The 286,074-nt window shown below is 42.3% G+C and overlaps 1 protein-coding gene across 1 annotated transcript; it reads left to right on the top strand.

Annotated features, from left to right (window-relative positions):
* The first annotated feature begins 50,734 nt into the window (after positions 1-50,734).
* On the top strand, positions 50,735-183,150 carry ADAMTS3 (ADAM metallopeptidase with thrombospondin type 1 motif 3). Its single transcript, XM_063310748.1, has 21 exons — positions 50,735-50,742; positions 53,261-53,726; positions 82,792-82,948; positions 128,364-128,554; positions 130,281-130,364; positions 133,457-133,613; positions 136,680-136,785; positions 139,014-139,157; positions 140,774-140,906; positions 141,246-141,359; positions 143,592-143,737; positions 144,969-145,144; positions 146,833-146,966; positions 147,906-148,029; positions 152,277-152,357; positions 154,757-154,920; positions 163,119-163,284; positions 164,690-164,822; positions 167,240-167,447; positions 170,195-170,312; positions 179,348-183,150. Exons 1-21 carry the CDS (start codon positions 50,735-50,737, stop codon positions 179,920-179,922), a joined length of 3,585 nt encoding a protein of 1,194 aa, XP_063166818.1. The 3' UTR covers positions 179,923-183,150.
* The last annotated feature ends 102,924 nt before the right edge of the window (positions 183,151-286,074 follow it).

Here is a 286,074-nt window from a genome sequence, read left to right as displayed (position 1 = left end):
ACTGACTCTTGGATACATAGAGTTTTCTTGGAAATAGACCTGAAGTAATTATCTTCTAGGGTATTTTTCCCCCTAGCTTCTTAAGACGGCAAACAGTTACGGAATTTTCTGGTGGTCTCCTATTCAAATCCAAATCCTGTCCAAGTTCATCCCTACTCAGCTTCCACACCCACGTAAGGCCATCTAAGTGCTGCCACCTGCTGAAAACCTGTGAGTAAAGGTTCATTTAAAATAGTTGTGATGAAGATCTCCTTTTGAAGAATTACAGCTGTTGGTGGTGTCATGGTTGGAATCCCAGCAACTCTCAATTTTACAAGTCTTCAGTTCAGAACAGCCAATTCTGGCTGTCTATGGTACACTGGTGTCTGACCCAGCCTGATTTGTGAAATTCATCTGCTGAAATTCTGGCTTAGGATCCCTGGGCTGATTCTGGACATGTTTCTGGGTTAGGGATTCAAGAGGTCTCAACCCTTCCTTGAACTCTATGTTAACCTAGCCTGGGTTTTGGACTCTATATTTAATTCCCCATGAGTTGTTGGCTTGTTGCACTATTAACTTTGTTAGTAGTCTGGCCATTTGATTTCCCAGCCATGCAGCAAGACAAGAAAACCAGAGGGTGTTTTTTTTTCCCCTCCAAGCAGAGATTTTGCAGTCATCAAAACGTTGAAAGACCATTTTTGTCCAGATCTTGTTATGATGGAGTCCTCCAATGGTTTGGGGGCCTTGGCAAATGCTCCATCCTACTTTGGGAAGTAGCTGAAAGCAGTTGTGATGGAAAATGGATGGACAATTGAAAATGTGGGGGGGGGGGGAAGAGAGAGATGCAGGGCCACCTTTCCCACTTCTCACTGGCCAATTTTAAGAGGGAATATGAGATTTTCTGTCCTTAAGACAAGATTGGGTGATTGCTCAGTGCACCTTCTTGCACCCATGGCTTCATATATCAAAGATAGGGACCTAGCACAGGGATTGGGGGAGCAAGTTAAAAAGAACCCCACAAACTCCAGAACAGTAAAAGATTTCAAGCTTCTCATCCAAGATTGAAAGACTTTCAGTGCATGGAAATTGATTTTCTTACTCAAGATTTGTTATAATTCTGCTATTGTGCTACAGGTTGTTTTTTGATAGAGCTTCTAAGCTAGGCTTGTCCCTAATGAACTCAGTTGTGTTCTTCATTTCATTTACAGGTAGTTCTCGACTTACAACCATTCATTTAGCAACCGTTCAAAGTTACAACAGCACTGAAAAAAGTGACTTACAACTGGTACTTGCACTTACAACCGTCACAGTGTCCTTGCAGTCATGTGATCAAAATTCAGGTGCTTGGTAACCGGCTCACACTTAGGATGGTTGCAGCATTCGGGGCATCACGTAATGGCCATTTGCAGCCTTCCCAGCTGGGTCCCAGCAAGCAAAGTCAATGAGGAAAGCCAGATTTGCTTAACGATTGCAGTGATTCACTTAATGATTGAGGCAAAAAAGGTCGTAAAATTGGGTGTGACTCACTTAACAACCACCTCACTTAGCAATGAAAGTTCCAGTCCCAGTTGTGGTCATAAGCCAAGGACTACCTATATTGCAACCAACAGTTTCAGTCAGGTTTTAGGCCCGGATATGGAACAGAAACAGCATTGGTTGCACTTATGGATGATCTCTGGCAGGAGCGGGATGGGGGCAGTGCATCCATCCTTCCTCTTCTTGATCTCTCAGCAGCTTTCAATACCATCGACCGTAGTATCCTTTTGGGGCGGCTCAGGAAGTTGAGGGTGGGTGGCGTAGTTTTGCGCTGGTTCACCTCCTTCCTCCAGGGCTGGTCCCAATCGGTGTTGATAGGGGAGGAGATCGGCCCCATGGCCCCTTCTTTGTGGGGTGCCACAGGGCTTGGTGCTTTCTCCTCTCCTTTTTAATATCTACATGAAACCGCTGGGTGAGACCATCCGTCTCCACGGGATGAGATATCATCAATATGCTGATGATACTCAGCTATATATTTCCATCCCGGGGGAAGTAAGTGGTGTTGTGGCTGCCCTTTCCAGGTGCCTGGGGGCTGTTGGGTTCTGGATAGGGAACAACAGGCTTCAACTGAACCCTGGTAAGATGGAGTGGCTGTGGGTTAATGGACCCTCGGTTCCCAGGAATTTGCCATCTTTAGCTCTGGATGGGGTCGCACTGCCCCACACAGACCTGGTGCGTAACTTGGGGGTCCTCGAAGAGCAGGTGGCAGTCGTGGCCAGGAGGGTCTTTGCGCAACTTGGTTTTGTGTGCCAGTTACGCCCCTTCCTGGAGTGAGAGGCCCTTCGAACGGTCACTCATGCCCTGGTCATCTCCCATATAGACTACTGTAATGCACTCTACATGGGGCTACCTTTGAAGAGTATCCGGAAGCTACAGCTGGTCCAAAATGCAGCTGCACAGGTGATTTTAGGTGCTTCAAGATCAGCACTTATAACTCCGCTGCTCCATGAGCTGCATTGGGTGCCAGTGTTGGTTATCACCTTTAAAGCCCTACATGGCACGGGTCCAGGTTACCTAAGGGACCGTCTCCTCCCCATCACATCAACCTGTCCCACCCAGTCAGGCAGAGAGGTCATGCTACGTACCCTGTCTGCAAGAGTATTCCATCTGTCGGGGTCCAGGAGGCGGGCCTTCTCTGCAGCAGCTCCCGCCCTTTGGAACATCCTTCCCCCGGAAGTGCGGTTAGCCCCCTCTCTTCTGGACTTCAGAAAACAGCTGAAAACCTGGTTTTGTCACCATGCTTGGAGTGAGGAGAGGAAGAGCCATTCCTGGAGCTGGTTAGTTCCCTAGCCCTGCAGGGACCAGCCTTATCCCTTTATGGGCTGAATTTGATCCGCCCTTATTTGGATTTTATTGTATTTTATATTTATTGAAATATTGGTATTATTTATAATTTTATTGAATTTTAAATTGTTTTTACTGTCAACCTCCCAGGGTCCCCCATGTGGGGGAGATGGGCAGTGATAAAAATATGATAGATAAACAAACAAACAAACAGTGAATTGACTCCCTGTGTTCGCACTGAGTTGGAATGGCTATGAGAGAAAAAGCATGAATGATACCAAAGAAGATCAGAATGGATATAGTTTCCTTCTCCTTTCAGGTAGTGACTGTACTTGGCAACATTTCTTTTCCATCACAACTGTCCAGTTCAATGCCACAAGTGGGGATGAAGGCCAGATGAAAGAGATCTGGGATGAAAAAAAGGAGCTGCTCTTCAGCTGTGGGTCAATTTTAGATCCAGAGAACAATTTAAAACAATTGATTCCCTACAGAAACACACAGCCCCCCCATTCAGCTAGCATATGGAGGTGTCAAAAAATGTGTTAATCATTTGGTTTTCATCTTGAAGGAAAATTGCCCTTGGACCTGGCTGCATGCCCAATTCTCAATTACCGCCAGTGGAGATATCTTCTTGGGCCTGTTACCAATTTCCTGCTTGGAAATGGAAAAGACCTATCGCTGATGATCAGGATGTCACCCTCAATTTGAGGAATGCTGGAGAGAGAGACCAAAGGGGAAGATGCAAGCAAAATATCTGGGCAAGGCAATGTGGGATGAACCTGCGATAAGGGAGGGACTTTTGCATCACCAGCTTCTGGACAAAATTTAACCTTTCCTCCTTCTCCCCAGTGTTCCTATTTCAGTTGTGAGGAAATATCCCACTGATATCAATCAATGGCAACAGAGCAGAGAGGGTGGTCAGACAAAAAGGAATGTGTGGTCTGCCTGTTGCCCACTGTAATCTTACCATATAGAGGAGAAATAAACTAGGGCAAAGAGCCATATGGAATTAAAACGCCTTATGTATTACAATTTAAAATATAGATCTAAAGCCCATTCAACACAGTTTTATACAGAGAGAACACTGTCATCTGAACACTAATATAATGCAGTGCAAGGTGTTCTGGTGTTGAAACCGATCTCCTCACCTCAGGGCCAATTGTTGTCCCATGTCAAGAAGATTATCTGTAGTATCAGGACAGATACAAAAAGGATGTTCCTTGAACAATATGATCATGGACCACAAGCTAAAGTGGGCTTTAAATGAAATTAGAGAAAAAAGATAGATTGCTAATGGATATTGGGGGTCATGTCAGGTAGAGGAACTTCCATATTCAGGGGCAATCTTAACCCAAAGAAAAGAAGACTTGGGAAACCTCATTATGAAAATAAAAATGAGAAGTGAAATATCCAGGTTACTGTTAAACAAAAGGGCTAACGTAAAATCAACTAGCCTGTTTAGCGGTTCCTCCATCAGTAATTAAGAAGCTACGGTGATGGCTTGAGATGATGAATGGTTTGTTTTCTTGGGCTGAAGAAGAAATGAAGATGGGTAGTGTTCTGGAGCAGTAAAGAAGAGATTAATGCTAGGGTAGAAGACCATGATATATTTAAGACAAGATCATGAATGGTAAGGACATTTCAGTGACCACAAACATCAGAAGAGTTAAAGCAATGGTCTTTGCTATGGCAATATATGGCTATAAAAGCTGGACACTGAGAAAGCAGATAGACACCTTTGAATTACAGTTTTGGAGACAATTACTGAGAATGTTGTCAACTGCAAGAAGAACTAATCAATGTATCCTGGATCTATTGAAGACAGACAGTTCCTTTGAGGCAGAGGGTAGCACATATTTTCAACATATGATGGGAGTGGATAATGGACTGGAAAAAAATGATGTTTCAACAAGTGAAGAACAAAGAGAAGACCTTGGGTAAAATAGATGGACAATTATTCACTTTGCCATTTGGAGACTGGGAGCAGAAAAATAAAACCCAGAGTATACGGAACGACATTTATAATTCCCCAACAAGCTGTGAAACTTGATGAAATGTGGTAAACCCAGCAGAGTTTCAAGGATGAAATATTTCATCTGACTCACAAAGTAACAGAGCCAAATAGCCACTCTGGGAATGACTGATGCAGAAGATGAGAGAATGAAAAAAAGAGGTTTTAAAGTTATGACAAATAACTACCGCAAAGCAGGACTAGGAATCCAGAAGTACTGTCTGCTCAGACTGGCTCTCTCAGCTTGCTGCTGTGTCCATATTTGTCAGCCATACAAGGTAGACCAGACTAAGAAACCAATGCCATATAGGTCAGGACTACTTTTATTGTAACAACTAGACCAGTGTTTCTCAACCTTGAAACTTTAAGATGTGTGGACTTCAACTCCCAGAACTGCTGGCTGGGGAATTCTGGGAGTTGAAGTCCACACATCTTAAAGCTGCCAAGGTTGAGAAACACTGACCGCTAGAGAAACAAGACAGCTAGAAATCTTGTATCTGGATTTCCACTACATATGAAGCTTAGATAAGTTTATCCTTAGTGATACAGCCCAAACTTTTGGTTTCCAAATCAGAAAATCTTAGACCAAACTTTCACAGCTGGGTGCTTTCCAGAAAGGCAGTGCTTCAGCACCCATAATTCCTTAATAAGTCCAAAGGGCAGGTAGAGTGAACAATTATCAGATGTGAAGTCCAATATAGAATGCAAATCTGGGGAAGACCGGCTTATGTCAGAGTATCAGCAGGCTACATAGTATTTCTCTTAAACCAGATGCTGATTCACCAAGCATCTCTACAACAGAATCTGTGACTCACATGTTTAATATGGGAGGTCATCCATCTGCTGAAAAGATGTGTGAAGAATGTTTCTTCCTCGTACCAGTTTCTTAACATCTGATGGAGCAATATGACATAGTCCTGTGCCAGAATTTTTCTCTTGCAATTCTTTTGTCTGTTCATATTCAATTTCATGGAAAAAGAAATTGTATTTCCTTTCCTTTCCTCTTACTCTTTATTTTCCTTCCTTCCTTCCTTCCTTCCTTCTTTCCTTCCTTCCTTCCTTCCTTCCTTCCCAAAAGGAGGAGGATATATCAGCAAGTCCTACCTTAATCAAGCAATAATCTATCCAGGATTATTACTAATACATAAAGATTTCACAATTCCCTTCGTCTGGGGATGTTTTCCAGTCTAGCAGACAACCTGGAGAACTTCCCAGTGGTGTCCCATCCAGGCTGAAGTAAGGCTGAGTTTCTGAGATCAGCCAAGGTCATCTTGGCGTTAGTACTTGCTGAAGCAGGAGTTAGAAAAGGACCAGTTCATTTATGGGAGGTAGTGAAAACAACCATTTTAACTGATGAAAGAGATGGAGTGGGACTCCCCCGTTCCTAGCCACCTGATGGGAAAACATGTACAAGGAACCATGCAGATCATACACCAGAGATGCATGACAGAACGCAAGACAAGAAGAAAAGGCTGATCATCAAGAGCACGCGGTCCCTGCAGAGCGTAAGCCATCTGGTTAAAGCTTCCACCTTGGAAAATGTTCCACTCCAAATGCTTTAAGAGGAAGTTGAAACTCCTACCCAGGTTTTAATTCTGTAATGTTATATCCATAAAAGCATTGGAGACAGGCAGGGACAGGGGAGTGAAGATGAGAAGGGGAGACAGGATTGGTGGTGGGGAAGAAATACAGACGGATTTCTCCCCTCTCCCATATGGTGATGAGCCAATGGTCTGAGACTTAATTATTCACAGTCCTTCAAACTTCTGACCCAACTCATCAGCTATTTTTAAAGGTGTTTTCCTTTTCCAAGACGTCCCCCACCCCGCTTCTTAGATTACATTTCTAAAGAGTTATCACAAAGAGGGGCAAAGGGACTGATCTCTGGAAGTATTTCAAACTCTTTACTCCTCTAAAACTTCTAATTACTTGGTACTCAAAGTCCAGTGATATCTTCCCTCTATCCAGAATTTTGTTTTAGATACAGCTGAATTTATCCTTTCACATAATAACATTTTGGCATCTTTTCCTCTCTCATTTCTTTTGTAAATCTATTTTTATAAGTGAAATTAACAGACAGAAACTACTTACTTATTTACTCTTGATTTATATAGCCACCCATCTCACTTTTACATGGCACTGGGTGGCTTACAATAAAACAAACAAAGATACAAAATACATAATATAAAACAAAAATAAAAACACATAGCAGCCAGGCACGATCTAATCCATCACCCATGCAACCAGGACATGGGATCTAACCCATGCCCGGGGCCCCAGGCTCAAACACAAAGCCAGGTTTTCAAGGCCTTATGAAAGCCCAACAGGGACAGGGTCAATCTAATCTCAGAGGGAATGATGTTCCAAAGGGCAGGTGACACGCAGAAAAGGTTCTCCTGGGCCTTGCCAGCTGATACTCACTAGCTAACAGCACCAGAAGCATGCCCTTCCTGCCAGATTGGATAGGTCAGATACAAACAATTGGGATAGATAGTCCCATAAATAACCTGGTCCTAAGCTGTGAACCTAGCAGTTTGAAAACATGCAAATGTGAGTAGATTAATAGGTACCACTTCGGCGGGCAGGTAACGGCGTTCCGTGTCATCATGCTGGCCACATGACCCGGAAGTGTCTACGGACAGACGCCAGCTCTTCGGCTTTGAAACGGAGATGAGCACCGCCCCCTAGAGTCGGACATGACTGGACTTAATGTCAAGGGAAACCTTTACCTTTACCTTAAGCTGTGAAGGGCTTTGAAGGTGGCAACCAGCACCTTGAATTGCACCCAGGAGCACACGAGAAGCCAATGCAGCTTGCGGAGCAGTGGTGTCACATGTGCCAAGTAACTGGCACCAGTAACTGTCCGCACCGCTGTAGTTTGCACCAGCTGAAGCTTCTGAATACTCTTCAAGGGCAGCCCCACATAAAGTACATTGCAGTTGTGCAATCTGGAGGTCAGAAGAGCATGAGTGGTCCAGGAATAGGCACAATTGACAGCCATAAGCTGTGCACTGTATTAACACTATTTAGTGTAGTTTTTTTCTTCTGTATTTCAGTATTTTAACATTAAAAAAAATCCCTATTTTTCCTTAATGCATAAGAGGGAAAATTGTAACCTGACATCTTTCTTTTCTCACAGATACGCTTATGTACGTGTGAGTGTGTGTATATGAGAGAGAAAGAATAGGTTTATTTTTTAACATGAAGGGGTGTGGGTATCATTAATCTTTAGTTTTGTCCAATAGTAAAATATAACGTCACGATTAAATGATAGCTAGAAGCCACTAAAAATAAAAAGTAGATATTTGATATACTGTATGCTGTTGTTATTATTATTCCAAATTTACGCACACCACTTTGACCTGGGTGTTAGCATTCTTTCACTAAACATGGAAGACAGATTCATACATCTTGCAGTAATAATTTGTTCTTTTTGTGTTTGCTGGCATATGCCCACAAACATGGAAGCCAGATCTACAATATATGCCAACTGGGTTAAAACCAGGGATTCTTTAAAATATAACATTTGCAGAATTGTTCTTTGCTTTGCTGCTGTTTGAAGAGGTAAGGAAGTCAGGTTTCTTTTAACCTTGTTCCCTCATCTTTTCATCTTATTTTTTCTAAGTCAAATTCAAGTTTATCTATTATAATGATTGATCAACAGAGAGCTCCCCTCTCCCAAAAAAGGAACAATAGCAAATGTTCACAGAGGTTGGTCATATGCAGTCACTGTATGTATTGACCTGCTTTAGCATAAAATTTCACCACCCTCCTTGTTCTTTCTGAAAACAAAATCTAGTAAGAATTGTATATAGAATTTCTTGATCCTTCCCAGAGTATTTAAGAAAACTGTGATACTTGGGTTTCTATAAAGCAAGCAGAACTATAAAGCAAGTCCATTTGTTACCAAAACAGTCCATTTATATTTTATAATGAATTTTTATTCTTCTGTTCTCTGTAAACCACCCAGAGTCATCGTTGTGCAAGATGGGCAGTGGAGAAATTAAACAAACAAACAAACAAACAAACAAACTTGCTATCACACAGGCAGATACAATCTGTGTATTATTTAGCATATAATCAGGATGATGATGTGCCGTTGAATCCGTGTCAACTCTTAGTGACACATGAGAGTGCTGTCTTCACATAATGTGTGCAAAGTAGCATAATTTGAGCCTGGTCATCTGTGCCTTGAGTAAGAACTCCGGGTTGATTTGTTTGATGATCCATTTGTTTGTTTTCCTGGCTATCCGTGGTACAGTATGCTCAGGAGTCTTCTCCCGACACCGAAGTTCAAAAGCAACAATACTCTTTCCATCCTGCTTCTTCAAAATCCAATATAATCAGTATGTGCTATCATACTGATGCTGCTGCTATCCGTTCAATCATGTCTGATTCTCAGCGATTCTATAGAAAAGCTCTCTCCACATTTTCCAGTCTTGTACAGCTTCTTTTAGTTGTTTTATGCTCTGGCTGATGCCAGCTTTGATGGTGTGTAGCCACCGTTGTTTTTTTTGGCGGCCTCGTTTCCTTTTACTGCTGATCATTCTGAGCATAACTGCCTTTTCCAGTGAGTTTGATGGACAACATGGCCAAAATAAGTCAGGTGGAGTTTTATGATTTTGCCCACCAGCAATATGTATAGTTTAATATGCTCCAGTACTTGCCTGTTTGTCAACTTTGCTGACCAAGGAATGCACAGGAGCCTTCTCCAACACCACAGCTCGAACAAGTCAACTTTCCTCCTTTCTCGTTTTCTCATGGCCCAACTTTCACAACCATAAGTAGCTACGGGAAACGCAATAGTGTGGACTAATCTGCATTTAGTTGCCAGGTGGACATCCTTGCTTTCCCATCCTCAATTCATGCTCACCGCTGCTGTGTGACCCAGTGATATCTGATGCTTTATTTCTGGACTGCATTCACTGCTTTGATCAATCAGTGAACCTAGGAAAGTGAATTCTTGCACACATTTGATCTCCTCAGCATCAGTTGTTATTTTGACATTTCCATTTCTTGCAGTAGTCATGAGCTTGGTCTTTTTGATGTTCAGGAAGAAGCCAAATTCCTCGCTTTCTTCTTTAATCCTTTTGATTAGATGTTTCAGGTCTTCTTTGGTTTCTGAGAAGAATACCAATGGAAGTGCATTAAAACACACACACACACACACACACTCATGGCCGTCTATGATTTGCTAGAGTAATATTGATGAAATATTGTCCTGCCTTAAAGCATTTCCTAGGTCTGCCTTATTTTGATTAAGCATTCTGCTCCCATTAACTGGGATGTGAATATCTGTTAGGAGCTAATTAAGCCTTTCTTTAGCATTAGTAAGTCCCCGACTATTGCAGTCTCCATGGCAAATCCATAATAACATAACTTCCCCTCCATTACTTTGCCCCAAGTAGACTAATCATTATCCTGGTGTGTGAAAGAGGTCAGATCCAGCAGGAAAAACAGAAATTGGAATCAGAATTTAAAAATGCACACCCATGCCTTCCTCCCATTTGTTTATGATCCTGTTTCCAGACGTTTGGCTCCAGCTGAAACATCCCAGATGATTCCTCCTCCTCCTCCTCCTCCTCCTCCTGACTCCACTGTTTACAAACAAGCAGGCACGGAGCATTCAGTATGTCCCTGTACTGCAGGAAAATTGGCTGAGCCTCTAAAGGTGTATCTGCCCTGTCTGTACAAGATAAAACCTGCTAGTGCCAAGTATGGAATCATAAAACTCATCTAGACTATGGTACTTTGGTGGTGGTTTTTTTACGCAAAGCATGCTGCCTGGGAAATGTCGGAGTCTGTCCTCTTGATCAGTATTGCAATATCTCCAGGATTGGAGCCCTGGCATGTCAGGTCTCACTGAAATACTCTAGATGGATATATAGAAGAAAATCAATAAGGATCAAAGCATCTGTCAGTCCTTCAAGGTATGCCAGGTCATGAAAGAGACATGGCAGCAATTCCAGGAACGTTCTTCCTTTTATCATAGGGTGGAATGACAAAATCTCCCTGCTCTGTCTTGTACTAAACAAAATGGGGTTATTTGAATTTCTTTCTCATATGCTTCCTCCCATCTCTGGACTACGTGATGTCTTCTCCAAAACCCTCCTTAATGGCTGACTCACACCCCAAGGTCCTCTCTAAATTCCTTTAGTGTCGGAAACTTGTGTTGGCATATGTGCTGCAGCTCACGTGTTCCCATGTCTAGAGTAATTTATACTGTGTGTTATTCATTGATTTATTACAGGGGAAAAAGCCATGGTGAATTATACTGAGCTTTCCATTTTTTCCCCCCACTACCACAATGACCCTTGTGAGAAAGAAGTACAAGTATGGTTCTCCTTAGGCTCCGGCTGCTTTCATCAAAATGACTTGAGCCTGGGCTTCCCCAGTCCAGTCCAATGCTTAATCCACTATGCCAGGCTGGAGAGAAAGGTTAGCAAAGCTTCTTATATAGCGCGAGAGAAATACTGATTGCCCTTCAGAAGGAGTTGAATTAGATCCAGCATCCCTCACCCTTGGCTATGGTATCTGAGACTTCTGGGAAATGTAGTTCAACAACATCTAGAAGACCACAAACTTTCCATGTCTGGCATACATAATGGCAGAAGTTCATGACTTGGTATCTCAACATAAAGGAACTATGGTGAGCAGGTGATATGAAACCTCTCTCTCTGCTGAAAGGCTGTCTTGAAGACAGATGTCATGATCACCATTGCGATGCTTGTGACATCGCAACGGCTCGCATGACAATGCAGGGAAATGGGTCCCGGGCGGATTAAGGGAAAAGGCAACTAGCTAACAAAAGAGAGCAACAGGTGCTGGCAACAAAGTATCAACTCTAGCCGGAGGCGCGGAAGAGAGAGATACAATGTTGCAAAGAAGGCAATTGACAAGACCAGACCACGAGGCGCACCCGAGCCGTCAGAGAGATTACGAACCTGATCGCCCGGCAATGAACCATCACCGGCCAGGGAAGCAATCAAGGAAACGCCCAGAGCACAGGAGGGGCTCCACGACCCCTCACCTACCGGCAATGGAACCGACGGGGCTCGGGGCGCACCTGAAGTAAGAAGGGGTGGAGCGCTGACCGGCGCGGGCTATTTAAATCCCGTTCTGGCGCGCTCCACTCACTCTCAGCTTTCTTAAAGGGCACGCATACTGTTACTCGAATAAAACCAGAACCTAAGCCTACGCTGGCGTCTGTGTTTTTACTGGGTAGCAGGCAGAGCCTGACACAAGGGCGAGAAGAAATTTTCCTGGAGAAGTGATCTGTTGTCCAGGGCAGGGATTTAAGGTCTTGGTATTCCTTTGGGAAATCGTAACACAGAAGTCAAGTCCCTTTCACACTGAGCAGGTGACTTCATGGAAACATCTCTGCAGGTTCATGGCAACAATAGTGGAAGTGGTTTGCCATTTTCAAGCTGTGGCCCAGAGCTTCTCAGGAGCTTCTGAGAAAGCTTCCTCTCCTAGATCCATGTCACTGACTCCTGCTCCAATGTACAAAACCAGTTTTTATTGTAGGGGGAAAGGAGACTCCCACATTTTGCTTGTCCCTTTTCAGTCTTTTTCCAGCATTCCAGTATTATTTTTCAAAAGCATGGTAACCAGAAGTATATATAGTATTCAAAGTGTGGCCACAGTACATATTTGTATAATGGGATTATGTTACTGGTAGTTCTCTTTTCCACTGCTGAGGATGGACATTGCCTATTTCACTACTGCTACTCAAAGACCGTGTTTTTAAGTCAGTTCCTTGCTCAGCAGCTGGTTCTAAACCCAAAAAGGTATATGCAAAATTAGTATTTATTCTGCCATAATAATATCAATAATGATAGCGATAATAATATATACATTTATGATGGTTTATACCTTTGACATCTGGTTGTAAGGATAGTATTTATCCAGTGTATTTGGCTTTCATTAAATGTATAATTATTTATACAATTAAATTAATAATATTGATAGATATACAGTATGTCATGAGTACTGATGGTGAGCAGGAGGGGGCCTCTATCCAGGGGGGAAAACGCATGCGTAGTACTGAGGAATTAAGCAGCCATTCAAAGAGACACAGATCAGACCCGCCTTGACTTTTGGGGTTTATCTGTCTGGGTTTTTCCCACGCTTCTTCAGTTTGTTAGGATTCTGTTTATGTAGCAGTAATAAACACTAGAGAACTACTCCTCGTCTCAGTGTGATTCCTGACTGTTAGGACACAGTAGATATATACAGATATATAGACACAGATACAGATATAAACTGTAAGATATTTATGCCTTTTAGTCAGTATTGACTCCTGGCCAGTACTCTGACAATTCGCTGCAATTTTCTTGGCATGATTTTTGGAAGAGGTTTGCCATTGCCTTCTTCCTAGGGGTGACAGAAAGTGACTGGCCCAAAGTCACTCAGCAGGCTTTACGTCTAGTGGGACTAGAACTCATGGTCTCCCGGTTTCTAGCCTGGTGCCTTAACGACTGTACCAAATTGGTTCTCATATATAATTTATTACTACTAATAAATAAAATTAAATATACCGATATATAAAAGAGTCGTGCAAAAATAAAGGGAAGACAAAGTTATTAGAGAGATCCAAAACTCTCCCTTGTGAGGAAAGATTACAGCATTTCAGCATTTTTAGCTTGTAGCAAAGATAAGTATTGTGGAGACAGGATAGAAAAATACACCATCATGGAATATGGTGCCTTGCAGGAATCCCAGGTATTAATTTCAGCGGAGAGAGGAAGTTACTGGTCCAAAGTCCCCTTTACAATGCAGCTTCAGACGTTGTTTGAAGAAAAGCATTCTTTTGAAGCTTAGCACGGATCTATTTTCTCCCAGGATTGCTACATATTGGAGCACTGCATCATCACGAAGCCTTTTCCAAATGGGGGAGGCGGAAAAACAAGGTGGAAGGGATTCCCTTGTGACGTCATCACTTGGGACTGGACCAAAGTGAGGGAAGCCAGGGAAGCCAATGGTGAGAGGACTGCTGAATGAAAAGACATTCACACTCACACATACTCTGGATCGCCATCTACGGCCACCCATCAGAAAGAAAAACCAGCAGTAAATTCTTTGTCATAGAGTTGTACGGGAAGAGTAAAAACCAAACCCACAGAGGAAAAAAAGCAGAATATTTTTGGGCAGCACTGCTTTGTTATCTCTGCAGAGCAGAAAGGACTAAAAAAAACAGACCAAACTTTGCACGTTGATGCTTTGGGCTCACTAGCTAGTTCTCTTGCTGCTGCGTACAGATTCTTTAGAATGGATGATGCCATGGCCAAGTGACCTGCCGCTATTCAAATTTGTGAGCTTCCATGCAAAGAGGAGGTATCCACAGGGCATAGTAAAAAGAGTCAAGATGGCAGCCATGGCAGTGCAACGGAAGCTCTGCCTGTTTTTTTTATGTGCCCATTACATACACAAAGGATACAAGGCGTCTCCACACACAGGCAAGAAAACAGCCGTCTGCCATCATGTAGTATTTTGTTTCATCTGCAATGCTTATAAAAGTCTTGCCAGTTTTCCTAATTCAAACAACACGAAAAAATAGCAAAGAATCCACGTTGCCTTATATAAAACCCCAGGAAAAAAACTTCTGCTGATAAACAAAAGTTGGAGAATAAATAAACAGAATTATTTCCCATTGATTCCCTGTCGTTTCGGGACGGTTCTGTTGGCTGCAAGCGTCTGAGGTGAGCCTCATTAAATGTTTGCGCTGGAGGCCCTTGGCTCCTTTTCATGAAAAACACACTAGCTGATGTTTCTCTTGCAGAGAAGTTTGACCGTGGGTTTTAGCAGACAAAAACAGATTCCCTGACGACACAAACATCCCATACGGTATAATTTAATTTTAACTTCATAATGAGCAGGGAGAGTATCCAAGTTGCTAGAAGAGCATTTATGCATGTTAATATCGTTTTGAGAATGCAAGAAGCAAAACTAACTGAAGGTCCAGTTGGGATAAATTATTTAACAAAATAATAATAATAATAATAATAATAATAATAATAGTCCCAAATGGTTATGTTTCTGCAGTAGTTCTTGTTTTGTTGATTTCTAGGAACAATTCCACCAGCAGGTATTGGTTGATGGCATCCTAGAATCACTTGTGATCCCTGAAAGCCTGGAATGTGCCTCTTTAGAGCCCCTCCAACAGTAGCCAATAAATTGTAATGTTTAATGTGGCAGAAGTGGAAAAACACATGAAAGATGTCATTAAATGCCCAGGGCATAATTATCTGAGATGTATGCACTTACTATAATACTGTAGGTTTCATTTTTTTATACTGAACCCACACAAAGTTGGCCTTGCCTACTGTCATGCGCTGCCTACCTCTGAATAACGTTCAGACGCTGGTTTGCAAATCAGGTTCTGGTTTATTTCAGGGCAGGTACAACGTTGGTAGAAAAAAGCTGAGAGTGACAGGAGCGCGCCGGTGCGGGGTTTAAATACCCCGCGCCGGTCAGCGCCCCCTCGCTCACGGTCACGTCACCCCCCTTTGTCCCATGTGTTGCCCTGCCATTGGTTGAGGGTTTCCAGGATCGCCCATCCTCAGGTTTCCATTCTTCTGCTGATTGCTTTCAGCTGGGCGATCCCCGTTGTATTGCCGCTGATGGCTTGGGTGGCTCCATGATTCGTTTAGCTATTGTTTGTTAGCCGTTAGTCGTTGTGGGTTGATGGCTACTTAACTTGTGCCCCTTCACTTATTTCCTTGTCATTGTCATGTGTGCCATTGCGCTGATGACTTTAGCTCAACGGCACTCATGACATACTGCCCCCTTTTCGAATAGTGTTCTCCCCCGGTTTTCTTGGTTTTCCCCGTGGAGCTGTCAAAACGCCACATTTTTTTTTTTTTTTTTTTTCTTTCAAAGTTCCCGCTGGAGTAGTTGTCGCCCCTCCCTTTGCTCCTCCCTCTACCACGTGCCTTCCCAGGGTGTGTCGATGGTGCGCATGCTCGGGTTCTGACCTGGCTTGCGCATGCTCCAACCACACCCTGTTTGTTTGGCTCAGTTCGGCGAGGCGAGAGGCGTGGCTGGTCGGGTGCTGCTCAGCTCCAGGTAGGGCCCTTCTTTTCTTATTTAGAGTGCGTCGCCTTTGTTGTGTCTCCTGGGCGTTGCCCCCAGGTTACCCTGTTGACTTGCTTGCCACTCCCCCGCGGCCGGGGGGCGGGGGGAGGGTGCTGGCGATCGTTTGTCACCACCCCGTGGGCCCGGGGCGGGGGGAGTGAGTCCCGGGGGGGGGAAGGTCCACCCAAGTCGCGGGCTTGGGGGGGGCCCTTTCCCTTGGGGCACGGGAGGCGGGGGGGGGGCCTGCGGGGGGGGGGTTGGTTTTGCTGACCTTGATTGCGGTTTGTCGGGGTATGCCCGGTGAAATGCTCTGGTCAGGTCAGGCGCGTTAACGTTGTGCGCCGCCACCCATTCCGGGTGGGGGAAGTGTTTCCACCTGACCAGATAGTGTAGAGTTCCTCGTTGCTTGCGGGAGTCGAGGATGTCCCTGATCTCGAAGTGGTGTTGCCCGTCGATCATTAGCGGTGCGGGCTGTGGCGTGCTTGGGTGCCATCGGGAGGTGGTTGCCGGTTTTAGGAGGCTGGTATGGAACACCGGGTGGAGTCTCCGGAGGTTGTGTGGCAGGTCCAGGCGTATTGCTACCGGGTTCACTATTTGCGTGACTCGGAACGGCCCGATGTACTTAGGCCCCAGTTTTTTCGAGGGTTGGGTTGACTTTAGGAACTTGGTGGAGAGATAGGCCATATCCCCCGCCTGGAACGTCGGTTGTTGGCGCCGGTGCTTGTCGGCCTGCTCTTTGTAAGCAGCCTGTGCCTCCTTCAGCGCCGCCGTGATTACTGGCCATGCTTCCGCGATCTTCCGTCCCCAGTCGCTGGCGTCCACCTGGGGTTCCGGGGGTTGAGGTAGCTCCGGTATGGGGACGAAGTCGCGCCCCGAGACTACTTCGAACGGGGTTTTCCCCGTGCTCGTGTGGACGGCGTTGTTGTATGCGACTTCGGCGAACGGGAGCAGTTCAGCCCAGTCGTCTTGGTGGTAGTTCGTATATGACCGTATAAATTGCTCTAAGGTGGCATTAAGAACCTCAGTGGCTCCGTCCGTCTGCGGATGCCAAGCCGTAGATAGGGCCTGTTGGGTCCCCGTCAGCTTCAGGAAGGCCCGCCAGAATTTGGAGGTGAACTGTGTGCCCCTGTCGGTCACCACACGTGCGGGACATCCGTGTAGCCTGTACACGTGGATGAGGAAGAGTTTGGCTAGTTGTTGTGAGGATGGGACCGACGTGCAGGGGATGAAGTGGGCCTGCTTTGAGAAGTAGTCCTTCACCACCCAAATGGCCGTTTTCTTCTGGCTGGGTGGGAGGTCCACTATAAAATCCATAGAGATTTCCTCCCATGGGCGGGAGGGTTCTGCCACCCGTTGCAATAGCCCCGCGGGTTTGCCTGGTGCCCGTTTGGCCCTAGCGCACGTTGGGCAGGACGCCACGTAGGTTTTTACGTCTCGCCTGAGCGCGGGCCACCAGAATTGGCGCCGTGTTAGGTGTAGGGTCTTGAGGAACCCAAAGTGTCCCGCTTGCTTGGCGTCGTGTGACCTATGCAAGATCGCCTGGCGTTGCGAGTCCGGGACGTAGATTCTGCCTTCCCCCCATGCCAGGTCTTGCGCCATCGTTACCTTGTCGGGGTTTGCCAGGAACCAGGGGTCGGTTTTGAGGGCGGCGGCGAGGTCCGTGCGCATTCCCCCTGGTAGTTGCGGTTGGCTTCTTTCCGTCGCCGGTTGTCCCGCCGTCGGCCGCGCCGTAGCGTCGAGCTGCCTCCGTGCGCCGCTTCGGGTGGTCACGGCCATCCCCAGTTGCGAGGCGGATAGGACCGTCCCAATGGTGTCTGGGGCGGGCTCTTCGTCTTGGGGCAGCCGGGAGAGGGCGTCGGCCAGGAAGTTCTTCTTGCCCGGCATGAACTTCAGCTGGAAATCAAAGCGGCTGAAGAATTGGGCCCATCGGACCTGTTTTGGGCTAAGGCGTCTAGGCGTTCGTAGGGCCTCGAGGTTCCGGTGGTCCGTCCAGACCTCGAATGGTTGGGTGGCTCCCTCGAGTAGGTGACGCCATGTCTCTAGTGGCGATTTCACCGCGAAGGCTTCTTTCTCCCAGACGTGCCATCGCCTCTCTGTCTCGGAGAACTTCCTTGACAGGTAGGCGCATGGTTTCAGGAGCCCCGTGGAGTCTTTTTGTAGCAGGATGGCTCCCAGGGAGAAGTCTGAGGCGTCGGCTTGGACCACGAACGGCCGTTCTGGGTCCGGGTGCGCGAGGATTGGCTCCGTCGTGAACAGCGCTTTCAGCTTGTCGAATGCTGTCTGGCACGCGGGAGTCCAATTCAGCACTGTGCCTGGGTTCTTGGCGCATCGGGTGTCCCCCACCCCTTTGGTTTTGAGGAGGTCCGTTAAGGGGAGGGCTATCTCAGCGAACCCCCGGGCGAAGGACCTGTAGAAATTCGCGAATCCCAGGAAGCTCTGTAGTTGCCGTCTGTTGCGGGGCCGCTCCCAGTTTAGCACCGCTTCGACTTTTGCGGGGTCCATTTCGATGCCGTCCCCGGAGATTCGATACCCCAAATAGTCTAGGCGCTCTTTGTGAAACTCGCACTTTGTAGGCTTTGCATAGAGCTGCGCCCTTCTGAGCTTGTCGAGGACTTGCCTGACTAAGGTTACGTGTTCCTCGTGTGTTTTTGTGTAAATGAGGACGTCGTCGATGTAGACCAGGACCCCTTTAAACAGATGTTCATGCAGTACCTCATTGATGAGCTGCATGAACACCCCAGGGGCCCCCGCGAGTCCGAAGGGCAGTACCTTGTACTGGAAGGCGCCTAGGGGGCAGTTAAACGCCGTCTTCCATTCGTCCCCCTCCCTGATTCGGATGCGATAGTACGCCTCGCGAAGGTCCAATTTGGAAAAGACTTTGCCCGTGGACAGGTGGGCGAGCATGTCCTTCACCAGGGGTAAGGGGTATTTGTTGGACAGGGAAGCCACGTTTAGGCCCCGGTAGTCGGTGCAGAGCCGTAGGGTCCCGTCTTTCTTCTCCCGGAATAAGACGGGGGCTCCGACCGGTGAGCATGCTGGCTCTATGAATCCCCTGTCTAGGTTTTTATCGATGAACTCCCGGAGGGTTGCCATCTCCTTCGGGGTCATCGAATAGATCTTTGGTCTAGGTAGGGGGACGTCGGGCAGTAGGTCGATCCGGCAATCCGTCTTGCGGTGGGGGGGTAGTTGGTCTGCCTCTGCCTCTCCGAAGACCTCGGAGAAGTCGGCGTATTGTTCTGGTAGGTCTGCTGTGGTAGCGGCGTTGTCTTGTGTGGTCGCCTCCGCTCGTCCTACCGTGGGGTTGCTTTTGCCAGCTGGTACTGGTGCTCGATACTCGCCGTCGCCGAATGTGAAGGTGCGGGTCGCCCAGTTGATCCGCGGGTTGTTTTTCGCGAGCCATGGCATCCCCAGGACTGCAATGGGCCGTCCGATGGGCGTGACTACGAACGATGTGCGCTCGGTGTGAGTGCCCATTTGCAGGGTGACCGGCTCGGTTTGTAGCGTGGCTGGTTTCCCTCCCGCTGTAGAGCCGTCCAGCTGGTGGAATGCCAGCGGCGTGGGGAGGGGGAAGCAGCGGAGGTCGAGTTTGGCGACTAGGTCGGGGTGGATGAGGTTTTTTGAGCACCCCGAGTCCACTAGTGCCGCGGCCGTGGTGGCTCCGTTGCCGGCAGAGAGTTGGATTGCTGCCAATATTACGGAGCTTTTGTCGTTTCGTTGAGGTGGTCCGCGTTGCTGTCCCACCGCCTGCCTCGCCACGCATCTCAGGGCAAGCGGGGAGCATTTCCCGCCGGCTGGTCGGGGTCGGTATTGTCCTCTTCCCCCCAGTAAGCGTCCCAGCCCTCTTCCGGTGTCGCTGTGGCCACGGTCATTCGGCGGTGAGGGGGCGGCCCCGGGTTGGGTGGTTTGGGGCTAATTTTCGGGGCGGGCTTGGGCGCGCTGGTCGGCGGTCGGTTGGCGAAGCAATCCGCCGTCTTGTGCCCTAATTTGCCACACCTCCCGCAGGGCTCCCGGTTGAACTTCTTTTTCGGGTATATGGGGCCGGCCATCCCCCCGTGTGGTGCGGGTACCTTTTTCCCGACATAGTTTGTGTCTTCCGTGGTTGTCATAAGGAAGGTGCGGTGCGCGTGTTCGGCTTTCCCCGCGAGGTGGATCCACCCGTGTAACGTTTCTGGGTCGTCGCGGTAGAGGGCCCATTGGAGAACGTCGCGGTTGAGCCCCCTTTTGAAGATTTCCAGCAGGGTGGTCTCAGACCAGTCGCAGACCTTTCCCGCGAGGGCTTTGAACTCCAGGGCGTAGTCAGGGACCGTGCGTGTGCCCTGTTTAAGTCTCTGGAGTGCGCTTTTCTCCCGTACTTTAGCTAGGGGGTCTTCGAAGTAGTTTTTCATCTCTTTGATGAAAGCAGGGAAGGTGGCGAGGGCGGGGGAGCTGGACTCGTACAGTTGGACGTACCAGTCCGCCGCCCTGTCTTGGAGTTTGATCGCCACGGCGGCGATCTTGTCGGCCTCGGAGTCATAGGAGTGTCCGTGCCTCCCCATGAACTCCCTAGCGTTGGTAACGAAAAACGAGAGTTTTGAGGGGGTCCCATCGAAGAAGATGGGGAAGTCCTTTGGGGCCCGGGCGTTTTGTGCGGCCCCGCCTCTCGCTTCCCGGGGTGTGGTGTCGGCCGCCTGTGCCGTCTGCTGGCTCTCCGCTGGCCCGTGTGGGTTCGGTGCTTCGCTCGGGGTGTGGGCTTGTGCGGGGACGTCGTTGGGTGGCACGGGGGGCATAAGCGCCTGGAGCATGGTCCGGAGTTCCGTCAGCTGAGCCCGCATGGCCGCGAGTTCAGCTCGTGCCTCCTCGTCCACAGCCCGCGCCGCCGCTGGGGCCGGTTCCGTTGGCGCGTCCTCGGGGGTGGGTTGCCGGTGGGGTTCATCGTCCCTCCGCCGCGGGTCCGCTTCCTCCCCCGTCTGATGGGTGTCTCCGTCGTCCTCCTCCGTGTTGAGCGCCGTGGGGCTGTCGCTCCACGCCCGTTGCTGGGGTGCGATGTGGGGCGCGGGGTCCTCCGCTGGTTTCGGAAGTCGTGCTGCTCCCTCCCGCGGTCGGGTTGCCTCCGTCGCCATCTCCCCTTGGGGTTGGAGCTGAGGCTCGGGTCGGGTGGGGTGGGCGTCCATGGCTCCGGGAGTCCGCGGTGCCTCTGGCCTCGGTCGGTCCTCCTCTGTCTCTTGCCGCGCGGCTCGCCCTCCTTGCCCGCGCCGTTCCGGCCTCATCTTGCTGGTCTTCTCGCCGTCTACTCCTCCCGCGGCTCGTTGTCGTCCGGTGGGGCTCGGCGAGGCTGAGTTTATGACTCTCAGCTTTATGTCATGCGCTGCCTACCTCTGAATAACGTTCAGACGCTGGTTTGCAAATCAGGTTCTGGTTTATTTCAGGGCAGGTACAACGTTGGTAGAAAAAAGCTGAGAGTGACAGGAGCGCGCCGGTGCGGGGTTTAAATACCCCGCGCCGGTCAGCGCCCCCTCGCTCACGGTCACGTCACCCCCCTTTGTCCCATGTGTTGCCCTGCCATTGGTTGAGGGTTTCCAGGATCGCCCATCCTCAGGTTTCCATTCTTCTGCTGATTGCTTTCAGCTGGGCGATCCCCGTTGTATTGCCGCTGATGGCTTGGGTGGCTCCGTGATTCGTTTAGCTATTGTTTGTTAGCCGTTAGTCGTTGTGGGTTGATGGCTACTTAACTTGTGCCCCTTCACTTATTTCCTTGTCATTGTCATGTGTGCCATTGCGCTGATGACTTTAGCTCAACGGCACTCATGACACCTACCTTTTTAAACTCTGGCCACCAATCTACCACTTGAAGACCAAATGTAGGCCCAGAAAAACATTACACAACCCTCCATTACTGTATGAAAAGCAGGTCTTCTCCTTCTCCTTCTCCTTCCCCTTCCTCTACCTTCTCTTCCTTCTCTCTCCTCCTCCTCCTCCCCCCTCTCCTCTACCTCTCCTTCACCTTGCTTTCCTCCTCTTCCTCATTGTTCAGCACCCAATCAGGCTGGTGAGTATGGCTGACAATTGGGCAAGCCGTAAGTCCATAGTGGCAGCTAATGGTTGTATACAGCACTGAGCCATATGGTTTGTTTGTTTTGCCTTATCACAGGTGTGGTGCTGATAATAGCAGCCAATCAGTATGGATAGTGTAAGCCTAGATAGGCAAAACAGTCTGCCCATCACACAGAACCTTTCTGTATACCTGGAGTAGTGCAGGACTGAGCACACACCCAACAGGCAACCTGATTACAGATAACTATTAATCATCGACAGAGGAGAACGGTTTCATTTCCTAGTGGGAATACATTTTGCTAGAAGATTAAATTGGGGACAAGGGAACATTTGGACAATGATAGTAAAAACACTTCAGCAAAGGATCATTACTTTGTCGTGGTGCTGGAGCTTGAGCACCTCAATGATGCCATGAACTAAACCATGAAGGGCCACCCAAGACGGGAAGGTCATGACAGAGAGGTCAGACTAAATGCGATCCCTGGGGAAGGTAATGGCAACCCACCCCAGTATTCTTGCCATGAAAACTAAATGGATCAGTACAACCAGAGATATGTCAGTATACCATCGGAAGATGAGACACCCAGGTCGGAACATGGTCAAAATGCTACTGGAGAGGAACAGAGGATGAGCTCAACTAGCCCCAGACGTGATGATGCAGCTAGCTCAAAGCCGAAAGGATGGCTAGAGGCCGACGGTGCTGGTGGTGAACGGCAAATCCGATGTTCTAAGGATCCACACATCATTGGAACCTGGAATGTAAGATCTACAAGCCAGGGCAAATTGGATGTGGTTATTGGTGAGATGTCAAGATTAAAGATAGACATTCTGGGCGTCAGTGAACTGAAATGGACTGGAATGGGCCACTTCACATCAAATGACCACCAGATCGACTACTGTGGACAAGAGGACCACAGAAGAAATGGAGTAGCCTTCATAATTAATCGTAAAGTGGCTAAAGCAGTGCTTGGATACAATCCAAAAAAAGATAGAATGATCTCAATTCAAATTCAGAGCAAGCCATCTAACATCACAGTGATCCAAATATACGCCCTAACCACAGATACTGAAGAAGCTGAAGTAGAGCAGTTCTATGAGGATCTGCAGCACCTACTGGACAACACACCTAAAAGAGATGTTATTTTCATCACGGGAGACTGGAATGCTAAGGTGGGCAGTCAAATGACACCTGGAATTACAGGTAAGCATGGCCTGGGAGAACAAAATGAAGCAGGACATAGGCTGATAGAATTTTGCCAAGACAACTCACTCTGCATAACAAACACTCTCTTCCAACAACCTAAGAGACGGCTTTATACATGGACTTCACCAGATGGACAACACCGACATCAGATTGACTACATCCTTTGCAGCCAAAGGTGGTGGACATCTATACAGTCAGTAAAAACAAGACCTGGAGCGGACTGTAGTTCAGATCACGAACTTCTTCTTGCACAATTTAGGATCAGACTAAAGAGATTAGGGAAGACCCACAGATCAGCTAGATATGAGCTCACTAATATTCCTAAGGAATATGCAGTGGAGGTGAAGAATAGATTTAAGGGACTGGACTTAGTAGATAGGGTCCCGGAAGAACTCTGGACAGAAGTTCACAACATTGTTCAGAAGGCAGCAACAAAATACATCCCAAAGAAAGAGAAAACCAAGAAGGCAAAATGGCTGTCTGCTGAGACACTAGAAGTAGCCCAAGAAAGAAGGAAAGCAAAAGGCAACAGTGATAGGGGGAGATATGCCCAATTAAATGCAAAATTCCAGAGGTTAGCCAGAAGAGATAAGGAATTATTTTTAAACAAGCAATGCGCGGAAGTGGAAGAAGACAATAGAATAGGAAGGACAAGTGACCTTTCCAGAAAAATAGAAACATCAGAGGTAAATTCCAGGCCAAAATGGTTATGATCAAAAACAAAGATGGCAAGGACCTAACAGAAGAAGAAGAGATCAAGAAAAGGTGGCAAGAATATACGGAAGACCTGTATAGGAAGGAAAACAATATCGGGGAAAACTTTGATGGTGTGGCCAGTGAGCTAGAGCCAGACATCCTGAAGAGTGAGGTTGAATGGGCCTTAATAAGCATTGCTAATAACAAGGCAGCAGGAGATGACGGCATCCCAGCTGAACTGTTCAAAAACTTGCGAGATGATGCTGTCAAGATAATGCATGCTATATGCCAGCAAATTTGGAAAACACAAGAATGGCCATCAGATTGGAAAAAATCAACTTATATCCCCATACCAAAAAAGGGAAACACTAAAGAATGTTCAAACTATCGAACAGTGGCACTCATTTCACATGCCAGTAAGGTAATGCTCAAGAACCTGCAAGGTAGACTTCAGCAGTTCATGGAGCGAGAATTGCCAGATGTACAAGCTGGGTTTAGAAAAGGCAGAGGAACTAGGGACCAAATTGCCAATATCCGCTGGATAATGGAAAAAGCCAGGGAGTTTCAGAAAAACATCTATTTCTGTTTTATTGACTATTCTAAAGCCTTTGACTGTGTGGACCATAACAAATTGTGGCAAGTTCTTAGTGGTATGGGGATACCAAGTCATCTTGTCTGCCTCCTGAAGAATCTGTATAACGACCAAGTAGCAACAGTAAGAACAGACCACGGAACAACGGACTGGTTTAAGATTGGGAAAGGAGTACGGCAGGGCTGTATACTCTCACCCTACCTATTCAACTTGTACGCAGAACACATCATGCGACATGCTGGGCTTGAGGAATCCAAGGCTGGATTTAAAATCTCTGGAAGAAACAGTAACGATCTCAGATATGCAGATGATACCACTTTGATGGCTGAAAGCGAAGAGGAACTGAGGAGCCTTATGATGAAGGTGAAAGAAGAAAGTGCAAAAGCTGGCTTGCAGCTAAACCTCAAAAAAACCAAGATTATGGCAACCAGCTTGATTGATAACTGGCAAATAGAGGGAGAAAATGTAGAAGCAGTGAAAGACTTTGTATTCCTAGGTGCGAAGATTACTGCAGATGCTGACTGCAGTCAGGAAATCAGAAGACACTTAATCCTTGGGAGAAGAGCAATGACAAATCTCGATAAAACAGTTAAGAGCAGAGACATCACACTGACAACAAAGGCCCGCATAGTTAAAGCAATGGTGTTCCCTGTAGTAACGTATGGCTGCGAGAGCTGGACCATAAGGAAGGCTGAGCGAAGGAAGATTGATGCTTTTGAACTGTGGTGTTGGAGGAAAATCCTGAGAGTGCCTTGGAGTGCGAGAAGATCAAACCAGTCCATCCTCCAGGAAATCAAGCCAGACTGCTCACTTGAGGGAATGATATTAAAGGCCAAACTGAAATACTTTGGCCACATAATGAGAAGACAGGACACCCTGGAGAAGATGCTGATGCTAGGGAGAGTGGAGGGCAAAAGGAAGAGGGGCCGACCAAGGGCAAGGTGGATGGATGATATTCTAGAGGTGACGGACTCGTCCCTGGGGGAGCTGGGGGTGTTGACGACCGACAGGAAGCTCTGGCGTGGGCTGGTCCATGAAGTCACGAAGAGTCGGAAGCGACTGAACGAATAAACAACAAGCAAAAAAACTGAAGGTGCCACACTCCTCTGTGCCTGCTGGGCTCTGAGCAGAATACTATTGTTAATTGCCACAATAGGAGCCAATTCTGTTTTAATAGATATAGAAACAGTGTTTTCCATCCTCCCAAACAATTCCAAAGGCATGAGCAGTTGGTTATTCTGGTTGCCGATCAAAGTAACAATACAAACAGGTTAAAGAAAAAATCAAAGTATTCTGCACATTATTAAAACAGGAATAAAGCAATGATCAGTTGGAACCAGGGAGAAGGACAGATGGGAGAGACATTGAATAGGACTTTACTACAAGCAGCCTCTGAACTACCACGAAGTTAGACAGCTGTTAACTGCTGATGTGTTCTTCAAGCATCAAGCCCGGTTGCTTTCAGTAGAGCGTATTGTGAACCCTGCTAGGATATGGAAGAGGGGAGAAAGAAATACTTTTAGTCTGCATTTGGAGGAGAATTTACCTTAATCCGTCTTTTCTAATCAATGTAAGGCAGGCCTCCCTTGAATTGAGCTCCTGCAGATTTCATGTAATTTTCTTGAAGGGTTAAGGATGTCGTTCTGCACTGCTTCGTCGCAGGACAGTTTTTAGCCCACAGGTAGTCCTTGCTTAACAAGCATTCATTTTGTGATGATTCAGACTTATGACAGTGCTGGAAAAACTGACTTGTGACCGGTCCTCACACTTATGACTGCCGCTGCATCCACGTGGTCACGTGATCATGTTTTGGGTGCTTGGCAACCAGTTTGCATGTATGACTATTGAAGCATCCCGTGGTCATGTGATTGCCGTTTTCGACCTTCCCGGCTGGCTTCTGGCAAGCAAAATCAATGGGGAACCATGTGATTCACTTAATGACCATTTGGTTCGCTTAACACCCATGGTGATTTGCTTAACAACCACTGCAAAAAAAGTTGTAAAATTGGGTTAGATTCGCTTAATAACTGCTTTGCTTAGCAACCAAAATCCTGGTCCCAATTGTGGTTGTTAAGCGAGGACTACCTGTACAGCCCTAGAAAGTGTCTCCCATTCAAATGGGGCCTAGCTTAGTTTTTTCTAGATTACTTCCTCTTGACAAACCAAAACTTAGTTGTCTTTCCAAATTCTTTGACTTTTGCAATGCAGTTTGCCAATAAACCTTGCAAAAATATGCAGCAGAGGAAAATCTGTATGAAAACACGTATTCATTAACATAAAGAACAACAGTGCCTTCCATTGGGTAGAAAAGTTTGCAAAAGACCATTAGTTAAAATGTTTGCAAAAGTCCATTAATTAAAATGCAAACAAAAAGGCATGACTGGGGCAAATATGTACCATAGAAGTTCAGCACATACCTTGCATACAGAAGTTCCATACTGTGTCATTTTCCTATTATTTCTTGGTTCCACAAAATTAAAGCATAATCCAATTGTCTCAGAATCTCTCTGAAGGCTCTAGTAGTTTTGCTTCAACAAACAAGTGTTTTTTGGTTTGGAAGTCCTTTTCTTTTTCTTCTCAAAGTCTTCATACATATCTGAGGCGGTCCAATGTACCTTTTGAAGGTCAAATCTGAAGGTCAGCAGAACCCTAACATTCACATAAATGAGAAAGTGAGACTGATCAGTTTGTCTATCTGTCTCCTAAAAACCCAGTGCTTATTAGTTATCAACTCTTATTCTTAAAAAAAAAGGCACAGATAGAACACAGCAGATATGAGGTTAAGGTAGCCTAAAGAGGACAACACAAATGAATACTGATGTCTCCTAAGTGTAAGCTCCCCTTGATCTTTGGAGATCTCCCAAGGTGAATCTATGAGGATGACAGCATCCTTTGGCACTTTGGCAAAAGCACCCCCTGCTGATGCAGACAGACTGGGTAAGAATAACTTCCCCAGGGAGAATTATTTTTAAACAGTAATGTCTTTGCAATGAAGTGCATTCAGACAAGGGATCAAACTTCTGAGCATTCTTCCCTGGGTGCAGATTGTAGACCAAAATGGCTGTGAATCAGACTCTCTCAGTCCTCTGTTTTCAATATTGTCCACAATCTGTCAATATGATTGATTCTCAAAGACTAATAGTTCTCAGTATATTGGTCTTCCATGAAGGATTGAAAGATTGGATAAAGATTCTGCCCTGCTTTTAAAGAGTCTGATCAGAACCTTTGTATTTCTTAGATCTATTTCTTCTTAGATTGTATTTCTTAGATCTTTGTTTTCTTGGAATCCTGCCCCCATCCCCCAGTTTTTCTTCCCATTCTGCCTATATTGTTCACCTGCATATTTTACCCCACCAAGAGCCCAGTATTCTCCTTTGAATGACAGATTCATTTGGCTGCATCATGATGTCACTAAAATAAATTGAAGGTGAATACAGCACTTGGAAGGAGGTCTCCAGGGAATACCAGGGCTGTAGGTACTAGTATTCTTTTTCTGAGATGGTTTTCTGATTTCCCAGGCTATCTTACAGTCTCTGGTGGTCTTCCATCCAAGTGCTAATGAGGTCCCACTCTTCAGGCAGAATCAACCATCATTCCAACATTGAGGAATGAGTTGTCCTTCTTGTCATAGAACTGGCATTTCCTTTGTTGGTATGGGACATGGTTTGAAACCAACCACGAAGCTCACTGTGTCTTCCAAGGACAGACATTGGCCTTTGAGTCATCTGACATTGATGACATTGGGTCCCCTGTCCTCTGTGGGCAAGAGGACAGTTCCAGAATAGAAGCAAAAGGAAAGCTCTTCCCTAGAAAACCATGAGTTTACTTTCATGGTGCAGAATCAGAGCAGGTGTGTGTCCTACTGAGAAAACAGCTATTAGCTCATGGTCTACCTGCCAGCCCTCAAATGCAAGTGGTGTGGAACGTTCAGCTGAAAGAGTCAAACTCCAGAGGAGTTTGGCACCAAATGATAAAAAAAACAGACACGCAAAGTCTGTACGCTCAGGAGTGGGATTATGTAGGGGAGTGGCATTCTCTGATGTTGAAGCAATCGCATAACTAGGTCAAGGGCTGGAACTTGCAACAAAAGTCAACGGGCTTTCTTGGCATGATGTAGCACTGCCAGCTGGAGCAAAGAGAAACAGGATTTCCTAGCATATGTGAAACCTTTCCCTTTCTTGCCCAGACAACATAGCATAGTTGTGAGAACAGTGTCCAACAGCAGATGCACTGATGCTGCAGTATGGATTTGCTTGCACTGGGTATGCACTGAGTTCAATTCCTACTGGTTATATGAACACATCCATGTCATTTCCTTGGCCACATAGAGGCTCCTGTTCTGGGATTTTTGTTTCCTAATTCCCAGTCTAATCTTCAGCCCTGGGGTTTCCTATGAGTCTCCTGTTGAACATTATCCAGGTCTGACATTGCTTAGCTTGCTTCAGAGCAGGTTGAGCAGGTGTGTTTACCTGCTGTGAAAAACATAGGCATTTCTGCAGGCATCATTATGCAGAAAGAAATGACTACTTTGTGCTTCTGACGTATCGTCACTAACTGGCTAAGCTGAACATCTGCTTGAACAGCTGGTTGCTATTTTTTAATTTATAATTTCTTTCATCTTCAGTTATGAATATTCCCAAAGCTGTTGCTTTTGTGAAGCATACCTGCAGCCATTTCTGCATGTTTTACATTAGGAGGGAAGAATAATTTAGTCTACCTCATTTTCCTCATCCCACCGTCCAGCTTTAGGTTCATTCTGGCCACCTGCAAAACAAGTTTCCCGTGAATGTATGTTATTGTTATTGTTCCTCCTCCTTCCTCTGTAGTCAAGACACACAGGTTGTAGAATAAAAATCAACATCTCACTTTTCAGCCATCAAACTGAAAGACCCACGCACAAACAAGTTAGTTATATTCATAGGTTTCTCCTTCCATCTTTTTTGCAATGGAAGAATTATTCATACAAACTGGTACCTTGACAAACATTAGCCAGAGATGAGACAGAAACATGAGCTGACCAAAAGGCCACTGTTTCGATGACCTCAGCAGTTTGACTCATTTCATTTGATTAGGCCAATGTTTCTCAAACTTGGCAACTTTAAAACATGTGGACTTCAACTCCCAGAATTCCCGGGCCAGCATGGGGAGTTGAAGCACACATGTCTTGAAGTTGCCAAGTTTGAGAAACACTGGGTTAGATGACACTGGAAATTGGCTTTGGTTCAAATTCTGAGTTTTATGCTGGAAAAACTATCAACATTCTTCTCCTCCCCTATTTCCCCTCTACACAGAGGGCTAGTTTTGGTTCATAATCAATTTTTTTAATGGGAAAAATATTGAATTTTGCAATCTCCTTGAGAAAATTCTAGTACATCACGGTAAGTTAACCATTTATGTTTACTTATCATTTCTCATCTATAAAGTGCTTCTTGCAATGGAAGTCGCAAAGGTGTTTTGGGGCAAAACCTAAATTTATTCCATATATTATTATGCCCTCCTGACATAATGATTTTTCAAAACTATGTTCACCTTAGCTTTGTCATACCATAATTATCCATGCCACCCAGATCTCAGATCATGTCCTTCTAACTCCAGTAACCTTCTATTTCTTAACACCCACTCCTTCATCCAAACTAAGCAGCAGGTGGCAAAATATTATTTCAAGTCTGGTAGACCCAATCCTGTAGGGACGCGGTGGCACTGCGGGTTAAACCACTGAGCTGCTGAGCTTGCCGATCAGAAGGTCGGCAGTTCGAATCCGCGTGACGGGGTGAGCTCCCATTGCTAGTCCCAGCTCCTGCCAACCTAGCAGTTCGAAAACATGCAAATGTGAGTAGATTAATAGGTACCACTTTGGCAGGCAGGTAACGGCGTTCCGTGTAGTCATGCAGGCCACATGACCACGGAAGTGTCTACAGACAAACGCCGGCTCTTCGGCTTTGAAACAGAGATGAGCACCGCCCCCTAGAGTCAGACACAACTGGACTTAATGTCAAGGGAAACCTTTACCTTTACCTTAGACCCAATCCTCCTCTTTCTTTTGCATCTTGTAGTACCTTATATTTAACTTGTGTTTTCCCCCTGCCATACAAATTTAGATATATCCTTCCACCATTGTTTAAATGGTACATCAGGTATTGTCTGCAACAAAAATAACATTCAAGGTAAAACATTCATCTTTAGAAATTCTCCTCAACAGTGACAATTGTAATTTGTCCCATCTTGACATATCTTTTTAAACTTCATTCCATGTCTTAATAAAGTTATTTTGAAATAACATACAACTCATATTTATCCCCAAGTATTTTCCCTTCTTCTCAATCTTAAAACCTGATTTTTATTTATCAGTTCTGTCTGATCTTGTATCTTCATATTTTTTGCTAACATCCTTTTAATTTGCTCATTAAAAGTTCAGCTCCCTTTAAAGGATCTGCCAGAACCAGAGCCAGAACCAAGTCATCCGCAAAAGCTCTTAACTTGTATGACTCTTTTTTAATCTTTACGCCCACAATCCTCTCATCTTGTCTTATGTCTCTATTCAATATTTCAAGAACTAAAATAAACACAAGAGGAGACAGTGGGCCACCTTGTCTTGTTCCTTTTTGGATCTCACATGGTTGGTTAAATCTCCATTAACAACATTTATCTATCTATCTATCTATCTATCTATCAAATTTGTCACCACCCATCTCCTCCCACCAGAGGGACAATTATTTGTGCCATCTGCAAAGCATAAATCGATTCCACCCATTTTATAAAATTCTCTCCAAAATTCGTATCTTCCAAAACCTTGAACAAAAGATCCAATTCAAATTGTTAAAAGCCTTCTCTGCATCTATAAAGATAAATACAGCTTCTTTTTCATTATGTTGTTCCAAATATTCCAAAATAACTAACACAGTTCTAAAATCCTCTTTCAACTGTGTTTTAGGTAAAAGCCCACATTGATCCTCACAAATAAATTCTCGCAAAATTATTTTCAGTCTTTCAGCTAAAATTGTTGTAAACAACTTGTAGTCATTATTCAGTAATGATATTGATCTGTAATTTCTTGCTAAAGTCAAATCTTGTCCTTCTTTTGGTATTAATGTTATATTGGCCTCTTTCCAAGTCTCTGGCATTTTTCCTCCCTGTAAAATAAAATTCATTTTGTAAAGGTTGTAAAAGTTCATCCTCAAAGCACTTATAATACAAACTCAATAATCCATCTGGTCCAGGCACATTTTCTGGTTTACTCTTCTTAATTACTTCTAAAACTTCCCTTATTGTTATAGGTCCATTCATAATTTGACTTCATTCTTCTGTAATCCTCAGTACATTTTGTTTTCTCAGATATTCATCTATTTTATCCAACAAAATATTATGTCCTTTGTACAAATTAGAGTAACATTGATAAAATGTTTTTTGTATGGCCACATCGTCCATTAATATAGTATCTCCCTCTTGTAATTTCAATATTATTTTCTTTTCTTTTCTTCTCGCAATTTATAAGCCAGCCATTTCCCTACTTTATTTGCAAATTCAAAATTTCCTTGTTTTGCAAAGTTCAATTTTATTTCCATTTCTCTTATTGTTAACATAGATATCTGTTGCTGTAAAATCTTAATTTGTTGGGAGATATTTGTATTCCCTGGGGAGTTCCTTAATTCTTTTTCTTTTCTTTTAATCTCATCCAAAATATTTTGTGTTTTCACTTGCCTCTTCTTCTTAAGTTCAGAGTTATGTTGTATCAGATAACCTCTAATACAGGCTTTGCTTGCATCCCAAACCATTCTCATATCAGTACCTTTATTTAAATTATTTTCAAAAAATTATCTTAATTTATTTTTACAGTCCTCAACAATTTCATCTTTCTGTAACAACTCCAGAGCCGGTTGCAAAAACCTTTCTATTTCTGCAGTTAACTCAGAAGGAACCACACATGGTTTATCTCTCAATCTTCCTTTGATCTAGGAAGATTGCACCTAGCCAGCTTTCTCAGCTGTGGTGGTTCTCCACATGTCAGAGAGCATCAGTCCTCCATTGTTCCCCACCAGAAGGAACCTCTGAGAATTTTCTGCTGGCAAATGACCACAATATGAAGATGGATGAGGGAGTGCAAGTAATTTATTTATCTACCCCTTTGGATGGCTGGGGCATGGGGATTTTGTTATTCCATGTCTTGCAGCAGGCCAAGCAGATCAGGGATTTTTGCTTCTTATTCTCATTGTTTCTAAGTCAGCAGGTGCAAAGACAACCATAAGTCTCCTTCAAGTTGCTTTGGAGGCTTTGAGGAACAAAAATGGTTGCAATGTGACATTACCAGAGCTGCTGCACTATAAATGTCCACTATAAAATGTCTACTGCAACTTGGTTCAGCCAAATTAGGAGTTGGAGAAACCCCCCCAAAATAGAAAGAATGGCATAAAAATGAGAGATATCCTCAAGGCCTCAGGGAAACCCAATTAGGGCCTGTCCACTGACAGAATCTGTTGAGGTACTTGTGGATTTAAACATGTGCACTGCATGGGCAACCACAGGAGTGACAAGGGAGGTAACTGACATCCTACTTGGCATGATGTCATAGTATAAATGACCCTATTGCATCATTTGGGCAATGACATCATGATACGTGTGATATCATTGTGGCTTATGTTAGATGTCTATGTACTTAGGACCTTTAAGGGAGCTGCTTGGAAAAAATCAGTATATTGTAAGATACAGTACATTCAAAATCTGTATGACAAGGTCTGTTAATTTCCAATACTTCTAAAATGCAATTCATAGAGAAAATTAGGAGGGAATAACAAGTGACTTCATGTAGCACAGATGTAGGTTAGATGAGCATTGATTTGGAGATCTCCACAACATATATCACAAGCAAAACAAGCACTGGTGTTTTTCACTAGTTTATTTTCAGCAATATTTATTTTACAAAAAATGGTTAAATTTAAATAAAGAAGAATACTGAAAGGAGCTCAAGAGTTTAAGGCTCACTGGTCTTCTTGCAGTGTCAGTACTCTTAGTAACCATCTTCAGATGGTTCCTGGGAAAAAAATGTACACTGAGAAAAGATGCCATGCATCCATAGAATTATAACACTGGAAAAAGCTATTTCACTCCTCAAATCCAGGAATCCAAATTAATGGCCTCATGACAAATGTCCATCCTAAATCCACTTTTGTTTTTGTTATTAACAAACAAATCAACATTAAAAAAAACACGAGCATAATAAAGAACAAAAGCTAAAAACTACTTAGGAGCATTTTAAAAAAAAAACTAATAGTATGGAAGCAAATAGAAACATACATTTCTAATCTTAAAGAGGGAAATGAAATGTTATCTAGGTTGTCTTTGAAGACCTTCTGCATGAGAGTCAGTCAGTTTCTTTCAGGACCTGCTTCCATTGTTGACCTGTTCTCACTGTAAGGAAGCTTTTCATAACGTTCAACAAACAACTGCCTTCCTGTAATTTAAGGTGACTATTCTGTCTGTTCTCCTCTGGAATGAGAGAGGACAAATCTTGATCTTTTGTACAACTTGCTTTCAGATTTTTGAAGCATGCTATCACATCCCTCCTAGCCCAGAAGCTAAACTTATCCAATTTTCTCAGTCTCTGTTCTTAAGATTCCATTTCCTACTCTACAGATGTTCCAGTTCTTCTGAATTCTTCTTAAAGAATATTAATTTTAAAAGATAATTATACACACACACTCCCTGTATGTATGTATGTATGTATACACACACACACACACACGTATATATATATATATAGTTTATTCAGTCGATGACCAGCAAAAATTAAAAAAAAAAACCAACCAGACCAAAGTAAAATCAAATAGATGAGATAAAATACTAGCATAATGAGATAAAATGACACATAAATATGTGGCATGCACTGCTATAATGGTGCACTAATTACCTCTGCAAGTGTAAATCTAAAATAGTACAGACTATGAAGTAAAAAATATATCCTCTAAAAGCAGGATAGCTAGCAAGTGTTAAACCTGAAGTGATAAATAAAACAGAAGTGATTATTTCTGTAACCAGTTATGCCTTGGTTTCATTGCTGCAACACAGCATTTGGCTACTGCACAGGTGACAAAGTGTTTCAAATCTTCTACAAAACGGCTCACCTAGAAATTATCAGGTCTTCTTGGAAATTTACATATTAGGGGCAGAATATAAGCAGACCTGATACCCCTGTAGAGTCTACAGTGTAGTAATACGTGCAAAATGGTTTCGCTCTCCTTGTTGCCACATTGGCAGGTACACTCGAAAAATGGGGTTTTGGAGTATCTGCCTTGCAGCGGTGCAGATGGTACGATGTTACGCCTGGCTTTCAAAAACGCTATTCTCAGCTTGGGGAAAGTTAGATTTTGTAGATATCTTGCTGGTTCCCAACTGTCCTTATTTATCCAATTTCTGCCATGTTGGGGCAGCCAACAAATTGTAAATCCTTCCCCTTGCTACCCATAAAACGTGGATACATCATCTTTTTCAGTTCAAGAGCATCATGGATAGATCAAGAACATTTGGTAAATTCCACCAGTGGTTTCTTATGTTTGCTTTTTCCCCTTCCCCCATATATGTTCTTTTATCTTCTGCTCTCTTAAACCATTTCATGTCATATTTTTCCTTGCTTATCTGAAGCATTGCAACCTGGCCTCACATCTCATTTTCCAGGAGCTTCTACAGATACAAAGGACTCTTGAACTGAATGTGGAAAAGGAATCTTACTCTGGAGAACCATATGTATCAATTATTTCAAAGAAACACAAGAATTCCTATACCACATCTAAGAAAATCAAACCTTCACAGACCTTTGTGTTCCTTTAGTTAGAGTAGATGGAGTACAGGCAAAAATACGTTTTCCACCCATGGTAAGACACAACATCAACACTAGCGTCATCTTGTCTTGTCTTGTCTTGTCTTGTCTTGTCTTGTCTTGTCTGTTGCCTAGTCTGAAATATCTCTTGCCTCCAGTACTGGAGGGAATGCAGAGAAATCGTGACTATGGACATCTTATCCCTTGTGTAAGGACTAGAAACTGTATTCTGCACAAACATATCTCAATTCAGTCTAGCTTGTGCTTTGGAAGCCTGGGATGACCTGGTGATTTTCCATCTAAGTAGTAAGCAGGTCTGGCCCTGCTTAGCTTCTCCATTTAGATTAAGTCAGCCAGACTTAACTCAGCCAGACAGTTTAGATTAAGTCATCCAGACTACCACTTGCTAATATATATATATATAGGACTCTCCTTTCTTCCCCATTCTCTCTCTCTTTCTCTGTCTCCCCCCACCTCTTTCTCTTCCCCTCTTCCCACTGCGATGGCTTAATATAATATATCCTTCTCCCCCTAGCCATTAAGTGCTTACATAAATATTTCCTGGATGGGAGCCCATAATATTAATGTATCCAGATCAAAATAACCCTCTCCCCAGGAGTCTTCTTCTCTCCTGGTCAAACTGAGGCCCATCAGCTGATTCCACAAGACTCTTAAGCTGTTTGTGCCCTTCAGCTGTCCTAGCTTGAAATGTTCTTTGATCCATTAGCGGTTGATGGGAATAGCATTATCTCCTTGGGCTTCCACTGTGGCTCATTCAAAAATGCTTACAAAGTAAGAGATTCTGAGGTTTGGTTATTTTTACCTTCTGCCACAACCTTTCATAACAATATCAAGGAAAGAGAAGGGGCAGCAGCTGAGGAAGGGAACATAGATTTGCCAAGCGAGTAGACTTTTTCAACGGAGCAGCACAAAATGCAGAGGACCCTGCAGCGAGGAGCTTTTAAACCCACTTCTCCCCAGGAACACTTCCCATTACAACCTGGTGCCTATTCTGGTGCTTAAATCACTTTCTCCTGTTCTTAATACCTAGTGCACTTCTTAATCACTCAGGGAAAGTTTTGGCTGGGTTAGCTGCCAAGACACAGAAGTTTTGCTAAATTTGGATTTACCTTTAGAAAAAAGGTTGCATACAGTTCTGGCAGGGCTTTGAACAAGAAGTAGATGGCCTATGATGGGCATGACCCATCCACAGTTTTGGTGCACATTGTGTCTCCTGAGGGAAGCTCCGCAAACAATATTTCTAGGAAGGATTTCATGTCTCCATCCTTGTACCAAACGACAGTTCCCAATTTTGGAGAATATGGAAGAAGGCCTTTAATGATGAATTGGTTGGAAGCGTGCATGCATTTGTAGGCATTAAAAAGCAGGATATTATGTAAGTTCTCTTTATCATATTTCTTTTTTGTACAGTTATCTTTTGTTTTAATTCTGATCATGGGTTGGAATTTGTGTGCTTGTTTTTGAGCTAATGAAGTGAAGATCTTAAAGAGGTGTTTTCTTCAGAATACTTCTTTGTTATCAATTCCCATCCTCAAATTCAGTACCTTTCCATCTGCAAGATCGATGTCAGCCCCACAATGTAGACTAAAACAAGAAATAAATTCCCCACAAAGGCTAAAATTAGTTTTATTAATACTGGCTATAGTAACAGAATCTTGCAAGATTGATGTTACTCTACTGTCATCCCTTTCTTCCACTCTTGGAGATAGACCAATCTCACCAGAGATAAACAAAATCTAACTTTGAGAAAGGAAGGAAGAAAGGAAGGAGGGAGAGAGATAAAATATAGCACCGTCCTTTGAATTTTAATCATAGCATGCATACATTCAATGCTGTAGAAAAGGAATTAAAAAGGAGGCTTGAGCAAGGTCAGCAACGAAACAGAAAATCCACAAGAAAATGCTCTGGTTTTTCTTTGCATCATGTAAAACGTTTGCATTCATTGCTATATTAAATCAGAAATATATTTCCAGATAACATCTTGTTTTTCAATCACCTGCTCTTTGGTTAATTTATACTACGCTGACTGTAAGTGAAGTCCTAAAACTGCAGCTTCATTGATAGTGCTATTAAATCTCAGCCATAAATTCTGTGCTTTGGCATTGAGAAATAATACTTCACACCCTCTTGGAAGTTCTGGCAACTTTTAAACAATTTTAAGGTTGGTTGGTATAAAGCAATTTCTAATTATTTCTAATGCACTGGGTCATTTTTGGTAGGAGATTGATTTCTAATTTACTGGAACATATTTTTTGAGGGGGGGAAGTAAAATATTATTTAAAACATGCACTTTAGGAAACTGTCTGCAATTATTAATTCCCAGTGGAGATGAGCCAACCCAGATTTTGAAAGGAATAGCATTTGGGGGGAGACCAGGATACGAAGCTTACCTTCTTCCATGCAGAAGGTTCTGTTACAAACTGCACTCTGTCCAAGTTATTCCCACAGTCCCATAACAGACGGGGATGATGGTAGGCTCAATCCTACATACATAGTCGTGACGGTCCATGAGAGTTCGTCTGGGAAGGCAGGATGATATTTAAAAGCATGTGAGTTTTCAACGAGTCTAGAATGCTTCCTTGGGCAAGATGTTGCAAAAAAAACAGCAGATGGGGAAGAAACAATTGTCTGAAAATTAGGCCAGGGGTCTTTAACTTTGTTGTTTATTCGTTTAGTCGCTTCTGACTCTTCGTGACTTCATGGACCAGCCCACACCAGAGCTTCCTGTCGGTCGTCAACACCCCCAGCTCCCCCAGGGACGAGTCCGTCACCTCTAGAATATCATCCATCCATCTTGCCCTTGGTCGGCCCCTCTTCCTTTTGCCCTCTACTCTCCCCAGCATCAGCACCTTCTCCAGGGTGTCCTGTCTTCTCATTATGTGGCCAAAGTATTTCAGTTTTGCCTTTAATATCATTCCCTCCAGTGAGCAGTCTGGCTTTATTTCCTGGAGGATGGACTGGTTTGATCTTCTCGCACTCCAAGGCACTCTCAGAATTTTCCTCCAACACCACAGTTCAAAAGCATCGATCTTCCTTCGCTCAGCCTTCCTTATGGTCCAGCTCTCGCAGCCATATGTTACTACTGGGAACACCATTGCTTTAACTATGCGGACCTTTGTTGTCAGTGTGATGTCTCTGCTCTTAACTATTTTGTCGAGATTGGTCATTGCTCTTCTCCCAAGGATTAAGCATCTTCTGATTTCCTGACTGCAGTCAGCATCTGCAGTAATCTTTGCACCTAGGAATACAAAGTCTTTCACTGCTTCTACATTTTCTCCCTCTATTTGCCAGTTATCAATCAAGCTGGTTGCCATAATCTTGGTTTTTTTGAGGTTCAGCTGCAAGGCAGCTTTTGCACTTTCTTCTTTCACCTTCATCATAAGGCTCCTCAGTTCCTCTTCGCTTTCAGCCATCAAAGTGGTATCATCTGCATATCTGAGATTGTTAATGTTTCTTCCAGCGATTTTAACTCCAGCCTTGGATTCCTCAAGCCCAGCATGTCGCATGATGTGTTCTGCATACAAGTTGAATAGGTAGGGTGAGAGGATACAGCCCTGCCGTACTCCTTTCCCAATCTTAAACCAGTCCGTTGTTCCGTGGTCTGTTCTTACTGTTGCTACTTGGTCATTATACAGATTCTTCAGGAGGCATACAAGATGACTTGGTATCCCCATACCACTAAGAACTTGCCACAATTTGTTATGGTCCACACAGTCAAAGGCTTTAGAATAGTCAATAAAACAGAAATAGATGTTTTTCTGAAACTCCCTGGCTTTTTCCATTATCCAGCGGATATTGGCAATTTGGTCCCTAGTTCCTCTGCCTTTTCTAAACCCAGCTTGTACATCTGGCAATTCTCACTCCATGAACTGCTGAAGTCTACCTTGCAGGGCTGAAATTAGAAGCAATCTCAAGACAGGGACTTCATTGACCAACTACATTAGTCAGTGGTTGGTAGCACTGGTGTCAGGTTACACCTGGCCATTAGTCCACAGTCTGCTTCCCGCCCATAGGTGAAGCTCACAAGCCACTTTACTTCTGCTGTCTGAGAAAGACAGCAGAAATAAAGATGCATCACAGTCTTGAGTAAAGTTAGCCCAAATTTGTTTCCCTGAAGCTTTTAGGCATTGTTCCTAGTTCTCCCCTCAGGAGCAATCTTAGCCCTTCAGATAGATAAAAACAGCTTTAATCAGCCTCCTGAATATTCTCCTGGCTGAATCCTCCCTTCCCAGCTCTTCAACCATTCCTTGTAGGATTCAGTTGATAGACTCCTCACTCCTGTCCATAATAGCAGTTCTCATTTCTTTTTATTCATCCAAAGTCCTTAATATGCAGGCCAGATCCTCTCAAGCAACATAAAAAAATATTCACCATCACGTGCAAAGGGGTGCAAATGATTTCACTTAAAGGCTGGCCACAAAGATGGAAGATACAAGTGTGCAGAAGTAAAAGCTTTATAGATACTGTAGGTCCTGAGAAGTTAACCCCCAAACAACAGATCTTGGGAATACTCCAGTTGCTGAGATGGATGCCTGAACAGGTATATTAATATAGGTGACAAAAAGGAATTTTTCCTGCGCCCTTGATTAGTCCCTCTTCAAATATAGAAAGAGAGCGTTTCGGGAGAAGCATCACTCATTTGCTCAGCCTTGCTCAGAGGTTCCAGTTCAAATGCAGCCTTCCCAGATGCTGCTTCAAATGAGTGAGAGGGTTGCCTTCAGTCCTCCCCCACTGGACCAGCCACTACTGTTGCAAACCAGCTGCAATACAAGCATATGATGCAATTAGGGCAGACTGGACAATGCCTACTAAATTTCTCGCTTGCTTAGGTTGTGTTTATTTAATTTTTATCCTGCCTTTATTATTTTCATAAATAACTCAAGGCAGCGAACATAGCTAATATGCCTCCCTCCTCCTATTTTCCCCACCACAACAACCCTGTGAGGTGGGTTGGGCTGAGAGAGTGACTGGCCCAAGGTCACCCAGCCGGCTTTCATGCCTAAGGCGGGACTAGAACTCTCCCGCCACGCCCGATTGGCTCTTGTGCTGAGAGAGGGGGACTGGTCCAAGGTCACCCAGCCGGCTTTCATGCCTAAGCATGAGTCCTGGTTTCTAGCCAGGCGCCTTCACCACTAGACCAAACTGGCTTTGTGTTATTTCACATGTTGGGATCCAACCAACAGCTGAGTTCTGATTTCTGTTCGGTCATTTGTGGGTGTGTGTGTGTGTGTGAAGGGCAGAAGCAGCAACATGGTTAGCATGCAGCAAGACATCTTCGGTGTCCATCCCAGCGATTTAGAGCGCCATCCAGCAATTGCGTGGGATACGTACAAAGTAATACATCATCGTAATAGATTGATAGAGTAATAGGTTGATCGGACCCTCCAGGGAGGTGGAGGATCCTGTCAATGTCCAGCGCGTCTGGCTACGTGAATGGAGCAGGGCCACTGCGCGGTGGAACAAAAACGGCCTTAGGTATCGGCAGGAGGAGGCACGGCTGAGCCCTGGGAGGCGTGCAAACGGTGGAAGGACGGCATCCCAAGGGAGGCATCCCCGAAACGGCAGGGATCCTGGGCGCGATCCGATCCGATCCGATCCTGGGGTGGGGGGGAGTCGCCGCGGCGTCGCGAGAGGGACGCCTGCCATCGGCGCACGTGGCCCGGCAAGTCCCTCCCGAGCCGGCTCGCCGACCCGTGGAAGGGGCTCCCACCCTGACGTCGCTGTCTGGAGAAGGTGGAGCGGAGGGCGGGCTCCGGCGGAGGTTTTATTAGGCGGGCGGGCGGGCGGGCAGGTTAAGCCCGAGAGCGGGAGCAGGCGAGGCGGAGGAGCCGGCGGCCGGGCGCTCTCGCCGTTTCCTTCGCGCCGAGCAGCTCCCCGCGCGGGTCCAGAGGAGCCCCCCTTCCTCTCCTCCCTGCGTCCCGCGACCCGCCTTTCTCCGCCCCTCGCCTCGGCTCGGCTCGGCCCCCCTTCCACTTCGCCAGCCCGAGGCGCAGCCTGGCCAGCGGGGGAGCCCTGGGAGCGCGCCAGCTGCCGCGGGTGCAAAGCGCCGGTTCCAAGTTAGGACTCTGCTCGCTCCCTCGCTGGTCTCGCCCCCTCCCCTGGCGCGCTCAGGTCGTTCTGAAGGGCAGGAGTTCCCCTCCAGCAAACCCACCCGAGCGCTTCTGTCTTGCCAGACCCTCACTTCGGGATGCTGCTTCTGCCCTTGTGCCTCACCGCAGCCGCCCTAGTGCAGTTGAGGACTTCGGCTGATGAACACGTAAGTGGCCTGGCCCAGAAACCCCCGGGGGCCCTTCCCTGAGAGGGTGCTCCTCTGAACGTGGGGGTGGCAACCCCCCCCCCTCCTCACGGCGCATCATTACAACCACTTGTAGTGAAGAATAGCAATCTTTTAACAAAGTCACTGATTTTGTATGGGAGAGCCAAGGCTCGCTCCTGCGCGGAATCACCGCTTGGCAAACCAGCTCAGGACTGCCTTAAGGTTTTAATTTGTAGAGTGGTAAAAGAACTTTGTTTCCAGACTCCCCCCCCCCCCCACCTTTTCGGCCCTGCACGTGCGCGTGTGTGTGATGGGTTGGCTTGAGCAAGAGATACAACGCTGCGCTGCATGTTTCTTAGCAGATCCGGAGCAGCCAAAGGTTGGGGGGCTTATCCAAAATCAAGGGAGATGAAGATTAGCAGCAGGTTAGAGGAGAGAGAATCGGATGAGATTTGTCTCATTTTCAAGGATACTTTGCGGGTGGAAGATGATCTCTACCAAAGAGGGTGATCTGTCTAATACTCCCAATCAGAAGAATTCTCTGAAAGGTTATCTCTGTGGGCTCCTTGCTGCTCTCTGAGCTTGGTGGTTTGCTTGCAGATGTTTCATTGCCCAACTAGGCGACATCATCCGTGTGAGTGACTGTGGGGTTGGCCCCCTGTTTATATACAATAGCTTGCCCTGCCAGTTTTGGTGGGGGTGGGGTTTTCTCCTTGGTAGTTCCATGGTTAAGGTATTGTTTGTCTGGTGTTGATCCCTGCTTATCTGGGTGTTGGCTGCTGGAGAAGATGTGTTCTGGTCTTTTTGTTTCCTGCTTAGCTTTTTTATTGTGTCTTTTGAATGGTGTGTAAATGTGGTTTATTTCTATGTGTCAATTGATGGCTGCTTTGTCTGAGTGCCAGGCTTCCAGGAATTCCCTAGCATTTCTGGATTTGGCTTGGTCTAGGATGCTGACATTTCAGCAGTTAAAAGTAAGCTGAGTCTGTCCATGTGTTGTGAGATTAAGGAGTCCTCATCTGACTGCCAGTTGGTGTTCGTGGATGTGCCCTGCTAGTCTCCTGCCTGTCTGTCCTACACAGTGGCTGCTACAGTCCTTACACTGTATGTTGTAGATGACGCCTGTTTTCCCTTCTTGGGCCACTGGGTCTTTTGGTTTACGTTTGAAAGTCTCAGGGAACCTCCCGTAAGTCTCCCCAGAAGTAGCTTAAATGGAAGAGAAGAAATCAGGAGGAGCCTAATAGCACCTTTTCCAACTAACAAACTTTGTTAAAAGTTTTTGGGAGCTGCAGCAAACTTCGTCTGACGCATCAGATCATCAGATGGGGCAGTTCATACAAGCTTATGTCTTCTGTCGAAGTTTGTTCATTGGAAAAGATGCTACCAGACCCCTGCTATTTTGTCACCATTGAGTAACACCGCTGTCCTACAATGTCTTAACATGGAAGAAAACTTCAAGGGAACTTCCCTCAGGGCGCAAGAGCCTGCTCTCGTGACAGAGAGACTTGGTGCAAAACTAATGTGGAAGAGATATAATCAGTCTTTGCACAACGAACACAACAACCTTGTGCAGTGCAGGGGTAACACATGTTGGATTAATTCACCATCACAAACAGCGTTCTCTCTATTCATGCATGAGATTTTCTCAGGAGTATAAATTTGCTTTTTGTCTTGTCCCCAGACCATGAATGAACCAGACTTAAGTCGTCCTTAGCCGTCCTAGGGTTAAAGGAACATTTTCTCCTGTATTTCAGCAGTGTTCAAGGCAGCCTGAAGGTATAAAATCTTTTAGGCTTTGTCACCATGACCTTGGAGAGACAGACAGTAGGTGATATCAGGGCTTGAAACAAAAGCAGGAAAGGGATCAGTAGTAGGGACACCAAATCTCAGGTTAGGGTTCTGTGGATTCCAAAAAACAACAGCTATTTGTGACCTCTGTCTACACTTTATTATGAGATGTTGGCAAGCATTCCTTCCTGAAGATGGACGGTACAGGAAGGACCAGAATGTCTCTTTCTGCACTGGGTGGGGGTGGGACTAGATGACCCCTGAAGTGCCTTCCAACTCTCTGCCTCTATGCAATATTTTGAAATACTTTCCAAACATTCCTTTTTCTTTGCAGTTGGGAAACAAGAACGCAACGTTGCAAAACGACTCCATTGCCTTTTCTCATCCTTCACTGAGATTGCTGAAATAAAAGGGTTCTTCCCTTTTTGGAATACTTGCAATTTTCTCACGGTCCTTCTTAAGGCAGGGAGAGATCCTGATTTAGGATAGTATCCTGATCTAGGCAGGGAGCAGGCACAGAATGCTCCGCATTACATCAACAGGAACCTTAGAACAGAGACTTTCAGTTTCCCTTTTAAAAGACTAAAGGTTGAGGTCCATCCTTAATTCATCTTTTGCAGTCTGAGTTGGATTTAAATAGAGCCAGTGAAATAAATTTTAGCCCAGGCTTTGCCAATCAAGATGTGTGGGGATAGCAGTTGCCCAAATTCTCTTGGCTGTGTGCTTGGTGATGGAGTTTTTAAAGGTTAATAAAAGAACTCCAAGCAGCAAACAGCAATCTTGCAGAGTAGAAGTGTGAACCAAAAAAGGAACTTGCTCATTAAGCTTAATTACGTTCAGAAATAAATTCAGTCTTCACACTGTAGTTAGATGAAGAAAAAATAGAGATAGCTTACTTTTATTCAGTAGATCTGGGTACAGGTAGGTTCATAGTATTTAATCATCACTAGTTCTTTGTAGACACTTTCTATAGGGCTAGAGCTGCATCCTGCAGCAGCTCCTGCTTGCAGGTCTGCCAGAAGGGTAATGGAGATTGTTAATCCCCAAACCCAAGAAGAAGGAGGAACTGGAAATCAGGTGATCCATGTGACATCCCACAAGCACAATAGAGATGCATTTGCTAGAGAGACCCCCTTATGCTTATGAGACAATGCTGAGTCGACCTCTGATAATTCCAATACTTGGGATATTCTGAAGGAGTATTCCCACCCATTTGAAAAGACAAGTAGGGGGAAACTCTACGTTTATGTTCAGGTACATAAAAGGATACTGCAGGGAAGATGGTCAGGAACTCTTTCCTTTTACTACAGGAGCAAGGATCAGAAATAACAGGTATAAATTACAGTTGCCTACGTCAAATATGAGAGCCAGTTTCGTGTAGTGGTTAAGGCACCAGGCTAGAAACCGGGACACTGGGGGTTCTAGTCCTGCCTTAGGCACAAAGCCAACTGGGTGACCTTGGGCCAGTCACTCTCTCTCAGCCCTAGGAAGGAGGCAATGGCAAAGTACTTCTGAAAAACCTTGCCAAGAAAACTGCAGGGACTTGTCACAGGATCAGACACAACTGAATGGATTAAACAAAAGTCAAATATAAAGGAAAGCTTCCTGACAGTAAGATCTGTACAATAGCAGAACAGTCTACCTATGGAAGTTGTGGGTTCTTCATTTCTGGAGGTTTTGAAGAAGAGGCTGGAGAGCTACATTTCAGGCTCATTTACCTGCTTTTCCTGCAAATTGCAGAGGGATGGACTATGTGATCCTTGGGATCCCTTCTAACTCCACAGTTCTGTCATCCCATTAAATCAATTTAAGATGCAGTCCATATACAGGGGAATAAATCCCACTGAAGTCAGTGGTACTTCGAAGTGCAAATTTAAAGAGGCACCTTAAAACTGCATACAGGGGGCATGATTTTTTAAAGCATTTTTATGTCAATGATTGATAGATACTTATCTTTATAGTATGTCCTTTCCTTTTGTACAACCATAAAAGCTGGGAAATTGTGTGAACTGTTTAGCCATTCTGAATAAACAGTGGCTGCCAAGTTGTCTGAGATTCTTTTTAAATCTTCCTCCCAGCTTTTCCCTATGGAGATTAACACAGAGACAAATGCTAACCCTAGATTAGAGAGCTGCATGTCTTTTAAATCACACCTGCTGATTACTAAGGAAGGATCTCATTCTTGCATGGTGCATCCAACTTTTGCATGCAGTCGCTTTTTTGAATAGGGATGGATTGTAGCTGTTTCTCGCCCAAGAATTTCAGACTGGATTCTCCTAGCAAGAATGCTTCCTGGAAAGCAGTTTTGAAAAATGTTACTCCACATCCTGTTGTCTTGTTCCCATTTGTTTTTAATCTACTAATAATTGCTGGTTGGATCAGAAATGTGCAGAATGTTCATTTTTGTTTGAAACAATGGCGGGACAAAAGAAATACGTTTGGCATTTTCCCACCCTAATCCTGTGGCTTCTTTCCTGCAGGAATTATATAATAATTAACATTCTACAGTCATTTGTTCAGCATCTAGGCCAGTGTTTCTCAACTCTGGCAACTTTAAGATGTGTAGACTTCAATTCCCAGAATTCCCCAGCCAGCATGGCTGGCTGGGGAATTCTGAGAGTTGAAGTCCATACATTTTAAAGTTGCCAAGGTTGAGAAACACTGATCTAGACACTAGGAGGGGTTTTTTTTTTTTTGGTGGAGGGGGGAAGGGAAGTGGTGTAGAATAGTGAAATCTAATAGACTAGTCCACTGAAAAATATGCTTTTATGAGCTCCTGCTGCTTATCAGAAAATTACTATTTATGGGGTCTTATTTATGCTATTATTTCATCCTTTGCAAGCAGTATTATTCCTGGCATGGTGATGATGAGGAGGAGAAGGAGAGGGCAAGAAGAAGACTAAAGGGCTTCTAGATAGACTTAACCCAAGCTTATCCGTTGAGCTGAATTCTTATCACTAGATGGACCCTCTTTGCATGGAAGCAGAAAACCATCTGAGAAGCAGTTGTTGGGAGTCTTTCTTTGATGTCCTGCTTCTTGTTTTTGTCTTCGCTCTTGCCAAAAACAGACCACAGAACTTAATGGACTTTATTCCAGTATTTAAGGATGCTTTCACTTGGATGCCTTTCCAAAAACAGCTGTGGACAGAGTGTCCTTCCCCTTGCTGAGATCAGAAGACAATTAATATTTCTCTGATTTCTTTTCCTTCTAGGCTGCTCACCAAGAAACTGTTCAAACAGGTAAGATGATTTGGGTCTATTTTGTTTTGCTATGTTATTTATTCATTGGCATACAATATTTGTTTGCACTCCTTCAGCCAGGCTCTGAGTGATTAACAATCAAAACCATTAAAAATATTTTTTAAAATCTCAACAGTTTTGTAAGAAATAATAACAACAACAATAACCACCAAAATCATGTGTCTGCCAATGCAGTCTGACACTGGGATAGATGGAAGACTGGGTCTTCTTTGCTCTCCTGAAATTACGGATGGAAGAGTTAGACCAGATCTCCGTAGAGATGGAGTCCCAAATTATGGGGGTAACAATCAAAAAAACCTTTTTCATAAGACTAATTAGATAGCATTCTTGGGGAGGTAGGACCTGGAGGGATTTAACCCTGTTCGATATGATGTGATGGGCAGATGAATTATCATATGTAAAAAGAGAGAAACAAATATGAAGGACACAGGACACGGTGTTGTTGCTGATCTTAGAATCTTGGAGATCATTTAGTCCAACCTCTTGCCCAGGGCAGGAATCTGCTACTACACTGAATTCGAGGGTTCCTTAATAACCATTTGCATGGCTGAATAGTTTGGCTATGTGCACTTCTTTTCCTGAAGTGCACAAAGATTGTATGTGGCCCCGTCCATACACAAAAGATTAGCACTGGCTCTGTCTGCTATCTTACCAGTTTGGACCCTCCCCACCTGCAGACCCTGCTGAAAATGATTAACTTTGAAAACCCAAAAACAGTTATCAGGCCAGGACCTAAGAACTCAAGTTGCAGCTTAAGCCCAAAGTTAGAAAAGGAACACAATAACCCAAGTCTCAGCTTAATCACGGGGGTTTTCTTCATATGCCGAGAGGACAGGGGACCATCCCAAGGAACTTTCCATCATCCAGTGGAATATAGAATCTGACCATTTGAGATATTGATTGATGGTGTGCCATCAAGTCATTATCGACTCTTAGAGACCACATAGATTTTCTCCATGATGATCTATCCCTCACCTGTTCTTTCAAGTCTCCCAATGGTGCACTCATCACCTCTGTAACTGAGTCCATCCACCTTGCTGCCGATCATCCTCTTCTTCTCTTTTCTTCCACCTTTTCCAGTATTGGAGCCTTTTCCAGAGAGCTCAGTCTCTGCATAATGTGTCCAAGGTAGGATAACTTGAGCCTGGTCATTTGTGGCTCAAGTGAGAACTCTGGGTTGATTTATTTGATAATCCATCAGTTTGTTTTTTTGGCTGTCCATGGTATTCTCAGGAGCCTTCTCCAACACCAATGTTCAAAAGCGCCAACAGTCTTCCTATCCTGCTTCTCCAAAGTCCAACTCTTGCTTCCATGGAGTGTCACAAGGAATACTATGGCTTGCACAATTCCAATCTTTGTAGGTATAGACACATCTATTTTGAGAGACATCTGTGTTTGAGAGATACAACCCCAGTATCTTGGGAAGGAAACAGGTGGCAAAAAATCTCTGGGGTTGAGCGCTGTATGCCAGTGCATAAATTAAGGCCCAAGTCATTCTCATTCATCAGCAGATGGCATCTCGCTGACAGTGAGAAAAGAATAGCTGCCACAGTTAGAGGAAAAGAAGGAGCATGGATAGTGCTGTTTGGTGTCAGAAATGATCTGCCCTCCTGGATCTCTGCTAGGACGCTGCAGGGTCTACAGGCAGGAGAGGGGGCTGAGAACAAATTGATAGCACAGATGAGTTTCCGACAAGAGCTCAGCTTTCAAACTTTACAAGGCAATGTTGGCCCACTGCCTTCTCAAGAGGTGGCTTGGCTGCTCCGCACAGGCTGAAACCAGACGTCCGTGGGCAATGAAAGGAGCCCGTCATTAATTCTGAGCCTACAGGAGAATTTTGAATGGCCCCTGGGGAATCTCTTGCCAATGAGCCCCCTCTTGAAGAGAGACAGTTCTTTCTGCGCTTGCTCATTCTGCTGACATTTTTGCAATCTGCCTGCTTAGTTTTAAGGAAGCCCCATTCATTTTGGAGAGACTCCAGAAGATATACGGGATTTTGCAGGGTGTGCATATGTGTTTTTTATTTGCTCAGGCTTTTAAACATCAGAGTAAGAATGCAGGCACCCACCTAACTGATCTGAGTTTTCTTCCTTAGTATTCACACCTGCAACTGCCATCAAAGAAGTCAAACCTTTGACTTGGGCTTTGATAGGATTTGTGAGGCCTCCATTCTCTGAATGACAAGCTAAGGAAGGATTTCTGCCCCACAAGATCTTTAGATGATTTGCCTGAACGTATTCTGAGTTCTAAGCGTTAGAGTCAAGTTGCTAGTCCTCTGAAGGGCAACCCGAGCAAAGGATTTAACACACATACAAGGGGTGGGGAGTTCCTTGTTTTAAGGCAGGAACTGGAGATGGGGATTATTTGGCTATGAGTTTGAGCCCACTGTCCACCAGATGTTTGTGGCTAGCCTTGATTCTCAATGAACAGACAGGTTTAAATTAGGCCTCCTGCAGTCCTCTGAGTTGTCTGGTGTTGAATGTGAGAGAAAGTCAGAAGGGACCCTTAAGGCCACTTACTCTCACCCCCTCCCCAATGCCAGAATCCAAATTAAAACCTCCTTGACAAATGGCTGTCTACCTTCCTCTTGATCACCTAGTGAAAGGGAGCACACTATCTGTCTGAGTAATGGTTTCCACTGTCAAATTGCTGTTTCCCGCCAACAGCACCAAATGCACTTGGAGTTTGCCTTAGGTGGAAAACTGCTTTGGACCTTCTTCTGCTTGACATCCTTTCAGGCCTTTGAGGAGTATCATCCCTCACCCCTTTTCTCCCAAAGGTTGAAGATTTCCAATTCTTTCACTTTATTTTGTAGTCCCTGGATTCTCTTTGTCACACTTCTCTGCATCTCTTCATATTTCACTGAATCCTCAACCAGACACAATATGGGGAGAATCTGACCCACACGGCATAAAGGAGAGTTGTTACTTCCTCTGATTTCGAAAATATACTTCTTTTGAAGCAGCGTGAAACTGCATCTCCTTTTTTTTTTTGTGGCCACATCATAGGACTGATTGATATTCAGGATACAATCAGCTCCTACTCCAGATCTTTTACATAAGTAGCATAGACAGCTTAGCATAGTTTTCTTTTTACTAAGTGAAGAATGTTGCAATTTCATCCCGTTATTTTCTGCCCATTTCTCTTAAGCTGGGAAGATGGCTTTGAATCTTATTTCTGACCTCTAGGGTATCAGACGAAACTATCTTATACAAAGTTGGGTCTTCTGAGAAGCATTCCCTTCACCTCTTCATCCAAGTTGAAAAAACATTGAAAAGTTCATGACACAGAACGCTGCCTTGTCGCACCCCACTCAGAGCTTCCATTCCAACTTTGAAGAGCCCTGACTATATAGGAAAAATGGCTTTAATGCAGAACTTGCACTTCCCCAGATGGGATGATATGTAAAAACTTGCATTATTCCAGACTCGGGAATCAAATGCATCACTAATGCAAACCTTATGGAAAACTGCGTACAAGAAACACAAATAAAACTGGAGCTTTGATTGTATTGTTGGAGCCCCCAGGTTACCTTTTTTGACCACACTCTGTGGGCACCCCTGAACCCTGCTTAGCTTTTTGTTCATTTAATTTATATAGTTGCCCATCTCAGACCTTTGTACACATCTATATTTACAAATCTTGTCCAATTCCCCTTTGTCTTCTCCCTTGTAATTTCCCTCCCTCCCTCCACCCCTGCCTCCCCTGCCTCCCTTCCTCCCTGCCTCCCTCCCTCCCTCCCTCCCTCCCTTCCTTCCTTCCTTCCTTCCTTCCTTCCTTCCTTCCTTCCTTCCTTCCTTCCTTCCTTCCTTCCTTCCTTCCCCCTCTCTGATTTTCTTTCATTTCAATTCCAAGTCTATTTTTAAAAAAAAATAAACCTGTAAGGAAAATGACTAATCCTAAATTGTATTTAGGTCTAATACGGACCAATCATGTTTTAATTTGGAGGAGGAAAAGAATCCTCTTGGGAACTCTGTTAAATACTTATTTCTTTACAAGTGCTCAAGTATTACCTAATTATACTTTTGAAAGCCTTGCTCAAAAGATCCAATGTCTTTCCTTAAACAAATCCTTACAACACGATCATTTGCAACCATTGCAGAAATGCTGAGGCTGAAGAAACCAAATGAGGACAGTTTAACCTTTGCTTGCTGCAGACAGCAGCATTTAGCTAGACTCAGGGATTGGCTCCAACCATGTGGATGTAAGCATTTTCATCCTGCCTGTCTTTTTGTACAGTATTGATTACTACCTTAGCGTCACATTAGTCAACTAGGCTGATTTATTTTTCATGAAAGGCAAAGTCTCTCCCTCTCTCTCTCTCTCTCTCTCTCTCTCTCTGCCTACCTCTATAGTGCAGGGAGAAGGAGACAGCAAGAAAAAAGAACAAATTAATTATCAAAATCAAGGATGATCTTGAAAATTAATTTGTTGAAAGGGGGATGGATGAGCCTTGCTTTTGCCCATTGCAGCACCCTCCAGATACGTTGGTCTGCAACTCCCATCATTCCCAACAGTAGGGGGAAGGCTAGAATAGACCCTTTCATACAGCCACCACATGGAAATTACATTTCTGTAGATAGTAGATTCTATCAAAGGGGTAACAGAAGTCAACTTTGAAGGTCAGATGTCTTCACTGTTTAAATACATTGCATTTAATGTTAATTGCCTTTTTTTAATATACCCTCCCCCAGTCCTGTTCTACATTCACAGACCTTGCCTGTGCTGAATGCAGACAATCTTGTCAATATAACCTCCTTCTCCAATTTATTCCCACCTATATAAAGGCAACTGGTATCTTCTTCAGCTGAGCACTTTGGCTTCCATACTCCCACATCCTGCAGGACTTTGCTTTAAAAACCTATTCCTGCCCTCCAGCTTAAAAAAGGAGGTGAATCTGATTAGTGCCTTTCCATTCTCATAGTCCAGGTTGTAGGCTGCACTCCAGTTTCTTAAACTAGAGGCATCTGCAGAATCTGACGCTTTCATGAGGACCATCATGATGCAAGCTTTCATACATGTGTGTGTGACATCATGATGTGTGCATAAAAGGGGTGGATCTTGTATTGCAACAACACATTGTGGCTTTTATCACTTGATACTCCCCCTCCCAACTCTTCTGCCTTAAACTTAGTCAAGCAGCCTTGAGCAGGATTGCATTAAGTTGAGCCTAATTGGACTCACTGTGTTTTTTTTTAAACTGTGATTATTCCTTATGTGACCACACTTGACTGGAACATTTTTTGTTGGCGACATGGAAGAGCCAGGTTTAATCTGAGATACCTGGAGCAAGGCCTTGGAGATATATTCCATTTACTTTCTTCTACCAGTCCTGAACGTGGCTCCTCTCTTGAATTATTACTTTGCCCTGTCTTTCATCTGCTGGCGCTTTACAAAGGGACCATAGAAGGACATCTCTGGCACAGTGCATTGGCCTCTTGGTTTTTCAAGCCTACACCTTCGTTTGCCTTCTCAGAAACTACTGCTCCCTTTTTCCTTTGGGGAAAAAAAGTCTTCCTATGAGAAACTAAGTTCTCTCTCTTACTCTCAGGCTCTGCCCATTGAATGTTTGTTTGGGTACTTGCAGGGATACCTGTAAGACATGCAAGCAATGATGGACTTCTGCAGACCATCTCGGAAAGCAATATAAGCCTTTGGAGAGGGTTAGATCTGTTTGAAAGCTAGTTTGGTGTATTGGTTAAAGGCACCCTGCTAGAAACCAGAAGGCTGTGTGTTCTAGTCCTGGAAAGGCCCTATTTTAGCTGAGGTTAAGCATCCATAGAGTCCATTTTGTACAGAAGGCACCACATCTGGGCTTTAGTGCTGCTATTCAGGCTTGAAGGAAACAAGGCCCAGCTGTCTCACGGGGCAAAAGTCAAGAGTGTCAGTTGCACAAAGTTTTGTCCCAAGAAGACTCAGTGGCTACTGGCCTTGGAGAGAAAAAGGTTCTTCTAAAAAAAATCCAGATGTCCATACACCAGCCTGACCCAATTCCCAACAGTTCACATGAACCATGGGTTTGAAAAGATTGTCCATCCCTTTTTTAAAATGACAAATCTACTAATGCCTGTTAGTCTTGAGGGTTCTCTGGATTGTCCATGTTCAGTGTACTTCTGAAAACCAGCTTTTTTTTGGGGGGGGGAAACAATAGTAGAAGATTCCTGCCATTTCCTGCTTCAAGGTTTCTCATTGGCATCTGTTTGGCCAGATGGCAAGCAGAATGCTAGATTAGATAGATATTTGTCGTGATCCAAGTGGATTTTTTTTTTATTCTTATAATATTCTGTATGGATGGATAGATTTCTTTCATTGGACTCTGAGTTATATACAGGTAGTCCTTACTTAACAACTGCTTGTTTAGTGATGGTTTGGACTTACAATGGTGTTGAAAAAATGACTTAAGACTGTTTCTCACACTTATGACCGTCGCAGCATCCCTGTGGTCACATGATCATGATTTAGGCACTTGGCAACCAGTTCACATTTATGACCATCACAGCTTCCTGTTGTCACATGATCGCCATTTTTTACTGTCCTGGCCGGCTTCCGGCAAGCAAAATCAATGGGGACCACATTATTCACTTAATGACCACGTGGTTCGCTTAACACCCACAGTGATTTGCTTATTGACCACTGAAAAAAGGTCGTAAAATCAGGTTGGATTTGCTTAATGGCCACTTCGCTTAGCAACCAAAATTCTGGTCCCAATTGTGGTCGTTAAGCAAGGACTACCTGTATCTTGATCTGAATTTTGCATTCTGTCATTCTCTTTTTAAAACAGAAACACCAAAGCACAACACAGAACCATATGCCTTAACCATCCCAGTAAGGAGCAGCGCAGATGGAAGTTACATCTCCAACGTTGTTTCTGCAAGGCACTCCAGAAGATTTGTAAGGGATGTTTTACCAAGCCCCAAGGAACTATACTTTAATGTATCTGCCCTTGGGAGAGAATTCCACCTGAGACTCAGGCCTAACACTCGTCTAATAGCACCAGGGGCAGTGGTGGAGTGGTATGAAGACTCTCCAGCCATCAACAATGAAACGGAAGGTGTCAACCAGGATCAAGGCAAGGGAGTCACAGAGGGGCTATGGAAAAAGGAATCACTATGGACCAGCTGTGCTTACGTTGGAGATCTGGTGGATATCGCAGGAGCTTCAGTCGCGATGAGCAACTGTGATGGCCTGGTAAGATACATATTTTAGAGCAGATGCTGTCATTCTTTACTTAATTACAGGTAGTCCTTGCTTAATGACCACAATGGGGACCAGAATTTCAGTTGCTAAGCAAAGTGGTCATTAAGCAAATCCAACCCAATTTTATGACCTTTTTGTGATGGTCGTTAAGCGAATCACCATGGTCATTAAGCAAACCACATGGTTGTTAAGCAAATAAATGTGAACCGGTTGCCAAGCACCCAAATCATGATCACATGACTGCAGGGACACTGAAATGGCCATAACTGTGACTGGTTGTAAGTCATTTTTTTCAACACTGTTGTAAGTCTGAACCATCACTAAACAAATGGTTGTTAAGTGAGGACTACCTGTATGCATATTGGTGAAAATCCTACTTGGTTGATTTAAAATCATTTTGGCCAAACACCATAACTGGTTGCATTTTCTTCCAGATGTAATTGTTTGCGAATCCATTGGCTTTTATGATCTGAATCGAACAATTGCATCATTTGGTTCAATAATGATTATCCTTCTAGTCTCAGGCTGATCTTTTTTCAACCACTTAAGAGTCTTTTAACTAGAAATTCTGGGCTCAGGACTCTTTGAAGGAAAGGCTCCTAGGTGAACCTTCCCAGGAATTTCCCAGAAATTCAGAGCACAGAGACATACTGTAGATGCTTGATTCTCCCTGCTGTAGAAACACAGTGTGGGAGTCAGCAATTCATGGTAAAGGCATCCACAGTTGCAACAAGGCTGGGGAGATACAACCTTGAGATAGTGCTTGGATAGCTTTGGCTTTCTTAGTCTGGTAGGTGCAATCTGAGAATGCACAGATGATGTGCCAAACCTGCAAGAGGAGGTGGTACTTCAAAGCTGCAAGCAGTGGGTTTGGGGGAGTGTGTCACTCAGTCTGGAAAGCCCCCCCCCCCGAAGGCTAGACACTACTCTACTTTTATTTTATGGGAAGCCAGAAATCAGGTATATGAAGTGTGGACTAGGCAATAGGCTTTCTCAGTTCCATCCCCAACCCTCTTTGATTTCTGGAAGCAAGTAACACTGATGTTATTCCAGTGAGTTTTTTGCCTCTTAATGATGTTTGAGTGCCCATCACAGGTAGTTAATTCATATTAATGTGGATTATTTTACATATATTGTTTATTGAATTGTTGTTCACTGCCTGGTGTCTGTAGAGATTGGCTGACAAATTTTGTTGTTTATTCGTTTAGTCGCTTCCGACTCTTCGTGACTTTATGGATCAGCCCATGCCAGAGCTTCCTGTCAGTCATCAACACCCCCAGCTCCCCCAGGGATGAGTTCGTCACCTCTAGAATATCATCCATCCATCTTGCCCTTGGTCGGCCCCTCTTCCTTTTGCCCTCCACTCTCCCTAGCATCAGCATCTTCTCCAGGGTGTCCTGTCTTCTCATTATGTGGCCAAAGTACTTCAGTTTTGCCTTTAATATCATTCCCTCAAGTGAGCAGTCTGGCTTTATTTCCTGGAGGATGGACTGGTTTGATCTTCTTGCACTCCAAGGCACTCTCAGAATTTTCCTCCAACACCACAGTTCCAAAACATCGATCTTCCTTCTCTCAGCCTTCCTTATGGCCCAGCTCTCGCAGCCATATGTTACTACGGGGAACACCATTGCTTTAACTATGCGGACCTTTGTTGTCAGTGTGATGTCTCTGCTCTTAACTATTTTATCGAAATTTGCCATTGCTCTTCTCCCAAGGATTAAGCATCTTCTGATTTCCTGACTGCAGTCAGCATCTGCAGTAATCTTTGCACCTAGAAATACAAAGCCTTTCACTGCTCCTACGTTTTCTCCCTCTATTTGCCAGTTATCAATCAAGCTGGTTGCCATAACCTTGGGGTTTTTTGAGGTTTAGCTGCAAGCCAGCTTTTGCACTTTCTTCTTTCACCTTCATCATAAGGCTCCTCAGTTCCTCTTCGCTTTCAGCCATCAAAGTGGTATCATCTGCATATCTGAGACTGTTAATGTTTCTTCCAGCGATTTTAACTCCAGCCTTGGATTCCTCAAGCCCAGCATGTCGCATGATGTGTTCTGCGTACAAGTTGAATATGTAGGGTGAGAGGATACAGCCCTGCCGTACTCCTTTCCCAATCTTAAACCAGTCTGTTGTTCCGTGGTCTGTTCTTACTGTTGCTACTTGGTCGTTATACAGATTCTTCAGGAGGCAGACAAGATGACTTGGTATCCCCATACCACTAAGAACTTGCCACAATTTGTTATGGTCCACACAGTCAAAGGCTTTAGAATAGTCAATAAAACAGAAATAGATGTTTTTCTGAAACTCCCTGGCTTTTTCCATTATCCAGTGGATATTGGCAATTTGGTCCCTAGTTCCTCTGCCTTTTCTAAACACAGCTTGTACATCTGGCAATTCTCGCTCCATGAATTGCTGAAGTCTACCTTGCAGGATCTTGAGCATTACCTTACTGGCATGTGAAATGTGTGCCACTGTTCGATAGTTTGAACATTCTTTAGTGTTCCCCTTTTTTGGTATTTGGATATAAATTGATTTTTTTCCAATCTGATGGCCATTCTTACATTTTCCAAATTGGCTGGCATATAGCATGCATTACCTTGACAGCATAATCTCGCAAGACTTTGAACAATTCAGCTGGGATACCGTCATCTCCTGCTGCCTTGTTGTTAGCAATGTTTCTTAAGGCCCATTCAACCTCACTCTTCAGGATGTCTGGCTCTAGCTCACTGACCACACAGTCAAAGCTATCCCTGATTTATTTATTTATTTATATATATATTTCAAATTTCCATCACTGCCCATCTCCCCCCAAAAGGGGACTGTGGGCGGTTTACAATCAAAGTTAAAACACATAAATTACAATATAAATACTCTATAAAATAAAATAAATATACAGTAGAAAATATAAAATCCAGCAGTGAAGGTCTTATTTGTTGGGGAGAGATCTATAATAGCCACCCCCAAGATGAACTGGTGCCCCTCCCACCCTAAGCAAGGGGGAGAACCAGGTTTTTAGGTTCTTCCGGAAGTCTGGGAGCGAATGGGCCTGTCTCAGCTCTGGGGGCAGAATGTTGCAAAGGGCGGGTGCCACTGCAGAGAAGGCCTGCCTCAACCCCGCCAGGTGGAATTCCTTTATCGGCGGGGTTCGTAGCATGTCCTTTCTGCATGACCAGGTGGGGCAGGTCGATGTTATGGGGATGAGATGGTCCCTCAGGTAACCTGGCCCCATGCCATGTAGGGCTTTAAAGGTTATAACCAACACCTTGAATTGGACCCGGAAGCAAACTGGTACCCAGTGCAGCTCACGCAGCGGTGGTGTCACATGTGCCGATCTTGGGGCACCAATAACTGCTTGTGCGGCCACATTCTGGACCAGTTGAAGCTTCTGGATACTCTTCAAGGGTAACCTCACGTAGAGCGCATTTCAATAGTCTATGTGGGAGATGACCAGGGCATGAGTGACTGTTTGGAGAGCCTCTCGATCCAGGAAAGGGCATAACTGGTGCACAACACGAAGTTGCGCAAAGGCCCTTCTGGCCACGACTGCCACCTACTCATCGAGCAGGAGTCGTGAGTCCAGGAGGACCCCCAGATTACGCACCAGGTCTGAATGGGGCAGTGCAACCCCATCCAGAACTAAAGATGACAACTTCCCGGATACAGAGGAACCACCAACCCACAGCCACTCCATCTTACCAGGGTTCAGTTGAAGCCTGTGGTTCCCCATCCAGACCCCCACAGCCCCCAGGCACCTGGAGAGGGCAGCTACCGCATCACTTCCCTTACCTGGGATGGAGATATATAACTGAGTATCATCGGCATATTGCTGATACCTCATCCCATGGTGACGGATGATTTCGCCCAGCGGTTTCATGTAGATGTTGAATAGTAGAGGAGAGAGAACTGAACCCTGCGGCACCCCACAATGGAGGGGTCGAGGGGCAGATCTCTCCTCTCCTATCACCACCTATTGGGACCGGCCCTGGAGGAAGGAGGTAAACCAGCACAAAACCATGCCGCCCACCCCCAACTCCCTAAGTCGGTCTAGAAGGATACCATGGTTGATGGTATCGAAAGCTGCTGAGAGGTCAAGAAGAGCCAGGATGGATGCACTCCCTCCATCCCGCTCTCTCCAGAGATCGTCCATAAGTGCGACCAAGACCTGTATCCTTCCTATACAGGTCTTCCGTATATTCTTGCCACCTTTTCTTGATCTCTTCTTCTTCTGTTTGGCTGACAAATACTGCTCCATAAATTAAAAAATGAACAAACAAAAACAGAGTGATAATAGGCAGGAGCAACTTGAAAATACCCTGCTGGATCATGTTCATCTAGGATTTTTCTTCTCCCAGCAGCTGGTCAGATGTTCTAGGTGCTCTCAAGCAGGCAATGGAGACATACAGTAGCACTCTTCCATCATTGTTCCCTTAACTGGGATTTGGAGACATGTTGCCCACAACCCTAGCTGGGGATGGTAAAATCTGGATGGTAAAAATAAGGATGGCCTGTTGTCTGCCGCTTTGCTGTCACCTAGTAGTCACCCAGATTTTTGCAGCCAAGATCTGACAGCCTAACTCAACTTGGGGATCATACTGAATCTTCAAGAGGAATAGCCGTTGTTAGGCCTGTCTTTCATACTGCCTTATTCTGATAGGGATCTATACTATCGTTGGGGGCAGAGGGAATGGCCTTGAAGGACAGGAGGAGCAGCCACTCTCAAGGCAATGAACAGATAAAAGAAACTTGAGTCTGGGTCAAGAATGTAATGTGAGTAAACACCTCAGACAAGCCCCTCCCTAGTTCACATGAAGATAAGGGGGTGGGGGGGGAAGCACATTCAGACTTGTAAGATTCTGTTACTATATCTTTGCAATAAAAGTAGCACTGGCCTACAATGGCACTGGTTTTCCAATCTGGTCTATCTTGGGCTGACAACTGTCCACATTGACAAATGAATTTAATCTCCTCCTAGTGGCGCCAGAATGAAATACTTTACTCCAGTTTCAACTTCAGAAGAATTATGTGGTATTAGACACCACGGAACTCCCCAGTCTTCTCTTTGGTTATTCCGAGATCTCCATGGAATTCAATAGGATCTCCTAGGGCTACCAGATCTTGGCTGCAAAAATATGGGCACCCACTAGATGGCAGCATTCTCTTCATCCTGCACACGTGTCACTACCTTGCTCTTCTCAACCTTCTTCTGTAGCACAAGCTCTGCAGGAGAAGACAAAGGCTCTGAAGCAGAATAAAGCGGTTGGACGTGGTCACACAGGTCTTAACAAGGAGGGAACAGCTGTTGTGTACAGAGTGGCTTTGAGGAGGCGCTTCATTTGAAGCACCATCTTGAAACTTAGCCCAGCCACTTCTCATGGGTATAAACCCAACCCTTCAGTATCCACAGCCACATAAAAAATTGCATTAAACTTAACAGGAGAGTCAATGGGTATGAAAACAAAGAAAAGATCTGGGGAGGGCAGACATGTATAGATTCTGGGAAGGCAGGTTGAAAGAAACAAAACTAGTCTGGACCATTTTTTGGAGGGGAAAGGAATTTTAGCATTAGGGTACACTGAGATTTGAAGCCTTGGTTTTCGCTTTGAATATTTTTTTTAGCAATCAGTAGGCCAGGATTGGATTTAGTTAGTTTATGGCAGCGTTTCTCAACCATGGCAAGTTTAAGATATGTAGATTTCAACTCCCAGAATTCTGGGAGTTGAAGTCCATGCATCTTAAACTTGCCAAGGTTGAGAAACACTGGTTTATAGACTGGTCAGACATCAAACCAAACTGGATCTCTGCCAACAGCAATTGACCATCTGGACACAGGGCTGGAACAGCAAGAGTTGTAGGCTTCACCCTGTCTTTAGCCAGTTATTTTTACTGGAGAATATTTGGAATACTTTTTAAAAAAAACATGGTACCCTCCAGATGTGATGGGACCATATAATCCCCAATTTTCTCAGTCTAATGCAGGCTAGACTCCTGAGAGTTCCAGTCCTTGCCAGCATATCTGGAGAGCATCCAGGGATCTGAGATACAAGTTGGGGTTTTTTGTAAGACTGGGGATTGGAAGACAGCTCTTTCCAAAATGGTCTGAAAGCCAAATTCCATGGAAATTGAACTTTTGCATGCAACCGCTTGCTCAGCAGATGTGTGAATAGACTGAGAGGGATGCAGCTAAATCCTGTGACCTATGGCAAGGTCATAGGACTCCATGCTGGAATCCAGTCTCTTTGGAATCATTGTGGATTTCTTCTGCATAGACTCCTCTCCATGGGCATAAATCTTCTTTTGGCTGTAGGGAGAATTCCCCTTCATTTTGCTATAATTTCTTCCTTCCTTTCCTTTTCCGCTGTGCCTGCTTGTTCCCAAGGTTGGAAAGGATCCCCGATTGAGTGCCAAATCCCCTTCGCTTTTTTTCTCTTCTGAGAATGCTGAAAACATATTTTTAAGAAATGGCCTTGGGCTGGCCTCTTCTGTAGCGATTCCCAGATGTTGCAACCTCTGCCGGGAAGAAGCTGGGGTGCGTGGAGTCGACCTGGCAAGATCAGTGAAACTGACCTCCTGAAGAGGATAAGGACTGATATTCAGCCTCCCTCCCAACGTGACATATCCACCAACATGCATCAACTTCCTATAGTGATAGCCATGTTTTTGGACTTGCAAAAATGTAGTTCTTGAATGAGAACTGCAATAAAAAGTTGCAATGTAGGGTACTCTTCTTCAACTCTCTAACCAGCCAGCAACCTTGCCATTTTGTAAGATATTCCATTCCATTCTCCATTCCTTGAGGTTCCCCCACCCCCTTTCAAATAACAGCTAGTTTTCTAATGGTACCAGGCAGGATCATTTATCACTGGGCTGCTTATATGAATCTTCACTTCTATTCTGTTGCCAGCCTTGTGAGGTAGTCCAGACAAGAAGCACACCCAGGAGTACTAGCTCTGTCTTTATTGTAAGGTTACATTAACAGAATCTTGCAAGTCTGAAAGTACCTCCCTCCCCCCTCTCCTTTATAGTCCAAGAAACTAGGGAGGGTCCCTTCTAAGATGTTCTGAGAGCTCCCTTCTCCTCCCTTCTCCTTCTGTAGGGTCAGCACATAAAACATATCCCAACATTTTTGTTGCTGTTATTAAATTGTTCCCTGTGGCTCAGATTGTTCTATAATAAAGTTCTTGCAGACTATGGTAACTCAGTTCTGCATTTTTAATCTGCTGGGTTTTTTTTTTAAAGAAAGCTGTCTTGACGTGTAACTACACAATGAATTGAAGTGGATGGTAGTCATGAGGTCAATTCTATCCATGCAGAGAGGGCTGTGCCAAATGGTTATAAGGCCTCAATTGGGACGAAACTACATCAGATTAAATGCTGTAACTCTCCACCTCAAATTTAGAGGACAGCCCTAGATGTACAGTAGATTAGGAAGAGGATGATCGTGAAGACTGATGCTTCTTATACTTGCCTTGGTTCCTTTGAGTGGGACAGAGTAGCTTTACATGCAAAATTCTGCAAACTCATCTACTAAATCAGGGTGTGTGTCTGTGCGCTGTCCCAATCTGCTTTGTACCCCCCCATCCAATACTCTAATTGATTCCTGTGGGAGATGGGGTGGGGGGTTGGGAAACGTCTACCTGGCTGCTGCCATTGGCTCTGTGGCTCTTCCCACGAGAGATTCTGCAAGCAGGAATCTAGTTCTTCCTCATTGTTTTAAAGTTACTTTGCTGAAATACCTGGTTTTAAGATGGATTTGATGGGCTAGGAATCAAATCAATTCACTTATTTTTTTAAGGCAAACCATGTTCATTTAAGTAAAGCACTGAACACAACACTAAAAAAAAGTGTCCTAAGTAAATGAAAATTAGAATTTTAAAGTCTTCCCTGAATAGGGATTGATTCCTTGTGATTACCTGGACGTATCTGTACAGTTTTCTCAGGTAAAATAAAGAAGTGGTACTTTCCATTGACTTCTTCTACTGTAGTCTAGGGTGTCTTTGATTTTCCAGTTTGGCCAATAAGTCTGACCCTGCTTAGTTTTTTCAAGGTCGGCTAGTGCTGCCACCTGAGTGTCATAGGGCCTCTCCCTGCTGCCCAATTCAAGTACTCTCCACCAATTCCTGCCCCACTCAAAAACCATACTGCCACAAAATTTCCTGCCTCTGTAGCTGGAACTGCAACAGCTGTAACCATTCTAGATTGTTGTCAAACAGTGGTGTCTTCATTTACAGTGTGCAGAACAAGTTAAGGAAGGAGATTGGTAGATTCCTATGACTGTTTCCTTTCCTTCCCACCAATCAGCAGCAGCCAGCTGGAACACACCCACCAGTTCCTCTTTCTAATGTGGGATTGGAAGGAGACCGGTTTTGACAGATACCTGAGCAGATTTAGACACCTGTCAAAACGGGTTCTGCATGTGCTTTACATGGGTGTCTTCCAAAGAAGCTTCCATAACCACTGATCGACATGGGAGGAGTGCACAGAGAAATGGAGGAGAGAGCCAGCTTTCCCCACATACCCAGTGTTTCCTCCTCCAGTGCTGGTTAGCTGTCAGTGGGCTTATTTTGAACATTGTACGGGGATACACCTTCTCCTTGGTAAAAATTCTTAACTAGCAGGAGCAGAGAGGACATCATCAGAGGAAAAAGCAGGAGAAGGGGGTAAAGGGAGGAGGGGGGAGACAGAAAGCCACACAGAGGAGACATTGCCTCCCTCAAGCTGGTAGCACACTGCTGGTGTCCTCCATATGTCTTTAGCCCTCCATTCCCTGGCAGCCGACAGAGAAATTTGGAAGCTGTGGTCCCACACATCTTGGAGAGGGGCAGGTTGGGGAAGGCTGATCAAAAGCTTTCCCCTCCTTGCTCCTAGCAAGATGGACATCTGCAAATTAATGATGCACAAAGCCCTGTTTTTCATATGGGCCAATCTCCATTGTCATTGACTCTTCTTGGATTTCATCTAACGTGAGTGCAAGCAAAGTTTTCTTAATATTCAGCTTTGTAATAAAGTTCAGGAAATGGAAGAGCTCCCTAACACTGGGGTCCAAATTACACATGGTGGGCTTTTCCATACTGCACCAGTTTTATCGTTGGCATTATTGCTCCACTGTGCAAGTTCCTTCATTGTTTTTCTCATCAAGGCTTCCTCTCTGCATGAGCATGAAACGTAGTAGTCAACCGATTCTTACTTCCATCCTCACCACATTTGCTTTTGGCTGCAAATTAAAACAACAACAACCCAAAACCACAAACAATACCCAGCTGCCATGCCTCTCATAGCAACTGGGAAGAGTGGGGAAAGATCTCCAGATACTTTGGAATAAGAAGGAAAGGGGTAAATTCTGATGCATAAGTAGGATGACATGAGCATTCTTTGAATCCATCTGACCTGCAACAAGAGGAAATGCCTCAGAAGTACCTTTACATGATAATTGCAGGAGCAGCTGAGCTTAAACTGACTCACCTTTTCAAAGACCTATCAATAGCATCATGAGAACAATAGGCTCTCTCACTGATCTCAGATCAGCACGGTCCTTACTTGAGGAAGCGGGCTTTAAAAAGTCTTCTAATGCATGGCCATGTTGTTTTATAGATAAGCAGTAGGTTGGGAAGGGAACATCAGTTGCACTTCATAGGTGGGTCAATCTCCATGTTAGGTCCATCCGTCCCATCCGAGGGGAGAAGTGAGCAGTAGTGGAGAAAGAGAGTTCCCCTAAAATGGTTCCTTCAATAGACAAAATAGCCAGCTTAAGCATACCTTGGAAAAAAGTAAGTTTCATGGAATGAGTATTTTGACTGTAAGACAATGGGTAGAGGACAGGTCTGCATTGCAGTAGAGATTGGGAAGGGAAGCTGGTTGCGGCATTAATGCAAATGAAAAAATTCTCCTTCCTCCTGGTTTCTGCCTTCCATAGCTAGCATGTTTCTCTCTTCTTGGCTCAATATATTCCCCCATCCCATAATTAACTATGCTGCAGAGTAGAACTGAAAGGTGTTTTTTGTTTTTTTGTATTTTTACCATGAGCGTAATAAATCTGCTGTAATAAAAATCACACACAAAAAATAATTGAATTATTTCCCCTTCTGCCATATAATCCTGTTTTATTATGATGGAGTGCAATATGGGGAAATGTGCTTTTGGCAATGGGAATTTAGAAGTCTTCAGGTGGTTTCGTTCATTTCCCTTTCCTTGTTTCCAAGAAAGGTTGAATGAAAAAGGCAGTAATTCCCTTGATAAAATCGAGAAGATTTATGTATGTATGAAAAAGTGTCTGTATACTGAGGTAATGATGGGAGAACAATACATAACTTATTAACAGACCTCATGGTCTGAATGGCTCCTTCCAACTCTTACATGTTAAGCTATGCTCAGATTTAAGGACTATTTCCAAAAGTGAGCATTTATTTATGTTTTTTTAACCACCAGAAACTTTGTTTTTGACAAGAAGATAGATGCTGTATGTACCTAAATTTGGAAGAGATGCTCATATAATTTGGGCAATCCATTCATTAACCCTTTATTGTATGGTTAGCCCCAAAATGAAGTGAATGTGTAATATGAATGGCTGATGTCACGTAGGTCTTTAAACTGATTGGTTCTTTTGGAAAGTTAAGAAACATCAATTCTGGGTTTTGCTGTTTTGTTTTCCAGATGCTAACAGGGTTACAAGAGTGAGTGACCATGCCTGTACAGATTTACTCATGCCAATGATGCACACTTAGAAAATATAATCCATATTTATTTACTTTTTATCAATAAGATTTATATCTCACCCAATATAGCACTTCCTCCTCCCATTTTTCCCCACACCAACCATGTGAAGTAGGTCAGGCTACTGTGCCATAGTATGATGGCCCATAGTCAACCAGTGAGCTTCAGTAGCTAAGAAGGGACTGGAATCTGGGTCTTCTGGTAAAGCAATCCTTTACTTCACTAGGTTTTGACTTATAAAAGTATTAACACCAAATACGTTGTGAATACTTTCTGTGAGTTCTATCCAGTAGCATCATTTCATTCATCAGAGGTTCTTCTCAATGGGAGGGTTGAAAAAAGTTTTGGAAACAAGGAACAAATAATTCTATTCTGTCTGTCATACCTTATCATGAGTATTGTGTCCAGTCAGGGGCATCCACAGGAGGTAGGTCAAAAAAGCCAAGATGCTGGCTGTGACTGTGCAATTGAACCCCTGCCTGTTTTTTATGTCTGTCAATACACATGCAAAAAAGGGCCTGGGCTTCAATCAGGCAGTCAGGAGTTTTATGACCCCATGGCTCCCAGACACCCCTGTGTCCAATTCTGGGTTCAATACTTTAAGAAGGATTTAAATAGATTGGAACTTGTTTAGGGAATAGGAATGAGAATGGAACGGGAATCTGCAAACAACTGCTGTGAAGACAGGTCGAAGGAACTGACAAGGTTTAGTTCTTGAGAAGATTAAGGGGATGATATGAAAATAATCTTTGTACTTGTTAGAAGAAAATCAAGACTTGTTCTCCACTGATCCAAAGTGGGGATGTGGAATTGTGTATTTAAGTTACAGAAAGGTAGGCTCCAGTAGTGTTAGAAGAAGAGCAGTTTGATAGTGGAACCAGAGATCCAGAGAGATGGTAGACGTCTCTTCATTGGGTATATTCAAGCAGAGGTTAGTTGGCCATCTGTTGCAGATGCTTTACTTTAGATTCCAGCCCTGAGCAGGGGTTGAAATGGATGATCTCATTCCATCTTGCCTACTCTAGGGTTCTATCCTGATTCCTCAACCTTTTTGAAACCCTCTGGGCAAGGAGAGATGCACAAGAATATAAGCAGTGTCATGCTGGATCAGACCCCTGGCCCATCTAATTGAGCTGTCTGTTCTCACAGTGGCCAGCCAACTGCACAAAGAAGGCCACACGTCTCCCAGCAGATGGCCTTCAGAGGCAGCCCCACTGCCATCAAGGCTAAGACCCATTGATCCCCAGGACTTCCATGAAGTGGTCCAACCCCTTTTTGAAGCCAGCCAAGCTGGTGGCCAGCACCATGGAATTCAAGTTGACTTATATGTTGTGTGTGTGTGTGTGTACACACACACACACACACACATACTTCCTTTTGTGTGTCCTGATTCTTCCAGGAGTCCATTTCATTGGGTGACCTCTGATATTCTAGTATTTTGGGAAGGGAAAAAATAGTTTCTCCTTGGCCACTTTATCCATACCATGCATAATTTTGTACACCTCAATCATGTAGGAGAAAGAGGGAATTTACAAAAATTGCTTCCATTTCTCTTCATGGAAGTCTTGGCTGATCAAAGAAATGGAGAGCTTCAAATCCTTTAAAAAAAGTGGGGGGGGGAGTGGTAGACAAATGTTCCAAACAAATAAGAAATAAGTAAGATGCTATTTTATGTAAACCACCATTTATCTAATGCATCCAGTTGCGCAGATCGATCTTTCAGGGAGGTTGAAAAGCTAACGTGGAGGAGGAGAAACAATTCTCAACAGTAGTTCCGCTTGGATATAAACTCTAAAGATCAGCCTTTTCCAAATTAATACCTACAATGTATTGGAGCTGTAACTCCCCAAATCCCTACCCATAACGGCCTCTGCAGCAAGTCAGATTTTGTTAAAATATGGAAATGGGCATTGTGATATCATAATGCAAGCTTCACTTCCACATACTTGCCTATGATAGCATGAAGCAAGTACAAAGGGGTGGGAGTTTGTGGTGTGACACAGTAGCTCACATTTTGTCATCTGCCTTCCTACCCCTTAATTCCCTCTCCCCACAGATGTGCATGCCTACCCAGATTCCTCCATCATCTCTCTGGGTAGATTGCTGGCTCTTACCTTTCTTGATCTATTTCTTTGAAGTCTTTGAAACCACTTTTTCTGATCTCTTGATGGTTATTTGCACTCTTATTTTTCTCTCTCTCTCTCTTGAAAAGTGTAACCTGGTACATTTGCTGGACAATGTTGCAGTATTGTTAAAAGGAATCCTTTTGTGGATCCTGCTCCAGGGTGAGTAAGTGCATATGACGTAGGAGTTCTGGAGGGACTCCAATTGCTGGTCTACATGTGTTCAGCTAATCATCCCAACCAAAATTAAGATATTTGCATAGTTCTTCCAGTCTTTCAGGGTGGGGGGATGACACAAACTATTATGTTAATCAATCAAATGCAGATCAGATGCAGGGAATAGGATCTCTTCCTAAATTATTTGTCTGGAGAGACAGATGTTGGCTGGATTCTTGCAAGGCTTCTAATCTGGTTACTGAATGAGCCTGTTCTCTGTGTCTGCATTATACATTGAAAGATAAACCGAAAACACAGGCTTGGTGTCTACAGATCACTGATCCACAAAATGTAACCAAGGTTAAAACAAAACAGGTCTTTCAATGATTTGTAAATGTGTTGGGTGAAGAGAGGCTTTTATGGCAGGTCCCAATGTGGCAGTGTCCACTCCACGTCTCAGACAAGAGCTGGCAAATCTGTGCTTCTTAGGTGCTGATGGACTTTATCCCATCATACATGGCCACTACTGACCTTGTTGAGGCCATGGACCTTGTGGGTGCTCTAACCCAAAAATATATGGAGAGCAATAGATTTCCCAGCTTTGCCATAGAAGATCTGTCACCAACAAAAGACTCTGTTGCATTTCCACTGATTGCTCAGTTGGTCCCAAAGGAGCACTTTTAATACACTCGCTCAGCAAAACCGAGCATTTCTCTGCAATTCAGTCATCCCACGCCCAAATGTCCAGCCTGTGAAAAAGCACAGGTGCCACTGATGGCAACCCCCTTTCCTCCCCACCTTCTTGAGCAACCCAAAGCTACATCCCCTTAAGCTACGGAATTAGAAAAACCATCACCAACTTACTGCAGTTATGTTTTGATGAGGGCAGGCAGAGGGGAAAGCAATGTGGGTAGCTTTACCTTCTTTTTGCTTTCCTTTTTCCTCTCTGTAAATCGGGCAGTGTTCAGGGTGGCTCTGAACATTTTTCATCTCCGGGCTTAAAAGAGCGAGCGGCAGGTATGTCGTGACGCAGGTTTTGCACAGTCATTGAACTGATCACACCTTAAACTAACAGAGTGGGAGAAAGGTAGCTGTGTCTCGTTGGCACTTGGGGGTGTGTTTTTTTAGGTTGGGGCAGCAGCAGGTTTATCAAAAGCCTGTTTTATGTCCACTCTTTGAGAAGTTAAAGACTGGAGGGCTGTCTCTGCACTCTCGCATAGCACCTCCACCAACTTCTTCACCTCCCTTCAGCCTGGTTTTGTATATTTGTCTTGGCAGACCAACAGGAGCTGCTCCGCCTGAAGCTTAGCCCTTTGCCTGATCGAACACAGAAGTTTTCCTCCTTTTTCAGTGGAGCTATTTAGTAAGGGGCCAAAGACAGACCTGTCTTGGACACGATTCCTTCAAAAAGTGTCCATTTCAACAGTGAGACTAGCTATTGGTATAAGAAGATACTGGTGGGGCTTACCCAGCACCTTACGCCCAAATGTGATTCGGTTGGCTGTGCTCTCATGCATGGTGGTGGAGACCCAGCACTGGAGTTCATCAAAGCATCATTTCTGAGTTAGAGGATGGTGTGAACACAGCCAGTTGTGGCTTATTCAGTAAAACATTAATTAAAGAAACCACGGTATACTGGTTGGCTGCAGCCTTGTCAGAAAGAAATGCCTCTAAAACAGGACATTCTGGATTGGTAATGCAGTTATAGAGAGACAGTGTGGTGTAGTGGTTAAGGCACCAGGCTAGAAACTGGGAGACTGAGGTCTAGTTCCACCTTAGGCACAAAACCAGCTGGGCAATCTTGGGCCAGACACTCTCTCTTGGCCCTAGGAAAAAGGCAAAGCAAACCACTTCTGAAAAACTTTGCCAAGAGAACTTCATAGACTTGTTTGTGTCCTCACCAGGAGTCAAGATTGACTCAAAGGCACACAGACCAAAAGAGTTATACTGTAGGATAATCAGTGTGGCAGAGAGACATTGTTTTTAGTTGGTTGTTACAAAAGTAGACTACATCTTCTGATTTCTTTTTTCTTATGGACCAGCAGAATTTACCTCTATTTTTGTATGCAATAGACATCTTTGGCTGCTCCTTTGCAACTTGGCTTCATCCAGACTTGCAGGATGGGCAATGCTGTTGAAATTCCACTCTCAGGAGCCAGTGTTGAGGGATGCTAGGAATTAGAATCAAAGAATCATATGCCCTTGCTCAGTGCAGGAATCCAGAGTAAAGAGTCCTAGATAGATGGCCATGGAGCCTCTGCTTGAACACATCCAATGAAGGGGAGACCACCACCTCTTTGAGTAAGGGATTTTACTGTTAGGCTGCTCTTACCATTCCAGAGTTTTTCTAACATTCACTTGGAATCCTCCATCCTATAAGTTAAGTGGAACAGTAGGTCCTGACCTTCTACATCACATCTTTCCAGGTATTTGGAAAGGGCTATGATAACTGCCTACCTGTATGAACTGTCAGCCAGTGGAACAGGCTGCCACGTGACATGGTGTGTCCTCCTTGGCTGAACGGCTTCGAACACAGGCTGGATGTTCCTTTGTCAGAGACGCTCTGAAGGGCCTTGCCCTGGGCAGAGGAGCTGATCTCCTCTCAGTGGGGCTAGATGACCTGTTGGTCCTGTCCAATTCCATGATTCTATATCCCACCTCAGATATCTTTTTTGTGAGGCTACTTGAGAAATAGAAAGAAGAAGCTTCTGGTTGGGTTTTTTTTTTTTTTTTGCAGCAAATGCAAGCATGATTACAAAGTTCTCTCTCACTCTATGGGTACAAAAAGAAAGCTCACTTTTTTTCTATTATCTAGTTTTATTCTAAGCATCAAACCCATAAATCATAAGTGTTTTTTTTTTTTTTCCTGTTTCATATGAAAAGTCCAGAAGGGATTTCCAGTCAGCCATAAATGTAGATGTTGTCTTTTCTCTCATCAAGGAAGTCAATTTAGCCATCTCTGCACATTCCATCATCTTCACCAGCCATTCCTCCATTGTGGGTAGTGTTGAACTTTCCACTTTGGGCATATACAGTAATAATCTCACTGAAGTTGTCATATATAAAATCTTTACTATAATATTGGAAGTGGTGGAGGGCACAGCTCCTGCTTAGCTGTCTTCTGTTAGACATTTATCCATTCTTCTAGCTGCCCAGATTCCATAGTCTGGGGAGAAAAAAATGAGAGTACTTCCCCTCTAAAGCTTTCCCTTGAAATTTATTGGAATAGTGGAAGCCCAGACTGCAAACAATAAGTGAATAGGATGGAAATACACCTTTGGCCACCTAGTAAGTAAAGCAAAATGAGGACACCCCAGTCCTTCCAGGAGATATTCATTGAAGTTCCCTACTCCTTTGAAATACATTTTGATATTTAATATTTATGCATGAAAATAATTGGTTTGCAATTCGGCAATATCTGCAGTTTTGCGTCTATTGAGTATCTGCAGGAACGGGGTCAACGTCTTCAAGAGGGCAAGTGTTGTTTCAGTTGCAAAACTGCGCCCACCATCTTGCAGAATTTGACCCCTGGGTGGACACCACTGTTCCTAACCCTGGTATAGATGGACCAATCATCTGCCCTGTTACAAGATATAGTAGAAGGGAAATGTGTAATCTTCTTGGCCTTTTGCAAAGTTGTCAAAAGCAGCTCTGAGCTGTCTCTACATGCTGAGCCAAGCAGATATGCAGGCACGGGCCTGCCAGTGAAGGCAGGAGGAGTAGCAGTGCAGAAAATGTGGCTGCTTTGATGCTTCAAAGAGTGTGCCTTGGCTTGCGCTCTTATACTTCGCAAAGCATCTTATTCAAACGCTTTGCACAGCCTCACGAATTTTATCCTTGGTTAACTTTTTGTAATTAACCACATTGGTGTGAACCTGGCATGTTTGGTTAGTTACGGTTGAGGTATTGTGCAAACCCAGAAAGCGGGTTATTTCAGTAAGCAGGTGAAGTGAGTTCTGTGAACACAGCCAGAAGAAACTTGAGAAATACCAAGTAGGAACACATGAAGCTGAGCATGGTTTCAGATGTGGTTTTTATGTTGCAATGACCCTTAATAACTTAGGAGGAAAGAGAGTAAGGCTGTGCAGTGCTTTGGATTCTTAAAGCAGCTGTATCATTTTCCAGGGTTGCACGGCTGCTGCAGGGCGGTTCCTAAGTGTGAAGCCCCATGAGGCAGGCAAACTCAACAAACAAGAACCACCTGGATTTCTGGAAAGATCCATATTGTAAAGTGCAGAAACCTATATGCCAGCTAGTACAGTTCTTTAGATCAATTTATACCTACCATAATCAAGACTCAGTCTCTCTCATCCTTCCTCCCTCCGCTGGGCCGTGGAGGTGTCCCTTATGCAATGGCCCTGTTTCCTTCCCTGTGTACCCAGATCCTGCCAGACATTCCATCACACTAAGCACCTTTGGGGGATGGGGTCTGAAGCATTGCACATCCATAGCAGGACACCATTTTATACTTAGATCAATCAATGGAATATCCAACATGATTAACACTGATTTGCTGTGGCTTCCCAAAGGTGACATTCTCCAGCTCTACATGGAGATGTCTTGAATTGAATCTTGGACTATGTCTTGAATTGAATCTTGGACTATGTTAAGCAGTAGTGGGCCACCCAAATCTTGGCAGCCAGATGTAGCTCTAAGCCGCATACCCTTGAAGCTGCATACCCTTGAAGTCATCCAAAGTTGGGTGTGTTGGGTATGTTTCAAAGGATGCTCTATATTTGAGATTTGCAAATTTCCAACAGATGCTTCACTTGAATTATGCCTTGCGCAAAACAGCATTTCTCCCTGCTTCAGAAGAAGGGAATGAAGTTGCTGGTTCACTGTTTTGCTTTACTTCTGGGGCTACCTGAGGCATGTTCAGTAAGAAACAGCCTCAGACCCCAACACTCCTTCATAAGATGACTCACATCAACACATTGGTGAGGCAAATTGGGTCACCTCCATGGCACAAAGGACTTTGTTGACCAAGACATTTTAGTGTCATCCTTTCCTAATGCTGATGATGCCAAAATGCCAAAAGATGCATTGCAACATCATAAACCAGGTTCACTCTTTGCACATGCATGCATGTGGCCTCACAGACAAGTACATGAAGGATGGATGCTTGGTTTTGTCCCTTGCCTCTCAGAAGCCTCTATACAAACATGCAAAGCAATGTATAGCTATGCCTGGAAAAGTACAGTACATAAAATACTGGATGGTGATATCCATTTTCTGCCAGGGTGGAAAATATCACAGAGTTTATTTCTGGCTGATTTTATCAGACTATTGTATGTACAGGTTTTAGAATCTCGCAAACCCAATTAAATTCCTTTTAATTGATTTTATTATATGCCATCAAATTGGTGTCGACCCTTAGCAACCACATGGATAGATTTTTTTCCCCGTGATGATCTTTCCCCAACCTGGTCCTTCAGATCTTCCAATGGTGCACATTGCTGCTGTGAGTCCATACATTTGGTTGCTGTTCATCCTCTCCTTCTCTTTCCTTCCATCCTTCCCAGGGTTATGGACTTCTCAAGGGAGCTGGGTCTTTGCATAATATGTCCAAAACATGATAAATTGAGTCTGGTCAATTGTTTCTTGAGTGAGAACTCTGGATTGATTTGTTTGATGATCCGTGTGCTTTCTTGACTATCCATGGTATTGCCAGGAGTCTTCTCTAACACCAAAGATTAAAGCATCCATACTCTTTCTATCCTGCTTCTTCAGAATCTATTGAGTGTCACAGAGAAAACCATGCCTCCATGATATTTGATCTCTGTAGGTAAAAATATATAATTGCATCAGAATATCTCTTCTGAGGTTTTATTGCTACATTATTAAGTGCTAGTCTGTAGCACATTCTCTAAGAATTTCCTTTTAGCAAACAGTAATTTCTTTTTTCATTACTCAAAACTTCCAGTTAAAGTGATCTGCTATAGAAGAGTTAATCTGAATAGTTCATCTGGCAGATATTTCAATTAGAATTGCCTGAATTCCCTGGGATTTCTTAGGATAGCCAAGTTCTGGGGGCCACAGACTTTGCATCTCAAATATAATATTAATGTGTGCAAAGGGCTATGAATCCAGACCCTCTAAGGAAGCCCTCTGCATGCAGATTGTAACTTGGAGCTTTAGGAAGGCTATGCTAAAGTGAATTCTGGACTTGATGTTCCAGCACTTGGTTTTATTGCTTTGCTTTGCAGGTAGCTTTCTTAAGGTCAGAAAGTACAGCAACATTCAGGTGCTGTGTTACCAGCACTGGCTAAAAGCAGTAATACAAGCCCTTTCTCTTGCTTGAGAAGCAATCACATATCCCCCTCTCCACAGTGGGGCAGAACTGGCTCTCTTCCCAACTGCCTTTTTACTGTGAAATCAATCAGGGTAGACTCTTATTTCAATCTAATAACCAATGCAGCCTTTGACCTCTAAATGAGATTTTTCCTGCTCAATCATACCTGCTCTTCTTCCAAGTCCTTGATGGTCAGCCTTACGTGGTAGTCCAGACAGGAAGCAGGCCCAGATGAACTAATTCTACCTTATTGTAAGGTTACATTAACAGAATCTTGCAAGTCTGAAAGAACATCTCTCCCCCTTTGCCTTTACAGCCCGAGAAACTAGGGAGGGTCCCTTCTGAGATGCTTGCCACACACCCATTCTTTCACAGGCCAAGCTACCTCTTATCCAACCATTCTCCTGGCTGTGGCTCTTCCCCGTCTCCCAAGGCCATTCCACATGCCAGTACATTAATGCTCTGGTTTGCAAACTTTGGGGTATTCTTGTTGTCCAGCTGATGTTACAATCCAGTATGATTTTACTCAGGATGAATTGTGCCTGTGTAAACAAGCACAGGTTTATGCTGTAAGTCCTACTGAATTCATCAGTAGAGTAGATATGATTAGAATGGTGCTGGATCTCAAGGCATTAAGGAACAGTCCTACTAAATAAACATAGGAAGCAGCTTTGGGCTGTGATTTGGGAATTCCCTGGAGTAATCCAATTGAATTCAGTGGGGCTTGAAGGAACAATCATGAAAAAGTCTTGTGACATCTTAACGAAGGAATTCGTCATAGCATAAGCTTTGGGGCATTATGGACCCCTTATTCTTGCAGGAGTTGTATGCCATGCCATTAATGAGACTAGAGAATATTCAGATCCTAATACATAAAAATAAAATAAATAATAAATGAGAGATGTCAGAAATGGAAAAGAAGAAAGTGCAGACCATGATAATTACCTAGAGGTAGTAGACATTCACAAAACACTGTGAATGTGAATTGATCTACACATATCTTGGAATGCATAACCCTTTATAGTTAGCAAGGGAATACCCTGGAAAATTGATATTTTCCCCATTGTTTTGTCTCTGTGTTTTAATGCTCCCATTTCTGATGTCATATTTGGACTCAGAGGTTGGCCTTTACTTCTTATTGCTAAGAAAGAAAAGTATGTATCCCATTGGACAATAAAACTTCCCACTGTTAAATTTTGTAAACTGAGCCCAAAGTAGATATAGGGAGAGAGTTGGTGCCTAGGTCTACTTAGGGCAATGTTCTTCAAACTTTCTGCATTCATGGGCCACCAAAGAAATGTTCAGAAAATGGAGGGACCTCATGATGGAGCCAACTCACCCTCCCTAAGTTTTCCTACCAAAGAGCTTGGGAAATCAGGTTTGCAGCAAATAAGATATGATTCTAGTTGTATTTGTGTGTACCTTCCCATCCCCTCTGTTTTAACAGCCTCAAAACAAACAAACAAACAAAAAAACCCACCCTGAAGTTAGGTGTTTATTTACTACTTGGATATCATTTAAAAATGCTCAGCCCAAACTTGCTAGTCAAGAATATTCTTCAGTAGAAATGTCTTGCTCACCCAGCCCAGTGGAATCCCATTTTTAGTTATTTGTTGTATTTCCAATTTGTACTTTATGGGAAGCCTTGCTTTTGCAAATTCACAGTCCCATGTAGCAGAAAACCTATGGACTCACAATCAGTGTCTGCCCTCAAGACGGTTCATTCTTGTCACATTTTGGAATGTTGGTACTTACTTTGCTTCTTAAGTTATCACTTGTTGGCTTCAGTGAATTGGCTTTCAGTCACTGATTCTTTTTTTTTTTTTTGCAAACTGGTTGACTGTCAGTGCATACAAAGAGGGGGATGAGGTGACAAGCAAGCTGGTAAACAAGGGGAGGCTACCGCAGACCAGCTGGTTGACCTCTGTGGTTCACTGGTAGCCTGTGGGCCAGCTGGTTGACCTCTGTGGATCACTGGCAGCCTGTGTGGTCAAAAATCTGAGGATACTCTAGGCCAATCTAATATAGAAGAATCAACTAATCTGCTTATGTACTGTATCTTTACTGTACTTTAATCATTCAGATATATATGAGAATTATTAAAGTAAAGATACATCAGTTTATGTGTAAATTTAGAACTCTCAGGAAAGTGATAAATTGAGTCTTCTGAAGGACAGTTAGATGTTTGATGAATGGTCAAAATTGGCAGCTCCAAGCTGTCTTTGGCTGATCTTGAAAAGAATAAACAGAGTCAGGATGGCTTAGTACTCAGATGGTGGACAATCTGGAATCCACTTCCATATTGCTTCCATATTCCATATTGCTGCTGAGAAACATACATGGACATCTACATTGTCACCAGGAGCTGAACTTGACTAGAGAAAGACTATATTTTTGTGCAGCTAGAATAGACTTTAGGTGAGCTGGGGCATGTGATCTTTGCTAACAATGCTAAAGTGCAGTGTGTGTGTGTGTGTGTGTGTTTATATCCCATATTGATTAAAGCACCAGGAATAGCTTTAATTCAGTTCCAACTGGCCCATGGCCCAGACGTATGCCAAAAGATTGCACTGCCTTTTGACAAAGGAAATGAAAATCCCTGGTAGTGTTAGTACCAGAATACTTTTTGCAGAATTAAGCAGCTTTTCAGATTCGCCAGGGAAGCTTTTAATGGAAGGTTATTCTGAACTTGGGCCATGGCTCTCTTCACTGACTTTTTACATTCTTTCTATCTCCCTTATGTGATTAACAAAGCAGCTTCACAAAAAACTGAAGTCTCATCAAAATTACACAGTACTTTCCCCCATTATTGTTGGCTTACGTATCCTTTTGCAAAATGCCCTTACGTTCACCTTTATTTACCTGATTACATTGCATTTTTCAGCCTGCCTTTCAGTGGTGGTGGTGGTGGTGATGATGATGATGATGATGATGATGATGACGATGATGATTTGATGGTAAATATCTCTTTGAGATGCCCAACTCCTAGTGACTTCATGGACACAACTCTGCAAGAGGGGTGTGTGTGTTCTTTGGCAATATTACAAAAGGGATTTGCCATTTTCTTTTGAGGTGTTTTATTGACTTCTCAGTCTGTCCCATAGCCCTTGAGACTTCTGTTGGTTTCCCATCCAAATGCTAACCAAGCCTACCCTGCTTAGGTTCCAAGCCCCAACTAAGTTGACTGGGTCCTGCCAATAGAATAATATAACTAATAACCTAATAAAATTAAGAGAATAGTAGCAAAATCAAGGAAAAGCAGAGAATTTACAGCATCTGATATCTTGATTTTATAATATCCAGAAAAAAAAACAACTCAGAGGTTCTGTGCAACCTATCAGAAGATCAGGCAGTACAAAGGTCAGGATAAAGAAAACTACTAGCGTCCAGATTTATTTTATATATTTTATTTATTTATTTATTTTTATCCCACCTTTATTATTTTTATAAATAGCTCAAGGCGGCGAACATCCCTAGTACTCCTTCCTCCTCCTATTTGCCCCACAACAACAACCCTGTGAGGTGAGTTGGGCTGAGAGAGAGGGACTGGCCCAAGGTCACCCAGCTGGCTTTCGTGCCCAAGGCAGGACTAGAACTCTCCTACTACACCTCATTGGCTCTTGGGCTGAGAGGGAGGGACTGCCCCAAGGTCACCCAGCCAGCTTTTGTGCCTAAGGCGGGACTAGAACTCTCATACCACACCTGACTGGCTCTTGGGCTGAGAGAGAGGGACTGGCCCAAGGTCACCCAGCCGGCTTTGTGCCTAAGGCGGGACTAGAACTCTCATACCATGCCTGATTGGCTCTTGGGCTGAGAGAGAGGGACTGGCCCAAGGTCACCCAGCTGGCTTTCATGCCTAAGGCGGGACTAGAACTCTCATACCACGCCTGATTGGCTCGTGGGCTGAGAGAGAGGGACTGGCCCAAGGTCACCCAGCTGGCTTTCATGCCTAAGGTGGGACTAGAACTCTCATACCACGCCTGATTGGCTCTTGGGCTGAGAGAGAATGACTGGCCCTAGGTTACCCAGCTGGCTTTTGTGCCTAAGGCGGGACTAGAACTCTCATACCACACCTGACTGGCTCTTGGGCTGAGAGAGAGGGACTGGCCCAAGGTCACCCAGCCAGCTTTGTGCCTAAGGCGGGACTAGAACTCTCATACCATGCCTGATTGGCTCTTGGGCTGAGAGAGAGGGACTGGCCCAAGGTCACCCAGCTGGCTTTCATGCCTAAGGCGGGACTAGAACTCTCATACCATGCCTGATTGGCTCTTGGACTGAGAATGACTGGCCCTAGGTCACCCAGCCAGCTTCCTTGCCTAAGGCGGGACTAGAACTCTCATAGCACGCCTGACTGGCTCTTGGGCTGAGAGAGAGGGACTGGCCCAAGGTCACCCAGCTGGCTTTCATGCCTAAGGCGGGACTAGATCTCTCATACCACGCCTGATTGGCTCTTGGGCTGAGAGAGAGGGACTGGCCCAAGGACACCCAGCCGGCTTTCATGCCTAAGAACTCACATCTCCTGGTTTCTAGGCCAGTAGCTAGAATTTATGATGATTGGTGCCACCACAGCTCTGGGGATGAGGCCATAGTAGCTCATGAATCCAGATATCTTTTCCAGTGGTAGATCCTGGTAGGTTTGGATGATGGATGTTGTCGTCAACATCTGATGAGTTGAGGAAGACTGGTAGAAAACCAAGATTGCAGGATTGGATCACCTGAATACAGTCTTCTGACAGCCATATTGTAACCAATTTTCTGGGCATCCTTCTAAACAAACCCTCATGGAAGATTCTTTCATAATTCTGACTCAGAAATGATGAGGTTATTAATGACTGAGCTTGGGCCAGATTTTATTTGCTTCAATTAGCGTGGGGAATATGCCAATCAGGATAGCAATGTCTGTCTGTCTGTCTGTCTGTCTATCTATATCAGTGATTTACAGCAGTTCTTGAAGGCTTTGTGGCTTTCAATTGTTTAATAGCAGGACCAGCACAATCCATTTTTTTGCCACCAAATTTAGAATGTATGCAAGGAAGCATGATGAATGGATTTTAGTGTGACAGAGGGAAAAACTGCTAAGCTGAAGTAGTGTCCAGTAGCATTTTGCACCTTAATTTTTACATACTCATGGCCCCACAACCCTTACCAACACCTTCAAACTACTGTTTAGTATCTGGTCCCTGGGCTGCAATGTTGAGATTGTACTGAAGACCAAAACGGATCTAGATGTCTGCTGACTGCTTAAAAACACAGCAAAGTATGATGCGTGAATCTAGTATGGTTTCTTTAGCCATGATCTATTGGATAAGCATCATATGGGTTTACACAACACTGAGCCCTTAGTGAGCTTCTAAATCACAGTGGCTAAGTCTGTAGACCATGCCAGCTCAGTGCTAACCTACCAACAACGTTGTATGGAATTTATTGAAGACCGCCCGGAGTTGCTCTTAGTGAGATGGGCGGTGACGAAATATGAAATATAAATTAAATAAATAAATGAATAAATGGAATACATCCATACACTCCTTTACTCTGAAATGAATTTTCTTTTATCTCCCTTTTATGATTGTATTGAATCACAAGAGTTAAGAAATACAGACAGAAAGGTGGGATATAACTCTAATGAAAATGAATTAATCTGTACCACAAGTAACTGGGATGAGCAGGGAAGAAGAATCCGCAAGATTATCAGGTAAACTCCACAGAACTGAATAAATTAGCAATGGTACAGATTCGATCTTAGGTTCTGGTTGAAACAGCAGAGCAGCTGGAGCATTCGTAAGAGAGAAGATGGCACTCGTGAACCTACATTATGCATTTATTTATCCTGTCTAGAAAAGCCCCATGCCTCTCTTGGGCAGTTTCTTTCATTCCTTCTCTTAAAAGGGCTGACAAAACAAAAACCAACCTGGATTTGGCTACTTTGAAGCTGGAAGACTTTTGCAAACAGGATATTCAAACAAAATTGGAGTGCTGAGGTAGGGCCTGGCACTGGCAACTAGTTGGGAGATTTATAAGGGTGCCAACCTCATAATGCTTCCCAGCCAAATGGCATGAGGAAAACAAGGGTGTGATTCTAAGTGGACTTACCAGAAAGAAAAAGTTATGATGAACATTAGCCACCACCACCCCCGAAAAAAATAAAGGAAACGGACTGTTCAGGGGCATCCAGCACCAGACCAGGAAGGCCAATACTGAGCATATATCCCTCCATTCGTTTCCCCAAATTTCTCTTCCTCTATGAAAGGGGCTTCTGTTTTGCTCTCACATTCTCAGGATGTCTCAGTGTTCCTTTGAATTTTTTTGTTTTGGGAAGGATGTTTGAGCTTTATCGTTGAGAAGTGGTGGACCATGCTGGGGTTGTCTTTTTTGTACACAACTCTTGATCCTTCTGCAAGGCTGCCCACATTTCTCAATCTGCAAGAAACCTCTGGATGGAGTTTATTTATTTATTTATTTATTGAACTTTTATCACCTCCCATCTCCCCGCCAAGGAGGGAATCTGGGCGGAGTTCCTCTTGAGATCTGTCTGTGGGATTTCCTAGTGGTGTGTGAAGCCAGTTAGTCTGCAGAGAGGATTGTGCAATGAAAAACAGGACACTCTGTCCCATGTACTTTTGGCCACCTGGTCACTAAAGAAGTGACCTTGGGAATTGTGCCCTTGAGAATTTCCCTACAATTCTCTTCTCTGCTGGAGGAAAGGGAAACAAAAAACAACACAATGTATTTTGGCATCAAAGTGGTTTAAAACCTTATTTTGCCAAGCAGTCTCTCTGATGAGTACCAGAGAAGATAACACAAGTCTTTGCCTTGTGATTCCTACACGTGTGGTGGAAAACGTCATATGACTTCCTCTCCTGTGGTCACCACCTAACATGAAAGGGCTTCTGGGAAAACATAGTGGAGCTTCCATGAAATAGATGCACCAGCAGAAACAGGTGAACCACTGGGATGTATTTCATTATAGAGCTTGCCCCTCTATTTTAAGCTGACCAATTTTTGTTGTTGTTTATTCGTTTAGTCACTTCCAACTCTTCATGACTTCATGGACCAGCCCACGCCAGAGCTTCCTGTCGGTCGTCAACACCCCCAGCTCCCCCAGGGATGAGTCCGTCACCTCCAGAATGTCATCCATCCACCTTGCCCTTGGTCGGCCCCTCTTCCTTTTGCCTTCCACTCTCCCTAGCATCAGCATCTTCTCCAGGGTGTCCTGTCTTCTCATTATGTGGCCAAAGTATTTCAGTTTTGCCTTTAATATCATTCCCTCAAGTGAGCAGTCTGGCTTTATTTCCTGGAGGATGGACTGGTTGGATCTTCTTGCAGTCCAAGGCACTCTCAGAATTTTCCTCCAACACCACCGTTCCAAAGCATCGATCTTCCTTCTCTCAGCCTTCCTTATGGTCCAGCTCTCACAGCCATATGTTACTACAGGAAACACCATTGCTTTAACTATGCGGACCTTTGTTGTCAGTGTGATGTCTCTGCTCTTAACTATTTTGTCGAGATTGGTCATTGCTCTTCTCCCAAGGATTAAGCGTCTTCTGATTTCCTGACTGCAGTCAGCATCTGCAGTAATCTTTGCACCTAGGAATACAAAGTCTTTCACTGCTTCTACATTTTCTCCCTCTATTTGCCAGTTATCAATCAAGCTGGTTGCCATAATCTTGGTTTTTTTGAGGTTTAGCTGCAAGCCAGCTTTTGCACTTTCTTCTTTCACCTTCATCATAAGGCTCCTCAGTTCCTCTTCGCTTTCAGCCATCAAAGTGGTATCATCTGCATATCTGAGATTGTTAATGTTTCTTCCAGCAATTTTAACTCCAGCCTTGGATTCCTCAAGCCCACCATGTCGCATGATGTGTTCTGCATACAAGTTGAATAGGTAGGGTGAGAGTATACAGCCCTGCCGTACTCCTTTCCCAATCTTAAACCAGTCCGTTGTTCCGTGGTCTGTTCTTACTGTTGCTACTTGGTCGTTATACAGATTCTTCAGGAGGCAGACAAGATGACTTGGTATCCCCATACCGCCAAGAACTTGCCACCACTTTTTACAGATAACTAAAAATCATACTTTGGCCCTGTTTCCAAAGCTGGAGTTTTCTTAGCAAAGAATACATGTGATTTCATTTATGCCCGTTTGCAGTTCCTAACCTGCAAATTCATTGCTTAAACCAATCCTAAAGCGGGGAACAATGAAGAAACATAGTCCAAGATATTAATAATAAGAAAACAGAACAGAGAGGAGAGCAAACAATAAATTTAATCAAAGTGAGATGGAAGGGATGGGGTTACATGAATTATAATAACTGAACCATTTCCCATTTAGAACCAATATAATCCCCTATAAACAGCCTTCTAATGAATTGGCAAGAAGATGGGTCTCTTCACTGATAAGGGGATGGTTGCAGCTGGTTGCTTATATTACAGTTGCCTGAATTTTCATCACTCTGGGAAACAACTTTTATAAAGAATCTGATTAAGATTTGGATGGAACATCTAAAATGGTCAGAGGTCAGACCTGTTTGGGACTTAATCTAACCCCTCAGGATTAGCTAGACAGGTCCTTTAGGTAGGTCAGCTTGGGTAATAATAATATCATGAATTCAAGTAAAGTGGTCAGACTTTTTGACAGCTGCCTAAATTGAAAGTAGTCCTCACCACCACCTAGCATGATTCTCACAAAGTTCTCTTTAGCAAAATTTATGAGATGAATGGGTAGGGATACAACAATTCTAGCAACTGAACTATTTTCCATTTAGAACTTAAAGATCCTTGTGTACATTAGGACAAAGATTTTAATTTTCTTTTTAGCAGCTTTCCTATGATCCAGCAAGAAAGCAGGTCTCTTCATTGATAATGGGGACATTTGCAACTGCCTGTTTACAACAGTCTCCTGAATCTTCATCAGTCTAAGAAGTAACTCTTTCATAACTGATGTCAGGCCCAGCCCAAGAACTTCAGAGAATCAATTCAGCCAAACTTCAGTTCTTTATTTGCTCACACCATATAGACAGAATCTTGCCAGACTGAAGCTACTCTACCTAACCTAAGAGGAAATAACCTGGAAGGCTCTAGGGTGGGGCTATTCTGAACCTTTTAGTTTTCCCACAATCACTTCCTGGACTGTGTCTCCTCTTATCTTGTCCTCCTCCCTGGAATGTGCTCCCTCCTTCCTGAGAACCAGCAGCATTACTGAAATCTACCACAGTGGGCTCATAGTGTTGCCTAGGTGCAGTCAATACAGTTACAAGAAATATTTGAAAGGGGAAGACTTACAGGTAGTCCTCATTTAGTGATGGTTCAGACTTACAAGGGTGCTGAAAAAACTGACTTGTGACCGGTCCTCACACTTGTGACCATCACAGCGTCCCCACAGTCATGTGATCACAATTTGGGCACTTGGCAACCAGTTTGCACTTATGACCATCTCAGTGTCCCATGGTCACTTGATCACCATTTTTGACCTTCTTGGCTGGCTTCCGGCAAGCAAAATCAATGAGAAACTGCATGACTTGCTTAATGACCACGTGGTTTGCCTTAACATCCATGGCGATTTGCTTAATGGTACTGCAAGAAAGGTCATAAAATCGGGTTGGATTCACTTAATGACCACTTCACTTAGCAACTGAAATTATGGTCCCAATTGTGGTCATTAAGCAAGGACTACCTGTAATTGTATTACTTTCATTTGTTTCCAATTTAATGATAGTAATGGTTTATTATTACAGATCAGTAGGCTGGATTCTTTACATGTTTAAGCCCTCTTCCTTTCTTCCTCTCTCTCTAGGCTGGAATGATCAAGGTTGGTGAAGATGAGTATTTCATTGAGCCACTGGAGAAAGGGAAACAAAGGGAAGAAGAGAAAGGAAGGCTTCACATGGTTTATAGGAGGTCAGCAATTGCACAGAGTTCAGCAGACACTCTCCCTGATTTCCAAAGTAAAGGTATAGCTTCTGTCTACAGATCCTTCATTTGCCATCACTTTTGTGCATTTCTTCAAAGTTTATTCACCATCTGTCACTTTGTTGGAAAAAGATGAGTGGTTCAGTTCAGGTGCTCAGTATTTCTAAAGTCTCTTTTCTTTTGGCTGGGAATGGATGCTTCAGATCAGTATTAGAAAGAATAATTTTGCAGTGGATCTATAGAGAAAGCTGGGTCCCTGAATCTCAAGAGCACAGAAGATAAGGTCCTGCCAATCCCCCAGGAATACAGACATCGAAGTCTTTGAGTCATAGGATTGTCAGATAGAGGAGTGCTCACTTGCAGGTGACGCTGTCTTGGAAGTCAAAAGTCTGCTCATGAGTAAGCCCTTGCTCTTCAGTAGCCTCGCTAACTGATTAATAGGGCTGTGGAGAGCTTCAACTGAACTCCATAAAAGAGATTCCAGAATGCATGGGGGTGCAAAAATGCCACCTGTCTGCAACTGTCAGTGTGCACAGCCATGAAACAAACTGGCTGTGCCTGCACCTGCATGCAAAGACAGCTGATACCAGCTTCCAAAACAGTAAGAAGACACAGCTACTTTAATGATACAAAAGAGTTTGTGGTCCCATGCAATTTGAAATACTCTTTTGGAGGATTTGCACAGGCCTACTGGTATGCCCTTTAAAGTTGCTGTGTAATCCTGGGAAAAGAGGTAGCTACTGTAAAGAGTTGCAGGTAGGTGCTTGGGATTCTCTGAAGCATCTTTTCAGAAGTAAATTCAAAGTGTGGCACAGCCTTTCAGCTTTGATGAACAGCAGCTGAAATTAGCGGGACAAGCAGATGCATAAAAACCTGAAGTTTGTAGCAAAGCCATGTAGGAGAAATGTAGAAGTTGTCTTCTGAGGTTTTGTTTTGCTTGAATCTCAGGCTGTAGGATGACAGCTGTTCATGTTTTCCCTTGCTTGTTAACCTTTGGTCTACTGAACCACTTCACTGTTACCTTGAGGGAGGCATCTTTTGACTAGTTCTTAATAATTTCCCTCGTATTTCTCAGTCCAAACTCCCTATCTTAGTAAGTCAGACCTAGGTAAGTTTGAAGCTTCTGTCATTGTAAAATACACTGCCACAGAACTTTTAGCAATAGAAAACTTGGGTTGCATTCACTGTTAACCCAATCAAACTGATGTTGAATAAGAAACTTAACTTGGAGAAGGTTAAAGATATAAGTAAAGTAAGAATGTGAAATCAAGAACAGAGAGATACTTTAGACCTCATGTGGCACTCTCTGCTACTAATGAAATCATCTGTGTCTTTTTTTTCTTTTTCTTTTCTTTCTTTCATTTTTTGTATGCATGAACCTGAAAAAAGATGCTGCTGTTTTAAAGAGTTGGTTTTAAATCACTCTTAAAGCAGTTTCCAGCTGATAGTGCTGCTTTTCCTCAATGATGTTTGTTCAGCTACTTGGACTACCCTGGGTTTTCTTGAGGAGATGGGGAAGAAATGACATGTCATTGTTGGGATGTCATCATGTTTTGTTACAGGTGTGGCTGCCTTTACAGCTTTTGCTGATGCATTTGAATCAGCTTCAGCAATCATTTCTGGCAACATAGCTCCCTCAGAAATATAAATAAATTTTAAATCTCTGCACAACTTTAAATAATTAAAGAACACATTTGGGACCCTGAAGGAGCTTCAGCCAGGCACCTTTCAGCTATCCATGAAAGCAGCTGCAACTTCTTTTCCTGGTCTCTGAAGTAGCAATATGCTGGACTCTTGCTTCAGCAACATCCAAATAATTTTTTCCAAATATTTTTCAAAGCATGCACGGTCCCACTACCTTTATCTGAATCAGCTAGATAAATTCATTTGGTGAAGTTCAGGACAAAGCATTGAGAATTATTTTTAAATGCCAGTTGTAAAGTTTTGCTGCGCTGACTTTGCTTGCTCCATTCTTACTCTTTCCTCATCGTCTAATTAGTGAGCTGAGAGTGGATCAGAAACATGCAGTATGATGATAAGCCCTCGAAGAGAGAGGCAGAATGACTGTTCCTTCTATAACCACATGGTTAGAAGGATCATTGGGAAGAACTGTTACAAATCACTCTTCCCAGCCATGATCAGTCAAAACCTTGTCCCCATTCAACCTGGCAAGGAAGACCCAAAAAAGGAACATTGTCTGAAGAAAAACCATCTACCCAGTGCTGCACGTAAAGGAACAGGAATCCTTGAGGAAATTTTCTTCAAGAGCCAAAGTACTGGGTAGTCCTGTTTCATAAATAAATAGGGAACAGCTCCAAAGAAACTGAGGCAGGCAATCAAGCTGTGTTGGCAGGCCAATTTTTATCCTGAGAATGTCTTCCTGATGTGTTTGTGAACATCTTCTGGTTTGCCAGAAAATCTCTTTCTCCCCTCTTTCTCACACACACACAGACAGACAAACACATGCCCCAGACATCTGAACAGATTTAGTCTGGCTGGAGAACCCAAGAAAGTTGTGTCTGGCTGGAGTGGGAGCCAAGCCAAGCTTCTCCCAAAGGTCACCCTAGGTCAGCTCATTCTCCGAAGCCACAGAATGTTGAATAAATGTAATTGGATGATTCCAGACAACCAGCATGCCTAGGCTCATCCGTACCTTCACATGGATTTGAATCTTAATTCATTTATGGAACTTAGAAGCAGAGTTACTAGCCCATGTTATTTTGGGGATCCACCCACCCCACATTCCCAGTTGTGCCATTCAGTTTATTTTTTATGAAATCAGTGCTTAAATAACAGCCCTGGAGATATTTTATATTTTTAATTAAATGAATGACAAGTTAGTTTAATGATGAACTGACAGATGTTATCCATCAACCTAAACAGTAAAGAAGGCAAAATATAGTTAAATTCAGATTATTATTTCTTAAAGAAGTCCTAAGAATTCAAGCTTCCGAGTCCTAAACATTTCATAGTGCAATGGGAGAGTTGTTGGCTTAACTGAGTTAGGGAACAGGCAAGAAAAGGTTGTTCTGCGGTATCCTGGCATGCCCATTTATTCAGTGCTTGCACAGTTGGTGTGAACATCTGCTAATGGGTCGGCATGCATCTTTGGCTGAAGAACTCAGCTTTTTTCCACATTTTCCACATTTTTGTTTGGTTTGTGCATTAGTCATTTACAGGTACAACTGAGAAAGTATTGGGCAGTTGTTAGCAGAATGTCCTAGCAAGGTCTCCGTTTCTCTCTCGGTGGACATGGTGAACCAATAAAAATTGCTTGCATTTTTCAAGTGTTGATATATTTGCTATATATTTTGCTTATAAAATTGCTTAAATTTGCTTTTAGTTGGACACCGTATTGGTAGAACCAGAGGACATCTTAATATTGTGCTGCTGTGATTTTTTTGAGTTTCTGGACTCTCAGGAGGTAGACAAGGCCATCATAAGCTCTACCCCCTTTGGGCTGGATCCCTGCTCCACCTGGTACCGTTGGGTAAGAAAGTGGTTTTCAGAGATGGTTAGTTGCTATATGGTTAGTTGCTGTTAACTGCTAGGTTTCACCAATGTTCCCAAGTGTGTAAGAGACTCTGCTTTTCTCACACTCTGCTGATCCACTGTCTGTGGGAATCATATTCTTCATATAAGTCTGCTTGTGGTAGTTTGTAGAGCAAAGATTATAAAAAGTCTGCTTCAGTTATGAAGCAGGCATCCAAATTCTACAGGCACTCCAGATTTAGTGGAAGTCTACTCCCAGGCTTGATTCTCATAAGAGTGAGTCAATCAGTTGCTTAATCACTGAAGGTCCCAAAATCACTTTAAATGTCATATTAAAGAAATAAGTATTGGACTGGAGTAAAATGCTCTGGATGATACATGATTCCACGCATCAGGCATAACTTATACCTTGCCAGATTTCGTAAGGGTGTATTGGAGAGGATTATGTCTAGGCAAGCATCTCTGATGACAGAGCTCTGCAATGCTGGTTGGAAGAGGACGTTCTGTAAGAATTAAGTGAAGCAAAATATGATTTCAGTTGCAAAACCAAGCAGGAGAAATGGTGAGATAATTTGTGTTGTTCTCCTGGGCTTTGGAGTAGCCAAGAAAAATTGAGCAAAAGGAAAGGGAAACCCACTGATTTTTCTTCTCCTCTCACTGTCTGAACCTGGCAAGAACTGATAATATGGCAATGATGACTTCCAATGTAACCCTCCTGATGTAAGAAGCTTTCTAGCCATGGAGCTAGCGGTGGAGATCATCCAGAGTTTTGCAAGGGGGTAATACAAAAGCTTCTGTAACACAAAAGCTCCTTCCATCTAATTCCAATGAAACCCTTGAACCCTGTCCAAGTCTGAGAATGGGTTAGATGAGGCAGGGAAAAGGAAGAAGACAGAAAGATTGTTTTTAGCAGGAATGGTGTATCATTCCACCAGATCTTGTTCTCAGGCATTTCTTCCTCTACGCTGTATATTAAAAGATTCTTGGGGTTCAGTGACTTCAGTAGATATTAAAATTGCTGCTGCATTTCTACTGTGTATGCAGCGCTGAAATGGGATACATCATGGTCAGTTTCATTCACCTTTGGGAACATGTGGCTGCAGATTTGGGGAGGAGGGTGAATGGTTATCTGTTTATAAATGTGTTCACTGAATCCTCTTACAACCACATTTGGCAACATCAGCTGGTAGAACTTGCCAACCTGCTGAAGAAGGGGAAACACAACAACTGAAGTCTGAACATGAAGAAAGCATGTAAAAGAGGTGGGGCTTTGATGGTCTGGTTCCAGCCATTGCCCTGACTTTTTTGACCTCCCCCCTGAGGATGCCCCGGCTGCACAGACTTCAAAAGTGATTTGGAAGGAGGCTGTTGACTCACATGAGAGTGCAGCACCTCTGCTATTCATTAAACCAGCACTGTCATGCTTTGCAGAAGATTGAACGAAAGAAGCTGCTATGGTTTCTCGCTTGAAAAAAATACATAGTGGAAAACTGTTGTGCTGGCAGTAGGTCCTGCAAACCATTTTCACAGTGTTTTTGTAGTGTACATTCGTAGGACTGCCCCCTTTCTGCAGTAATCTGCAGTTTAAAACAATATGCAAAAACTGTATTTATACAGCATTTACAGTAAGTACATCATATGTGTATAAGGTATGTATATCTGTATGTATATGTGTACCTTAGATGGCTTTCCTCTCAAACAATGTGCTTCAAAATTAATAGTTTCCTAAAATACATCCCAATTTTTTTCTACATTTTTTTTTTTGAGCTGGAGCCTGCACTGCAAAATTCCAAACAATGCAAAATATAAAACTTAACTCCCTCCTGCTCTCTGTGATAATCAGGAAAGTAATCCTTGTAGCATGTGCAAAGCAAGATTCCCCACCCCCACCCCAATGTTCTCAGAGCTCTAGGATATTATGGGCACTTTTTGTTTCTTTTTCCAATAGCCAGAGATTTATGGGCAAGAACTAATCTGGTGCCAGAAAGAAGAGCCATGGTTTCCACGATCTGGGTAGCATTTTGTGGGTTTTCACTATAATTTTTCCAGATGCAAATATTTGCATATAGCTGAAGCTCATTTGCTGTTGCCAACAGAAAGTAAAGTTAAGGCCTTTTCCCTCAAGTCTCCATAGATTGGAATCTTGTCCAAGTATTTGGTTTAAAAATAATACGAATAATTTCAGCTGAGCTTTGCATGTCCCTTTCTACTTATAGCACAGCTTCTGTGCATCTTTCGAGTTTTACAATATTTCATTCAAGAGGCAAAAATTAACCTCCTCCAAACTTCTGGGCGGTCATTCCTGCAGTTTTATTCCAACACAATGCTTCTTTTGGTATCTTTGATAAAAATCAGTTTTCTGTAGTTTTGGAAACCTCGGGAGAAAGTCTTTTTCAATTTTGCTTTGTTTGGAAACTTTTGAAGATCTCACCAGCGATGGCTTCACAAAATGGGTGCCACGAAAGGTGTTGTGGATCCCCAAATGCCTGTATATCAGATGACAAACCAGTAAGGTTGCCGTCAACACCTTCTCTTTCCTGTTCCCAGTTCAGCTTTATCTCCCCCCACCCTTGAGCCGAATGAGACTTCAGACAAACCATAGGATTTAAAGCCCATGGCATTATTTTCTAGACTTCATTCTGGGCTCTTGGAAACAGACAATGTGGGAGGGTGGCGCTTCAGTTTACAGCTTTCCAGCATTTCATAAGCTTTATTAGATAAACTTTAAAAATAGTTTTAGGCCTTCAAATGGAATAGAGAAGCTTGATGAATGCCAAGGAAATTCTGGGCACAATGCTGCCCATGGACATCATGTTCCTTATCCATGTATTATGTCTGTAAGACAATATTAACATAATAGCCCAAATGATTGCTGAAGTTCTCCAGGAATTTATTGTCTGTATAGATTTAATTTCATTTGTTGCTAAACCGGAGAGAAACATTCTTCTTCATTGTGAATGAGTTTAGAAGGAGATTGGGGAAGTCATCTTTCACTCAGGTCCTCATTTTTCCAAGCTTAAATGCATTCTATCCTTTTTCTACATTGGCTTCCGAGTTCTCCTTCTCCTACTTAAGCTAGCTACAGCACAGGGGCAGACATGTGCCACTGGTCCCTCACTCATGCGTGGGAGAAGGAGGATGGGGAGGAAGAGGGGAAGATATAAGTCCACTGCACCTTTTCATCCAACCTACCAAGAGCTTGTCTGAGGAGTATACCTGCCCTAAGGTTTTAGGCAATAGGTACATACACATTTTGACTTTCCTAATATGATATCTTTGCATTATCTTTTGTGCATACTTTGCACAAATGTATATACAGTATTAGGGAGGATATTTTCTGCTTTGAAAACTGCATCACAAAGTTGAAAGAAGAAAGGATATTGGGTTACAAATGAATTATATGCAGGAGCTGATAGTTCAAGGAACTCCAAGTCTTTTTTTTCCCCCTGACCTTTTCACCTTCTGCTGGGCCGTTGGAAATAAATTGCCACTTCCCTGCTGAGAAGAAGAGACTATATTCTTTTGCAGAAGTGCTGGGGGACAGGGGAGGGAAAGATCTTCTCTTCCAATAATCTTGTTTAAGATTGCTGCTTTGCCATTGCTGATGGAAGAGGAAAACATTGATCCCACTGAAAAAGCCTCAGAGGGAGTAGAAACCTTAGCTGGCAGGGAGAAGGATTTGTTTCTGAGTCTCATGATCCAGAAGTTTCACGTGTAGGTTTGGGAACTGTGAATTATCTCTTACTCTTTGCTTTGATAACATCAAGTTTGTCTTGGTTCTTAGTTCTAACATTCCATATACCCATACTATACATACTTTTGCAGCAACCAACTTTGCTTTCACCTCCAGCCACACTGGCAGCTGAACAGCCTTTAGGCTTTAATCCAGCCACAGCATCAGCATCAGCATTACATGGCTTTCCCTCTGCTTGTTCCTGGTAGCTGGTGGGACACCTTCTGACATGGGACAGACACATCTTCCAAGTTGATATTGTCCTGGTTTTGAATACCCTTTTACTTTTATCGGCAGAGTACTGGATTAATTACCATTTTCTTCTCCACTGGATGATGCTTGGTATGATCCCTCATCTACAATCTCACCAAGAAAGAAGACCCTTCTGGGTGTATACTCTGCTACTGGAGTAGCTCATAACATCATAATGATGTTCAAGTCTCTTTATCATTGCATGTTATTGAACCACAAAGGGCTCGCTTATTAAAATTCCCCAATAAATCCAGGGTTCTGTTGTTTTAGCTTTTCCTTTTGGTGCAAAGTTATCTGGTGAGGACTTTGGTGGAGGGAATACATTTTTCAGAGATGGTGCATCATGTTCAAGAATGCAGTGTTTCGTGAAAGTGAGTATTCAGGCACCAATCCCTATCCATGATATAAATACTTTGGTGGATAAGATTGTCGCGTCGCGCGACCAGTCCTTCGCCCTTCGGTCTATGGGATTCCCTGGGGGGGAATGAGCCAACGATTCCCTCGCAAGGGTGAGGTCGAAAAAACAACGGTAGGTACAGGATTCTTTTGTGGTGAGAGACGCTACATCTCAGGAGGATGCTGGTGCTGCCTCCCGCGTGCCACGCCCTCACCTCCTTTTATTCAGCAGTTCTATCAGGGCGGGGGAGTGAGTACAAAGAGAATAGGGAAATACAAGTCATGCCCTTATAAGGGAATATACAGCATTCTGAGGCTACGTGAGAGACGTGCAATCTAGCTGTGCAGTAATGGAGTCAGGTTCGTCACATTTCTACCTTTTTTATTTAATTTAGTCCTCCCCCCAGAGGGTCTGAGTCGGGGAGCCAGGGACTCTTCAGTCCAAGGAGACCCATCCCAGCTTCCTCTTCCGGGGGGTAGTGTGACTGGGGGTCCTTGTCCATTTCCGATTCACTATCAGAGGACCATCCCAAGAGTGGTGTTTTCTCCATACCTACAGCAGTGACCAGGTGTTGAACAGCAATCTTTGTCTCGGATACCTCTGAGTCCAATGTATGAAGTCTCTGCTTTAAGAAGCGGAGAACGCGACCCAGCACACAGGGGCCGATGGTGCATACGAGAATCAGTAAAAGGAGGGGCCCCAACAGAGTGGACAGCAGTGTGGTTAGCCACGGAGAAATGCTAAACATATTTTGATACCATGACATGGATTGTTGGCGCTCCGATTCCCTTGTTTTTAAACGGGAATCTAGCTCTTTCATAGAGTCCAATACTACTCCTGAGTTGTCGGCATAAAAACAGCAGTCTTCCTTTAGAGCAACACACAGTCCCCCTTGTTTGAGGAACAGAAGGTCGAGACCCCTACGATTTTGCAAAACCACTTCGGATAGAGAGGTAAGGGAATCTTGTAGCGCCACAATAGATTGTTCGATAGCGCGAAGGTCAGCGTCAATGGTAGCACTAAGGTGACGCAGGTTCTGATCATTGACAACAAGGGCTGACACACCGGTGGCGGCTCCGGCCGCACCTAAGCCCAGTAGGACTGATAAAGTTACAGCAGTCACTACTTCGCGCTTGGCCTTGAGGGGGTAATGAGGGGGCTCTAGGATGGAGATAAGTTCGTCAGGGGAATAGATGGAGATTTTGGGGAGTAGGAGCACCTGAATACAAAAGGCGTTAGTTCGTAACAAGGTATCGCCATATACACATGCGGTGAGGCCAGAAGAACATGCCCAAACAGAGTTGTTCCCAGGGATGAAGTATTGCCCTGTCAATCGGGCAGAGATATTACCAGAGGCAGTGTAGAGTACACCGTAGCCACCATGGCCGGTGTAACCGTTGATGTTCAAGCGATTTTTTGGAAGATAGAGGGCACAGTGATCATGAGAAGAATTAAGGCAATATTGAGTATAGTTAGCAGGAACACGGCCAAGGCAGCAGCCCTGCCCTATTATAGAGGTGATAGTCAATGTGGTGTTTTGCCAGCGGCAGGAGGAGGCTGAGGTAGAGTTTCGGATAGGGTCAGGAGAACCGACTGCTTCATAAAATGGTGGAGAGGAAGACAAGCAAAGCCAACATCGAGATGTGTTAGAAGCGGTGTGAACGAGGGAAAAGGAGGAGTTAAGAAGAGAGACGAGGGGGTTTATTTGTTTGTTGAGGGGTTTAAGAAAGGTGGAGTGAATGTCGTCGGCATTGGGCCCAACAGGTGGGGACTGAGGGAGAGTGACCTGTCGTTGAATGTAGAATATGTTGCCATGATGAAACCCGGGCCATCTGGCATACATACGACCTCCCCATTTTACACCTGAGTCCCAGGCATTCCCCTGAGCTTTCCCTGCAGCAGTGAATTGTACAATAACCGGATTACATCTATTCCAACCCCCCTGTCCTGCCGCACCCTTTCTGGTTGCGGTGCACCTAATGTCCTCTCTCAACCGAGTGAGAGTGATGTAATCAGTCTTATATGGAGGGGTCCAGTCGATGTGGCCGGTGGAAACGCAGGACCAAGACTTGCAAAAATAATCTGCTAAGCCTCCGCAGTCGTGCACGTGATCAGGGCGGGTGTCATGTCCTGGGCACACGTACAGGGGATACCTTTTAACGATGGAGTGGCTGGGCTCTGGGGTGCCGTCCAGCCTCCTGTAGGCTGTCACTCCTAGAAGCATTTCTGCAAAGTCAAAATACAGGTTAGGGAAACAAGATGCAATTGGGCTATAACAGGAGGAGGTATTCAGGACCTGACCCAAGGCATCGCGGATTGTCCAGGTGATACTGTAAGGGCGATGCGATTCCTGGGCGTCGGATGCCAGCAGGCGTCGTCCCTGCCAACGGGCGGGCTCAGGAAGGGAGAGTTGAAACAAGGTGAGCGTAAGGCGAGATGAGGTGGCGAACCCCTTAATTAACTTTGTTATTTCACAGTGGTATTGTCCTAGATCGGTCAACTGTACGTTGGTGACAGCAAGGGTAGTTTGGCGGAAGTGATAAGTGATGGAGTAGGAATCGCCATCTTGGAGAAGGGTGTTGTTGCGGAACCAGCGCCAGAAGGTGCCTTTTCTTTTGATGGGAGAGCGTTGAAGACATTCCATGGCGTTGGATGCTGAGCTGCGGCCGATGGTGGCAGGGTAGCGTAAACGATGGGTTCGAATGAGAGAGGTTGTTTTAGGGTTCGTTGTGAGGGGAGCAGAGATGGAAGAGAGATAACAGAGAAGGAGGATCAAGGAGGTGCTTGTCAGGAGGCTGCCCATGATATGGCCGGATACAGCGAGCAGGAACCCAGAGCACTCGATCAGGAAGTTGCACAGCAGCGTAGCCTTTTCCCCAGGTGACGAGTTGCGCAGGGCCTTTCCACTCAGGGCTGGGCAGTTGCCTAAAATAAACAAGGGGACGGGAAGAGGGAACTACTGGCTTAGAGAAGTGTCGAGATGCGGCCGTAGCAGAGGGGGTACCGGTAAGATTAAGGAAATTTAAGGTAAACAAGGTGAGATTAAGGAGATTTTGTAACATCGGGAGGTTCGGGGGGCCTAAGGCCTTTTTCCCCGTTTGCCGATCAAGGGCATTCTTTAGAGTCTGGTTAGCCCTTTCCACAATAGCCTGACCTTGGCTGTTGAATGGTATACCGAATCTGTGGGTAATGGACCACTTACGGCAAAACTCAGCAAAGGGAGTGCTGACGTAAGCAGGGCCATTGTCAGTTTTCAAGGTTTTGGGACATCCCGATGTGACGAAAGTGCGAATACAATGATTGATTACGTTTTTCGTGGCTTCTCCTCTTTGCAAAGTTGCCAGGATGAATCCCGAATAAGTATCCACAGATACATGGATGTACTTCCAAGGTGCAAAGGAGGGATAATGAGTGACATCCATTTGCCATGTGTCACAAGCTTGGACACCCCTGGGATTAACACCCTCAGGGATGCACTTTGCCTGCAAACTGCAGGTTGGACATTGTTGAAGAATGGCGGTAGCTTCTTGATATGTAATGCCAAATTGGCGCACCAAGGCCTTTCTATTTTGGTGGAAATAAGCATGGCTGTCCCCTGCTAAAAGCTGCGGAGGAAGAGGGGAAGAGGCCATAATTTTGCAAGCCTCATCTGCCATGTGGTTGCCTTCGGACAGGAAACCGGGTAGCTGTTGGTGGCTTCTAATATGCGCTACAAACAAAGGGGATGTTCTGTCCTTCAGGAAAGTTTGAAGCTGCAAAAAAAGCGTCATGAGAGAGGGGGGGGTAACAGGGGAAATATATGCATCAAACATGGCCACAGCCATTTGAGTGACATACATACTATCTAATATAACATTCAAAGGCTGTTCTGGGAAAAGAGACAAGGCTAACAGAAAAGCGGCTAACTCAGCCTGTTGGGCGGATGCTTGTGGGGCTGTTAGGCGTTTTTGCCATTTGCGATTATTTTGCCATATGCAAGCCCCTATGGTTTTGGAGCCGTCTGTAAAAACAGTGAGGGCTTCCTTGAGTGGCTGCTGAACGAACGGCGAGGTTAGTGTGAAGGGTACTGTTCGCAACAGTTGCAATCGAGGATCAGGGGGAAGATGGCATGACACCTGGCCACACCAGTCCTCCAAGGCATCCTGCAATGCAGTGGAGTTTTGTAGGAGGGGTTCCCATTGAGTAACCTTAAGGGGAATGTACAGGGTGGAAACATCCAGTCCCATTAGGGCTCTAATCCTCTTCCGGCCTTTCTCAACAAGAGAGGCCATTTGTGCTGCTCTGGTGATGATGGATGTCTTAGGTGTGTGTGGCAAGTGTAGCCATTCTAAAATATGTAGATGTTTCTTATCAGACGTTTGGACAATGATGGCAGTCAGTAATTGATGTGTTGAAAGAATGGCAAGAGAGGGTGGTTTGTCAGTGAGCGCACGGTCCACCCATTGGGTCGTAAGGGCGGCATTAACCTGTTGTAGGGCATGCAATTGTTGTTCTGTAAGGTACACCTTGTCAGCTGGATTTGTCAAACCCACTAACGCTTGGAATAAAGGTGATAACATGGGTGTAGTTAAAGCGAGGTATGCGCGGGCCCAGTTAATGACCCCCAGACATTGTTGTAATTGGACCAAAGTGGTCGGCTGGGGAAGCGTGAGCATAGGTAGAAGTGGGGCAGCCGTGGAGGCTAAAACTTTGTGGCCTAGATATTGCATTGGGTAACGAGACTGGACCTTTTCTGGTGCAACGTGTAACCCTGCCGTTGCTAGGGTGGCTAAAAGAGTAGGAAAAGTTTTTTGAACTGTCCCTTTCGGGCCCTCAGCAGCGACTAAAATGTCATCCATATAATGATACACAAGAAAATGCGGAAATTGGGATCTATAGGGTTGCAATGCTTTATCAACAAAAAATTGGCACATTGTGGGTGAGTTCAACATGCCTTGTGGGAGGACCTTCCACTGGTACCGAGCAGTAGGCTTTGAATTGTTGAGCTCCGGTACCGTAAATGCAAAAATAATTCTGTCCTTTTGTGCCAAAGGTATGGAAAAAAAACAATCCTTGAGGTCTATTACAATGAGGTCGTGCCCTTCCGGAATCAAGTTGGGGTTGGGAAGTCCACACTGCAGAGGTCCCATGGGCTGAAGGATGGTGTTGATAGCCCTAAGATCCTGTAGGAGGCGCCATTTGCCAGACTTCTTTTTGATGACAAATACCGGAGTATTGTATGGGCTGGTGGAGGTTTCGATATGGCCTTCAATTAACTGCTGCTGGACCAGGATATGTAAGGCGTCCAGTTTCTCTTTGGTGAGTGGCCATTGATCAACCCATACCGGCACAGAGGTTTTGAGAGAGAGAGAGAGAGACCCTAAAGGGTCCTGCAAAGCCATTAGGGAAGTTGAATAAAAGCGTGGAACTGTGAAAGCAAGTCACGGCCCCATAGGTTGCAGTGCAAAGGCAGGATATAAGGCTTTAGATAAGCTGTGATATTAGAATGAGCAGTCGCAGCAGAAAGCCAATGAGAGCTGACCTTAGCGGCCTGTGCTCCGCCTACTCCTTGCACCGAGGAGGCTTCGGCGAGAGGCCAGGAGGAGGGCCATTCAGCGGAACGAATGACAGAGACGTCGGCGCCGGTGTCAATCAAGCCTTCGAAAGAGCGACCATTTAGTGTGACAAGGAGGGTGGGTTTAGAGGTTTGGACTGGTTGCTGCAAGGCAAACAATGATGGCGTATCAGGAGAAGGGAGAAGTATGAGCGTGGCGACAACTGTTCCTTTATCTAAGGAAAAGCACCTATCTCCCACTCCTGCCAGAGCAATTCGTGTCAGATCTGACGAGTCATACAAGTAGGGAGCAGCAACCATTCCCTCAAGCGTGAGCGAGGAGTTGGGAATGAGCAAAGCAGGGGTAAGAGGAGGAAGGGGTTTATTCAGCGTGACAACGAGAGGAAGGGAAAGGACAGCCCCCGGATCGTCATACAAAAGATCCTCTGCCAACTCCACAGGGAAGCTGGTGATGGGTAATTCAGCCTTTGGGGCGGGGTTAGCTGACAACCCCCGATCTAGTTTCCCGAAGGCTGGTGAAGGGAGGAGTTGTTGCGACATTGCGAGGCCCAATGGTAGCCTTTGCGGCACCGGGGACAAGGAGTTTTAGGTTTGGAAGGGGGGGCGGCCCCCTTTGAGTGGAAGGGGGCGCACCACCTCCCCCGGGTGCACGGCATTGATTCTTAAAGTGGCCCGGCTTCCCACAATTGAAGCAATTTCCATGACGAGTGACTGCGAGGGCTTCCGGGGAATGGAGCTGAGGGGAGGGGTTAGTAGAAGGCAGCGAGGTGGTAATGGCGGCAGCGAGAGCGCTCACTTTGTGAGAGGTGGTACCAACGATTCTGCAAAGTTGCAGGAAGTCTGCAAGTTTTACACCCGGTTGATTGACTGCGGGTTGCAGAATGGTCTGGCAGTCATGATTAGCGTTAGAGAAAGCAAGTTTCATTAGCAGCTCTTGTTTAGCCGTGGCATTATCAATTTGTCGGTCTAAAGCAATCTGAAGGCGACTTATGAAGGAAGCGTATGGTTCATTTGGTTCTTGCATAATTTTCAGAAACGTTTGGGTGGATTGAGAGTCGGAATCATCCACTCTTTTAAGAGCATTCATGGCGCACATGTGAATGATAGCAAAACTACGACGGGGGGAGTTCTGTTGCTGGACTAAGGTTGCGAATTGTCCCTTTCCTAATAATTGATCTGCGGTCACCCCTGCGGGAAGACCTCTTCTAATTTCTACTTCCACCCCTTTGTCGTATTCAGATTGCCACACAACGTATTGCGCCGGGGTCATAAGCATAGAAAAAAGCATTTTCCAATCATACAATAACATAACAGTGTTAGCAGTAACTAAAGAGTCTAAAACTCCCCTAGTAAAAGGAGAGTGCAAGCCGTAGGTGGTTACAGCATCTTTGATTTGTTTCAAAACCTTAAGTTCAATATTGTTATACAAATTTCCTCCCGCCGCCCCTAGGCCGATGGTCATGGGAAAGGCAGAGGGACTCTCCATTTCCAATGAGAGGGGGAAGGAGAGGAGTTCAGTGATGGCGCCTCCGAGGGGGTGGTGTTGAGGGGAGTCGGGCGTTGGAGCTGAAGGGGGAGAAGGAACGGCTGGGTATGGAGGGGGTGGTGGTGAGACAGCATCGAGATGGGCGGCAAGAGGGGGTGGGATTTTTGGGTCGGGAGGAGAAGGGCAAGTCTCCGGGGAAGACGGGGGAGGGTAAAGAGTGTTGATGGCCGCCATGACAGCCTTCCAGGCAGTCAGAATAGGCACGGGTGCTCGTGGGGTATCATGAAAATATTTTCCTATCCTTTCCCAAGTGGATGCTTTGAGCGACCCCTCTGAAGGATAGACAGGGCAGTGTCTCTCCATGTACAGTAGGAGTTGAGTCACCGATTTTTTTGAAATGGGAAAGATGGTCGTACCGTTAGCCTTTTGACAAGAGTTAGCCTTCTTCACTAAATCATAAAGTTCGTCCCTATGAACTGACGAAACTTTGGAGAGTGGGGAGCCCATTACTTATGATTGCAGAGCCTTTTCCAGGTGCGTAGTAACGAGAGTGAAGGCAGTGCACCTCTAGACAGAGATCACACCGTGAGACCGAAGGGATCCCGGACGAGCCCCCAGTTGTCGCGTCGCGCGACCAGTCCTTCGCCCTTCGGTCTATGGGATTCCCTGGGGGGGAATGAGCCAACGATTCCCTCGCAAGGGTGAGGTCGAAAAAACAACGGTAGGTACAGGATTCTTTTGTGGTGAGAGACGCTACATCTCAGGAGGATGCTGGTGCTGCCTCCCGCGTGCCACGCCCTCACCTCCTTTTATTCAGCAGTTCTATCAGGGCGGGGGAGTGAGTACAAAGAGAATAGGGAAATACAAGTCATGCCCTTATAAGGGAATATACAGCATTCTGAGGCTACGTGAGAGACGTGCAATCTAGCTGTGCAGTAATGGAGTCAGGTTCGTCACATAAGATAATTCATGTTTAAGAGCACTTGTTAAAGCACACAGACACTACCTCACATGCGCACATTACCAACATGTTTGTGAACTGTGCACCTGGCAACTGTCTGAGTCTACTAAAATATAGTATATATTTCGGCACCTTTGCAGAGTACTTTCAGAGTGGTGGATGACACCCTGAACCAATTAGGAATCCCTCTCATATCAAAAACCTCAGCACACAGTCGTGTGTATAGGTTTAATTCCTAACCACAACAACCCCAAAATGTACATTGTGACATCACAATGCAAGGTCTTACCAGTATGTTAGGGGAAGAATTTGCATTCTGATTTATATTTAGTCCCTTGCCTCCTCTCACAGATGCCTTTGAATTAGTCATTAGCAGGTGTACGAATGTTGTTGCTGTTGTTGTTAGTTGCCGTTGAGTCGTTTACGACTCATGGCGACCCCATGTATAACAATGAAATGCTGTTTGGTCTTGCGCCATGTGCCTGGCTGTTCCAATGTTTGCATCCATTGTTGCAGTAATTGTATCAACCCATTGCATTGAAGGTCTTCCTCTTTTCCGCCACCCTCGACTTTACCAAACGTGATGTCCTTTTCAAGCGATCAGTCTTTCCTGACGATGTGCCCAAAGTATGAGAGTCTAAGCCTAGTTATCTTCACCTCTAGGGAACATTCTGGTTGTATTTCTTCTAAAACTGATTTGTTTGTTCTTCTGGCAGCCCATGGATAGATTATCAGTAATCAATTATGAAGTCCCTCAGTCTCCTTCAACACACTGATGCTTATTTGCATGGTCCTCCATTCCTCTCCTACACAAAGATTTGTTGGACAGAACCCATCAGCTGTTTATTTGCCCTGAAATAGTTCCCACAAGTATCCTTCCATGGGAATAGATTCCCTGCATTGTGCATAATCTGTATGTCAATTGTCTCAGGAAATTTGTCTGCAGGAAAGCAAACCCACCACCCGGCCTCCTTCTTTCATAAGCCAGTTTACAGATAACCCTGGGGGAAATTATCTTATTTCCCTTGAGCACAGCATCACAGCAAGCAGTGAGTGAATGCACCAGGAATCTACAGGGAAATGACTCATGTGAGAACATGGTTTGTCCCTGTGGGAATGAGTCCCCACGGGTTAGGTCACTGCTGTGCTTATTCTGAAAAAGGTTGATGATGTGCGTAAATCACACTGAAATACATCACCAATTTCACAGCATGATCCAGCTGAGAGGAAGGGCTGGCCTTATCAAGGATGTCTGATTGCCTAATTCTTCTTAGAATATTTTAAGTATGTGTGCGCGCTTGTGTCTAGGCAAGCATCTCTGATGACAGAGCTCTGCAATGCTGGTTGGAAGAGGACGTTCTGTAAGAATTAAGTGAAGCAAAATATGATTTCAGTTGCAAAACCAAGCAGGAGAAATGGTGAGATAATTTGTGTTGTTCTCCTGGGCTTTGGAGTAGCCAAGAAAAATTGAGCAAAAGGAAAGGGAAACCCACTGATTTTTCTTCTCCTCTCACTGTCTGAACCTGGCAAGAACTGATAATATGGCAATGATGACTTCCAATGTAACCCTCCTGATGTAAGAAGCTTTCTAGCCATGGAGCTAGCGGTGGAGATCATCCAGAGTTTTGCAAGGGGGTAATACAAAAGCTTCTGTAACACAAAAGCTCCTTCCATCTAATTCCAATGAAACCCTTGAACCCTGTCCAAGTCTGAGAATGGGTTAGATGAGGCAGAAGAAGCTGCTATTGAATCCAGACAAGATGGAGGTGCTGTTGATAAACAGGAAACTAGACTCATAGATTGAGGTTCAGCCTCTTTGGGATGGCTTTCTCTGAAAAGCAGTTTCATGACTCTGGAATAATCCTCAGCTTTCATGCATCTGCAGGTAGCAGCTGTGATGAAGGGCACTTTTGCCCAATTATGCCTGATGCCCCAGCTGCAACCTTCCCTGAGCCAGTTGGATTTGTCCGTGATTATCTATAGCAGCCTTTCTCAGTCTACTGACCCTGGAGGAACCCTTGAGATATTTGCAGGCCTCAGGGAACCCCTGCACATTCAGGCTCAAATATAGGCTAGAAGTTACATAATTATTATATTTGTTTCATGGGTAGGCCTGTCTATATGCATTAACAGTGTTCTTAAACTGAAAATAAAGAATGAAACTTACCTCTTTAATGTGAAGTTGCTCGAATTTGAAATAATTTTCTAAACAAATTGTGATCTCCCAGGGAACCCCTAGTGACCTCTCGTGGTACCCAAGGGTGCCATGGAACCCTGGCTGAGAAGCTCTGATCTACAGCTTGGTTCCATGCTGTCTTGACTACTGCATCATGCTCTCCATAGGGCTGCTCTTGAAAAATTGCTTGATGTTATAATTGGTACAAGTTGCATCCTCTAACTGCATCATAGGAGGCCTGTACTAAAATCCTACCTGCTTGCCAGTTGTATGTCTGGCTAAGTTTCATGTGTTGGTACTAACTGTTAAAGCCGTACACTCAAAGTGTTGGTCTTTTTAATATGTGTGTTTTTGTATGCTTTTGGACCACAGCTTTGAACACTTCAACTTGGAGGAGTAAGCAGCAGGTTCTCCATTTGAGGATAAATTAATGATTGGTGAGCTGCAAGATGGCAGTTTTCTTACAACCTCCTTACAGATTTAGAAGAGAAACAATTACCTTGATTGAGAATTGTTTCATTTTTGAAACACTACCTTTAATTATTCCTTTGGGGAGTGAAGGCCCAGGTTACATGTCTTCCAACTGCTGTTAATTATTGCTAAAACATAATATGTTAATTCCTGGCAGATTTTAACTTCTTTCCTACCCTGGAGCACAGCAAGATCCTGCATTGTCATTTGACTCTCTATCAAGTAGGACACAAACTGGATCAGTCTTGTATCACAAAGATTATGGGTTAGGTACAAGTATTGCACTGGCTCAGGTCCACATAGAAATTAAAGTCACTCAGTGAGCTACAGTTCTTCTGTCTCCTGTTCCTGGAAATAAATTTCAAATGTATTGAGGGGAAAAAACCCTCTTCTTGGGTTGTGAGGTATATATTATAATACCTACAGACATAAGAATCGCTCTTCTTCTCTAGCATAAGCATACATTTTAATTATATATATATATTTTAATGCTAACCATTTGTTACCCCTTCATAAAAGCTCAAATCTTCTGTCTAATGATAGGGAGAGTCCTGTCAACACTGAGGTTAAAGTTCCAACCAAAAGTTTTCTAAAACTAGACATTTTCTAAGGATCATTAGATTTGAGGAATACAAATCAAGTGGAGAAATGCTTTCCAGGGGATGCAGACGTTGGGGAAAAGTTGTGTAGGTTCTTACTTTCAGAAACAGTAGCATCCATGCTTTGAAAGCTCATGGTATTTCATTACACAATTCTTCCACTGTTGTGATTATGTTGTGCCAGAATACTCTGCATTAAGGTCTTGGATTAGGAACAAAGAAACCTGTTTTCTAGCCTGTCCTCAGCCATGGGAACTTCTGGACTTGCCACTTTCTCTCAGCCCTTTTTCTCATAGTGCTGCTGCTGAGGGGAAAAACTGGTGGAGGAACAGCTGTGGATGTACTTTCAGTTCCTGGAAGAAAGGTAGGATGTAAACCTAATTAATAAATTAATTTGTGAGGTGGTGCAGTCTTTGGGGCCCTAGCTGGGACCATGTGATCCCAGAAGTGCCAAAACTTAAATCAAAATGTTTAAATGGCCCCAGGCTTTTTGAGATCAGCAAGCTCACCCCAAGATGTTATGCACCCATACCTGAAAACTTGTAAGACCTCATGTGAAAACATCAAAATCTCCTGGGATTCAGTATTTCACAAAATTTTGTCCATTTTGCATATACAGATATATGCACATGTACATAATAATACATATGCATAAACATTAACTAGGAGTGTTTCATACGTTGTACTACTATGATGTATTTCCAGGGACAGCCCCCACTCCTACTTAGTCCTGGTTTATTCTCTGTGGCACCTGCCACATAATTTATGTCAGAGCTAACTATGCGGTGCTAATGCAACACATCAGTCACCTCTTCATCCCCAAAACGACTTTGTGTTGAAGATCCTTAGATGCTCAATGGTTGCTTTTCCCCTCCCATTTTATTGTCAACTATGATATCATTGCAAAGATCAGGAAGCATGCGAGTCATAAGTAGGAGCCCTCACCTCAACTTTCTGTGCCAATTGCCCTTTATGAATTAGCTACTTCCCAAGTGGATACATTTTGGGCTCCATTCCATTCCCACCCCTCTCTATCTTCCCTCAATAGAGATGAAAAATGCTTGAATAAGTAGTTGCCAGATGCAGGTCAAACTAAATCAAATCTTAAGATGCAATGTAATGAATCATGGGACTTTTCACATAAGTGTCTTTTCTTCCGTAAATAGCATTTTGGTGTTGTGTGCCAAATTAAATTATCAGCCATTCCTGAGTGCCCTGATTAATGTAAAGATTCACTTGAGTTCATCCTGATTCCTGGGCACTCCATGGACATGTGTATGTATGTCCACTGAAATGATTTGTCATTGCTTTCTTCCAAGTTCTTGGGTTTCCTTCCTTCCTTCCTTCCTTCCTTCCTTCCTTCCTTCCTTCCTTCCTTCCTTCCTTCCTTCCTTCCTTCCTTCCTTCCTTCCTTCCTTCCTTCCTTCCTTCCTTCCTTCCTTCCTTCCTTCCTTCCTTCCTTCCTTCCTTCCTTCCTTCCTTCCTTCCTTCCTTCCTTCCTTCCTTCCTTCCTTCCTTCCTTCCTTCCTTCCTTCCTTCCTTCCTTCCTTCCCTAGCCTACAGCCCTGGAATCTCCTGGTGGTTTCCCACTGAAGTACTAACCAGGACTGACCCTGTTTAGCTTTTTCAAGATCAGCCAAGTTTGGCTAGGTGGAGCCTGCTTTTCTGATGCCCAAAAAAGAGCCACCAAGAAATCTTCTGGGTATCTTAAAACAGTCCTTCAGTCCATAAGTGGTAAATAGACAGTGGCTGATTTCCTAACCTACCACAAGGGACGATGTAAGAGCGCCATGTGCTTGCTCATTGCTTCCAGCTGTTTGTTAATGTCAAGTTCTTGACAGGCTCAAAACATTAACAATGATAATTGGAAGATGTGTTTTTTCCTACTTAGTTGGAAATGGCTTTTTAATAAGGAGCAGAGGAATGAAAGAATCCAATTATGGGAGCCCAGTGACAAGTTTCAAGCAATGGCGAATGGCATTTTCAGGAATCTCTTAACAAATGTGTTCAGTGCATAAGAATGACAACTTGAGGGGGGCCCTTATTAGATGAAGACAGCAACAGAGTTGGATTAAGAGCCATGAAATTTCTTCTTCCTACTTTCTTGAGAACCTCTTCCATGTAGTGATGCAACCCAAACTTTGTTGCTTTCCTTTGCCCATTTGTGTTTGTTTTAAAGATGAAACATGTCAGCAGCCATCAGGAACTATAACAGCAGAAGACATCTGGAGTATCTGTCTGCCTTGGTGCTCTGCCAAAAAGTTTTTGTAAATAATCACTCTGATTTGATGAAAAAGAAACTTCATTTTTTCCTCCAAAGAGGAAGAACTTTGAGATGAAATTCTCCTGGGATGTGCATTTCCTTAGCTGCAAGGCGGTTGAGGGCTGTGTGTGTGTGTTTGTATTGCATGTCGGGCCTTTCATTATTCAATCAGCCTTCACTGATCTTGAGCTATTCATAGATCTGCTAACTGAGGGGAAGACAACATGAGCCAATGCCCTCCTTGCAGGTTTTTTTAAAATCAGGATTGGAAACATTTGGAATAAATCCTGATGCTGTCTGGACATCATAATACAATTACATAGTTCCATGTGACAATGTGTCATGTGGGCAAAAAGAGCAGCGTTTGAAGCCAACACATTAAAAGCAGAGTTTGAGCACCGGCAATGATAATTCTGGTTCTGTTGGTCAGGTGAAACTGTAGGTATGAAAATGTTGAAATCTGAAAAATGGCTGTCTTCTGTCTTCACATAGGGCTCTTCTATCTGTCAGTCTTAAGCTGAAACTGGCTGGGAGTTGCCTTGCTGTGCAGATTTAAACTGATCTTCAGCTTTGGCAATGATTCTGGCCAGGCATTCTGCCTGAACAGTGGTTACCGTGCCCCGATTGGTGGATTCTCCTGCTTCACTACCCCTCCCACTCATGCAGGGAATGCAAGCTTTCCTGTCCGTGGGTAGTTCTTCGAGAACATGTGGTTTCCATTAATACACTTTCTGTATGAGCCCTTCTCTGTTGACTCCCTTTGCTACTTGAATCCAGGGTGGACTGCTTAAAAAAAAAAAAACAGCCATAGACACAGTTTTACCATTCCTCCTCTCAGATCTGCTAGAAATGGAAAACTGTCTTAACTCTTGTCAATTTTATGTAGTTTTTGAAGGACAAGGAGGTAAAGCTTCACTCTTCCATCATTCTACTAATGACTAATTTGGAAAGGAAGGAAGGAAGGAAGGAAGGAAGGAAGGAAGGAAGGAAGGAAGGAAGGAAGGAAGGAAGGAAGGAAGGAAGGAAGGAAGGAAGGAAGGAAGGAAGGAAAGTTGGTTTCAGCTTCACCTGGAGGTAAAAGAGGCAGGCATCCCAGTACAAAATGGCTGTTGAGATTGATGACCAGTCACCAGAGGGGAAGAGGTATTCCTACCACAGCATACAGAGGCCAGTTGGAGCCAAGGCCATGCCAAAAATGAAGTTAAATATACTTAACTGACCTCACAGCACCACTTTACTGGCAGATGGTAGACAACAACAACACATCTATGGTACAAAAATAGAGGGATGCAGCAGGGTGGGGTTAGGCCACAAACGACATTGTGTGTTTCTGCCTTTGAGAAATGGATACAGGTAGTCCTTGCTTAACAACCATTCGTTTACTGATGGTTCAGAGTTACGACGGTGCTAGAAGAAAGCGACTTACAACCAGTCCTCACATTTACAACCATCACACTGTCCATGCAGTCACATGATCACAGTCTGGGCTCTTGGCAACTGGTTCACATGTATCACCATCACAGCATCCCGTGGTCACGTGATCATCATTTTTGACCTTCCTGGCTGGCTTCGGGCAAGCAAAATCAATGGGGAACCATGTGACTCGCTTAACATCTGTGGTGATTCACTTACCAACTGCTGCAAAAAAGGTGGTAAAATCAGGTCAGATTTGCTTAATGACCACTTTGCTTAGCAAACAAAATTTGAGTCCCAATGGTGGTCATTAAGTGAGGACTACTTATAGTGGGCTGTCATCACACTGAGACAAGCTGGACATGCAGATGAGCTCCTAGTAAGGGGCACAGCCATATTGGTGAACATAGTTTGTCTCCTTTCTACTGAATGTGAGGGGGGCTTGTAGCTCTAAAGGGGTGGAATAAGTGTGCAGGAAGTATATTCCAAGTTTTCCCACCCTTTGTTCATGTCCTTGGCCCTCACCAGTTCTCCAGAATGCCTGAAGAAGACATAAAGGAAGGTCTCAGCCTTTTGGTCCCTTTCTCCAACATCTCATTCTGTTAAATTTCAAGTACTTGCTGTTCTGGGATTGAAGACATTGACACTCTGGGGAAGGTCTTCTCAGACAGATACTAACTCAAGATGGATTTATAAACATTCTCTCTTGAATTAAAAAAAAAAAAAGAAAGGTTTTCCAAGGGAGTATTCTCCCAGAGCCTTACATTTTACTGTCAGTGCACAGTTGTCCTCCTTTTTAAAAATTTATTTTGCTTTTTTTAAAAACTGTTCAGCTTTGACGCAGATGTTACCTTGGAAAGACACCCGTTACTATGCATTCATGAAGAATATTGTTACATCCCAGAAGTGACCTCTGGAGGCTTCAAGTACTCCCACAACATGGCCATGGAATTCCAGAAAGCTGCTGACTTAATTAAAAGTCAATTAATTATTTGATGGAGGCCTTGAAATGCTCCCCATGTTTCTCAGTTGCTATGGAGAGAGTGTTTACAGAGAGAAAACCAGTGTGTAATTTTTAGTTTTGTCCGACATTCTAATTTGCTTTTGGAATGTATTCTCCTGCTCTAACACAACACAACACAAACAGGTCACTAAATCTGCTTTCTAAAATAACTTCAATAGGATTTGTGCTAAATTGTACTTTTGAATATTGACCTAGCCATCTTTTATAGACAGAATGGAGTAAGAAGTTTTCCATTTTATATTTTAGTAGTTGATGCGTCCTGAATATATTCCTAAATAGAAATGTCATTATATGTCAATAATGGCACATTCTTTGAATATATGAAAAAAGTGCCTATATAAGGAAAGATACATGCAAAATTGTGTCCATTTGACACCCTCCCCTCGAAATTAATATTTGCATGGACCCTAGAAATAAAAGGCCATATCATAAACTGGGGGTGGGTGAAGGCAGTGGGGTGAAGCAGGAGGGAGCACACACATTGCATAGACCGGGTCCTTCCATTCTAACTTATCTCCCATGCCACCATCCTGTTAGCTAGACTATTTTGGGACAGAGTTTTACCAGTCTTCCAAAAGACTAGTAGATTGGTAGACAGATTTGCCAATCTTCCTGTCACTTGGGCACACTATTTTCAGTTCTACCACTTTTCCCAAATATCCCAAATGCTGCAAAAAAACCTTTGAGGGGCTAATTTGGGACAGAATTAGCAATACTTTTTTCCCAGGTTCAATCAACTTTGCAGACAGGTCTGTTGGTCTTTTGAAAGACTGATGAACACATTTTTAATATCGCATCCAGTGGCCTTCCAGAAGACCAATATACTGGTCTATATGAGAGCCCCATGGTGCTTTGTGAAGGACAGATGAAGTATTACACAGGTCAGTGCCCTCACAGAATCCAAGTGTCTGAGGTTTTTTGCAGTCCATTCCAAAGTGGAATGGAAGGCATTGTCTAGTGACTGGAGGTGGAGGAGAACAGCTTCAGTCAGTCAATAGGAGCTCATTAGATGTCAACACTGATTGTGAATGAGGCATCCTAGATAATGCACCAGGACTTTTCTGTCAGGAGAAGACAAGACACTAATTCTACTGGAACAGCTAAGGATGAGTTTAGGTTGTTGCTTCAGTGGGTAGAGATGAATCATAAGCTACGTTATGAGTTCATGTCCTCTAAAAAAAGTTAGTGGGGGATCTCCAAGCCACAGTTAACAGATTGCACCAAAGAGCCTTCACTTTTATTTCTCTTTATTTATCTCTCTCCCTCTGTATTCCCTTCCATCAAAATTCATAGGCCTCAGTTAATGGAAAGGAGAAAACACTACCTATACCTGCTTTGCCACCTTCCATGGCTTTCTGGAGACTTCTCAGATTTGGGGTGAGTTTGAGGGAAGACAGTAAGAACTAAAACATCTTTCTACTGACAACATTGTATAGTCCATGGATCAAAAACCCTAAGATTCAACCCCTTGGAAAACACACTTTTCTTATTTTGTGTTCCATCGCAGCTACATTTGTGCATTTTGTTTTTTCTAAACAAACATGTCCAACTTCCTTTTCAAATGATTTATGATTAGTGCTCTTAAAATCAATTTTAAGAAATGGATGCAACAATATTTGTCCCAAAAAAAAAAAAAATGCCTGCGGAGCTAGGTCTCTTTAATGCACTTTCCTTGTCAGGCTTTCAGAAATCAGACTGTCATGTTGACAGCATAATTTTTCACCCATGCTAATAGGTTTTTGAATATTTCAGGAACATCTCTACTCCTATGTCAAAGAGACTGTCTGAAAAATGTATAAGGCAGCCAGTGTGCATTAAACTGATGCCTTTCCAGTTTAAAAAAGAAAGCCCTATAATGTGGTCAGGGGAGTGGAAAATTGGTGAACCTGAAATTTTTGCATTAAACTGAAGAGTTGATTTTTCCAGCTTGTCACTCACACCCACATAGATTTAATCCCAGAAACGTTTGGCATGGGGCAGTCCATCTTCAGCTGCTGTGACCACTGTCCACTTTTCAACTGGGAAGTTAGCTTGGAACTTCTGGCTAAGCATCTCCAAAAGCTTCTTTCAAACATCAACTTCTCTGTCTGCCTTTATGTCTTTCCCACATTGGGCAGGGAAGTTCCTTGATGTCTCCTTGCTAGAGACTTTGAGTTCCAACATCATGCAACCCTTAAGTTAACAAGGAAAGGCATCGGCGGCTACCCATTTTGGCTTGGCTGGTGCCCATGATAGCAATACCCAAATGGCAAAACCCTTGCTGGCTAATTGGCTTTTGATTTGGATGCCAATGCATATTGGCAGGAACAGAATTTTAATTACTTTCCTATAAATGAAATGCAGCCATTAAGACCAGCTGACACAGTTAACCTTTTTGTAGAAGGCAGAGTGGCTCCAGATTACTTAATGCAAACAGCAGTGAAACCCATTTGGTTTCAGCTAAGCTAATAAAAAAAACCTCTTAGCATTTATTGGGTTATGCCATTAAAGCAATGGCTGTAGGTGTTATGGGTGGAAAGAAGGTTAATGCTATCCAAGTTTTATTCTATGAGGCTTTGTAGGAAAACTAGTGAAGTGTGGGAGGAAAAAAAATATTTATCAGATCAAGTGCTGCTGAATAAGACCATTCTTTCAAAATGCATTAATGGCTGATCTGCAGTATGTCATCCATCTGCTCTTGTTATTGGTTGACCTGAGTTGGCCTTCTTCAGTCTGGTGCCCCCCAAATGTATTGGGCTGCAATTCCCAGTTCTCTGCCATCATGACTAATGGAGGGCTTCATGTTGGGAAGGTTGCCTCCAGCCTGGGAAAGAGTTGCTTGTTTGCAAAAGTCTGTGGTCTCTTATTCACTACCCCCCCTCCCCAAACTCTGGAGTTTCTTTTTCTTTTCTTTTAATAAATGTTATTAAAAGTTTTACAAAGAACATAAAAACTAACACAAATAATTTTTGCACTAATAAAAAGAGGAAGGAAGGAAGGACAAAAAGAAATAGAAGCTTCAGTTTTCTTCTGCAGCAAATATAGCACAATTACAAAATTAACTCTTACTCTTTGATTACAAAAAACTCACTTTTTTCTATCCATTTTTTTTCTAATCATCAAACCCACAAATCATAAGTGCATTTTTTTTCCATTTCATGCAAAAAGGCTGTAATGGGTTTCCAGTCAGCCATAAATGTAGATACTGTTTTTTCAAAGAAGTTAATTTAGTCTTCTCTGCATGCTCCATCATCTTCACTAGCCATTCCTTCACTTGAAGAATGTAATCTGGCTGATATACAGTATATCCCTGGTAAATACAGTTAATAGAGAAATCACAACTTAGCAGTGAAATATTAATGTAGACGATGAGATTGTATGCTTTTTTAGGAAAACGATTTAATGCATAGGGAGTATTACCGCTATCATCATGAACAGAGAGAAGATCAATGAGGTAGGACCAGGTTTAAGTTTTTTATTATTTATTGGCCACATTTCTATGCTAGGTACTACTATTTTTAGATTTTCTTCATAATTCATCCAGATCTGCCAATTTCATGAGTTTGGAATGGGATGAAGCTGCCTCTCCACCAATGAAAAGAAGTACTGGGGTTTTTTTTAGAAGGAGACACGGCACTTTGAGAGATCCAATCTATCTAACAGAAAACTTCAGGGATTCAGCAAACAGAATTTGGGATCCATTTGATTGGAAAACCTGCTGCTGCATATGCTTTTTTGTGCCTCACCTCTTGAACTCACCAAGATTGTTCTGCTGAATAAGATATTGCTAGATATTGCTTTTTGTTAATTAGGGGATCAAATAGAATGGATGCATTAATCCTCCAATGGCTTTACGGGTGTTCTACCAGCTGTAATCATGACCTGTAAAGGGCTTTATTCAATGGAGCATGGAACAATGTGAATAGAATTAGCAATGATAAATTTGACAAGCTTTTAAAAAAATATATAGCTGCAGAAGTATTGCCTACATACCATGGATTTTCCCTTGACCCTTGGTAAGTGGAAACAGACTGAACGGTTCAGAGGCCAGTTACTGAGAAAGCAAAAAAAAAAAAAAAAGTCACAGAGCAATGATATACTGTAGTTGATGTTCATCACTTATTGGTGTGCATTGTTTCCATGTGGTCTATCTGATTTCCATGTCACTTTTCATGAAGCCAGAAGAAGACTTCAATTACTGAATGTTATGTGCTCTTTCCATAGCCATTAAAAGTATTTAAGGGAATTATTTGAGCAAGTACAGGATGTGATGGAACCAGGAGAAAGAAGCCTGATGTCCTTCAGCAGGAATGGGCAATATTTTCTGGACCGAACAACTGGGCAATATTTTTCTGGACCAAACAACTTGTCTTTGTTTGGCCAGATGAAGGCAATGCTCAAGGAAATGGATGGGAACAGACTGGATGGGAACAGACTGAAAAAAAAGGGGGGAATCAACTTCAGATGTGGACAGAACCAGGCCAAATTGCAAATATTTATATATAAGTAAGTTAACATTTAACATAATTAAGATTTATGTTAATGTTCAGCCTTCCAGTTTTAAAAGTAGAGACACAGCCATCAAATTTTGGAAGGAATTGTGGTGGGAGGTGTTCGGAGAACACAGAAGAGACAAGTCGACATGTGACCCATAGGTATTAATGATCTGCCAACAGTTTATAATGTAAGTCATTTTAAAAGGCTGTCCTGTCATGTTAAAGCAGAGCTACAGGAGAGATGGGAGGATGCTATTTTGGCAAACAGTCTTGGACAGAAGACAACAGACAGCTCAGTCAAGAGATATCACTCTGAAAACCACAGAACACAGAGTTGTTTCAGGACCTCGGACAAAGCCTATAAAGAAAACTTGTTTCAAATGAACTCCCAGCCAAACCTTTTATGCCTCTTGCAATTCTACCTCAACCTCATTATATTTCCATGAATTTTCATAAGGCATAGTGAGTGCAGTAGTGTTGCAGCTCAGCCCAAGAGAAAACGTATCTTAATGGAACCAGCCCAAGGCACTTTGATTTCTGAGAACCTGATCTCAGGCTTGGGCATCTCAGCATTTTGGTGGAGTTTGAGACCAGGATCTTCTCAAAGCATCACTAGTCCATTGCCTGCTGTGTCTGCATTCAGATCATGGCTGCTTATAGTATCTTTACAAGTCTTCCCCAACCTGGTGGATACTCTTTCCTTCACTGTGGTTGTCCAGGGCGGGAGAAGATTAATCTTAGTGAAGAAGTTCTGTTCCTTTCAACCAGTCTAATATGAGTTTGCACTGCAAAAACGTTTCCTGTTAACATTCATTTCAAAAAGAACAGCCCTGAATTAAAGAACTTAACTCAGCAGAAACCAACAGGCAGCATCATTAAGATCCTGAAACTACTGTGCACGAGTAAGCCCAGTGTGGGCCAAAGGGCAAAGCCCCACTGCTTACTATCACCCACAGCCATTATACTTGTTTTGCAAGAGAGAGACAGACAGACGATCCTACATCTATTTTAAGTGTTGCTTTAAAGAGCTGTTGAAATTCTTAAGTTGAGCAATCTGTAAAGCCATAATTTCCCTTCAAAATAATGCACTGCCTCTTAGGAATATCCAAAAGTTTTTTTTTTCCCCTTTGTCCTTGTGTAATTGAAATATTTAGTGTACTGTATTTTTTTTTCCCCTAGCTTGGTTACTATGGAGACTAGAGATTTCCTTCTGTTCCCATACTTAACTGGATTTTGCAGTTCACAGTTTGAAATGCATATACTGTATATTAGGGCAAGTTGCATGGAAAATGTGTATATTTGGACACGTTTCATTTTAACATTGTCACAGTAGAGTAAGAGGTATACCACAGGCATAAAATAGGAAAAGTAGTATACAATAATCAGTAAATTTCCCCAATTACTTTAATAGAAACAAACTAGCTACCAACTGTTCCTTAAGTCATATTCAGGTTGGCATAGTACATCCTATCCCACTTAAGAAAAAAGCAATTTTTTGGCCTTTATTGTTCCAGACAAGTGTTGTCAGTCACTTTTACAATTAGATAAAAATGATTTCTCACATTTTTTTGCAACGTCTATCTTAGCCCTTCTTTCATATTCAGTGGCTTGAAAAACAGAGCAGAATGTTACAGAATCAGAAGCATGAATTTATGTTTAAGAAAAGGGAAAAAAACTCATGATGATTTTTTCTTGCACTTTAAGAGCAAGCGATCAATGATAACAGCTGTTTTAAGAGCCATTGAAAAAATACTGAGGAGTTTCTAGCAAATATATTATAGCCAATTAGTTCATAGAATGGCAGGTGTGGTGAAGAGAAGCTCTGTTTGAGGAATGATCTCATAGGCATTCTTTAACAAGAATCTGGCAAATAGTCTGAATCCTTTACTCCTTTCTAAAAACAGCTCCTGTCTTAGCCGACACTCCTGCCCTTTCCAGTGCTCCACACCCTTCTTTCTATGTTTGCATTAAACAGAAATATTTAAAGATACATTTGGCAAACTTTTTTTAAAAAATCAGTGCGTTGAAGGACTAACCTCTGGACAAACAGGGTTTTGAACTCTCAAGTTTGATAGTTTCTTGATTGGACTTTAATTTAGCTCCTGTCTGTTCAACATGTGGCCCACCAAACTTAAATATATATTATGGTCAGTCTAGGGCCATCCCATAATCATTTCATAAGTGAATGTTTTCAGATGGATTGCTAAGGGGGTGGCTGTTCAGGGCTGCATGAGAGCAAAACTCCATCCCCCCTCCCCTCACAGACATTTTTTGGTGGCAGTGGGGTCAATTTTTGGAGAACATTCAATGGTACATTTCTAACCTCAAGGTGCCATTTTGTTTTGGCAAAAGCACATTGGAATATATAGCTATTATCAAGATGCATACTTTTGGAATAAAGTAATCAAAGTACAATTTGGATTACTCAAACTGGTAATCAGAGAATCCCTCAAGTTCTTATCCATTTTTGACACTGTTCCACTGGCAATCTCTTAGTCCAGGTCTTCTTCTTGGGAGAATCTCATCTTGCAGGAACGCATTTGTGAAAAAGAGTGAGTGATTCTATATCTATACAAATTCCAATGGGCAAATTGGTGGGAGTGTATTACTGCGTGGGTGTACAGCAAGATGTATTAACCCTTCAGATGATAAGCATGCTTTTGTGATTTCCTGCCATCTCATCAACACACACAAACACTTTTTTTTAATGGAACTACTATTTCTTGGCTTTTTTGTAAATTAGAGAATTTACAAGATAGAGAAAACATACATATATAGATAGATAGAGAAAACATTCCTTCTAACTCCTTTGCCAGCAGTGGGCATAATTTTGTGGGAATACTGGGGGTCGCTGGGTGGGCTCCGTACCCTCAGCTGTGGGTCATGTGACCAGGGGAAGGTTCTAGAATGGAGGGGTTGATAGTATTCTAAGCCACTGCCCAACTGCCCACTGGGGATTTTTTTCTGGAATATACAGTATTTCTCCACAGCCCTGAGCTGAATCCAGTCCATTTTTGAATGCAACCTTTATTTGGCCAGTTTCTTCCATCCAACCAAATATGGTTACATTCTGTTTAATTTTCACAAAAATCTTATGCTGATGGACAGGCAGATGGACAGAGTTATGAGCCCTGTACATAATTTATTACCAACATACCATGGGGTATTGAATAAAAAGGCCAACTTCCTGTGAGATCAGTTGTGTGTATCTAGAATTTTTGCAAGTTTTGGCTATGTCATGAGGTTTGGGGTATTTTTTAATTTAAGATTGTTTTCCCCTTAGGTCCTTAATCACCATCTCTTGGTGTTTTGGATCTAACGATTCCTGTGGGTACCATGTTACTGGCCCTTAGTCTGGGAAAATTAATGTTCTTGGTCTGAAAAGTTTCCTGATTCCAAATTTAAACAAAAAAGTGCCTGTTTTTTTGGAATATAGCCAGTTTCTTTGGGAAAGTAAACTCTTCTTCTGACCTGGCCTTCTAGTGGCATTTATTTTACATTTCTCCACCAAATGTAAAGAAAGTAACTGGCAGTGGATTGCCTGCCCTGAGCAGAAATCTGTACCAAAATCTCCATGGCTCCATCCCTGCCCCATTTCTTGGCCATGACAAAAGGGACAGACAGGTGAAGCTAGGAGACACCTATGATGTTCTAATGTATCTTTAATACTGTTAATTCCGTTTCTTTCAAGGAAGAGTTGAAAAGTCAAATAATATTATAGCACAGGACTATTTAAACAACAGAACAATGCTTGTCTGGGTTGTAAAATGTTGGCTTCTGAGTTACTTCTATGTTATGCTATATGGCAAGCAATATTTTGTTTAATGACTACTTGTCAACTAATGATCTTTTTAATAAACAAATTTGCACTGCTGTTTGGCTCAACTCATGGCATAAAAAATACATATTCCTTCCTCCCTCCCTCCCTTCCTTCCTTCCTGATAACATTACTTACACCTCAAAATATCTTGACAAAGCAACAGTTCCTACTGAAGTATTTATCTGAACCAGAAAGGACACAGCTGATCCAGACATAATACATATACAATTTAGTAAGACTCTTTTTTTTAAAGGGGAATGTTGGCTGATGAATGTCCTAGTATTGCATTTGCTAACTTCTTACTCTTTTTCTGTGTTTTATCTAACACTGTTACCCCCAAAGGGAATAACATGATGGGTATGTATGTAAATATGCACAAATGAAAACTTGATTTAATGGATCCCCATTTAGTGGACCAAATTTCTGTCTGGACATCCCTCTGAAACATTGGACAGATCAATTGCATCTGAAGTAGTCCAGATAAGCCAGTTAGATTTATGTCAATATTAACCTAATTTTGCAACAACTCTGGCAATTTGTGCCATTCATATAAGTGTGTTGTTATGCAAATGATGTGATGACATATCTCCAGATTTAATGGACAGGGAGGCCCCAAAGGGCCAATTAAAACAATAGGTCATTGTTCTTTGTTGGCTTGACCACAGCATTCCTAAAGCATGGAAATGCTTAGCTTGTTCAACTGCCTGGCACTGCTGTTACAGGCTACTTTTCTTTTTAAAAGTTATAAAAAGATGGAAGAGGTCCTTTGGCCATGTTCTATCTTTTGGAAAGGAAGTGCAGCTCACCTCTGCTCCTGGTATCAGATTTCACCCAGCAGGCAGGCTTCCAAAAATCCAAGAATTCTTTTCTGGAGAAAGATTAGGAAGCTAATCAAAAAATTCTGGTGGCTGCTGTGCTTCAAAACATGCCCTATAGAGAAATAATATTCAGACTTTGGGGCCTCTTGTTCTGCACTATGTAGCAGATTACCCTTCCCCCTCTTTTATGTGGGAAGGCTGGTTTCCATCTGTCCTTCGTTTTTGCAGCAGTCAGATCTGCTGTCATCTTGTTTTGCACTGCCGGTGAGAGAGCTCTTTGTCACACCAGGACCCAACGTGGCAAAGCTGTTTATGGATTTTTAACAAAAAGTCAGATGGAGAATTTTGGCAGACTCTCCTTCCAGTCTAATCAATCAAATGAAGCAGGTGTGAAGCCAGATATGAACAGGACCATCGAATCATATTGAAAAACACATTCTTGCAAACCATTTCTGCCACTGAATTCTGGCTTTCTTGTTAGACCATTATAACCATTGAATAAAATAAATAAATACGTATATATAAATAAATAACAGCTCTGTTACAAGGTGCTAGTTCGGATTACTTCACTGATCACATTAATTTAACCAATGATCTGGGCAGGGGCTGTGTCAAACGGGTATGGACTTGCAAAACTGCTGTTTTAATCTTGGGTCCCTTCGTAACACAGGCATAATGGTAACAACCATCTCCTAATATAAGTTTTAGGAATAGAAATATGGAAACACTGCATTCTAATGTAGAGTTTGTCCTGAATAAGAGCAAGCATCTCAGCTGAATACCAAGCTAAGAAAGTAGCACATAGAAGTTCTTCACATATCCGGAATGGCTAAGCAATAGCAGACATTCATAGCCCTCTCCAGGACTCTACACATACATAAATGCATCAATTATCTAAGACAGATTCCAAAGATGACATCACCTTTTGGGTGGGCACCCTTTTTTAGATTTATTTTTGAAGTGCCACAGTGGAATTTCTCAGTTGGTGCAGACATCTCTCTCCAGTCTTGTGTGTTTTCAATCTGGTTATCAAAACAGTGCTTCCTAAGTAGTGTGTTTCTGGGTCAGGGTAAGCAGACGGACTGTTGGAAAAACAGATTAGAGAGCAAGTTCTTTGATTCAGAGGTAAGAGGTACGCCCGAGGTAGCAAAACCAGGTCTTTGTTGGAAATCAAATCAGGTGCGGGGAATCTAATTTTAAGCAGATACATAGTGGTAAGCAGGTAATTCAGACTTTGAAAGTTTGAAGAGCAGGACGTTCCTGCAGGCGTTAGGGCCAGGATGCTAGGTGAGCTCATCTTGGGATGTACAGTACATGTTGCTGTGCCCTGACTGTGAATTTTGTTCTTGTTAATTTTTTGTTGGGCTTTGTGACTTTGTTTTTATGGTTGTGCAACACCTGGAATCACATTTTTGCAAGTTGGGTGGCCATATAAATCTTTAAATAAACAAACAAAACTAGCATGCACTGGTACTTTTGCATGTACATTATATTTGTGAACTTAAGCATAGCTTAAAATAGTTAAGAGCAGAGACATCACACTGACAACAAAGGCCCGCATAGTTAAAGCAATGGTGTTCCCCGTAGTAACATATGGCTGCGAGAGCTGGACCATAAGGAAGGCTGAGAGAAGGAAGATCGATGCTTTTGAACTGTGGTGTTGGAGGAAAATTCTGAGAGTGTCTTGGACTGCAAGAAGATCCAACCAGTCCATACTCCAAGAAATAGAGCCAGACTGCTCACTTGAGGGAATGATATTAAAGGCAAAACTGAAGTACTTTGGCCACATAATGAGAAGACAGGACACCCTGGAGAAGATGCTGATGCTGGGGAGAGTGGAGGGCAAAAGGAAGAGGGGCCGACCAAGGGCAAGGTGGATGGATGATATTCTGGAGGTGACGGACTCGTCCCTGGGGCAGCTGGGGGTGTTGACGACCGACAGGAAGCTCTGGCGTGGGCTGGTCCATGAAGTCATGAAGAGTCGGAAGCGACTAAACGAATAAACAACAACAAGCATAGCAGTGCAAGGACATGCATAAAAACATGCCCCTTTGATGTTACCTTCAGCATTCCAGCTGCTTCTCATGTGGGAAGCGATGGGGAGGATGGTGGATGCCTCCCTCAGATTGTGCAGATACTGGATAAATCCAAGTGGTGTTTCCTCCAGTGTGAACCTTCCTTAGCAATTTCTCTGGGACTGAAATGGCAAGTGAGGTAGACAGAGGCTTGGATGATAAATAAAGGGAATTTCACTGGGTGGAGACATCCTAGATGCCAAAGTAGGTAGAGCTTGGCCTTCTGCGGCTCTAGCATCCACCTACTTTCACACTGTTATGAAAAGAATCAGTGATCTTTATGGCCTCACCCCAAGCCTAAAAAGACTCTTGGTATCCTTGTGAAAGAAAACAAAGCTTTCTGGATCTGTATTACAGCTGAACATCTCACTCCAGGCATCCGGATTCAAATCGACTACCCAATCTGGTTATTACTGTATTTGGACAGCGTCCCTAACTAACAGGTCCTGAAAAAAGATAATAATTGGGCTAATAGAAGTGCTTCTATGAGCCAGCCAAGGATTGATACTCTTGTTTTATGGATAATATGTAGGATAAAGTTGTAAATTCATGGAATAGACGTGTGTGAAAATGTGACACAGAAATCAGTTTCAAAATATTACTTGTATTACAAGTAAATGAATTAGAGTTCATTTAAGAAAACCTCCCCTGGTTTTCTTATTTCTTCTGGGTATTCTCCCTTATAATAGGATTTGACCGCATTATTAATAATAGTTACAATTTTTTTAACATATAAAAATGACCAAATAACCAACACTCTCTAGATGGACTATAAAGCTACTTTAAAACATTGAATGATATAACAAACAATCAAGAAATAATAAATAGCTCAGAGAGGACATGATAAAAACAAATCGCCAGTAGGCTTAGAAATTCTCTAATAGCTACTCCAACTGGTATGATATGGTTAGGTTCTCACAACACATGAGTGCAGGCTTAAACGGAGTTGGGTACTTGGGGTTCCAAATTTGTCCAGCAGTAGCAAAAACAATGTTGAAAAAAGAGACAAAGATGCATCATGACACCATACTGTAAACCCCAGTCTTTTGTACTTGCAGTGACTCCATACACCTATGCATCTTTGTGCTTTTCTCTGAAGATTAAACTTAATTTAAAACGAAACTATGAACCTACTTGTGAGATGGTTTAGGTACCAGGTGGGCCTTCTGGGGAGTTTCACAGGTAAGGTCTTGCAGCTGAGAAAGCTTTCTCCCTTCCATCTGTCTGTCTTGGTTCTCTTGGTGGGAACATCTCTGAGATAATCAGTGTTTGTTCAGATACACACTTTGAGGGAACCTGATGTGGCCCTCTTTTTGCTGACTGGGGCTGCTGCTCTTATTTCTTATGTCTGCAAATGTGCAGATACAGTACTTGCAAACAGACAAGTTAAGGAAACTTTGGCAGCAGCCTCCCTTCCCTCTGATACTATTTTGCCTACTGTAGTATTTCCCCCCTGGGTAGAAGAAGGACAACTGCTAATTGAAGTAATTCCATGAAACCTTGTCAAATGCTGTTTAAAAAAAAATCCTGGTTGTGCCTGTTGTTTCTAGGACAATCCTGGTTGTTTCTGACTTTTCCTGGAATACTTCTCTAACTCACAGAACCATCCAAAATGAATCCATTTGATGCTCTTGAATCAGGAACCTCATCTGAAGTGGTTGGACTGGGTAGCTTGTTTTAGTATATAGGTCCAACTAAACCAGTATACTTGTGCACCTTATTACCTTTCCCCTTTATTCTTTCATTATCTTTTGTTATAACCAGAGTGAGAGCTGATGTGGATTTCTTTGTGCCTTTAAGGAATAGTTACTGGCTTGTTCAGAACTTTGGACATGTTCAACTTACTTGGCCAAAGGAGAAGTGAGCCAAGTGGTAGTCAGCTAGAATGGCCCCAAAGCAACTTGACACTCCATTGACTTGCATGCTTCACCATTTTAAAATCAAAAGAGATCAACATACCTCAGCATTAAAATCCCATGCCTACTGGCCTACTTCTCAAGGAAGTTATGAATAACACTCTCTTCAACTGTGTGTGTGATTTGGTGAAATGGGCAAAATATATTCTGTAGGAATGAGGTGTCTTGCATGGCATGCTCCATGAACCTCTAGTATCCCAGTTGATCATTGGTTCAACAGTGTTAGAAGCCCAGCCCCCCTGTGCAGTCTATATCAATTGTTAGGAGCCAATAAGCTACAGACTACTAATCTCATCAGGTTATCAGCCTCCATCCCAAACTAGAAAATGCTGAAATATATCTAAATTAGATTCTGCTTTCTGACCTAATTGGGATTGTTTTGGCTTACATCCAAGAACTCCAAGCATGTCAGGCTGTTAACTACAGAGAGTATCTGGTTATTAAGTGCAGTAAGTGTAATAGAAGGTAGATTGGAGTTGGCATACTATTTGGGTTCAACTTAAAGGGCTGCTCATTTAACAGGACAGTCCTTGTTTGTCCAGGCAAGAACCAGTGTAGATCTATTTGGGTTGTTAAGTTGAAGCCCAGCTTTAAATCACCAAGAAAGAAAACTGATTTAAATAATGTTTCCCTTTGGCAAGTCAAAAATGTCCTGAATAAAAATTCAGAACAGCCGGTAACTCTAACAGGCTAGTTTGTAACTAAAATAGAACCTTCATAGAAGCTAGACCCATAATTCAGCAACTTTGGTTGTGCAGCATCCACAGAGTAATTTCTGTTTAGAGACAAGAGACAGATGACTCTTTCTTCATATGAAAGGATACTAAGCAAAATCCCTTTCTGGAAAGCTGTTGGGCCATAACTTTCTGGAGGATGTTCCACATAAAGATACATTATTTGAAACTGAACACAGTACAGAATGCAAATAAAAAGACATAAAGTAAAAATATTAGATCCCCAGTGTGATTTCAGTGCATCCTGCTATGCTATGCTATGCTATGCTATGCTATGCTATGCTATGCATCTGACTAGATAGTTTCAGGAGGACTACCTGGATCCTTTTGACACTAATAGGTTCCAGGTTTCTGGATCCAGCAGAAGATTACAACAGCAAAGATAATGCTTTGAAGAATTCATACGAATTTGACCTGTTTATTATCCATTTAGCCTTCCATTTAATTCAAGTTCCTTTGTTTTTTAAAAATGAAAAAAAGAACTAAGCTAACTTTATCTGAAATAAATAAACGCCGCTCCCAGCAATGAAGTTGGATTTTTGTTTGAAGATCAGAGGCTTGCAATGGTTTAATTCATCCTCTGAAAACTGTAGAGGAGTTCCCTGCTGTTTAAGTGGAAAGCAGAGAATAAAAGATATTTTCAAAGGAGAGAAAGTTTCTGCTGATATCAGAAGGCAATTATGAGAACAGCTGTAGGTTTTCCATCTCTGAAGGTTTTTAAAGAAGAGGTGGACAGCCACCTGCCATGGATAGTTCAAATGGTTTTCCTGCTCGTTGCATGATCCATGTAGCCCCTTATATCTCTACAATTCTGTAATTCTGTGAATGAGCCCTCTGTCAAGCTAGATGTTGTTTATTCAACAGAGACACAACACAATTCTTCCTGCAGTTCAACAGATACTATTTTGTCATGGTCCCTTGCTCTTTATTGTAAAGAACCCTGAACTCTGCTCATGTAACCAATAAGGAACAACTGATTATATGGAGGGGGACCAGCCGCCCCCACGACAACCCCCACAGACACTGCCCAAATTCTATATTTGTGTTGGTTTTTCCACCTGGAAACTAGGCAGCCTCCTCCTACTGCAAATAAAGGAGATTTATTCACTCTTCAGGAAAGTCTCTGAAGACCAAAAGTTGGGATTTAGGTTTCTTGGAGCAATTCCATTCTATTCCTGTACTCTGTGTGGCAAGTCTGAAGAACAGTTAAATGCACAGGGAAGTGGCCAATTGTCTCCTGCTTCCAAAATTCTGCTGGCTTGTACCAATAGAGCAAGTGGTGTGTGTTCTGTGTGTCAGCACCCAATCATTCGAGCATTCACACAATCACAGTCAGGAGGCTGCGATTCCTTTAACTGGTTTATTGAAGCATAATGAATGGTACAGAAGGCAAGCTGCGAATAAAGATTTCTCACTCAAACCTAACTTAAAAACTATATTCTCTTAGTTAGTCCCCTTTCCCATGAAACCATGTCACCTCCCCTCCCATCCAGATGGTGTTCCTGGCGTATCTCAACCCTGCGTCCTTGACGTCCTCCATAGCCATAATAAACCACTTCACACTCCAACTTCAAACCCCCTCCCAGCTGGCAACATGGAGTCCATTCCTTGGAGAAGGAAATGATGGGAGATGCTCCGATAAGGGTTTCTGTGAAACCTTTGATCAGGGGGATCTGACATACCGCCCCCCCAAGAAAGCCAAAAAAAAAAAAAGAGATATCACATAAAATTAAGCAATGAGGTTAGTAAGGAGAGGGCTTAGAAGGATACTTTGCGTGAAACTTTTTGGTTAAAATAGGAGCATTAACATGACATGCATTAACCCACTCAGGATCTAGAAAATGCTTCCATTGAATCAAGTACTGTAAAGATTTACAAAAAAAACGAGAGTCCAGGATGTCTTTAACTTCAAAATGCTGATGGCCATCGACCATGATGGGTGGAGGGGTTGCTGCAGGCTGGTGCCACTTAGAACGTGCCGGGGCAGGTTTAAGCAAGCTGCAATGAAAAACAGGGTGAAGCCTTTTGAGGGTGGGGGGTAATTGCAATTGATCAGGGGGATCTGACACTGTGGTTCTTTCCAGACTGTGTGGGTAAGCATGGGTAAGTGGCATGATCCTGAGTTAGGGACCTATTTCTCACCTCTCCCAGGATGCACCCTATTGGGAGGTATTGCCAGAGGAACCTTTATTATGGTTTTGTTATTCTTAGTTTTCCAAGGGCATAACAGATTTAACAAATTTAAGACATGTGGACTCCAACTCATGCTGGGTGGGGAATTCTGGGAGTAGAATTCAGCAGAGTTTATGTGCATCTCCTACCCCCTTGGAACAGCAGAGGGACAGTGCCAATTGCAAAAGGACCATTAGGGACGAAAGATTAGGACTTTTCCAGCAAAGTGAATGGGGGGAGAATCAAAACCTTGCACACTTAACGTGTTGGATCCCTACCTCCTCTTAAGTATTTAATTTGATGTGGGGAAACCAAGCACTTACTGGAGAATATGGTTAACAAAATAACATTAGATGCTGTTTCTTACTGAGGTAGGATGTTTAAGGAGATGTTAAAAGTTCCGTTATAAAATTGTTAACAACTCCCAAAGGTTATGGGTTGGCTGAGCTAGTCCATGACTAATATCAGGGATCTCTAAGATGCAGATGAGAAGTTAGCAGTTACCAGTAACACAATAGCCTGTTTTGTTGATGTAGCAGTTAAAATAAAGAGTTGTGGTGTTGTTGTTGTTTTAAAGATTATGGTCAGGCACAAGTAAGACCATGTTAGTTGCTCTGGCCACTGAGGTCAGCAATTCAGTTGCTTTATTATAATCTATCATAAAGACATGTTACATGGAGTAGTAGTCAGAATTTAACCAACGGACCATTCCCATGTAAATCATAGAATTGTAGAGGTCTTCCATGAGACCACAAGGCTCATCTAGTCCAGTGTTTCTCAAACTTGGCAAATTTAAGATGTGTGGACTTCAACTCATGCTCGGTGGGGAATTCTGGGAGTATAGGGTTGTTGTTGTGGGGAAAAGAGGAGGAGGGAGGAGTATTAGGTATGTTTGCCACCCTGAGTTATTTATAAAAACAATAAAGGCGGGATAGAAAATAAATAAATAAGCCTTAAAAGTTGCCAAGTTTGAGAAACACTGACTAGTCCAACCCTCTGCAATGTGCAAGAAAATCAGTTAAACCATCTAGCTTCTTCTTAAAAACTTCCAGAGCTGGAAAACCTACAATCTCCATAGATAGACTGTTTCACTGTTGTACAAATATTACCATCAGGACATTTGTCCTTATATGTAATCAAAATCTAGGTGGCTGCAACTTATATCCATTATTTCTGGTCCTAGTTTCTGTGGCATGGAAATAGTTCTTGATCATCTTCCATGGAGCTTCCTTTTATGTACTGGAATATGGTTCTCATGTGTCCTCCCAGTCTCCTGATCTCCTGATTCAAAATTCCAAGTTCCTTTAGCATATCCTCAAAGGGCATTTCCTCAAGTCCCTGGATCTTCTTTGTTGCCTTCCTCTGGATCTGTTCGAACCTATTAAAAAACTTCTGAGAATGTGGTGCCCAGAATTGTATATTGTATTCCAGGTGTGGTTTTGGAAGAGCCCCTGGATATTATAATAATTGTTTTCCTTATTTTTCCATGGGATAGGGAAAGCGACTTAGGATTGTCTAAGATGAACTGTCAGACAATTCATCTCATTTGTACTTAAACCCCAAAGAAGCAGCACCTAGCCAAGCTTAGCTGATCTTGAAAGAAGCTAAGCGAGGTTAGATCAAGTTAGGACTTGGAGGCAAGACCACAAGGAAATCCAAGCTCTGTAGGTTAGAGCAGGCAGTCAACAGAACATCCAAGAAGAAGACAGTGGTAATCCACTTCCATATAGCTGCCGAGAAAACTGAATAAATGTGCCCAGTTTCCTCAGGATCCCTACCCCCCAACATAGTGTCCAGGGCCACAATTGGGGGGGTGGGGGTGGCAAGTGGGGCATGTGCCCTGAGTGCTGCACTGGAGGGGATGCCAAAATGAGCTCGGGGGGGGTGCCAAAATGGGCACTGAATCCATGTTTGCCCCAGGTGACACAGACACTAGTTGCGGGCCTGATAGAGTCATTCTGAAGATATTCAAGGAAGGGGGGCAGGATGGCTCCGCCAATCCAGACTCTCTGAAACTGCCTTCCTCCTTTCATGGGGAATACTTTACTGTACCCCCCTCCCCTCAGTGAATGCTGCTATATTAGTTCACAAGAACTCACCTTCAAGGTCTACAATGAGTAACTGTTGGATGCTTTCATTCCAAATGCAAAGCTATCTTTAATTTTAGAACAGGTTTTTAAAGTTCTTTTTTTAAAAAAAATCAGTGTGGAGAAAACTGAGAAAGTGTATAATTTACGCTATAAATCTACTGTGCTGTAAGTAGCTGAATGTGAAGAGAAAAAGAAAAAAGAAAAAGCTTCATTCTGCTCTCTTCCTGCTTGTGTACACAGAGAAAAAAGGAGGATTCTCCACTTTTTCCTAACCACAAAAGCCACTTATTTAAAGAGGGAAATGGCAGCCAAACCCAGTCCAGTGTGGGTTGGACTGCTGTTTTTTTTTTTTTTTCCCCTCTGCCCTGACTCTTCGGCTCCTCTCATTCATGCCACTGGCAGGCCATTATGATGGCCTGACTCTACATTTCCACTGGACGTGGCACCCCAAGGAACCTCTGCCAACTGCAGCAATTTTTAGAAACGTGAGCCAGGCTCCAAATTTCCCACTTGTGTGCTATCACAGCCTTGCATTCTTGAGCCTGAAAGTTGCTGAGGTCAAATTGTGATGCTTGTTTGTGATGCTCCATTCCTCACCTGCAAGGTGATGGCTGGCAGGTCCAGGGAAGTCTCACTGTTTGATGTGGGGAAGTCAAGGAGAGAGACTGAGGGGCTATTGAGCCACTGAGAGGCAGCAGAGAATGACGTGTTCCTAGTTAATACATCTGAAAAGTTGCAGCAGCACGTTCCCCTGAGTGGTGGAATTTCCAAAACTTGGTCCAACTTTGACAGTCTTTAGACTGCCTCTGAGCTAGAAAGATTCACCTTAGCAAAAGGCAATTAAGTTGAGAAGCACACAACAGGACTTCATGGCAGCAATGATCGAGCCCTTTTTAATGTCATTAAGCTTTTGATTAAGCATACTAGTGCACACTTTGGATTTTGTACACTTCCTGGTCTGGGTAATGTGCCAGGCTAGGAAGAGGCTGTAGACGATCATAGCGGGATCTCCCACAGTTTGTGTGTTTTACTTTTTAACTGTGTGCCAATCGATGCTAGGCTAGGCTAAGCTTAACTCAGAGTCGTTCACAAGGTCTGATGAATAAAATCAATTGGGGCCTGTAGTTATACCACTCAGAGAGAAGATATTTAACCAAGCACCAGATACTAAAGTGCAGGTCTGATTTGTTAATTGCATAGCGAGCTGCACTTCTAATGTCCAAGGCAGACTTCAGTCTGCTTTTCAGGAATGTTAGCAGACATACTGTATGTAGAAGAAGAGGCTGAGAAAGGGTTAATTTTTCACATTATTTTTTTACAAGGGGGTTCCCATTCCAGGCTAACTGGGGGTGGGCAGGCAGGTGATACGAGGACATGGTGTCAACCTACAGACTTGCCAGAGCATGACCGGAAAGATGGCTGTGCTTTGTAAACCATCTTTTATGGCTTAGCATGTTGCGCCAACCGTGCCAGTGCTGGTTTTTCCAATTACCCATGGTTGTGCAAAGCCATGGTTTAGTGCAACATGTGAGTCAAGGCAAATGGTTTTTAAAAAGGCTGATGACTGCAAGAAACTGAGATCTCTTTTTCAGATTTGGCGATCAGAATTTCAGCTGTGCTTCTCTGAAGCCTGATGCAACATTTTAAGAAACAGAATATTCGGGCGTGATGCATTCTGTCAAATGCTTAGTCCTGGGCCATTTTTCTCTGTGGCCTGAAATACAAAATTAGTACTGTCATACACCTTCTCTGTTGCGGGGGTCCCTTGTTTCCTTCCTCCCTTCCTCATTTAAGTGTCATCCCATTAACTCAGAGATATCTCTAAAAGGATCTGTTGGTTTTACGGCCACCACCAAAGCTTTCCTGCTTTTGAAATTCTCTTGTTTTCCTTCCCTTCCTTTATATACTCCTGTGGTAACGTAACTAGGTGGTATGTGGGAAATATCCAGAAATACACAGACACTTTGTTAATGTTCAAATAAGGAACTGAGTTAGTGTTTATTAAATAATTGAACATGGGTTGTAAATTTGTTCCTTGACATTATAATTCCGGTGAACTTTAGTAGGGTGTTCTCTTAGCTCACACTGCAAGATGACTGCTAGTAAGTTACGTTTTACAACCAGAGGTGTCCACACAGGGAGTCAAAAAAAAAAAAAAAGGCAAGATGGTGGTTGAGGCCCTGCAGTCAAAGTCCTGCACCTTTTGTACATGTGTTGACCTGTGCACAGAAGGGTCAGGGCTTCACCTGAGGTTTTGTGGCCACCATCTTGCCTCTTTTGACACCAGTTTAACACCCCATGGATGCCACTGTTTACAACATATACCTAACTGTTGCCTTCTCATAAACTTATCAGTCTGGGAGATGAAGGTTTTCCTAGGCTTGGCTTTTGTCCTTTGAGGTAGGGCAGGTCAAGGAATAGGTTTTTTATTGTAATAAGGTAGAGTAACAGAATCTTGAAAGCCTGTCCAAATTTCTCTGCATCCCATCTTATACTAAATAAAATCAAGGCAGGGTTATTTTGAGTCTCTTTCTCATGTTTTCTTCTTTCTCAGGACTGTGTAATCTTTTCTGCAAGTGCCCCCTTAAAAGCTTGTTCATCCCTTCCATATGCCCAAGGTCAACTCTACATTCCTTTACAACCTTCAAACATCCCTTAAACCCTCCTCCTAAATCTCTCCCTCCTTAGTTCCTCTCTCTCTCTCTCTCTCTCCAGAATATAAACTGGGAGGAGGTACCCTGCATTACCATGCTTTGACTGACAGGTCTGATGTCCAATCATCACAAGTACAAGTGGTTTGGGGATCCCAGCTGTAAGCAGCTAACTGTGTTAACAGTTACTAGGGTTTTTTAGAACAAAAACAAAACCTTTCCTGTATCAATTAAAATTTTGCCCCAGGAGGAATGACTTCAAACAGTATTCACAATCTCCATTGTTTCATTAACAGTCACTTTGATTTAAATAAATACAAGTTCATTCTTCCTGCTCTTCAGAGTTGGCACACTAGTTACAGTTTACTTCCCCATTCTTCTCTTCGTTAGATTTATTGAGGATGAGGACTATAATAATTGGTCTTTTGCCAGTGTGTGTAATTGCTTCCTAGTCATGATGTCAAAAGCCATGGAATCACTTCTCTTATCCATGGTTCTTGCATGGATATCTTGGTGCATGTTCATGATAAAGCCTAGAGATGCTGAGAACACTAGTGGGCCTAGATCCTGATGACCATGATTGAGGAAGTGCTTAAAGCTCAGCTGAAGTCCTCCTGAGACTTCACAGTCTCCAGATAAGCAGCAGAAGGGACAGTGGTAAGGAGTCGGATTAGGTCATCCTGGATAAAAGCCAAACTTGTTCTGGACCTGATTTGTGACTAAGTTTATGCTGCTAATCATTCTCTTGACATTGAGCTACACAATCTGAGGTTCCAGATGTACAATATTTCCTTTCTGAGCTTACAGAATCTCCATTATGGTCCAACTATGGATAATAGTAATTAACCATCTAATCCTTTGATTTGTTTCCTTGCTTTATTCAGAATCTGATCTACACGGCCTGGAGTCCACTTACGCAAGAATAGAGCAGCAGCTGAATGAAACGCTGAGACAACGCAGACACGCCGGGGAAAATGACTACAATATTGAAGTTCTTCTTGGAGTGGATGATTCTGTGGTCCGATTCCATGGCAAAGAACATGTGCAGAACTATCTTCTCACCCTTATGAATATTGTGAGTGCAATATTCTCTTGTCTTAGTTTGGGAGAAATACAGATCTTGGTCACATAAGCAGTGGCAGCATCCAACTGATCTTGGATAATCTTGAAAAAGCTACTGAGGGTTGGACCTGGTTAATACTTGGATGGGAGACTGCCTGGAAATGCTAGGGCTACAGCTAAGACTGGAAACTGGAAAACCTAAAAGAAGGCCACTTCTGTAATGCAACCAAGAAAATTTCATGGATACGTAGTTATTTGAAGTTGAGCTTTCACACAAGAGCATAAAGTTGAACTTGTAAATCAGGTAAGACCTTAACAGCCCATCTGTCTGCAGGTAGGGTTCAGTTAGAATCTTAATTGATGGTTGGTCTGTCTGATTATCCTATTTCTTTTAGTACTGTGCTGTGTTTTGGGTACGAGATCCAAAAACTGTCTCAGAGCTTATAGTTGCAATTCTTTAAGAAAGACAGGAGTACATTTACACTCCTGTATACCTAGAAATCCAAAGCAATGCACAGCCCTAATTCCTATCTCATCTCTCCTCCAAGGAGCAAAAAGCCTTGCACTGACCTTTCTGTTTAACTGTAACCCTTACATTTCAAATGCCTTTAGAACATTGGCATTTGAGAAGTGAGTGCAAGCTTTGGTCAGTTAATCCCAGAATTAATGCTTTGTTCTTCAAAGTGATTTGGGGGTTGCCAAGGGATGGAGATTGCTCTCTTAGCTGCTAGCACCAAATAAGTCCAAAAATGGGTACTTCTCTAACAGTAAGTTGGTTTTCCAATGTTGTATCCATGCTGCATTTTAAGCAACAGAAGAGCATTTCAAGAGCAAAGGTAGCATTTTAAGACCACAATTCAAAAGTTATGGCTGCTGTGAAAATGTGGCATTGATTTCAGGAAGTGGAGAGATGCCTTCAAAACAAAATAAAGCAAAAACAAGGCAGGATAGAAAAAGCAGTTGTGAGAAGACAGATAATGAGAATCCTGTACATTTTGGCTTTGCTCCTGCCCCTAGCTTTCTTCAGTTCCATCTACTAGTGGCCTCCAGTGTTGGTCTGGACTGAAAGAAAGTTGCCATCTCTAGTTGTTAAAGTGCATTAGAAGTTTCCTGTAGATAATTGGAACAACTGGTTGTAATCTAGGAAAGAGATAGGTGAAGCTTGGCCAACTAGTGAGGTCCTGGGACAGTCATAATCTCTGGAGCATTCCTGGAAGCTTGGCATTCAGACAAATCAGCCATCCATAGACACATAGAGATCAACCACATTTACACACCATTCCAAAGAGACAATAAAAAATCTAAGAAGGAAACAAAAAAGACCAGAACACATCCTCTTCAGCAGCCAACACCCAGATAAGCAGGATAAATACCAGGCAAACAATCAAGCAGACAAACAATGCCCTATCAAGGAACTACCAAGGAGAGAACCCCACCCCAGCAAAACTGGCAGGGCAAGCTACTGTGTATAAACAGGGAGCAAACCCCACACTCACTCCCACTGATGATGTTACCCAGTCAGGTAATGAAATGTCTGCAAGAAAACAACCAAGCTCAGAGAGCACTAAGGACTCCACTGGATCATTTACACTTTGGAAAACACGCATCTGAGCAAGAAATCCTTGCTTGTACCTTCTATCTGACACAGACTGCAAATGTGGAGTCTTCAATCCATGTTTTTCTTGACTCTGTCATTACTAAGGAATTTTTCTTGTCCCTCCTCTCTTTCTTCTCTTTAGGTGAATGAAATTTATCATGATGAATCCCTGGGTATCCACATAAATGTTGTGCTGGTTCGTATGATGATGTTGGGTTATGCCAAGGTAAATAAACCAAGTGAAGGGTTCATCTGTCTCCTGCACTCAAACAGATTTTATGGGTCAATGGAGCAGGATCTTATGATCCAATCCAAATATTGTACAAGACCATAATGTGTTTGGCTTGATTTGGTTTGGACTTAGCATGCCATATGATCCCAATCTTTGTCATTCATTCAATAAGCCATGATTAAAACAATTCATGGCTGCCCAGTCTATGTTACTCAGTTCATCAATATCATGCTCAGAAGTGCTGCACTTGATCTTGGCTAAAAGGCTGAGATACTGTGTCATGGTTTGCTTTATGGTTTATTAAATAAGCCACAATTGGCTGGATTCACAATAGCACATGGTAGAGTATTGATAGTCATAGTCTCTCAGTAGAATATGTGCAAGGAAAGGTTTGTTAATATCTTGCTTTTTGAAAATGAAGGTTTTTAAGAATATAGTTGAAAACGTCATTTTTCCCCAAGTGTGTTGATGCCTCCCTGTTTGGCTCCTACCACCACTCATTATTTGAATTTGCTGTTAGAGGAAGTGATGGTCCACTCCTAGGCAACCCCAAAAGTCAAGGTGGATCTGTTCTGTGTCTCTTTGAATGACTGCTCAATCCCTCGCTACTACGCGTGTGTTTTCCCCCCTGGATAGGGGCCTCCTCCTGCTCACCATCAGTGCTCATGACATCGGGGTTCTTTTCTCAAAACTAAAGATACAGTAGAAATCCACCCCTCCCTGGGGTTTCCCCGACCCATCACTGCCTTAAAAACAAAAACTGAAAAACAAATAAGAGGCTTTATTCCTTAGGTGATATCAACACCCTTCTAGTAATTTCTTCTGTGAACCTCCAATAGATCAAGGTATCAAGTTGTAGCCCCAACCCTAAGAAAATGGCCTCCCCAGATCCTAATGTATAGAGTGCCTCTTGTTTGCCTTCCAGGAAAAAAACAAACAAAACAAAACCGGATGCTAACATCTGATAGAGAAATATATACATATATTGTTATTGTCAATTATTCATTTAGAACATTGCTACATTATTTAACAGAACAACATCCAATGGCTTGGGTGATTTCCATCAAAGCTAATAAATATTTATTCTGTACTTTTGTATTGGCACACAACTCTTGTATATATATGGTATGTCTTGGGCTTCCAGGACAGAGTGCTAGAGGGTATAAATTTAGTGGTCACTGTCCTCAGATTCATTTTACAAAAGGAATATCTTCTCTTCCAGTAGTCAGGAATATCAGCAAAACTTTCTCATTTTTCCCAGATGAGATCTGGTCTTACTCACGGGGTGTTTGTTCCAGTTGAAGGACCCCCAGCTCATTATTTTCAGAAAGCATATAAACATTTGAGATAATGGTTCCTGCAAAGTTTCTAATTTGCAGCTTTAACAAGCAGATCCAAGTGCTTGAAACTAAAAAAAAAAAAAAGTGGGGGGGGGGTGTTTGAAGCAGAGGGATGCCATTCCAAATAATAAATCTATGCTTACAAAATGCAGAGATTCACAAAACAGAATCCTGATGCAGCCTGGGCAGCAGATCCTCTTTCTTGGGGGCAGTTCATAAAAATCCATATACACTCAGGAAAATGAGATAAGAATCCATTTAGATTCTGGAACGTTACAGAAAATGTGATGTAGGATGAAGTTGCTCTTAGTGATAAATTTGGTTCTCTTAAGACATGGGGCCTGTGGGTATAAATTATGTGAAAGCCTCTGCCTGCTGCTTGAAAAAGTTTCTGTATCTTGCAATTCCATCAGTTCTTCAGGAAGATGGTAGTACTACAGGGATCTCTGTATCTCTCTCTCTCTCTCTCTCTCTGTCTCTCAATCATCTATCTATCACCTGTCTATCTATTTATCTAGGTTTATAGGCTATTCCAGTCACAACCAACTCTAAGCAGCATACAGCTCCCCCTCTGAAACTCAGAGTAACAAAATGCAATCAACAAATCACATCTGCTAATTTTCCCTTGTTACCTATAGGTTGACGCAGCACTTCAGATTTGGAGGCATAAAAGAGCAAGCAGGATGGGAAAAAGGAACAGGACCTTCCCAGACACACACACACAGTTATTCTCTATTTACATACAGTGGCCTCAGGTCAACAAACTATACATATACAGTTTTACACAGACATTTCAGATGGAGGTTTTTTACTGTGTCTTACCTGCTTCACTCCCGCCTTCACGTACAGTAGGTTTTTCTGTGCTTTCCCTTCTGGGCTCCCTTCCATCCTAGGGAAGAGGCAAAAATAACGTTTTCTGGGCTTCAGGCATCCCAGCACCTTTGTCAAGCTGTCCCAGCTGGTGCTTGGTCTGTTGTCCAAAACCTGCAGGCCTTTCCAACAGCCAGTTGTTCAGCAGATCACTCTCTCTTTTCCTGTTTGCTTCTGTTGAGTCTCCAACTGCAGATTCCTCCTCCTTGAGACCCACAATATCACCTGTCCACACCTTACAAAAACGAATCTAGGAATGCCCCACAACCTCATCCTCCATTACTTAAAATTTCTGCCCTCCTTGGCTTATTTTGGCCCTTTTATATGTTTACAGCTACAGTATAAGGCAGATGTGCCTGCATCCAGATGTTCTACAAAAGAACAAAGCTTTTTAGTGTCTACATGACACAGAGCCTGATTTTGGCCCATGGAAGGAAAATTTTAACCTTGGGACCAGTGCATCTTCCCAGGTCCCTCAGGGCAGCTCAGCCTACCACAGGGGGCACCAATGGAGTGTCTATCTGCAGCTCCTCCAACTAAATACATCTTTCCCAGAGATCATGCAACAGCTGCAGTCAGGTGAACCTGGGAAACATCACAACTGCTTTAAGGAATTGCAGTCAGGGGTGATGATTGTACCCCTGCTTGTGCTGCAGCAGCTTTCTGCCCTGGAATCCAAACTCCTAATATTCGTTGGAGACCACCTGCATTCTGGAGAATGGGAGATGGCTCTGCAATCGCTTCAGCCTGGGCTGAAGATCGACACGTTGTTAAGCAAGAAATTTATAAGGCTTAAAGGATGATGCTAAGCTAACCAGCCATGATGGAAACAATAGGTTGGTTTGTGACCTGTTTGTACATTATGTTCTTTCCTAGTCCATCAGCCTGATTGAACGAGGAAACCCGTCAAGAAGCCTGGAGAACGTGTGTCGTTGGGCATATCAGCAACAGAAAACAGACCCCAGTCATTCAGAACATCACGATCATGCTATCTTTCTAACCAGACAAGATTTTGGACCAGCTGGAATGCAAGGTAAAGTGCCCAAGTGCACACCCGCAACTTTCAGAGTGGACTCATTCAAAACCCATGTCAGCTTTCAATATTGCAGATGCTAAATCTCTGAAAATTCCGGTTACTTCTCCTCCATATCCCAGACGCTTTGCACTTCACAGCTTTTGCCTTAGGTTATAAAGATGTCCTTTGTCTCACCTTCCTTCGGTCTTCTTCAACCTGGCATCCTTTAGATATGAAGGAGAGCAATATCCAGGTTGATCGGCCAACATGGCCCATTCTGAGAGCTGCAGTCCCATTCCATCTGTAGGATGCTAAATTAGAGAAGGCTGACTTGAGTTTGGAGGCTGAGGCCAGAGAGGTGATTTCTTGTCCCCATCATGCCAAGTATATGTTTTCTGGAAGGTGGTGTTGGCAACTGTGCTCGCTGATAGATGCCATTTTCTTTTCTTCCTACCCTGAAGATGTCAGAGTGCAATAGCCAGGGCAGAACCCAACTTCCTGCTTCTGCTGTCACACAGGTGACATTCTTTCCAAGCTAAAATGGAGTGAAGGCAGCAGTAAGAAACTTTTGGTCTGGATTTTGGGAGGAGATGAACTAGGAACTAAGAACTAGGCATTACAGGTAGTCCTCACTTGGGACTGGAATTTTGGTTGCTAAGTGAAGCAGTCATTAAGTGAATCTGACCCACTTTATGACCTTTTTTGCAGCAGGTGTTAAGTGAATCACCACAGGCATTAAGTGAACCGCATGGTTGTTAAGTGAATCATGCAGTTCCCCTTTGATTTTGCTTGCCAGAAGCCAGCCAGGAACTTTGAAAATGGCTGGTGCAGCGTCCCATGGTCATGTGATGGGACGCTGCACCAGTCATAAATGCGAACCAGTTGCCAAGAGCCCAAACTGTGATCATGTGACCGTGGGGATGCTGTGGCGGTGTGAATGTGAGGACTGGTCATAAGTCAGTTTCTTCAGCACCGTCATAAGTCCGAACCATCACTAAACAAATGTTTATTAAGCAAGGGCTACCTGTAAGCAGTCAGCAGGGGGCAACATCAGCCCAATCTTGTCTGAGATCTGAAACAAAGCAAGGTTTGGCCTGGTTAACATCTGAAAATATGAAAGCTGTAGCTGAGACTGGCCAGTCAGAAAAAACATACCAGAAGGTCATGGCAAACCACTTCCATATTGTTGCCAAGAAAACTATCTGGGCGTGTCCATGAGGTCACAAGGAGTCCAGCTCAACTTGAGACCATCTTTACCTTTCTCAGCAGTGAGCACAGGTAAACATTTAGTTCCTGGCCACAGTTATTCTGGTCTGAGATATTCTTTGATGAAATTAAGTTTTAAAAAGCTGGAAAGAACTCTTAAGTGAAAGAGTGAAATGAACCAGGGCTCTTGGGATGACTTGTTGAATGGCCTCTGATAAGAACAGCTTCAGAGAAGTCAACCTCGCAGCAAGCAAATACCGTAAAGCAATTTTGATAAAGTGTGCTTTAGTAGACAGCCCACTTCCATGCCAAAATAAACTCTCAACTCAGAGCACATAATCCCAAAGAGACAAGCAGAGACGAGTCCTTCTACACTGCTCAACTTTCTATTAACAGGAGTGCTTAGTGATGCTTTACTAAAGAGGTTTTGTTTTTTCTGCCTTCGAGTCAGTGTTGACTCCTGGCGAATGCCTGGACAAGTCCCTGAAGTTTTCGTGGCAAGATTTCAGAAGTAGTTTGCCATTGCCTCCTTCCTGGGCCTGAGAGAGAATGGCTGGCCCAAAGTCACCCAGCTGGCTTCGTGCCCAAGGCAGGACTAGAACTCCCGGTCTCCTGGTTTCTAGCCTGGTGCCTTAACCACTACATCAAACTGGAGCTCTCAACCTCCAGTCCCCTAAGTTCTCAACTCTAAAACTCAGAAGAAAATTTAAAAGAAACTTTAGCCATATAAACCTAGTTAAACAAACAATCCAACTTTCAGTGAAGCAAGCTTTGTTGTCATTTTTTAAATAAAGGAAGACACGGAAATCAAAGGCCTCTCAGGGGCCAAGTAAGTCCCAAGTCCCCCACATTGCCCCACATTTGGTCATGTTGCTGCCAAAAAATTGTTGGCAAGATGTCAGGTCTTCAGAGGAGGGGAGAGGAAGGTTCTTAAGGGTGGAAATGGGAATGGCCTCACTCTCAGAGGCTTCCTTGTCAGCCTTGCAAGGCAGTCCCGAGAAGAACCACACCCAGGAGTACTGGCTCTAACTTTATGTAAGGTCACATTAACAGAATCTTGCAAGTCTGAAAGTGCATCTCTCCCCCTCACCTTTACAGTTCAAGAAACTAGGGAGGGTCCCTTCTGAGATGTTTGCCATGCCCTCCATTCCTCCTGTGGGCTCAGCTGCCTCTTATCTGACCGTTGCCTAGTCTGCAGCACTTTCCTCCTGTCTCCTAAGGTCATTCCCACATAGCAATTCCTGCTTCCATTCCCACATTTTGCCTCAAAGGACTAAAAATCCCCCCCAGATCAGAACCTCTTCTTTCTGTGAGGTCACTACCCTTTTGGTGAGGTCACCTGCAACCCTGCACCTGATTGAGGATTCAAGTTGCAGCTCCCAACACTGGGAAAATTGTCCATCCTTGCATTACAAATTTGGAAGAGAATGCATATGTGAGCTTTGCATGAGTTTGGACTTGAGCATCTTTGGGTCAGAGGATCTCGGGTAGCTAAACCAAGAAAAGTGATTTAACAGAGATATTGGAGAAGCTTTGTCAGACTCCTTTGTCCACCCCAGGACATCCCACAAGCTCTCATTCAATGAAATGGATTGAGCAGAAATTCATGAAAAATGAACATGCATTGACATTTGACAAAATAACACCACATATGGAGATATTGCACTGGGGACAACAGTACTGATACTTCTTATGTATTTTTGTAGCAGAGAGATTAGCCTCCATATAGTGGGATAGCATACACCTCAAAGTCCATGAATAAATAATGCTTTTTTTTATCCTAGATTAAAGCTTCACAACAGCTGTTGGCTGTTAACAGAATTATTACTGTTCACTTGCTTGCTTTGAAAACATCCCAGATTTTTATGTGCTCCACAGGATATGCTCCCGTCACAGGCATGTGTCACCCAGTGAGAAGCTGCACTCTTAATCATGAAGATGGATTTTCTTCAGCTTTTGTGGTTGCCCATGAAACTGGCCATGTGTAAGTCTCAATATAAAACAGGATTATCACCTGGCAGTTCCTGGACTAAATCAAGCCCTGATATTTTGTACCTCTCTTTCCCCAACTCAACTTTCCAGCTGGGGAAGCCCATAACAGGTATTAGCCATATCTCCTTAAAATTGTTACAGCAAATTAGATTACTTATTAATTACTGATTCTTTATTCCACCTTCAAGGTCATACCTGGTACATAGTATCTTTAGGTGAGCTATCATCTAGTGGGAGTCAAATGTGTTGGTTTCCAATTTTTTCTTGCATACATTGATGCAGACCATTGGGAAGAAGACATTTATGATAACTCATAACTCATCAGTAAGGCATAGCTCATCAGTTAGTTGCAATGTTCCTACCTTATTTATTTTCCTCTCCTCCCTCTCCAAAGTTCTGAAGAAAAGTGATATGTGACCATTCAGTGGCATTGCAAAGTGGAACTTCTAGGTGGGCAGTAGGTCATGCCAAGCCAATTATTGTCATCCCACTTCCTTCTTACTCATATACTCCTCATCTAACAGGTCAAGTCTGTTGCATCATGGTTCTCTAGTTTGGTCTTCTCCAAGTTAGATGCTCCCTGTTAGTTTTAGAATGTAATCTGCATCATCTCCAGCCATTAGCCAAGCTGGCTGGAGTTGATAGGAATTGTAATCCAAACCATCTAGAAGATAGCAGGTGGTGTAGACTGAGCCTGCCTGCCTGCCTGCCTGCCTGCCTGCCTGCCTGCCTGCCTGCCTGCCTGCCTTCCTTCCTTCCTTCCTTCCTTCCTTCCTTCCTTCCTTCCTTCCTTCCTTCCTTCCTTCCTTCCTTGTTTTTCTTATATCCTTCCTTCCTTCCTTCTCCTCCTCCTTCTCCTTCCTTCTTCTTTCTTCTCTCTCTCTCCTTCCTTCCTTCCTTCCTAGTTTTTCTTATATCCTTCCTTCCTTCCTTCCTTCCTTCCTTCCTTCCTTCCTTCCTTCCTTGTTTTTCTTATATCCTTCCTTCCTTCCTGCCTGCCTGCCTGCCTGCCTGCCTGCCTGCCTGCCTTCCTTCCTTCCTTCCTTCCTTCCTTCCTTCCTTCCTTCCTTCCTTCCTTCCTTGTTTTTCTTATATCCTTCCTTCCTTCCTTCTCCTCCTCCTTCTCCTTCCTTCTTCTTTCTTCTCTCTCTCTCCTTCCTTCCTTCCTTCCTTCCTAGTTTTTCTTATATCCTTCCTTCCTTCCTTCCTTCCTTCCTTCCTTCCTTCCTTCCTTCCTTCCTTCCTAGTTTTTCTTATTTCCTTCCTTCCTTCCTTCCTTCCTTCCTTCCTTCCTTCCTTCCTTCCTTCCTTCCTTCCTTGTTTTTCTTATATCCTTCCTGGCTGCCTGCCTGCCTGCCTGCCTTCCTTCCTTCCTTCCTTCCTTCCTTGTTTTTCTTATATCCTTCCTTCCTTCTCCTCCTCCTTCTCCTTCCTTCTTCTTTCTTCTCTCTCTCTCCTTCCTTCCTTCCTTCCTAGTTTTTCTTATATCCTTCCTTCCTTCCTTCCTTCTCCTCCTCCTTCTCCTTCCTTCTTCTTTCTTCTCTCTCTCTCCTTCCTTCCTTCCTTCCTTCCTAGTTTTTCTTATATCCTTCCTTCCTTCCTTCCTTCCTTCCTTCCTTCCTTCCTTCCTTCCTTCCTTCCTTCCTTCCTTGTTTTTCTTATATCCTGCCTGCCTGCCTGCCTGCCTGCCTGCCTGCCTGCCTGCCTGCCTGCCTTCCTTCCTTCCTTCCTTCCTTCCTTCCTTCCTTCCTTCCTTCCTTCCTTCCTCTGTCATGCCATTCGCTTGGAAGAAACATCATCACATGAATCCCCAATTTCAGTCTGAATTAGCAGAGGTCAGAGCCACACAAGGAAATCTAGTGATGGGTTCAGTTTTACAAAATCAAAGAATCATAGACTACTCTGATTGTCATGGTTTCTTTCTGAGGAACTGAAAGAACAAGTAGTTCTTAGCATCAACACATGGCAACAACTTTAACAAGGTTGATCTGGTTTGCTCTATATCTCATCCTATTAATCAAGAGTATTCAACTCATTTTACAGCAACCTTCTTAAATCTGGTTGCTTCAGTCTATGGCTTCCCTCAACCATCCCAATTATGGCTGCTGGGGAAGGAGGGCAATTGTAGTCAAATCCATCTGAAAGACTTCTTAGATGTTTCCAATCAGTTCCCTCTTTCCTCACACACAGTTAATTTTGGCATGTTGTTCTTTGATTCAGGCTAGGGATGGAGCACGATGGACAAGGGAACCGATGTGGAGATGAGACAGCGATGGGAAGTGTCATGGCTCCATTGGTGCAAGCAGCTTTCCACCGATACCACTGGTCCCGTTGTAGTGGCCAGGAACTCAAAAGATACATACAGTAAGGACCAATCTCTTGCTAACAAATACTGTATGCCTCTATTGGCAGATAGAAAATATCTAGACCAAGACAGGAAAACTAGGAACAACATCATCTGTCCAAGGCCCAGCAAAGATGTAAATCTGAATTGGAAGAATGTGTCATCAGATCAAGACAAATGATGGCCACCAGAGGCAGAACCATTGAGATCAACGCTGGCTCCTCATTCCTTCTCTGCTTGTATAGTGTCTCTCACCAAGTCATGGCATGAAGCAGGAAGCTTCATCTGAAGAAGCTATCAGTATTATTTTAAGTAGTGGCAGCAAGGCTATTGATGCACTGCTTGGATGGCCCAATGTTTGGCGTTGGGCATGCTCCCCAGTTTTAGACAAGAGATGCACAGCCAGTGGTTAATATGGCCTTACATATCCTTTTCGGCAGCTCCTGGAGCCTCTTCTGAACAGTTTGCCAGTTTTCAATAGCCTAACTGCCAAAAGTCAACAGTGTAGTTGCCAAAAAATGGTGATGTGGTCTGCCACTGTTTTGTGGTAGGAAATGGAAAATCAACTGTAATATAAACCTTAAAATAGCTTAATACAGTTAACAAAAAGAAAGCAAGAAGGGAAGAGCTTACCTTCACCCCATTAAAAACCTGGAAAAAATAGAAACATGCATAGAAAATTATCTATATGCATGGTGTGGTCACACCCACTTTGCAGCTTTGCCCCACCCACAGAGACCTTTGAAACCCAGCCCACAAATTTAATTGTTGCCCACTCTTGTTTTAAACCATAACAAATAGTTTCACCCCAAATTTGGGGGAAGAGCTTGGTTTAGTTTGAGCTTGGATGTGAACAAAATAATTTGGGAGTGTGATTCCTGCGCAGCTTGACTCTCTGTGTCCTATGAAGACACAGGTGATGAAGACAGTAATTGCTGAATTTGAGGACAGGAAGTGATCACATGGTTCAATGTTGGACTAATGGAAGGATGCCCCACATAGTACCTGCCTTGTAATTGGCAAGGGTAATACATAGCTCAGCTAGTCAAGTAGGAAATGTGTATATCAAGAATCATCTCCAGTTTTCCCCACTGATTTTTGAATTGCTTTTGTGCCCTCTAGCGTTGGTGCCATGCATCAACGGATAAAGACTCTACAATTCTCCAAATTTACAGTGTAGATAGGATGAGTTATGCTTGGTGGCCATGGCACACTCTGATACAATAAACCCTACATTTTTTTTAAAATAAATACTTTCTTTTTAAAAAATGCCCCCAATCTCACTTCTCTGAGATGCAAGTGATTTTCTGTGAAAACTCCAACACTGGGAATGACCTCCTGCAAGAACTTTAACATCTTGTAAAAGTTCAGGTGAGAACACCAACAACGTTGTTTCAAAAATGATGGTAATTTATAAAATAATAGTCATTTGGGGCTTTGGAGTCACTACTTAGGGATTCTGCAGGTGTTTTGCTGCCGATCCTTGGTTAAAAAATTAAGAGGAAATTGATTTTCAAAATAACTAGATACTGAAGTAGCATAGTGAGACTGGGAAAACCACATTCTGGTTCTGACATTTGCTATGGCAGCATTCATAGCTGACAACCTTGTCTTTTTCCTTTGATTTCTCACACAGTTCTTATGACTGTCTCCTTGATGATCCTTTTGAACATAATTGGCCCAAACTTCCTGAGTTGCCAGGGGTAAATTATTCCATGGATGAGCAATGTCGCTTTGATTTTGGAGTGGGCTACAAAATGTGCACTGCGGTACGTCTACCTTGGTTTCTATAAAGTAAGCTGAACTATAATTTCAATATCAAGGTAGATCAGCCCAAATCTGAGATGGTTGTGATGAAAGAAAGTGTTTCTATATTTCTTTATTCTCATTTTCAGTGCAATTTTTGGGAGGGAGGTGGAGAAAAGACTGAAATTTACTACCACTTTCAGTTTGACCGCATCCAGATGGTTGGCAGCTGCCATCTTTCTTCCATAAACCCATCTCAGTTCAGGGAGAATCTTCCATTATTTGCTTTCTTAAGGTTTGTTCTATACTCTCTATCTCATACAAGCATCTAAAAAATATCTATGGTGTTTCCCTTGTTTCAGTTTCGAACGTTTGACCCATGTAAACAGTTGTGGTGCAGTCATCCAGACAACCCCTATTTCTGCAAGACTAAGAAGGGCCCTCCACTTGATGGGACAGAATGTGCCCCTAGTAAAGTAAGTGAATATGTGTTTCAGGCTAAAATAATGCATGTATTTCAAGGGATTGAACCAAGAGACGTTAGGATGGAAGTGTCTTTCTCCTGTTAAAATTGGGAAACTTAATTAGCTGGGTTTCTTCTCCCATTCTGAAGGTACATGGGGAGTGGCTATATACTACAGTAGATTGTCTACTTTGATGTCCTCCAGGCTTTACCTATCACCAGTTAGTGGTTTTTGTAAAAACAATATATATGTATGTACAGTAGGTATGCATGCATGCTGGGGATTGAATCCTTGGATCTTCTGCACGGAAAGCGTAATTACTAAAGTCCATCTATTTTGTGGGCTGAGTTGTGCATCTGGGGGAAATAAGAGAAGGGCTGCTTTCTTGTGTTAAAAATAAAATAAGAATGGCTCATGGGCTTCAATTATTTTAACAGATAAGGCCTGTAGCAATGTAGAGTGTTGCTCGTTGGTGCTGTCATTCAGCAGATGCTGTCCCATTTCAAGTTCTCCCCTTCCAGTTTTCTATCCCTCTTTTGCAACAATAGGACAATACTCAGCCACTGAGCACAAGTGGTTCTCATTGGTTTGGTTGAAGTCCCTTGAAAGGATCCCACTGTCTAATAATTCAGCAACATTAAGTGATGATACTTTATGAAATACTTATACAGAGAGGGGACAACTGCCTTTCTTCTCCACATCTCGCCTAAAGGTCCTTCAAATGATTTGATTCCTTTTCCTAAGTTGGGCCAGTATCATTTTATGTTCTTTCTAGTCATAGCTGTTTCTTGTGTTGTATCCTTGAGTTGGATATTTTCCAAGGAAGTGGCCTTTGAATATGTCTTTGATAGATTGGGGGTTCTAAGTGGTTCCTTATTGTTCCTTTATATGCTGGTATCACTGATAGGGTTCCATTTCCAAATAGGTCTCATCCTCACAAGGGAGTGGTTGGATGGGACAGTCAACTGTCCTTTAGACAATTTCACAAGCCACTGGTCAGCAGAGTCAAGACATGGATTCATAGAGTTAGAAGGGATTGTAGAGGTCATCTGGACAGTGCAAGATCTGCTAAAGCATTTCAGAAGATACAAGGACTTTCTCTGAATATCTAACCTGAATTTATTTTGCAAGTGTTCCTGCTCTCCAGGGCAGCAGAGAATAAGTCTACTCCCTCTTCTGTATGACAGCTTTGTAGATATATGAAGACAGCTATTTATTTATTTATTTATTTATTTAAATTTATATCACCGCCCATCTCCCCCAATGGGGGAGCTATCATATCTCCCCTCAGTTTTCTGTTCTATAGGCCAAAGCTAGCCAGTCTATTTCAGCACTCCTCATAGGATTTAATTTCAGTTCCCACACCATGTACAGTATCTGTACCTGCATCTTTATATCTACCATCAAATATTCAATGAAGATCAGTTGCCACATGTTCCAGGAGCAGCAAACCAAATTCTCAAATTTTCATGTTTAAGGGGAAAGCTCTCAGTATAATGTGGAGATATGTAAATGCTCTTGTTTATTTTGAAGTGGGATAATGGTTAAGTAACTTTGTCAGGATGGTCTTTTAAGGATTTGGATGGATGTCTCTGGTTTTTTTGGATATTATTCTTATGTTTGCTAAAGGGATATCAACAAAGTTATCAGATATACTGTATATATAAGGATTAAGATGTAGACAGGTTATTTTTCTCTATTTTATTTATTCTATTTTTTGTTAATAATAGTAGGCAGAAAGGAGTAAAATTACAGTGAGGTGGGACACTATTTCCTTATTTGTTCTTTTTGGGGAAAAACTTGGTTGGGAGGCGTTGTTGTATGAATTCTTAAAAAGGAGAAAAAATTATTTTAGATGAGAATGTTTTATTGTAAATTGAAATGACCTATATAAATAATGTTTGCTATGGTTTAATTTGGAGCAAGAGATTGATATTGGTTTCTGTATATCTTTGTGGTAGAAAGTCAGAAGTCACCCTCTATGTAATTCTTCTTATATTTTCACACCTTTGCGGGGGGTTGTAGATTTTTTGTTTCATGCTCTTTAGTTTTTACCTATATTTTGAAAATTTAATAAAGTTTGATTAAAAAAAAAACCCTCAAATTTTCCAAGTTGAAAAAAGGAGGGACCAGAATGCTTTTCTCTGTAGTCACCTCCCAGGGAAGGTACAATTATGGAGCAAGATCTCCCTAAAAGTTTTATTTTCTTTTTAATGGAGCGTTCGTTATTCTTTCTTCTCTCAGTGGTGCTATAAAGGTCACTGCATGTGGAAGAACACTAACCAGTTGAAACAAGATGGCAGCTGGGGAGCTTGGACAAAATTTGGCTCCTGCTCGAGGACCTGTGGAACCGGTGTACGCTTCAGAACGAGACAGTGCAACAATCCCATGTAAATTGGCGCAGCATTTACTGCCATTTTTGCATGCACAGGATCTTTGAAATTGCACATAGACTGCTATTTGATTGTTTATATGATCTGCAGCAGGAATGGCCAACTTAAGGCCCCAGAACTACATATGTTTCCCATTTTGCAGGTGGGACACATGTGTGTATAAATTTAGTCTAAGTTCTAAAATCGGCTTTAAATGAAGAAAGCCTCCATCCCTTCCCCAGGCCTGAAAATTGAAAATCCTGAGTTTGTCCATATGTATGACTTATCCCATCCACAAAAAAGTATCCAAGTTCATGAACCAGCAGTGAAAAATAATGTCCATCCCTGGGCATAGGAGTATCTCAAAAGATCAAGCACTGCCAATTACATAGAAGCTTACCAATGAACTTGGTCTCCACTTGTGGAAAATGAACATAGAGATAAAGAATCTGGTTCACTTACAAGGGTTTGCTTAAAACTGTAGATGAGCTTTCTACAACTTGAAAACCTCCATGCTAGGAGTTGTATTGCAAAACCTCTGGAGGACATTGGGTTGGATATGCATGTAAGCTTTTTTTATTGCCATGTACTAATCTCCATCTAATCCAGTATTATCTAATCTCAGGGTCTTAGACTCCATCACCAATTACCTAATTCTTTACATTGGGGAAGCTGAGAATTGAATTTGGGACCACTGATGACCTTGATGGAAATATGCAAGACCCGTTACCTAGGCAAAAGGGGCTGAAACGTGTTTTTTTTTTTTAAATCCTGAGAAGTGAAATAAGATTTGGAAGTGGTTCAGGCAGGTGCCTTCCAAATTCACTGAATTATAAGAGGGAGGAGGAAGTCCAGAACAATCAGACTTGCAAGATTCTATTATTATAGCTAATCTCAATAAAAGTAGTTTTAGCCTTAATATGGAGTTGATTTCTTGATCTAGTCTACCTAGTGAGGTTGACAACCACTGACTTAGTATTCTTCCTGTAGCTATGGTACTAATCAAGATGGAAAACCATCAAGATGGAAAACCAGTCCCAAATCAATGGGAAGAAGCTGGTGTTTAAGTACTATATTATTAGACTCTCAACTCCCTTGAAATGTTGTTGAATTCTAATTGATCTTGCTAGCTCAGTTTGATAGGAATCACATTCACTACAAATATAATATTTGTGTTTTGATGTAGGAGAGTAGGAACTACAGTTAAATCCTGATTAATCTTATTTTATTTCTAATTTTTCCCTCTAAGGCCTATTAATGGGGGTCAAGACTGTGCCGGTATCAACTTTGAGTATCAGCTGTGCAACATGGATGAATGTCCAAAGCTTTATGAAGATTTCCGAGCCCAGCAGTGTCAACAACGTAACTCCCATTTCGAATATCAAAACAGTAAACACCACTGGCTTCCATATGAGCATCCAGATGGTAGGCAATGGCTTTTCCCTGATTCTGTTCTTCTATGGAAGAATGGTTTAAGTGTCACAAAGGAGGCAGAGAAAGTAGTATAAGTTACTTAGTGGAATATTATTGACCTCTTCCCAACAACTTGTCCTTTTCAAAACATTAGAAAACTAGTTCTAAATTGAATTATTTCATGAGTGGTAGCAGTAACCAAGTTTAGCACAATATCCAACAACCAAGTAAATACCATTACAAAACAATTCTTAATGTTTCTAATAAAGATAAACCCAGTTGAGTTCAATAAGTCTTATATTCAACAATGGTGGTTGTTGTTCAGTCGTTAAGTCGTGTCTGACTCTTCGTGACCCCATGGACCATAGCACGCCAGGCCTATGGTAGCTTTAGCAAATAAATTTGGTTGTTCGCTGAAAATTCTGACATCATTTCAATAGGACAACATTTCACACAAACCTGAACTATCTTTTTTTGCATAATGAAATGCCCAGTTTCAAAATCCGTTCCCATGGTTCCCATGAAGTTAGGAATATTCAAGAAAGGAAGAAGAAGGGAGTAGATAGACAGATATGTGTTGGGTGCATGCTTAGTGTTCATTTCCCCCACCCACCTAATTTATTTATTTATTTATTTATTTTATATTTCAAATTTCTATCACTGCCCATCTCTCCCAAAAAGGGGGCTCTTTGGCTATTGCTTTCATGAACATTTCTAGCCCTTTCCAGGACTCACAGATCCTTCAAGGGAATCTCTGAGCCTTTCTTGAGACTTTCCTACACTACAGGAAAGGAAGGAAGAAGGAAAAAAATCTAAACAATTAGATTTAGATTTAGAGCCCTAATTTTGTTTAGGGATTAGGGTTTATTGATTTGTTTGAGGTGAAATCATTGGATTCATAAAATGTCAGTGTTGGAAGGGACCTTGGAGATCATGTAGGTTTATTTCATAGGACATCAGGGCCATTTTTTTTTCAATAAAAGCTATCTGGGAACTGCTCTTCTGTGGTTTGTTCTTACGCCACCCTGACAACTTCCCCACATTGCAGCCCTTCTCATGTGACCTCCCTTGACTAATTTTACCAAACCAGTATAGCCAGCAGGAGGGGCCATTATAGAGCTTTTAAGAACATAAGAACACAAGCAGTGCCCTGATGGACTGGACCCCTGGCCCATCCAGTCCAGCAGTCTGTTCTCCCAGTGGCTGGCCAACTGCACAAGGAAGACCACCAGTCTCCTAGTAGATGGTCTTCAGAGGCAGTCACACTGCCATCAAAGCTAATAGTCTTTGGTTCCCAGTACTTCCATGAATTGGTCCAACCTTTTTTGAAGCCAGATGTAATGGTGTAATGGGAGCCACCTTGGGAGACAGGAAGAAGAGCTGCAGCCAGGACTATGGTCAGACAAGAGATATCTCAGCCCATAGAAGGAATTGGGGTGGAGAAAGCATCTCAGAAGGGACCCTCCCTAGTTCTCTGGAAAGTAAAAGTAAAAGAGGGGAGAAATGTTTTCAGACTTGCAAGATTCTGGTATTGTAACTTTACAATAAAGTTAGTGTTAGTACCCATGGTTTTGGTTTCCTGTCTTGACTACTTCAAACACCAGCCAAGCTGATAGCCAACACCACATCTCATGCTAAAATTGTAAATTGTTCCCAGTCTAAAACTCATAAAAGTAGTACTGTTTTTCTGCCCTCTGTAGCCACCAAGAGATGTCAACTTTACTGCCAGTCCAAAGAGACAGGTGATATTGCTTATATGAAACAACTAACCCACGATGGGACTCGCTGTTCATACAAGGACCCCTTTAGTATCTGTGTCCATGGAGAGTGTGTGGTAAGTGATAGCCATTCTATAAGCTGTGGCTGCTCTAGCTTGATCCAGGAAAGCTCACAAAAATTCTTAAGATGTATGTAGAAAATATTCACTTATGGTGCACATTTTAGGAATGCAGAAAAATAAGGGCAAAAAGTTTATTTCACAAAAGCCAAAATGGCCACAACAAAGGTGGAATTAAGGTATAGAATTAATAAAAAGGAAACAGAATTAATTAATTAATGGCTGCTTGCAGAAAGGCTCAGTTTTACCTCTGGTAACTCCAGGTGGAACTGGGAAGAATTCAGTCTGAATCATGAAGAACCATTGTGTGTCCAAGTATGAAGCTATTTAGACCAGTAGATGGACTGTTGCAAGAGAACTTCCTACAATCCTATGGCCATTTGTTGGGGAAAGGGCATGTAATGTTTTCCAGTTCTCTGAAGGCTTTGCTCTTCTACCTAGTTCTCCAAGGCCTTTAGAATTTGAGTAGTGTTTTGTTGTGAGTTCCTTTGTTTTGGTAGTAGTAGATGCTACTGCTACCATTACTACCTTATTTTCTACTCTATCAAACTGTAAGTTCCCTGCCTGCCCCTGTTCTCTGGTTTTTAGAAACCTCTAGGAGGAGTTTTCCATATTTCCTTTCTCTGGGTTTTCATTGAGGTGATGTACCAATAGAGAGATAAATGTATAAAGCAAGATAGGACACCACCCAACTGAGGTGAAAATTTCACCATGCGTATTTCCCCTTGGGGGCAAAATGACAGCAATCTTGTTTCTATCAAATTGAATAAGAATGCAGAAGGATTTTTCAGCCCAGCAGTAGTAAAGATGAATCTTGGCTATGCACCTTCCTGGCTTAGTGTTTAGGCTAATGTAATGACGTTCATCTGGAGTTGGTACATTTCCAACAGCACCTTCCTGCTTTCCTCAGTTCTGCTGATATGCTTCTCTCGGCAGAAAGTTGGGTGCGACAAAGAGATTGGGTCCAACAAAGCTGAAGACAAGTGCGGAGTGTGTGGGGGAGATAACTCGCACTGCCGGACAGTGAAAGGGACTTTCACTAGAATCCCTAAGAAGTCTGGTAAGGATAACCCCATTTCTCTGTTGCATTTTGAAGGATTAAAAAGGGGGAAAAAAGCAAAAGTGAAGAAGCTTGACCTAGGATACCACTGGAATATTGAGCTTTCTCCTCTATCAGGGAACTTTCTGTGCAAGGAGTATAGATTAGGGTTAGGCCAACAGGAAGCACTTAGGTCTCCGTGTGCTTATTAGTGACATGAAATCCTAGACTATGACCACAGCTCTTAGAATTTCGTGTCCTGCACAATTTATGAAAATCTTCTGCTTTTTTTAAGGAGGAGAAGGGAAGAACATCTATCTAACCATCATGATTTCTGGGATTGCATCTACTGATGCTGCAAGGAGTTTATTTCCACCAAAGCAGGTTGAACACGTCAAAAGTTCAACTGAATGTTACATAGCTTAATACTCCCACAATGTTCCTTTTTATGCCAGTCAGATAATTGGGTAAATTCACACAAATGTTTATGTGGTAGCTACCAGAGATTTATTTAAAGGTAATGTATGTCAAATTGTTGTTAGCATTTGTATTTTTCCAGCCATAAGTAGTGTTTCTGATGGATTATCCTTAAAAATTATGTACTCCATTTAGTCTTGATTTGCTGCTGAATTTAAGCTATAATATCAACACTATTTCTGTTTTTTAGTTTTGGAGGCAAGAGTTAGAGAGACTGTGGCTACATATCACAGTCTGTGTGGGCAACATGGATCCATGTTCATATTATTTGTTTCGCAGATTTCCAACCTGCTCAAGATAATGTATATAGTGCTTCCCCCCATCCTATTTTTCCCACAAAGTTATCCCGTGAGCTGTGACTGACAATGGTCTAGGCCAATGTTTTTCATACTTTAAGATGTGTGGGCATCAGCTCTGGCTGGGGAATTCCTGCAAACTGGCAATACTGACAATCAGTACTGTAGCCTATATTAAGCTTAATCAACTTCATTTGAGTTGGACCAATGGAAAGCCAAAACTTGAACTGAGCTTTTCAATTGGTCATATAAATGGTATAGAGGTAGATGCAAATTTTACGAAGTCTTCTGGATCATATTTCTCTAGGTTTATGATAGTTGTAAAATTATCCGCAAGTCAAGCTAAACAGACACAATTTTAATGGAAAAAATGTTCTGTTAATAGTTGGTGACCGAGGATTAGACTTTGGGGACTTGTAACTATCTATTCCCTGTGATGTTTGATCTTCATCGTTAAGTTATTTTTATTTTATTTTTTGGCTTTGGAAAGTCCTCAAAAAAGTCTAACTTCTTCCAACAGGGAAACAGTTAAGCAAGAGATGCCAAAATGAACTCAAGTATCTGGAAAATGAAATCTGCAAGTATCCACCTGATTTTTTCCGTAGTCTTAACTTTCATTGACTGTTTTTGAAAAGAATTGCTCCAATATGGACAAAAATACTTAAAATAATGTTGGAGTGTAAATAATATATTTGATCAGCTACAAAGCTCATACAAAGACATAGTCAATGAAAACTCAAGACTTTGGTGGCCTGATCACTAACAAAAGACATTCTGTTTAAGGGAAGACAAGAGGTGCATTTACTTTGCCCAAAGGAGCCCGTGATGTGTCTATTTCTGAAACCAGAGAGTCAAAAAATATCCTGGGTAAGTTTTGTCCCATTGCAGGATGATGGGCATCCATAGCTGCTGTTAATCCCTCCTCATTGCTTCCTTCCTCATTGCTGGCAAACACTTACAGGAATTGCAAAAGAGACAAATCCTTTATGCTTCCTATGGCAATTTCTCCCAAGAGAAAATTCCATATTAGAGTTCTTCATTGTGATTTCTGTGATTCATACACATGGGTTATCTACCTGTGTAGAACCCCATTCACAATCTTCTACAGCTTACAGAAATGTTGGGGGGGGACCCCTGCCCCACATGCATTCCATACAACAAGGTGCAGCTCATACCAAACCCCTTCAGCTTGTTTTCAACTGCCACAGCATTATCGTTTTTGCCCTTGAGCTGATTGTCCTTTGACCCTACCAAAGTTCTCCATTTTGTCCTCGTTTTCTTCATCTTCTCTTGAGGCATCTTCAGAACTCCTTAGAACTGTTTGTCCAGATACCAGTTCCTCCTTTTGCAGGCGTTTGGCCTCCAGTCTTATGGCCTTAAAGGCCCTATATCACAAGAGAATAATCTCCCCACCTTGGATGGGCATCAACTGTCTCTTTTTTGTCCTGGTGAAGGTCAGATGATGGGTTATTATATGCACTGTCAGATGTTTGCTAAGCAGGCACGTTGCAATTGTTCTTATTTGCAAAGTTCTTGGATGAACTTTTAAAGTCAGTAGATTGCCAAGCCCCAGTATTTTTCATAAATGCATTGCAGCTGTCGTTGTGTTCTTCCACTTCAATCCAGATCTTGATTGGTTGATCAAGATTGATTCCTTCCTTACACCTTGGAGAATTTGATTCCACCATCCTTCCAGGACAATTGAAAGCAAGTTATGATTTCCTTGATTTATTGGAAGCTTTCCATAAGGGCTTCCTATGCAGCAAAATGGAAATACTTCTGAATTTCATCTAAAAACAGCCAAGCAATCCCCTGCAATATCAAGTTTGTCAAATCTCTCTCTTTTTCTTGCATGAAATAGTCACACTTGGCTCCGTTCAATAAAACTATAACTTGTGGCCTCTATTACTTCTTTCCTTCATCAAAGGAAATTCTTTTTTAATCCACTGATAAAGGGCTTCTTGAAAGCCCTAGTGCATCTCTGTTCTCTGGTTTTCCCACCACTCCTAGCCTGGAGCCTCTCCCCTCTTCTTGTTACATTAATGTTAGCCCTCTTTTGAGCTCATGACTACCAACCAAAATCACATCCTCTTACAGAAATGTACCTTTCTCATAGCCATGACTTCATCACACTTGGTTCATCACAACTGAGAACTGAAGAGATCCTCCAAAGTAATCCTTCGGCCAGATCTTCCTTCCTTCCAAAGATAATCTTGACCCTCCACTTGAATTATGATACAGTATTGCCTATCTTTTTTCCTAATCACTCGGCACCCTTGAAAACACTGCTTCATTCTTTGGTTGACTGTCATTTTGTATCCAGATCATATGGCCCTTTTTCCTTTGAGACCAGTATTTATTCCTGGCCCATCTAAAGGCGTGGTTTTTCTGACCTCGATTCCATTGTTTCTCCAAATGGATAGTAGCAATCAGCTTTGCTATAAGCTGGCCAATAGCTATTTTCCATTCTGATCTGTACTCATTCCATAAGAATGAAGAGCTGAGCCCTCCATCTTCCTCAACGTTATAGACTGGCTTTCTGGTGCTAGAAAGATGCAACCTCTCTTATGATAACTAGACCCTCCTCTGAGCAAGAAGTTGCTACTCACCCGTGTGTGTGAATCACAGACACCACAGTGATGAAGAACTGGTTACTTAGTTATAACTCCAGTTCTTTGAGTATTCGTTTATAAAGTCACACAACGTACTCTTCTACCCTTCTTGATCTCCAGAAACATAACTACTGTATTCATTCAGATGCTCTATGACAGCCTTTGAACTGAAGCTGTTTAGTAGGTGTCATGCCTAGTTGTGTGGGGCATATTGGGCTTTTACCAACAATTTGGTAAGCTTCAGAGGACTCTGAATGGGACTGTACCCAGGTGTGTAACTCCTCTATGTGAATTCATAGATGACTACTTGAAGAAGTGCATTTCTTCTGCTCCTAGTTCCTTCACTGTGAACCAGACCATGATTCAGGATCAGGCCTTGGCAGCTGCTCTGCATTGCACTGGGGATGACAATCTTTCAAATAGGTATTTATTATGTTGCATATTTAAAGATCCAGCTAATGTTGCAAAACTGAGGATCTCCCTGGTAGATGATCACAATAAGAGCTTTGAAAGAAAACCCCATGGGGTTGTTTTTGTACGCAATATAGGAAGCATAAATCCTTTGTCTAAATGATCTAAATGTTATGATCTTTAGAGAACATAACCAAGTAAGTGTCTTGCAGTGACCCTGGCTTGTCTTTTCCCTCTCCATGAAGAGGTGGGAAATGCAAGGCAGCCTACTCCTCACAGCTGCAGGTCTCTCTTTCATTTAATGTTCATAGGCCTATGGATGCACCCTTTCTTCAATGGGACCTACCTCCACTTGTAGCTAACTAATGCTAGCAATGTTTTTTTTCCTTCTTCCTCCTCCTCCTCCTCCTCCTCCTCCTCCTCCTCCTCCTTTCTTCTTCTCTCTCCAAATACCTTGCTGCACATGCCAAAGGGTACCTTAAGATGTTTGACATCCCAGCGGGTGCTAGACATGTGGCTGTCCAAGAAGATGAGGCTTCCCCTCACATTCTTGGTAAGTGCTTCTTTGCATAGTCTTGGTCATCATGCCAATAATGCTGATGCCAAAGTCTTCTCATTTTAGAAGCTGTGGACATTGTTGCTTATGGGTAGTTGAAGGCATGTCTCCAAAGGTTCATATGAACTCAGTGTATATTTCAATGTATATTGTCTTTTCAAGTACATCTTCCACCATTGCATTCACTTCAGTTAATTGCTGTGGTGCATCTGTCTTGCGATTACAAGAAAATCAGTCTCAGCTGGTTTCTATGGGTCTTATAGAGACAGGCCAGACTCATATCTCCATAACATGATTTCATGTGTGCATTTAAAACTGATAGTCAAGGAAAGTTGTGTGTGTGTAAGGCAAACTTGTTTAGAAAAACTTCTCAGAGAACTTGAATTGATGCAGTCTGGTCTGTCACAAATCCAATGTTGCTGACTGAGAAGGCCTATATTTTACAGAGGATAGAGCTGTACATACCTCCTATAACTCTGAGCCCCATTCATCCTTGCCTTTACCTCTCTCCACATTGAGTGAAGAGGTCTGAAGGAGATACAGACTTATTCAAATGGGCATGAGGACAGTGGCCTTTCAGAACTTGGAAAAGTCAGAAGAGTAGGACCAGCTAGATATTAGGGGTTCAGTATGCATACCTTTGGCTAATCTATAATGTTGGCCTCATGTAAAGAGCATTATAGTTTGGAAAAGGAAAGGAGATATTCCATGCCAAGTAGGTTAAGGTCCATTATAGGACTGAAGCCTTCAAATGCAATTTTAAGCACACATAATAAACACTGAACAAGTACACTGGGAATTGCTGTAAAAGAAACAATGCATAAGGCTGCATAACGTGAGCTGTGAGACCGGAAGCATCCAGTTCAAATGTCACCTCAGCTATGAAGCCACGAAGTGAGTTACACCAAACATGGACTCCCTCCGTCTCACAATTCTGCAGTTCCATCTGTAGTGCACAGTGATATAATGGCCCACCTCCTGGCCCACCATAACGGTTCCTATGAAATTGCTGGAATGAAATGCTCTATAAATGCTTGTAAGCATCAGCTTTTAAAAACCTGTAGAATATCTTCAAGTGGAAAAGTCTTAACTGATCACTGGGATTTGTATGCACTGCTATTGCCCCCTTCCAAATCATATTCCTTAGTTTGTTTCTGATATCTCCCCGAACTCCACTCCCAATAGAAATGGGTTGTTTGGTCTACATTTCGTTTGTCAGTTTTGCATTGCAGTTTTTAAACCAGCTCATAAAGTCTATGCTCTTTTTTCCTTTCTTGAAACAGACACTCACCAAATACCTTTTCTTTTTTCCATCCTTTTAACCACTCATACATGCGAGTATTTTTGCATGGCTAGATTCAAACATCATATTATATCACAATCTGATTTGCTTGGTTTTGGCTTAGTGTGTTGTATGACTCAACCGTTCGTACACCGTGGCTTATAGTGTGATGTATGAGCTCAGCCCATGGAGTTTAGACATGATTAAACAAATTAGGGATGTGTGAACCCCACTGATGCCAGGCTTGTCGATCAGAAGGTCGCAAGTTCAGGGGTTCAAGACTCAAGCGCCGTGTGACGGAGTGAGCCGCAGCACTCGCCCCAGCTCTTGCCAACCTAGCAATTTGAAAGCATGCAAATGTGAGTAGACAAACAGGTACCACTTCACCAGGAAGGTAACAGCATTCTGTGACTGGCATGCTGGCCACCTGACCGCGGAAGCGTCTTTAGACAGAACTGGCTCTTCAGCTAAGAAATGGAGATGAGCACTGCCCCCTAGTGTCAGACACAACTGTGCAGGGGAAACCTTTACCTTTTTTTTTTAGGTTATAATTACGGTAAAAAGAAGGAAAAAGGTTAGGGAGGCAACTCTCAGATGATCTTATAAATCCAATTATCAGTATGCAATTACTACCTGTAAATTTGAAGAAAATGGAATCTAAGCCACATCATTTTGACTTCGACCACAGAATGATCAAGTTGAAAAATATGAAGTGGCTCAATGTCTCAAATGATGCTAATTCCCCAATGTTGTTTGCTTTTCTCTGGATCTCCTTAGTGAGGAACCATGTTCACTTCCATATTTTCATCTACACCAGGAACACCGTTGAGTGATGGATTACTGATTTAACTATTTACTTTGTTAGATTTATAATCTATCCACTAACAAATGTTTTGGGAAGCTTTTGTTTTAAACCCCTCCCCTCAAAAAAATGTGGCATGAAAAGAAAAGTTGAGATGGTTGAGAAGTTCTGGATTCTCCAAAAAACAAAGGATTTTCTTGGTACTGAGAAGCTATAAAATGAAGGCTGAACATTTTGTCTTACCTCTGAAGAAAAAAGCATTGCCATCTTGCCTGTGAAGGGTTGACCACTTACTGCCTTTGTTCCTTTTAGCCATTAAGAACCAGGCAACTGGCCACTATATTCTAAATGGCAAAGGAGAAAGATCCAGCTCTCGTTCCTTCATTGACTTTGGCTTAGAATGGGAATACCACACAGAAGATGATGTAGAAACCCTTCAGACAGATGGGCCACTGCATGATGCCATTCTTGTTCTGGTAAGTCATGCTACATTTGCTGCTTCTTTACCTTTCCCTGTGGGATTAATCGAGAGTACATTTCTGCCCCAAATGACCCAGTTCCAAAGAAGTCCTGGTGGAGATAGACAAAACCATCACTGCTACCATCAATTCGCAATGGAACATACTGAGCTACTTCATGTCTCTCTTCCCTTAATGGGAAATAAGGCTCTTCCAACAGATATGGACTTCATTGTGTTTCTAGTTGAAGCCCTATCTGGTGGCCCCTAGGGTTATGCAAAAGCATTTGGACCCTTGGAACACTGGTTTTCGGTGCTTAAGTGGAGCCATGCTGAGTGTTCCATGGGGTTTCAGCAGATATAATTAGAGTGTTGTCTTTCAGCTTTCACTTGAAGTGTTACCTTCTGAGTTTTTCTATATGAGCCAGGACAGGAAAGATCAATTGTATCCCTACTTCTGGGCTGAATGGAGTAATTGGAGTGAAGCTCTGGAGCAAAGCAAGAGACATTTAAAGGGGCAAATGGCAACACAGGGAGGGAGCCATTCTGGATTGGACTGTGGTTGGAAAGAGCTATAGAGGAAATTGCTGCAAGGGAATTATGGCTGTCGGGATGTAAAGCTGAAGTTTCTCACGCTGCTACTGGAGCTGGTGAAGTCTGACTAACTGCTAATCTTCAAAGCAATCCCTAAAGCCCTAATCCCATTTTACTTTAACAGTATGTTTACATGATAGTTGATTCTCAGACCAATAAAGGTTTTGGAGCCTGTTGTGTAAACAGACAGCTGAAAGCTCCTTGTTATCAGTGACCATACGCAGATCGTAGGAAGACTGTCAGAAATAAAATCAGAAATTTTCCATCCTAACGTTCTCAAGAATATATTGATTCTAAGTGGGAAATTGTGCAGCTGCCAGAATTTTTCTAATCCCATTGCATTTATCTCCCTAAATCTGCTGAATGGAACCCTGCAGCAATAATGATGGGAGGAAAAAAGTCAAACTGCCTGATAGTAAGTTGAGTTTCACTTCTGAAGCAGTGTAGTGGGCTGGTGGATTACAGGTATCACTTAACAACAGTAACTGGGACAGAAATTTCCATCGCTAAGTGATGCAGTCATGAAGCGCAATGTCACTGCTTAGTGATGGCAATTCCAGCAGTCCCAGTTACTGTTGCTAAGTGAATCACTGTGGGTTGTTAAGCAAGGATCTCACATGACCATGATGTCTGACTTCCTGCCGGCTCCCCCACTGACTTTGCTTGTGGGCAGTTGGCAGGGAAGGTCGCAAATTACGATCAGGTGACCACAGGATGCTGCAATGATCAGAATGCAGGCCATTTGTCAAGTGCCTGGATTGCAATCACATGACCAAGGTCACGCTGCAACAGCCAGAACTTGGAGGACCAGTTGTAAGTACCATTCATTCAGCACCACTGTAAGTTCAAATGGTTGCTGAATGAGTGATTGTTAACTGAGGACCACCTGTAGTTAAAGGAAAAGAGAAAAGGAAGAATGTATCCACCTCTCCCACACGCTTGCTTTTCAGATGAATTCCTTGAGAGTTTAAAATTACCTTGTAACAAATACTCCCTGCAAATAAGATTCTGCTTGCTTAGTTTTGTTTTTAAGGGCCCTTTTTTCACCGGTTTAGGGCTGGACAGGTATATGATCAAAACTATACTTCCCTCAAATCATGTCTGGGAGAGGTAGCCCAGTCTGAGGAAGAACTGGAAAGGGCAATTCCTGTAAGGAGGTTTGATTTTACTCATTTCCCACTGGGTGCTACCAGTTGCTATTGTGGTGGGAGAAGAAGGGCCCAATCCTAATGAGGAAGAGCTAGTAATGAAGCTTCGGACAATCAACAACCTTGCTTAGTAGCCCAGTGGCTGAAGATAAAGGACAGTAGTAGTAGAAGCTACCATCTCCCGAGTCCAAGTCCATGACAGATTATGGAAATGGTAAACCTGATGCATCTGCAGATGATGCACTACTGCCAAAGCAGGCAGACTTCAAGCCCAGGTCAGCATAGTAGAGGACCAACCACTCTCAGGTCAACAGGGATAAGGACATCAAATGTCTTCAGCTAGAGAGATGCTTAAGCTTCTGCATAGACATCATCCAGGTGTCCTTCCCATCCCTGATAGCACTAAGCAACCTGCACTGACAACTACCTGAGAAAGAAGCTGCCATCATGTCAAAGTGGCAGAATAGTGGAAAGTGTTAGACTTGATGCATGTTACCAAACTGATAGAGGGACTTCACTTGAGATTTGGTTTAACTGAGGAGGGATACATGAGTCTCATCTCTCCATTATGCACTGGTGGGGATAGGGTAAGACCAAGGGGATGTCTGTTTCTCTAGGTCTAAGTCCTTCCTACAATGCAGGACCAGGCACAGATAGTTACTGCTTCATGCCAAAGTGCTAGATGTCCATAAACAAATAACTTTATTGTGGTCATTAACCAGCACAAGCTAGATGACCATAGTAGGTAAGGTCAGCATAATCATGAGCCACACGATGGATTGCTAGCTGTCTGAGCAGCTAAATCGCAACTGGTTTCATGGTCATAGAGAGCAGGGCCTCTATGTAAAGGCACAGGTGCAGTTTGTTGACACCAACTGCACTACCTACACACTACATCTTATTGTATGGTCTGAAGAGGCCAGCACAGGAGCATCCCAGGTGGTAACAAGCAGTAGAAATTTTCACCCAAGGCTGTTTTGCACCTGAGCCATTCTATTTTGCAATTTACCTCTTCCCTGCAAAGACCTCCATGTAGAGTTAGATTCTGGGCAGTTCAGCTTCACACTGGAGTTGTTCAGTGGCTGAAACCTAGGCAGTGTTTGTGTTTGTCTTCGTCCTTGGCTGCATAGGTTGGCAATGATCATCTGTGGTGAAAATTAACCCTGATTATGGTAGTGGCCTGGGTATTGGGGAGGAGAAAGAATAGAAGCCAAACAGAATGAGCTGGGCCCTCCCTCTAACACTCCACTCCCTTCAATATCAAAAGGTGTCCTTCCCATCCCTAGCATGGGAATCTTTTTGATGAGCCCAAGCATGAGAACCTTATCTGGGACAGCAGACTTTGTGCATTGCCAGGGAGAAGAGAGGTACTTCTAGAAGAAAATGGTGATTCCAAAAAATCAAGTTGGAAGAGAACCTGTGGTTTATTAAACATTAAAGATGAGCGATAGGAGCCAACAAAGCTCATATCTGAGCCAAAGGATTGAAGATAGGTGCATGCATATCAACATTAGTTGTCCCATTGAAACAAAAATGTTCTGCTGAATGCTAAATGAATTTATTTATTTATTATTCAAATTTAATTACCACCCATCTCCCCCAAAAGAGGGAGTCTGGGCAGTTTACAATAAAATCAAACTACGATTATAAACGTTAAAATCTCATAAAAATCTGACACATTACAATTATTATAAAATGCAATAAATAAATATAAAATCCAAGAGGCTATAAAATTCCAAGCTGGTGGGAGGGACTCTATGGTGCAAGCCACCCCCAAGAATGGTTACCCACTTTCCTGCCCCAGGCGAGACGGCAGAGCCAAGTCTTCAGGGCCTTCTGGAAGGTCAGGAGTGAAGGGGCCTGCCTCACCTCTGGGGGCAAGATGTTCCAAAGGGCGGGGGCCACTGCAGAGAAGGCCCGCTTCCTGGACCCCGCCAGATGAAATTCTCTTACAGACGGGGTCCGTAGCATGCCTTCCCTGCCTGACTGGGTGGGGCGGGTTGATGTTATGGGAATGAGACAGTCCCTCAGGTAACCTGGCCCCATGCCATGTAGGGCTTTAAAGGTAATAACCAACACCTTGAATTGGACCCGGAAGCAAACTGGCACCCAGTGCAGCTCATGCAGCAGAGGTGTTATATGTGCCAATCTAGGGGCACCAAAAATGGCCCACGCGGCTGCATTCTGGACCAGCTGAAGCTTCCAGATACTCTTCAAGGGTAGCCCCATGTAGAGCACATTGCAGTAGTATATGGGAGATGACCAGGGCATGAATGACTGTTCAGAGGGCTTCTCGTTCCAGGAATGGGCATAACTGGCGCACAACCCAAAGTTGCACAAAGGCCCTCCTGGCCACGACTGCCACTTGCTCTTCGAGAACCCCCAGATTATGCACTGAGTCTGGGGCAGTGCAACCCAATCCAGAACTAAAGATGACAACTTCCCAAAAGCCGAGGCGCCGTCAATCCACAGCCACTCCATCTTACCAGGGTTCAGCCGAAGCCTGTTGTTCCCCATACACACCCCCACAGCCCCCAGACACTCAGAGAGGGTGGTCACAGCATCACTTACCTCACCCAGGATGGAGATATACAATTGAGTGTCATCAGCACACTGATGATACCTCACCCCATGGTAACAGATGATCTCACCCAGTCATTTCATGTAGATGTTAAATAGGAGAGGAGAGGGAACCAAAAGCTGCAGCACCCCACAATAGAGCAGTCGAGGGTTGGATCTCTGACTTCCTATCACCACTGATTGGGATCGGCCCTGGAGGAAGGAGGTGAGCCAGCGCAAAACTACGCTGTAAGGATTGCCTACCTTAATAGACTCAGACTCACAAGCAGGAACTTAATGATATCTGATTTATTAAAGAATAGTATGCAAATACAGAGAAAGCTGAGAATGAGCAAAAGCGCACCAAATACAAACTAAAAACCCTAGGCTCAAACGTAATCCCTCCCCTCGCCCTGTCGTTGCAAACTCCCCCCCCCCCCCAGGTGCTGGTAACCGTTTCTGCTGATGTCCTGGGAAAGGAACCTTGAACACAGGAGATAACCCAAACACATTCCAATCCAGCTGCTAACACATAACAATCCCATGAGATGGAATCCTCATCCCCTCCCAGCCGAAACACGCATCAGCCAAATGACATGCAAAACGTTACGATGTAACGGTAACATTGGAACGGTGAACATGACATACGCTTCCCACCCCCAACTCCCTGAGCCGTTCCAAAAGGATACCGTGGTCAATGGTATCGAATGAATGAGTGATGGCCATTGGCTAAAAATGAAGGGTTGATATTAGCTATTTGGATATGGTACCACTGGCAAGCCATATATTTATTTTTATTTTATTTCTCAAATTTGTGCTACCACCCATCTCCCCCATATTTACCTGTACAACCAGATCCTGTGCATGATTTCTAGGAATTCATATATACATCCCACATAATTCAATTGGACATAATCCCATATACAGTACATTGCTATACAGACCCAGAATGGCAGCTTTAGAACCTGGCTGCCGGTTATATTTACGACAGTAAAAGTAGCAGAGTATGACCCAGGTTTTGAAAACTTTGAAGCTCCCACAAAAGCAGAGAAATGCGGAGGGTCCTAAAACTAGCCCCAAAGGAACCAACTAGTCACCTTTCTTGAATGTGATATTAAGTTTTGTTAAAACTTATTTCCTTCTTCATTTAATAGTTAATTGCCCTTTAGGACGGACAGTGGGATGAGATGAGCCCCCTGCTGTTCACAAGAGGCCATAACTAAGATCTTTCCTATTGTGATAATTCCCAAATTATTTTTGTGTTCATGTTCTTTCCAAGCTGCAGTTGTCACTGCAGATGAAGCAGCAAACCACTGCCTTGTATTTGAAGGGTGATTCGTTTTCTTAGTGGTGGTGTTTGATATGCTCTGTCTCCCAGTTCCTAGACCCTACTGTGATGGCATTACTACATAAATGGATTCTAATATTGAATTGCCATTTTGCCAGCAGGAACCTGAATGGTAATGGGGTATGCCACCATGGTGAGCATGCAAATATCAGTGATTTAATGTCTTTTATTTCTTCTAAGAAAGGGGAAAGATGTGTCTAAGCACAAAACATAGGAATTGGGACAATCAGTGCTTGCTTTCTTGGCTGCCAAATAAGCAGCAGTGGCTGATAGATTTTTGTACATAGCTATAGGCCAGTTAAGGTCAAGGGCTGATTGGTTTCAATTTTCTACAAGTTCTACAGAGTTGCCAATATTTAAACATGTGTCCTGATGTCTGCAAACAGATGGCCCTGATCAATCCCAGCTGCATTTTAAAGTAGAATTAGAGGAGCTGAGTGATTGAGAGGCTGGTTATCTGGAAGTGGCCTAAACAAGTAAGGAACAGGGATGACACATTATTAGATATGGAATTATCTGGCTGATGTATAAAGAAAGGTAGCCATAAAACAATTTTCTTGGAGCTGAGAGCTGGGCTTGACTTTAGAGTGGCATATTGGGTGCCCCATTCTGAAACAAAGGTAGAACCTAGCAAAACAGGAGCATCAAGAAAAATTGATTTCATTTAATTTCATTTTGATGTAAATGTCAATGCAAAGTCATCAGCTAGATTGATGTAACTCTAATGACGTTCTTCTTCTGTCCCATTAAAAGTTAATGGCAACTTTTGAAGAGGATGCACCCCAAGTTTGGCTCTGGGGGCACAGCTTGTGTTCCTCTGCTCTGAAGTCTTTCTTCATCATTTTGCAATGCTCAGTGTTGGGACACGAAACTCACAATGAATTTTTGAAGCAATGAAAGTAATGAAACTGGTTCCATTCATCCATTCATCCATTCACCCTGGATTGTTTCTGGATTGTTTGCTTTGAGAGCAGGATGGGAATTAAGGGTGTGGTTGCTTCCAAACCCAGTGAAGTCAACCCTATGAACTGTTAGGAACCAGAGTTCAAGAAACAGCCACTCCAGTAAGACAGTAGGGTAGTAAACCCACCAACGTTAACCCGGGAAGTACTGATATTGTTCTTTCTTGTTAGCTTGCTTCATCACTGTCATCCAGAAAAGGTTGAATGAGTTCTGAGACTGATAAAGGATCAAAAGATGGTGATGTAAACCTAGGGTTTTCTAACTTTTTCAGTCTGTGGAACCTGTTAGTTAAAAAAAAAATCTTCTGGAACCCTAAATCAAGAAACTAAGCACTAATAAAAAAATAACAAAAATAAATCAAATAAAATAAATTAAAAATGCATATATTGAGGAGTACAGTATATACAGTATCTAGGATGGGTGTGACAGTTTGAAACTGGGAGGCTGAAAAACTATGCAGGGAAAGCACTATTTGTGATATCACACAAGTGAATCCCTTTCTTAGGAATGCTGATGGCATGTTTTTTTTTCCCCTTGTGAATGCCTGGCTGAAGCCACTTAAGCACCATCTTCCTATTTCTTATTTATTTATTTATCAAACTTTATCACCGCCCATCTCCCCCCCCAAGGAGGGACTTATTGCCTGCTTGCTTTTGCAAATGTTACTTTGATTCTCATGTATATTTACTCTGGAGGAAGTCCTACTGTAAAGGAATTGGAGGCATACATGCACTCCAGCCAATCAAGAATAAAGTTTGTTTATTAATTCCCAGGCAGCTCAGTGGGACTTCCTCCTAGGTAGGTGTGCACAGGATGCCACCTTGCTTATTGAGCAGAACTGTTGGGGACACTGGCATGCATATTTACAAATCCGGTCTGCCACATGGAAAGTGAAGAGGAAGAGAGGGACCCACTGCTTCTGTGCTACCAAGCATGTGGGAAAATCCCACTGGATTTCTAACTCTTTCTGCTTTTAACTCACTCAGCAGCCCTTTAGAAAACATGGGCAGCTTAATGCCTTGAGAAATGGCTATCAGAGTTTGGGGGCAAGCAGGAAGTGGGGTTGTGTTTGGTCATGTGGGAAGAGGGAAGACTTGAGTGATGACAAGGCAAAGACAGCCAGCTGTGTCCTGCATGGGCCACCTGCAATCCCTGGTGACAAATGCTGGTGACACACAGCCAGTGAGAGGGGAAGAGTCAGCATCGAGGTGGAGAGTGGGGGAATGCATCTACATTTGAGGGTTTTTCTCCCTCTTTAGTTTCTTGCACCCTAGGATTCTGCAAAACCCAGTTTGGAAAACCCCAGTGTAAATAACCAGTTGCAGGCTTTTCCATTACTGGTGAAAAAGCCTCCTCTTCACCAGGACACAGAAAGGAAGTCAGAAAGAAACTTTAAAAAAGTTTCTTGCCTAATCTATTAAAGGATGCATTGATTCTAAATGGAAAAAGGTCAGTTGCTGAAATTCTTACCACCTTGTCCCTTTCATCTCAATAAATCTTGCTGAAGAAGAATCTGTGCAAATGTTGTTTGGGAAGAATTGTTCGGCAAAGGACTCCGTGTTTTGCAGTACTGACAGGTGGTTTGGTTATCTTGTTCTTTTTCAGGTCATTCCTCAAGACAACAATACCCAATCCAGCCTTACTTACCGATACATAATTCATGAAGATTCTGTGCCCAATGTTAGCAGTAACAATGTCCTTCAAGAGGAACTGGACACTTTTGAGTGGGCTTTGAAGAGTTGGTCCCAGTGTTCCAAACTCTGTGGAGGAGGCAAGTTGAAATAGCTGGCAGGGAGAGAACAAGGGTCTCTATATTTTGTGCCTGTACATAATGTGGGATAGGGTGGTTATGTATTTATTTATTTAATTTATATGCTGCCCATTTCACTGCATAAGTGACTCTAGGCAGCTCACAAATTAAAAAAAGAAAAATCCATCCCCATTCCTAAATACATTCTCTCCTATTGCTGTGCTAAGATGTATCTTTTCCCTAATACATCTGATCAATTATTGATTTTGAAAAATCCATTTTAAAATGGGTTTTCATAAACTGAACATTCCCTAAACACATTTTCTTGCGTACACAATTTAATATGTGTTTTGGTCCATATATGAACCAAGAACTACTGAGAAGGATCTGCACACCCCCAAATGCTGCACATTGATTTGAAATATGCAAACAAATGTAAAATTTTAAGAAAGGAATGGGGGTGATTGGCAAGGGAAATTTAAATACATAATCCAGTGAAGTTCCAATTTTTTAATAATAACTGTAGCTTATTGTTTTATAGTGCACGTAAGAGCTACCCAACTTGGAACATGGAGTAGTATGAGGCTAGTTCAGGCTACATTCAGGATATAGCACCTCTTTCACTTGCAGAAGATCCCAGAGGACTCTTTGTTTCAAAGTATCTCAGATAAAAAAGCTAAGAGAGAACTTTTCCACAGAGTAGCAGTGGAACAGCTTGCCTCCTGGAGCTGTGGGTGCTCCATTGCTGGAGGTCTTCAAGAAAAGATCAGACAACCATTTGTCAGAGATAGTATGAGAACTCCTGCCTTGGGCAGGGGGTTGGACTAGAAGACTTCCAAGGTCCCTTCCAACCCTATGATTCTGTGTTTCTATGCTGACTTGATCTGTATAGCTTAGTATTGTCAACACTGATTGGCGAGTATCTCTTTGAGGTTTCAGATGCAAGTTTTTCTTATGCCTACCAGAACTGGGCTTCAGAAAACCAGACAAGCATTAAATGGCACAAAGACTGACTTTGCTGTTTCTCCTTATTGCCATCTAGTGGCCATCTGTTTTTTTCCAGCACCATAATAGTAGCCCATGTTTCCTTCAGAACAAAACCTGAAATCTTCTGTTACAACCATCAAACCTCATATGCACCAATACAGATGACCACAAGACAGCAGCAAAGTGATTTTGTAGTCTTCCTTTTTTTTTTCCCCAGCCAGGAAAAACATGTGCTTTGCCACTGAACTACAGATTACAGGAGAAGGCTACTTCAGCCCATGCTTTTATATTTTGCCAATGGATGCAAATGCCAGAACTCTGTGACAGTATTTTTGTTCCCAGTCTTGGATAAATCATTAAGATGAAATGTTTCCATTATTTTAACCTAGACTTTTCACTTAACTTGGATATCATCTCTCCTCCCACTCTCTCCCTCCAGGTTTCCAATACACCAAGTATGGGTGCCGCAGGAAAAGTGATAACAAAATGGTATACCGCAGCTTCTGTGAAGCCAGTAAAAAGCCTAAACCCATTCGTAGGATGTGCAATCTTCAGGAATGCACTCAGCCATTGTAAGCATCTGCTCATTTCCCATAATCTATTAATGCTGGCAACTCGTATTTGCAAAGAAACATCCTCCTGCTGGGCATAACATCTCCCTGTAAGGAAACAAAATGTAGATTCACTCACAGTCTTGTTTTTATACATGTTGGCAATTCATTGAGCTTCTAGCCTAGAAGTCTGAAGCTTGAGGCAGGAACCAGCAATTCCTATGCCAGAGATGTTTGCAGATTTCTCTACCCCACCCCCACCCCTGCCAGATTCTCAGCAGCTTATGTAAAACAAACTGCAAATAAATAATTGTTGTGGTTTGCATCATAGGGCAAGCTCTACAAAACAATTACAAAGCATCATGTCAAACCATGAAATCATAAAGGTAGTCCATGTCTACCATCAAAAACATAGGAATTGCTTTTTGAAAGGCCTGGAGAGGAGATCCTCTAAAATCTCAGGGGATGAGTGGTCTATCATGTGGGGGCTGCCATCAAGAACAATCATCTCCAGATCTCCACCCCTTCCACCTCCTGTAGTGTGGGGACTTTCAGCACCTTTTCTCAGAATAAGCACCCATGATGGGCTAAATTTGGATAAAACAGACAATCCTGGAGATAACCAGCATGTTGAATTGGACCTGGAAGTCCATTGATCATCATCAGTGCAAGCAAAGTACCAGGATTGTAGGCTGCTTCCTCCTTGTCCCTGTTATCACGTGGGTGAGTGGCTGCATTTTAGATCAACTGCAGCTTCTGAGTCATCTTCAAAAGCAGCCCCATATAGATGCACTGCAGTAGCATTGCAAACATAAGGTGATGATAGTGAAAGTCACTGTTGTAAAGACAGATGGCTCTTATATCAACATACAATAACTGTTCAGCTTCCCGGCCACCAAGCATTAAAGTCATTTCTATCTTCTCACTGGAAATGGGCAATCGACTCTTTGTTATGACTTCATTCGTATCCACAATGAAGGTTCTCATCTAGCCAAGCCTTGTTTGTGAGTTTTCTCCGAGTAAGTTGAGCTAAGCTGTGAAGCATGAGGAGGTATGGGATTTACTGTCAGGTCCTAGTCAGAAGCCTGACAATAACAGGCACCATATTACAAGTAGGAGGTAGGTAACCCACATCCAGCAGGGTGCATGCAGTCCCAACAATCTCTGGTTGCTAGAGCATTTCAGATTGGGCACAGTGCAACATGTTGGATATCCATATTGTTTTGGAGAGGGGCCTAAGGGGAAAAATGGTCTCATTAATCCCTTCCAACATTTAAGGCTAGAGTTGTACAGAACTCACCATTTGGGGAACATCATTTTCTGGAGAGCCATTTTGAACTTCCTCTGGATCATGCCATCCTGGGATAAGTTTAGCAGTTTCCAGAAATAAAGCCTCTGAACAGTTCAAGACGTCCCAGATTCTGTTTTCTGTGGATCGCCATGTCCAGGACACTTGGGAACACTTCTAATTTGAAGGATTTACTTCCAGAAACCATCTTACTACCCCTGGAATGGCATAATGCAGAGAAGGTTTGGTGTTGCCAAGAGGAAGACTGGAACATTATGTAAATTCTCTGTAGAGAGTAAGGAAGATGGCCTTGATGAAGATATGCAGGACCTGTTGCCTCGGCAAAAGAGAATGAAGCATTTTTTTAAGTCCAGAACAACAAAATAACATTCAGAAGTTGCTCGGTAGATGTCTCCCTGATTCACTGGAGTATAAGAAGGGGGTGGAGGTACAGCACAATCAGACTTGCAAGATTCTGTTATTGAGATTCTAGCCAATCTCAATAAAAGTAGTTTTAGCCTTCCTGTGAAGTTGATTTCTTGGTCTGGTTGATCTGATGGGCTGACATTCCCTGAAACTTGCCATTTCCAAATCAGTGAGTTTTGTGCATCCTTGCTTAAAGCACCCATTTTACCTCACAACAAAGAAGGTCCCAAAATATAAGCACCCAGCCTCCTCTGTAATATCATAACAACACTGGGCAAGCTTTTCTGTACCCCAAGGCATGGCAGAGGAAAGAAGTACATCCCCGGGCTAAAAAAAAATAAAAAAAAAACACCATTGCCCAGCTCTGTTGTAGATGATGGAAAAACATCATGCAGGGCCATGTTCATCTGGAGTGAACCTCCAGTAGGCAAAGAGGAAATCCTGACTTAGACTCCAGTGCTTACCTTTTACTATTCTGCTTTATTAAGGAAGTGATTATTGGCAAATGGGAATAACTCCATTCCTTTGGATGGTCAAAACACGAAGAAATCTAGTTTGGAAAATGATATCTATGCCAGATAAATCAAATGGGTTGCAGCTTCAGTTTTACATTATATAACACCCTCTTCAGTCTGCAAGGATCATGTATGGGTCATTAATTATGCATGTCAATCAGCTTCCATTTTTCAGTATAAAAAATATTCTTTCTATTTTCCCATCACAGCTGGGTAGCAGAAGAATGGGAGCACTGCACCAAAACCTGTGGGACTTCTGGTTATCAGATCCGAAGTGTACGTTGCATTCAGCCACTTCACGATGGTGCAAATCGCTCTGTTCATTTTAAGTACTGCAGTGGAGATCGTCCTGAGAGTCGTAGGCCTTGTAATAGAACACCATGTCCTGCTCAGTGGAAAACATGGCCGTGGAGTTCAGTAAGCATCTAAAGTCTTCTAATTTCTGAAAACTAGCACAATCTGAGCTAAAAATCCAGGTTTCAGATTTTTTTGGGAGGTGCTTTTCTTCCAAGACTGTAGATTCAACTCTAATAGTGACTGAGATTATACTCTTGACTACCTAGCAAGATTTGGCCTTGAGAACACTATCTGACAATGGTTCCTATCTTTCCTGTTGAATCATGTCCAGAAGGTGGTGTTGAGGTACTATTGTTCTGGTATTTAGGCTGTTGACCTATGATGTCCCACAGGGTTCCAGCTCATCTCCTGGTGCTATTCAACAACTACATGAAATCTCTGGGACAAGTCATCTGGAGGTTTGAAGTACAGTGTCACTGGCTCTATTACTCTTTACAATACAACTTCAAAGAAGCAATTACTACCCTAGAATTTTGCTGAAGTTCAACAATGTGTCAGATGAGAGAGGGGAAATTGGAATTAAATCAGATGAGATGGAGGTGCTGGTGGTAAATAGGAAACTGGACTTGGGATTGAGGTTCAGGCTGTTTTGGATGGGGTTCCATTCTACCTGAAATAGTAGATTAGCAGTCTGGGAGTGTTTCTTGATACTCAGCTGTTCTTAGAAATGCAAATGGCAGTTGAGGCAAGGCAATCTTTGTACAATTACATTTAGCATGCCAATAGCAAGCCTTTCTCAACCGATCAGATCTGACATGGTTTTTCATGTTTTGATTATATTTTTTACTGTTGCAGTATAATATTTATTATTTATTCATTAATCAAATTTAGCCACCACCCATCTCCCCCAAAAGAGGGACTCTGGGCGGTTTACAATAAAATCAAGCGTGAAATATAAACATTAAAATCTCATAAAACAGTTATTATAAAATACAGTAAATAAATAGAATCCAAGAAAGGTATAAAATCCAGGCTGGTGGGAGGGACTCTAGGGTGCGAGCCACCCCCAAGAATGGTTATTCACTTTCCCACCCCAGGCAAGACGGCAGAACCAGGTCTTCAGGGCATTCTGGAAGGTCAAGAGTGAGGGGGCCTGCCTCACCTCCAGGGGCAAGATATTCCAGAGGGTGGGGGCCACTACAGAGAAGGCCCGTTTCCTGGACCCCGCCAGATGAAATTGTCTTATGGACGGGGTCCGCAACATGCCCTCTCTGGATGATTGGGTGGGGCGGGCCGATGTAATGGGGATGAGATGGTCCCTCTGGTAACCTGGCCCTATGCCATGCAGGACTTTAAAGGTAATAACCAACACCAATATACTTGGAGCTATCCTTGAAAAATATCCAGGTGGTGTAAAATGGCTGCTAGTCAGTGAAAGATTGAGGCTTCATATGATGCCAGCGCTGAAGGATTTGTATTAGTTGCCAATTGGTTATCAGGCATAGTCAAAAGTTCAAGTAAAGACTATTTCTATGCCCACTTTGAAAATGACTTGGAAAAAGTGCTTCAAAACTTGCAGGAGCTCAGCACCTCTCTGTTATTGCTATTAAAGCAGCTGTGTCATTTTTCAGGCTTCCTGAAAAAAAGGACAGCTGTTTTGAGCTGACTTATTAAAGCAGCTGTGTCTTTTATTAGACTCACACAAAACCCTGAGAAATAACATGGATATTCCAATGAATGATGGAGAAGGGTGGAACTCACACTCCATGACTCCTGAAGCATTATCTTCCAAATCATTTCCAAAGCATGCACTGCCTTAAAACTGACTTTTAAGTGTCCTAACCATGAACACTTGAGATATTATAGTCCCTACTACAAATCTGGCTGGCTGTTAAAATCTGCAGAAAAGGCCCTTTTAAAGATGTCACCAATACCAGATGCTCATTTTTCTGGCATGCTGGAGGGGGTTTCCTGCATTGTCCCAGGTTTTGGAATATATTCCCTCTAGAGTTACCTTTGGTCTCCACTTTCTCAACATGTAGACAAAGTACATATCTCACCAGGCTCTTAATTGTTAAATTATATTAGTATAAATCTTACGAAGATCAACAGAAATTAAAACATAATTTTAAGTCACATTTTCAATGTCTTACAATCTGTTGTTATTGCTTAGTTTTTGCTAGCCATCTTAACTACTTGTCACTGGAAAGAGGTGGCATATATCAAATAACTGTGTAAATAATAAACAATACAGGCAAGATCCAGCATCTGTAAGCATTACATGTCTGTTAGTTGATCAGCCCCATTTCTGAAGACCACAGGAAAGTGCCATGGAATCTGACCAGAGATTGGTTTACTCCAGCAACATACTTCAATGTCCCACTGAAAACTGTCACTGACTTTCTAGCTGTTTGATTTGGTTCACAATCCAAAAAGATGATGGGTGGGGAATGCAGCATCCCTTCTCATCTTTCCACATTTCATTGAGTCGAGAGAAACTGTACCGTGGCTTAACTGTTTGAGTGTGGCAAGAGAGAGCCTTGAGTCAGCTGTTGGTTATGGAATGAAGAATGGAGAAGACAGAGACCTGTTTGCTGGACGCAGACATCAAGTTAGGTTATAATTTAACCACAGTTGAACTGTTGGGTTAACAACACTCTGCCAAAACTAGGCAAAATATGCTTTGGTTCGAGCAATGTATAAATCCAAGCAAGGAATCCTGACTCTTGATTCTCTTCTGGAAAGCGTCCAGGCTATATTCCCATATATTACAAAAATATCAATGTACCCATCTCTAGCATAACTGGGTGTACACATGCAGAAACCTAGCTGTTTGAATCATGTCCCCCTTGTTGCTCTTCTTGTAGTGCTCGGTAACCTGTGGTGAAGGAACAGAATCCAGGCAGGTGTCATGCCGCACGGGTGACCAATGTGATGGAGAAAAGCCAGAATCCATTAGGGTTTGCAGACTTGCACCCTGCAATGGTAAGTAAGTAAGATACCATCCTTATCTGCATTGATCTGTTTGTTTGTTAGATTTATATCCACTCTTTCTCCAGCAGCTCACAGGGATCTACCTTCATTTTATCTTCATAACAGTATCTCTTTGGGACTAAGGGAGAATGCTTGACTCAGAATTGCCAGTGAATCTCTTCACTTCAACCTGGGTCTCTCCATTCCTAGTCAAAGAAGGAGTCACATAAACTCCCTTTCTTACACTTAGATCTGTGATGAAGAGCCAAAGTGGGTGTAGATGCCTTAACTCTTATTGTATAGTCATCTCTCCAGCCTCCTCAGCTTTCCACACTTCACTTAAATCCCAAGGGAGGATTTCATGAAGGGGTTTTCTTCTCCTAGCAATTTAAACATTGAAATGCAGGAAGCCAGAAACAGTAATGATGCAGCATGATAGCAAGATACTTTACAATAATAAAAGGCTCAGAAAATGATATCAAATGGAAGAGCTAAAGCATTCAGAGACCGTGCTCCTCTTTTGCAAACAAAAAAGCTTCAGGAAACTGGAAGAGTTTTTATCACAATATTAGCTGAAATGATGTCCATTTCCCATGTATGGGGAAATTATTGTTTAAAAAGGAAAATACAGTACCTTGCCATAATGTTTTGAAGCAAAACTGCTACCATTGCCAACAAGATGTCACAACTGGAAAGAAACAATGCTTAAAAACTATACGTCTAAAACAGATAGGATTTTGAGAGCTAAACTGAGAGTTAATCATATCTGGAGAACTTACAGAAGTACGTAACACAAGATGTGGTGACTCACTGAATGTGACTCAGGTCAAATGCATTGTGTCCCCAGTCAAGAACAACAACAACATCAACAGAGAACCGTTGCATCATGACCTCACGTTTTCCTTAAGGGATACGAAAATGAATCTTTTCTTCATTAAAATCTATTAAATACATTCAGTTCTGCATCTTGTTTGTGACCAGCAGGGTCCTAAGAGAATTCCTATCTGATGGGCGTACCCTCTGGACCTGTCTTAACATAGTAAAAAAATTGGCTTCTCTCCCCTAGCCAAACAGTGGTGGTATCCCATATTTTGTGTTCCCAGGGAATTGCCACTTGGATGCAGTGGGAGGGGTCAGTAGCTTCACTGAACCTGAGAACAAACTTGGAAGAAGCAGAAACTCCTCCTGGAGCCACCATTGCTGGTGGGATCAAAAGAGAAGCAGTGGCGATGAGGACAATTTACAGGTAAAAAGGAAGCCAACTTCCCTAAGAGAAAGAAGTCCAAAATCAAACCTGGAAGGAGGCAACAGCAAAACTCTCTCATATGGTTGCCAAGAAGACCATATGGACGTAGCTGTAACATTTAGACAAGTTTGGATGTCAGGTTGGAAGGCATTCCTCTTGTTCCTGGGGAAGAATCTTGAACTGTCACAAGGAGATGAAGATAATGCTAGACAAAACCCACGAGACAGTCTGGATAGTGCCAGTATTGAAGAAGCTCCTTGTTTTACAAGGACACACACAGCCAAGACCAGAATGTGAGAAGTATGAACCACTGAAATGATCAAAGTGCAAATGAAGAACAATAAATTAGATATTTTAGGATTACATGAACTGGAATCAGATGATTATATAATATTATTCATGGCATGGGATCATAGGAAGGAATGAAATATCAGTGATACTAAAACGGGCATTCTATGTATTTTCTCAGCTATAACCCAATAAAAGACAGGATCAAATTGATTAGAATTAGTGGATATCCGGTGAACGTCAATGTTACAGAAGCCTGTGCCTTTTCTACAGTGGTAGCAAACACAGGGATTCTGTCACAAGAGTTCCATACAATATTTAGATGGATACAGTAATTCTCATATTGGGATGCAAACACTGGAGAAATGAAGGAGCCTAAAATTACACCAAACACATACTCTACCTCTGGATACTTCCATATGGACAACATCACACTCAAATCAACCACATAACTGACACTTCAGGTGCAGGTGGTAGAAAAAATCATAAGTGCACTAGCGAGATTTGACTTAGAAGACATATAATCAAAATAAAAGATCAGCACAAGGAATAGATTCAGTTAATTTAGGTTAGGTGAAAAAGAAACTTAGGAGCTGTGGGAAGAAATAACAGACTTTGCAAAAATCATGCTGGCAAAACATATTCAAAGTGGAAAGGATTCAGATGACTTTCAAAGCCTCTATCACTATAACCATGATGGGGAATAACCATCTTGGCCAACAAGAAGGACAAGTAAGAAGGCACAAGCAAGTATGTTTTTTGCCTTCTCCATAGCCTGATGGAACACCCTTGCCCCCAAGATCTGGTGGACCACCACCCGCTTTTAGCCTGCTAGAAGGCCATGAAAAGCTGGTTCTTCCCCCAAGCATTGGGCTAGGATGCGTCTGGAGCCCAGCAGATGTACGGGGAGGTGTTGTCTTTGGGGTGCCATGAAGTGTAGTTTTGATGTTACTATTATTTTGTTTTCTTTTTACATTTTACTGTTGCTGTGAGCAACACAGGGTTATTGTATATAATTTGGGTGGTTATATAAGTCTTCTAAATAAATAAATAAAAATATTTTGGTCTGGGATCTCAGTAAATAACAACAACAAAGTCTTACAGGTACTGTACGAGTATCTTGAGAGCCACTTTAAACATTTTATTAGGGATGTGCAAGCAGTCTGTGTACTGAGCATTCCTTGCACAGATCAAAGCAAATGGTTCTTCTCCATAATTCACCTCAAAATACCAAATCCAGTTAAATTATTTTGGCATGGAAGACAGCAATTCCATAAATGCTTTTCCTTCTCCCATTAATTTGTACAATGTTAACTAATAACGGTTTGTGAGCAAAATCAATTTGTAAGCAAAATCGGCTACTCAGGACAGTTGCCTCACACCAATGATAGGGCCAGTCCTGGATTTACATTGGGAAGAAGGTGAAGCCCAGCCTAAAATCAGTCATCACAGTGATCTTTTAAAAATGTAATGACACACAAATCCTCCCACAAAAATATATTTGTATCTTGCTTGTTTTCTCCATGAATATAACAAGGAAAATCTGGTTATTGAAAAATCTCTCAAAATTCATATTCACGAGCTTTTCATTCTTTTACATTCCAGTCACTGAGCAAGAGGACACTTAGCCACCATTCTAGAAGAGTATAGACCAGTAGGTTGTATCTGACTGTTCGGATGAACTAGAAATCAGGACAAAGTTGTATGGAAGTTATCAGGCACAAGCCCAGTAAGCAAAACAATCCTTGAACATGAATATAGCTTTCTTTCCAAGTTCTAGGAAGTTTGTGAACATCTGGACACTAGAGGGAAGCAGAGATTTACCAGTTTTGGGACAATGGGAATCCACAGAATGTTTCTGCTTTGTTTCAAACACCTTAGAAAACATCAGGGCTTCCAAAACAATCCTATCAAGCTGCCTTTCATTACTGGCACAAAGTATATGAAGAACCTGCTCTCACAGAAACACCCATAGCAGGATCCTGGGATTTTCTTTAGAACTGCCCATCAGTGGGCCGTTGATGACACAGTTGCAAAGCTACTGTGCCATGCCATGCTATGCTGCATCTTCCTAAATTTAAGAAAAAGGCCTAAATTAAAGAAGATGATCTAGGACTTGTAGTATTCTCGGCAACAATACAAAAGTGGTTTGCCTTTAAGATCAGCCAAGGTTAGCAGAGTGCTGCCACTACAGAGTGATAGTATTTTTGTACCATGGAAAGCAGCTGAAAAATAAGGATCTCATAGAATTACACAAAACATTTCATGGTAGAAACATCCCAGCTCCCAAATGTCCATTTCTGAACTTCAAACAGGATGGTAGAAGTTTAACGGAACTGTTCCAACACTTTTCTGACCTTTTTGACTTCAAAACTGACCACAGTAGAACAACTTCAGAACGCTTCTGCTGTGGTCTGAGGTTGGAATGGGATGTTTTGAAGTCAGGACATTTCAACTATAAAACATTTGATGTGCTTCTAGTGCCTTGAGATACATATGTTTCTCTCAAAGGTTTAAAAAACAGGAATCGGTTAATACATCTGCAGGTTTGAAGTCTGTTATAATCAGGATGCTGTGGACATGTTCCTTCTCTGCTTTTTAGCGGCAGCTGCCTTGAGATGGTGATGGATTGACTGGACAAGGATCCACAAACTAAAGCTAAATCCAAATAAGACAGAAGTATTGTGGTTAATTGGTTCCTAGCCCTGGGAAACAGGAAGGTGTATGCACTGCATGAGGGGCCAAAGGCCAAGGTGTACAACCTGAGGGTCTCCTTGAGTAATCTGTTGCTAAAGGAGTAACTACAGGTATAGGTGACCTTACCAGCAAAAGGTGTTTGTGCCCAGCTGAAGCTGGTATGACAGCTATCTTTCTATCTTTAGAGCCAGTTTGGTCTAGTGGTTAAGGCAACAGGCTAGAAACCAGAAGACGGTGAGTTCTAGTCCCGCCTTAGGCATGAAAGCCAGCTGGGTGACCTTGGGCCAGTCCCTCTCTCTCAGCCCAAGAGCCAATCAGGCGTGGTATGAGAGTTCTAGTCCCGCCTTAGGCATGAAAGCCGGCTGGGTGACCTTGGGCCAATCCCTCTCTCTCAGCCCAAGAGCCAATCAGGCGTGGTATGAGAGTTCTAGTCCCGCCTTAGGCATGAAAGCCGGCTGGGTGACCTTGGGCCAGTCCCTCTCTCTCAGCCCAAGAGCCAATCAGGCGTGGTATGAGAGTTCTAGTCCTGCCTTAGGCATGAAAGCCGGCTGGGTGACCTTGGGCCAGTCCCTCTCTCTCTCAGCCCAAGAGCCAATCAGGCGTGGTATGAGAGTTCTAGTCCCGCCTTAGGCATGAAAGCTGGCTGGGTGACCTTGGGCCAGTCCCTCTCTCTCAGCCCAAGAGCTAATCAGGCGTGGTATGAGAGTTCTAGTCCCGCCTTAGGCATGAAAGCCGGCTGGGTGACCTTGGGCCAGTCCCTCTCTCTCAGCCCAAGAGCCAATCAGGCATGGTAGGAGAGTTCTAGTCCTGCCTTGGGCATGAAAGCCGGCTGGGTGACCTTGGGCCAGTCTCTCTCTCTCTCAGCCCAAGAGCCAATCAGGCGTGGTATGAGAGTTCTAGTCCCGCCTTAGGCATGAAAGCCAGCTGGGTGACCTTGTGGCAGTCACTCTCTCTCTCAGCCCAAGAGCGAATCAGGAGTGCTATGAGAGTTCTACTCCTGCCTTAGGCATGAAAGCCGGCTGGGTGACCTTGGGCCAGTCCCTCTCTCTCAGCCCAAGAGCCAATCAGGCATGGTATGAGAGTTCTAGTCCTGCCTTAGGCATGAAAGCCGGCTGGGTGACCTTGGGCCAGTCCCTCTCTCTCTCAGCCCAAGAGCCAATCAGTCATGCTATGAGAGTTCTAGTCCTGCCTTAGGCATGAAAGCTGGCTGGGTGACCTTGGGCCAGTCCCTCTCTCTCAGCCCAAGAGCCAATCAGGCGTGGTATGAGAGTTCTAGTCCTGCCTTAGGCACGAAAGCCAGCTGGGTGACCTTGGGCCAGTCCCTCTCTCTCAGCCCAAGAGCCAATCAGGCGTGGTATGAGAGTTCTAGTCCCGCCTTAGGCACGAAAGCCGGCTGGGTGACCTTGGGCCAGTCACTCTCTCTCAGCCCAACTCACCTCACAGGGTTGTTGTTGTGGGGAAAATAGGAGGAGGAAGGAGTATTAGGTCTGTTCCCCACCGTGAGTTATTTTTATCAATAAATATAAAATAATTTTTATATTAAATAAATAATAAAAGCGGGATAAAAATAAATAATATTTAAATATATATTCTTCCTGGACGACAGTAGACTAGCCTCAATGACCTATGCTGTGATCACCTTTGGATTGGATTACTGCAGTGCATGCTACCCTGGGCTACCCTTGAGAATGTGTGCAGAATTCAACTGCCAGATTATTCAGTGGGGGAGCTAAATGGGACCACATAATACCAATCCTGAAAATGTTGCACTGGTTGTCTTGATCTTTGGGGCCCAATTTAAGGTATTGAAATTAGTCTGCAAGGCCTTATATGGTTCAGAAGTGGGGTACTTAAAAGATAACTTTCCGCCATACTATTAAACTCATGCATTATGATCAGCTGGGCCCTACTCACTGTCCTATTCATAGGTTTGGCTCACAGTATCCTGGCCAGGAGAGCAGGGCCTTCTCAGCAGCAGAAATTCTCTCCCAAGAGATGTTCTCCTACCCCACATGCTGTCCTATTTCAGAAAACAGCTGAAGAAGTGCCTGTTTATCTAAGCATTTATTGGATCGTGCCTAACCCAGAACCAGATCATTTCTGTTTTTTAACATGTTTGTATTTATTGTTTTAAGCACTGGTGGTTTCACCACGGTGGTTTTATTTAAGATTTCTGTTTCCTTCTCTTGCAAACCACTCTGGGAGAAAGAATGGCATGGAGAGGATGAAGAAGGTTATGATCTTCAGAGTCTGTCATCCCTTTGCTAGGAATTTCTCATTTCTTATGCCACTAGTGGAGCATTCATTGTGACTAGAAGGGAATGTTAGCAGGCTATAAAAAGAAAGAGGATGAGTCTTCTAATGCCAGCACAGGCTTAAATAGACCTACAGTCCCTTTTTAATGAAAGGTCCCCTTTGCTTCCAGAATGGGTGTCCCAGCTCCTACTGCAGGGGAGGGAAGACAAGCAAAGAACACAGTTCTTGGATCTTCCTTGGATTAACAATGTTTGCATGTAGAAAAGTAGCCCAGCAGGGAGAAGATTGTGAATTACACTTTTCCTCCTTGATGCACTAGCTATTGCAGAGATGGGTGTTTTGTTTTTTTCATTTTCTTTGGGATACTCTGCTTTGAAGCATTCTTGCAGCCACAACTTTCCACCCAGCCGTACAGGCTCCAGTGGACCCAACAACAGGTGCCTTTTTCAGGGTGATTCACAAAAAAAGCAAAGAAGAAGAAAAGAATCATAAAGCTCTTTGAAAAACAAAACCAACCCAATCAATAAAACAGCAGGTAATGGAAGTGTTAAGACAACCCCATCAGAGGTTTAGAAGTCTGGAAGCAAACATTTTTAAAGGTTTAGTCATAGAGAGATATCCCAGGTGGTTTCCGACACATTGTGAAATGATCAGCAATTCCCCTTAAAACCTTCTTGGGAAGTAAAGCAGAGCGGGGAGGGTATTTAGCAATTTCCAGAGGGAAAAAAAATGAAGAAATCCCAGCTGTCTTACCCGGAAGACCAACCTGTGAAATGTCTGGTTTAGGACTTAGCTTTAAGTGGGTTGCTAAGCAGCAGATGTAGAAATTGCTTTTCTTCCATGAAACAAGGTGTAGTTCAGGTGGGATTTTACATAATCCCCTCTAATCTTAATGATCCAAGCAGTAACCCCCTGGAGATACACAGCTAGAGCATCTGAACTTTAAAAACATTGCTGAAGTTTGAAAGAGAGTGCTAAGAGAAGTAAGTTGCTGTTTACATTTCTGTCAACAGCTCCACATTTTCACCGCAAAATGGAACATGGGCGGTTTTCTGGACTTGCTGTTTCCAAATCGTAGGCATCAGTACAATCCACAATGACCTCATGTGTCTTATGACATCATTGACATGACATGAATTGTGCTGCAATAGCATTATGATGCACCTGATTCATTCCCCCCACCCCACTCCAAATGTTGGCTGATGGTCCTCTTTCTGTTCCTACTTCTCACTGTTCTGCTTCTCCTGGGATTTTAAAGGTTGTCATACATTAATTTTGACTCTATTCTCTGTTTTTAACCTGGCTATCCTGCCATTTTATTGCCAAGGAAATGAACCTTGGTCTGGATGTGGTAGCAGAGCTGAACAGGCAAACAGTTTTTAAAATGCTGCTGAAGTTTGGAAACAGGGTTGGAAAGCAAGATTCCAGATTCAGAAATCACAAAGCTCGTAAGGGCTTTGTGTCTATCACCCTGCAAAATTTGGATCTGGCTCAAAATGGCTTAAAAGTCTATCATAATCCCCATAAAAGGTAGTACTTTCTTTTAAGGGGTTAAGTTTTCCTGTAAGTGGGGTGGAATCACAGGTAGGATTGGACCTATTCAGATTCACCATAAACCATGGAAATATAATCCTTGCTTGGACAGAGTGGTCCAGGTATAAATCCTGAACCATCTTTAAGCTTGAGTTAAAGCAGCTGGTCAAGCCCAAATAAATCCAGAACAATCTCATTCCAAATTGAGACTAAGTGAGCTTGTCCATCACCGAGTAATATCCCAAGATGTCACAGCTACACAGAAATCCTGGCACAGAACTCGGTATGAGATCAATATTCATAATTTAGCTTCTCAAAAATGCATAGGAAAAGTCCATCTATGTCCCAGTATAGACAAGAATTTTCTAAAATTACCACACATCTCTAGAAATACAAGAGAAAAAGATGCCTTGATTTTGATAGCTGATCTGTTGAGCAGTAGCAGAACAAAAATAGGTTATGCTTAAACTAGCTCATATTATTAACGATACGTAATTCTATGGGGCATTTATATTTATTGTTTTAGTGATTGTATCACTAAAACAACCAATTGCTAAAACAATAAATATATAAGGCATTATCTATTTATTGTTTTAGTGATTATTTTATTGTAAACCGCCCAGAGTCCCTCTGATGGGAGGAGATGGGTGGCAACAGATTTGATAAAATAAATAAATAAATAAATAAATAAATAAATAAATAAATAAATAAACTGTCCCTATGGAACAGACTGCATCAAGAGTGGTGGACTCCCCTTCTCTGAACGAGTTTAAACCAGGGCTGGAGGGCCACCAGTTGGGAATACTCTAACAGTGGATTCCAGCACTGGGCAGTGGGTTGGATTAGATGTTCTCCAAGGTCCTTCTAACCTTTACATTCTATGACTCTACATATAAGAGTCGATCCAGATTCACTCTTGCCATTGTTTGCAGCTCGTTTGGCTTGGGGGCTCAGAGGGAGGCTACCTCACAACCCTATGTTTCTCAACAAGTGGCCATCTTAATACATGATGGTTTTTGTTTTTCAGATGAGCCTTGCCTGGGTGACAAATCTATCTTCTGCCAGATGGAAGTGCTTGCCCGATACTGCTCCATCCCAGGCTATAAAAAGTTATGCTGTGAATCCTGTAGCAAACGTAGCAGCCACCTTCCCCCTCCTTTCTTTAGTGAAGCTGCAGAAACTGAAGAGGATTTCATAGCCAGCCCTGCTGACCTCCCCAGGGCTTTGGTTACTCCAACTTCTTTAGTCCCTCCCCGCTACGAGCGACAAAGTGCTTTGGGCAGAATGTCCTTGGCAGAAGACGATACACAAGCCTTTCTTCCTCACATCTACAGGAGGGCCCAAGCTGCTAATCCATCCCATTGGAGATTTCAGAATCAAGCTAGTAACAAGACGTCTGGGCCAGCTGCATTGCACTATAAACTATCCACCAATCACGGGGACCTTCTTAGTCACCGTTCCTCACCTTTGTTTGATACTGGGCCAGTGGTGAGACATAACCCCAGTTCTGCTGACATTCGTTCTTCCCACAGAATCCCAAGGAGAAATGAAAAGCAAGCTGAAACACAGCAACCATTAAGATCTTCCACTACAGAAAGATGAAACTTTAGGAATTTTATTTTTAAAGTGGGGAGTTAATGAAAGTGGAAAAGTGGTCTCCTTGCTTTGTCCAAGATGTCATGAAAAATCTTCAAACCTGAGACTCATGTAAGTCAACAAATGAAAAAGAGAGAAAAGTGCAGGTTCACTTTACAGTTGCCTCTAGCCATTTCCTCTTTTCTTCCTCCATCTCCTCCTCTCTTCCCAAAATCTGGCTCTCCTGAATATTCAGAAATTATGTCATCAAGAAAGCTGATAGCTGAGACCTTGGTCATTTTCCATTTTCCATTCCATATTATTATTATTATTATTATTATTATTATTATTATTATTATTGACACATGATTAATTAAAAGGGGAAGTGATTGAATTTTGCTTTGGGGTGGAGAAAGAAGCCATTTGGAGATACCAAAGTTTACACTTTTACAGAGTATTTTTTACAGTGGAACAGTCCATCTGAATTGTATGACTAATTTATCTCTGCAAAAAAATAATACAGAATGATTCAGAAGTGCAGCTGCCATGTACATAGTGTATATTATTGAGAGAGAAACAGAAGAAGCAGTATTGTTTTTAAGAGTTTTATCCTTTGCTCAGCCACTTATTCATGGACTTGGCATTTCAGGGTCAGCCTTATTTACTTTCCATGAATATATTAATCAGCCAAGGCCTGAAAAGATGGAGAGATGTGCACTCAAGCATTATTGTGTGGGTCTGGGCATCTATGAAAGCTTTCTAAAATGTCCAGATGATCTCTTGTGTCACATCAGAGCCATTCTGAGGCAATCTTTTTCATGGGCACCAAGATCATGGGCACCAAGTGTAAGAAGAAAGAGATAGTAATTTAGAAGTCTTAGAAAAGCAGAAAGGTCAGGAAGGCCAATATGCTGTGGAAATTAGGTCTCCAGGTCTTCAGTTCCTAACAGATATTGTTACACTGAGAACAATTATCCCATTTGTGTAACTCTGTCTGAGGGCATCTGGCTTGTTAGCTTTGAAATGTATTGCTTGGGGAAAAAAATGGTCAAAAGGAAGCATAGTAGGCAAGCTGATATCTCCCAGACATTTTGGACTACAAATCCCTTACTGTTATAAATGCTGCTTGAAGTTAATGGGAATGGCAGTCTAAACCAACTGAGGGAAAACATCTAGAGAGGATTTATTTGCACCACTTATGCAATGTAAGTTGAGTAATTGAAATATCCTGACAAGGAAAATCAGTTCTCTGTGCCACTGAGGAAAAAGAAATGCAGACAAACTCTTTGCCTATAGTGAATGAAGCTCTATTGATGTCTGGACTAGCAGTGCCTTCTTATTTCGCCTGCACCTACCCATGACCATAGGTTAGCTAGAGACATTGTGTGCGTGTGCCATCAGCAACGTGCTTCAGTCCAGAGTGCCGACTAACTCCCCAAACTGGCCTATGCAATCAGCATTGCAAAAAAATTCGATAGCATCAACAGAAGCAAAGGATCACTCACTGCATCACCTTATTCCATTTTACAAAGAGACGGATTCTAAACCAGGCTGGGCCAAGCCATCGCAGAAACTGGGAAGCTGCAGCTGAAAGACAGCCCAAGAAGTCCCACGAAATGGGTGAGCTGGAAGGGACCTTAGACGGAAATGCAGGGCCATTGTGCAAGGATGCTAGCAACATCCACTGTGTGAAAAGGAAGCAGAAGTCGCTAGCTGAGCATTTGGTTCCAGGGAACGTAGAACCAAATGGCACCTGGATGGATGATGGAGAAGCTGAAAAAAGGTCTGAGACTGGTTGGGCAGGCAGGGAGAACTGGAGGATCTCCTATAGTGTCCTGAGCCTCCCAGCAGAAAGATGGGGGTGCAAGAATAAATGATGAAGACCACAGTGATGTTGATGTAGATATTCCTGCCATTGCACAGGGGCTCTGGCTGAATCCGTAATGTCTCTAAGCAGCAGAATTAGGAAAGACCTTTATGAAATATTTATGGGTGGACTTCATTGTGTAGCTCAGGTTGCATAAGGAACTGGGTATGTCCAAGAACAATTATGCTTTTTTCTTGGAGGTTGGCCACATGCAGCTCCCACTATCTAGCTTTCTTTGGTTACCGTAAATGAAGAGCATCTTATGAAAATAAAAGAGCTTATACACCGTTTGCCTGATTGTCATTTGTTTAGCCAAAGAACATCCTCAGACTAGAACAGGCATGGATGTTGACACATAAATGAGGCAAGGGCTGAAAATGAAATTATATTTCTGTTGGCTCCAAGTTGAGAAAAAGCATATGCAGGTTTTGCCAACTGTCTTACTGTATGTATCCAATGGAGATCAGATGCTTGCAATTTAGGTCATTATGAAATTTGTTGACCATTGGTAGACCTCTTCCCTGCAGGGTTTTGCTGAAAAGTACTTGTACATAGGAATGAAAAGTAAAGCTATTTATTGAAACATTGTCATTGCTGTTTTCTGTGCTAGCATTTTATTTCTGAATATTTAGGCTAAAATAGTGGGTTTGTTCCCTATAATGCAAACAGAGAAAAAGAAATGTGATACAGGGAGGTCTAGCAAAGGTGCAGTCTACATACATGTTTGTGTGCGTGCAAGAGCCTTACAGATTTTGAGTAACAAAAAGTAGACATATATGAACCATGCGCTGAACGATTAAGCCCTCCTATTTAACTTGCCCTCTACTCCTTTGTCTTCCACCTGAATGAAGGTGTGATGTTCCAAAACTGGGGAGAAACCAAGACTGAAATTTGTAGATGCATTTAATAACATCACCCTCCATTTTTGCTCTACAGTTCAAGCACTGTGTTGAGAATTCTAACATTTCCCTGAATAAATGCAGAGAAGCTTGGCCAGGATCAAAAGTCATGGTGGTCAAGTCACTTCATTCATTCATCTTTGTTTCATCCTCACCTTTAGCACCTAATTATCTGTAGGGGCTAGGAGAGGGGGGAAACAAGCAATTAGTCACTAAGGGAAATTGGAGACTAAGTTGTAATAAGGGAAGGATGCAGAAAAGTAGTCATTTGCTCCTTCCAGTGGCTGTGTTTGGAGCGTGAGCCTGGCAGTTAGAGGCTAAAACCAATCCCCTTTAATCCTTCTACTGATCAGGCTTAGCTGTTTGCACAGCATACTATCTCTCCCAAACTCATAAGACAGCCAGTGAATTCTGATTTGCATTGGTAGCATTGTCTACTATATCTGTAGCTATTTATTTTAATCTATTCTTCTTGGAATCCAAAACCAATAAAGCTTGATTTTTATTTTTATTTTGGTCTTTGTGTGGTTACTTCCCCACACCCCAGCAGTAACAGAAAAACATCTTGTTTCCACATAAGTACTATATTTATATACTTAATGCTTTACTCAGCCTTCCATCCTTCCGAAGTCGGTAAAAGGAGTGCCCAGCTTTCTGGGGAAGGTGACGACTGGGGAAGGCAATAGCAAAGCACCCCCCTATAGTCTGCCAAGAAAAAGTCACAAAAAGTGGCATCCCCCCAAAGGGTCAGACATGACTCAGTGCTTGCACAGGGGACCTTTCACTTTTCACACACCACTATATTTAGCACAGCAACTCTGCTGGAGAGTGTTCAAGTTTTAAATACATATAGGGGGTTGAATAGTGCACTAAAATCTAAAATATGCCATATTGCCTTGATTGTTTCAGAAAACAACACCCAAAAAGGCTACCTTCTGAGTAGACATGTATAGTTATGCTTTGCAAAAGAACTAGAGTGATTCTATTTTTTGTGAAAAAACATATTTCAAATTGCAAAGAAATCCCATGTCCCATAAGTCTCAAGATCATGAATTAGAGAAGTCTGTCTGTCCTACACAGTGGCTGTTACAGTCTTTCCACTCTATGTTGTAAATAACTCCTGTTTTTTTCTTCTTGGGCTACAAGGTCTTTTGGGTTACTTAATATGTTTTGAAGAGTTTTAGTTGGTTTATGTGCTACAGTGATGCTATGTGGTTCTAACAGCCTGTTGGTAGTTTCTGAGATGTTTCTGATGTATGGCAGTATGGCAGAAGACTAGCAGAACACATCCACAAACACCAGCTAGCAGTCAGAAGACACAATGAGAACTCCTTAATCTTACAACACATGGACAGACTCAACCATAGTTTCAACTGGGAAACTGTGAGCATCCTAAACCAAGCCAAATCCAAACATGCCAGAGAATTCCTGGAAGCCTGGCACTTAGACAAAGCAGCCATCCACAGACACATAGAGGTAAACAACATTTACATACCACTCAAAAGAGACAATAGAAAAACCAAGAGACCAGTACACTCCCTTGCCAGCAATCAACACCCAGATATGCAAAAATCGACACTAGGTTCAACACCAGATGAACAACCAAACAGCACAATACACCCTAATCAAGGAACTATTAACTCAAGCAGCAAACAACAGCCCAATCAAGGAACTCCCAAGGAGAGAACAACACCCCCACCAACACAAGCAGGGCAAACCACGATATATAAACAGAGAGCAAACCTCACTCCCTCTTTGCACTGAAGATGTTGCCTAGTCTGGCAATGAAACATCTGCAAGAAAACTGCAAGGCTCAGAGAGCACCAGGGACTCCACATCTTCCCTCCCTGTAAAGTAGAGTTCATCATATTTTGTAAAGGTTGTAAAAGTTCATCCTCAAGACATTTACTATAAGAACCTGATAATCCATCTGGTCCAGGCACCTTTTCTGGCTTAATCTTTTTTATAGCTGCAGAATTTTATTTTATTGTTATAGGTCCATTCATAATCTGCTTCTGTTCCTCTGTAATCCTTGGTAGATTCTGTTTCTTTAGGTATTCATCTATTTTCTCCAGAGAGATGTCACATCCTTTATGCAAGTTAGAATAATATTGATGAAATGCTTTTTGCATGGTCACACTATCTATTAATACAGTAATCTCCTGCTTGTAATTTCAATATCATTTTCTTTTCTTTTTCTTTTTGTAACCTATATGCCAACCATTTCCCTGGTTTGTTTGCAAACTCAAAGTTCTTTTGCTTTACATAGTTCATTTTTATTTCCACTTCTCTTACTGCTAGCATAGATAACTGTTGTTGTAAAAGCTTAATTTGTTGAGAAATACTTATTTTCTCTGGAAATTTCTTTAATTCTTCTTTTCTCTTTATCTCATCCAAAATAGCTTGTTTTTTCTCTTGACTCTTCTTTTTGAGTTCACTGTTACGTTATATGAAATAACCTCTGATAAAAGCTTTACTTACATCCCAAACCATTCTTAAATCAGTACCTACAATCTACAATCTCTGCCCAAACCTTGACTCAGGGTGGGAAGTCTATACCCAGAAACTTCTTCTCATATAGTCTCATATGAGTTGTCCCCATTCTTGTCTTTAGACTTCAAGGTCAGAATTATTGATCTACTTTCCCCTTGCCCTGTTCACATGTTAATGGTTTTTTGGATGTTAACAGTAATATTTTTGCTTACAGCAATGCTTGTTTTCATTTCCTGAATTGTTTTACATACCATGCTAAGACTAGGTTCTTGGAATTAATTGTCTTTTCGTATTCCATGTTGTTGTTGTTGTAACTGTTCTAGCTTCCTGCAGACCACCTTGAGGGCCTATGGGAGGGGGGATTCAGAGAAGGGTACATAGCCCAAAGCAGGGCTTCCCCAACCAGCGATACGCAGACCACTTGTGGAACACATAAGTATTCCTGGAGGGACACATCTCTCTCAGTTGGGAGAGAAAAAGAGCCATGTAGAGAAGGTTGACAAAGCCATATCTCCAACTGGTGGTGAATCTCAATAAAGCATTTCATGGTGTCCAGGACTGGAGTAATTTCTGAGTGGCTTGGGCATTTGTTGTTTATTCGTTTAGTCACTTCCGACTCTTCGTGACTTCATGGACCAGCCCACGCCAAAGCTTCCTGTCGGTCGTCAACACCCCCAGCTCCCCCAGGGACGAGTCCGTCACCTCTAGAATATCATCCATCCACCTTGCCCTTGGTCGGCCCCTCTTCCTTTTGCCCTCCATTCTCCCTAGCATCAGCACCTTCTCCAGGGTGTCCTGTCTTCTCATCATGTGGCCAAAGTAGTTCAGTTTTGCCTTTAATATCATTCCCTCAAGTGAGCAGTCTGGCTTTATTTCCTGGAGGATGGACTGGTTTGATCTTCCTGCAGTCCAAGGCACTCTCAGAATTTTCCTCCAACACCACAGTTCCAAAACATCGATCTTCCTTCTCTCAGCCTTCCTTATGGTCCAGCTCTCGCAGCCATATGTTACTACGGGGAACACCATTGCTTTAACTATGCGGACCTTTGTTGTCAGTGTGATGTCTCTGCTCTTAACTATTTTATCGAGATTGGTCATTGCTCTTCTCCCAAGGATTAAGCGTCTTCTGATTTCCTGACTGCATTCAGCATCCGCAGTAATCTTCGCACCTAGAAATACAAAGTCTTTCACTGCTTCTACATTTTCTCCCTCTATTTGCCAGTTATCAATCAAGCTGGTTGCCATAATCTTGGTTTTTTTGAGGTTTAGCTGCAAGCCAGCTTTTGCACTTTCTTCTTTCACCTTCATCATAAGGCTCCTCAGTTCCTCTTCGCTTTCAGCCATCGAAGTGGTATCATCTGCATATCTGAGATTGTTAATGTTTCTTCCAGAGATTTTAACTCCAGCCTTGGATTCCTCAAGCCCAGCATGTCGCATGATGTGTTCTGCATACAAGTTGAATAGGTAGGGTGAGAGTATACAGCCCTGCCGTACTCCTTTCCCAATCTTAAACCAGTCCGTTGTTCCGTGGTCTGTTCTTACTGTTGCTACTTGGTCGTTATACAGATTCTTCAGGAGGCAGACAAGATGGCTTGGTATCCCCATACCACTAAGAACTTGCCACAATTTGTTATGGTCCACACAGTCAAAGGCTTTAGAATAGTCAATAAAACAGAAATAGATGTTTTTCTGAAACTCCCTGGCTTTTTCCATTATCCAGCGGATATTGGCAATTTGGTCTCTAGTTCCTCTGCCTTTTCTAAACCCAGCTTGTACATCTGGCAATTCTCACTCCATGAACTGCTGAAGTCTACCTTGCAGGATCTTGAGCATTACCTTACTGGCATGTGAAATGAGTGCCACTGTTCGATAGTTTGAACATTCTTCAGTGTTTCCCTTTTTTGGTATGGGGATATAAGTTGATTTTTTCCATTCTGATGGCCATTCTTGTGTTTTCCAAATTTGCTGGCATATAGCATGCATTACCTTGACAGCATCATCTTACAAGATTTTGAACAGTTCAGCTGGGATGCCGTCGTCTCCTGCTGCCTTGTTATTAGCAATGCTTCTTAAGGCCCATTCAACCTCACTCTTCAGGATGTCTGGCTCTAGCTCACTGACCACACCGTCAAAGCTATCCCCGATATTGTTATCCTTCCTATACAGGTCTTCTGTATATTCTTGCCACCTTTTCTTGATCTCTTCTTCTTCTGTCAGGTCCTTGCCATCTTTGTTTTTGATCATACCCATTTTGGCCTGGAATTTACCTCCAATGTTTCTAATTTTCTGGAAGAGGTCTCTTGTCCTTCCTATTCTATTGTCTTCTTCCACTTCCACGCATTGCTTGTTTAAAAATAATTCTTTATCTCTTCTGGCTAACCTCTGGAAGTTTGCATTTAATTGGGCATATCTCCCCCTATCACTGTTGCCTTTTGCTTTCCTTCTTTCTTGGGCTACTTCTAGTGTCTCAGCAGACAGCCATTTTGCCTTCTTGGTTTTCTCTTTCTTTGGGATGTATTTTGTTGCCACCTCCTGAACAATGTTGCAAACTTCTGTCCATAGTTCTTCCAGGACCCTATCTACTAAGTCCAGTCCCTTAAATCTATTCTTCACGTCCACTGCATATTCCTTAGGAATATTAGTGAGCTCATATCTAGCTGATCTGTGGGTCTTCCCTAATCTCTTTAGTCTGATCCTAAATTGTGCAATAAGAAGTTCGTGATCGGAACTACAGTCAGCTCCAGGTCTTGTTTTTACTGACTGTATAGATGTCCGCCACCTTTGGCTGCAAAGGATGTAGTCAATCTGATTTCGGTGTTGTCCATCTGGTGAAGTCCATGTATAAAGCCGTCTCTTAGGTTGTTGGAAGAGAGTGTTTGTTATGCAGAGTGAGTTTTCTTGGCAAAATTCTATCAGCCTATGTCCTGCTTCGTTTTGTTCACCCAGGCCATGCTTACCTGTAATTCGAGGTGTCATTTGACTGCCCACCTTAGCATTCCAGTCTCCTGTGATGAAAATAACATCTCTTTTAGGCGTGTTGTCCAGTAGGTGCTGCAGATCCTCATAGAACTGCTCTACGTCAGATTCTTCAGCATTTGTGGTTGGGGCGTATATTTGGATCACTGTGATGTTAGATGGCTTGCCCTGAATTCGAATTGAGATCATTCTGTCGTTTTTTGGGTTGTATCCAAGCACTGCTTTAGCCACTTTACTATTAATTATGAAGGCTACTCCATTTCTTCTGTGGTCCTCTTGTCCACAGTAGTAGATCTGGTGGTCATTTGATGTGAAGTGGCCCATTCCAGTCCATTTCAGTTCACTGACGCCCAGAATGTCTATCTTTAATCTTGACATCTCACCAATAACCACATCCAATTTGCCCTGGCTCATAGATCTTACATTCCAGGTTCCAATGGTGTGTTGATCCTTAGAACATCGGATTCGCCGTTCACCACCAGCACCGTCGGCCGCTAGCCGTCCTTTCGGCTTTGAGCTAGCTGCATCATCACGTCTGGGGCTAGTTGAGCTCATCCTCTGTTCCTCCCCAGTAGCATTTTGACCATCTTATGACCTGGGGTCTCATCTTCCGATGGTATACCGACATATCTCTGGTTGTGCTGATCCATTTAGTTTTCACGGCAAGAATACTGGGGTGGGTTGCCATTACCTTCCCCAGGGATCGCATTTAGTCTGACCTCTCTGTCATGACCTTCCCGTCTTGGGTGGCCCTTCACGGTTTAGCTCATGGCATCTTTGAGGTGCTCAAGCTCCAGCACCACGACAAGGTAACGATCCTTTGCTGAAGTTGATTCTTATACTACCCCATTTCCTATTTTTTCTGATTTAAATAGCTGTTGCTGTAAGGATGGGAGAGAAGAGCAGAGATAAAGCAATCGCAAGAGACATCAGATGCAAAGATCAGTGTGTTGGCCAATTAGTCTTTAGAAAAAGATATAACAGCCACTCCATTTGAGTGACTGCAAGAGCAGAAGAAAAGGGAGGGAAGACAAAGATCAGAGAGGGAAATACTCAAAGCTAAAGTTGGGAAAAACAATGATTAAGGAAGAAGCCTAAGTTAAAAGGTTCTATTATAATAGCAGAGCTCAATATCTAATTTGTTGAACGGCTTTCTGGGGGAACAGAAATTAACAAAGTAGTTGATAGAGGTTGGCAGGATTTAATTAACAGAAATAATGCTGCCAGAATTTTGCTGAGCCAAGGGAGTCTCTAAGGGCATCTCAGATCTCTGCCAGGCTATGGTCCTTTTTCAAAGCCACCAAGACTTCCCTGCTTGTTTTTTCTAGAGCATAAGAGTGCTAGATTCATCACATAAGTGAGATTATTTCCTGCAATATTATTTTGGGCTTCATAGTTTGGACCACAATGTTGGGGCTGTGAAAACAATCAGTTAGAGCAGTGTTTCTCAGCCTCTGCCATTTTAAGCTGTGTGGACTTCAACTCCCAGAATTCCCCTGGCCAGCCTGAGTTAGAGGAACAATTTAGTAAAGAGCAAATTAGGTAACAAGAAGGAAAGCAGATGGAGAAGTGTGGAAGGAACACCTCACAGCAGACAGTACAAGCTTGACTTTTTCTTTGCCTCCCCCCTCCCCAGGATTTTAGGAAGGGTAAGTAGCTGGACCATTATTCTTTTCCAACTATAAAGAAGAGGATCCCTTCATCATTTGGGTAGGGATGTGTATGTTGGGAAGAGAGATTACAACCATGTGGGAGAGCAGAGAAAGAGAAGGTTACAGATGAGAGAGAAGGGAAGCAGGGAGCTTATCCAGGACTGAAACAGCTGCAGGGCATGGGGAGAGCCACAGCTGAGCCATGAATACATCACTGTGATGTATTCACGAGAGCCACTTGCCTTATCACTGCACTGGGGAGCACATTCAGTAGAGGAACTGGCCTTGGGTCCTATCTGGACTGCTTCTGCATTTTACCAGCAGTATGAATCCCTGCAGGGACGCGGTGGCGCTGCGGGTTAAACCGCTGAGCTGTCGATCGGAAGGTCGGCGGTTCGAAACCGCGCGGTGGGGTGAGCTCCCGTTGCTCGTCCCAGCTTCTGCTCACCTAGCAGTTCGAAAACATGCAAATGTGAGTAGATCAAAAGGTACCGCTTCGGTGGGAAGGTAACGGCGTTCCGTGAGTCATGCTGGCCACATGACCCGGAAGTGTCTATGACAACGCCGGCTCCAAGGCTTTGAAACGGAGATGAGCACCGCCCCCTAGAGTCGGACACGACTGGACTTTACGTCAAGGGAAACCTTTACCTTTACCTATGAATCCCTGCAGTTGAGAAACACTACTCTAGTTTTATTAAAGCACAATGAATCATGCACCAGTGCCTGTGTTAAGAGCACAGTTAAGGATTGGAATGGAATAATTGGCCTTGAACTATTCAGAGGAATAGCGGGGACAGAACAGGATTGGATTAATCTCTGGAGGTAAGAGGTAGGAGAATCTCAACTCAGCCTGTCAATCCTTTGCTAAACAGTCAGGAGTTGCCTTTACAACATTTTTTTAAAAATATTGCAGGCAACCCTGAAGACAAATCACCTTTGCACCTTATTCTATTCTTTCTGTCTTTGCTGGTTGATGCTTGAGTTAATTAATCAAAAGGACTATTTCACAGACCAATGTGTGATCATACAATTCCAGAATCTCAAATGAAGCAAGCCACCATCTTGTTTAAAAAAGTCTCTACAACAAAATAGAAATGCTAGTTTTGTCCCTGTAACAAATATAGCCTTATTTGTTTGTCAGTGCTAATTTCCATCTAACAAATGTTTTTGTCTGACAAAGGCAAAATCCAAAGATTGATCCAGCTCAAGCAAGACCCAGATATAGCTACAGCAACAAATAAAACCCAACACTTTTATTTGGAGAATGGAAATGCCAGCATTTCCAATAGGTTTTACCAAAGTGAGAAAATGGCTATTGTAGTTAATGCCACATTTTTTCCTACCAGTTCTCATTCAGTTTCCAAAGGAGAAGAGAATTTGACAAAAATTCTCCAGGCTGCCATATGGTTTTGTTGCTTTGATTTAATGAGGTGGCTAAATTTTGTATGTATCTTTTGTTGGAGGTCCCAGCAAATCAGCATGCCTCATTAGCATGTGGATAAGTTTGCTCTAGGATTCAAATTCTCTATGTGCTTCTGGAGGAAGCTGTTTGTTGCCCCTCCCACATTCCTTTTCTCACTTCCTCCTTCTTCACCATCCTGGAAGGGAGCATGTTTTGCAGGTCCTTCTATCTATGTGCCATGCTTGGGCCTAGAGTCAGAAGGTTTCCCCTTTCTCCATGCAGACTTTAGCAGCAATGAGGGCTAAGGGTTAATTCAGTTTAGGGAAAAGAAAGAAGAACAAGAATAATCTCTTCTGAATGGATGTAACTGGACCTAATAAAATGAGTACAACTTCTTTTTACTTACTTCTAAACCTACTTTGTCTAAGTGTGTAATTCTTTATGCTTGGGTGGGCTAAGTGTGTAAGATCAATAACCTATATTTCTCTAATGTGCTCATTAATGCTATTTAAGATAATATTCTTTTTCTGTGCACATCTTTCTCTGTGTTAAGTTCTGCTCCATTCAGTGGTCCTAGCTGTCCACTAATGGCTTCATCTTTCATTGCAAAAGCTTCTTGGCTTCCCATGCTTACAGTCCCAAAGGAAGATATGTGGGAATTCCTGTATTTGGCCATTTCAACAGCAGTGTGACAGGCCCTGCTAAAAGGGAATTGTATGATATTTTTCCTTCCCTGGGAGAAATCATCCAATCCAATCATCCAATCTGTACCCCAAGTTGGGAGAATTTGGGGCCAAGGGCTTTTACTGATTTGTCTAGGGGGAAGTGGGAATTCTCCAGCTGTTGCTTGAGGATGGGAGGTCCTATCAATATTTGGCATCTCATAACTTCCTGCTCCTTCTATCTCCAAGAGGATGATTTATTTTGCATCTCCCTAATGTTCTGAATCCTGTATTTTCCTGGGACATGCAGGTGGGAAAGGGACATGGAATCTGTCATGAGTAATGATGGTGAGCAGGAAGGGGCTCCCATCCAGGGTGGAAAACACATGCGTAGTACTGAGGAATTAAGCAGCCATTCAAAGAGACACAGATCAGGCCCACCTTAGCTTTTGGGGTTTATATGTCTGGGTTTTTCCCACACTTCTTCAGTTTGTTAGGATTCTGTTATGTAGCAGTAATAAACACTAGAGAACTACTCCTCGTCTCATTGTGATTCTCACTGTTAGGACATCAATCCTAACAAACTCCTACTCCCATCGAAAGAGGGAGGAACAAAGAAACTAAAGGAGAGACATTTGGGAAATGTCTTCGGAAAACCAAGAAATTTGGCTCGCCATCCAACAATTGGCAGCAGCCCTGCAACAACACCAACAACAGGTAGATCTCCAGATCAACACATTACAAGCTGCCATGCTACAGCAGTTACAACAACCAGCTCCGATTAACCCACAACCGGCGCCAGCAGCAGCAGCAGCAGCTCCGCCAGTAGTCTTGAGATCCCAGGGCAGTCTACCAGAGAAGTTTGGAGGAGAAGCAGGACAGTTGAGAACTTTTCTCACACAGTGCACAATGTTTTTCGACAGCAGACCGGCAGAGTTTCCCACAGACAGAACCAGAGCCACCTTCATTTTAAGTCTGCTAAAGGGCCCAGCAGCCAAATGGGCTATTCCCATGGTGGAGAACAACGACCCAATTCTCAACGACTACCAGAATTTTCTGGCAGGGTTCCGAGCACACTTTGACGACCCGATCAGAGAGGTCACTGCCAGCCGGGAAATTCGGAAGCTCAAGCAAGGCAACAAGAGAGTGGGAATCTACATTGCTGATTTCAAGCTGTTAGCAGGAGATCTGGACTGGAATGAGAGTGCCTTGAAAGACCAATTCAAACAGGGACTGGATGAGGAAATTAAAAATGAATTAGTGCGCCAGGGAACACCAGCTACCCTAGAAGGTTTATATCAACTGTCTGTGGTCATAGACGCCAGGCTAGAAGAGCTCAGACAGATGCAGCTGGGGAGAGGCAGGGGCCTCAGAGCGCTTCCAGGATTTCCAGCACTCTCCGCAGCATCTCCTTACTCAGGACCAGAGGAACCGATGCATACTGGGGCGAGCAGGAGGCTTATTTCCGAGGCTGAGAGACAGAGAAGGAGAGAGAGAGCCCTCTGTTTCTACTGTGGAGTCCAGGGGCACATGGTGAGAGCTTGCCCAGCGAGAAGCCAAGCAAATTCCGTAAGAGCCCCAGGGCAAGCAGCTGAAACAAGAGCCACCTCCGCCTCTACTTCCAACCAGGGAAACTCCATCGGTCTCCATCCACAGAGCTCAGCAGGGAGACCATCAATCAATTAAGAAGGGATTCCAGGCAATCCTTTTACTACTTACCAGTATTAATGGACATAAAGCCAGAACACCAGGTCAAGCTAGAGGCCATCGTGGATTCTGGAGCTTCCACCAATTTTATTGATGTACAGACCGTACAAGACTTCAACATCCCAACCATAGAATTGCCACGTCCCATAGAAGTCAAGACCATTGACGGCCAGCCCCTCAAGGCAGGGCCAATTAGAAGGTTCACAGAACTGGTGCAACTGACAACGGGAGACCACACTGAGTGGATCCAACTTTATGTTACTGCATCACTTAATGTGCCGATAGTCCTGGGCACACCTTGGCTGAGGATCCACAACCCATTGTTGGACTGGACTATGGGAGCAGTATCCTTCCCAGCTAAGGAATGCCAGCACCACAAGATTCAAGCCACTCTCCGCTCTCCAGCAACCAACGCAGTCACAGAAGCAGGGGGGGGGGGTCCAGTTGCCAGCCAAGGATGCAGATTTTGCAGACGTTTTCAGCGAACAAGAGGCCACAGCACTACCCCCCCATAGGGACTGTGATTGCACCATTGAGTTGATACCAGGAACCAAGATTCCAGCAAGGAAACAATATCCCATGTCTCCCAAGGAACTAGCCACCTTAAAGGATTACTTGGATTCTAATCTCCAAAAGGGGTTCATCCGACCATCTACTTCCCCAGCGTCTGCTCCTACCTTCTTCGTACCAAAGAAGCCTGACCCGTTGGCACCTGCAAACCAGGAGACACCCATGAGAGTGGTCCATGATTTCAGTTTTTTAAATAAACTCACAAAGAAAGAAACTTATCCACTGCCCCTAATATCTGATCTGCTGGATCACTTACAGAAAGCACGCATTTTTACCAGGTTGGATCTCAGGAATGCATACAATCTGATCCAGATGAAAGAGGGGCACGAATATCTAACTGCCTTTGACACCAGGTTTGGTAAATTTGAGTACCTTGTTTTGCCCTTTGGCTTGTCTAATGCAGGAGCCATATTTTCCCAATTTATGAATCAAATTTTCTCTGATTTACTAGATAAGTATCTGGTCATTTATTTAGATGACATATTAATTTTCTCTGAGGATGCTACAACTCATGTAACCCATGTACGTAATATCTTACCAAGACTGAGAAAGAACAAGCTGTTCGCCAAGCTAGAGAAGTGTGCCTTTGATTTAACTGAATTACATTTCCTGGGCTATAAAGTCTCAACAGAAGGCATATCCATGGATCCTTCTAAGGTCCAGGCAATTCTCTCTTGGCAACCTCCCCGAAATGTTAAAGAGGTACAAAGATTTCTAGGATTCTCCAATTTCTATAGGCGGTTCATAAAGAATTTTAGTGACAGGCCCCTCACACAGCTTTTGAAGAAAGGATCAAAATTCATTTGGGGGGAGAGGGAGCAAGCAGCCTTGCAAGAATTTAAGCAACTCTTTGCATCCCAGCCGCTGTTAAGACACCCTGATCCCACAAAGCAATTCATAATGCATTCAGATGCTTCCGATATTGCCATTGGGGCGGTGTTATTGCAATATACAAACAAAACCGAGAATACATTGCTTCCGTGTGCCTTTTTTTCATGCATGCTCTCACCAGCAGAGAGAAACTATGATGTTTTTAACAAGGAGTTGCTGGCAATTAAAGCAGCATTCCAAGAGTGGAGGCACTGGCTAGAAGGTGCAACCTTTCCTGTGAAAGTTTGCACCGATCACAAGAATTTACAGCTTCTACAAAACACCAGATCCCTCACCCCACGCCAAATCAGATGGAGCCAGTTTTTCTCCCCTTTCAATTTTGTTATTTCTTATGCTCCTGGGGTGCAAAACTGCTTGGCAGATGCCCTGTCTCGATCCTTTCAGGCAACACCCGCCACTCACCAGGAGGTCCAGGCTACTATATTACAACCTCACAACTTTGATCAGTCTATGAGGGGGAACCAGACAGAGATTTTAGCAGCAGGCAGACAAGCAGAGGACCTATTTACAAGAGTCAGAGCTCAGCAGCAACAGGACTGTATGCCAGGGCCAGGATGGATGACCTCCAGAGTGGTCCGCAAGACACTGCCTCCCCATTCAATGTGGAGGCAGGAATCCTCTGGCATAGCAGGCAATTATACATTCCCCACTCATTGAGGGAAGAAGTACTGAGACTTTGCCATGACCATCAAACGGCAGGCCACGGAGGTGTTTTCAAAACTCTCCATAGAGCTCTGAGAGACTACTAGTGGCCTAAGATGACTGCAGACATAAAGAGTTATGTCGCTTCTTGTCATACCTGTAGATGAGCCAAGCCTCTCCCAGGGAAGCCCACAGGACTCTTGCAACCCCTACCTACCCCCAGTAGACCTTGGGATACAATCTCCATGGATTTCATCACTGATTTACCCCCGGTCCAGGGGCTGACTTCCGTACTATTGGTGGTGGACATTTTCACAAAAATGGCGCATTTTATTCCTTGCAAGGGCCTCCCATCTGCACAAGCCACAGCACAGTTGTTCATGGACCATGTTTTTAGGTATAGAGGCATGATAAATCATTTGGTGAATGACAGAGGCCCTCAGTTCACTTCCAGGTTCTGGACGGCCCTTTTCCAGTCATTAGGGGTCCAGATCCACCTGTCATCATCGCATCATCCAGCTAGTAATGGACAAGCTGAGAAAATTAACCAATGGTTACAGCAGTATCTCAGGTGTTACACCACTTATCAGCAAGACAATTGGCCAGCCCTGCTCCCCATGGCAGAATTTACATATAATAATTCTGTGCAGTCCTCTACCAAGATGTCTCCTTTCCAAGCACTCTACAGGGTTAACCCTCGGGTGTTTCCCACCTCCTCCCAGCAGGGAACTGTTCCAGCCGTGGCTGATTTTCTTAAAGAGCAACAAGCCACACAGGAGTTGTTAAAGGAGCAGCTGAACAGGGCAAAGAGTGCTTACAAGAGAGCTGCAGATGCTCACAGACAAGAGGGGCCAGCAATTGCAGTAGGAGACAAAGTGTGGCTCTCTACCACGTTTTTGACCTCTACCAGGCCCTCCAAGAAGTTGGACTCTAAGTTTGTGGGCCCTTTCACTGTGGTACAGCAGATAAATCCAGTGGCTTATCGCTTAAGGCTGCCAGCATCCATGAAAGTCCATCCAGTGTTTCACAGATCATTGCTAGCCAAAGACCCTCCCCCAAGCACCTTGCGATCGCAAATGCCTCCCCCCCTCCAGTAATTGTGGCGGGGGAGGAGGAATACGAAGTTGAGGAAATTCTGGACTCTAGGAGGAGGGGAAGGGGCATCCAATATTTCATACACTGGAAAGGGTACCCTGAGGAAGAGCACACGGAGAATGCCAGAGATGTACATGCTCCAGCGCTGGCTCATCGATTCCATCAGCTTTTCCCTCACAAACCCAAGCCTCGCACTCTACCAGAGATTCCTCACTTGGATGAGCAAGCAGAAGAATCCCAAGCAGAGGAGTTCGTAAGTTTGCACCTTCCACCCCCGCCTGAAGCCTTGACACCAGTAACAGAGGAGGGGGGGGAACCGCAGCCCTCCACCTCCGGCTTGCATTTCCCAGGGGGGAGGGGGATGACTCTTCTAATTATCTAGCTATTTTCCAGCAGCAGCTACCTGGGCCAGAAGCGTTATCAGACCTGGAGAGCAGCACTGATTCGTCCTTGGAGGAGTTTTCCTTTGAAGACTTTCCATCGTTGCCCAGTTCCCATGGGAGCTTAGAAGCAGACATGGACTCTTATCAAACATCTGGAAGGGAGGGGGCTGAAATGGAATGTGAATCTGGAGGGGAGGGTGATGTCATGAGTAATGATGGCGAGCAGGAAGGGGCTCCCATCCAGGGTGGAAAACGCATGCGTAGTACTGAGGAATTAAGCAGCCATTCAAAGAGACACAGATCAGGCCCGCCTTAGCTTCTGGGGTTTATCTGTCTGGGTTTTTCCCACGCTAATTCAGTTTGTTAGGATTCTGTTATGTAGCAGTAATAAACACTAGAGAACTACTCCTCATTGTGATTCTCACTGTTAGGACAGAATCTGCTGTGAGAGTCTATATGGAGAAGATTTGAGAAATTAGGTAAAGCACAGTTTGGGGACTGTTATTGTTGTTATTATTTTGGTCTCTTCGAGATAGTTTTTTAACTCCTGGTGCCTGCCTGGACAAGTCCCTGCAGTTTTCCTGCAAGGTTTTTTGAAAATGGTTTGCCATTGCCTCCTTCCTAGGTCCGAGAGAGAGGGACTGGCCCAGGATCACCCAGCTGGCTTTGTCCCTAAGTCAGGACTAGCACTCACAGTCTTCTGGTTTCTAGCTTGATGCCTTAACCACTACACCAAACTGGCTCTACACTCTTTGGGGATAAGAGATGCAAAAAGAAAAAAAATGCCAGTTTTTAAAAAAAGTTTTGGGGTGTTTTTCTTTTAGTTTGGTTACACTTGTATTAGGGCAAAAATAGCATAATAAAAGTATTGAGAAGGGCACAGAGGGACAGAATACATTTTGGAGGGTCGGAACTAATTACATTCTATGTGTTAAAGATGTGACAGTTTGTTCCACACAATCAAACCCAAAACGCATTCTTCTGCAGTCATTCTTATTTTTAAGCCATTAATTACAGATGATTACCCTTAGAATGCCAGACATACATTAATTTCCAGCTTATGGTTCAGCTAACATTGGTATGCAAAAAGTGTCTTTTCTTCAAATAACAAAGGGTTGCAATCACTCTTGTGTGCTAGTTTTACTAACAGAGAGATTATGCTGCATCTACTCCCACATTTTACATGTGCTTTTGTTTCATTTGTTGGGTGGTTTCTTTAAAAAAAAATCTATGTAAGCTAAAATAACCAAAGGATAAAATAACATTGGTTTGCATATGGGTTTGGGAACTCCAAGCTAAGGAAGATCAGATAAACAGATTTCCCTTCACCTTTCTACTGTGAGCCAGTGGAGGGTGGTCACCTCCAGAGGTTCCTTCCTAGTTTTCGGCCACCATGATTTCCAAGTTTCAACAATGGTCTGTGGGAGTTCAGAGCAAAAAAAAAAAAAAGGGGGGGGGCAAATCAGAGGGATATTGTATGAATTTTAGGAATATTTAATCCAAGAGATCTGAAGCTGCTCCCTGCTTCCTTGAAAAGTCATACAGATCATCAGTACTGTATAGGATGTTAGCAGAATTTAAGAAGCTGTGTCCCTTCCCAATCTTCCATCCTCATCTTGCCTTATAGGCCTGCTCTGTAAATTTAATTCATATGTAAAAAGATGCAGCATGTTCAAAATGCTGGCTTATTGTATTTTCCTTTCGGGCATCATTTCAGATCTGCAGGGCTATTTCAGGCCACTCTCCTAGCTGAAATGAAACCAGTCAGTAGTTTGTCATGAAACTGTTTTATGAAGTGGAAAACATTTTGCTGTGTTGGGGAAGTATTTGATTATACAAATCAAATAAGACTCAAGGAACATCCATTGCAGTGGGGTAGCTTTATCTGAAGTCTTTATCGCTAGCTGCTTCAATGTCAAGAGGGTCTGTAGTGTGTGTTCTTTGAGTCTGTTTGATAACCAGAACTATTTTCAGATCTCTCTTGATTGGGGATTCTTCAAAGATTTTTATCTTAAATCCCCCCTGCCCCCACAATAGCCTGCATTTTTTGTGAAGGGTATGTGCATGCTTGTGTAGGGGTGTACCAGTTTTTTGTTGTTATGTTCTTCCATTACAGGAAGCTTTAAGAACATAAAATACGGTGGCAACATTGTTGACAATATTGTACAACTAAAATTATGAGTGGGAGCCTAATGAAGCTGAAGTGGTGTTTGCCACTGTGGGATATATATATTTTTTTCTCCTAAGCCCCAGTGAAAAAGTACATCCAGAAAATAAGTGGGAACTAACTAGGACAAAACAGTCTTTTATTTTGGCTCCTATGCCCAAGCCCTTCAGCAAAGGATCGTTACCTTGTTGTGGTGCTGGAGCTTGAGCACCTCAATGATGCCATGAGCTAAACCGTGAAGGGCCACCCAAGATGGGAAGGTCATGACAGAGAGGTCAGACTAAATGTGATCCCTGGGGAAGGTAATGGCAACCCACCCCAGTATTCTTGCCATGAAAACTAAATGGATCAGCACAACCAGAGATATGTCGGTATACCATCGGAAGATGAGACCCCCAGGTCAGAAGATGGTCAAAATGCTACTGGGGAAGAACAGAGGATGAGTTCAACGAGCCCCAGACGTGATGACGCAGCTAGCTCAAAGCCGAAAGGACGGCTAGCGGCCGACGGTGCTGGTGGTGAACGGCGAATCCGATATTCTAAGGATCAACACACCATTGGAACCTGGAATGTAAGATCTATGAGCCAGGGCAAATTGGATGTGGTTATTGGTGAGATGTCAAGATTAAAGATAGACATTTTGGGCGTCAGTGAACTGAAATGGACTGGAATGGGCCACTTCACATGAAATGACCACCAGATCTACTACTGTGGACAAGAAGACCACAGAAGAAATGGAGTAGCCTTCATAATTAATATTCAAGTGGCTAAAGCAGTGATTGGATACAATCCAAAAAATGATAGAATGATCTCAATTTGAATTCCGGGCAAGCCATCTAACATCACAGTGATCCAAATATACGCCCCAACCACAGATGCTGAAGAAACTGAAGTAGAGCAGTTCTATGAGGATCTGCAACACCTACAGGGCAACACACCTAAAAGAGATGTTATTTTCATCACGGGAGACTGGAATGCTAAGGTGGGCAGTCAAATGACACCTCGAATTACAGGTAAGTATGGCCTGGGAGAACAAAACGAAGCAGGACATAGGCTGATAGAATTTTGCCAAGACAACTCACTATGCATAACAAACACTCTCTTCCATCCTTTGCAGCCAAAGGTTGTGGACATCTATACAGTCAATAAAAACAAGACCAGGAGCTGACTGTAGTTCCGATCACGAACTTCTTATTGCACAATTTAGGATCAGACTAAAGAGATTAGGGAAGACCCACAGATCAGCTAGATATGAGCTCACTAATATTTCTAAGGAATATGCAGTGGAGGTGAAGAATAGATTTAAGGGACTGGACTTAGTAGATAGGGTCCCGGAAGAACTATGGACAGATGTTTGCAACATTGTTCAGGAGGCGGCAACAAAATACATCCCAAAGAAAGAGAAAACCAAGGAGGCAAAATGGCTGTCTGCTGAGACACTAGAAGTAGCCCAAGAAAGAAGGAAAGCAAAAGGCAACAGTGATAGGGGGAGATATGCCCAATTACATGCAAAATTCCAGAGGTTAGCCAGAAGAGATAAGGAATTATTTTAAAACAAGCAATGTGTGGAAGTGGAAGAAGACAATAGAATAGGAAGGACAAGAGACCTCTTCCAGAAAATTAGAGACATTGGAGGTAAATTCCAGGCAAAAATGGGTATGATCAAAACAAAGATGGCAAGGATCTGACAGAAGAAGAAGAGATCAAGAAAAGGTGGCAAGAATATACAGAAGACCTGCATAGGAAGGATAACAATATTGGGGATAGCTTTGACGGTGTGGTCAGTGAGCTAGAGCCAGACATCCTGAAGAATGAGGTTGAATGGGCCTTAAGAAGCATTGCTAATAACAAGGCAGCAGGAGACGACGGCATCCCAGCTGATATATATATGCCAGCAAATTTGGAAAACACAAGAATGGCCATCAGACTGGAAAAATTCAACTTATATCCCCATACCAAAAAAGGGAAACACTGAAGAATGTTCAAACTATCGAACAGTGGCACTCATTTCACATGCCAGTAAGGTAATGCTCAAGATCCTGCAAGGTAGACTTCAGCAGTTCATGGAGCGAGAATTACCAGATCTACAAGCTGGGTTTAGAAAAGGCAGAGGAACTAGGGACCAAATTGCCAATATCCTCTGGATAATGGAAAAAGCCAGGGAGTTTCAGAAAAACATCTATTTCTGTTTTATTGATTATTCTAAAGCCTTTGACTGTGTGGATCATAACAAATTGTGGCACGTTCTTAGTGGTATGGGGATACCAAGTCATCTTGTCTGCCTCCTGAAGAATCTGTATAACGACCAAGTAGCAACAGTAAGAACAGACCACGGAACAACGGACTGGTTTAAGATTGGGAAAGGAGTACGGCAGGGCTGTATACTCTCACCCTACCTATTCAACTTGTATGCAGAACACATCATGCGACATGCTGGGCTTGAGGAATCCAAGGCTGGAGTTAAAATCGCTGGAAGAAACATTAACAATCTCAGATATGCAGATGATACCACTTTGATGGCTGAAAGCAAAGAGGAACTGAGGAGCCTTATGGTGAAGGTGAAAGAAGAAAGTGCAAAAGCTGGCTTGCAGCTGAACCTCAAAAAAACCAAGATTATGGCAACCAGCTTGATTGATAACTGGCAGATAGAGGGAGAAAATGTAGAAGCAGTGAAAGACTTTGTATTCCTAGGTGTGAAGATTACTGCAGATGCTGACTGCAGTCAGGAAATCAGAAGACGTTTAATCTTTGGGAGAAGAGCAATGACAAATCTCAATAAGATAGTCAAGAGCAGAGACATCACACTGACAACAAAGGTCCACATAGTTAAAGCAATGGTGTTCCCCGTAGTAACATATGGCTGCGAGAGCTGGACCATAAGGAAGGCTGAGAGAAGGAAGATCGATGCTTTTGAACTGTGGTGTTGGAGGAAAATTCTGAGAGTGCTTTGGACTGCAAGAAGATCAAACCAGTCCATATTCCAGGAAATAAAGCCAGACTGCTCACTTGAGGGAATGATATTAAAGGCAAAACTGAAATACTTTGGCCACACAATGAGAAGACAGGACACCCTGGACAAGATGCTGATGCTAGGGAGAGTGGAGGGCAAAAGGAAGAGGGGCTGACCAAGGGCAAGGTGGATGGATGATATTCTGGAGGTGACGGACGCGTCCCTGGGGGAGCTGGGGGTGTTGACAACTGACAGGAAGCTCTGGCGTGGGCTGGTCCATGAAGTCACGAAGAGTCGGAAGCGACTAAATGAATAAACAGCAATAAGAATCAAATCCAATCAACCTTTATTACAGCCTATGGGCCAGAAAGTTATATCAGAATCAATATTTTAGCTGAAGTAGAAAGAGTTGTTGACCTGTCTTGTAAGAGATCCTTCTTGGCTGCAGCTCGATGTTCTCTGTTGCAATTTACCCAAACGAAGAGAATATTTGTAGCTCAGGGTTGAACTGTGGATCATTAAGTGAATCACTGCAGGCATTAAGCAAACCACATGGTCATTAAGCAAATCACACAGTTCACCATTGATTTTGCTTGCCAGAAGCCAGCTGGGAAGGTAAAAAATGGTGATCGTGTGACCACAGGACGCTGCAATGGTTATAAATGTGAACCAGTTGCCAACCACCCAAATCATGATCATGTGGCCTCAGGGATGCTGCAATGATTGTAAATGTGATAAGTCAGTTTTTTCAACATTGTAATATGTCGAAACCATCACTAAACAAATGGTCATTAAGCGAGAACTACCCGTACAACAAGCCCTTGCATTCTACACTGCTTTTGTCATCTTGCCTTTTTTGATCCATCCCCACAGATGCCTCTCTGAGGGAGTGTTTTGCCCTCATTGAAGAAAAACATCCCCTCATCTGCCCAGCCCTAATAAGTGGATGAATAAATAAAATAATAGCTTGTTTATGGACATATAAACATAGTTCTTGGGAAAAACTGGTGGTTTTGCTTCTACCAAAGTGGGATCCAGTTTTTTTGTATGAAAGTGACTGGAGGGACATAAGATGTGGAATATCAGGGATTCTGGATTAGACAACATGGCACCTCAGGTTATTAAAATGACCATGGACACCTTCTTTGATGCCATTAGGATCCCACCCACCCACCTGATTTCCTTTGGAAAATATTTTTTTAACGAAAAGAGAAAACCACAGAGAATTGTAGCTTCCAAGAGAATTGGAACAAAGCCTTTCATATGGACTTTTCCTGAAAAATATTCAGGATTTAGAAGATGTGAACAAGAAGGAATGAGTTATGATCCTTAATTTGATTCCAATTTCTAGCATTTGGTACTTTTATTAAATCTGTAGTCCTATAAGTTCTCAGTTTTAATTTAAAAGAAAGCCTCATTTTCAAGGTGGAAGAGTAGTGAAGCCTGAAATGTGCTAGGAATTGGTGAAGAAAATAACTGCACATTTGAATTGACTTGTTCTGATCCAGTGCTTGCAATCTCAGTTGTTTCTCAACACAATATTTGCCTTCGGTCTGTATTAAAAATGTTCTGTTCCAAAATTAGTCCAAACCTTTCCTCTCCAAAAAATAATTTACGTATCTTTTCTCTTGGAACAAGTCTAGGGTGTCATTCATTTGACATCTACACCACACCAGAGTTCACCCTATATTCAATCTGTTTTACTATTTATGTTATTAGGGTAGCATTTCAGTTTGACAGAGTTAGGGGGGCTTATCCATAGAAAATTCTGTAAATTTTCACCTTGTGTCCCAACACATGGTTCTTCCGTATGAAACTTTTCCATAACTCCCTTCACTGCTAATGTAAATGATCTGCTTTCCTTTTACCCAGCTTTCACTTTTTTAAATATTTCAACCCTAGTGCAGGATTTGTTTGAGATTAGGGTTAGGATTGGGGGCACAGTCAGGGAGAAAAGATATGCTTCCATTCCTGCCCCCAAGCAGGGAACAGCTTGTGAATAGTTGCTTTCAGAATCATCTGATCCCCAAATTTCATTTTACATGAAATGGTTTTGAGTAGGTGCCATCAAATTGGGCTTGATTCCTGCTAACAGCAGATTCCTGCCACCTTGGCCTACCTCAACAATAAGGTAGCTCATTGCTCATAGCTCTTCCAAGGGTCTTCCAGTAGTCTCTTTGATCTCCATTGTTTCCCCCTCCAACTTCCTTCATCAACCATGCCAAGTAAAATAATTTTCTCTATTCTACTATCTGCTCACATTACCTGACTTGTGGGATGTCTACATGCAGCATCCCTATCAGAACAAGGGGGAGATTCAACAATGCCTAAAATGCATCACATCCAGTTTGGGGCACCTGCTAATACTGAAACAAAAGTCAGGCAGAGAGAGAACACCAACTAGCTCTCTTTTCCCCCAAGATTGACCTAATAAGGACAGCGTGTGAACAGAAGAAGACCCCACCAACAATTCAGTGAACTTAGACTCTCATGATCCAACGTATCTGTTGAAACCCACTCATATAGCATCACTAATTGGCAACTATCCATTACTACATCTAGATGCAGACCATAGTGATGTAATTTCAGTTTGCAGCTCTTTCTCTTCTTTGCAAACTAACTTCCCCAGGGACCACATATTGACTCAAGTAAAACAAATACAGGCTTGGGGAAAGAGAACTTTTTTTCTGTTATTATTACGACCTATCACTAAATGCAAAAGGCACAGAGGAATTAATTGGTGGGAAGATGTTTGGCAGAATCCTGACTGACAAGGTACAAGAGGTGACAGAGAAGAAAATGTGGGAAATGCAGTGTGGCTTTGTGCCAGACGTGGGATGTGCAAAACAGAGTTTTGCACTTGATCAGGAAATTGAGAAATGTATGAATCTGAGAGATAACGTTTATTGCATGTTTGTTGACTTAAAGCGCATGATAAAGTGAATACTTTGAATGGTGGAATGTTTTGAGTGAATATGGAGTTGAAGATTGGTTGCTAAGTTTGATAAGGCAGTATATGACAGAACTAAACTATGAGTGAGCCAGAAAGAATGAAAGACAGCCAAACAGCAAATCAAACAGAATGACTGAGTCTAGAAGAAGGGGAAGGCCAAGCAAATCCTGTTTGGATAGAGTTGACCTGAAAAAGTGTAAGCTAGGAAGTAAAAGCAATGTATGAATGAATCAATGTATGGATTTCATGGAAGTAAGGCTGATTTGCAAGGACAAAAAGCATGGAGAAACGTAATAAATAGGGTTGCTATAAATACAGTATTATTATAGTTGCTTGTAGTTCTCTAATCTCATGCCTTTATATCTTTGGCTTGCTATTTCTTACTCTTTTTCTATGTTTTGCAAAGTCTGCTTAGTCCAAAAGATGGGCAATGACCACTTTCAGTTTATATGTCAGCACTCCTTGAGAATGCCAAAAGTTTAGAGTTATCCAGACTCAGTTGCCTAGTGTTATCAAGACCTACTGTATATAGACTTAGACTATTTGAAAGAAATAGCCAAAGATCCGACAGAAGTGTGACCACATTTACATCCCCTTTTATCACACAATTCTTAACCCCCAGATAAACAAGAGATGGCACTGCATTAGCATAACAAGAACCAGATAATGATGGGTTAATCATGTAGAAATCTGCAACACTAAACAGTGCAGCCCCTTTTGGCAGAAAAGCCCAAAGACCAGGACACCTCCTCGCCAGCAATCAACACCCACATATGCAAAGATTAACACTAGGATTAACACCAGACGAACCATCAAACAGCACCATACACCCTAATCAAGGAACTATTAACTCAGTCAATCAACCAAGCACCAAACAACAGCCCAATCAGAGAGCTCCCAAGGAGAGAACAACACCCCCACCAACACAAGCAGGGCAAGCCATGGTATATAAACAGAGAGCAAGTCCCACTCCCTGTTCGCACTGAAGATGTTGCCTAGTCTGGCAATGAAATGTCTGCAAGAAAACAACCAGGCTCAGAGAGCACCAAGGACTCCACAGTGCAGCCCCTACAAGATTGATACAATAGAGATCAATGCATTCCACAACTAACCAACAAACTTTACTTTTCCAGGTAAGGTAACATCAAAGTAACAGATTGGAGCTATCTGCTCTATCTGTTGAATCTAGGCATCTAAATCAATAATTAGGGTGGGGGAGATGGGCGGTGATAAAAATTTGATAAATTTGATAAATAAATTAATTAAATTTAAGCAAGGGTTTGGGGTATAAGCCCTAGATTAATTGCTTAAAGTCTGGTATGATTAAGGTATAAGGGGAAAAGGTAATTAGCAAGGTAATAAGTTCAAGGCATCCCATACCTACAATAAAGCATCTTTTCTGAGGCTTTGATAGCATGAAAATATATTTAAATGCAATTGCTTCAGTGGTCAATTAACTCATTAAGGCTGGATTGTTACATATGGTTTTGATGATTAGACAGGACAGATTACAGAAAGAAGAGAGTCATGATGTAACTTCAGAGAGATAGGTTAAAATATAATAGTATTTATAACTGTCGTGAAGAAGATTGGAAGCCATTTATATCCTTCTTTATATCTTTGTTTTCTGCACTTTTATTTTTTTATTTTTTTCCTTTCTGTTTTTTCTTTTTCATTCTACTTTAGTTTTTTATTAGTTTTTACTACTGGTGTTAAAACATGTATATGTATATGTATATTTGTGTGTGTATGTATATGTATATACACACACACACATGCTGTGTGTGCATGTATGTGTGTGTGTGTGTATCTGTGTGTGTGTGTGTGTGTATGCGGTTCATTGCAGGGGTAAATATTCTTTAAGCCTGTATTATGATGTCTTTGTTGTTAAATAACAACTTATGATAAGGAATAAAAAGGATATACTAACTTGAAAGGCAGCAAAGACAATTTGTTTTTGATCCTACTGATAGATCTGGTTCAAACTGAGGCAATTAATATGTTCTGAGAACTTGTGGACCTATTTTCTCTTCCCTCAATTAAGTGTTTGCTTTCATTCATCTGAGGAAGCGAATACAGGCAATGCCTATAATATTTAGCAGAGCAGACATTTCACTGTCCACAAAACTCCATGGAATTGGGCATCATGAACCACAAGTAGCAGCTTCTAGTTAATCCAGGCTGATCACAGAGAAAGCTAAGTAGGGTTGGACATGGGTTGGACCATTAGGAGATGTCAGATCTTGACTGAGAAGAAAAAACAAAATCTAGAAGGACACAATGGCGCACTCATCATGTTGTTGTCAAAAAACCCTACATGAATATATGCCTATAGTCATCAGGAAGCATTTGACTGAGGGAAGTGTATACCTTCTATACTATGAGTCTTTGAGGTCCTGCATAATTAGAACTGCATGACATTGGATCTCAGTGTTCTCTGAGATGCAGGGAACCCCTGGAGCAGATTTTTTTGACTCCCCCCATGGACATTTATTTTATTTATTTATTTATATTTCAAATTTAGTCACCGCCCATCTCACTCAAAGAGCAATTCTGGGAAGTTTACAATAAAACAATAAATGGTAATTAAAATATAATAAAACAATATTTTAAATAACAACTTCTAGTTCAAGACATCAATGTTAAAAAGTTCTTAATTTATGGGAGCATCTTCAGGGTGCTAACCAATTCCAGGGTTGGTTACCCCTCCTCGTGGCCCATGTGAGATGGCAGAGCCACTTCACCCCTTTCCAGAAGGCCAGGAGAGTGGGGACCTGCCTCACCTCTGTGGGAAGAATGTTCCATAGGGTAGGGGCAACAGCAGAGAAGGACAGAATCTCTGCTCTCTAGAATTTAAAAAAAAAAGCACTTCTGCATTTAATGAGAATTTCTTGTTCAAGAAAACAGAGGTTTGTGCTGCTTTCTCATACTATCTTGACCATCACCTTTCTGATCTACTTTGTGCAGAGAAAATAAAAGTTGTGGGATAAAAGAAAGTATAATTGCAATCAAGGATATTGATCCCAAGGACAGTGCAGGGCTTCTGATTTACAGCCTGAAAGAAAAACAATTTATCTGTGTGGTGGACTAAGCCTTTTCTCACTTCATTGCAGGGGTATAAAGATGGCAGCTGTGACAGCACAATTGAAGTTCTGCCAGTTTTTTATGCGTGAAGCATCACCAAAGCTGGGTGCAACAAAATCCAAAGGACAGCAACACATACAAGGAATAAAGCATATTATAAATTACAGCAAAATATCACAACAATTTAAAGTTTTTGAAAGAGTTTACATCAATTAATCCTGTACTTGATGCTTGGGGGAGATGTCACAGAACAGCATGATATATTTGGGAGTTGTTTGTTTATTATTATTATTATTACGTTAGATGCTTTACATTAAATATCTTTTTCAGCACACAAAGCATTCTAACATGATACTGTACAAAGTACTTTGGCAGAACTGAAGCATTTCTCTTTCAGTCACTAAAAAGTTACATTCCTACAGCTGCCTCAAATGCTGTCCTCTGTCTCTCTGTGAGTGTGTGCACATGCAAAATACTTCAGCTGGGACTGCCAGAAAAGCAAAATAGTTGAGCACACACATATGAAGACAGAAGAGGAGGGAATCATAAAATCATAGAACTGTGGAGTTGGAAGGGACCTCCAGGATCATCTAGCCTAACCCTCTGCAACATGCAGGAAAACCAGTTTAACCATCCATGAGAGGTGGTTGTCCAGCCTCCTCTCAAAACCTTCAGAGATGGAGAACCGACAAAGTCCATAGATAGGCTGTTTCACTGTTGGATAGCTCTTAGAGCCAGGAAGTTTTTCCTTATATTTAAATGAAATCCAGATAGCTCCAACTTATATCCATTATTTCTGGTCCTGGTTTCTATGGCTGTGGAAGAATTGCTGACCATCTTCCCTATGACACCACTTTATGTAGCTAAACCTTGTTATCTTGTCTCCTCTCAATCTTCTCTTCCCCAGGTTGAACATCCAAGGTCCTTCAGCCTGTCCTCATAGGGCATGTCCTAAGGTCTCTGGATCCTCTCTGGCACTTTCTCCTCCATGCAGTACATGATAGAACCTGTCCATATCCTTCTGGAAATGTGATGCCTAGGACTGTACACAGGATTCCAAAACCCTTGCAATCAATTGGCTGTTTTCCCATTCTCAAGAGGGGTGTTAATTCCACTCGCCTTGGGAAGAACCTCATCTGAATGCTTTGCAGGGACTTCAATGCTCGTATTGTTTTGGTAACTAATATTTCAATGACTATCATCTGGGGCAAATCTGAGCTGAACTGATCTGTAGCATTCTCACAGAATACTAATTGATCCCCAACTTATCCCACCATAAATTGCTGAGAAGCAGATAGATGTGTTCTGCTAGTGCAACGTATTATATATTCTGAATTCCATTATCTTCTCTCATTTAGTGTATCCCTTTAATTAGGGGGACTGCTGAAAAATTTAATTAAAAGCCTTCTTCAGCCAACACAAAAGTGCCTGTTTTATTTTGCTGCCAAGCTGCTCTTCAAACTAATGAGTACTTTAAGTGAACACTGGAATTGTTTCAATGGCCTTTCCATTTATATTTCACTCAGAAGAGATCATGCTAATAAATACTAACGCACCAGCATGAGCTGGCGGCTCATCAACATGAACTGGTTAATGAGTAAAAGAGAAATTTTAATTATTCTGTAGACCTCCAGCATCAAATGCAGCATAAATCTCTATTGATTCGATAAGATGAAAAGAAATCCAGGGTTTAAGGGAAATACAAGTTTAATAAAGAAAAGAAAGTGAACGTTTTCTCATAAACCTATTCTAATGAGAACAAGTGCTAAAGAAGATAGGTATGGCAGACTGATTGTCTGCAGACACAGCAGAAGAGGTAGGAGGAAGAAAAGTTTGGACAACTAATGACAATGACAACAGGACAAGAAAGTCTAAGGGTGTCTTGTCATTGGGAACCCAGCCGATGCCCCGTCATGCTAACTACTGAAACCAAGGCTAGGAGTCTCCTGGTTCTCAGCAAAGTTGGACCAATGTTACACATATCTAAATTAAATAAATCTTCACCCTCAACCTGCATGGGGCTTCACACAACCTCTATATTATAGACTTTATTTTATATTCACCAGTCAAATTCAGCTTGTGGCTGGCAGGGTTCCAGCCATTCAATTCTATTCCATGGATTCTGTCCTCCTTGTCCAATAACCATGTTCACTGCATGTGATCTGAGCATGCTTCACATTATTAATTACTTGGAGGAAGTAATGTTAATTGATCTTATTTGCGATCCCCTTAGGAAGAATATATAATGCAGGGCAAAACTTTAGAGGAGCTTCCAAGATAAATGAATGACAAATAACCTATTAACCTACAAACCATGTCATTCTTTGAAACTGGCTAATATCTCACTAATAGGATGTATGCCAATCCTGACAGGGACAGGCTGCAAATTGAGGGAAATATAATCAGGAAGAATTATCAGGCCTATATTTCTGCAGGTTAGACTTTTAATTTATTTTTAATTTATTTTCTGTCCCACCTTTATTATTTTTATAACTCAAGGCAGCAAACATACCAGACTCAAGGCAGCAAACATACCAAATACTCCTTCCTCCTCCTATTTTCCCCACAACAACAACCCTGTGAGGTGGGTTGGGTAAGAGAGAGTGACTGGCCCAAGGTCACCCAGCCAGCTTTCATGCCTAAGATGGGACTAGAACTCTTACCACGCCTGATTGGCTCTTGGGCTGAGAGAGAGGGACTAGCCCAAAGTCACCCAGCCGGCTTTCATGTCTAAGGCGGGACTAGAACTCTTACCACGCCTGATTGGCTCTTGGGCTGAGAGAGAGGGACTGGCCCAAGGTCACCCAGCCAGCTTTCATGCCTAAAATGGGACTAGAACTCTCCTACCACGCCTGATTGGCTCTTGGGCTGAGAGAGAGGGACTGGCCCAAAGTCACCCAGCCGGCTTTCATGTCAAAGGCGGGACTAGAACTCTTACCACGCCTGATTGGCTCTTGGGCTGAGAGAGAGGGACTGGCCCAAGATCACCCAGCCAGCTTTCATGCCTAAGATGGGACTAGAACTCACAGTCTCCTGGTTTCTAGCCTGTTGCCTTAACCACTAGACCAACTGTCTCTCATGTTTGTTCCATCCTGTTCTTCTGCGTCTGCGTTTATATCTCTCAGTCCAGTTTTCCTGTCTTGAGTATGACAAAGGACTGTGAGGGGTGGGTGGGGGAGCAGTCTATTACCTTTTTCTGGAATGTTTTCTTGACTCCCCAGTCAAGCCTGATATCGCCTGGTAGTCTCCCAGCCAAGCACAAAACAGGTCAAACCCTGCTCAGCTTTCTTCAGGTCAGCCTGGATTAACTAGGAGCCACCATTTGTAATGCACGTTCCCAGATTCCATGGAGTTTTGTAGAAAGTGAACTGTCTACTCTGCTAAATATATTAAGCATTGTCCATATTTGCTTTCCTGGGATGATGCAAGCCAATACTTAATCAATGGAAGGAACAATAGGTCTGTTTTAATTGTCTTAGTATGAACCAGACCTACAATATATAAGTTCTAAGAGTAAGCATCAAAAATAACATCCCATTTACAAGACTGATGCAGAATTTAATTCTACTTGAAAGCCACTTATGGAATATAATACGACAAATGGACTTGTATCACCAAGGGTGTCGGGGGGGTCAAAAAAGTCAAGATGGTGGCAGCAACCACAAAACAGAAGCCCTGGCCTTTTTTTATGTGCAGGCAGAAAAGACACAGGCTTTCAATCATATGGTTTTGGTTGCCATTTAGACTTTTTGGGACCCACTCTGGTTACGCCTGTGTATTACATCCAAATTTTGGGTTCCTCTTAGTATAAGGTTTCAATATATTAATATCTGCTCAATTAATTAAATAAGAATAGAATTTTTAACTAGATAGAAACTTTTACTGATAATTCATTCTGACTTCATTTTATTTTTATTTTATTTATTTTCTATCCCGCTTGTCATTCATATGGTATTGGCCACTTTAGTTAATTACTGAGTATTGATTTGATCTTAATTCTGGTTTTGAAACCTCAAATTTCTACAAGAGACTTTAGTATGCAGCACTGATCTAATGTAACTTCAATTTTTTTTTACCATATTCCATTTTATAGTGCTTGCAAATCTCTTTTGTGTTTTCTTTTTGTTCCTCTACTCTTTTCTGCATTTGCTCTTGGTAGTGTTGTTTAAATATCAAGTAAAGTACTAAATACATAAAGAAATAAAATCAGATCTATCTGTACCAAGTCAGCAATGTATTACCCTTGATGCTTTTCAAATGAATAAATCCTGCTTGTTCCATATCATAAACTTTTATTTAACAACAGAGACTTCATAATGCAATCTTAAAGAATATTCACTTGAATAAAGCTCTGCATAATATCTAAGCACATTAAGTTTGGGTAGTCTTGTAATGCTTTCAGTATCTTTGAATATCACTTTAGAGAGTTGGAGTTTAATTATAGCAAGGCTCTGTTCTGCTTAATGTTTAATATGATGCTTCCTCTACTTATCTGATGCAATATTGCAGTTTTTCCATATTAATTGGAGGCAGTGGGTTAACAAACCAAGGTTTTCTTAATATGAGAATCAGAAAAATCTAGGCTAAGGATAGAACATTTGGGGAGTGAGGGTGTTATCTCTCAGTGATAACTAAATGACCAGTAGGGAGAAGATGGCCCAATACTGTTAATGAAGCAGGCCTTTGTGAGCTGCTGTTCTTAACAAGTTTAAGTAAAACTTGAACAGATTTAAATTATGGGTTTTGCTTCCCATGTTGCATGTTACACTTATATGTATACTGTATATAAAAAAAGAGTTATCTATCTCTGAGTAGTCTTTATGAAGGCTGGTTGGGAATTCTAGGGACCCAGATTCCTCCACTATTTTGGAATGTTTAACAGCTGTGCATGTCCCACAGGTGGAGCTTCAAGTGCATCATCATGGCTGTCATGTTGACTATTTTGACCACTCCCTGTGGACACCCTAATGTTTAGGAAAGAAAGAGTTCCTCCTAGGATGAGTGGCTACCAGGGTTTTTGTCTCAAGGGATTTTAATTTAATATGCCTTTAATTTAAAAAAAAACAACTGATATACTGTAAAGCTTCAACTTTAAACAGGTACCTGGTATTTTGTTTAGAGATATGCCCATCTATGGTTACTGCAGGCTGCAAAAATCCAGATGGGCGTTAGATGGCAAAATGAACTGAGTTGTTATATTATCTTGCTGTCATTCATTGGGCATCTGGATCAAAGATATCCCCATGTCTACTTAGGGGGAAAAGAGATAAAAGTAAATTGGAGAAGGAGAAGGCTAGAAAAGGTAACACTTCCATCAGGTAGGAAGCTAGAGAAAAATGTGTAGGACAACAGCCTTGATGCCCTGCAGAGTGCCCTGCTGCTGGAGAAAAAGGGAAACTCGGCTGTGCTGGACCTGCACAAACGATCAGTGGACCAGCAAGACCTTCATGTGAGTTGGTGGAGGCAATATCAGAGACAAGGCTGGAGAGCAGAGCTAGCTTTGGAGACTTCTAAACTGCAATAAATAAATAAACACGCATGCATGCATGCGTACAAGTTGCTTGGCAGGGTTGTATATGTATCTGTAATGCCAGGGTTCTTAGAGTCTTGCATCTCTGTAAAGTTTAAGACCTGAATGGCCTGATCTCTCTTCCATAACCCTGGTCATTAAAAGGAGAAAGGAGAAAGGAGAAAAACTGACATATGGTTCGTTCCTCTCTATGAACTCCTCCCAAATAAGCCTAAGTAAAAGTTAATTAGGAGCTCTTCAGTAGGTATTCTCTCCAACATAAATCCTTTCCTCACCCCCACCCCTTTAAGTTCTTGAAGTCTGAGTACCTGGAGGACTGCGTGAAGGCTATGAAGCAACTGGGAGACCATCTTACCAACCTGAGGTGCTTTGGACTGTCACAGATTGGCATGGTAGAATACCTCTTTGAGAAGTTCACTTTACAAGAAAGCTGCTGGATTCCCTTCTCATTACTGAAAAGGTGCATGTAGAAAAATAATCAATAGAAGTAGGAGTATAAATGTTCATTGTTGACCATACCTAGATTTTGTTAACTTCTTTGAGAAAGGTAAGGATTTAGCCAAAGGCTATGTTGTTGTAATTTAGAACACCCTGTAGTTTTCCAAAGAGATTAGTCAAACTTTATCTAAACACCAAATGTGTTGGTGTCCATTCTCAGATCTTCTTGGTGTCTCTGTTTATATTCCAAGGATATTTGAATGTATAAGCTGCATCCATTCAATATATGGAAAAGGTCTTTTTAATTACCGTGAGCTAGTAGACTTGCTACCTTTCTCTGGGGTCTAGATAACAAGAAAGACATTTTCCCATGAATTCTTTGTCAGGAAAGGAAGCATGATGCCAATACCTTAGCAAGCGGAGTTGCTAGTATTAAAGTCATGATGCTTGTTCAGGATGTCTGAAGGACCATTCCTGGCCTCACCCTGGCAAATTCAAATGAATCTGGACATTGAAATGAACCTGCAGAAATACTTCAGGCTATTGAACTAGGGATATAAGAAGATATCTGAAGTTCCTATCATCACTGAAATGAAATGGAGTCTTTTTTATTTTTTCAGGAGAAGTTACTGGGAATGCTATTCTGCTAACTAAGCAGAACAATTGGTATGTGTAAATCATTACACGCAACAATTTAAAAAAAAAAAAATTACTTGCCTAAGGACAGAACCATCGTGTTTAGCTTTTCTGCTCACATTTCTGGAGTGGTTATTTATTTATTTATTTGCTCGATTTATATAGCTGCCCATCTCACTTTTACATGACTCTAGGTGGCTTGCAATAAAACAGTTAAAAAACAACAAAATACACTGTATAAAATAAATAACAATAAAAATTATTATTGTTTTCCTGGGGGTGGGGGTGAGCTGTCCAAATCATCATCCCTTAGAATGATGGCCTGGAAAAGAAAGGCCTTCCACATGTATCTTCATAGAGTTCTAGAGTTAGGAGGGGCCAATTATATCATCAAATCCAGCATCTGTTCAGTGCAGGGATCTAGATTATGGTATCCCAGAAAGATGGCTAGCTTGCCTTTACTTGAGATCTTAGAAGAGCTTTCATTTGTCTCTCACTGGATCACTGGATCACTTTATGGTTGACTATATGACAAAGTTGCAATGGACAAAATTACTTTGTTCCCTTGGGCATCTAGCTGTCAGAGCATAGCTGTTATATCAAAGGTGATGTCCAAAAGGTCACTAGGTTAACAACTCAGTGCTTTTCCAGGGGCCCTGGAAGAACAGGTTTGCCTGCCATTACTTCCCTCTTCCCTTTGATATTTAATGCATGTGAGTTGGTACACAGGGCATTGTAAGGGGTGTAACGGTTGCCTAATCCCAAATACTCAGTCTCACAAGCTCGGGCTTAAAGATAACTGATTTATTAAAGGAATAGTATGCAAATACATAGAAAGCTGAGAATGAGCAAAAGCGCGCCAAATACAAACTTAAAAGCCTTGCCTGTGAGCAAGTTCCGCCCCATCCCTCGTCAGGGCGCTCCCCCTCCCAGGTGCTAGAAGCCGTTAGACGCGCCTGGGAAAGTAACCTTGAGCAGGAGCGCAAACCCAAACATACATTCCAAGCCCTCAAAACAACGGAGGGTGAAGGAATGGAAAAACCCCGGGTGAAGGAACACGGAACAGAAGATGACATGTGAAACGTTACAATGTTAACAGCACATTGAAATGGGAACATGACATATTGCCCCTCTAAAGAAAGACTATGGAGCAGGTTTGTCAGGATAGGCAGAGTGAAATTGGACTACCAGACGAGGGGAAAGCACGTCTGGAGCAGCAACCCATTCAGGATGAGGGAAATGTTTCCAGCGGACGAGGTACTGTAAAGCGGAGCGCTGGCGTCGGGAGTCGAGGATGGATGTCACCTCGAAGTGTTGCTGGTTGTCGATCATGAGCGGAGGTGGTGGAATGGGTTGGGGATGCCAGCGGTCCGACGGCAGGTAGGGCTTGAGTAAACTACAATGGAAAACAGGATGTAAACGTTTAAGGTTGTGAGGCAAATCAAGTTTAAACGTAAGGGTTAATTTGGGCGATAATTGGGAAAGGTCCGACAAATTTAGGGCCAAGTTTCTTGGAGGGTTGTGGGGATTTGATAAACTTAGTTGACAAGTAGACTTTATCTCCGACAGTAAAAGATGGTTCTGGGGAACGCTTTGCATCGGCATGGCGCTTATAAGTAGCCTGGGCATGGAGGAGAGCTTGTTGAATATTAAGCCATGATTGCTTGAGAGAGTCCGCCCAGTCAGTAAGGGAAGCTGGCAGCGGTTGTGGATGGGGAAGTTCAGGAATAGGAACAAAATCACGTCCAAAAACTGTTTTAAAAGGAACTTGACCAGTGGTTTGATGAACGGCATTGTTGTAGGCGACCTCTGCAAATGGGAGTAGGTCGACCCAATTGTCCTGTTGGTAGTTAACAAAAGCCCTGAGATATTGTTCCAGTGTAGAATTAACCGCCTCTGTAGATCCGTCCGTTTCCGGATGCCACGCGGTGGAAAGTGACTGTTTGGTGCCTAAAAGTTTTAAAAATGCCCGCCAGAATTGTGACGTAAATTGTGTGCCTCTGTCACTCACCAAACGGGCGGGGATACCGTGGAGGCGGTACACGTGGATGAGGAAGAGGCGTGCCAGCTGTTGTGCGGTGGGGATAGAAGCGCATGGGATGAAGTGGGCTTGTTTGGAGAAAAAGTCTTTGACCACCCAAATGACAGTTTTGCGTTGACTAGGGGGTAGATCAACAATAAAGTCCATGGAAATGTCCTGCCAGGGGACAGATGGGGTGGCGACGGGTTGAAGGAGACCTTGGGGTTTGCCTGTTTTGCGCTTTATCGCCGCACATACAGGGCAAGCAGTAACATATGCCTTCAGGTCTTTGAGTAAAGTTGGCCACCAGAATTGCCGGCGAACAAGGTGCAGAGTTTTTACATAGCCAAAATGTCCAACCAGCTTGTCATCGTGGCAGCGCTGGAGTATGGTTTTTCGCATAGCATCGGGTACATAGAGGCGATCGTTGTGCCAGGCAAGATCGTCAGTGAAGGTTAAACTGTTTCTATTGGTTTGTAACCAAGTATCTGTTTTAAGGTGGAAAAGCAACTGTTGTTGCAAATCGGATGGAATTGACAAGCGCGGCGAGCGGCTGGAAGGCAGAGCAGCTGGAGGTTGTGTTGATTGCACTCGGATCTGGCTGCGAGTCACCGCTGCCAAACTTAATTGTTTGTCGGTCCAGACGGTGCCTTGGACCATTGGCCCTGGGCCAGCATCTTGGGGTCTGCGGGAGAGTGCATCAGCTAAAAAGTTTTTCTTGCCTGGTATGAACTTAAGGGTGAAGTCGAAGCGGCTGAAAAACTCAGCCCAGCGCAGCTGTTTGGGACTGAGTTTTCGACTGGTGCTTAGAGCTTCCAGGTTTTTATGGTCAGTCCAGACTTCAAAAGGGTTGGAAGTGCCTTCCAATAGGTGTCGCCACGTTTCTAAAGCCGTTTTTACAGCAAAAGCCTCTTTTTCCCAAACGTGCCATCTCCTCTCGGTTTCAGTGAATTTGCGAGAGAGGTAAGCACAGGGTTTCAAGGCGCCAGAGTGGTCAGATTGTAACAAGATTGCTCCTATGGAGAAATCAGAAGCATCGACTTGTACAACGAAGGGTTTAGAGGGGTCTGGATGCTGTAAAATTGGCTCTGTGGTAAAGATTTGTTTGAGCGCTTCGAACGCTTGCTGACAGGCAGGAGTCCATTTAAGGAGCGCGCCTGGGTTCTTTGAACGTCGCGTATCCCCCTGTCCTTTGGTTTTTAACAGTTCAGTAAGGGGGAGGGCAATTTCAGCAAAATTTTGGGCGAATGCCCGATAAAAATTAGCGAATCCAAGGAAACTTTGTAATTGTCTCCTGGTACGGGGAGGCTCCCATGCCACAATAGCTTCTACTTTTGCAGGGTCCATTTCAATGCCCTTAGCTGAAATTCGATAGCCGAGGTAATCAATTTGTGACTGATGAAAGGCACATTTTGACAGTTTAGCGTACAACTCTGCTTTTTTCAATTTAGCCAGTACCTGACGCACCAAATGGATATGTTCTGACATGGTTTCAGTATAAATCAATACATCATCCAAATATACCAGTACCCCCTTAAATAGGTGGTCATGCAAGACCTCATTGATTAGTTGCATAAAGACCCCAGGTGCTCCGGATAAACCAAAGGGTAAGACTTTGTATTGGAAAGCCCCAAGAGGACAGTTAAATGCTGTTTTCCACTCATCCCCTTCCCTTATGCGAATACGAAAATAGGCTTCTCTTAAATCCAGTTTTGAGAAGATTTTTCCTCTGGCCAGATGTGATAACATATCTTTGATCAGGGGCAAAGGATATTTATTTAATATTGAGACCGCATTGAGCCCGCGGAAATCGGTACAAAGCCTTAATGACCCATCCTTTTTTGGCCTGAATAGGACAGGGGCTCCTACCGGGGAATTAGCAGGCTCAATGAAACCCCTAGCCAGGTTTTTGTCAATGAACTCCCTTAGCGTAGTGAGCTCTTTGGGAGACATGGGGTATATTTTTGGGTGAGGCAATTTTACGTTTGGTAAAAATTCAATGGCACAGTCCGTTTTTCGGTGGGGTGGCAAGCGATCTGCTTCCTTTTCCCCAAATACCTCAGCAAAATCCTGATACTGATTGGGTAGTCCCTCAAGAGGTTGAAGCGTTTGCACAGTAGTATACGCTACCCCTCCACCCTCCATGTCTTCCAGTAGGTCTTTTTCGGGTACTTTGTAAAATCCATCTGCAAAAGTCACAGTTCTATGTAGCCAGTTGATAAAAGGGTTTTGTTGCACAAACCAAGGCATCCCCAAGATAACCAGAGGACCCCCCACTGGAGCTACCACAAATGGCAGCTTTTCCTGATGGGAGCCCATCTGCAAGGCGACCAGTCCAGTGGAATGATTGACTGCTTTCCCTCCCGCCATAGTTCCATCCAATTGGGTGAAGATCATAGGTCTTGGCAAAGGAAACGTGGGCAGTTCCAGGGCCGCTACGACATCGGGGTGCATAAGGGAACGGGAGCAGCCCGAGTCTAGCATGGCCCAAACTTCCACAGTTTTGGTTTTTGAGCTCAGATTAACTTTAACAGTCAGTGTGGGGAAATTTCCACTCACCGAATCGTGGTTACGCCCGGTTTCTTCCACCTGCCCTAGGGCGCCCTTCAGGGCAGGTGGTAGGCTTTTCCCGCCGGCTGCTCGAATTGCAACTCTTCTTCCTCTTCTCCGAAGGGTAGTTCTGGGGGGTCCAGTTCTGCGACGGCCGCTTTCAGTTTCCGCGGTGGAGCAGGAGCAGGCGACTTTACTGTAGGTTTCGTCTGTCGTTCCTCTGGATGGCGTCTCGGGCACGACGTGGCTTGATGCCCTTCTTTCCCACATCTCAGGCACTGACCTTTGGAGAATCGTCGTTCCCTTTCTTCTTCCCAGGTTTTCGGTTTGGGGCGGCTGGCAAGTCCAGATGTGCGCGCTCCTCTAGCAAGACGCGATTGTCTAAGCTCTTTGGTATGGGCATAGGTTTGCAGGGCATTTTCTGCGCTGCCCGCCAACTGAATCCACCCGTACAGCGTTTTGGGATCATCTCTTCCTAGTGCCCAGCGAAGGATTTCTGGTTCTAGCCAGACCAGTCTTCCACTTTCCCTGACAAAGCTTTAAATTCCAACGCATAATTGGCAACCGAGAGGGACCCTTGGTAGAGTTTCCTCAGGGCATTTTTAGCTGTTTCTTGGGCTAGAGGGTCTTCGAAATGCTGTTTAAGTGCCCACAAAAAGTCATCGAAGTCCTCTAACTCAGTTGCCTCAGCCTGGCACAGTTGTACATACCAATCAGCTACCCTTCCTCTCAGTTTGTTGGCAATGAAATTGATTTTGCCATGTTCTGACCGAAAGTTCCGGCCCCAATCTTCCATATAATGCTTGGCATTAGTGATAAAGAAGGAGAGCGTAGTGGGATCCCCATCGAACTTCACTCCAAATGGTGGGAAGTTTCTTGCTGGCTCAGCTGGCTGTGGCGGTTCCGCGAATGTCAGCGTACGCCGAGCCCCCATGGGTGGCCGATCCCTAGGAGGTTTGCCTCTCGCCCCCCCGCCTGACGGGCTGATCGAGTCTTGCTTCTCCCCCTGGTTGGTAGGGTACTATGCCTGGGGTACTGTGACGGCTCTTCCTCCCAATCCTCCGGGGTGGGCTCTGCATCTCTGGGTAGATCCTTAAGGATTGTCACTATTAGATCCATTTTATCCTCTAATGCCCTCATACGAGCTGGAGTGACCGGCTCTTCCAGGGGTTGGTTGGTTACCACCACCCTCGGTGACAAGGGGACTTCGGGCTCCCAGGATAATTGTGGAGACCCCCTCCCCGGTGCTCTTTCCATAACAGTTTTATGTTCACTCCTGAGGCTCTCCTGCATGGATATCAGCAGCTCATCTAATTGGACATCCCGCAACTCCCGACATGCTGCTCTTTGCGCTCTCGAGGTTAGAGCTGGCCGGATCCTTGCCGCCTCCCGCTCATCCTCGCTTCCATCACTTGCGCGAAGCTGATGTTCGGTCATCGCTAGCGTTCCCTCTTATCCAACGATTGGATGGAGCTAGCAGAAAATGGATGAAATGATTCTCAGCTTTATGTAACGGTTGCCTAATCCCAAATACTCAGTCTCACAAGCTCGGGCTTAAAGATAACTGATTTATTAAAGGAATAGTATGCAAATACAGAGAAAGCTGAGAATGAGCAAAAGCGCGCCAAATACAAACTTAAAAGCCTTGCCTGTGAGCAAGTTCCGCCCCATCCCTCGTCAGGGCGCTCCCCCTCCCAGGTGCTAGAAGCCGTTAGACGCGCCTGGGAAAGTAACCTTGAGCAGGAGCGCAAACCCAAACATACATTCCAAGCCCTCAAAACAATGGAGGGTGAAGGAATGGAAAAACCCCAGGTGAAGGAACACGGAACAGAAGATGACATGTGAAACGTTACAATGTTAACAGCACATTGAAATGGGAACATGACAGGGGTATCAAAAGCTCAGAGGGGCACCATCTCTTTCAACAGGCAGATGTGTGCAGTGCTGGACATGTTTGAGCAGATGCTTCTCCACCAAACGATGCTGGCTTCTTACTTCCTCGAAGCTGCCCCTGTTGTGTTCATCCATCCCTGCTACAACTCTGAAGAGGCTGTCCTGTTCACCCCTATGCTCCTCTCGCCACACTGTAAGCACATTCAGAAAAGGAGACTTCAGGTCTCTCTCTGAAAAAAATACGGGCTTCAAAAAGTGGTCAAGGATGGTGTCCACATTTGAAGCCATTTCTACCACAAAAACCTGATCTCTCCTCTTATTGCAAGGCATAGTACTAGTGCCAGTCAAATTAGTTTGGGACTTGTGACAGAGTAGTCTTTTCCTGGGGGGAAAGCTGTGTTAATTTTGTGGAGATCCAAGACAAGCTGCTATCTACTGCCCTGTCCCACAGGTTCAGAGCAAGAAACCAAGCCAGTGATCTATCGACAGTAGTTAAGACTGGAAACAAACAAGTTGAATGGAATAAGGAGTACACCAGCATTAGAATACATGGGAAAAGTAGAGTCACTTTCTTTAGCATGCAAAGTCAAAAGAAAAATTACATTTCTAAGTATCAAGTTAGCCTTTCCCCTAAGAAAGGTCTAAAATCTGAACTGAATGTCAGGGGAAAAAATACAGTAAGAAAACAGATGATGTGACATACCTTCCTTCAAAGCACTGCCACACTGGAAGTCTCTGTTGCCTCTTTGAAACAACTTCTTTCACGCTTCCACTGAGTGAAAGAAATTCTAAGGGAAAGGTTGGGAATCAGCTTCAGAGAATATTCAAATTCAGATGTGTTTGGATGACTGCATCGGAAGGAGCAATCTTGTGATTTTCCCTGGCACTTAGATCAGAAAGCAGTGATCTACAATGGCACTTAAATCACACTATCATCGTGTTCTCTACAAAGCTACAGTATTTGCAAAAAAGAACTCAAGAAACCCATAAGAAGAAGCTATAAAGTTAGATCTGATTTAATTTTGAGCATTTAACTCTCACATGCTCTCAAAGTTTAGTTAGTTTGGTAAGCAAAAAAAAAAAAATGCAAAAAAAGGTTTTGGAGCATATGGCATTATAATGAACCTAATAACAGTTCCAGCACTTAAAATGGAATAGGTACGGAATAAGAACCTCAAGAATTATTCTCACTATTAAAAAAAGAAATCAGTGTCTGAGAAGGCTTTTAGGCTTCAGCTTCCTGCCCCATTGCAAAAAAATATTGATTTAGCCCTTTGACCATTAGGGTGCCTGGAAGTGAGAGAGAAAGAGTTGTGACATGTTCCTCATGTTCACATTGTTTTCTTCTCATTCTCCTTCTCCAAGATCCATTCTAGATAGAAATTAGGCTTTCCCATCCTTGGTGTTTCTTAATAAATCTGCCTTTTATTTCATTAATGTAATGAAAGTCTACTTGCATTCATTGACAGCGGGGCTAACCCTATTCTCTGCCTCTAGGACAGAGCAGTTCTCTTTTTGAATGGAATCTGCTGCTACCTAATGATTTGGAGTTATTTGAGCACTCTACATGGACTCAGGAGCACATTCTTTAACAGGGGCTCCTACTAAATTCATATCTCCAACAATAATTACCAGTCCTGATGCCAAATGAATGAATGAATGAATGAATGAATGAATGAATGAATGAGTAAGTAAGTAAGTAAGTAAGTAAGTAAGTAAGTAAGTAACAGCTTGTTGTTGGTACGAACAAGCTACTATATAGGTTAGGACCTGACTGAGGCTAATAGAAATCTATGCAATCCAATCTCATTATAAGAAATAAAAGTCACATCCTTCTAATTGTTATTGCTTTTTTGTACACTGACATTTGTATCATACTATTTTATACTGCACTCTATGATATAATACAGTTTAATATTATACAGCTTAATATTATATATTAATATATATACATGTGTTAATGTTAAATATTCTTTTAAGTATATTGAATATTAAGTAGTGAGTATAACTATTAAGTATTCTCTTAATATTAAGTATTTTTTTTACAAACAGGTTTTAGTGATATAGTGGTTTTATAGCTTTATGTAAGTCATTCTAATTTTTTAGTTATTTTTCCACAGCTGAAGGGCTAGACTGTTCATATTGTAATGGCTGTAAATTTTTATAGTTCTATTTTATTTTATGCTCGTCGACAACTCAAATAAAGTTTTGATAAGAAAAGAGTCAGCATAAAGGACTAATTTCTGTCCCTGAAATTTACTGGAGAGGAGTTGTATATGTTCAGATACAAAATCACATCATTGAGAAATTAATTATACAGAAGTTGGGCAAGGATACAACTGTCTTTAGTAAGCTGCAGGTATATGATCAGTGAAGGGTTCTCCAGGAGAAAATGTCACTCCCAGCAAAATCATAAGACGACAATCCATAATTGTGTCTTCATGTTTTACCACTAAACTATTTCTGCTCTGCTAAGACTTCAGTGCTGTGTACCCCAAGGGATTGTTTGACTGGATTAGCTGACTAAGAAAACACTGGACTAGACTAAGGGTAGACTTAGTCTAGACTAAGAAAATAGTAGACTAAGTTTATATTAACTAATTATGTCAAGCTGGTGTCAACTCTTAGTAACATCATAGATTGATCTTGTCCAGGAGGATCTGTTCCCAGTCTGCTCTTTCAGGTCTTCCAATAATGCACCCATTGCCACTGTAACTGAGTCCATCCCCCTTGCTGCTGATTGTCCTCTTCTTCTCTTCCCTTCCACCTTTCCCAGCATCAGAGCCTTCAGCAGAGAGCTACATCTTCTCATAGTGTGTCTGAAGTAGGATACTGTAATTTGAGGCTGGTCATTTCTGTCTCAAATGAGAACCCTGGATTAATTTGAATCCCTGTTCTTAGCTGTCCATAGCTTTCTAAGGAATCTTCTCCAGCACAAAAGTTCAAAAGTTATTTTCTTGTTTGAAGGACAGAAAGTCCAACTTCCTTAGATTAACTAGAGTAAAATAAATTCAGACCTCATTTAGACTAAGAAACTACTAGCTTAGACAAAGTTTAGGCTTAGTTTAGACTGCCTAGACTAAGGGTTTGGTTTGGTTTGGTTTGGTTTGGTTTGGTTTGGTGTGGTGTGGTGTGGTGTGGTGTGGTGTGGTGTCAGACTTGACTCCTGGCAACTGCCTGAACAAGTCCCTGCAGTTTTCTTGGCATGGTTTTTCAGATGTGGTTTGCCATTGCCTCCTTCCTAGGGCTGAGAGAGAGTGACTGGCCCAAATTTACTCAGTTGGCTTTGTGCCTAAGGCGGGACTAGAACTCACAGTCTCCTGGTTCCTAGCCTGATGCCTTACCCACTACATCAAACTGGCTCTCAAGACTAAGTTTAGACTTAGTTGAAACCAAGAAAATACTGTAGTTTGAAATAATGCCCACCCAAAACTGAATTGGTTCGCTAATGCATTGTTTTCTTTTAAAGTTAATCAGGCCACCCTTGGCTTGCTACTATCTCCATGTGATTAAAGAGGATTGTTCTGTAAAAACAATGTAAGATAGTAAAAAACTAACAGCCTTGACCTCATGATCCTGGTGACTTTTTCTGTTTTCTCACTGAACTCTATTGCACTAATGAACTTCACAACAGGTACCCTATCACTGGATTCTACAGCAGACACAATAGTAAACAGCTCATAATGGTTTTGGTTTTTTAACACATGAGAAAGGGGGAATACAAAACTTAGCACTGTTTAAAAGTCTGGTTAGCTCACAAGAGAAATGTTTGTATTTCTTCTAGAACTGTTCTGAGTTCAACTTGCTCTGCAGCAATTACGATTTGAAGGGACATTATGCCAAGCAGAAAATTAAGTTATTCATCACACAGATTTTGTCTGGTGATCTGAAAGCAGAAAATGTTTCTCATTCAGCAGAAAACTTTCCCCATGCATAATAATCTTTCAGGGTGATATACTAAACAGTACAAAGAAAATCCTATGAAACAGCAACTGGGACACTGTTTTTATTTTCGATAGCCTTAAAACTGTTGGCATTATTCCATCTGTGATCCAGGCCCATGCACTGAGGTTTAGTTGATATGAAGATCTGGAATATGGGTTTAAAATCTGTAGATTTCATCTAAGTATTGATCAACACAGTTTATTTTTATAAAGGCAATTTACTGAATAATGGAACAATTATGGGTATTTATTTATCAGTAATATACTCTAAAATATGGTGCTATTCTGTTGGCTAAAGCAACCATCTTCCTTCCTTCCTTCCTGTCTCCCTCCCTTCCTTCTTTCCCCACTTTTTTTTTTGCAATGATTTATAAAGTAAAGCAATTTAGCCTTGCTTCAGGAACATTTTTTTAAAAAAAAATTCAGAAAATTCAAGGACAGTTAAGCCAAACATTCAAAAGCCCCAGGGGAAAATTCAGGTTCTCATTTTCTTTTGGAATATTATAAGCATTTGCAGACAGGTAAATTTAATTAATAGGAAATTAACTGTATACCATATTGCAGCGTAATGGCATGTGGGAATGACCTTGGGAGACAGAAGGAAGAGCTGCAGACTGGGCAACAGTAGGATAAGAGGCAGATGAGTCTGCAGAAGGAATGGGGGCATGACAAAAAAAGGGACCCTCGATAGTTTCTTGGACTGTAAAGGCAAGGGGGGAGAGATGCACTTTCAGACTTGCAAGATTCTGTTAATATAACCTTACAATAAAGTTAGAGCTACTACTCCTGGGTGTACTTCTTGTCTGGACTACTCCACAAGGCTGACAGGCAATGACTAAACGAAAAGGTTCACTCATCTGTACCAGATGAATATAGGTATAAGTGGTCAGCTACATACTTGGGGCTAAAGTCATTTTAGAACTTAAAAGTTACCCAAAAGTGGATGGAAGAAGCTGGCTGACATTCTCCCCTCCCAAATAATGCAATATCTCTGAACTGTGGTACAGTTCCTCCATCAAGCAGGTGGTTTGCATTCCATGCATTGACAAATGCACTTGCCACACAAAGGCAAGTCAGTAATCGAGAACAGTCAACAGATTTCAATAGCTGCATTCACAGAAAACTGCAGCGATGCCAAAATGATGGCCCGTGTATGGCGACGTCATCACATAAATACTGCTACTTATCCTTCTGTCCTGACATCTTCACTTTCACTTTATCACTTGACTATCAGATTCATCCAGACAGTATTGATGTCCAAAGTGACAACTGCAACAGATACTTTTATTTCGTTTGGTCGTTTGTTTGGCCCCAGTTGGGACCAAGATTTTTTTTTTAAAAAGAACTTTATTAATTTTCAAAATCTAGTTAAAATACAAAATGTAGAATATAGATAAGATAGAATGCAGAACTAAAGAGAAAAGAAAAACTATAAAAGTGCAGAATTAGAGAGAAGACAGAAAGTGACTTCCGACCTTCTCCAATACAGATATAAATGCATTTACAGCTATAATCTCTTACCATTAGTTAAACCTTAGTAACATTATTTCTATCAAATCAGACCATTTAATCACCAAAACCAAAATCAAAGCTTCATTTTTTTCCTGACACAAGCAAGTAGACTAAAAGTGGTTGCCAAGTAAAAATAAATCCAGACAAGGTATTCACTCTTATCAATGCTGTTAACTTGGCCATTTGGGCCAGTTCCATCAGTTTAATCAGCCATTCCTCCACTGCAGGAATTTGTGGGTCTTTCCATCTCTGTGCATATAAAAGCCTTGCTGCTGTAATCATATATAAAAGCAAAGTCCCATGCTGTTTCTCGAGCTGTTTCTCCATCAGTCCCAAGAGAAACAGTTCTGCTTTGGGTTTTGTTTTTTTTTGTAAGTCCACTTTGAGAACCTTTTGAATATTTACACATACTTGATCCCAGAATTTTTTAGCCTTTTCACAAGTCCACCGAAGATGATAAAAAGTTCCTTCGCCCAGAGAACATTTCCAACAGTTACTGTCTAATCAAATGGATTTATGTTGCTTTTCATTTGCACAGTGATATTACCACACTGTCTGGTAAAGTCTTGAGAGATGAGACATAATAACTTCCTGAAATTTCAACTTAATTATAACGGACATTTGACATACTTCAAAGAGATTAACTCCTGTATCTTCCTTTCATCATTAAATGCTGAAAACCAAATACAGGCCCATCTATCTAGCTTCCACTGCTGTACACTGTGAAACCTGTACAAGAGGAAGAGGGTATGGATAATCTCTCGTCCCTATCCCTCAAAAAAAAAAAAAGAGATTATTTTGTTTCCTATGTCTCCCATACTTCTGTGTGTACCTCGTTAAATATTATATAAGAACTAATTTGGCATAAATTACAAATTAATCATAAATTATAAGTTATCCTACTTCAGACACATTATGTGAAGACCCAGCTCTTTGGAAAAGGCTCTAGTGCTAGGAAAGGTGGATGGAAAGAGAAGAAGAGGAGGACCAGCAGCAAAGTGGTTGGACTCAGTTACAGTGGCCATGGAGGCACCGTTGGGAGATTTGAAAGGACAAGTTAGGAACAGATCGTTATGGAGAAAATCTATTTATGGAGTCACTAGGAGTAAAAAATGACTTGATGGTACAGCATCATCATCATCATTATCATCATCATATCTGCCACACAACACCCCAGACTTAACAATTGTTGGTAAGAAAGGCAAAAAAGTCTGGATAGTGGACATTGCAATACCTGGTGACAGCAGAAGAGAAAGAACTGGAGAGAAATCACCAAGTATAAGGACCTGCAAATAGAAGTAGAATGACTATGGCAAAAGAAAGCAAAGATAGTACCAATAGTAACAGGCGCCTTCGATGCCAACTCCAAAAGATCTGGAGCACTACTTGGACACTATCAACTTGACAAAATCACCATCAGTCAACTGCAAAAGGCATCTTTACTTGGAACAGCTTACATCCTGAGATGATACCTTTAATATTATTAAACAACAACATCTGCCAATCCCAGGTCCTTGGAAAGGACTCGATAGGTGGACAAAAATGCCAAATCCAGTCTAAACTTCTGGCTGACTGTGCAATCAACCATTATAATAAGCATAATGGTTAAGGTGCTGGAGCAGAAACTGGGGGCCTCTGAGTTCCAGTCCTCCTTTGGGTATAAAAGCCAACTGGATGACTTTGGGCCACTCACTCTCTGTTAGCCCAACCTACCTCACAGGGTTGTGGTTGTGGGGAAAAGAGAAGGAGAGGACATTATGTATGCCAGCTTGAGTTGTACAAAATAAAGACAGGACATAAATTTAATAAATATTACTGATAATTTCCATTCCTCTCAAATAAGAATTCATACAATGACTTTATTTCAGCTGATGGGCAAACCAATAGCAATCAAAAAGCTAAAATTCCGATTAATTTAAAAATTTCAAGAAAGAAACTGAAGAAACAAACCCACCCACCCTCCCTCCCTCCCTCAAGCAAAAATTCATGGAGCAAAAAAAGCCTTTGTATTAAAAAGTATAATGTTATATCATTATCACTAATGCTGGTGTTGTTGGCTTAATAAAGCCAACACACAAAAAAAATTACATCCCCAGAGACAAAAAGTAAAAGGTAACTGATTTTGCTACATAATTGAGGCAATTCTATATACAGTCAGCCAGTCCATGGGGGAGGCATTATCTCACATTGATTATTGCTTTGGAGAAAGTAATTGTTACTTTGGAGAATGTAAAATGTCTCAACAATTTTTGTGGCTTATTTTTTTCCTATCCTGAAGTACTAGTTATTGGTACCACAGAGGTTTCTGATTGTCCCCTCAGAATTCCAAGTTTTGAATACTTTTTTTTAAAAAAAAACGTTAACTGTAAACAAGACTGCTATGATTTCAGAGATACTAATGGGGCCACCATCTCAACATGGTTGATACCCCTGCCCCCTAACCACCACATTGCTTAGCAGCCTAGTACAGCAACTCACCATGCTGGTTTCCTTATAGGCATGTTAACAAACTATCCACAAGGTGTTTCCTTTGGGTATGATTTAAAAAGTCCAGATGGTGTCCACATTAGTGCAACTGAAGCTCCACTTATCTTGTATGTACCTCTCATGCTTGATGTACCTAAAAAACAAGTGGAACTTTGATCATGCTATTGTAGCCACCATCTGGATTTTTTTTTTGGGGGGGGGGGTTAACCACACCCTGCAGACATCCTGCTATCTACCAATCTTTGATTCAGCAGAAAACTATAATGGTGTAAACTGTGCTGCTCCCATTGCCGGTCCTGATTCTGCCACAATAACAAGATTGGTGAATATAACTTCTTTATGCACCCTTGCCAGCCAGGTTAAGAAACCAATTGGTGGATTCCCCTGGCTCTGTGTTCCCTACCACTAGTCATAAAAAAAGGAAATACCACTGAGTTGCCCTAAAGTGGGCTGGGCTGGGATTGGATGAATTTTGGATGAGTTCACTAGATGCCAGCAAACTTACATTGGTTTAGTATGTTCCCAACAGGGATGCTCAAAGGATTTGATCTTTGCATTTGCTGAAATGCACCTCCTACTCCAATGTAACCTTAGTGATGGGCCTGCTTTTGGGTTTCCTGCTACTGCTGTCACTGATGACGATGGCTGAGAAGAAAATGCATGCAAAACAAACCTATTTGGGATGTTTAAAAATGAGTTTTGAAATGCAAACATTGTGTGTTTACAATATTGCATTGCATTTGCATTTGAATAAATGTATAAAGAATAGTAATGCCAGAGGTATATCGTTGGGACGTACTTTTATATGCAGACAATGACGTACTGCAGACTGAGAACCTTCGTGATTTGCAGTAGATGCTGGATAGATTGTATGATGCAACAAGGAGTATGGATCTGAACATTAATGCATCAAGGAACAAGGTAGCTGAGCTTGAGAGGAGGGGAAACTTGCAAGGTGTCTTGGAAGTCCTGGGGATCAGTGCCTTTTTCCCTTGGTGTTGGTGTCACTGCCTCTGAAGGCCCTTTGCTGGGAGACTGGTGGGCTTCCTTGTGCAGTTGGTTGACCACTGGGAAACTGCTGGGCTATGTTCTTATCCATAAATGAAACTCAGTGCAGCATAGTACAATACCATACCATACCATGCAGCTAGTAAAAGCATTTGTGTAGCCTGACAGAATACCAATGCAGGTAGAAAGGAAGTAGGTATTATGTGGTCTATTGCAAGGAATGAATGCTTGAATGAAATTAAAATGGCTGTGTAGAAGAGCATGTTTCTGCTTCTCACTTGGTCACATGGAAGTGAGAAAGTCAGGGCAATGCAGCAAAAATGGGATACTGACTGCAGTAAAATAAGAGGAGAGAAGCAGCCTAGATCTCTGCTAAATCAGGCTTCAAAGCCATGAGACTTTAGGCTAGCTTACTGTGGCATTTCTACAGCCTTGTTTGTTTGTTTGTTTGTTTATTTTATATTTCAATTTTCCATCACTGCCCATCTCCCCCAAAAAGGGGACTCTGGGAGGTTTACAATCAGAATTAAAACACACAAATTACAATATAAATAGATCTATAAAAATAAAATAGATATAAAATATAAAATATAAAATCCAAGCAGTGCAGATCTTGTTTGCTGGGGAGAGATCTATGATACTAGCCACCCCCAAGATGAACTGGTGCCCCTCCCAGCCCAGGCAAGGAGGCAGAACCAGGTTTTTAGGTTCTTCTGGAAGGCCAGGAGCGTAGGGGCCTGCCTCACCTACGGGGGCAGAATGTTCCAGAGAGTGGGTACCACTGCAGAGAAGGGCCACCTCCTGGACCCCACCAGGTGGAATGTCAAAACACTGATCACCTCATCTCTGACATCATACCAGTCTTTTTGAAAAAGTTGGAACGATGTTGGTAGAAGGAGGTAGAGAGAGGTAGAGGGAGTCACACCTATAACCCAGTTGCTTCCAGTTAAGCTGGTGCAAGCCAGGAGTGGCTGAAGTTGTTAAGCTAAATAGGAATTATTCAGGATGAAGGAAATGGAATCTTTGGAGATGGTGGGTAAAGAGAGGGAAAGATTATGGGAGGAAATAGGAGACAGCTTGGAGACCAGTATTTCTCAACCTTGGCAGCTTGGAGATGTGTGGACTTCAATTCCCAGAATTCCCCAGCCAACAAGGCTGACTGGGGAATTCTGTGAGTTGAAGTCCACACATCTTCAAGTTGCTAAGGTCGAGAAACACTGTTGTAGACAGTATGGAATTAGGTCCTTAAAAATGACACAATTGAAGGATTAATATATATTAAGATATAATTATATATATTAAGATATAATTCTTCAGCAAAGGATCGTTACCTTGCCATGTTGCTGGAGCTTGAGTACCTCAATGATGCCATGAGCTAAACCATGAAGGGCCACCCAAGACGGGAAGGTCATGACAGAGAGGCCAGACTAAATGCGATCCCTGGGGAAGGTAATGGCAACCCACCCCAGTATTCTTGCCGTGAAAACTAAATGGACCAGTACAACCAGAGATATGGCGGTATACCATCGGAAGATGAGACCCCCAGGTCGGAAGATGGTCAAAATGCTACTGGGGAGGAACAGAGGATGAGTTCAACGAGCCCCAGACGTGATGACGCAGCTAGCTCAAAGCCGAAAGGACGGCTAGCGGCCGACAGTGCTGGTGATGAACGGCAAATCCGAAGTTCTAAGGATCAACACACCATTGGAACCTGGAATGTAAGATCTATGAGGCAGGGCAAATTGGATGTGGTTATTGGTGAGATGTCAAGATTAAAGATAGACATTTTGGGCGTCAGTGAACTGAAATGGACTGGAATGGGCCACTTCACATCAGATGACCACCAGATCTATTACTGTGGACAAGAGGACCACAGAAGAAATGGAGTAGCCTTCATAATTAATAGTAAAGTGGCTAAAGCAGTGCTTAGATACAATCCAAAAAACAATAGAATGATCTTAATTCGAATTCAGGGCAAGCCATCTAACATCCCAGTGATCCAAATATACGCCCCAACCACAGATGCTGAAGAAACTGAAGTAGAGCAGTTCTATGAGGATCTGCAGCACCTACTGGACAACACGCCTAAAAGAGATGTTATTTTCATCACGGGAGACTGGAATGCTAAGATGGGCAGTCAAATGACACCTGGAATTACAGGTAAGCATGGCCTGGGAGAACAAAACGAAGCAGGACATAGGCTGATAGAATTTTGCCAAGACAACTCACTCTGCAGAACAAACACTCTCTTCCAACAACCTAAAAGATGGCTTTATACATGGACTTCACCAGATGGACAACATCGAAATCAGATAGACTACATCCTTTGCAGCCAAAGATGGTGGACATCTTTGGACCAAATTGCCAATATCCGCTGGATAATGGAAAAAGCCAGGGAGTCTCAGAAAAACATCTATTTCTGTTATTGTATTCTGCCTCCTGAAGAATCTGTATAACGACCAAGTAGCAACAGTAAGAACAGACCATGGAACAACAGACTGGATTAAGATTGGGAAAGGAGTATGGCAGGGCTGTATACTCTCACCCTACCTATTCAACTTGTATGCAGAACACATCATGCAACATGCTGGGCTTGAGGAATCCAAGGCTGGAGTTAAGATCGCTGGAAGAAACATTAACAATCTCAGATATGCAGATGATACCACTTTGATGGCTGAAAGTGAAGAGGAACTGAGGAGCCTTATGATGAAGGTGAAAGAAGAAAGTGCAAAAGCTGGCTTGCAGCTAAACCTCAAAAAAACCAAGATTATGGCAACCAGCATGATTGATAACTGGCAAATAGAGGGAGAAAATGTAGAAGCAGTGAAAGACTTTGTATTTCTAGGTGCAAAGATTACTGCAGATGCTGACTGCAGTCAGGAAATCAGAGGACGCTTAATCCTTGGGAGAAGAGCAATGACAAATCTCGATAAAATAGTTAAGAGCAGAGACATCACACTGACAACAAAGGTCCACATAGTTAAAGCAATGGTGTTCCCTGTAGTAACATATGGCTGCGAGAGCTGGACCATAAGGAAGGCTGAGCGAAGGAAGATAGATTCTTTTTGAACTGTGGTATTGGAGGAAAATTCTGAGAGTGCCTTGGACTGCAAGAAGATCAAACCAGTCCATCCTCCAGGAAATCAAGCCAGACTGCTCACTGGAGGGAATGATATTAAAGGCAAAACTGAAATACTTTGGCCACATCATGAGAAGACAGGACACCCTGGAGAAGATGCTGATGCTAGGGAGAGTGGAGGGCAAAAGGAAGAGGGGCCGACCAAGGGCAAGGTGGATGGATGATATTCTAGAGGTGACGGACTCGTCCCTGGGGGAGCTGGGGGTGTTGACGACTGACAGGAAGCTCTGGTGTGGGCTGGTCCATGAAGTCACAAAGAGTCGGAAGCAACTGAACGAATAAACAACAAACAAGATATAATTAAGATATATATATATATATCTCCTGCTCAAAACTCTTGTAAAAAGCACAATACAGTAAAACTATAAACCACAGTTTCAAGGTCAGTTCCATTACAGGGACAATTTCTTTCAGAGATGGTAATCTTTTGAAATTTTCCATATAACATATTTACTGGGAACATATTTGATCTGGCTTTAGAAAAGTTGTTCTATATTTATTTAAACATAAATTGCTAAAATGCATAAGGAGCTGAAAAGTGTAATTATAATGTATTCCCCTTGCTTTTTGTTTTTTTTCCCATTAATTCCTATATTAAATTGTCCCATAATCTTTGCTTAATATAGTAAAATGCTGGTGTCATGCCACTAAAAAACAAATAATCATGATCAATACCAATCTGACCAATCTTTTGGGTCAGCTGTTTAAACCACAAATCTACCTAAGAATTATTCAGAATTTCAGGGGCTGAAAAGCCATCTTTCAAGGACATTTTGATAATATGAATTCTCTGCACTCATAAATAGCTGCGGCTAACAACTTGAATTTTTCAACCTCGGGGTTAGAACTTTTTACTTGATATGTTTTCACATTTCTTCTTTCATTTTCTCAATGGTAGCTGTCTTGAATTATTTTCCTAGGCAGTGGGAATAATATTTCCACTTCATTGTTCCTCATAATGAGTGAATCAATTATTGTTCAAATGTGTTCAAAAACATAGGATTGGCCCACAAGGCCAAAAGGGAAATAAAACACATTATGTTCATACAGAAAACAAAACAAAACAAATGAGAAAAATAAACTGTAGCATAGCAACAATAAGAGAACAGTAACAACCTTTTACAAAAAGATTGCAGTTGAAGGAAATAAGACAGAAAAAGTTGACAACAACTTGATCATTCAGAACCTATTTACACATGTATTTATTTATTTATTACACTTATATCCTGCAACAATCAAGCCACTCTTGGCAGTTAACACAACACAGAAAAAACAGTTTAGAGCATCCATGGTAGGGATAAAATCAGAATAAAATCAAAACAATATAACAACTCCCAAATAAAACAGCTCAAAAAATAAAACAGAGATAGCCTAATCTAATTGGAATGCCCTTGAGAACAGTTCTGTTTTCAGGACTTTTGGGGTGAGGGGCACGGGTTTTGCAAAACTTTGTCAAATTGGGTTCCTCCAAATCAGTGTTTCTCAACCTTGGCAACTTTCTGGGAGTTGAAGTCCTAACAGTCAGGAATCACGCTGAGACGAGGAGTAGGTCTCTAGTGTTTATTGCTGCTACATTAGACAGAATCCTAATAAACTGAAGAAGCGTGGGAAAAACCCAGACAGATAAACCCCAAAAGTCAAGGCGACTCTGATCTGAGTCTCTTTGAATGGCTGCTTAATTCCTCAGTACTACGCATGCATTTTCCCCCCTGGATAGAGGCCCCCTCCTGCTCGCCATCAGTACTCATGACATCTGAAGTCCATATATCTTTAAGTTGCCAAGGTTGAAAAGTGCTGCTGTAAATCAATCTGAAGGTGTTCCAAACCACTGAATGATGTGATATATGCTATGCTATGCTATGATATCTTCAGCAAAGGATCGTTACCTTGTCGTGGTGCTGGAGCTTGAGCACCTCAATGATGCCATGAGCTAAACCGTGAAGGGCCACCCAAGATGGGAACGTCATGACAGAGAGGTCAGACTAAATGCGATCCCTGGGGAAGGTAATGGCAACCCACCCCAGTATTCTTGCCGTGAAAACTAAATGGACCAGTACAACCAGAGATATGGCGGTATACCATCGGAAGATGAGACCCCCAGGTCGGAAGATGGTCAAAATGCTACTGGGGAGGGACAGAGGATGAGCTCAACTAGACCCAGACGTGATGATGCAGCTAGCTCAAAGCCGAAAGGACGGCTAGCGGCCGACGGTGCTGGTGGTGAATGGCGAATCCGATGTTCTAAGGATCAACACACCATTGGAACCTGGAATGTAAGATCTATGAGCCAGGGCAAATTGGATGTGGTTATTGGTGAGATGTCAAGATTAAAGATAGACATTCTGGGCGTCAGTGAACTGAAATGGACTGGAATGGGCCACTTCACATCAAATGACCACCAGATCTACTACTGTGGACAAGAGGACCACAGAGGAAATGGAGTAACCTTCATAATTAATCGTAAAGTGGCTAAAGCAGTGCTTGGATACAACCCAAAAACCAACAGAATGATCTCAATTCGAATTCAGGGCAAGCCATCTAACATCACAGTGATCCAAATATACGCCCCAACCACAAATGCTGAAGAAGCTGAAGTAGAGCAGCTCTAGGAGGATCTGCAGCACCTACTGGACAACACGCCTAAAAGAGATGTTATTTTCATCACAGGAGACTGGAATGCTAAGGTGGGCAGTCAAATGACACCTCGAATTACAGGTAAGTATGGCCTGGGAGAAGAAAACGAAGCAGGACATAGGCTGATAGAATTTTGCCAAGACAACTCACTCTGCATAACAAACACTCTCTTCCAACAACCTAAGACACGGCTTTATACATGGACTTCACCAGATGGACAACACCGAAATCAGATTGATTACATCCTTTGCAGCCAAAGGTGGCGGACATCTGTACAGTCGGTAAAAACAAGGCCTGGAGCTGACTGTAGTTCAGATCACGAACTTCTTCTTGCAAAATTTAGGATCAGACTAAAGAGATTAGGGAAGACCCACAGATCAGCTAGATATGAGCTCACTAATATTCCTAAGGAATATGCAGTGGTGAAGAATCGATTTAAGGGACTGGACTTAGTAGATAGGGTCCCGGAAGAACTCTGGACAGAAGTTGGCAGCATTGTTCAGGAGGCGGCAACAAAATACATCCCAAAGAAAGAGAAAACCAAGAAGGCAAAATGGCTGTCTGCTGAGACACTAGAAGTAGCCCAAGAAAGAAGGAAAGCAAAAGGCAACAGTGATAGGGGGAGATATGCCCAATTAAATGAAAAATTCCAGAGGTTAGCCAGAAGAGATAAGGAATTATTTTTAAACAAGCAATGCACAGAAGTGGAAGAAGACAATAGAATAGGAAGGACAAGAGACCTCTTCCAGAAAATTAGAAATATTGGAGGTAAATTCCAGGCCAAAATGGGTATGATCAAAAACAAAGATGGCAAGGACCTAACAGAAGCAGAAGAGATCAAGAAAAGGTGGCAAGAATATACAGAAGACCTGTATAGGAAGGATAACAATATCGGGGATAGCTTTGACGGTGTGGTCAGTGAGCTAGAGCCAGACATCCTGAAGAGTGAGGTTGAGTGGGCCTTAAGAAGCATTGCTAATAACAAGGCAGCAGGAGACGACGGCATCCCAGCTGAACTGTTCAAAATCTTGCAAGATGATGCTGTCAAGGTAATGCATGCTATATGCCAGCAAATTTGGAAAACACAAGAATGGCCATCAGATTGGAAAAAATCAACTTATATCCCCATACCAAAAAAGGGAAACACTAAAGAATGTTCAAACTATCGAACAGTGGCACTCATTTCACATGCCAGTAAGGTAATGCTCAAAATCCTGCAAGGTAGACTTCAGCAGTTCATGGAGCGGGAATTGCCAGATGTACAAGCTGGGTTTAGAAAAGGCAGAGGAACTAGAGACCAAATTGCCAATATCCGCTGGATAATGGAAAAAGCCAGGGAGTTTCAGAAAAACATCTATTTCTGTTTTATTGACTATTCTAAAGCCTTTGACTGTGTGGACCATAACAAATTGTGGCAAGTTCTTAGTGGTATGGGGATACCAAGTCATCTTGTATGCCTCCTGAAGAATCTGTATAATGACCAAGTAGCAACAGTAAGAACAGACCATGGAACAACGGACTGGTTTAAGATTGGGAAAGGAGTACAGCAGGGCTGTATACTCTCACCCTACCTATTCAACTTGTATGCAGAACACATCATGCGACAAGCTGGGCTTGAGGAATCCAAGGCTGGAGTTAAAATTGCTGGAAGAAACATTAACAATCTCAGATATGCAGATGATACCACTTTGATGGCTGAAAGTGAAGAGGAACTGAGGAGCCTTATGGTGAAGGTGAAAGAAGAAAGCGCAAAAGCTGGCTTGCAGCTAAACCTCAAAAAAACCAAGATTATGGCAACCAGCTTGATTGATAACTGGCAAATAGAGGGAGAAAATGTAGAAGCAGTGAAAGACTTTGTATTCCTAGGTGCAAAGATTACTGCAGATGCTGACTGCAGTCAGGAAATCAGAAGACGCTTAATCCTTGGGAGAAGAGCAATGACCAATCTCGATAAAATAGTTAAGAGCAGAGACATCACACTGACAACAAAGGCCCGCATAGTTAAAGCAATGGTGTTCCCTGTAGTAACATATGGCTGCGAGAGCTGGACCATAAGGAAGGATGAGAGAAGGAAGATCGATGCTTTTGAACTGTGGTGTTGGAGGAAAATTCTGAGAGTGCCTTGGACTGCAAGAAGATCCAACCAGTCCATCCTCCAGGAAATAAAGCCAGACTGCTCACTTGAGGGAATGATATTAAAGGCGAAACTGAAATACTTTGACCACATAATGAGAAAACAGGACACCCTGGAGAAGATGCTGATGCTAGGGAGAGTGGAAGGCAAAAGGAAGAGGGGCCGACCAAGGGCAAGATGGATGGATGATATTCTAGAGGTGACGGACCCGTCCCTGGGGGAGCTGGGGGTGTTGACGACTGACAGGAAGCTCTGGCGTGGGCTGGTCCATGAAGTCACGAAGAGTCGGAAGCAACTAAACGAATAAACAACAACAAAATGCTATGATATATGATGTATGACGACATTTCTGGGGTGCTTCTGACATTGGGAAAACTGTAATGTAGTAGTTAATTCCTTCCACATACTGTATGGACAATGCTGGGGGGAGTTGAGGGCCCTCCAGCTAGCTAGCCAATTACAATAATCACCTCATTAATCCTATCAGAATCTTTGAGACAGTACGTTGTAATTGCCCGACACTTCTGTTCTTTCTCTTACTGTCCACCAAAATTTTGTTGGTAGAATTTGAATAGAACGGCTTTTGTTTGGAAAGAAAGGGGGGGAAAAGACATTACTCAGTCGATTTGTTTTCCCCTTTTACTTACTTGGTTTCTGCCCCTGTATTATCTTCTCTGTCTACATGCATGCATACCCCTCATACCCATATCCCCTTATGTGGTAAGCAACATTATGCTAAGTGCAGAAAACGAATAAGAAATAATAAGCAAAAAAGCATTCTTATGCAACGCTCATTTTTGTAATCAAAGTTAATCGGCAGCATTTTTTTGCCCCTTTCTCTTCTTTTTTACCACTTACACTTCTTAAGTATCCCATTCCATATGAAGATTGGCTTGTCCATGCAGAATGGGCCCTTGGAAAACCACCACTCACTTTTTTTATATATTGTATTTTTATAAGAACATTCATGCATGATATATATTCCTATTAGCAATTAGGCTTCCAGGGCATTCAGATTTGTTCTGTCTCCAAAATCTACTGTCACATTAGGATAATATAATCTCATGCAAAGTCTCTAAAGGTTGTTATATTGCCTGCAGAATCCACATTGAGATGAGTGCTTAGTATTAATGTTTTTACTAAGGCTCGGAGTTTTAGCAGTTTTACTAATTTTCTGCACATATACTTTTTGGCTTTGGCCGCAATAATAAACTCTAAACTCCTTCATTAATGTCTTTTGTCACAAGCTAAGAAATCAGCCATGCTTTCCATGTGTGCATAAGAAAAGGCATACTTAAACCATGCATTCCAAGCAAATGGACCCTTTTCTGAGCAGGGGCTCAACGGTCGCCATTCTCAATCATTCTTGGGTTTCTGAATGGCCCAGGCACTTCTTCTGTACTCTCTTATCTTGTTCCTACTCATCCATCCTTGTCACCATACAGAATACTTTTTTCACATTAATTCAGAATATTGTGCGCTGTTTTCCAGAAACCTACCTCTAGCTCTTCCATCATCACTATTCATAGGCAACTTCTCTCAAACGCTTTCCCTCTCTCCTCTCTCTCTTACTTTCATATGCATACAAAACAGTCTTTAGGGTCTTCACAGTCAAGGTTAAGAGCAATTTTGGACCAGTCGTCGTCCTTTCAGCTGCAGTATTCTAAGACTAAGCCTATTAAATTCAAAGAGGTTGAGCACACTGAATATGCAGTGGCATATTCAGCGTGCTCAACTTTTTTCAAGCTCAGTGGCAATCATTTTGCAAGGATTCTGTTTACATACCCTTTCATGGGATCAATGATATAGTGCGGGGTGATGGGCCCCTCAAGTTGGATAGCTCCTACCTCCATTTCTTCTTCTAAATACTGTACATCTTATTCATTTTCTACACTTTGTATAATGTTGCTTGCCTCTAAAGAGACTAGTGTGATGGGTATGAATATCCAAATATGTCCTTTTTTAGACTTCTTAGTAACTTTTGCTAGCCTCAAGTCTTCCTGAAACCAGCTCTCTACATTTTTGTGTTACCTATCTGCAGTCTTCCTTTCTGACTAGGTGCTCTTTCCATTTCATATATGTGTTCAATGTTTTTTTTCATATTTTCATTACACTTGTTGAATCACCACATTTTCTTCTTCTGCTGTCCTCCATTTTTGTTTTCCTCCATGGAATTGCTCCCAATTTTAATACCTTCTTCTTTAGAAACACTTCCTGACCCCATCTTGAGCACTTTTCCCTATTTCCCTTTTCCCTTTATGGCATCCTACTTATCATTGCTGTACACTTGCTAAAATCTATTGTTTTAAAGCCTAAGACTGTATTCAACTACAGTCAAGGTTAGTTTTCCTTAAAATCAAAAAGTGTAAGAGCAGCACAGAAAAATATAGCCATCTTTAGCAAGGTTGGCACATTGAAATGGATGAGCCACTACAAACATACCTTCTAAACCACTAAGAATTTAAACACAGAAATGCCTAAACATCTTAGGGCAGTATTTACTCGAGCAAGATTCAAGCAGCTGGACACAGTGGTTAAATATGGAAGATTTAACCAAGTCCCTTATAATGAAGGTACTTGTATTTGCAGAACTCCAGAGACAGAAGACAAAACACATATTGAGTGTCAATTGTATAAGAAAGAGAGAGATCAGTATCTAGGACCACACATTAGACAAACAGCCTATTGGGACCCTTATATTAAAACAGCATATTTCACGTGCAGAGAGAATCCAAAAATTACATATAATACGGCCCTTTATTTGAATAAAACCGTCCAGCTGAGATCTGCATATGTGCGTTTGACTGGGGCAAACTCTAGGGGAGATATAAAAATACGATTTGCATTTTTATTCTTTTTCTTATTTAATTTGTTGTATTCTATTTTTATTATTAATGGTCTATGTTTTGTATTCTGTACGTTGATATGGCCTAATGGCTAATCAGTAATAAACTATACTAAATAGCACGACATGGATTCTTTACCCCAGTGTTCCTGCTACTTCTGCTATTCAGAAATCCACCCTCCTTATGCTGGTCTTTGACTGTAATAAAGATTTGTTTGTTGTTTGTTACTATTCAAGAATGGCTGATCCCTTCTGAAGGAGAAAGTTGTCAGCAAGCCAAGTCAGTCATGAAAATTTAAATCTTTCTTCACATATTATTTTTATTAAAGACTTGTTTTGTAAGTAAAAGACAAATATAAAAAAGAAAGGAAAAGAAGAAATAATGTACAAAGAGAATAAAGTACAAAGAGAGAGAGAAAGCTAAAGAAATTAAAATGAATGACTTCTGACCTTCTCTTCAACAGATATTAACAAACCTATCATCCCACCTGTTCCAGAGATCCCTTCAGCCCTTATTTAAACCTCATTTTTTCAATCATTAAATCCATGAATCATCATTTCACTTTTTTCTTCTTTTAGCAAAACATCCATAAAAGGTTTCCAGACTTTCAAAAAAGTACTTACTGCTTTCTCTCTGACCAAACAGGTCAGTTTTGCAATATCTGCCAGTTTTGACATTTTCAGTCCATTCTCCATTGTGGGGATTTAAATCTTCCATCATTATGATTTCATGCCTCTTTAACAGATTGCTAATTTGCTTTTGGGGAGGCATCGTTCACATTTTCTCCTTAATTAGACAGGGAATGGGATACTAACAAAAGTTTCACTTTGATTTGTTCCTCCATTCATGAGCAAGATAACTAGGTGTGTTTAGCTTAAGGAAGAGAAGGCTGAGGGGAGACATGATAGCCGTCTTCCCCTACTTGAAGGGCTGCCAGAGGGAAGAGGGCATGGATTTATTCTCCAGAGCACCTGAGGGTAGGACCAGAAGCCAGGGTGGAAGCTCCTCAGAGGGAGATCCAACCTGGAAACAAGGAGGAATTTCCTGACTTCCTGAGAACTATTAAGCAGTGGAACAGCTGGCCTCCCGGAGTTGTGGGTGCTCCATCGCTGGAGGTTTTCAAGAAAAGATTGGACAACCATTTGTCCGAGATGGTATGAGGATTCCTGCCTTCAGCAGGGAGTTGGACTAGAAGACCTGCAAGGTCCCTTCCAACCCTATGATTCTATGAGATGGGGGCATACTCCCTAAAAAGTTCTCGGGGCCAGGACAAAAATAATTTTTTATCTCAATATAAACTTAATTGAATTATTAATTATAGTCATTATAATTATACCTCATGCATTTCCTAATTTTCATTTTCTAATACATTAATGGTGCCAGTTCAGCAGAACATTTCTTCAGTCTGTGCCATTAGAGCCCAAAGATCAGCTGATCACTGAGGTCCTTTTGGACTTGAGTTTAGTGCTATTTAAGAATAGGACTAAACTCGTGTTCCGAAGCAGCCCAAACAACAGCTCCCTCTAGGTGCAGGGAGAGTTACACATGCAACAGTGGAAAGAAATCTGACTCTCTCTCAATCCTGCTCCCCCACCCCCAACAAACTACCACTGGCCCAGGTTTCCAAGCCAGAGATGGGCTGAATCTGGCAGGTACAGGGAGATAGCAGAGCACAGTTTTGAAAAAAAATCTCACCTGAAATGTGAAGCCAATTTAGTGGCCTGCTAGAACCACTGAAATGGAGCAGAGCTTATAACACAGCTGAGAAGCTGGCACAGAAAAAGAATATTATTGTAGATAGCTTCAGTGAGCATGCCAGAGAAATACAGGTTATTGATCTTACACACTCAGCCCTCCCAAGCATAAAGAATCACATGCTTAGACAGGTTAGGTTAAGATAAGTAAAAGAATTTCTTACTGACTTTATTGTTGCTTCTGTTACATCCATCTTGGTGGAAAAGATGAAGTTCCTTTGTTCTTCTTTTCTTTCTAAATACTTAGTTTGCCCTAAACCCTCAGCCCGCTTTGCTGCCAAGAAAGGGGCAGAATCCTTCATCAAGGCCTGAGCACATGGCCCTGATGAATGGAGAGCAGAGCAGCATACTTGCTTCTCCCTGGGTGGAAGAAGGAGGAAAGAGAGAGGAAGGAAGTGGGAGTGGCAACAAACAGCTTCCTCAGAGTTGCATTGTGGGACAACTCAATTTACATGCTAATTCACATGCTAATGAGGCATGCTGGATTTGCCAGGACTTCCAACAAAATGACCAGGAGGGGATCCTAAGGGATCACCTGATTTTACCACCAAAGAATGCTCAATGAAGCACATTGCCCTGAATCCATGGCAAAGCCTGTGTCAGGATTGGGGAGAATCTTTAACACGGCTAGAACTAAGGAAAGTTAAAGCAGTCCCAGGTAAGGATTGGCAATGAAATGAAACCAACGTGATGAGGACAAAGGAGAAAAAGAGGTTGCCATGTTTGTGCTGCAGTTAGATGCGAGAGAGGAAAGGTTTTAAGTCTGCTGGGAGACCCAGCTCTCAGGACTGCTACCACAAAATATTACTTCTTTTCTGCAACTTTCAAAAGGAAACAGTCCAACATCATTCCGTAAATCTCTACATTTGTCCCTGGCAACATGTTAATGGGGACATTATTGCAAAATGTTCCTATCCAGCATGCCTTTAGCCTGCCATTACTGGCAGTGAAAACAGCCTTTGCAGTTTCTCTCCGCAGCTGATTTGCCTAAATGAGCATGAAGCCCAGTTTGTTGACTGCAAGCGTAAGGCAGAGATGCTACCAGAACAGCTGATAGGTTTTGTATAATCAGGAAACCAGAATTAAATATTGATTATGGCTGTAAAGCAAGTAAGTAAAGGAAAAAAAAAAAAACATTCCAGCTGGCAATTTAAAACCCACAAATCATGACTGCATCTGCACAGTATTAAACACTCAACTGGTGGAAAACAATAAAAAGAGTGAGGGGAAAGATAAAGGGAGAAAGTGATTTACCAGATTTAATCGAAATAAAGCCACCCCCCAAAAGAAGAATTGTCAGAAACACACACACGCACACCAAGCTTCTTGAAATGTCAACATCCTTCCCTTGTCAACCTTAGAACTGCCAGCTCCAGTCCTGGAGATCTCCCTCCCTTACTCAGGAAAGGTGTCCATTTGACACAGTTGTATATATGTGTATGTGTAGTAATTCAATTTAGTGTGTGTGCTCAGAATTAAGTGCAGGACAGTATATAAGAAACAAAAAAACCAAACAAGCAAATCAACTAAAAATGCTAAATTAAAACAGTACAGATAACAACCATAACTTTGTCTATGTGCAGGAGGAATTTGACCTGGTTAAATCTGTGAAATTCAGATTTCCCCTATTCAGTTGGCCCCTATATTGTTAGAAACATATGATTAATCTTTAAAAAATTATATGAAAGACTCAGGATCTAATTTATCTCTATCTCTATATCATCTGTGGAGTCCTTGGTGCTCTCTGAGCTTGGTTGTTTGCTTACAGATGTTTCATTACCTGACTGTGGGTTTGCTCCCTGTTTATATACAGTGGCTTGCCCTGCCAGTCTTGGTGGGGGTGTGGTTTTCTCCTTGGGAGCAAACCCCACATTCACCAGCACTGATGATGTTACCTAGTTGGGTAATCTGCAGGCAAAAGACCAAGTTCAGAGAGCACCAAGACTCCACAGTTCAACCCTGAGCTATAGAGATTCTCATCTATCTCTATCTCTAGTATTTATTTATTTATATTTCAAATTTCTGTCACTGCCCATCTCCCCCAGAGGAGGACTCTGGGCGGTTTACAACACTATAAACAAAATAAAACCATAAAACGTAAAGCATAAAACAAATTGAAACCATAAAACGTAAAACCATAAACCATAAAACATTGCAATACAAAATATCATTATAAATAGATAAAAATACGACCCTTGTAGCAAAAAGCTCTCATTCAATGGGGAGGGCACTACAGTGCCAACCATCCCTAGGAACAGCTATTGCCCTTCCAATCCCAAGCAAGGCGGCAGAACCAGGTTTTTAAATTCTTCCGGAAGACTGGGAGCAAAGGCGCCTGCCTCACCTCCAGGGGCAAGATATTCCAAAGGGCAGGTGCCACTGCTGAGAAGGCCCACCTCCTGGACCCCGCTAGATGAAATTCCTTTGTTGATGGGGTCCGTAGCATGCCCTCTCTGCTTGACCGGTTGGGATGGGTATATCTCTATCTCTGTCTCTATCTCTGTCTTTATCTATCTGTGCCAAAAGCCACATCCCAAAGAAAGGGCAAGATTAGGATATATCAGAGAGAGAGAGGGAGAGAGAGTTACTATCAGCTAGTTAAAACACATTACCTATAATTAAGGTATTTAATTGCATGTAAAATAAGATAGTGCTTTACCAAATTAATTGACAATCTATCTGCTTATACCAACCATACTCTCTCTCACACACACAAACCATTCTAGCAGACCGAAAAACATGCATTCCCTCCTTCCCTCCAACAGGAACAGCAAAATTACAGTGGGGGTTGAGGTGGGGAGGAAGGGCAAAGGAATTAGAGAAAGGATTCAAACAGGATTCCTTGCATTTTCTCTGTCATCATGCATAGCAAGGGAATCTCCAAAGGTGGACTGAGTTTTTCTTCAGTGAAATCCATTGACATTCTAGGATGCAGCCACTCCCCTCTTCCTATTTTTTTTTTTTTGCTGGTTTACTGAACTGCCTCTTATGTTTTCCTTGTGAAGGAACATCATTTCTTGAATTTGTTTCAAATAGTGCTGTAGGTAAAATTGAGGTGGTAGCTCCAACTGGTTGACAGCTGGTTGCCTGATAATGCAGATTACATGCCTTCCACATTCCTAGCTAGAATGAACCTCCATCAAATATTAAAAGTGAAAATAATTAAATTTGCTTTCTCCGTTTGGCTGAGCTTTCCTACATCTACACTGAATGGTTGGTGTTCCAGTCATTTGTGTCCTGGTGAGTTTGTACACAACCATTAAGAAATATTGGGAATTGAGCTAAGTTATGAAAGAACAGAAACTGTCATAGTTGGTTCTGTGGCCCTTGGCCAAAAGGTAGATTAACAACACTACCAAAATCCTCAAGTCCCATATTTTCTGGGAAGAATTTAAATGAAAGCCTTATAAGAACTGCTGTTGAAATTTCATTTACAGTGAGCAACGCTAACTCCATTCTAATCTTCTAACTGAATGCACATGGTGATGATAGAGACCATCACAATGTCATGCTTCACTGTGGGTTGTAACGTTCATCACACCTTCTGAGAGAGAGAGAAAAAAACACATTCACACATTATCCATTTTGTTCTAAAGTAGTTTTAAAAAGTTACAAACATTTAACACTAGGCACTGTGTTAATTGCAATTGCACTGAAAGTGCCTTCATAGATACAGTTATACCTAGGGGAATTTTCTACAGACACTTATTAAGGTCACAGGCAGAATCTTTTTTTACCCATTATAGAACCCTACATCTATGCAGGAAACTCATTGCTTAGAGACAAAAATATATATTTGATGGAAGGCAAAACAAATCTGAAAAGAATATTTTTTTTTTCCAAGGGGTGAAGCATTTTGCAGAGATTGAATCACTCCCAAATTCTAATTAAAGTGATACTGCTGAGTGTATTCAGTGAGAAATACAACTAATCTCATTGTGGTAAGGAAATTACTTGACTAGAAAAACAAGTAAATTACTGGAGCAGACTAAAAATGCTTCTAGCCTATGATAGCTTCCCCCCCAAAGGGGCCAATAATATCAATCATTGCTGGAAATTTAAAGGTGGAATAGAGACACCCTGAAACTCATTTAAGATAGCACTAGGACATCATTAGGTTCTGAGATGATATTATTGCAGTACTATTCCCATCCATAACCACTCATCATCTGGAGGTTATACTCAACCAAGATCTATAATCCACTTTACTTTGTCATTGTATTCATCCAGATGCTGTTGATATCCGAAGTGACAACTTTAACAGATGCTTATATTTCATTCAGTCTTTTGCTATGTTGTTCCAGTTGGGACTAAGATCTCTTTATAGTCCAACTCTACATTTGTAGGAGGTCATCCAAGTGGGTGGGTGTAATGGTAGGGCCATCAGCATGTCACTTTTTGTATCCACCTATTGTCAGATAATATACTATGTGTCCTGACCATTCATATTTCTGTTTTAATGCTATTGTTATGACCACTCTGAAGTTAGTTCTTCATTGAATTTTATCATTTCTGATTTGACCTTTGAGTGAGATCCTTAGCATTCATCTTTCCACTGCACACTGCATGACTTGAAGCTTCGATGCATTTGATATACATAAGCTTCACACTTCACATATATAGATCTTGTTGGCAGAGTGCTAGAAAGCATTTGGCCCAGGAGAGATCAGAAAAGTCACACACCAGGCATTTCTATAAAAATAAATTTATTTACAGAAAGCACAAAAACATATTTACAGGCTTTGCATTTTCACAGGCTCTCAGGAGAGAGATCTCTCTGCTGCATACTTTCTGCAAGCCTAAAGAGAAGGAACTAAGTAACAAGCAAACTGCCCTTGCTTCAGGCTATGCAACTATTAACACCTAAAAAGAGGACAATTAAATTCAACCTCTTCACCCTGCCAAAATCATTAGTTACCATAGTAACCTTAATCTGTAGCAGAAAACAATATACCAATGGATCATTGTTGGAAAAACTATGGTGTTGAAAGTGCTTGCTGTTATCTTCATGTTATCCATCTGTTGGAGAATTATTTTTATGCAATTAAAGCTGAGCCATGATGCTATTCTTATACGCAATATTAGCTAGATGAAACTAATGTAACTTGAAATTCAAAGCAAATTTTGAGGCTTATGCCTGGATAAAATCAAAGATATCTCAAGGGGAGCCAGAAAGACATTTAAGATAACTCACAAGGATACAGATGGCCACAATCCAATTTTTAATTGGTGGTTCAGATCTTAATATCTGTGTTCATAATAAGGAAAAAATGAGGAAAAAACACTTTTTGAAATGGTTTTACCATTTTCTCTGGAAGTGATGAAAACTTTGAAGTTACTTCAAAATTAAAGAGCAACTTTAATATTAGAAAGGCAGTTAAATGCTGTTATGATAATTGTTGATTCTTATCTTAGTTATTGTTCCTGTATTTTATTATGTTGTAAACTGCCTAGAGTCTAAGACAGTATTACAATACAAGTCCCATATATAAATATATACCTTGACTCCTAATTCACGTACATTTCTATAATCCTTGGCTTTAATCTTTGGATAGCTTACTATCCATGGCTTAGTTACCTCACAAATGGACTATTGCAATGTGCTCTATGTGGGACTACCGTTGAAAAACCACCTGGAAGCTACAGCTTATCCAGAATGTGATGGACAGGCAGTGATGGACATGCTTTGGTATGCCCATATGTCACTGCTGCTGCACAAGCTGCACTGGTTACCAGTTTGCTTCTGGGTGCAGTTCAAGTACTAGCTATTACCTATAAAGCCCTTCATGGCAGAGGGCCTGGCTATTTGAGGGACCATCTTTCTCCATTAGTTTCTGTCTACCCAGTAAGATTGGGCAGAGTGGATCCACTCCAGGTCCCTCTAATTAAACAGTGTCACCTACTGGAACTTTGATTCTTCTCTGCTGCATCATCTACCCTCTGGAACACCATCCCACCAGAGATCTATATGATTCCGAACCCCATGGCAAAGTTTGAAAGTCTTGAAGACAAATCCTTGTTTTCCTAGGATAAGGTGGGTGTTGAATCCCATTTGTTGCTTTTTGTTATATTGTATGTTTTCCCAAACATGCATGGTTCTTCTTTTTTTCTTTTCTGTTTTATTGTTTTCTTACTTTGTAAACTGGCCAGAATCATCTGGAGTTGGGCAACATTTAAATTCAAACAAATAAATAGTTCCTTTTCAGGAGAGGAGATAAGCCTAGCCCCCTAGAAATGTCCCATCTGAAATATATTTAAAATGATCAGATGGGTCACTTTTTAAGGTGTCATTATTCAAGGTATTCAAGGTAACAAAACCTATGTTAATGTATCATGCCAAGAGTTCTTTCAGGATTTCAGGGCTTCCTCAGCCCATTCCCAATGATTTGGCTATTGTCTTCAGAAAGACAATGGAGGGAAAAAATTGAATTGATGTAGGATGCTCAAATAAAAATTCTTATCCTGGGCTTTTTAGAGTTTTTCAAAAGCCCTGCAGCAATGGCTTAAAGTAGACCTATATCTGGTCAGTGATCATTACAGAGGATCCAGAGTGCACTTTGTGCCATTATCAATCCCAAGAACCACATTCTTAAAGAAAGTGGGAGCTTGGGGGGGGGGGCTTTTCCAGTCCTCCATTCCTTGAAAGGTGACAGAAAAAGAAAGAATACTGTACTTCATGTGAATGGCAGAAATTTTCAAAGGGGATATTTGATCATTAGAACCACATATTTTCACAATAATGGACTGCTGGCACAAGGTGAGTTGGACATCAGAAGATGTCACTGAAACATCGTGAGGTTGAGCTGGAGAGATTTCAACTGAATCTTTGGGAGGCTGGAGAACAAAACCACACACACACAAAAAAAGAATCTCAGATAAAGATTTGTACACCCGAAAAGAAAGAAGTTGCTATAATGCAGCCTGTTAAATTATTCAGTGAAGCATCAGAAGGAACATTGTCTCCTGAACTTCACTGCCTTCATTGTCTGTGTTCTAATGTTCAGAATATGGGAAAGATACAAGGTGATCCTGCACTTTTAATACAGAAAAATACAGAAATTTAATACAGATTCAGTGAATTCAATTTACATCTAGTGAGGCTATTTCCATTACCAGAATAGAGCAATTGAAACGTACAACTTGTTCAAAAGAACAGAGTAGAAAGGGGAAAGGAAATGTATTGTAGTTGAAGGTTTCCACACCTGCTCAATATTCCAAGGGAATGAAATTGGTGGCACTACTGAAAGCATCTGGGTTAAAATAGATAAAAAAGAATAAAAACAATACAGCTGTTGGTATCTACTACTAACCTCTTGATCAAGAAGGAGCTGCAGATTATATTTTCCAAAAGCCAACTGCAGATTTTTCAAAGAGGCTTGAAATTGCAGTAATGGGAGACTCTAATTCTGCCAAACATAAGCCATGCAGGAAATATAAGCCCATTTGGCCTGCCTTGCTGACAAATCCTCCTTCAGATGGTGAAGGAAAGCACAGGAGGATATCAATCAATAGGAAAGAGTTAAGTAGAAGAAGCAGGGATATTCTAGGACAATGACCTTGTAATGCTGTAGAGATTGAGGAAAGGGAACTAAAGCTAAGGGTACTAAAGCATGTACCTTGGACTTCAAAAAAAGCAGTTTTAATAAATTGAGAATACTAAGTAGTGGTCCATGATAGGACAACTTAATGGGAACAGGAGCCCAAGATGGGTGAGAACCCTAAAAATGAAGATTCTAAAATCTTAATTGCAAAGAGTTCCAACAAGAAAAAAGAACAGGAAAATCGCAGGAAGAGCACCGTGCCTGCACAAAAAGCTTGGTGTTTTTGCTCCAAGTGCCTTCTGCTGCTTCCTCGACCTTGAACTCTAGTCTACAACACCAAATGCTCTACAGCATTGCATGCTGGGACATTAAAAATGGTGGCTGATGCCTTTTGCAAGATAGTAAAGGCAACGCTTTATTCAAGCAATGCCATGAGTTGTAGTCTGGTAGGCAGGGACCAGGCTGAATTCACAATGCTAACAGGACTTTGCAACACTTCAGATTCTAGTACAAAAAGGTGTTTCTGAGCACAGATTTGGAGACAGGTCTATCTGTACGATCCTGCATGCTCCCCAGCATCTTTTTGCATTGGAATCCAAAATCCTGCACAGCCCTAAATTCTAACAGTAGTAATTATACTCGGAGATCACAAAGGGTGCCAAAGCAAGCAAGAGTGGAGTTGTGGGGAAATCAGAGATAGGAGAGCATAAGAAGGTGACTTCATGACAACATTTGAGTCAGCCTATGGACTAGCTATTTCTTCAGCATGCTGAGCACTGCCACTATTTTTGTTCTGTTGCCTATGTATTGAATATCCTCTGTGGATACTGGAAATATTAAAGGAAACTCAGCATACACACATGGCAGCACACAAGATTTCATAAGATTTTATTTCATTGGATGTTGGTCAGTTTTTAAATATTAACTTTACTTGAGTATGAAGGCAGTTATCACTGTTCTGGGCAGTGACAGATGCCTTTGCACCCATAAAGGCTGAGTGGCTGATTTCTACTTTAACTGTAAGCATTTAAGTGAAAGTTGTCATGTCATCCTCCAAAGCTCAAGGTGGATTCCATGGAGATTTTTGTTCATGTTTCCACACAAGAATTCTGTGAGATCTCTTGGGTTGGAAGAGAATGACCGGTCCAAAGTCACCCAGTGAACTTCTGGATAGGACTTGTATCTAATCCAGCACCTTCCTATGAAGGACATATAAAGAAACATTTATTAGCATGCAGTCATTTCCCTCACCTGAATCACTTCTTTCGTCCATCTGGAGGAAGACAAGACTTGCAAAGTCAAAGTCACGCTTAAAAAGTCCCTACCTACAAAACATTCACCACTGCAGTTCTGCATGCAAGTGGTTTTAATTATGGGAGTCCCCAACATAATCTGCCATACAGGTAGTCCTCACTTAACGGCCACAATTGGGACCAGAATTTTGGTCGCTAAGCAATATGGTCATTAAGTGAATCTGACATGATTTTATGTCCTTTTTGCAGTGGCTGTTAAGCAAATCACCGCAGTCATAAAATGAATCACGTGGTCGTTAAGCAAACCACACAGTTCCCCATTGATTTTGCTTGTTGAAAGCTGGCTGGGAAGGTTGAAAATGGCAATTACGTGACTGCATGGCACAGCAACAGTTGTAAATGTGAACCGGTTGCCAAGTGCCCGAATCACAATCACATGACCACAGGGACACTGTGATGGTTGTAAGTGGGAGGACTGGTCAGAGGTTGGTCTTTTCAGTGCTGTCATAAGTCTGAACCATCCTTAAATGTATGGTTGTTAAGCAAGGACTACCTGTAGTTAAAACTCTTGGAGAGAGTTGTAGAGGTCTTTCTTAAATTCATTATTTGACATTTGCTAGATCATGATTTCTTTCTTTTAAAAAAAATATTTTTCAAGAACCCATTTCAGCAATGAAGATACCTACCCAGACATACAATTTTCTCTTCTCTTTGTCTCTACACTGCTTTGGGTAAAGGTCACAGCATTGTTATATCCTTCTTCTTTTAAAAAAATAAACTTTCCCTCATTTTTGCACTTTGAGAGGACAACTTTTGTGAGTAGTGCACCACCAAATGTCAGAGCAGAACAGCTGCAGTAAAATCAACTTTTTAGTCAACTTTCTGAAATCTGAAAATGCATTAAGTCTGCCTCATTAACAAAGCACCATCAGTGCCGGAACATTTTGTTTTTCTTGTTCAGATGACAAGCTCCCAATATGTAAACCGACTTAACATTCTCATTCCAAATCTCTATCACTCTGTTTTTGGCTGGCTTTAGAACGTGGAAGGCTTATATAATATCGCTAAAATTCAAATATTAATCATTACGACTGTTGTGCACTTTTTCTCCCACAACTGTTGGCAAAGGTAGGTTAGCTGTCAATGGAGTCAGTCTATTTTTAGATTTGTGCAAGCTATGTTGGGTACCAGAGTGAGTGGATGACCCAGGATCTGCCCCCAGATCAAGCCAAATGTTAACTATTACTCTTTGCTTTCCTTGCATGCAAAACTATGCCTGAGGAATCTGATTTTGGACCCCACTCCAGAGGACAGTGAGGCATTTCTTTTATCTGACTGTTGTCTTGGTAGTAGTTACGCTCCTATCCTTCAAGGTCCCTTGGCCCACTATAGTAGGATGGGAAAGGTGTTACCTAAGATAGCTAGGACTCAAGCCATAAATAACCACGGCACTGTTCCAGAAGTTGATCTTACCTTTCTCTCTCAGCCTCATCAGCATGAAAACATTAATAACATTATACTTGCTATTTGAAGCAGGATTGTAGCAGTGGTCAAGGGATGCAAATACAATAACTTTGCAAAGAATCTTGGGAAGTCATAGCAGAATCCTGAAGGAAAGCATTTGGGCAATTTCAGGTATTGAGGAATTACGGCATTTATTGAAGTGTCAAAGCCATGCATTGCTTGTAGGTTTCTTAAATTTGGACAAGTGAAAGAGTTGTAAAGAAAATGACAGAAAACAGAGATTTGGGGAGGATGATTTTATCTTCAGAGTCACCTGAGGAGTGAGTGGCCTAAAAATCAAGGAAAAGACAAAACAGATTATTTAATCAACCTTAAGGAATGTATCCATTCAAGAAAATGTTTAGAATGTCAATATTTTTTGTGGATAATCTTATGTTATTTGTGTACATTCCTCTGGTCACAAAATTATCAGTTGTTAGGCGACTACAGAAGATGAAAGACAAACTACTCAAGAGTCTGAAGAGGTATTTAGCTCTCTAATTTTAAAAAAAAACCATTTGCTTGCTTCTCAGGTCAACTGACAAGAAGTTATTGTAGCAGAAAACCCTGGTATGTTGTATTATGTATATTGTGCTGGCTCATTGATCTCATCCTTGGGGAATGATTCCGTTGTGCTTGGTTCTGTAATATTTTGTGTTCTTGGCAGAAAAGAAAGGCATTTTGTCCCAGAGAACAATCGGAAGGCAAATTGTGGATTAAAGAACAGGGAGAGTTAACAAGAATTCTGTCCTAAGAATTCAGTAGGAACAGACAAAAGGAGAGTGATTGGAAAAGCTGTCAGTCCAGAGGGATTGTTTCTTTAGCTACCATGGATGGAAAAGATGTCTCTGGAATCCTGCCAACTAGACCCATCTGCTTATGAAGTGTGTTGTCTGGGCAGAATACAAATTAGGGATGGTCTCTGCCAGGGTATCCTTTAAAGCAAGAGAGAGGAATGTCATCTGAGAGTCCCTGTAAGGAGAGGCACAGAGAAGCATGCTTATTTGTCACCTCCTATTTCCAGCCAAGACTCTGACATATCTTCCCAGGTTGCCCAATTATTATTTTTTTATAAATTTTATTAAGTTTCAAGACAAAGATAAAAGCTATGAAAAAGACAAAGAAACTACCAAAAAAGGAAAAGAAACTAAAAAGGTGTGAAAACATAAGAGATTTTTTTTTTTCAAAATTACAAAAAGATGTGGCTTCCAACTTTTAACAGCAAGGATATACAAAAATTTCCATAATCAATCTCTTACTCTATATTAAACCAAAACCACATTATTACTATAGCTCATTCTACTTTAGCACATAATAAAAATCACTAAGTACAGTTAGACCTCACCCTTATATTAAAAAAAAATCATATAGATCTCCTAAACAACTTTTCCCCCAAAAGATAACACATATTTATTTCCTTCCTACTACTATTCTATACATTTCTGTCTACTATAAGAAAAATCAAATTGAAAAGCACATAAATTGTGTGCCATTATACTTAATAGTTAACATCAGTCAAACCCTAAAAGCAATCCAGATAATGTTCTTAAACCCTTATCCCACTTCAAAATAAACCAGAGCATTTACATATCTCCACTACATGCACAGAGCGTTTTTCTTAAAAAAAAAAAATTGAACAGCCCAACTGCCCCCCTCAAAAATTCCAACTTCTCTTCAGAAAACCTCCCATACATAATGACCCCTTCTTTTTCATGGCATTCCACCAGAAAATCAATTTCACTTTTGACTTGCAACTCGATCTCTCCCTTAGATTTCTCCAACTCAACTATCCGATCTTCATCCAGCATTTCAACAGAAATGGGACAATCTCACTCTTAGAAGAGACATTTCTATCACTGTTGAATTCCTTGATTTCATCCACCACATCCCCAACCTGATGGTACATTTTAGATCTCATATTTTCCACGATGTGCTGAATATCTTGCATAAAAGCTTGGTAGAAGTCAGAGGAAATATGTTTAAATTCTTGTTGGAAGTCAGAAAAAATCTGTTTAATATCTTCCACAGTTGATTATGGCACCCCCTAGGAGTTTAACCAGTGAAAGTCGAAGATATGAAAGAATTCCGGAATGTTTTTATATAAGCGAAAGTGAGATATGTAGACAGTTCCCAGGGAAAGTAGAAGCAGAAAGCTGAAGGGTCAAATCAGCTGATTCAATGTGTAGGAAAATGCAAATATCTTCATAGGTAAAGGTAAAGGTTTCCCTTGACGTAAAGTCCAGTCGAATCCGACTCTAGGGGGCGGTGCTCATCTCCGTTTCTAAGCCTTGGAGCCGGCGTTGTCATAGACACTTCCGGGTCATGTGGCCAGCATGACGACACGGAACACCGTTACCTTCCCGCCGAAGCGGTACCTATTGATCTACTCACATTTGCATGTTTTCGAACTGCTAGGTGAGCAGGAGCTGGGACTAGCAACGGGAGCTCACCCCGCCGCGCGGTTTCGAACCGCTGACCTTCCGATCGACAGCTCAGCGGTTTAACCCGCAGCGCCACCGCGTCCCTATTAAATATCTTCATATTTAATACAAAAATAATAACAGGAAGAAAATTGTTACTCTCAATCCTCCTTTATATTTGGAAGGAAAATGAAGTCCAAAACTTAAAAAAGAATTTTTAAAAAGTAATCCCAAAAATAACAATAAGCACCAAGAGACCTGGCTTCTCCTCGCTGTAGAAAGCCTGTCTTAGGATATGCATACTTAAATATATATATATATAAATTGGTGATGTAGAAATGGGGTGGCCAGTCTTAGTGTCCCTTTAAGGCTACAGCATGGCTTGGGAAATGATAATAGCCCTGCCTCCCAGCTAAAAGCTCTTACCAGTCAAATGCAAAACGCTGTTTGTGATCTTCTGGCTACAAGCAGCCATCCAGAGGACAGATGGGATGGTTCCAGGCATTCTCCTTTTCCAGAGAACGTTTCTGGACTTCAGGAGAACCTGCCTGAGCCCGAGAAAAGTCACCGCATTGTCAGCTCTGCCCACTTAGCCCGCGGGCACAGCTGTTCAGTCCACCATTCCCCACCGGAAGCCCCAGGTTGCCCAATTCTGTCCCTCAATTTGGTCTCTTTGTCCCACTTATAACTGAAGATTAGTGCTAATCTTGGTGATCTTGGTATTATCTGTATTATTTTATTTATGTTAATATGATTGTTATGTTATTTTACTGCATTTTATGTCTGCTTTTTACTGGTATCTATAACTTTAGGTCTATGTGCTTCTATGTAGTGTTTTCTGGCCTAAAGCTTGTAATAAACGGCTGCTGTTGTTGTTGTTGTTAAATTAAGGATGGAAAGAAGAATTTCCAAGATTTAGCAATTCCACTGAGAATTACCCATCCTAGTAATCTGTGTGGCAAGCTCCAGCCCTATCTTCAAGGACCTTAAGATCTAGGAAGGAAAGTTAAGACCTGGGGTTAACTTCAGGGTGTTCTCATTCATCTTTCTAGCTTGTGAACAATGAAGGGGAAAGAACAGAGGGATTGACTGTGAAAGTGATGGGTGCAAACGAAATTGCAACTTATTCACTCATTTTCCAACACCATCTAGGTATAACCAAGCACAACTCAGCATACATACCTCGTGGCAAACAGCTGATGCCACCACCTAAGACCAGTATGTTCTTCCCTGCACACTGTTGTCTACTATTGTTTATTGTTGTTTATGGTGTTTATGATTAAGTTGTGGCTTTTGTGCTTTGTTTTTCCTTACCTCTTTTTTAACCTGATATATAAGCCACCTAGAGTTACCTTGTGACTAAGGTGCCATACATATTTTTAAATATAAATGCAAGCATTCCATGCATTTCAATTTGTTCTGACTCACTTCTGCATCAGTTTACAAATTCATTTCAAAACTTACGCAGTTCCACCCCCCAGACATACACATTTTTGTTTGAGCATACAGGTAGCCTCATTTGGTGACCACAATTGGGACTGCCAACTCAGTCATTAAGCAAAGCAGCCGCTAAATGAAACCGTGACTGTGCTTGCGATCTTAGTTCAGCTTTCCTTTGCTTTACTGACCTGTGAAGGTCATAAATGCAGGCATTGGTCACAAAGTTACTTTTTCATCACCATCATAACTGCGGTTGCTAAATGAGGCAGTCGCTAAATGAGGACTACCTGTACTGATAGAACAGTGTAAAAAAATACTATTTTTCCCAAAAAAAATTGTAGTTTTGTAAGCATTATTCTTGAAATAAGCTTTTTCCAAGCAATTTATCCAACAGAGGTTTCTCTATAATCTTCATCGGTTTTATACATACTTTGCCCCAATGTGTTCATTTCTTGGATGTATATTTTTCCTATTGTTCAGATAAGTATATGCTAAATTCTTAGGCTGCTAAGAATCATATTTCTCTCTTTCTGCGTTATTCTAGTTCCAGTCTATCCTGGACCACCCTTCCTCAGCTATTTGTGAGGAAAAAAAAATTCACCTGAGGGTCAACCATGTGGATAACTGCACCTGAAGCTTAGCCTTTCTTGCTATTAGTGTAAAATGATTTCTTAAAGGCTGTTTGTTGTGCCCATTGTAAGGTCAAAGATGATACTATTTCTCTTCTTTTGCTGTCTAACAGAATAACCTTTTTTTCCAACTGCCTTTCACAAACCACATTTATAAACTTTATATTCTTTTTTCTCTGCTCTGCCAAATGGAACAGATTTATAAATAGCTCTGAAGAAAACCGGATCATTATTTCTCAACCTATACCTCCTATTTATTTGAACTGTTTCCAGACAGAGTATCATTCCTTTAAAAATATAGGGTTTTCTTTAAGAAAAAGGAGGGTTTATTTACATCAGCGGTCTCCAAACTTTTTTTGATTATGCACTGTTATCAGTAAAATCTTTCTAAGACTATTGACCCTCTCAATATATGAATGTTAATTCATTTATGAATTAAAGGCATGTGTGGTTGTCCTAAACATACCCCGCCTAATATATATTATATTTTGTACATTCTGTATAACCCTTAGAATACATGGACCCTACTTTGGAGACAGAGGGGTCCTAGGGGCAGGGAGTTCAAAAAAAGTCAAGATGGTGGTCAAAACCATGCAACTGAAGCTCCACCCTTGTAGGGAAGGGCTTTGGCTGCATAATTATGGCCTCCATCTTGACTTTTTTTGATCCTCCTCCTTGCAAACACCCCTATTTGTTGATTAACTATCATGCCAGTTTTGGCAAGAGAATTTTTTTCTCAGAAATACGTGGTGAACATTTTATCTCCGATATAGCTTTCCCCCCCCCCCTAGCTTTTTAGGTTGTACCTCATCATCAAGTAGTCAAATGAAGCCTTTTTAATACAGAGAATAAAATGAAATGTCCTCCCTTCCTCAGGGTGAAAGAAACAGGAAGAAAATGAAACCAACCATTTCTTTAAAAAGTTTTTATTTTTCCTCCTTAAGTTTACCCTCATCTCCCACTCTGGCCATATGAAGTAACAATGTTTGGGAATCTATAATTGCCTTGCATGTCACCTTGCAGATTCAGGATGGCTATGTTCATGCTAAAAAAGAAAGTGAAAGAGAACTGATCTGAAAATACATTACCATAAAGAATATTTCCATCATTGTTATGACCCCTTACAAATGGGGCTTAGTAGAGTCTGCCTTCCTTGTCATCCACAATGTTTCCATTCCCAACTTGGTAGCTGTGAGGCATTCCTACAATGCTGAAAGAATAAGGAGGCAAGCTTGGACAGTGGAACTTGAGCCTGAAGAAGAGATGTGTGGAACAGTGTAAATCCAATCTTTTTCCACCTCCACTTTTTCTTAAAGTGAAGGCCAATGCTTCTAGATAAGTATTTGAAATATGAAACTGAATAGTATTTTCTTCACTTTCTGCTTAAAAGTCTAATGTAAGAGGTTTTTTCCCCATACTGTACTCTCAAGCCAAATCAAACTATTTAATCATCAAAACCCAAAATCAAAACTTCATTTTTTTGTATTACAAGCAAACAGTCCAGAAGCGGCTTCCAAACAAAAACAAATCCAGTTACAGCATTTTCTCTTATCACTGCTGTCAGTTTAGCCATTTGTGCCAGTTCCATTAACTTAATCATCCCATCCTCCATTGAGGGAATTTGTGGTTCCTTCCATCTTTCAGCATATAAGATTCTTGCTGCTGTTATCATATATAAGGGCAGAGCTCCATGTTGCTTCTCAAGCTGTTGGTCCATGAAACCCAAGAGAAACAGCTCCGGTTTCAATTTAAGTCCACTTTGAGAATCTTTTGAATAATAATACCTATTTGATTCCAGAATTTCTTAGCTTTTCCACAAGTCCACCATAAATGATAGAAAGTTCCTTTACCCTGTAAACATTTCCTTTAAAAAAAAAATTAGATTTAAAGAGAAAAATAAAAGCTACAAAAAACAAAAAACAAAAAACCACAAAGAAGAGAAAAAAACTAAGAAAGTACAAAAACACAAAAGATGTCCTAACAGCCAGGAACCATGCTGAGACAAGGAATAGGTCTCTAGTGTTTTATTACTGCTACATAACAGAAAATCCTAACAAACTGAAGAAGCGTGGGAAAAACCCAGACATATAAACCCCAAAGGCTAAGGAGGGCCCGATCTGTGTCTCTTTGAATGGCTACCTAATTCCTCAGTACTACGCATGCGCTTTACAGCCTGGATGGGAGCCCCCTGCTCGCCAACCTTACTCATGACAAAAGATTTTTTTTTCAATTTTACAAAAAGATATGGCTTCTGACTTCAAACAGCAAGGATATACAAAAGTTTCAACTATCAATCTCTTGTTGTTGTTGTTGTTTATTCATTTAGTCGCTTCCAACTCTTCGTGACTTCATGGACCAGCCCACGCCAGAGCTTCCTGTCGGTCGTCAACATCCCCAGCTCCCCCAGGGACGAGTTCGTCACCTCTAGAATATCATCCATCCATCTTGCCCTTGGTCGGCCCCTCTTCCTTTTGCCTTCCACTCTCCCTAGCATCAGCATCTTCTCCAGGGTGTCCTGTCTTCTCATCATGTGGCCAAAGTATTTCAGTTTTGCCTTTAGTATCATTCCCTCAAGTGAGCAGTCTGGCTTGATTTCCTGGAGGATGGACTGGTTTGATCTTCTTGCAGTCCGAGGCACTCTCAGGATTTTCCTCCAACACCACAGTTCAAAAGCATCAATCTTCCTTCTCTCAGCCTCAATCTCTTACTCTATATTAAACCCAATACACCATATTATTTCTATAAATCATTCCACTTTAACACTTAATAAAAATCACTAAGTACAGTTACTCCTCCCCCTTATATTAAAATAAAGAAAATAAAACTTCATATAAACCTTAACCCTCTTTCTCCCCTCCAAAAAATAAAATATATTTAGTTAATCCATTCCTGCCACTGTTCTATACATTTCTGTCTACTAAAATAAGAATCAGATTTAAAAGCTGGGATCTATACTCTTTGGATCAACTTGTTTTCATACCTGAATGGAAAGAGCATGAGCAAACTGACCACTGGCTGATCCTGTTGGCTGTGCCGTTACTTAATCTGCTCCCCTTCTTCAACTTCTACATCGGACACTGTTCCTGTCTCTACTGGCTCCTTCTGGAGAGAATTAGCAAGTGACAAGATTAACAAAGTACCTGGAAGGCAGGGCCTGGAGATGCAAAATGCCCATTCCATATTGTGCATCCAGTAAGAAATACAGCTTTCTATTTATTTTTGTCACTCCCTTTTCTGTTAGTGGTGGGCCGCTGGAACTCAGAACTAAGACCATGTCATTCCAAGATCTATCCAGCTAATTTTATAGGGTAGGACATGTTGCCATCCACTACTGTAACAGATTGGCTTTAGGGAGATTTACAGGAACATTCATCTGGGACGCAGGAATTGTAGGAAGACAGAGTTTTGCAGACTAACTGGCATTGGTTAAAAGAAAGAAAAAGGACAAATATTGATTAGGTTTATATCCTGTTTTTCATTCAGGTGCTGAAGGTGACGTACATAGTACCCCATCTTCCTATGTAGCAATCTTGTCAGGTAAGATGGGCTGAGAAAGAGTGAATGATCCAAAGCTGTCCAGTGAGATCCTATGGCTAAGGGAGACTTGAACCTGGGTCTCCCTCCTCCGAGTCTACAACCTTGACTGCTAGACCACAAAAGAGAAAAATGGTTGAAGTATGTTTTAAACTGAAAGCAGGTAAAAAGATTGGATCAAGGACAGTTATTTCTAGGGAAGGTGAAAAGAAATCCAGTGGCACAACAAATAGAGGCAAAATGCTTAAAAGTAACACATCATATTGTGGACTGTTTCAGAGCTGTGCTGGGCTTCATATTCAAAGATGAAATGTGCTTTCCAGTTTCACTGAAGCACTCCCATTGCACCTTTCTGCAGCTCTTTAAAGCAGCTATATCAGATTGCAGAGCTGCAGCAAGGATTTTCCTCCAAAGCTGTCCCGAACACTGCTCTGTCCCTGGTGAGGCCTAATTTGTATGTCTGAAGGCTCTCCATTCTTTCATATAACCATGGAAGCTGATTCAGAGCAACTTGCTTAAGAATTTGTCAAGTTCAAACATTCCCAGTGACTTTGCATAAATTCCATTGGCCTAATAAAGGCTTTGCATGCATGGATTTTGTATTGAATGGAATCTGTCTGCCTTCATCATGGATGGAAGCAAATCGATGACGTTCTGATGAAAATTATTTTTATTGATGCGTGGGATGGATCAGCTGTGCCAGCTAGGAGGTCTGGCATTGTTCCTATGTCCTATACCCTTGGTGAAATGCATCAAACATTTGTCTGGCATAAATTTCATACTCTACAGAGTTTTGGGTCTGTGTGTGTGTGGGCGGGTGTGTGTGTTTTCGTTCATTTGTTGCCTTTTCATGCTTCAACCTGAACAAATAGCAGCAGCCAATAAGCTGTTTACCACATCAGTTCTGGTAAGCGTATCCAATATTCTTAATACGTTCAGTAGAATGGTTTTGCAATTTGAGGAAAAATCTCTGTGAGGAAATTGGAATAAGCTGGCAATTGATATGAAATAGATCCTTCTCTTATATTCTCTCTAAATCCTACTATGCTTTGCATGCATCCCTCTATGACTAGCTGACCAAAAAAGAAGCAAATGGGTGAACAAGGCGAGAGAGCTGAAGAATGCAGACAAAACCAGCAATTGGCACCATTTAGAGTTGATGAACGGAAACCAACTAAAGAAAACTTCCATCAGGATGGCATGGCCAGGACTAATGAAGAAGTCTTTCTTTCCTTGCGAAAAGAACTGACATATCAAAACAAGGAGGAAAGCTGGGAGGTTTGTTCTGAGAATCAGGACAAAAAAGGCAGGATAAAAATCTAACAATAAGAATAATAATCCCATGAGGTGCATATAGTATAACATGCAGAAGCAGCATGGCGTTGGAGATGCTGAGAAACTTCCCTAAAGAATCCTTTGGAACCTCCTTTTCATTCACTTGGCCAGTGGAGGAGAAGAATGCTCTGTCTCATTTCTTCTGGTTTTCTTCCTCTTTGCTATACATATTGTGTGCGTGTAAATGGATATGTGTGTACTTGCTGGTGGAATACGTTCTAATAAAGTAGTCAGAAAAGGATTGTGCTTCTGGTTGAGTTGATGGGACCTGTGCTGTTCTGACATTGCATATAAGATCCTGTATATTTTATAATACAATACAATTTTGTTGTTGTTTATTCGTTCAGTCGCTTCTGACTCTTTGTGACTTCATGGATCAGCCCACGCCAGAGCTTCCTGTCGGTCGTCAACACCCCCAGCTCCCCCAGGGACGAGTCCGTCACCTCTAGAATATCATCCATCCAGCTTGCCCTTGGTCGGCCCCTCTTCCTTTTGCCCTCCACTCTCCCTAGCAACAGCATCTTCTCCAGGGTGTCCTGTCTTTTCATGATGTGGCCAAAGTATTTCAGTTTTGCCTTTAATATCATTCCCTCAAGTGAGCAGTCTGGCTTTATTTCCTGGAGGATGGACTGATTTGATCTTCTTGCAGTCCAAGGCACTCTCAGAATTTTCCTCCAACACCACAGTTCAAAAGCATCGATCTTCCTTCTCTCATCCTTCCTTATGGTCCAGCTCTCGCAGCCATATGTTACTACGGGGAACACCATTGCTTTAACAATACAATACAATACAATACAATACAATACAATACAATACAATACAATACAATACAATACAATACAATACAATACAATACAATACAATACAATACAATACAATACAATACTTTATTGGCCAAGTATGATCAAACATACAAGGAATTTGACTTTGGTGAAAGAGCTCTCAACTTATCTACACAACATCAAAAATAAACAATAATAAAGCAACAGTATTATTTACTAAAACCATACAATCAAGAAAGAAAAAAAATGGAAGGAAATAGCACTACAGCTATCAACCGACACACACTCATATTTAAAAGGAGAATTTATGGACAGCCTACTGCATCTGGATGTGAGCTCTCTGTCCTTGGGAAAACATTTCAGTGAGACATTCAATCCAATGGAAGCTCTTTGTTCTGCCTGAATGGAAATAATCAACCAGCCACTGCATGCTTTTATGCCATCATTCATGGAAAATCTAAAGAGCAAAAGTTAATCATGTCATCAATCTTAAATCACATCTTGAAATTTCACTGATTGCTCCTCTCTATATTCTTTTCCCAATTTTTTTTTAATGTATTAAAAGATTAGAGCAAAGCCACTAGCAGCTATGCCATGCAAGCCAAAGAACGAAGCTGTGAGACAGAGTTAGAAAAAAATGTAAGAATGCATTTAAATCTTTGGTGGTTCTGATGACATTTACCAATCTCTGTATAAAAGGTTATACCTGCATTACCTTTCAAGGATGGGACTCACACTTTTAAAAATATATTTTTATTTTACATGCCAAAAGACAATTTTAAAAAGTAGAGTAAAACCACAGAGAACTTATAACTAGGTCTATTCAGCAATCTGGATCTGAAGGAGAAAAGGTGATTTGGAGCATACATGGGCACCTGTTGACAACTTCTGTATCTGCCACATATTTTCAATTTGCACAATGGATTGATTTTTTTCATGGCCTATCCATCAGGACTCCAGTATTCCTTGACTGATGCCAGCTCAGATTCCCACATGTGAAGATGAGATTTGTGTACGTGCCAGCATGTTTCACTTGGACTTGGCTTACCCAGAACACTGACCATTTGGATGTCTGCTTACCCAGTCTGGAGCATTATTTTGCAGCTGTTTGCAATCCACTGTTATTGCAGTCTGGTATCAAACTGGGCCACCTCACTGCCTACGTCTAACTCCAGATCATTTATAAATAAACAAAAATCAGTCCCAACTTTGAAACTTTGGAATCCCCATTTTAGACCTCTCCTGATTTGAATATTGTCAGTGTGCTCCTATTTTCCATGTCTTGCTCTTTAACTATTTACTGATCCATAGAAAATATCTGTCCTTTTGTCCTATGGCTGCTGAATTTGCCCAGGAAACCTTTACTGAGGGATTTTTTTTAAAAAAAATCTAAGTTTATAATGCTGATTGGATCACCTTTATCTATACGACATCTTCAAACAACTTCAGAAAAACTCACAAAGGTTAGCAAAGAAGGCTTGTATCTTTCCATAAAGCATGCTGATTCTTTTTCAGCAAGACTCGTTCTTCAATGTCGCTGATTACTCTCACTCTGCTAAGCCTTTCTTTCTTGTCCCTATCCCAAATCACTCTTATTTTAAAGAAAATGGAATCAGAGTGGTTAGAAAGTTATGGTGGGTAATTTCCAGTTTAGTTTGTACCGTGCACAGTCCCAGTCAATCCCCATCTCCAGATCAGAACAAGCACACATGCCACTCAGTTCAGCTAGCTGTGTGGACTTCAAGTCCCAGAATTCCCCAGCCAGCATGTTGGCTGGGGAATTCTGGAAGTTGAAGTCCACACATCTTAAAGGGGCCAAGTTTGAAAAACACTGATTTATATTTATATCTAGAGGCACAAAACTTTCCAGAGCCACTGGAAACAATACTGTGGGTAATTAGCATGGACAGTCCCAAAGGGAGTGACCTTTAGTTATTCCAGCCTTAACCAACAGCCTTCAGGTAGAGATGGGGATATATTTATTTTTAATTGATCAGTTTTGGCGATCAGGTCTATAACTTCATTGCTTAATACTTCAGTCTTTCTCATGACTTATCTATTTCCCATTCTGAAAATGTCAGGCATGGGCAATTGAGAGCCAGTTTGGTCTAGTGGTTAAGGTGCTGGGCTAGAAACCAGGAGTCTGTGAGTTCTAGTCCTGCCTTAGGCATGAAAGCTGGCTGGGTGACCTTGGGCCAGTCCCTCTCTCTCAGCCCAAGAGCCAATCAGGCATGGTAGGAGAATTCTAGTCCCGCCTGAGGCGCGAAAGCTGGCTGGGTGACCTTGGGCCAGTCCCTCTCTCTCAGCCCAAGAGCCAATCAGGCGTAGTAGGAGAGTTCTAGTCCCGCCTTAGGCCTGAAAGCTGGCTGGGTGACCTTGGGCCAGTCACTCTCTCTCAGCACAAGAGCCAATCGGGCGTGGCGGGAGAGTTCTAGTCCCGCCTGCGGCATGAAGGCCAGCTGGGTGACCTTGGGCCAGTCCCTCTCTCTCAGCCCAACTCACCTCACAGGATTGTTGTTGTGGGGAAAAGAGGAGGAGGAATTTGGTATGTTCCCCGCCTTGAGTTATTTATAAAAATAATAAAGGCGGGATAGAAAATAAATAAATAAATAAATATTCCCAGGAAGAGCAAATAATTTGCCGATTGATTGATTTGATTGTATACCCACCTGAACAGTGGGTATGCAGTAGTGATTCTGGGCATCTTACGTATGATTAAAAGCATAAAAATAGAAGAATCCCAAACCAAACACCCAAATATCCAAAAGAGAATGACCAAGAGCAAACCCAGTGTTTGACATTCAAGTCATGCCATTTCTGGACAGGCTCCTTCAGCACTCTGGCCCAATGCCTGGAGGAGGAGCCAGCTTTTCAGGGCCTGGGGAAGTCCAACAGAATTGGGGCCTCTGGATCTGATGCTTCACAGGACAGGTGCTGCAAGGGAGAAGACACGTTTCTTAGGTCCTGCTAGACGACATTGTTTCACAGAAAGGACTTGAAGCAAGCCCACTTGACCAGATCTTGTGGGACGAGCAGAAACAATCAGACGCAGGCTGTCCTGCAAATGACCTGGCCCTGTGCATGATAATAAGCAGCACCTTGAATTGCACCTAGAATCCTATTGGGAGCCAGGTAGGGGTGTGTGTTTGTGTGCGTGTGCGTGTGCGTGCGCCTTCAAGTCACTGCTGACTCCTGGTGACTGCCTGGACTACTCCCTGCAGTTTTCTTGGCAAGATTTCAGAAGTGGTTTGCCATTGCCTCCTTCCTAGGGCTGAGAGAGAGAGACTGGCCCAAGGCCACCCAGCTGGCACACCAAACAGGCTGTCACACTGAGAACCAGTACAGCTTGTAAAATAGTGTTGCATGGGGTCATGGTTCATGGAAGAGTTGGACACGACTTAACAACTGAACAACAACAACAACAGCTTGTAAAATACTGTTACATGGGACAACTGTGATTCACCCAGACTAACTGTGCCACTGTATTCTGGACCAATTGCAGCTTCAGGATATTTTTAAAGGGCAACCCCATGTAAAGCACATTGCAAGACTCCAACAATGTGCAAAATCAACACTGTTAACTTTGAATGCTAATAATGGATTTCTTGGCCTGTGCAGCTTTTCAGCCACTGTTTGACAGATAAATATGTTTTCCTGTTCTGCAGATCAGGGGCAAAGAACAAGTTTTGAAAGCAGATAAAATGTTGGTGCTTGACATAAAAGAAGTCATTCTGTAGTCAACTAGAAATGTCAAAGACTAAACTGGAAAATCTGATATAATAGCAGGTAGCTGATTACTGAAGCAGTATGTTATTCATCCTGAAAAGACTGGTTTGATTTGGTTTGATTTGGTTTGATTTGGTTTGATTTGGTTTGATTTGGTTTGATTTGGTTTGATTTGAACAGCCAGCTATGCCTTAGAGGTGTTAACACAATGTTTTCTTTTGCATTTTCTTTTTCTTATATTTTCTGATAATGTAGCAGTAGTCCTCGCTTAACAACCATTCGCATAGCAACAGTCCAGAGTTACAAGGGCACTGAAAAAACCAACTTAACGCCGTTCCTCACATTTACGACCATCACAGAATCCCCGCGGTCACATGATCACAATACAGCTGCTTGGCAACCATTGTGCATTTACAATGGTTGCAGCATCCCACGGTCATGTGATCGCCATTTTCGACCTTCCCAGCTGGCTTCCAATAAGCAAAGTCAATAGGGAACTGCATGATTCGCTTAATGACCACATGGTTTGCTTAACAATGGCTGCCAAAATGGTCATAAAATCAGGTTCAGATTTGCTTAACGGCCACATTAAATTCTGGTTCCAATTGTGGTTGTTAAGGAAGGACTACCTGTAGCATTAGATTTTATGATAATCATCTATTTAACCAATAATGGATTAAGAAATTACTACTCTGACCTCTAGTTATTCTGATCCAAAGGCATTTAGAATCCCATGGGATCACTGCTTTTCTATCTCCTAAACTGAGCATGAAGACTGAGATTTCTTCTACAATTTCAGGACTAAGAAAAATGCCTTGTTCCTAGTCCCAAAGGGAGGCCACCAGCAGCCCTAAAGCAGGATCCTCACCCAGATTTCAAGCAGTCCTCAAATTAATTTCCTACCCCCTTGCAAGCAAGCAGTCAAGAATGCTGGTTAAGTATGATCTGTTCTTCTCTTACTAGGCTGTTGAACATGAAAGAGGAAGAGAAACAAGGGAAAAGAGAAAGGAAGATCAAAATGTGCTCAAGAGAGAAAAGGAGGGAGCTGAGCCATCCTTTGCCCCAATTCCAGCCATCTTTTTCTTTGGTGCCTCCCAGGCTGACATACCTTCTGATTAAAGGCATTCAGGAGGTCTTTATGCTCAAAAGAAAAAGAGATTGCTGCCCCGGTCCATTGACTGTCAAAGCTTGTCCATCAATTTTTAGCAGGTGGCCTTTTTAAAATCCTACCATCAGTTTTGTTTCTTTAATATTTCAAAATATTTAACATTTTGAAAATAGCCATCTCTTGCAGATATGGCTTGACTGGGTTATGCATCTGTGTAGGTATAAACATTTCTGAACAATTATAATGATATAATTGTTTCATTTGGGTGAATTGTCTCTCCGTCTTCTGATAGTTCCTAATACATTTTGAGCAGAATGGTTTTTTTCCCCAAGGTTAACAGCACATAAAAATTACCAAAGATGTTGATAATTTAATAACAATGGTGAGGTTGACATATCTCATACAGAAATTATATGTAAGGAATGATCATTCATACATAAAAATGGAAAATGGATATTAAAGAAACAATCTTAATAGGAGGCTGGTTACACAAACGGTAGAAATATAATCAGAAAGAAGATCAATATTCTTATTAAACCTCAATGACATGCTGCTGGTACTTGGTGTCTCTGTGTGTATATATGTAGTTATCCTCATTGTTATTATTGTCAGTGTCACCTGTCTGAATATTTCTGGACATATTTATTTACAGAGATCTTGGGAGGAACAAATTTTGATCATGAAGATGAAAGTTATATTTATCTGTATGAATTTGCTCTAATAGCTGTTGTTGTTTATTCGTTTAGTCGCTTCCGACTCTTCGTGACTTCATGGACCAGCCCACGCCAGAGCTTCCTGTCGGTCGTCGCCACCCCCAGCTCCCCCAGGGACGGGTCCGTCACCTCTAGTATATCATCTATCCACCATGCCCTTGGTCGGCCCCTCTTCCTTTTGCCCTCCACTCTCCCTAGCATCAGCATCTTCTCCAGGCTGTCCTGTCTTCTCATTATGTGGCCAAAGTATTTCGGTTTTGCCTTTAATATCATTCCCTCAAGTGAGCAGTCTGGCTTGATTTCCTGGAGGATGGACTGGTTGGATCTTCTTGCAGTCCAAGGCACTCTCAGAATTTTCCTCCAACACCACAGTTCCAAAACATCGATCTTCCTTCGCTCAGCCTTCCTTATGGTCCAGCTCTCGCAGCCATATGTTACTACAGGGAACACCATTGCTTTAACTATGCGGACCTTTGTTGTCAGTGTGATGTCTCTGCTCTTAACTATTTTATCGAGATTTGTCATTGCTCTTCTCCCAAGGATTAAGCGTCTTCCGATTTCCTGACTGCAGTCAGCATCTGCAGTAACCTTTGCACCTAGGAATACAAAGTCTTTCACTGCTTCTACATTTTCTCCCTGTATTTGCCAGTTATCAATCAAGCTGGTTGCCATAATCTTGGGTTTTTTGAGGTTTAGCTGCAAGCCAGCTTTTGCACTTTCTTCTTTCACCTTCATCATAAGGCTTCTCAGTTCCTCTTCACTTTCAGCCATCAAAGTGGTATCATCTGCATATCTGAGATTGTTAATGTTTCTTCCAGAGATTTTAACTCCAGCCTTGGATTCCTCAAGCCCAGCTTGTCGCATGATGTGTTCTGCATACAAGTTGAATAGGTAGGGTGAGAGTATACAGCCCTGCCATACTCCTTTCCCAATCTTAAACCAGTCCGTTGTTCCGTGGTCTGTTCTTACTGTCGCTACTTGGTCGTTATACAGATTCTTCAGGAGGCATACAAGATGACTTGGTATCCCCATACCACTAAGAACTTGCCACAATTTGTTATGGTCCACACAGTCAAAGGCTTTAGAATAGTCAATAAAACAGAAATAGATGTTTTTCTGAAACTCCCTGGCTTTTTCCATTATCCAGCGGATATTGGCAATTTGGTCTCTAGTTCCTCTGCCTTTTCTAAACCCAGCTTGTACATCTGGCAATTCTCGCTCCATGAACTGCTGAAGTCTACCTTGCAGGATCTTGAGCGTTACGTTACTGGCATGTGAAATGAGTGCCACTGTTCGATAGTTTGAACATTCTTTAGTGTTTCCCTTTTTTGGTATGGGGATATAAGTTGATTGTTTCCAATCTGATGGCCATTCTTGTGTTTTCCAAATTTGCTGGCATATAGCATGCATTACCTTGACAGCATCATCTTGCAATATTTTGAACAGTTCAGCTGGGATGCCGTCGTCTCCTGCTGCCTTGTTATTAGCAATGCTTCTTAAGGCCCACTCAACCTCACTCTTCAGGATGTCTGGCTCTAGCTCACTGACCACACCGTCAAAGCTATCCCCGATATTGTTATCCTTCCTATACAGGTCTTCTGTATATTCTTGCCACCTTTTCTTGATCTCTTCTTCTTCTGTTAGGTCCTTGCCATCTTTGTTTTTGATCATACCCATTTTTGCCTGGAATTTACCTCCAATGTTTCTAATTTTCTGGAAGAGGACTCCTGTCCTTCCTATTCTATTGTCTTCTTCCACTTCCGCACATTGCTTGTTTAAAAATAATTCCTTATCTCTTCTGGCTAACCTCTGGAATTTTGCATTTAATTGGGCATATCTCCCCCTATCACTGTTGCCTTTTGCTTTCCTTCTTTCTTGGGCTACTTCTAGTGTCTCAGCAGACAGCCATTTTGCCTTCTTGGTTTTCTCTTTCTTTGGGATGTATTTTGTTGCCACCTCCTGAACAATGTTGCAAACTTCTGTCCATAGTTCTTCCGGGACCCTGTCTACTAAGTCCAGTCCCTTAAATCTATTCTTCACCTCCACTGCATATTCCTTAGGAATATGAGTGAGCTCATATCTAGCTGATCTGTGGGTCTTCCCTAATCTCTTTAGTCTGATCCTAAATTGTGCAAGAAGAAGTTCGTGATCTGAACTACAGTCAGCTCCAGGCCTTGTTTTTACCGACTGTACAGATGCCCGCCACCTTTGGCTGCAAAGGATGTAATCAATCTGATTTCAGTGTTGTCCATCTGGGGAAGTCCATGTATAAAGCCGTCTCTTAGGTTGTTGGAAGAGAGTGTTTGTTATGCAGAGTGAATTGTCTTGGCAAAATTCTATCAGCCTATGTCCTGCTTCATTTTGTTCTCCCAGGCCATACTTACCTGTAATTCGAGGTGTCATTTGACTGCCCACCTTAGCATTCCAGTCTCCTGTGTTGAAAATAACATCTCTTTTAGGCGGGTTGTCCGGTAGGTGCTGTAGATCCTCATAGAACTGCTCTACTTCAGCTTCTTCAGCATCTGTGGTTGGGGCGTATATTTGGATCACTGTGATGTTAGATGGCTTGCCCTGAATTCGAACTGAGATCATTCTAGTGTTTTTTGGATTGTATCCAAGCACTGCTTTAGCCACTGTACTATTAATTATGAAGGCTACTCCATTTCTTCTGTGGTCCTCTTCTCCACAGTAGTAGATCTGGTGGTCATCTGATGTGAAGTGGCCCATTCCAGTCCATTTCAGTTCACTGACGCCCAGAATGTCTATCTTTAATCTTGACATCTCACCAATAACCACATCCAATTTGCCCTGGCTCATAGATCTTACATTCCAGGTTCCAATGGTGTGTTGATCCTTAGAACATCGAATTCGCCATTCACCACCAGCACTGTCGGCCGCTAGCCGTCCTTTCGGCTTTGAGCTAGCTGCGTCATCACGTCTGGGGCTAGTTGAGCTCATCCTCTGTTCCTCCCCAGTAGCATTTTGACCATCTTCTGACCTGGGGGTCTCATCTTCCGATGGTATACCGACATATCTCTGGTTTTACTGATCCATTTAGTTTTCACGGCAAGAATACTGGGGTGGGTTGCCATTACCTTCCCCAGGGATCGCATTTAGTCTGACCTCTCTGTCATGACCTTCCCGTCTTGGGTGGCCCTTCATGGTTTAGCTCATGGCATCATTGAGGTGCTCAAGCTCCAGCACCACGACAAGGTAATGATCCTTTGCTGAAGGCTCTAATAGCTAGAAATTTTAAAAAGATACCGAAAGAATGAAATACAGAAACAAGGGAAAAAGAAAAAGCACATTATAATATGTATCTTTCTTTCAAAAATCCTCAGTTTTGAAACATAGCATTAAACCTTGACCACCCACAGGAAAATTGAGCAGTTATTACTTTATGTTAATAGAAAGCCAGTTAATAAGAAGAAAACAAGCATATGTCCTCAGTCTAAGATTTTTAACATTGGCTTTTCATCATAAAAGAGAAATCCTTTCTGTTGTTCCTCCTCTCTCACTTGAAACACAGTTTTTCATATTTATTTGCATTCATTTATTTGATTTTATTTCTTCGCCAAAATTGGCGTGCTGCCTGTTCTTCTGGTTGTAAGCAGCTTATAACATAGGAGATAAAACATCTATAAAATCATAAAAGCCATCCAAAAACCCTGTAAATAATAATCAAAACTATTTGAAACTATCAAAACAATAAGTACATTATAAATAATGTTTATAAAATATTACTGAATAAATAAAATATTTTAATAACATAATGTAAATAAATAATAACATATTTAAATCTTTGGCAGTTAGTTGATCAAACATATTAACAGTCCTATTAGCATAATAGTAATAATAATAATAATAAGTATCTGCAATTTTTAGACTGAGTTTGAGAAATAGAAGTTAAGATATATACCCAGTGATAATGCTAAACATTAAGAAAATAACCCCCTCATGATCATATGATAAACATAATTTAGATAACTAAAATCTAGGGGTTTGTCTTCTTATAAAAACCTTCTTAATTATTTAGCCATCAGCTTAAAATACCTCAAGGGAATCTCTCTCAGAACATATATCATACACCATATCTGAAATGGACAGGATCCTCAGGGCTGTTAGAATGACCACCTGTGAAATAGAACTGTGCCTTCCTGGCTGGTCAAGGCCTCCTGGGAGATGATCCTTGATGGGATCAAGCCAATGTTGAAGATGGTGTTTCACCACCTCTTGAAGCAGTGATATGTTCCCTCTTCTAGAAACCTTCACTGGTCCAATGGTGCTAGACAACTTTTGTCCCATCTCCAACCTTCCCTTTTTAGAGAAGACTGTTGAGAAGGTGATCAATTGGCAGCTTCAGAGGGCCCTGGAAGAAATGGATTATCTAGATCCTTTTCAGTTGGGTTTCAGGCTGAGATAGAGTACTGAGACGGCATTGATTGTGCTTGTAGATGATCTCTGCCAGGTTTGGGATAGGGGTAGTACATCTAACCTGGCCCTCCTTGATCTCTCAGAAGCTTTGATAAAATTGATCATGGCATCCTTCTGAAATTACCCTAGGGGTTGGGAGTGGGAGACCTGGTGTTGCAGTATTCTCCTTCCTCCAGGGTCAGTTCTAGTTGTGCTGATATGAGAGGAGAGATCTAGCTATAGGTCTCTACTTTGTGGGTCCTTCAATCTCTATGTTCCTATTTAATATCTATATGAAGCCTCTGGATGATGTTCCATTGATGATATTCAATTGTACATCTCTATCCATGGCTGGCCAAGTGATTCCATCAAGATTCTTCCTAGTACTGGAGATTATGGGAGTTTGGATGAAGCTATCAAAAAGACCAAAACAGGAAAGGTACCTGGTCCAGATGGGTTGCTGGCCTCTTAACTATAAATGTTTTGAAGATGAGCTTTTACAACCTTTTCAACAAACAATGAATATTATTTTGCAGAATGGAAAGATTCCTGATAGTTGGAAAGATACCTCTCTTGATGTTAACCTCTCCCAGTCTATCACCCTTGACAAGCAACTGTGTCTTCCATTGTGCCATTGATCTTTGCACAAAGTTTCTGATGTTTCTGTTGATTCCAGTTATTTCTAGGCATTTGATCATTCAGTTGTGTGTCAAGGAGTCAAATGCCTTCTTGTAATCAATCCGAGCTACATTCAAGTTGGTCTTTCTCTCCAAAACCAGCTTGTCAATTAGCAGCTGATCTTTTGTCCCTCTGCTGCTTGGGTGGTTTCCTTTCTGCTCAGATGGAAAGAGCTTGTTTTCAACTAGATACTGTTGGACTTCATCAGCTACTATACCAGTTAGCAATTTAAAAGTTGTTGGTCAGTGGCCTGTAGTTGCCTGATGCTGCCCCTTTTGTTGGATCTTTCATTACCAGGTAGGTTTTGCCAGATGTTAACCAATCCTCAATTTCACCTCCTTGCAGAATGTTGTTAAACTGCTTGGCAATGAGTGGGTGCAGACCAATCAGATGTTTCAACCAAAAACCATGCAGTTCATCTTCACCTGGTGCTGACCAATTCTTGATCTTCCTTGCCCTTTTCTCCACCATTTCTGCTCTTATTACAAGTTCTTTCATTTCAGCTTCTTCTTTTTTCCTTCTCCACCTCCTTTATACAAGCTGCATTCTTCTTGTATTTCTTTGGGTTGTCCTGTAGCTGCACCCAAAACTGCCCTGTTTCTTCTCTGTCAGGTGTTAGCTGGTTCATTGCAGTCTCTCCATTGATGGATTGGTAGAAACGTTTCTGATTCGACCGAAATTGGAGATTCTGCCTGTAATGTGCAATTTGAGCTTCGTATCTGCTGATTTTCTTGGGTGTGGCTGTTATTTGCTGCTTTATTGTTCCCAGTGCTTCCTTGATCTTCCTTGTCTCCAGGTGATATTCCTTGATCGGGTATTCTTTGGTCTTCTTGTTCTTCAGCTTCTTTTATTTAATCTCTTCTAGCTTGCTTAGTTATTCTACTGTCTGAGTTAGTTCTGACAAGAATATCAGTAGTGCAATCCTGGGGTTGGGGTTCAAGGGGGCTACAAAACAGATCCAGAGGCCAAATCAACACAGACACTTGGATGCTTTCTTTTTCTTCACTGCTGTTGTAAATGCCATCAGTGATAAAGATTTGTGAACATCATCTCAGCTCAGGGCAAACGTGCAACATAGGTTCTGTCATTTATGTCTTGCTGATAATGACTTTCTTTACAGACTGCATCATTGTTTATTTCCTGGTATTTATATCCAGCTCTGAACTGATTCCACTGTTAAGGTTTTCATGCTGCACTGAGTCCTGATAGAACAGCATGTATCACTTTGCTTAAAATAAAAAGGAAAGCAAGCATCTGTTGTCTGCAACCCTTTTCTTTCATGGTACTGGTGTCACAACAAACTAATGATGCTTCTCAGAGACAATCTGTTCATCCCAGACCTGAAAGCTGATCACCTGCATGGTTGAAAGGTCACTCATAGGAAAGCAGATTGAGTATTGCTGCAAGTATTGTGCTCAGATAAGGACATTATGAAAGTGTATGTCAGTTGTTGATCCACTGAAACTCTTGTCTGTCCCCTTTCCCATCCTATTCACTCCAGATGTGTTGGGACCACAATTCCAACAATTATCAGCCAGGGGAGTGATGCAATTTTTACAATGAAAATTAAGCTGCTGCTGCATATTTGTGGAAGGGGGATTAGCTCTCATTCCCTTGCATTTTGCATTGATACTTAACTACCCTGGCAGCCGTAAATCACACAATGCCATTTGTATGTTGTTGTTGAGGGTTTAAGGAATGGCCCTGAAGGACAGGAGGAATTGCTGCTACATGGGCAACAATTGGATTAGTGAGGCTTGAGCCCAGGCCAAAAAAATAACTTGAGAAAACATCTCAGACAAACCCCTCCATAGTTCACACAAAGATAAAGGGAAGGAGTTTGGAGACACATTCAGACTTGCAAGGGCCATGTCTTATATGGCATTGGCCTCGTAGTCTGACTTACCTTATAGGGCTGATGCTTGTCTCCAGCCTATGATTTAAATTGCCTTATGTCAATCCTTTCTGTCATGGAATAGAACCACTTTTTCCCATTTAAGCTGCCACAGAGCCTTAAGGAGTAAACATTATTGTACTTTCCTCCATTTTCAGAAAAATATATTCCTCTTGACCAGCTTTGTCATTCATTGGTAATTTCCTAAGGGAGACCTACAGTATGTTAGGAAGAAGAAGGATATATACATGCCATTGGCTATTCATCAGCCAATTAGGATCCTCAAAATATTGCCCACCTCCCAAAGTGAGCTCAGCACATTTGGTTAGCCAATCAGGACAGCACTTCACCAGCCAGGAGGTTTTATGGGGAAAGAAAAGGCTACATAACACTAAGTTTCCCTGGGGGGAAAGGGGTATAGCTTCACAAATGAGCGGGAGTTGATGCGTGTAATAAAGGAGTGGGACTTCAGTTGTACAGTCACAGCCGCCATCTTTGCTCTTTTAACCTCTTCAACCCACAGACATCCCTGATTGCCCAGAACATAAAAATATTTGTCCTCCTGGTCCCTGAGTTTAAACCAGGCTAAATGGACTGAGACTCTTAGTAATTTTTAGTCTAGTACTAATACTGACATTTTCATTGGCAGAGTTGATGAGACATAGGATACAACATCACGGAAGTGAAAGACAAGTGGATTTGTCTGAGATATAAATGGTACTGAAACGAGAGTGGAGGGAGGGAGGAGAGAGAGAAACACATATTCCAGCCACAAAATAGGATTTTGCAACCCAGATGTGAGTGACAAAACTCTAATAACAATGATTTTTAAAAATCCATTGAAAATTATTGTTTCAAAATGATATGTTTGTACATATGAGAAAATAAAGTCAGCACAACTGCACCTGCTGAAGGTTTAAATATGCTTTTCCTTTTAGAAAGATCTCTTTTAGAATTAAATTACATCTCTTCAACTTCATGACAATGTTATGGAAGCAATCAAGGCTGGAATGCAGGATTTTTTTTAATTAACCATAAAACCTTTGAAAGTTAAGAAATACAGCTGAATAGCAGTTATTTTAATCTAAGCCTGGGCAACATCATTGCTCTCTTTATTTTTCACAGCACAGCAGCTACTTTAAAAAGTCCTTTATACATTTTTATTAATGAATTAATACACTTATTTATCACATTTATATCCCACCACAATCACATGCAGACTCGGAGTGGCTCACAACATGAGAAAAGCAATAAAATTAAAAATTAAAAAAGCTACTGTCAAAAATACAAAAACCTATATCCCAGATTGCATCTGGCATCAGTCCCCATCTGGAAGAGCCCCATTTTCAGGAACTTCTGGAAGGTGACTAGAGATGGGGCCGAAGGAATTTCTCACAGGTGAAGTTTAAGTTCACATTCAAGAGGGCTGCCCAATTATGAAAATACAATGCCTCCTATTGGATTATTGGGTCCTATATTATTATTATTAATAATCATCATCATCATATTGCATTCAAGTCAGTGTTAATTCCTGGCAACTGCCTAGAATAGCCTCTGCAGTTTTCTTGGAAAGGTTTTTCAGAAGTGGTTTGCCATTGCCTCCTTCCTAGGGCAGAGAGAGAGTGACTGGCCCAAGGTCCGCCAGCTGGCTTTGTGCTTAAGATGGGACTGGAACTCATGGTCTCCTGGTTTAACCACGCCTTAACCACTACACCAAACAGGCTCTCATTAACACTTAGGGGTTTTCCAAGTTCCAAGGGTGCAAAGCTTTGATACTATTAGATAATAATAATTATAGATCTCTTGTGTAGAATTGCATCCAAAGTATACAATCTCAGGATTATTTTTTCCCAGGCATTTTCTCTTTCTTTCTTTCTTTCTTTCTTTCTTTCTTTCTTTCTTTCTTTCTTTCTTTCTTTCTTTCTTTCTTTCTTTCTTTCTTTCTTTCAAGATGAACATTCTTAAGGTTTGTCCTTGTAATGGTTAACCCCCCAGCAATGTTTTGTTTTCTTTGCAGATATTCATATTGTGAATAAATGCTGGATCTCTCTAGCCTATTTGGTAAGCCTGTCTCCACATTCTTGGCCTCTCTTCCTAGGAACAGGTCATCAGAGCTGATCTTTTAATATATCACTTCACGTCAAGCCAGTTCCTAGCACCTTCAGGGACAGGTCCATGTATTTTTCTTGGCAAATAATATTGTACCAAAGAGGTGTCACTGCTTCCTTCCAGGATACGTTTTTAATCTCCCAATGTACTATATAGCTATGTCATTTCTTGAAGGTCTCCCACGCTCCCACCCAAGTTGTGATCTGATCTAAACCCTCTTTAGCTCCCATTAGACAAGGTCAATGAAATGCCTGCAGTAAATGGTCACTTCTGAATCTAGGCTGAAGTTCATAAAGCCAGAGAGTGGACCTGGGACATGAAATACATTGTTTTATTTTATTTATTTTGTTATCCCATGGTATTGTATTACTAACCTATGCACCAAAACTGAGAAGTTTTTTTTAAAGACCAAGAAAAATGTGTTGTTATCTGATAAACTGTATAGAGGAAACAAAGGAGAGGGAGGCTCTCTCAAATTTATAAGCAACACTTCAAGGCTTCATCAAAAACGATATCTCTACTTCTGCTCCTCCTTTACTTTTTGACTCCTATAACACCTTGCAATACCAAATATGCCTTTGTTAATCATGCTTCTCCATCCCTGTAAATGATAGCTGACAAGTAGATAAAGAAACATATATAAAATTGTCACTGACTGATTTTTGTCCAATTATTTCAGCATTAGATAGAAGGGGTTTTCCATAGTCCTGGGCACCGCTCTTAGTGACATTTTCTGAGACCTGGAGGTTTATCTTGGACCTTTAAAAAGCAAAGCTGGGCTGTGTGGCCCATAACACCCATAAGCATGTCACAGGGCAACATTTATTGCTATTTGGGCATCAAGGCCCACTGTTGTCTCTTGACGGGGAGGAACTACTCCTGAAGGAGCAGGTTCATCACTTGAGGTTTTCCAGGACTCATAGTTCCTGCTAGAACGGCAGGTGGAGGCTGTAGCTAGGAGCACTTTGCCTGCTTCTGGTTCGATACAGTAGTTGCAGACCTACTTGGAGCAGGAAGAACCCACCATACTAATTCATGCATCATCATCATCATCATCATCATGCATGTGGAGAATTGCAATGCACTCTACATGGGGCTGCTTGGCCGAGCTGAAACTGGTCCAATAAAAAGCAACAAGTATGTTAGCTGCCACACATCACACCTATGCTATGGCCCTGCACTGAATTCCAGCAGGCCTCTAGGTACAAGTTTACAGTGTTGCCTTTGGCCTATAAAGTCCTATATGGGTAGTCACCTCAATATTCCTAGGTCTGCATACTCCAAGTAGGCTCAACCCAGCTGGCATGATTATCCTGGTAGAAACAACTAGTCCTTCCCTATTTTTGGAAAGTGAGGGCATATGAAGTAGGAAGTGCTGCTTCTCACTGGCAGGACCTGATTTCTGGAATAGCTTCCTTGTTGATTTTAGAGGTGCCCCTTCCTTCATGTATTTGGGGAAATGAAAAAGGAACATTTAGAGATGAAAATGAACTTGTGATTTATGGTTTTGATGATTAGATAGGATCTACATACTACTAAAACTCTCCTGTTTGTCTGTGTGTAACCTTTAACCGGGTGAAACGAGGCCTCGCAGGGCAACAGTTTTTGAACCAAGATACCTCAAATGGGCCAACTTACAGAATGTGTCCAAACTCCAGGACCTGTGACTCCCATGGAATAGAAATCTTGCAAATTTTATAAAACATTTTGGGACATAAAAATGATCATAAACATTTAATGACATAATACAAAATGCCATAAAACATTTCCTGTGATCAACTCTTGATGTTTGACTGTGAATATGAAAGACATGGGCTATTTTCAAGGTAGATACATCTCTGAATATCTCTCTGAATTTTTAAGCATGTTTCCATTATTGAAGGCAGTACATTAGAAGCTCTGTTGAAGGCACTAAGGAATCTGGTAAGGAAATATCTCTGAAATGATGACCCAACTGGTCATGGTTTGTCTAGTAAATTATAGAAAGAACAGTATTATGATGTAACATTGGAGATAGAGGTTAAAACTCTTGGTGGTATGCCAATGAAATAAATTAAATTATTAAATCTATTAAATTAAATTAAATTAGCTTATGTACTAAATAAGGATAAAAAACAAGAGGCTGAAATGATAAGGAAGTAGACTTCAGCTGGACATGAGAAGAAAGTCCCTAGTGGACTATTCAACAATGGAAGATTCTGTGGTGCGAGGTGGTGGACTCTACCTTGCTAGACGGGTTTAAATAGAGGCTAAATGGCCATCTGTTGGGGATGCTGTATGGTGGGTTCCTGCATTAAACTGCAAAGGGGACTAAATGACCTACAAGGTCCTTTTCCTTCTAGGATTCTATAATCAGGCTATCTCAGAAGGTGGTAGACTCTCCTTCATTGGAAAGATTGAAACTGTTGTAATAGATTCCCGCACTGTGAAAGAGTTTGGATTGGATGATCTTCAAGATGCTTCCAACCCTTACATTTTATCATCATATGATTCTTGACCTCCAAGGGGGGAAAAAAAATAGGGTGCAAATGAAGTTGTCCATGTAGGTAGAAGTACCCACCTTCTCCTGAATGTGGAGGGTTTGGCCTCTAAAACCCCACCTCCTGGCATCATGCTGGGAATGACAATGGCCAAGAACTAAATATAGCCCTCATACCAGATTCATATCTGTTCTTTTTTTTTTTTATGGAACAAGTGCATTTGATTGTCAAAAATTATTTATATATATACATATTATATATATATATATATATATATATATATATATATATATATATTATACAGACATATATATACTATAAATATATTATATAAATGTAAATGTAAATATATTTTATATATTTTATATTTTTATGAAGAATTTTGTTTTGTTTCGTTTTGTATTTTAATCTGTAGTTACCTTAATTTTATTGTAAACTGCCCAGAGTCACTCTTAGTGAGATTGGCGGTGACGAAATATGAAATATAAATAAATAAATAAAACTGTTCGCCAAAAGTGTGCATGCTAGCAAAAGTGTGGGTGCCATCCAGTTGTACAAACGTTAACATCCAGAATTTTCCCAACTGTTTTTTTTTTTTAATAAAGGGTCTTTATGCGTGTGCAAAATCCCTTCCAAACCATCAAACTGATTCAGAAGTATTTAACTGGATTCAGTTCAGAATATTGATTCTGTTTAGAAATTGAGCTGAAATTGCCTTCTAGTCAAATCTCTATATTAGACCTTCAGACTGGTTAAGAGACCTGTACTAAAATGTAAAAAAGGAAGGAAGGAAGGAAGGAAGGAAGGAAGGAAGGAAGGAAGGAAGGAAGGAAGGAAGGAAGGAAGGAAGGAAGGAAGGAAGGAAGGAGAGAAATTCCCCCTCCAAATAATCAAATGAATACAATAAAAATCCATTCCACCCCCTTGCTTGGTATCCAGTAGCACCTTCTGTCCCCAAGAATGTCCACAGCAAGCCCAGATTTCATACAAAAGTGGCAGAGTTAGTTTCACAAAATTGCAGGTCACATTGTGTCATTTTCTCCTCTTCCCCACCACCCCAGATGTCTGTTCCCCTGCAGCCTTGGCTATGAAAAATAATAGCAAAAACTCTAAATGTTTACTCATTTCTTGCCTAAAGAAAACTGACACTAAAAGAGTTTTTTAGGACTGCTGCAACAGTGAGTTTGGCTGGGGTTCAGTTTTGCACTGATGGGCAGCTGAATGAAAAGTTCACCAATGTCTCTTCCAATTCTGATGTCTTTTCTGAGTTAAAACCTGAGAGTGACGCAAGAAGACTGCCACCACCTTCCAACAAGCTACTATTCCCAAGCTGCAACTCCCCATCAGTCATTAGATGGGCTGACCTTGCAAAGCATTTGACATCACCAGTGAAAGTGAATCAGCACTGAAAGTTCATAAAAGTGAAAGATGTCCTGAAGTCAAGCTCATCAGAAGATGAGTTCATGAGTACATCCATGTTGTCTTCTAGGGAACAATAAATAAGTGGTTTTCGATAAACCTCTGGAATTTAAGTCCCTGTCTAAACTATATCCCAGAAATTTTTCAGTGACTTCCCATCCAAGAACTGCTCAGATCTAACTTATTTTTAACTAAACTATTTTTTTCTAACTTGCTTAATTTTTCAGATAAGGTCAATGGCTGGTGCCAATCAATTAAATTTCATAGAAATGAAATGTATATGATTATTGTTCTTCCATGTATTCTCAGACAAAAGCTGTAGAGACAGTTGAAATATTCAAAACAGTTCCTTGTTTCTTGCACCTTCAGGCTGAAGTCAATTTCCTAGCAATTTAAGGTTATAAATCCAGCAGACACCATAAACACTATCTCAATTCAAAGGGGGTGAACATCCTACCTGTAGCCAAAGTGAACAGAGCAGGGTAGCATTTGTCATCAGTCAAGCAGAAATTGAGGTTTTTCAGAAGAATTCACAGGAAGCCTTAGATCCAGAGTATTCATGGCTTAAATTGTAGGGGGGGGGGGGGGGGGGAAGCAACATTTTCATAATCAAGAACCACACAGAACAGTATTATGGAAAGATGAGGAAGGGCCACATCTAGGCCCGTTAGAACAGAGCTGCATCAATTTGGACAACCAGCAGATAGCAGCAAAGAGTTAGAGTTTCTTAAATCCTTTTGCTACCATCTAGTGGTCTTCCCAGTTCCTTGCAGCCCACATATGGTAGTTTTAATTGTCCCGGAACAAGGACTTGAAGTTATGGATAAACACTGATAAAGATGTAGATTTATAGTAATTAACATGTCCTAATTTTTAATCTTGGAAATCTGGTCACCCTAGGCTTAGAGGCTGGAAGTTGCCCATCCCTTTTTTTTATTATTAAGGTACAAGGCTTACAAGCTAAGTCTGTCCCCCAGAGGGGTTCCAGCACCATTCTGCACTCAGTGGGAGTATTCAGTATCTTCCAGGTCCTTTCCATCAAGGTGGGACTCTACAAAAGAAAGAGTTTTATCTCTGGTGGCACCCCATCAATGGAAAGCTCTCCCCATAGAGGCTTGATTGGCACTCACCTTAGCATCATTTCAGCACCAAGTGAGGTCCTTTTGATTGCTCCATGCTTGTTAATTGAATTTGTAATTGCATTTTAATCATATTTTAATTCACATTGGTTTAGATTTTGACAGCTGCCTTGCAGTTTTGTTGATCTGACTGTCTATTTTTTAATTCAAATTGTATTTTTGCTTGATTATTGTAAATAAAAGCTCCAGCTATCAGGTAGTTTAAATTTTTAATTAAATAAATAAACAAACAGGAAGCCCTCAACTTCCACCTGAGAACAAGTGGCATTGATTCAGTCCTGCTGTTCTTCCCAGTGTTTCTCCATGTAGCTGTGCACTTCACTACCCCCTGCCTTCTGAGTCACTATCTCCAAGGCTGGGTAGGTGACATTTGAATTATACATCTAAGTCAATTGGTCCATGGTCAATAGGTCTTGATGCCACCTCTTTGCTCTTGCATGGACTGGAAAACTCCATGTCTTTTCTTTGTTCTTCTTCTCCTCATCTGACTCTGAGTGTCTCGTCTTCATTTCCTCATCATCTAAAAACAATTACTCACCCATGAGCATGACACTCCTGGAACCGTTGACATTTGATGGGTAAAGGGATAGTTTCAATATTACCACAGACTATTTCATTCTAATATCTCTTGAGTGGTGCAGATTAATTAGGAAACGGCATTCAAATCCTAAGACATCAGGAGAGCAACATTAGGATGTGAATTTGAGACACTTAATCTCCTCCAGAAACAAGGCTTATGATAATAGTGTAAGATTTTATTAAGTTTCATGGCTGCTTTATTTTTTTCATCCAACTGTGGCCAAAATTTATCTTGAGGAAGAATAATCCTTCTTGCAAATATTCATCTTTCTTCATACAGCCAGCACTCTGTTTGAACACTTAAATCTTAAAAGTCATAAATATGCAAATGACATGGGCTCTGGGCCAAAGCAACTACATGCCTCCAGTAATGGGAAAATAAAGAATTATGATCCTTGCCAAGGGCATTTCTCATGCAGCAGAAACCACCTTACAGTCTCTCTTGGATCATTATGCAAATGTGCAATCGTTCACTAAGGAAGAATGAAAAGTGGTGAGAAGCAGAAGCATTCAGGCTAAGTAACACATTTTGTTCCTGCTGCAACTAATTTAGACCCTCTCCCCAAAGTTCCAGGTCAAGATCTCTGAGGTCCCTCATGACATGTTATGCTTAGGTATAAAGATAGGCTCCCTTGCTCTAAAAAATAATGCCTTTTTTGAACCAAGCTCAAATCCTAGTGTCATTATGGAATCATTTATGCAGATGTTTGTTGTTGTTTTGTAAAAGATTTGTTATTGCTTTCCTTGGGCTGTAAGCAAAGCTTTTCAGGTTCCATTCCTCTATAAACCATCTCTCTTTATTAAAACTGCCACTGTGAGTCGGAAGATGACTTTGGGCCAGTTGCCGTCCCTCAGCCCAGCCTATCACACAACAATCTACCTTGCTGTTGGTTGGGGTCAAGAGAAGTTGGAGGAAAGTGTACTATATTTACCATCTCAAGCTCCTGTGACAAAGATGGAATATAAGTGAAAGAAAGAAAGAAACAGAAATAGGATGCCCTGGGATTAAATAGGAGCATGGTATATCTCAGTTGTGGTATCCTAGGGGGAATGCCAAATTTTGTATGATACTGACACCATTTTAGCTTGTATAATTTATTGTTGTTAAATTCCATTTTTTGTCATATTCAGGCATTCAAAATTTAAATACAGAGGAGAGAAGAGAAGGCAAGTGCCAACCCTGGATTCCCCCCACCCAGGGGCAGGGGGGATTTAATTCAAGAACTCAAAGAGAAATTGTATTGAATTCCATTCCAGTTTTACATATAGACCATTCAAATTCCACATTGTATGTGAATTTCTGTAACATACACTTTCTTCGTATGAAAAAAGTTTTTTTGTTATAATCCCTTTCTTAATCAGTGACGTATGAATTAAGCTGACTTTCATCTGAATTCACTGTCATTCGAAATTAAATGTCATGCCTTGAGGTCGGATTCAGCCGCAATGCAGGCTACTTCAGGCACTCACTTGGATCCTATGGCAATTCCTCCAGGAATCTCTGCACCCCATTGAAGTGTGCAACTTGTGAGCGAGCAGCGTGACAGTGAACTAACCAGCAAAACTTAAAGAAAGATTGGCAACAGCTGTGCATACTGGGGTGTTGGGGGGTTTAAGGTTCTCAGAAACAGTCTTCAGTTGCTAAAAGCAACTTAGGCATCTGGCTTTGTGTACCATGACTCTTGTTTGAAATCCAGTTATTTATGACCCTGGCTTGTTAATTGACTAACACCTGTCTCCCCCTCATTGTGGCTTCATAAATCTTTGGCTTGGCTTTGGACTGCTTGACCTGGAATTTTGTCTTCACCCAGCTAATGTCTTATCTGTAGTTAACTGCTGCTTTCCTGCTTTTTGCCTTTTTGCTCTGCCACTTTCTGCTGCCTTGCTGATGGAACTTGCAAACAAACAAACAAACAAACAAATCTTTATTACGGTCAAAGACCAGCAAAAAGAGGGTGGGGTACAGTCAGTTAAAAGCAAAGAAGGTATGTTAAAATCTAATATAAGAAGCTAAAACACAGAAATACATTAAGAACTGATATAAAAAGCTAAAACAGGAAAATAAAAATACATTGAAATCCAATATGAAAAGCTAAAACACAAAAGTCTTGAGGAAAAAGAGAAAGGAAAAAGGAATGGAAAGGAAATCTGGGGGGAGGGGGAGGAGCATTAGATGGGTGTGGGGGAGCATAAAGGTTAGTATATCTGTAAATACAGTACTCTAGTAAATTAAAATTAAATGCTAGTTTGTGGCACCAGTCATCATCTGGCAAATTTTAAGTGCTGCTGCGCAGAACCTGGCAACATTGTATGTTATAGCAGGTTTGGTATATGACAGCAGTGGGGAAGTGTAAAATCATCCTGAGCACCTTGGGTATTTATACAATAATGATAAAATGAGGCTAGCACTTACCTGGCAGGGGAGATAACCTTGATCATGATGGAACTTGCAGAAACAAGTCTCCCCCTTAACATTGAGTGTGCCTATGAACTGTATCTAGCCCCTGAAGGGCTGCTAAGAAAGCCAATTAAACTTCCTTTTTTCTGGCATGGGGAATATTGTCTC

The sequence above is a fragment of the Candoia aspera genome, chromosome 8, assembly GCF_035149785.1.
Source record: "Candoia aspera isolate rCanAsp1 chromosome 8, rCanAsp1.hap2, whole genome shotgun sequence".
Taxonomy (NCBI): domain Eukaryota; kingdom Metazoa; phylum Chordata; class Lepidosauria; order Squamata; family Boidae; genus Candoia; species Candoia aspera.
The sequence above is the reverse complement of the archived record's forward strand: the minus strand, read 5'-3'. Positions and strand labels throughout refer to the sequence as shown.

Bases quoted from the DNA above. Each gene is read 5' to 3' on its own strand.
- ADAMTS3 (XM_063310748.1), top strand. The intron at 136,786-139,013 runs GTAAGTCTCAAT...TCTTTGATTCAG, and splicing joins GCCCATGAAACTGGCCATGT to GCTAGGGATGGAGCACGATG. The intron at 139,158-140,773 runs GTAAGGACCAAT...TTTCTCACACAG, and splicing joins GAACTCAAAAGATACATACA to TTCTTATGACTGTCTCCTTG.